Here is a 252,359-nt window from a genome sequence, read left to right on the forward strand (position 1 = left end):
GGAATATATAAACATAAAGATATTTTCTATTAAATGCTACAGATTTATTCATTTGTACTTGTATGATGGTTGCTCTAATAGCAAAAAAGCTTTCAATTCCAAGCTTGGATGCAATATATACATGAATTAGGGCTGGAAACCAAGATTTTCAAATGGCAATGTATCTGTTCCAAGCTACATAATCACGGCAAGCTGCTAAGCAACCAGACCAACAAATTTATTACAAAGCTCTTCCTCTAAACTAAGAACAAAAGTAAAAGAATAGCATTAAAACTGGTAGGAAGAGATGTGGAAGTCATGGAGATGCCCATGGGTTTTAACAATATGACAAAAAAGGCAAATACTTCTAAGTGCTACAGGACAGAAAACAGGGGCAGGGCATTCAGTAGCCTATTCAAATGATGATTTCCTTTGGCTCCCAATAAAAATGAAAGACAGTGATCAGTTTTGTTTTTGTTTTTTTTTAAACGTTTATTGCACCCAGCATATTTTTGGGGGGCTGCACCTCACAGCATGCAGCATCTTAGTTCCCCAACCAGGGATTGAACCCGAGCCCCCTGCAGTGGAAGCGCGGTGTCCTAACCACTGGACCACCAGGGAATTCCCAGTGATCAATTTTTTAATTTTTATTTCTTTGGCTGTGTTGGGTCTTTGTTGCTGCGCGTGGGCTTTCTTTAGTTGTGGTCAGTGGGGGCTACTCTTCATGTGGTGCGCGGGCTTCTTATTGTGGTGGCTTCTCTTGTTGTGGAGCATGGGCTCAAGGCACGTGGGCTTCAGTAGTTGTGGCGCATGGGCTCAGTAGTTGTGGCTCTCAGGCTCTAGAGTGCAGGCTCAGAAGTTGTGGCGCACGGGCTTAGTTGCTCTGTGGCACGTGGGATCTTCCCGGACCAGGGCTCAAACCCATGCCCCCTGCAGTGGCAGGCAGATTCTTAACCACTGAGCCACCAGGCAAGTCCCCCCAGTGATCAGTTTTAATATGGGGTATTACTGGTTTCTATCATCTCTGCACTCATCTGTATATTCTGAGACTATAAGACAGTGAGCTCAGTACATAGGGAAACTTCTATCTGTCTAGGAATCCAGAAAAGGAAAATGTGACAGAGCAACTAGGGTACTGAAAACTGGTTATTTAAAAAAAAAAGAAAGAAGGGACTTCCCTGATGGCGCAGTGGTTGAGAACCCACCTGCCAATGCAGGGGACATGGGTTCGAACCCTGGTCCAGGAAGATCCCATGTGCCGCAGAGCAGCTAAGTCTGTGCACCACGACTGCTGAGCCTGCGATCTGGAGCCCACAAGCCACAGCTGCTGAGGCCCGCATGCGCCTGGAGCTCGTGCTCTGCAACAGGAGAAGCCACCGCAATGAGAAGCCTGCGCACCACAGCAGAAGTGGCCCCCGCTCGCGGCAGCTGGAAGGCCTGCGCGCAGCAACAGAGACCCAACACAGCCTATATATATATATATATATATATATATATATATATATATATATATATATATATATATATATATATATATAAATAAATGGCACTACCCTTAAACACACACACACACACACACACACACAAAATTCAGAGGGTTTTTATGTCTTAAATGACAATATAACAACCTGATTCCTTGTCTCCTTTAAGAGAAACTCCTCATTTTCTCAAGTTCCTCTATTCTTCTTTCCTATTTTCTTTGTGCATACCACTCCCTAGAGTGAGTGCTGTGGGAAGGTACTTTCTTGAAAACACAACCTGATTCCTGAAAAGACTATAGACACAGAGTACCTACCTGTGGACATCTCACCATAGTAACTATTATCTCATAGAACTACCTCGATCTACATTGTTCTCCTATCATTGTTCTCCTATCTCCTACTACCTAGGAGATAGCTGTTTGACTAAACATATCAAACTACCTCACTTTAGTCATTACATCTCTACAGACAACTCATCCACTTCTCTCTCCAGCCCTCACCTCTCTCCTAAGTCAATCTTGTAACTCTCAATTTGTCTCGGATGCCCTGGATGTTGAGCTTGATTTTGAGACATCATTCTATCCTTCCCCCACACATCATCAACTACTTTACCCAATGACCTACCGTACTCCCTCTCCTACCGACACCCAACTTTGATTTCCTTATTTTTATCGTTCTCCCAGTCACTCAGTTCCAAACCTCAGAGTCACCTTAAGTTACTCCCTTTCCTACAAGTATAATCACCAAACTCTGTGGATTCTTCTCTCATGTGTGTTATACCCAGCCTGTCATCACTTGCAGGTCATTAACACTCACTTCAACTGGCCTCCCTGCCCCCAGTCTTTCCCCAACTACTTTGCTCAATTGGCACTCAGACACCTCATACTCTAATTTAACTTTACCATGTTTCTATCCTATAACCCAGCTCAACTGTAGATTTGAGAGGAGAAACCTTACATTTGGCACTGCTGTACTGCACAAAGACTCAGTATTTTTAAAAAATAGTTGATAAATCGAAGTCAGAGAACAAACACATGAACGAACACACACACACAGAGACACACACACACAGAGACACACACACGCCCTCCCCCCCCATGATTCTACTGTCAAAAGAATTTCCATTGTACCTGAACACCAATGTTTAATATAGATGAAAACAGAACAGTTAAAAGAAAGGTGAGGGGGCAGAAGCCCTAGGATAAAATTTTAGTTCTTGGGCTTCCCTGGTGGCGCAGTGGTTGAGAGTCCACCTGCCGATACAGGGCACACGGGTTTGTGCCCCGGTCGAGGAAGATCCCACATGCCGTGGAGCGGCTGGGCCCGTGAGCCATGGCCGCTGAGCCTGCGTGTCCGGAGCCTGTGCTCCGCAATGGGAGAAGCCACAACAGTGAGAGGCCCACGTACCGCAAAAAAAAAAAAAAAAAAAAAAAAAAATTTTAGTTCTTCTATTTACCCGTTGTATAACCTTGCATAAGTCACTTAAATTCTGATAAACATCTATAAATGGGAATGATAATACTTGTCCTATTTACCTCACAGAATATTACAAATTAATGTAGGTAAAAGTTTTACACCGTATAAATTGAACCTCATTATAAGAATATAGGGTATTGGACTTCCCTGGTGGCGCAGTAGTTAAGAATTCACCTGCCAATGCAGGGGACACGGGTTCGAGCCCTGGTCCAGGAAGATCCCACATGCTGCAGAGCAACTAAGCCCGTGCGTCACAACTACTGAAGCTTGCGCTCTAGAACCCGCAAGCCACAACTACTGAGCCCACGTGCCACAACTACTGAAGCCCGCGCGCCTAGAGCCCATGCTCCACAACAAGAGAAGCCACCGCAATGAGAAGCCTGAGCACCACAACGAAGAGTAGCCCCCACTCACCACAACTAGAGAAAGCCCCTGCGCTGCAACGAAGACCCAACACAGCCAAAAGTAATTAATTAATTAATTAATTAATTTTTAAAAAGAATATAGGTTATTATAGTGGGTATAAATTTTTTGCTTTTGTTTTGGTCTGATTGTTGTTATTTACATCCTAGAACAGTGATTACCAAATCATAGCTGGAACCCAGATCAAAAAGAAAGGAGGAGATAGCAAAACTTGACCTGGTCTAGGCTCTTAAACAAGCTCTTCGACATGAGGCTCATAGCATCTGAAAAGAGTTAATTTTTCCTCTAACATAGATTTACTTTGGGCAATCCAAAAACAGCACTAGAAAATATAATCCTCTTCTCTTTATATGCTAAGGGACCATGTATTTTTATTAACGTGCTACAGAAGTGACTCTCAGGAATTATTTATAGATGCCAAAAATATCTTTCTGTATCAGTACTAACTCTGATATCTCAGCCAAATTGTAGCTTGAAAAGCTAAAATTTACTCATCCTATTCAATGTCAATTGAGAATGGCCTTAATTTTCCTGCTGGGTCACATTTTTACCCTCATGAATACTTCTGTATTTCCCCCCCTTTATTATTTAGCTCATAGCTAGGAGATACACTAATGTGAAAGGAAACAAAAACAAAGTCATACTGCAGTACATTGCTTTGCAGCTGTAAAACAGATGTCACTTTTTCACCACAGAGGCGGCTGCCTTTCGGGAAAGCTGAAATGATCCTTGTGTGTAGCAAGGAAATCAGATTGTTGAGTGCTTTAAACAAAAAGGTGATAGAGAATCTCAGCTGTTATTGATGAGAAGCCCCAGAGGTGGAGAAGTCACTGTGTTACAGATTCCCAATCTGTGAGTATCCCTAAGGGAGCAATTTGGCATCACCAGGAAAGAGTCTCAGCTTGATGTGATTGCTTTGAGTCCCCAATTTAATTTCAATCACCCAGCCAAGAGAACAGAGATCATCTTTCAGAATAACAGACTATTACAGATCTTACTGCAGAGTATCCTGCGAAAAGTCTCTAGCCTCTTCTTCCTCCCCTTACAAACAACATTATTAAGAGACCTATACATCAGGTTTTAGATGCATTGAGGGTGTTAAATACTGTCACACAAAGCAGTGCGTTTTTCAGGGAAGAGTTTTAATGAAAAACATTCTCACAAACATTACTAAATCTGGAGAGTCCCAAGAAATCAACCATACAGGTTCTCTGTTCTCTGCTGCCAAGAAAAAACATTCCCTAAGACTGTCTCAATACTACAAGATTCTTTCAAATGAAAGCATTTTGGAATAATTCTTTTTCCCAAATGTCCAGCTTCTGCTTCACCATATCAAAACCTCCATTCAACTGGCAGGCAGAAGGAATATCTTGAAACTGAATGTTCTCATAAGCAAGTCAATTGCAGAAAGAGTAAACAGAACATCCTCAGTCCAACATGAATGAAGATTAAAGTATGGAATGGGAGGGAATTTCCCGGCAGTCCAGTGGTTAGGGCTCTGCACTTTCACTGCCAAAGGCCTGGTTCGAGCCCTGGTGGGGGAACTAAGATCCCACAAACCCCTGCAGCATGGCCCAAAAAACAAAACGAAACAAAACAAAAAATGGAATGGGACAAGTTGAATTACTATTTTTCAGAAAATGATTGCCAGTGTTATGCTAAGTTCTCCTCTGATTTTTTCTTCTGTGAACTCCTTCCATTCCAAACTGTTCCATTCCTCAGGGTCTAGTATAAGTCATACCAACTCACTAAAGCATTCCCTAACCATTTTAGTCCAAAATAACCTCTTTATTATCTATAACACTCATCTGGTAGATATAAAACACTGCCTCATACTGTTAATTTTCTATGTTCAAAAAAAAAAAAAAAAAAAAAAAAAAGGACATCCCTGGTGGTCCAGTGGTTAAGACTCCGGGCTTCTACTGCAAAGGGTGAGGTTCGATCCCTGGCAGGGGAACTATGATCCCCACATGCTGCAAGGTGCGGCCAAAAATTTTAAAAAAAGAAAAAAAAAAGTTATTTAATGGTGAAACTAAAACCTCACCACCCTAAACAACTATATGCACCTCCCTATCTAATCTTTGCCCATTATGCACTCATATTTCATCGAATTGCAATCATAGATTTATACATAATTTTGTGTTTTACTTTTTTTTAATCATGTTTCCTTTAAGTTACAAAAAGTTCATGAAGGGGCCTCCCTGGTGGCGCAGTGGTTGAGAGTCCGCCTGCCAATGCAGGGGATACGGGTTCGTGCCCTGGTCCGGGAGGATCCCGTATGCCGCGGAGCGGCTGGGCCCGTGAGCCATGGCCGCTGAGCCTGCGCATCCGGAGCCTGTGCTCCGCAACGGGAGAGGCCACAACAGTGAGAGGCCCGCGTACCGGAAAAAAAAAAAAAAAAAAAAAAAAAAGTTCATGAACATTTATTTAACTGTTCTCTTCCTTGGACATTTAGGTAATTTCGTTTTTCTGTTACATCTACTTAGAACCTCTCACATGGTCACTCCCTCACTTCCTTCAGGTTTTTATTCAAATGTCATCGCCTCTTACAGATGGCCAATAGGCACATGGAAAGATGCTCAACATCGCTAATTATTAGAGAAATGCAAATCAAAACTACAATGAGGGTCTTCCCTGGTGGCGCAGTGGTTGAGAGTCCGCCTGCTGATGCAGGGGACACGGGTTTGTGTCCCGGTCCGGGAGGATCCCACATGCTGTGGAGCGGCTGGGCCCGTGAGCCATGGCCGCTGAGCCTGAGTGTCCGGAGCCTGCGTGTCCGGAGCCTGTGCTCTGCAATGGGAGAGGCCACAGCAGTGAGAGGCCCGCATACCGCAAAAACAAAACCAAAAACAAACAAAAAACTACAATGAGGTACCACCTCATACAAGTCAGAATGGCCATCATTAAAAAGTCTGCAAATAAATGCTACAGAGGCTGTGGAGAAAAGGGAACCCTCCTACACTGTTGGTGGGAATGTAAGTTGGTGCAGCCACTATGGAAAACAGTATGGAGGTTCCTTAAAAAACTAAACATAGAGTTACCAAATGATCCTGCAATCCCACTCCTGGGCATATATGTGGAGAAAACTATGATTTGAAAAGATACATGCACCCAATGGTCACAGCAGCACTATTTACAATAGCCAAGACATGGAAACAACCTAAATTTCCATTGACAGATGAATGGATAAAGAAGATGTGGTGTATATATACACAAATAGAACACTACTCAGCCATAAAAAAGAATGAAACAACGCCATCTGCAGCAACATGGATGGACCTAGAGATTATAATAAGTGAAGTAAGTCAGAAAGAGAAAAGACAAATACCATATGATATCGTTTATATGTGGAATCTAAAATATGGCACAAATGAACTCATTTACAAAACAGAAACAGACTTAGACACAGAAAACAAACTTACGGTTACCAAAGGGGAAAGGGGGTGGGATAAATTATGAGTTTGGGATTAGCAGCATCAAACTACTTTATATAAAACAGATAAAACAACAAGCTCCTACTGTATAGCACAGGGAACTAGATTCAGTAAACTATAATGGAGAAGAGCATGAAAAACTATATATATATATATATATATTAAAAAAACGGAATCACTTTGCTGTACACCAGAAACTAATACAACATTGTAAATCAACTACACTTCAATTTTTTAAAAAGTCATTGTCTCATTCTTAACCACACTATTTTAAGTTGCATCTTTCCCCCCAACACTTCTCTGCTTTATTTTGCTCAAAAGCACTCATCTCCATCTAACATACGTATATATTAACTTACTTATTTTGTTTATTGTCTGTCTCCCCAATAGTTTAAGTTCCAAGAAGGCAGAGATTTTTGTTTGTTCATCGCTGAGCCCCTGGTGCCTAGAACAGTGCCTGACACTTGGCAAATGATTACCAAATATTCACCGAATAAATAAACTGAACATCACCGAGGACAGTGTTTTTCTTCAGGTGGCCGTATGCCTTAAAATGGATTTTCAAGGCTGGGATTACCAAGTCAGGGGGTAAAAGCCTCTTATGACTCTTGATAAACAGTGCCAAAATATTTTCTAAAAGGGCTGTACTAATGTACAGTACTCTCAACAGTGTAAAGGCCTACTAAAGGTAACACAATCTGTTACCTTTCTAAGTTCTATTAACCCAAATAAACCGCAAGCTCCTTTTAAGCCAAGTAAGATTGTCTTGTACTTACATTTTGCACTTAATAAGTACCTGTTGAATGATTAAGCTATAGGAAAAGCGTCTTCTCTAAACACTTTCAATAACTCGAAAAGCTCACCTTCCACATTGAAGAGTATGATGACGTTTCTTTAAAAAAAAAAAAAGGCTTATCTTCCCACCCACCCCACGTTCCTATGCACACCCTCTGCCGAGGAATGAAATCCTGAAGAGGGATGTATGTGAAATGGCCTCGTTGTTACTAAGGCTGGGATTTAGGACGGGAAAGGCAAGATGTCATTGCCTACCTAGACACACACAGCCCACTAGGGAGAGGGGCTCCACTCGGAGCCGCGCCGGCCTCTCAAACACCAGGGCTTGCTTTTCCCTTCGAAAAAGTCTTGTTCCTCTGGAGAACGGGGGTGTTAGCCCACCCACTCCCTAACTCTGTCTTTAAGTGAGAGCCACTTCTTTGGGGTGCCTCCTGCCCTGTTCAAGCCACCATCTCAAGAAGACGCCCCCGGCTTTCCGCAAAACACGGCGCCAAGAAAGAAGCAACCCACTTCCCAGCCACCACCCCCTCAGGCTGCCCGCGCCCCCGGCCCATGGAGAGCCTTCAAAGGAGGGGCTGTAGGTGCCGGCCTCCACCACGACCCGCGAGGGGGCCACGGCTCACAACCGCGGACGCCTGCCTCCCACCACAAACCCAGCGCCAGACCCACCTTTTCTCGCAACTCCCAGCACCCACTTGGCCGGGTCCCCCGGGCCCCACCTGGGCGGCCTTCCACTTCTCTCCGCGCCTCACCCAACGGCAGAGACGCTCCTCGCGGCCAGCTCCTGTTTGAAATCCGGCACCAACCAATCACAGAGAAATTTATTCCTCCCGCGCTGTTTCCCCCCTACGCTGCGTCGCACGCGTCGGGGCCACGGGGAGGGGGCGGGGACAAGGCTGAGCATGCGCGTTCTGATAGAGCGAAGCCAAAGGCAACCATCTTGACTAAGGTCAACCGTTTTTTGTTTTTTGTTGTTGTTTCCCCCTTCCCCCCACCCCCTCCGGAGCCCTTTCCTGAAGCCATTCACGATACCATGTTGACTACGGGCAAGTGATACTTCTTGAGTGCAAATTTTTCTTGGCCTTACTGTTTTCTCCAAACTGGGAAATAGGACTTTTGGAAACTGTTAACTGAACAGTGTCTCATCTCCCGATTGAATAGGAAGAATTCCGGAAGGAGATAGAACAGCAGTCATTTACAACCCTATATGCTGAGCTGTACACTGCCTTCATTCATTCCTGCATTCCAGGTTTTCATTTGACACACATTTATTAAGTGCACCAAATTTGTAACAAGGACTCTCCTAGGAACTGGAAAAATAAAGATGACATGATATCTACTTTCCAGTAGCTACACATCGGGAAAACAAAAATAAATATTAAATGAAAGCGCCACGATTTCATTTAATAAACGTTCATTTAGAACTTGGCATTGTGCTAACACGGGGCTTTCATACTTTCTTTTAATCCAAATCCACAGTGAGAAACAGATTTTGCATTACAACCACGTAGTACAGAACTCTGCTTATCTTACTCCATGAATGTATTTTGAACTATTTTTTTCCTATTCTCTTACCACCACCTCTGCCATGTTGGTTGTCCCTACCTCATTGAATTTATTAATGATTAGCTACCTGCAACTTGAAAAAAATACTGGCTAATGCATGCAAGAAGCAGTATGGTTTAAAGGGAAGATCACAGGTTTTATAACCAGAAAATTGACTCCATTTAAACAAACACTGTGGAGCACTTTTGTGCCTCTGCACACTGCTGAACCAGCTGCATCATCACTTTTTAACCCTTCTGTACTTCACTTCCTCCAACTATAAAACAGAAATAACAGTATCAACTCTATCTCACAGGCTTATTCCTAGATCAAACAGGAGAGTATGTGGAACACTATCAAAGTTTACACTTTGTAAACTGTAATAAAGATTTTTCTTATTATTCAGAAAGAGATGAAGAAATATTAACTGTACATATATTATCCCATTTAATCCTTTCCACAACCCTTCAACGTCAGGAGCACTCATTTAGTTGATTAGTTGAGTGCCTCCTACACCTATAATACAGTTAAACATATACAAGAACAGAACATGTGTAAAGTGCTTTAGAAGCACAGATGAGGAAGCAATTAATCCTATCAGGGGAGCGGGAGTGTTAGAAAAGCCTACAGAGACTTGTTATCTGAGCTTGGACTTGAAGTATGAATAGGAATTTACCTGATACAAAGGGGAGGCAATTCCTGCCAATGTGACCTCTCAGAAATGAGTCACATGTATATATAATAAATACACAAGCAAAGGATTTGTGAAGGTTTAGTGCTGTGAAGGAATATTTACCTTAACATACAGGTAACTTTGGGGGTTCAGTGGGTGTGACACCTCTTGTGCAGCTTGGGCCTGAGGAGGGGAAGAAGCTAGCAAAGAATGACCAGACTAGGAAAGGATGGGACTTTATCCTGTAATTGACAAAATGACAAGACAATGGGGCCTGGGTTGACTCCGACTATGTTTGCATTTTACATAGGTCGTACCCGCAAATGGCATGGAGGATTGTCTGGAGAGGGGAAAATCTGAAGGTAGAAAGACTCTTGCTTCATTGTTAGGGAGAGGACCTGAGCTAAATTAGGCCAGTGGCAGCGGGGATAGAAAGGAGGGGATGGGTGGGAAAGACATTCATGAAATGAAATGAATTTATTAAATGATTGGATCTAGGGGTTGAGGGAGAGAAGGGGGTATAAAATGACTCAGCTTTCTCCCTCTCCCTTTCACCCCTTATCCAATTACTTAGCGCAGCTCTTAAGTATCTCTTGTATGTACCCACTTTACTTCTTCCTACCTTCACCACCCTAATCCAATTCAGTGGTCCAAGCCATCAGTGAATCTGTTTACCCCTCACTTGCATTCTTTACATCCTGAATTATCTTTTTTTTATTTTAATTTTTTAATATTTATTTAATTTATTTGTTTGGTTGCGTGGGTCTTAGTTGTGACATGCATGTGGGATCTAGTTCCCTGATCAGGGATTGAACCTGAGCCCCCTGCATTGGGAGCGAGGAGTCTTACCCACTGTGCCACCAGGGAAGTCCCCTGAATGATCTTCTAAAAATACAATTCTAATCATGCCTCTCTTTTGTTTAAAACCATTAATGACTTCAACTTCCTCCCAATAAAGACCAAAATCCTTACTAAGGCTCTCCTAACCTGGCCCTGGCTTGCCCCTAGAGCTGCACTTCCTGACCCTCTGGCGTTTGCAGTTCTTCCTCACCCTTACAGCCTCTTTACCTGGCTAAATTCTACTCAGCCTTTTGGGCAGCTGAGATGTTTTCTGCCTTGCTCAGGGAGGTCTCTGAGGCCTAGAGCCATGCTTTTGCTACAAGCTTCCCCATCATCCTCTTCCTCCCTGTCACACATGTCAGCTCATCTGTTTCATCTTCCTGGTTCTTCTAGTCACCAGCTATATGGCCTTTCAGAAGTCATCTGTGCCTTTGCTCACTCATCTATAAATGTAAATCATAATAATACCTATTTCATAGAGTTGTTGAGAGGAATAAGTGAGATATCCATGTAAAGCAGTTGGCACACAGGACTTCCCTGGTGGTGCAGTGGTTAAGAATCCTCCTGCCAATGCAGGGGACATGGGTTTGAGCCCTGGTCCGGGAAGATCCCACGTGCCGCAGAGCAAATAAGCCCGTGAACCACAACTACTGAGCACACGAGCCTGCGCTCTAGAGCCCGCGAGCCACAACTACTAAGCCCACACACCACAACTGTTGAAGCCCCTGCGCCTAGAGCCTGTGCTCCGCCACAAGAGAAGCCTGACCACAACGAGAAGCCCAAGCACCACAAGGAAGAGTAGCCCACACTCCCAGCAACTAGAGAAAGCCGGCGGGCGGCACCAAAGACCTAAATGCAGCCAAAAATAGGTTTAAAAAAAAAAAGTTCACACAGTTCCTGGCACAGAGTAAGTGCTCCGTAAATATTCCTGATTTTCCCTACTAGACTGTAAACTTCCAGAGAACAGAGACGGTACTCCTCTCATTTACTGCTATAATCTCTTGCTTTTGCAGCTCCAATAAATAGTCCTTTGGGTGAGCGGAGGTGAGTTCAATAGGATGGTGGAAGCATTCCACTCCATCACCCAAATTCTGTCCCAAATGATGGATGAGGGTTGGTGACACTGCCCCCCCCCAATTCCTCCCTCCACCCAAAGCACTACCACACCCCTCCCATTCCACTCAACCCCCTTCCCTGCTGCACCAGCCCGGTGAGAAGAAAGCACAGGAAAGGTGAGGGTGGGGGGGCGGGGCCGGGGTGGGGGGTCTTAAACCTCTTTCTTCCCAAACTATAGTTGCCTGGGTAGAGAAGCATCCTGGGGCTGCACCTGTAACGGAAAAAGCATGAGAACTGATGCCAGAAAGCATGGATTCGATTCCAGCTCGGCCACCTATTAGACGCGAAATGTTGGCTGGTTTTTTAATCCCTCGCATTGGGAGAGCCCCACGCACCGGATGGTTCGGAGGTGCCAGCGAGATAACGATTGTAAACGGGCCTCTGTCAGCTGGAACGCGCCGTCGGAGGATGCGTTAGCACCGCTGCGCCCGCCCTCGCCGCCGCACGAGGCAGAACCCTCACCCAACTCCGGCGCGCGGGAGCAGCTAATGGGATTTATGCTAATGCGAGGACGCGGATGACCGGCCGAGCGCGCCGCCCCGCCGCCCCCCGCGCCCCACCTCTCGCCCGGCGGGCCGCCTGCCCAGAAATCGCGACCGGGGAACGGGCACCGTCCGTCGCTGGGCAGTGGGGGGGCCTGGCGGGGCGGGGCGGGGCGAGACTCGGCCCGTGGCAGCGGGCCGTCTAGTCGTCGCCCAGTGTTTGTCTTCATCCTTTCTCCCCCTCTCGGTTTTTATCTCCCAGTTCCTTCTCATTTGCTCTCCATCTCTAGAGGTCTTACACCCTACCTCCATTCGAGAATTACTGTTCCCTCCGTCAGTTACACCAGGACGTGTGGAGCACTTCCGCATTCCAGGCAGTGCGCTCAGCACCGGCGTGGCGTGGGGTACAAGCGGCGCAGAGTGCGGAGGTGGGGACTGTGTTCTGGGGGTTCGGGGAAAGCAAGCCCATTTCTGGCTGGGAATCAGGGAGGAAGAGGCGTCTGAACCGAGCTTTGAGGAATAGATAGGATCCCAACGGGGAGGGGAGTGGGAAGTGAAGTAGTCAGAAGGGTTAAGAGAAAAACGGAGGGGACATCCCTGGTGGCGCCGTGGTTGGGAGTCCGCCTGCCAATGCAGGGGACACAGGTTCGAGCCCTGGTCCCGGAGGGTCCACGTGCCCCGGAGCAACTAAGCCAGTGGGCCACGACTACTGGCCCTGCACTCTGGAGCCCAGTGAGCCACACTACTGAGTCTGCATGCCACAGCTACCGAAGCCCGCGCGCCTGGAGCCCGTGTTCCAGAAGAGAGGCTGGCGGCAGTGAAGAGTGGCCCCCCTCGCTGCAGCTGGAGAGGACCCGTGGGCAGTAGCGAAGACCCAAGGCAGCCAAAAACAAATAAATAAAAATTTAAAATAAATAAAACAGGAAAACTGACATGAGACCCAGCAATTTCATTAAAACAAAATAAAAAAAGAAAATGGAGAAGTAAATCCAGCATGGCCGAAGTGCAAGGATCTTGAAGGGGGGTGGTAAAGACTGGAGGGAATTTTGAAATCACAGTATGAGAGACCTTGAATACCAAGACGAATAAATTAAGATTAATTTTTTAGGCACTAGTGAGCTATTGAAGGTTTTTGAGCAAATGGCAGGCGGGTACTTCTTCCTATTCTCTAAGAGAAGCAGCAAAGCATAGTGGTAAAATGCATGGGCTCTGGTGTTATACTGGCCCTGGTTCAAGGTCTATCTCTGTCACTTATGAACTGTGTGATGGGCAACTTGACTTATCTGTGCCTCCATTTCCCTATCTATTAAATGGGGATGATAATTATAGTCTAAAGGGCTGTTGGGAGGATTAAATGAGACAGTGTTTGCAAAACTCTTAGCACAGTGCCCGGCACATAGTAAGTGCACCATAAGTATTAGTTATTATTACTTTGTGTCTCCCTGTCTTCTCTGTTTCTTTCCTCTCTTTCTTCTGATTCTTTCCTCCCTCTCATTGAAAAAACAGAAACAAACAAAAAATCTTCCCGAATCCGTCTTTCCCTGCCCCATGCCTAAGAATCACCCTCTCACAATGAATAAAGCGTTGAATTAAATCAGACTCTAGTAGAACCAAGTCCCCTTCAGAAACACACCTGTGCCTCTCCCAGGTGCCCAGGCTCAGCAGAGCCTTGCTTGGGGGAGGAGGTGTAGTTATCGAGGTCCTGAACTCATCTCTACTAGATTCCAGGCTCCTTGAAAGTCGAGACCACAGTTCATCCACCCTAACCTCATCCCACTTCTAACAACATACCTGATGTTCAGTAGGTCCCTGCTCTAGACCAGTGGTTCTCAAGCATGCATCAGAATCCCCTCAAGGGTTCTTGTTAAAACAGTTTGCTGGGCTTCCCTGGTGGCGCAGTGGTTGAGAGTCCGCCTGCCGATGCAGGGGACACGAGTTCGTGCCCCGGTCCGGGAAGATCCCACATGCCGCGGAGTGGCTAGGCCCGTGAGCCATGGCCGCTGAGCCTGCGCGTCCGGAGCCTGTGCCCCGCAATGGGAGAGGCCACAACAATGAGAGGTCCGTGTACCGCAAAAAAATATATATAAGAAAAACAGATTGCTGAGCACCACTGTTAGAGTTTCTGGTCATTAGGTCTTTGGTGGGGCCTGAGAATTTGCATTTCTAACACATTTCCAGGTGCTGCTGTTGTTAGTGATGTGGGTACCACACTTTGAGAACCACTGCTCTAGAATAGCTGTTGAATGGGTATCTCCAAGAAAACAAAGTAGCTTCACCACCCCTTTCCTATGCCCAGCTGGTCATGAGCATCCAAAATATGGATCCAAGGCCTAAAATCATGAAGAGTGAGACTCAGGAATTTTCTAAAAACTTCCCAAGTGATTCTGATGTGCAAACAGGTTTGAGTTCCACCAGCCTTGTATTGCTGCCCTGCACTCTCCCCCCGCTGACACTCCTGTATTCCCCTCCTCATTGTGTCCACCTCAGCTAACCCTGACCCAGCGAGGGTTACTGCCTGCCTGAACTTTACTCAGAGGACGCTCGGCTACTCGCGTTCAAGGTGGCTGGAACTGTAGGGAGACAGGCTGCGAAGAGGAAAGTAGCTGGTTCTGAAAAAAGACCAGAGATTTATGTAAATTGTAACAAGTAGCACTTACTACTAACTCAACCCTAAAAGTTAAGTCAAGAGCCAGTGATCGGAGTCAGGCCTGGAATCAAATCTGGGCTCTCTCCCTCTCTGCTCAACTTCTGCTGTCTCCCGTGTTAAATGAGAATAACAGAACCTACTTCACAGGATCGATTTGAGGATTAAAAAAGGAGATTATGGATGCAAAGTTCCCTTCCTCAGTTGTTGCTATTTATCCAGAATTTTCACACACATTTCATTAGATTCTCAACAGTCCTGTGAAGCAAGAAAGGCATTATTCCCACAGGGAGGGGAATGTTCAACTGCTAGTTCCCTCCCATATTACAGACGAGAAAGCTGAGTCTCAGAGAAGTTAAATGACTTGCCTGGAGTCTGTGCAGTTTGGGTAAATAGGGGAAGGGCTGGAAGCAGAGGGACTGCTCCTCTCCACCACTTACTCTCTGTTCCTTTGCCATCTCCTTCCCGTGGGCTGCTTTTACAGCTCCTCTAGGTGTGTTTTACCAGAGCTGAACGGAAGGAAGTGGGGGCGGAGTTCTCTCTGCACCTCTCGGGGATGGTCCTGCTCTCCCGCCCACCACCCAGCCCTCTGCCTGCAACCTCCTCCCTATTTCGGCCCCTACAGGACTGATACTGGCAGTCTCTGTGGCAAATATCTACCCTGAATTCAAATTCTGGTGCAACACCCTCATGAGCTGAGTGAATTTAAACAGATCTCTTCCCCTCTCCAGGCCTGTCTTCTCATCTGTGACATGAGGAGTGGTTTAAATCCATGGTTCCCAAATTTAGAGGCCTTGGAGTGATCACAGGAGATTTAGCTCCTTGCTCCATAAAGACTGTGAGTAACCCATCTGTGTGTAATTAACTGACTGTGTAACTGTGTGATTGCTGGGGGATGAATAAAATACAAATGAGCTTTAATGATGAGATCCAGAGCTCAGTCATTATGTGTTTTCTCAATCAACAGATATCAAAAATACAACAACTGGAATTCCCTATCAGACCAGTGGTTAGGACTCAGCACTTTCACTGCCGAGGGCCTGGGTTCAATTCCTGGTCAGGGAACTAAGATCTTGCAAGCTGCGTGGAACGGCCAAAAAAAAAAGAAAGAAAGAAAGAAAAATGCAACTACTAACATGTCAGGGCCTTGGAAATGTTTTGGAATGAAAAAGTTTGGTAATCCTTTGGAGGCCCTTGGAGCTGCCATGCTACAAAGCTACAAAAAGAGAAGGGGCTTTCCGCCACCAGGGGGCGCTGCATCCCGGTGCTATATGGAAACTGAGGGCCGCGCGTGAGAGGGTGGTTCCAAACTGGGAGAGGGTGTGGCCTTCGGTCTAGAGATCACAACTGAGACCTGTTACACATAAGGCTCTGTAAGGGAGATGTACCTCCAGAGCTGGGGGAGGAAAGGGACCCAGAGGCGACTCAGCACAGTGCAGACACCTAAGTCCCATCTGGTTGGACCTTGAGCTCCAGTTCCTGGCCTGGCACGTAGAAAAATTCTCACATTTCACCTCAGCTATCTTCAGGCAAGGGAAGGGACTGAGGAAAGAAAAGGTACCAAACGCGGCACGGATGGCCATCCCGAGTGAGTGGTCTTGGCACGAACCTCAGGAGTGTGGGGAACAGGTGGAGATCTGTGGAGGCAGGGAATGCTTTCCGAAGGTGGAGTTGGGGGCAATCAGAGAGGAGCAGGAAGGTCAGTTCAGGCAGAGATTCTAACAAAGGAGTCATTATGAGAAGACTTTTGCTGAGATGTGGGCCTGCCTCGCCTGGCAATAGGAAGCAGCAGCTCACAGCCAGAGGGGAGGACAGGAGAGGCCGGCACCCTCCTCCGCTGTCACCCTCCCGCCCACCCCACCCCAAACCTGCTGAACCCTGGGCAGAGTTCTGACCCAGCTCAGGCTCTCCAACCAGGAATTTCCCTCCGGCAAGGGCCGGAGAACGATGAAGAGAGAAGTAGGTTCCCACACAATATACCCCAGAGGCTGAGGCCCTGTCACACTCATGAACTGTCAGGATCCAGAAAAGTTTCCAGATCAACCTGAAGGTGCACGCAGACAGACAGGTGCTCACCTTGACAAACTCTACCCTACCCTGGGACAGACAGACAGACAGACAGACAGACACACACACACACACACACACACACACACAAGCTCAGGCTTGATTTTAGCCTTCTCAGGGCCGCCAGTGGGCTCTGAGCACCAGATTCCTTCCCTCAGTCACTCAGCCTGCCTGACCCCCTGTCCCCCTCTGCCTAGGCTCTGGACACCTGCCCTGACCCCCAGGCTGAGTGTCTCTCAAACACTACTCCTCCTGCCCTCCCACACCTCTGGCCCTCCCAGGATGCCTTTTTGAGGTTGCCAAGCGTGAGTGCCCATCTAAGCAGGGAAGACCAGCAGGAGAAGCAGCCAGAGGAGCACGGGAATTCACACTGGTGAGGCTTCTTGGGCAGCAGAGTGGACAGCAGGATGGACAGGGTGGACTGGCCACTCTGGAGAGGGTGGGCACGCCCCGCCTTGCCCCATCTCAACAGGACCATCTCCCAAGCTTAGAATTTTGGCTCCAACACACACACACACACACACACCCCAGGCCTGTCTGCTCTGCAGAAGTCTGTTTCCCGGGGGCTCTAGGCCCTGTTTCTTCATTGCCCACCAAGCCTTTCCCATCTGCTTTCCCAGGGGAACCCTCAGTTATGGGCCCCCCCGCAGAGATCTCCAAATTTTCTAGTCTCTTTCAGCCTTCTGGAGATAAGGCATATCAAATCTGCGATCACTGCAGCTGCCCCAATTCAACCCAGCCCCTACACTTCCCACCTCGGTGCCTCCCTCCTGCCTCATGAAGACTTCAAGGCTGGGAGGGAGGTCAGAATGGAGCCCATCCTGGCGAAATGAGAAAAGATTAGAGCAATACATTTACTGTCAATGGCAATAAGGCTGCCTGAACAGGGGAGGAGGAATATTTGATTTCAGAATCTCCGGGGTCTCGATGGAGGGGCACTGGCAGCCTGCAGCCCCAGGCCTGATGGAATGGGGAGGGCTGGTCCCAGCCCCAGCCAAATGGGGACCTTGGTGCCCCAGCCCCCTGTCTCTGTATCGACCCCATCCTCCACAGTCACCTGCTGGGTTCCAGTTCCCTCCTCTCTCCTCCCATCATTTCTCCCTTTCCACTGCCAAACTTGTTTCCCCGCAGCAGTTCTTCTACCGGTGCAGGGTGATGGAGCAGAAAGAACACTGCTCTAGGGGCTGGAAAGGAGGCCTGGGTTCTAACCCCCCTACTGCATCCAATCCAAGGGACTTCCTGCAAGTCACTGAGCATCTCTGAGTCTGGGAACAGAGTGGGCTGGGGGACAACATGGCATTTGACATCCTGAGGTCACTGAGCCATCCATTGCTTCAGTGGTCTTGGGCAACCTCACTTAACGTCTCTGAGCTCCCATTCATCTATAAAGTGGGGGTGAAGCAAATACCAAGACCTAACTATTTCCTAGGGCAGCGGTGATATGAAAGCTGTAAACAATTGTGAGGGTTGCGATGTCTTGTTTACATGGAATTCGTGGTATGTTCCCTGGCTGAAGAATGGGACTGAGCTTAGACCAGAAGCTCCAGATGGTTCCTTCTGGCCCTAGGATCCTGGCTCTGGGCCCTGCCCTCCCCAGTGAGTGGAGGGTGTAACCTCTCTGGGAAGGCACATCAGGCGATTTCCTGGTCAAACAGGTCTGAGCTGAGGGGTCAACTGTCCTGGACCAGTCCTGAAAGACATTCTGGAGGGGAAGATTTTAGAAGCAGCTGGTCAATAGTATCTCTTTCCTAACTCCTCCTAGCCTTGTGTCCACATGTGAATGGTGCCCCCTGGAGTTGGGCAGTGTGGCATGTCTGCCGAGATGGGAGTGAGACAACTGTGGTCCAGCCTCCAGGTGACGGACAATGTGCGAGGCAGGGAGGCTAGGGGATGGACTTAACATTTATTTCTAGGCTGCCTGGAAACACATGCTGTGTTTTTCATTTGATATGTGGTCTACACAGTAGCCTGAGAGGCAGGTATAATTGACACAGAGGTTGAATAACTTGCCCATTGTTATCTGCTGGAAGGAACTGTGACTCAGGTCTGCTGGGTCCCATCACTCCACACTGCCTCCCGCTGGAGCAGAAGGCTCGAGGCTTCAGCCTCAGGCCTGGCTCGCCATGGTTGAGCTGGGAAACTGGGCAGATTTTTAAGAGAATGGCACTTCTTAACCAACTTAGCACAGAGACTGCCTTGGAAAGTGTAGAGTCCTGCTCAAATGCGTTAGACCTCCATGTGCTTCTTTTCTGGTTCCAACCTCATTTCCCACCCCACCTCCTCTGCGTGGTCCTCCCCTCTGGCCAGATCTCCTCACTTCATTTTCCACCTGACACATCACGCTGATTCCTCTCTCCCCCTCCCCCTCTACCTATCCAGATCTCACCAATCCTTTGAAGCCAAGATTAGGGGCTTCCTCCTCCTTGAAGCCTTTCCTACGACCAAAAGTGGCAATAAGCATAGACTTCCTCAACTTACTAGTCACTTTTTATGAATGTGTCCTGATTCCCCAAGAGAGTCCCCAACGGATTCTCCGAGGGCACAGACTATGTGTCCTACCTCTTTGTAATCTTGGGGCTTGCCTAGACTCTGGTACATATTGGGTGTTAAAAAGACTTTTGTAGCTGAAGGTGATGATTGTGGTGATGGTGCTTATGACAGAATTCACATTCGAGTTTAAAGTAGAGGTGGGGGGACTTCCCTGGTGGCACAGTGGTTAAGAATGCGTCTGCCAATGCAGGGGATACAAGTTCAAGCCCTTGTCCGGGAAGATCCCGCATGCTGTGGGGCAACTAAGCCCGTGCACCACAACTACTGAGTCTGCACTCCAGAGCCCTCGAGCCACAACTACTGAAGCCCACACACCTAGAGCCTGTGCTCCACAACAAAAGAAGCCACTGCAATGAGAAACCCACACCACAATGAAGAGTAGCCCCCGCTCGCCGCAACTAGAGAAAGTCCGCGTGCAGAAACAAAGACCCAATGCAGCCAAAAATAAATAAATTAATTAATTAAAAATAATAATAATAAAGTAGAGGTGGGGATAATTGTGACAGTGGTGATGACTGTCATGGCAGTCATGGTGGTGAGTTTGAGAGCGCGGTGGTGTTGGTAGTGACGGTGGTGATATTGATTTGAAGGTGGTGGTAGTGATGGTGACAGTGGCTGTACTAATTATCTATCGTTGCATAGCAAATTACTCACAAAACTTAACAGTTCAACAACACACATTTATTATCATAGTTTCTGTGGATCAGGAACCTGGGAATGGCTTAGCCGGGTACCTCTGGCTCCAAGTCTCTCACAAGACTGCAACCAAGTTGTTAGCATGGGTTGCAATCTCATCTATAATCTCCACCGGCGGAGAATCTGCTTCCAAGCTCACTCATGATTGTTGGCAGGAGTCAGTTCCTCGCGGGCTCTTGGATCTTGCCAGGTGTTGGCCTGAGGCCTCCCTCGGTTCCTTGCCATGTGGGCCTCTCCACAGGGCAGCTGGCTTTCCTCAGTGCAAGAGGGAAGCCACATCTTTTTGTAGCCTCATCTTGAAATAACCTTCCATCACCCCTGCTGAGTCCTATTCACTAGAAGTGAGTCATTAAACACAGCCCACACTTGAGGGGTTAGGATTACACAAGGACGTGAACAGTAGGAGGCAGGGGTCACTGGGAGTCACCTTAGAGGCTGCCTACCATGAGGGCTGCAGTGGTGATGATGAGAGTGGAGGAGGAGAGATGGAGAGTGGTGGTTCCGATGATGGAGAACGCGATTGGATCAGGATGGTAAGGTATCTGAGAGTGAAAGTATTTGTGGCCAGTCCATATCACAGTTGAAAAGTAGTTCCTCCAAACTAGATCTGAGCAGAGGGATCCAGCTGACTAGAGCCAGTTATACAAGACCCCTCTCCTCCACCACACTGCAGTCCATTCCAGGTCCAGGTCCAAGTCCATTCCCCTAGAGTCCTCCTTCCCCATTACTTGCTTTTTTTTTTTTTTTTTTGCGGTACGCGGGCCTCTCACTGTTGTGGCCCCTCCCGTTGCGGAGCACAGGCTCCGGACGCGCAGGCTCAGTGGCCATGGCTCACGGGCCCAGCCGCTCCGCGGCATGTGGGATCTTCCCGGACCGGGGCATGAACCCGTGTCCCCTGCATCGGCAGGCGGACTCTCAACCACTGCGCCACCAGGGAAGCCCCCCCCATTACTTTCTTTGCCAAGCACCCCCACCCTAGGCAGATGTTCTTCTTTAGGCAATTAATGAGCTAAGTAATTGCCAAATGGAGAGCAATAACCACTAGCAATCGAAGGAAGGAGGGGGAAGAGAGCGGTCAGAGGCCCAAGGGAGACAGAGAGGTGCTGCCAGTTTGGGGACTGGGCTGTGGTTCTTTCAAGTTGGATAAAGCATCCACCCCGTCCTGTACTGAATCCTAATGTCCTTGGCCTCCAGCTCCACATCCCCATAGGACACAATGCACCACCACCACCACTTTATCTTCTCTCTCTCAGTCCTTCACACAGGCTTTGGGCCACAGCTTCCCTGAACCCAGGGCAGCCCATCCCCCTGCCTCCATCTCCCGCCTCTAATCTCTCCCTACTTCTGACTACCTGCTGTTTCTTAAAATACCCCCAACATCACTCCTGTTCTTTACTAAGCACAGAAAGAGATCACCTTTTTTTTTTTTTTTTTTCCCTTGGCCTCGCCACGTGGTGAGGCTTGAGGGATCTTAGTTCCCCGACCAGGGATCAAACCCGGGGCCTTGGCAGTGAGAGCGCAGAGTCCTAACCATTGGACCGCCAGGGAATTCCCAGAGCTCACCTTTTCTGATGCTTCATACCTTCAACGACCACCACCAAGCCCCCTAATGCAATGCCAATGCCAGGGTTTTAGGTCTGGCAAGGGAAAATAAAGTTTACTTCTCTGGAAAAGTCTCTTTAGGCAGCCAGGTGATATTGGGTGTCATGGGGCCAAGTTCTCCTCCAGTAGGATCACCAGGTTGAGTGACAGGAATAAAATGTATAGCTTGGGAGTCAGGAGACCAGGACTCTAATCCCAGCTTTGTCACTCACTAATCATGCCACTTGGCCTTTCTTGGCCTCAGTGTCCCCGTCTGTTTCATGGTGGTAGTTGAAGGTGAGGGGTGGATTAGGTGACCTCCAAAGACCTTGTCGGTTCTAAACTTTGATTCTGATTCCCATGAGAAGGGCGGAGGGTGAATGGAGGGTGACAGCTATGCTGGAAAGCCTAGGGCCACATGGCTGAAAAATAGTTTCAGTTTGCAGAGGCTCATCAAACCTGGTCCCAGTGGAGAACCTTCATCCTGTGCATTGAAGGAACCCAAGGCAACCCCAACCTTCCTTTTCTGCATCTTCCCAGACTCCCCAACCTGAAGTGCACACCCTCTGCATCGCCAGCTTCCCCTCTGGTCCCTCTTCAGTACATCCAGGTAGTAGCCATCTGTCAATCCTTTCTATAACTCACCTCTTTTGTTTCCTTTCCCCCTCCAGACACACCTGTACTCTCCCCACCCTTATTCAGTCCTTTGCCTCTTCTCTCCTGGACCTCCGTAAAACACCTCCCACCCCCTTGGTCTATGTGACATCTCTCTCTCCTGGTTCTTCCCTTTGACCAACCTTTCTCAGTTCCCTTTGTCTTTCAGCCTCCTTTCCTGCCTCCCCTCCTCCTGTTCACCCCTTAAACTTGTGTGAATTCCCTAAGGCTTTGTCCTTAGCCATCTCATAAGGGTACCACAATAACAAATGCAAAAACAACTAGGATTTAATGGTGCTTATACTGTTCAGAAGGGCCTTCACATGTATTTTCATTTGATTCTCTGAGGTAAGCCATTCTCTCCCATTTAATAGAAGTCAGTTTTGCCTTCACGGAGTGTCTGAAAACTGTCCTTTCTTTTTTATCCTCTTTGCCACTGCCCTAATTCAAGCTCTTAATGCCTCTTCTTAGACCCTCGCTTCAGCACCTAGCTGACAATAGTGTAGGTCTTAGCAGCCGTTGAGAAGGAAATGATGTAGTTCCAGTTAACCAACTGACCAAGGGCTTTAGACTTAACTGAACCAGATCAGGCCCCACTCAGAACACAGTGGGCTGTACTGTAAAGATAAGGCAGTCAGAACCAGAATCATTTTGGGGAAGAGATTAGGGTCACACACGAAAATTCAAAATCTATGTTTGGCCCAAGCGTAAAGAGGAAAGTTGCTGATGAAACAAGCAAAGGGCTGCATAATGAAGTCTAGGAGAATCTCCCTGGAAGCCCCACCTCGCCAGGACCTTTGTGCCCGGTCCCAAATCATCTCTAATCAACCCAATCTGTGGCCTCAGCCTGCTGGAGCAGGTAAACCTTGACTCTCTAGTTTAAGTCAGGAAAATCTTACCCCAGGAAGGAAAAAGAATAAGAATAAAGAAAATAATCTCAGAAATATTGAACAAAGAAATTTAAATGCATGATATTGTTTTTGTAATGGCTTTTTGGGGCAATTGTTGTAATCTCTTTTTTTTGTCTGCTTTTAAAGATGTTTAAAGCTTTTAGGAAAACCTGATTTATGAAGAGTTTGATTTCATTTGCAATCAAGGTTTAAATATTTGGGGAAAGATAATTTGCCAAATTTATAAGTTTTTGATATATTGGTTGTATAAGTAGTAGGAGAATATTTAGGGGAATGTTAATAATTGAATAAAGATTAACAAATTGGACATCAAAGTAGAAAAAATAATGAGTATTCCTCTCCACGCCCCAAAGTGCCTAAGATATTAAAGAATTTATCAGGTTTCCCTGGTGGTGCAGTGGTTGAGAGTTCGCCTGCCGATGCAGGGGACACAGGTTTGTGCCCCGGTCCGGGAGGATCCCACATGCCGCGGAGCAGCTGGGCCCGTGAACCATGGCCGCTGAGCCTGCCTGTCCGGAGCCTGTGCTCCACAACGGGAGAGGCCACAACAGTGAGAGGCCTGCATACTGCAAAAAAAAAAAAGAATTTATCATCTTAAACTTCCCATCTGTGATTTCTGCTGTCTTCAATTAATTCCCATTCTATAGCAAACACCTCTGTGACCACATTTCCTCATCTATAAAACGGGATGGTGTTATTACCTACTAAGAGAGTGGTTGTGAGGATTTAATGAGAGAATTCCTTCCATAGCACTTAGAACAGCACCCGGTACACAAACTCAATAATGTTGGCTGTTTTATCTTTCCCCAATACCACTTTGATCATGCCACCTCCTGCTCAAAACACTTTAGTTGCTCCCCAGCCACCCCGGACAAATGCAGCCTCCTCCACATGATGTCAGGAACCTCTATGTCCTTGCCTCTCCCTGCTTTGCTATTCCCCCTCACCTAACAGACAGACAAAGCTATCATCTCTTTGCTTCACCCTGGTCCCTGTCATCATTTCTTCCATACTGTTCCTATTCCTGAAATGCCATGCCTCCCTCCCATGCCATTACAGCCAATTCAGACTCCTACCTATCCTTCAAAACCCATCTCAAATGCTACATCTCTCAAGACACTTTCCTGGTCATCATCAACTCTCTCCCTGCTTGGAGCACTTTATTTATTGTTTCCTGGCAAACATCACATTCAGTGTCATGCATCAGAGTCAATTACCTATGTGTCTGGTCATCCCAGTTGGGCCAGAAGCTCCTTGAAGGCAAGATCCACTTCTAGTTGATCTTGGGGAACACATGGCTGCCCTGCCCAGGTCCTGGTGTGTCATAGGTGCTCAACTAACAGGTGGTGGATTCCTCTAGTTCTGGGTAGTTGTGTCAGTTAAGCAGAAGCGGCAGGGACTGGCAGGCTCCCTAGGCCAGTGTCCCCGCCCTCACTGGCCTACGTGGACCTCGGGGGACAGGAAACGGAGGCAGCCAGCAGTCTTCGTGGGCCAGAGCCCACGGGGCAGATGGAAAGATGGCAGAGTCAGATTCCAGGAGCATGTGGAGCTGTGTCTGCTTAGTTCATCAGCACTTCCCCAGACATTCGGCCCCTCAGTCAGTCAACATTTTTTTTAGACTCCTCTGTGCCAGGCCCTGTGTGAGGTTTGGCAGAGCCAAGACTGTTGCCACTTCCTGAAGCGGTACGCCCATGTGCCGGAGCTCCTGTGTGTACACATACATGTGCCCACTTGTGCACCGCACACGGCCTGAGTCCTTCCTTGCTCCTGACCAACCCAGCGTCTGTGAGCCCAGGCTGAGGGCCGCTTTCCCCCTGTTTCCAAACAACCCCCCTTTCAGTGCCAGCGCCTACCTCCTCCCGCTGTTGGGGCTGCCGCTGATGATGAAATCTGGCTTGCAGCACCCTCTTCCCCCCCTTCCTGCAGGCCTGGGAGAGGATTAAGCCGCTGGAGTCTGAAATCGTAAAGATCCCAGCTTCTGCTCCCTAGCACCTCACACACCCCCTCCCCTCCCCGCCCATGCAAAACCAGAAAATTAATCTCCCCCTCTGCCTGTGATATGGCGGTCTGCATTACAAGCTGGGCGTCGAGATAAAGCGAGGAGCTGCGGGACGGCGGACCAGTGCTGGGGCCCCGGGTGGGGCCGGCCTGGGAGATAAGGGCCTCCCAGCTCCATGAATTATTCACCGGCACTGCCTCCTCCGGCTCGCAGGCTGCCCTGGGCGCTGAGATTGAGCCTTCCAGAGATGCCTGGTTAAGGTGGGAGGAGGGTGGGGGGCAAGAGGGGAGAGAGGAAGACTGTTGTCATCTGGGGACAGCTCAGAGACACAAGCGCCCTGCAGGACCAACTGATGCAGAGAGAGGAGGGTGTCTCCAGCCTAGGGAACCCCCAGACCCAGCCATGACCCCCAGGAGGGCTCCTCATTTAGGCAACTCACTAAACACTATTGAGCAGCTGCAACGGCCAGGCTCGGGCCAGGTCCTGGCATCCCAGAGCTGGAGATGCAGTCCCTGCCCTCAAGCTGCCCAGGATCCAAAGCACCTACTGAGTGTGGGCAGAGCACAGTCCATGGCCAATTGCCTGGTCCACAATCCTTCCCCTTCCCCTCTTCTGGAGGTCAAAATAGCGGCTGCCCACTATGGGGGAGCACCCTGCCTTGGGAAGATGGTGTCAGGGGAAGACAGAGGACAGAGCTGCTCCCAGAGCAACCAGAGCCCACAAAATGGAGAGTAGGCAGCTGGTGCAGGAGGGGACTGGAGATCAGGGTTGGGTAAAGGACTAACCGGGGAAGTTTCCTGGAAGAAGAAAACCCCAGGTCCTCTGTGGTTCTTTTGTTTCTCCTTTGTTCACTCTTCTCAAAGGCCCAGAATTTTAAAGCAGTGAGGGATCTTAGCAGTCTCTTCCTTATTTCCAATTCTCTATTTCTCCGTCTCGTCACCTTTACTCTCTGTCTTAATCTCTCTCATCCTCCCTCCCCACACCTGCCCTTTTCATCTCTGCCTTGGCCCCAGTTTCTCTCCCTCTTTCTTGCTCTCTGCCTTTCGCTGTCTCCTAATCTATGTTTTCTCTTTAATCATCCCTTCCTGCTGAAGCCATGACTCCCCACATGACATGATGACACACAATTTGGGACGTGTGATGGGAGAAAGGTGGCCATCTGCAGGACCCCCAGGGAGGAAGGGAGGAAAAAGAAGTGTCCATCGTGGTCCCGGATATGCAGATGAACTGCCAAGACCCTGAGAGAGAGGCAACAGTAGCAGTACGGGGAGAGAGCCCCCAAAGGTGTACTTGTACAGGAAAGAGACTAGGCTACCCAGAGAACTGGGAGTGAGAGGTGCTGGGAGTGGGTGAGGATCAGAGGAGACCCCTTCCGGAATGCAGTGGTGGGACCCAGCGTAGCAGGCAACCTTGAACACACTGATTCCTGTAGCAGATATGGTGCCCAGTGAACAAAGCACTACGTTCTAAGACCCATATTCTGTTGGAGAGAGAGGGGTGATGTGGGGAGAGGGGGAAGGCGTGGAGAGTGAAGAGGGGCCAGAATGAGAGGAGAACATGGAGAGGAGAAAAGGGTGAGCCCCCAAAAGATGGAGAAAGCAATGATTCGGGGGGACGGGAAGGGAGGAAAAGATAAGTGGGTCAGGGGAGAGATTAGCGAGAGGAATGGGGAAGAAGAGAGGACAGGATAGGATAGGCCGGCGGTGGGGGGTAGGGTAAAGGCAAGGGTAGCAGAGAAATGAGGGAGGAGGTGAGATGACCATCTGGACCCGGGTGAGAAGATGAGGGTCAAGGGGCAAAGTGGAGTCCGGAGGGGTGGGGGAGAGATGTGTTGATGGATCTTATCAGCCTCAGGTCCACAGCCCCTTCCCACTGTCTGCTAATTAACTCCTTAACTGTCTCTGCGTTTGCTGAGCTCACAGATGAAGTGGTTGCAGACAGATGGGGGTACGTGTGATTTCAAGCACGGCGGCAGAGAAGAGCTGCCTAGGAGTCCCAGGGGGCCTTGCCCTCCCCCTTTTCCCTCCCCCTTCTCCCCCTGTCTCTGAGAGGCTGGAGGGTGCTTCTGCACCTAGAGCAGATGGGGCCATCTGCAAGGGAAGTGCCCATGGGGAATTTACCCCATCAGCCTCTCAGGGATGAAAATAATACTTGCCACTATTGATGAAACACCTATTGTTTACCAGGCAGACATTTTTCATCACTGTGGGCATTAACCAGATTTTATGGTTTGTGGAGAAAGGGAGGCTCAGACAGGTTAAGGAACTTGCCCAGGATCACACAGTGCTGGTGTGACAGAGGTGGGATTTGAATCCAGGTCAGCATGATGCCAAAGCCCTGGGTGGGTCCTAGCCAGATGCCTCATGCAGTGGAGGGTGGGATATCTCCAGGCCTATTTCTCTCTCAGCCCCAGGAGAGAAAGGGTACTGAGGTCTAGGGACTGCAGTGACCAGAGAAGAGGGAAGTGTGGACAAGAAGCTGGGAGGAGGCTGAAGGAGCTAGGATCTGTCAAGGCCTGAATAAGAGGTAGGTGGGCCCAGAGAAGCAGAAAGGAGCAGTGTGACACTAATCACAGCCCTTGGATCCCTCAAGTGTCATCTTACCAAAGCCAACTTCCCCTTTTCCTCATCCCTGTGCTGCAAACCCCTGTCAGTATGACTTGCCCCTCTGCCACTCGATGCTGTCCCATCCCTCAATTTCACTCGGTTTTTGCTAGACTAGATTCAGGTGGGTGTCAGCATGTTCATCTCTCCTCTGACACTGAGAGACTTTGGCCCATGTCTCCAGGGCCAATTCTGGGGCTGGACACAGGAAAAGCCTCAGTGGAGGTTTGCCGAAATGTACAGGGCAGGGGTGGGGGGATGTGTGCAGGGATCCATCTCACCTCAAAGGAAGAGGAAACAATAGCAAAAGGGACTCAGGTGGTACATAAGAAAGAACTTCTAAAGCTGAGGCCTGACACACAAGGAATCATAACTGAAGCCTTGATTGAGACCCGTGGATTCTGAAGATCAAGGTTTCTCAAGACTGACTGCTCTATATTACAGGTCTTGAAAAGTTGGGAAATCTGGGCTCCACCTCCGGAGATTCTGATTTAATTGGTCTAAAGCAGGGCCACAGCAGCAGCAGTAGTTGAAAAAGCTCCACAGGTGATTCAAGTGTGCAGCCTGGGCTGAGAACCACTGTCAGATTCTGCCCTGATTTGGCTGCACTGGTGGTTTTACCACTGGATTCAAACACTAATGCTAATAATGATAGTTATTACTTATTGAGGATTCACTAAGTACAAGCTAATGTACGAAGCAGTTTCTATGCATTAGCTCATGTAATTCTCAGAAACTCCTGTGAAATAAATATTATCCCCATCTTACAGATGAGGAAACTGAGCTCAGAGAGGTCAAGGGACCTGCCCATGCTAATGAATGGCAGGACCAGGTCTGGAATCTGAGATTGCCTGATTCACTTTTATCTTCCCCCAGACTCCTCCTGAGGCTGCTCCTTGGCCTCAATCAGTCCTTGCCTGCCTCCACCTCATCTCATCGCCTTCCTTCCTCCCCCGCTGCTCCCTCAGTAACATCCCAGGTGACTGAAGCAATTTGCAGCCATTTGAAGAAGCTCCATGTGTCATTCAGCCTGCAAGGGTGGGGAGTTAGGGGAATTACAGATGCTCCAAAATGGTCCACCCCTCCTCCCGAGGACACTTGGAATTCAGGAATCAGACTCTGCCCAGTGCTTCCTCAGGTCCCTGCTTGGGGCCCCCCCAGGCTGAAATCCCACTCCCAAATGCCCCTTTTGGTTGATTCTACGTACCTGGGAGGGTGCTGCCACCCAGTGGCTACCCAGGGACATAGCAGCCCTCCGGAAAGGCCTGGTGCTGCTGGACAGCTCCCCAATTCAAGAGGAGAACCTAAGATCCTCCCTTCCTTTTTTGGTAGCGCCTTGCCCAGGTACCTAGTTAATGGATCCTACTCTCCCTCCTCTGCAGCCCTAAGCCAACCCTCCCTCGAGGGGTCTCCAGCTCCCTTCCCTGGCTTCCCATGTGCCCCGTGGCCCCAACCCCTCACAACTTCTCTTCCAACTTCCTTCTAGTGTGCCAGCCCCTTCTCATTACAGGTTCTCATTCTAACTTAAAACCCTGGGAACACACCTCTCACCTTCCTCTCCCTGATCTGCACCAGCCTGCAAGTGGAGTGAAGGAGTGGTTAGAGATAGAACTCTCGTCCCCACCCCACCCCCTCTTCGTCATCTGACACCATCAGACCTCAACAGTCTTCGTGCCAAGAGCCCCTAATGAGCATCAGCAAATTAACAACTTCCCTTTGATTGCTTCTTCTCTGTTAATTGGATAGGGAGGGCCCCCCAAGACCTCTTAGAGAGGAGGAGGAGGAGGAGAGAGGTGCGAGCTAGAGGAGAAGCACCCCTACCCCCCCAGGCCTGGTCTCGGTGCCTCAGAAGTCAGCTCCATCCCTGAGTACAGCTCCCCCTTCCATCCCTTCCTCATCCTGTCCACCTCCCCCCAACCCTACACCCTCCCACCACCCCGCATTCCCTTCCCTTTCCCTGTTTCTTGACTTCAGTCCAATTTCCCTTGACCTCTGGCTGTTTCTCCCTCCTTCTCTCTGCTCCTTCTTTAGAGGTTTGGCAGTGAGGAGCTGCCAACCTGCCCTCCCTAAGGCAAGGCCAAGGCTACAAGGATGGGGTTTGGGTGGCCAAGGCTGCGTGTTTGTTTATATATGTACATGTGTGTACAGTGTCACATGTAGGTGGGGAGCAGGGATAAGAGCAGGTGAATACTTGTAAGCTCTTGAGCTCCTGCCCTGTGGGCCAGGCTTCTGGGGTGTGTGGGTGTCTGTGGGGGGTGCGTGTGGCTGTGAGTGGCGTGGTGTGACTCTGGTCTGTATATGTGTGTGTGTCTCCACACGGGCAAGTGCTTGAATCAGTCAAGTGTGACTCGGAGCTTGCCTCTGTGTGTGTGTGTGTATGTGTGTGCGCGCGCGTGCGCGCGCGCGTGCCACCAGAGGAAGCAGCAGCAAGAGGCAGGAGCATCGATCCGAAGGAGACAGCGCAGGGAGGGGGACGCTGGGGGCAGACACCTTCCCCCCCGCGCGCGCGCGCACACACACACACACACACACACACCACACACAGTCACACACAAGCCATTGGGCCTCGCAGGCAGGGGGACGGCTCCGGGACCGAGGGAGGCAGCGCCGCCGAGAGCGGCCGGGAGGAGGGGGCGAGGCAGCGGGGGGAGCCCTCGATCCCGTTCCCCGGTCCGGGGGCCCCGCGCGCACACCGACCCAGAGGCAGCCTCGCAGACACTCGTAGGCGCGCACGCGCACCCTCTCCCCTCCCCCTCTGCCTCCCCTCCCGCCGCCTCCCGGCCGGACGATGGATCCCTGCAGATCCCGGGGCTGAGAGCACCGCACACCGCGCACCACCGCGGACCAAGCCGAGGCGAGCGAGGGAGCGCGCGCGGCGGGCGTACGGAGCCGAGCCGAGCCGGGCCGGGCGGGCCGCTCCCTGCAGGGCTCTGCGCGGCGTGCCGCGGCGGCCGCCGGCTCCCGCTCCGGGCCATGAGCCCCTCCGAGGCTAGCCGCTGAGCCCGCGTCCGGCCCCGCGCCCCAGGACCCGCCGCCGGTTGCCGGGTTCCCGAATCCCCCTCAGGTGGGTCTCCGATCCCCTCTCCTTTGGCTGCGGGACTCCCCAGCGCCCCGAAGCCGGGACTTTCCTCCCCTCTAGCTTTCCCCAGCTTCTGGGGCGGCTCAGTGGCTGGGGAGGGGGGCGGGGGCCGAACAGGGGATCTGGCTGCGTCGAGAAGCTAGAACGGGGTGGGGGGGGCGTCCGGGGCGGGGACAGCTCGCTGTCAGAGGGAACCGCGCCCCCATCTCTGTGCAGCCACCTCGGGTTGCCCTCTGCCCCCACCCCACCCCCACCCCAAACATGCACACATACAGCCTGCGCTGTTCAGAGAACCGGAGACGCCCGCAGGTGAGGATTCAGGTGGGCCCCTCCCCACCCTCCTCTGGGGTTTCTGGCCCAGGTCTAGCTCATGGGGGCGAAAGTCCAGGCCTGGGGACACCCTTGACCGGGAACTCTTGACCCCGGGTTCAGCCCATTTGGGGGAGTTTTCGTCTCCAGGATGGGTGGACATTCCCGTCCCAGAGTGACCCCACATCTGGAGGAAACTCCTGTGCCTGCCTGTGGGAGCACTGGGACTTCCCTCTCACCCTCGGGTGACTGCATCTGGGGTCTCCCCTGGCCTGGGAGTCTTCCCTGGGAGAGCATTCTCTTGTCCTACGCTGACGCCCAAAGCCCTGCATTTGGAGGAACCCTCTTCTGAGAGTGTGTCCCCCAGCCAGCCACCTCTGGTCTTGCACACCAGAGACAGTGACCTCTGGAGATGGGGATGGACACATCTGGAGGGATGCTGTGTGTACTCTCATCCCAGGACCATGACAGACTCCCCCACCCCCTTCCCCCAGGATCCCCTCGGCCAGGATGGAACTGAAGGCTGAAGAGGAGGAGGTGGGTGGCGTCCAGCCGGTGAGCATCCAGGCCTTCGCCAGCAGCTCCACGTTGCACGGCCTGGCCCACATCTTCTCCTACGAGCGGCTGTCTCTGAAGCGGGCGCTCTGGGCCCTCTGCTTCCTGGGCTCACTGGCTGTGCTGCTGTGTGTGTGCACCGAGCGCGTGCAGTACTACTTCCACTATCACCACGTCACCAAGCTCGACGAGGTGGCTGCCTCCCAGCTCACCTTCCCTGCTGTCACGCTGTGCAACCTCAACGAGTTCCGCTTTAGCCAAGTCTCCAAGAACGACCTGTACCACGCTGGGGAGCTGCTGGCTCTGCTCAACAACAGGTGGGAGGTTCCCACCCATCCCGGCCGCCAGACCCCCTGTCAGGGTACTTCCTCTCTAAGCCACCATACAGCCCATACCACCCTGCCCTCCAGACCCCCAAACCTGCCACTCACAGCAAAGAGATCGGGGTACTGCCAAGCACTCAATTAGGGGCACCCAATCTCTGATCCCAGCTGTGAGACATGGCCACATTCCCTGGAGTGATCTTTGCCCACCCTCCCGCCACTATGTCTCGATATTCTCCTCCCTTGTGGGATCCGGGCGTACCATCTTTAAAGGGTAGAAACTATGGTATAAAAGCCATAGTTCCTGCCCTGATCTCTCTGCCCATCCATGCTTACCCATGTGCTCAGATGCCCAGCCCCTGGGCAGCCACTGCCATCCTCTGCCTTCTCAGACCCCACGGGGCAGATCCTCTAGACACGCCCAGCTCTCCTTTCATGCCTCTGTCCAGGGCTGGATGCTGCCCTCCCCCCAAGGTTGGACATGGGACACCGGAGGCCAGATGGAGGCAGGAACCGAAGGTCCTGCCGATCCATGCACTGCTCACACCCCACCCCCACCCCACCCTGCTCCAGGTATGAGATACCAGACACACAGATGGCAGATGAAAAGCAGCTGGAGATACTGCAGGACAAGGCCAACTTCCGCAGCTTCAAGCCCAAGCCCTTCAACATGCGCGAGTTCTACGACCGTGCGGGGCACGACATTCGAGACATGCTGCTCTCCTGCCACTTCCGGGGGGAGGTCTGCAGCGCTGAGGACTTCAAGGTGGTGAGTGAGCCCCCTGGCTGGTGTGGGGCGTGAGTCAGCCAGCCCCCAGAGGAGGAGGAGACTAGGAGCGGGCGGGCCTCTGGGGAGGAAGTTGTGTGTCCCTAGGGTTTGCTTCTGGCACGGGGGTACTTTGTTCAGCTCAGGGACGCATTTGCTCTTTGTGAGGGCCTCGGCTTCAGCCTTGTGTCCATGATGGCAGGAAAGAGAGCCTATAGTGTGCTCGCACGCACACACACACACACACACACACACACACACAGCCTGGCAGGTCCCCTGACCCCATCAAGCTTACCTTCTGGGCCACAGGTGTCAGAGCTGGGGGTGGTAATGGGTAAGCTGCAGCCTTGTTACTCAAAATGAGGTCCGAGGACCATCATCTGGGACCATGAAAGAAATGTAGGACTTTGCCACCCCACTTCCCAGACCTGCTGAATCAGAACCTGCAGTTTAACAAAATCCTCAAGTAGTTTGAATTAAAGTCTGAGAAGCACCATGAAACATGGGAAGTAAGGGAAGTTTTTTCTTAAAAAACTGGACAGGTAATTCTCTCTGTGCCACCCGTCCCCTACCCCAACCATTTTACACACACACACACACACACACACACACACACACACACACACTGTCTGATTGGGTTCCCCCCTTGCCAACCCACAGAGTCAGGGTCTGAGGAAGAAGAGATGACTTGGGGTACACAGTCATGGCTGAATTGGAGACTGCTTCTTAAAATGGAGGTGCCCCACAGATACTCATACCCTCCACACACAGATGGGGCTGCCTCAAAGCCAGCACCCCAGGGAGGGTTAAGGGAACTGACTGGCATCTCATGTGCCCGGTGATCATGGGCAAGTCATACAGGTTCCTGGGGAGTTAGAAACAGGCAGGGACTGTGGAAAGGGGCCAGAGGACCTGGAGCCATGTATGCAAAAGTATACCAAATGTGAGGGTGATGCTTGGAACTCTTCCAAATGCTTTCTAGACTGTCCTTCAATCCCCTGGATGAAGAGTCATATTATCTCTATTTAACAAGCTGAGACACAGAGGTAGAATGAGCTGCCCGAGCTCACAGAGCTGGTTAGTGACAGACTCAGCATTAGAACTCATGTCTCATTCAGTCCCAACGCAGTGTGCTCTTTGTGTTAATATTGCTGACCCTGGAGTCGTCATGTCCACTTCCAGTTCTGGCAATTGCTCTTGAAAACCCAGGCTCCCCTAGGACTCTTTTTCTGTCCGTGCCTGCCCCCAGTTCTCCACTCTCAGATCCTCCCCTTTTCTCCCACACTTGCTTACTGCCTCCCTAGCATTATGGGAGCATGAACTGCATTTGTTTGTGTAGAAAGGTTGGAACCACAGTTATGCTTGTTTTCTCCTGCTGAAGTTACACACGACTTCCCAATCTCTTTAAGCCTTTATCTGAGACCAGTTTCATGGGCCTCTGTCAATACTGCTGGACAAAGTTTACATGACCACAGTCCTTGCTGAGCCAAGCTCATAGGGAGCTTAGCATGATGCAAGAACCATTTCCTTCCCACTTTTCCTTCCTCAAAACAGGAGAGTGCTGGATTCCCCAGGGCCCAAGACCAAAGGGCTCCCAGGCTCACCAACTGTATTCCCAAGGGTAGTAGAACTGTAATTGACGGTGGAAGTGAAAGCCAGAGCCCTCCTCCTCTGCAACATACCCCACACACAAGCAGAAGGAACCATCAAGAAAGACAGAGAAAACGCATTAGATTGAATGGTTTGTAGTGTTTGGATGAGGAAGGGAATTGCTTGACTCGACCTGGGAAGGTGCTAAGGAACAAAGTGGAGTTCGTAGAAAGTATACAGTTGAGGTTCCATCTGTCCCTCACGTCCAGAAAGATTCCAAGTGGTGATGCTAAGATATGTTTAGTTCATGGAAATGGAGACCCTGAAATGTGATTGGTCCGTGTTGTCTGAGGGGACAACCCTCCACAGTCAGATGGAGATATGATTGGTTCACAAAGTTCTGGAGCAGGGTGAGTTCTTTCTCTTGCTGGGGGAGAAATACATGGCTAGGATCCCACAGGCCCAACACTGGCACTTCTTGGTTCTGGGTTGTCAGGGACCAGGTTTTTGCTGTCTCTGAGCCCATGTCAGAGGCCTGACCCTGAATGTAGCTGGACCCAAACCTCTCAGACCTTCCTTCTGCCCTCTCAGGCTGACCTCAACAGCCCCTTTCTACTCTGCCCATAAGAGATGTCCCTACACAGATGGGAGTCTCATTGTGAGTCCATGTCTGACATCTCCCTGGTGGAGAAGAAGAACGCTGGCGCTCTCCTCCAGCTCCCTGGTCCTAAGGGGCACAGATACCCCTTGCCTGGTACTCCACCTTCTCCCTCCTCTCCCTGGTCCCATAGCTAACATCTGCCTCTCCATCCTTGCTGGTCTCTGCTAGGACACGAGGCGTGTGTCTAGCCCCTGGACAGATGAGGCACTGACAGAAAACATCTCTCTCTCAGGTCAGAGCTTAGGGGAGACCTTCTTGGCATCTTCTGCTGCCTTGAGAGCAGAGGTTCTCAACTGGGGGTCCGAGTCCAGCTCAAAGTGTTTGCAAAATAGAGCGTGCACAGGCACATGTGGACTCTTTTGTGGGTGATGCGATGATGGTCGCATCATCCAACGATAGGAACCTTGCTCCTGGAGGACAGTGCAGGTGGCATAGGAAGGACATCCTCTGGTCCCTTAGACACCTCAGCTCCCATGATGGGGGTCAGCAGCGACACGCATTTCCCCCAGGTGTGCTTCTGAATCCAGCTGAACCTCAGGGGATGAATGTGGTCCAAGAGGTGTTTGGCCAGGTCCATCCGCCAACTGTGGCTGAGTCAGCTTGGGAGAGTGGGGGGAACCTGGGCTAAATCTGGGAGAAACTGGTTTGAAAACCCTTTGGGACTGAAGAGGCAGAGGGCAATGGGGAGGGTGTCCCCCTAGTAGCCCAACTGGGTAGGCCTCAGTAGCTCTCTCCTGAGCTACCAAAAGAGCTACCAAAGACCCACCCACAGGCCCCCTCTTCCCTCCTCTTTTCCTTCTCGGTGGGGTGCTTGGTTGCCAGGGCAACAGGGTCTGAGGCTCCACTCTCCCACCCCGCTTTGAGGCCAGCCAGGCCAAGGCAGGAGAGGGGTTCCATGGAGGGGGCCCGGGGGTGCAGCTGTCTGCCGAAGCCTGGGTAGGGGTGGGGTGCTGGGGGGGTGAGCACAGTCGCAGCTGGTGCCAGCCTCCAGCTGCACCTTATGTGTCCCTGGCAGTGGGAGCTCCGATGTGGCTAGAATGCTGAACAGCACCAAGGGGAGGGGGCTGGCAGATGGTGGCCTAGTCTGCCCTATGCCACCCCCCCTCTTCCAGCTGAGTCCCAGAGCCTTTGCCTGGGGGAGAGAAGTGGGAATTCATTTCTGAACCCTGGAAGGGATGGAAGGGGAGGGCAGAGAATGGAAATCCTGGGGGTGGGTATGCAGTGGGGATAGTATTCTCTTGGGAGAGGGTGGAATTGGGGGACGAGGGATAGGAGGACAAGAGTCCAGGGGACCCTGGAGTGGGGGCAATCTCCCAGAGGAGAGGTGGGCAAAGAAATCCCCCCAAGGTTCTGGAGGTAGACAGGAATCTTCCGGAGCACCTAAGGAGGTGAGATGCTGATATAAAAGAAGGGTGATCCTGAGACCCAGAAGTTGGAGGGAGAGGTCATCTTAAACAAGAAGAGCCAGGGATGGCAGGTCCCAGGGAGAGCCAGGACTAGCCGTGGGAGCTTCCTTATCCCCAGGGCCGGCTCTGCCGCTTCACGGACACTCCTCATCACACCACCCCACAGCAGCTCAGACCTGGAGTCCCTGGGGAGGGCCCGACCTCACTACCTGGGTCTGTTCCCTCCAGCTAGGCAGGGAGTGGACGGGCTGCTGAAGGGAAGGGCTGCCCACACTGCTACACACAGAGAAGAAAGGAGGGTTGGGGGCTACCCCACCCAGAAGCCCGGTGGTCTTTGTGTGGGGTTGTGGTGGGGTGTGGACGGGGGAGCATGCAGGGAGTGCAGAGGGATAGCAGAGGCTGGAGTGGAGAGGTTAGCTTGGGAGGAGGGGTACCCTGCCCTAGCCGCTCTTGGATACCTCCTCGAGCCTTACCCTTCCCTTCTCTCCCTCCCTCCCTCCCTCAGAAGTGCCTGAGGTTGGAAGGAGGAGACTGGAGTAGAGCCAGTTGCAAGAATCCAGGGGACCCTGCATTGGGGTCTCTCTCTCTCTCACACACACACACACACCCCTCCCTCAGGTGACTCAGTTTCCTCTCTCACCTCCTCCCTCTCCTCCCCAATCCCTTGCCATTTCTGACTCCGCCCCTCTCCCAGACTGCTGTCAGCTAAGAGGCTACTCTCAGTTAATTGACCTCCGGCTGTTGGCTAAAGTAATAGGGAGTTGCTGTAAGTAAGCGGCTCTGGGGGCGGAGCCGGAAGTGGAGGGTGGGGAGGAGCAGTTCTTCGAAGCCTCGGGCTTTCTCCTGCCGCAGCCTGCGGAGAACTCCGTGGTAGGGCCGCCAGTGCACCTGGTGTGCATCCAGGAAGCAGACGGGGTTCCTGCACAGAGGTCTGAACGTTTCTGCTGTGGGTGGAGCTGGATTGGGAGCATGCTTCAACTTTGTGGAAGGCAGTTTCAATTCCTGGGGGATGGTGAGGGAGACTGGAATAGTAGGCACGAGGGGCTGGGGGTGGGAGTGTCGAGCTCCGCTTGATTCCTTCCCGTCACCGACGGAGCCCCTTGGAAGTGCCAAGCCTCGCGCTGGGCACCAGGGGGCGGCGGTGAACAGGCGGAGCCTGTCCCTGCCCTCAGGGAGCTTCGAGCCACGTGCAGTTCTCCCGGGAGGCTCAGAGTGCAGGGTGGTACTAAGGGAAGCCGAAGGGCTTCGGAGCAGAGAATCACGTGCCAGGGATGAGAGGACCCTCCACATCTAGGTGGGGTCCTTCTAATCTCCCCAGCCCAGCTCAGCTATTCAGAAACGCCAGTTCTGGGAATTCCCTGGCCGTCCAGTGGTTAGGACGCCACGCTCTCACTGCCGAGGACCCGGGTTCAGTCCCTGGATGGGGAACTAAGATCCCACAAGCCTTGCGGCGCAGCCTAAAAGAAAGAAAGAGAGAAACTTCAGTTCTACAGAATGTGTGGTGTCTCCCCCAGCCCAGCCTCTCCCAGCTGATGACCAGTCTAGTTCTCTCCAGCAAGGGTCATGGTCTTTGGTCAGGTTCCCGAGGCACAAGCCTTCCCTTACTGTATGTCTGTACCCTGTATGTCTGTACCCTCTGGCTGAGAACCTTCTGGTCAAAACTCTGGCGTGGGGATTCTGGGAGGCAAAGGAGGGAAGGAGACAGCTCGAAAGAGAATGGAGCCTGGTTTGGGTGGAGGATGCGTCTGGGACTCCTGGGTTCTATTTTGGGCATAGTTTCATCTGGCTCCATTTCTCAGCTTCTAGGCTCAATTTCCTGTGAGCAAAGGGGGTTGTAAATGGATTTTTAAATTATTCTTTGCCGAGGGGCAGCCTCTCCTTCAGCCTCTGGGCCACTCTGGCTAAGCGCCCCCACTGGCCCATGTGTAGAATGGGTGTGCAGTACCATTTCCTGGACACATGCATCAGACATCTTCCTCGTGGAAAATTTTAAAACAAACATGAAACGGCTGTGTAGTCACCTTGAGGGAAAGTTCCCTTAAGAAGCTCTAAGGACAGAGACTCTCACTCCAGGCTCTCTAAGGCCACTCCTGAGGGAGAGGGAGGGCAAGTTGTGATTTTTCTGAGCTCCTATGAATTCTTGGAAAGAAAACCCTTTCCCACTCCTCTCGTCTGCACCCCCTCCATGTGGTTGACAGTCCTGGAGGCCCGGGAGGTTGGGCTGTGTAGCTGAGTATCGAGTGTCTCTGATTGGTGGGTCGGCTCTTCGTGCCTGGCTGGGAACGTCCCTCGTAGAGAGACTGCTGCAGTGGCCTTGACCATGGAGAGCAGCCAACTCAGGCTTCCTCACCACACACTGCACGTGTGCCCCAGGTGTGCAAGCACACGTGCACCTCCCCGTGCATGTCTGAGAGTGGGAGAATGCGGACGTGGACTAGGGTGTGACGTGGACAGGGATGGGTGTGCACAGGGGCACACACAGCTCTCTTCATGTGTCTGCAGGAGAGAGCTCATGTGCCCACGAACCTCTGGCCCCATGCAGAGCACATACCCGCCAAATTAATCTCTTTCTGTCACGCTTTGCAGTTTACAAATTCCCTTTACTTTAGCTCCTGTGATCCTCATAATTCTGGGAGGCAGGAAGATATTAATATCTTCATTTGAAAGATGAGGAAACTGAGGCTCAGAGGTGTTACATGACTTGCCTGAGGCCACACAACCACTAAATGACAGAGTGGGTGCCTTGACCTCAGATCTTCTAAGCCCGGGTTCTTCGTGCGTGACTGTAGGAGCAGGGATGTGTGGTGGAGGAGGGTGCCCGGCTCCCCAGCTGCCCATGCTCTATAAAGAGGTGGTATGATGAGGCAGGAAGGGGAAAAAAAAGGATGCAAAAGAGAAGAACCCCAGCCTCAGTTTGAGTACACCATCTTGTAACTTCTCTGCCTCTTCAGTGCACCATTTAGCCAAGTCCCCACCTTAGATGGACCCACCACTGGCTTCCTCAGCCACACTCTACCAGAGGAAGTCACACGGCTTGGAATCACATTGTGTTTATGATCAACATGCCAGTGCTGCCCTGGCAACCCCACTGTGTTTTCCCGTCAACTTGCTCTCCCCACTGATTACTGTAAATTTTTCTACGCCTCTCAAACCACCACCCTTCCTAGCCCTCCTCTCACCCTCAGCAGATGACCTCACCTCCCACTTTACAGAGAAGATAGAAGTCTCAGACAAGATCTCCCCGCTCCTCTGGGTACCTGCCCCCAGAGGGGAACATCCATCTTCTCTAGGCTGAAATCTCAACCTATTCTTACCATCTGATCTCCTTCTATCTTTATGGGAATTTTACCTTAAAGATTCTGCCTCTCCCTCCTTTGTAGTAGGTCTCTCCCTCTCCAGTGGAACCTTCTGATTGACACTGAAACATGCTTAAGATTCTCCCATCTTAAAATGTATAGCTATAGGGACTTCCCTGGTGGCGCAGCAGTTAAGAACCCATCTGCCCTGCCGGCCTGGACCAACTGCGCGGAGGCACTTGGCCATGTGGAAATGCCTGATTTTGTTCCCTGCACACAGAGGAGACACAGCTATTGAAATCTTACTGGGTAAATTCCCAGATCCTATGAAGTTCATAGATAAGAATCAGCCCAAGTCCACTTTAAGGGATTTACCGTGACATTGAGAAGAAAAGACCGGGCTTCTAAAAAAAAGACCCCGCCTGCCAATGCAGGGGACACGGGTTCGGGCCCTGCTTCAGGAAGATCCCACATGCCATGGAGCAACTAAGCCCGCGCACCACAACTACTGAGCCTGTGCTCTAGAGCCTGCGAGCCACAACTACTGAGCACCACAAATACTGAAGCCCACGCGCCTAGAGCCCGTGCTCCGCAACAAGAGAAGCCACCGCAATGAGAAGCCTGTGCACCACAATGAAGAGTAGCCCCCGCTCGCCGCAACTAGAGAAAGCCCGCGCACAGCAATGAAGACCCAACGCAGCCAAAGATAAATAAAAAATTTTTTAAATGTATAGCTATAATGACAGCTAATATTTATTTACTTACTATGTACCAGGCTTTAGGTTAAGATAAAACCCAATAAACAAACGTCTCTCAACTCCACAGCCCCCTCCAGCTCCCACAGTACCTGTTTCTTTTCACAGACAAAATTCTTAAAATTGATGTATAGATTCCACTGTCTCCATTTTTTTCTCATCTCCATCTCACTCTCTAATCCACTCGGGCTGCCTTCCTCCCCCGGCCCCAGCACTCCACCAAAATGGTTCTCGCTAAGGCCGCTAGTGACCTCCATATTTCCAAAACCCACAACCATTTTTTATCCTTGATGTCTCAAAATCATTCAAAATGGTTGACCACCACCTCTGTTTTGCACTATTCTCTTTCCTAACAACGGTACTCTCCTGATTTTCCTCCTTTGTCTAGCCACTCCTGCCTCTGTACCAGTTCATGCTCTTCCACTTGGCCATTAAATGTTGGCACTGCTCAAGTCTCAATCCCAAGCTTTCCTCTTCTCTTAAATTGTGTGGCTATGATTTAATGGAACAGCTTGATGAATTTTTCATTAGTATATTTTTACATTGGTGTATCTTACAATGTAATATTTTACATATTACATCAGTATGTATTTATACTGGTATAAAATTGTAAAACATTTCTAGTGTCCTGGAAAGTTCCTTCAGGCCCTTTCCTAGTCAACACTACCCCACAAGAATTAATCACATTCAGGCTTCTGTCAGTAGAGGTAAGTTTCACCGGTTCTTGAACTTCCTAGACTATATGTATCCTCCATGCAGTGTATACGTGTCTGTGTCTGTCTTTTTTTGCTCATGACTATGTCTGTGAGATTCAGTCTTGTTTTATATAGCAGTAGTTAATGCTTTTTCAATGCTGTGTAGTATTGCCTTATGTAAGTAGAGCACAATTTGTTTATCCATTCTACTCTTTTTTTTTTTTTTGCGGTTTGCGGGCCTCTCACTCTTGTGGCCTCTCCCGTTGTGGAGCACAGGCTCCGGATGCGCAGGCTCAGCGGCCATGGCTCACGCGCCCAGCCGCTCCGCAGCATGTGGGATCTTCCCGGACCGGGGCACGAACCTGTGTCCCCTGCATCGGCACGCGGACTCTCAACCACTGCGCCACCAGGGAAGCCCCATTCTACTCTTGCTAGACACTTGGGTTGTTACTAGTTTGGGGCTATTATAAATAAATCTACTGTGAACATCCCTGTTCATGTCTTTGGGTTGCCATATGCACTCATTTCTCTTGGGTACATAACTAGGAGCTGTGGTTAAGTCATAGATTAGGATTCCGTTTAGCTTGGGTGGATACTGCCATATCAGGCCATTTTTCTTTCTATCTTTTCTAAAAAAACTTTATATTCTATTCCTGAGCAGTCTCATCTTCACTCGTGATTTCAATTACCATCTACACACCAACAACTGCCAAATGTCTGTCTCAGCCCGGCTCTCTCCTCTTAGCATCAGTTCAGTGGCCAATTTCCCACTTAACATCTCCACTTGGATCTCCCCAAGTCTCTAAGAAACCAGCATGTGCCAAACCGAATTCATCATCTTAGCTCCCAAACTAGTCCTGTACTTGTGTTCCTGATCTAGTGAGCCATTCACCCACTTATGCAAACTAGAAGCCATTCCTGACACTCCATCTCCCTCGCCGCCCTTACCAGGTCTGCCAGTGTTGACTCCCAAACATCTCCACTCCATCCCCCTGTTCCAGGCCACCCCACTGCTCCATGTCTCACCTAGACTGCTGCAGTGGCTTCCTAACAGGACTTCTAGAATCCCTTGGGCTCCTCCAGAGTGGTCTCTTCAAAACACTGCTCTGATCACTTGAAATTCTTCCATGGGGAATGGGACCAGAATCTTTACCCAGCCTTCAAGGCCCTAAGGGCCTGCTCTCCGGCTATATCCTCCTCTTCTCAGCTCTCTCCTCTCGGAGCCTTTGCACTGACTCTGTTCTCTGGAATACCGCCCGCCCCCCAACACATACACACACAGACCTTTACCTAATCACTGCTCCTTATTCTTTAGATTGCAATTCAAGCATCACTTTCTCAGAGAAACCTTCCTCAGTTTCCAGTCTGGTTCAGATACCCCTGTCATTCACCTCCATGGAACCATATTATTTTTTTCATAGTACTTATCATAGTTTGCAATTAAATATTTATTTTTGTGATTTTAAAAAACTCTCCCCCATTAGATAATAACCTCCACAAGGACCCAGTCCCTTATCTGTTCTCCACGTGTCCTCAGCACATGGATACTCAGGAAATATTTGATGGGTAAATGAAAGAATGGAGAAGAAGGAAGGGATGGATTTAGAGAAGGATGACCTACTTCCAGTCTCAAGCCTACTACTTGCTCTCCATGAGACTTGAACAGGTCATTGTGCCTCAGTTTCCTCATTTGTCAAATGGGGTGAAATTACTCAAACCTGCTTATTTTGCTGGGTTGTATACGAATCCCCTGAGGCATCAGTTGAAAAGCAGGAGACATTCCACAGATGTGAGGGGTGACCGGAGTTCAGAAAGAGATGTGGAGAAAGTCAGAAAGCACTGGGTGGCCACACACAGCTTAAGAGACGTACTGGGTAGGGGTCGCATCTTTGGATAGAGGGTTCAAAATTGTGTTGTTCTGCGGGCGTGTCTGCTTGGGTACTTCTCCTCTGTGTATGCTCTGGGGTCTGTGTGTGCTGCTTGATCCTTTCCTCACCTCCCCACTACTGTGAAAAATGTGGATTTGTCTACTAGATCGAGATGAGGAGGAGAGAATGTTAGAGGATGGAGGAGGGAGGAAGTGCAGTTGGTGTGTGTGTGTGTGTGTGTGTCTTCATTGCCCACAAGAGGGCTGTGTGTCTGTGTGTAGTGCTGTGTAGGTGTGCAGTGTAGGTCTTTGTGTCCGTGTGGGGAAGAAGTGTCCAGCCACACCAGATTTGCTGTCCTCTGAAGTTGCTCCGTGTGTGCACACCCTACTCTCTGCTGAAGCACCCGGAGCTTCCCAGCCTTAGTTTCTTCCCTCTGGAAGTCCAATCTACTTCCTCTTCCAGAAAGGCTGCAAGAGGGGAACGATGCCCTCTAGTGGGTATGGGGATGCATGCTGCAGCTTTCTCAGCCCAAGCCTCAATCTAGGCTGGCCCACCTCCAACCCAAGTCTGGAACTCACCTCTGAAACGCATCCTGGGGATGCACAAAGCCCTCCAAAAGCTGAGGTCCCGCAGGCAGGAAGAAAATGCACATGGGACAGGAAACAAAAGAAGAACCCACGAATTCATACAGGAGAAGCCTGAGGACAACAGCTGAAGGTGGGAGGTCTCTCCTCATCTCTGCAGTGATTTATCTCTGGTTCCTGTTTCTCCACGTGGCCCCAGGGTCCTGCTCTTTTTTTTTTTTTTTTTTGCTGCGCGGGCTTTCTCTAGTTGCGGTGAGCAGGGGCTACTCTTCGTTGGGGTGCGCGGGCTTCACAATGCAGTGGCTTCTCTTGTTGCAGAGCACGGGCTCTAGGTGCACAGGCTTCAGTAGTTGTGGTTCACGGGCTTAGTTGCTCCGCAGCATGTGGGATCTTCCCTGACCAGGGCTTGAACCTGTGTCCCCTGCATTGGCAGGCAGATTCTTAACCACTGCGCCACCAGGGAAGCCCCGGGTCCTGCTCTTTCATTCTCACAGTCCCTGTCCTTAAGGAGCTACTGATCACTACTCGTGCTTGAAGGGACTTGAGCAGAACTGGACCCTTCAGTCTGTTCCCTGAGTGGGCACTAACTATGCCCTGTGGAGTCAGGGAAGGCTTCTCGGAGGAGGCAACCTGTGAGTAGGGTCTTGAAAAATGAGTAGAAATTCTCCAGGTGGAGTCCAGGGAAGGCATGGAACTGTGGATGAGCCTCGTGTGTCTGTGGAACGGGAGAAGGACATGGTGGCTGGATGCTGGATCCTGGACTAGGTAGGGTGGAGGGGTGGAGGGGTGGAGAGGTGAGGCTGGAGGGTGACTTGCCAAGGCCGTGTAGGTCCGGGGTGGCGGGGGTTGAATTTTACCAAGAGGCACTGGGGAGTGAGAGAAGGTCTTTATGCGGAAGGGTGGTCGGAATTACATAGCATGGACTAAAGGTGGGGAGAAACTGCAGGGAGGCAGGGAGTTAGGGAGACCAGCTGGGAGGCGGTTGTTTAGGTAAAAGGGTGGGAGACCAGTCTGAGGGCAATGGCATAAGGATGGAGAGGGACCAGATCTCAAAGGCTGCTCTTCTTCCGGGGCCTCTGTGTCCCTGGCAGCAAAGCTGAGGCCAGAGGTGGTCCCACATCAGCCAGTTCTGCTAGAACCTGGCACCCTGCCTGCCATCCCCAACACACTCCAGGCTCTCTGCGTGCAAACGGAGGAGGGAAGACATGTGGGAGCAGAGAGGGGGAGGCAAAGGGGGGCAGGAGCCTGGGGCTGTGGGGTGGTTAAGGAATGGAAAGGCCCAAGTAGACTTGTCCGACCCCCACTGGTCCTCTGGCTCTGTGGAGGAAGGGTTAATAGTTTCCCCTCCTTCCCTCCCCTCCTCTCCTCCCCTCAGGTCACCTTCTAGGCCCTGGAGACTTGGCTGGTGGCTCAAGTTCCTCAACCAGTGGCCCTGAGTAATCAGAGCACACAGAGGGGCCAGGGGCCTGGGGGCAGGGACTGATCAACTGGGAGCAAGAGGGGCCTCAGAGACTGAGGGGCTGGGGGTATCTGCGAGGCTGAGGGTTTGGGGGTACCCCAGGTTATTCCCAGCACTTTCCACCTGACCCAGGACCCTGTCCCAGTTCTGAGCTCAGTTTCTTCCACCCACCAGAAAAGAATTCCTCCACCTGCTCTCCTGGACTGTTAGGGGATGGGCAAGCTGGGAGGGGGAGCGGTGATCTGCCAGGAAGCTTTTCAGCTGCAAGAGACAGGGTCCCTCCCCCCGGTGCCAGGAACTGGCCATAAGTGAGTCTGTGGTCAGTGAGAGACCTCTGCTAATGGAACCTGGGCTGCCCCCCAAGCCACAGACACGAGTGCAGCTCAGCGTGGTGGTGGTGGGGTGCTGACTGAAGTAGAGTGGGGGGGGTCAGGGGAGGGAGGGGAGGATCAATGCCGTCAGGGATGGCTGGAGGGAAACCAGAGGTCAAGGGAGAGAGTAGGGGTTCGGGACAACCAGGGGCTCAGGAAGTAACTGAAAGTAAATTGTGGTCAGCCCAGTGATCAGAAGGGAACTGAGGACCAGAGGAATAATTAGAGGGGAACTGCAGTGTAAGGGTGTATGGGGAGAACTGGGGGGCTCCATAAAATAACTGGGGAGATTCCAAGTCAGGGGGAATTAGAGAAGAATGAGAGGTTAATTAGAGGTGCTGAGAGAGTGTGGGGCTCAGGTAACTCAGAAGAATGACTGGACCAGGTGGGAATGAGGGCAGAGGACTCAGAATTGGGGTGGGAAGGCGAGGGGCAGGTGGACCGGAGGGTGAGCGGGAGCCTGAGTGTGTGTGTCTTGGGGGATGGGCAGAGACGCTTGCTGGCCCACGTCACAGCAGTGAGAGCAGAGGACTCTGCTAGGTCCCACCTCCCCTGGAGCCCCCGGGCTTTTCCAGCGTTTCCACTCTGTCCTCAACCCTGTCTGTCCTGCTGGAGTTGGTGAGGGGGAAGGGGGCTCGGGCCCCGCTCCTCTCCATCGGCCTCCCTTTCCCACAGCCATCAATTATTCATCGGCTCAGACAGCCGCCTCCCTGACAGGGCAGGCTGGTCCTCCTCTCCTCTCTAAGCCCCTCCCCACCTCAGCCACACTGCCACAGAGGCCCTGGCAAGGGAGGACGGCCAGCCAGGCAGCAGAGACCTGGCAAGCGGACTGCCGGACCCTGCCTAGGATCGCATCTCCTCCCCTGTTCTCCTGCCCACCTCCTGGTGCCAGGAAGCCCCTGGAGAAGATGCCCATCCAGATCTTCTGCTCTGTGTCATTCTCCTCTGGAGAGGAGACCCCAGGGCCCTTGGGAGATGTTTGGGGTCCCCACCAGCGGCAACAGCGGGACAACTCAGAATCAGAAGAGGAGGGAGAAGAGAAGGAAAAGGAGGCAGAGAGGAAGGGGGCCAGAGAGGGGGACTTACCGATGGACTTGATGGCCTTTGCCAACAGCTGCACCCTTCATGGAGCCAGCCACATCTTTGTGGAAGGGGGTCCAGGGCCACGGCAGGCCCTGTGGGCAACGGCCTTTATCCTGGCACTGGGTGCCTTCTTGTGCCAGGTCGGGGATCGAGTTGCCTATTACCTCAGCTACCCACATGTGACTCTGCTAGATGAAGTGGCCACGACGGAGCTGGCCTTCCCGGCGGTCACCCTCTGCAACACCAATGCCGTGCGGCTGTCCCAGCTCAGCTACCCTGACTTGCTCTACCTGGCCCCCATGCTGGGGCTGGATGAAAGCGATGACCCCGGGGTGCCCCTCGCCCCACCAGGGCCCGAGGCCTTCTCTGGGGAGCCCTTTAACCTGCACCGCTTCTACAATCGCTCCTGCCACCGGCTGGAGGACATGCTGCTCTATTGCTCCTACTGCGGGGGGCCCTGTGGCCCTCACAACTTCTCAGTGGTGAGTGGGTGCCCAACAGTGTCTGCCATGGCTCACCCTGACCGTCACCTCCTGGGGCTGGTAACCATCCTGCCTTCCCCCGACCTCACCTGGACCACCCACCCTCTGTGAGAGAGGCCTGGCCAGAGCTTGCCTGGGAGCCCCAGGGTCTGCAGCTGGGCTCTATTTCCAGGGCTGTGCCAGTACTGCCCTCCCTGTTAGACTCTTGAAACACATAGTTGGTAATTAGTTGCTGCCCTGAGGCCCCTGGTGTCTCCCTGAATATCCTCCAGCATGTCCAGCCCTTTCCCAGACCTCTCTGCGATCCAGCAGGGTCAGCACCTTAATCTATCACTGAGGTCAACCTTTGATCTGGTGGTGGGTGCCTAGGCTTGGCCTTAACAATGTTGACTATCACCCCTGGACTGGAGCTGGGGCAGGTGCCCCCTGGTCTCTGGAGGTGCAAGAGAAGGGTGCGGAAGGGAGGCAGAGGGCTGGGGATATCCCCCCTCCACCCCAGCATGCCTGTCAGCAGCATCCTCATGTGGTCTTCCTGTGCTCCTCCTACAGTGTGCATGTGTGTGTGCGTGTGTGTGTGTGTGTGTGTGTGTGTGTGGTGAGGGAGAATAACAGGCCTCCTCTAAATCCTCCCTACTCCCCCTCCAGCTCTAAGTGGCCAGGGACCCTCTTCCCAGGGGAAGCCCTGACTAGGAGAGTCTAAGGTCTTCCCTGCTGAGGGACCAAGCGGCACCCCATCCTTTCCCCAGTTCAGCTTCCAGTTCCGCCTGGCCCAACAGGTCCCCTTCTGTCCCCTACAAGTGCCAGATGCCAGGCCTTCCCTTCCCATACACCCGTCTCTCAGTCCCCCACCTTTTCCCTAGTGCAGGGGAAGGTGGATGTCATCATATCAGTGCATCTTGGACTGACTACAGACTGACAGGAACCTGGAGGTTTTGGCCACTGGGCCTCGGACAGGCCAGGAGGTAGAGGAACATGGACCAAGGAAGGGGTCAACCTGGCTTTCTCGGGATCTAAGGCTAGAGCAGGCACTTCTCAGGCAGCACCACCAGGTGGCAGCACAGCCCACCGGCCAGCAGCGCAGCCCTCTGAGCCAGCTCAAGGTTGCAGCTCCCAGCTGGCCTCAGCCACCAGGAGTCCCTCACATCCCCAGGCTATGGGGGGTTAGGCAGGGATGCGTGTCCAGCCTGGACCCTGTGGCTGAAAGCCACAAAGCCTGGTAGTGGAGCTGGGGGATTAGGAGTTCTCTCTCTACCTCCTCTCTGGACTTCACCCACAAAATGGGGGATAGCACTGGTTTTCTTTTCCAGAGGGGGAAGGAGGAGGTTGTTCTCGGAAGGGGGAAGGGGGCAAAGACTCTATTGACTAGTAACCCCTACTGCCTCCCTGTTCCAGTCTAGCCTGACACTCCGCCTCTCTCTTTCTTTGGGCTGTGTCTGTATTCACCTCATGACTTGCTTGGGGGACTCTGTTCACCATCTCTCAGTAGTTGAAGCACACTCACCCCATTTGTGGGAACCTGGAGGCATTCTGGGAAACTGTGGGGAAAGGGCCATAAAGAACAGGTTCACTTTTCTCTCTATGGCTATGTACTCAGGGCTGCAATAAGGGCTGCTCTGTGGCATGGAGTCAGGGGACTGCCCCCCAGAGCTGAGATCCCTTCTGCAGCCCTCATAGTTCTGCGCCAGCTTTGACGAACATGCCAGGTCCTGGATGTTCAGGTTCTGGTGATAAGGGAACAGTGATGGACATAAGGGGCTAATGGCAGAGGAAACTATAAAGCATAGCTTGGTCTTGGGGAGAGCAGGATTTCAGATGCCCGGGGTGAAATCCAGGAGAAGAGAAGAGAAGTCTTAGAAGGCCCTGGGCCTGAGGAGAGGGTCCCAAGGAGGGACCAGGCAGTGAGGGGCTCCAGATGATGGAGGTGTGTATGTTAGGGTCCCAGCGGGAAAAAGGTTAACACTTGGACAGTTTAGTCGAAAAGACTAACAGGGGGACTGTTTATAGAGTTGTGGGCAGAGTTAAGGAAACCAATGAGGGGGCCTGAGGCACCTAGAAATAGTGGGAAATTGTCATATTCAAGCTAAAGGAACACCAAGAGGCAACAGTGCTATGCAGGGAGCCCCCTTGGCAGAATCTGTGGTCACGAAGGGTCTAAGCCACCTTGAGAACACTTGCAGATAAATACCCTGGTCTCTCCCTCCTTCTGTCCTCTGATCCCTTACTGATACCTCCCATTGGTCAAACCCAACCCGAAGCCCATCCAGGTGGCAAAGGAGCACAGGCAGTGCACCCCACAGGGATCAGCCTTCCAGGGCACACAGCAGGGGAAAGAAGGACAGAATGGGTGAGAAGGAGTACAAATGGAGAGTGGGCTGCTCAGGAGGGGTCATTCCTGAAGGGTTGAAACTCCACCAGTTGGAGGGTCTGGAGACAGTCCCTGGTGGGCAGAGGGTACTGGCAGGACCTTCAGGCTCTCCGCTCTTCTCCCACCAGGTCTTCACACGGTATGGAAAGTGCTACACGTTCAACTCTGGCCGAGATGGGCGTCCCAGGCTGAAGACCATGAAGGGTGGGACGGGCAATGGGCTGGAGATCATGCTGGACATTCAGCAGGACGAGTACCTGCCCGTGTGGGGGGAGACCGGTATGTTGCCTCTCTCAGGGGGCCCCCCTCCCTGTGGCTCTGGGCCTCAGCCTCCGTTGGGGGGCTCCTGGGCTCTACTGTGGGCCTGAGGCAGGGCGTGGGCTCTCCTTGCTTCCTCCCAGCATCTCGCCATCTCCACCTCCACTCTACCTGACTGCCACACTCACATTCCGCTGGCTCCCCCTTCCTGGCTCAGTTACTCTCCAAGGTAACCAGCCATCCCTTTCCATCCGTGGCCACCACTCACTCTATAAATAACTCCGTCTCTTCTTGGGCTGCCTGCCGTCTGTCTGGTCTCAGGGGCCTTGGGACAGAGAGACGTGGGGGAGAAGGGAGAAAAGGAGGGGGAGAGATGGAGAGCCTCTGAGACAGTGAGAAATAATTTGAAACAGCGAGATGCGTAACTGAAGCCAGGTAAGAAAAGAAGTATGTAGGATTCAGGGGTCATCAGGGTAGCATGGGGCTGGTGAACCCAGAAGGAGGCTGGGGATGGGCCAGGGGCCCTTGGACTAACTACCCTCCCCCAGTCTCAGTGTATGTTGCGGTTATCTCAGGAGAGGTAGGATTCCCCCAGCTCTGCAGGAGGTTAGGGAGTAAGAAGCCCTCCCAACACACACCCCTCTCATTCCCCTAGATGAGACGTCCTTCGAAGCGGGCATCAAAGTGCAGATCCACAGTCAGGATGAACCTCCCTTCATCGACCAGCTGGGCTTTGGTGTAGCCCCAGGGTTCCAGACCTTTGTGGCCTGTCAAGAGCAGCGGGTGAGAGGGCCACAGGAGGCCGGTCCCAGGGTGGGTGGTTGGAGGCTCATGATGGAGGTGGAGAGGTGGGCAACCAAAAATGGGAGGGACGGGGAAGCTGGGGCCTGGGTAGCCATCTGACTAGTCAGAGCATGAATGATCTAATGAATGGGATGCTCCGTAAACTCGGAGACCCTCAGAGGCTGCACAGGGAGAGGGGGCAGGACTCCTGAGTTCTGCATCGTGTCAGACAAGTCCATCAAGGTGACTTGGGGAGAAGTCCCCACACCCCCCAGCTCCCCGGCTCTCCCAGCAGCTCATCTACCTGCCCCCGCCCTGGGGCACCTGCAAAGCTGTTACCATGGACTTGGATTTCTTCGACTCCTACAGCATTACCGCCTGCCGCATCGACTGTGAGACCCGCTACCTGGTGGAGAACTGTAACTGCCGCATGGTGCACATGCCAGGTCAGGCCCCAGAGTTCCAAACACGGTACTGGGCCCCTCAGCCTGCACTGCCCCTCACCAGCACCCCATGCATGTTAACCTCCTGTCAACATGCAAGCCAGACCAGCTGGCTTCTCTCCACCCCAGTTCCAGCCCCAGTCCATACCCATATGGCTCTTGCCTCTCTGACCTCAATTCCTGCCTGGACCCATGGGGATGGGTCAGAAGGGTCCAGGGGGTATGGACTTTGGGGTAGGTCACTTCCAGGACAGACTGGGGGCTGACTATTCCTACCCTCCCACCCTCTCCCAGCTTCCAGCTTTTAGGCCTCTGGTACCACCAGCGTCACAAGACCCCTTTAATCTCCATCCTGTACCACTGTCTTTTCTCCTCTCTAGGGGATGCCCCATACTGCACTCCAGAGCAGTACAAGGAGTGTGCAGATCCTGCCCTGGGTGAGCGCCCCTGTCCCAGGGAAGTCTGCGGGAGGGAAGGAGGAGCTGCCAGCCATATGCATAGGGGTTTCAGAGCAAGCTCCCAGAAGCTTCAAATCACTCCTGGATCAGGCTTCACCTGAACTCTCCTGTGTCTGACTTTAGCAAGGCTGGGAATAGCATCTCTAGAGGCCCCTGTGGAAAATGAACAGGGGTCATCTGGGAGGGGTGGCCTTCACCTGCTCTCATCAGCACCTCAGCTGGTTGACCCTGGAGGGCCCTGAGAGAATGAGATATAGGATTAAGAAATATCCGTGGAGAGGCTGGGTGAGGATCAGCGCTGGTGGGCACAGGGCCGAAGTGAAGGACAAGTCAGAAAAAGAGAAGGGGGCTCGGGCCTCCTATGGGCAGGGCCGGGATGTGCGTGTCGGGAAGGTGCTGGCAGAAGGGCATCACTCAACTGGCACCTCTCACCTGGCTGGCACAGACTTCCTGGTGGAGAAGGACCAGGAGTACTGTGTGTGTGAAATGCCCTGCAACTTGACTCGCTATGGCAAGGAGCTGTCCATGGTTAAGATCCCCAGCAAAGCATCAGCCAAGTACCTGGCCAAGAAGTTCAACAAGTCTGAGCAGTACATAGGGTAAGGGCTCTGACTGTGAAGGGTAATGGGCGGGCGGGCTCTGATGGGGGTTGGCAGACAGGAGGAAACTGAGATACCGTGGGGAAGGCAACCAAAGTCTGAGGTGGGCGTGGAGGGAAGATCAAGCCAGAACAAGCAGGAGAAGCAGCCCTTTCTCTTTCCTCCTCTCTTCATCCTCATTGCTGTAACGGATCACCTCACAATTGCTGGTGCGTGGAGCGTCTTTTCAATTACACCATCGCATTTAATCCTCACTCTAAAAGGCAGGTATCCACATCAGCATCTTGTTTTATAGATATTGGAGACTGAGATTCAGAGAGGATAACTTGCGAAGGTCACCCAGCTAGTAAGGGACAGAGATGTGACTTGATCCGAGGTCCTCTCCCAACCCCTTTGCAGGGAGAACATCCTGGTGCTGGACATTTTCTTTGAAGTCCTCAACTATGAGACCATTGAGCAGAAGAAGGCCTATGAGATTGCAGGACTCCTGGGTGAGCTGCTGATGGCACCTGTCCCCTTCCCGTGCCATGGGCGTGGTGTGACACGCTACCACCCGAAGCAGGCTGCTCACCTCCGTCCTACAGGGCCTCCTCCCCTGCCAGCCCCAGGGGCCTTCCCCTGTCCCAGTGAGCTCTGCCGCTCCCGCTGTGTCCTGACCCCACTGATCTCCCTGTGGGCCCCCCTGCAGGTGACATTGGAGGCCAGATGGGTCTGTTCATCGGGGCCAGCATCCTCACTGTGCTGGAGCTCTTCGACTACGCCTACGAGGTAAGTGGGGGCGGGGCGCCTGCACGGGGCCACGGGAGGGGCGGGGTTCAAGCCCGCCCATCCGCCCACCTCCCCTCTTCCCGCCCAGGTGATAAAACACAAGCTGTGCAGACGAGGGAAGTGCCAGAAGGAGGCCAAACGGAGCAGCGCGGACAAGGGCGTGGCCCTCAGCCTGGATGACGTCAAAAGACACGTGAGGGAGCGAGAGAGGGGCGCCCTCCTGCCCCATCCCTTCCCCGACCACCCCAGGACCACCCCCTTGCCACTTTTTCTCCTTTGCCTCCCCCATGCCCCAGCGGCACCTGTGGCCCTTACGATAACCAGTGCCTGTCCTGTGCCGTTCCCCCAGAACCCGTGTGAGAGCCTCCGGGGCCATCCTGCCGGGATGACGTATGCTGCCAACATCCTACCTCACCATCCGGCCCGAGGCACTTTTGAGGACTTTACCTGCTGAGCCCCGCAGGCCGCTGTACCAAAGGCTAGATGGGGAGGGCTAGGAGAGGAAGGGGGCCCCCAGCTGCCCCGCCCTGGGGACTCACTCCCCCCTCCAAGGCAGCCCCCCACTCCTGGGCAGTCCTTTCCTCTTGTCTGTGGTGAGGAAGGAGTCTTGACCGTAGAGTCCTCTCCCTGCCTCTATCCCATTCTTTTTTTTTTTTTTTTTTTTAACAAAACTAATCTAAAACAGAAACTAAAAAGAGAGAACTGGGCGAGTGACCTCAGGCTGCCCCTCTCTGCTCCATGCTGCCTCCCACAGCTCCCAGCCTGAATTCTGTCTGTCTGGCTGTCTGTCATCTGAGTGTCCACCTACATTTTGCTGCCACCAGTCACCAAAGCCCCCTCCCAGTGGGGGGTGGAGGGGATCCTCGGGGTCTGGAATTTGGCCCCAAACCAGAGAATGTACCTTGAAGGGGGAGGGCTAGTAGGGGGGGCTTCCCCAGCCTTAAGAGACCCTCTAAGCCCAGTGACCGCCCCCAACCCCAAGTCTCCAGGCAGGAACCCGAGTCGTGTCTGTTCCCTCCCCACCACCTCACATAGTGTGAAGTCTCTAGGGAGGTCGGGGTGGGGAATCCCCTGAAGAAGTGGCACTGGGGACAAGATGTGGCCCTGGTGCTGTAGGCCACATCCTGATACCTACAAGTTCACCCCCACCCCAGAGCTGCTGGAGAGAAATCCCAAGAGGCGGCCCTCCTCTGCCATCCCATAAAAGATTCAGCTGGTTGGCTTCCAGCTCAGGGAGAGGGGCACTGGTGCCTAACCTCACTGGTCCCTCTCCCAGGGGCCCCTGCAGAGGGCCACATCCATAAATTTTCTTATGGAACTCTCCCAAGTCCTCTCCCGAAACGTCATTTGCTTCTCTCAACAACTTCATCTGCATTTTCTATTTCTATATGATACAGACTCTATATTGCTATATCTCTGTATATACTTTCCCCTGACTCTGTCTCTACTTCATCCCCTCTTGTCTCTAAGAACCACCCTCCCACCCCAAGTTCCCCTTCTGTGTTTCCACCCCCTCCCTGGTCTCTGAATGCCTTCGCCTGTATAAAGAGTTGGATTCTCCCCTGGTGTCTGTACTGTGTACACACATCCCTCTAAGAAGCACAAGGAGACGACACGCGCATTGTAACCTTCGCACTGTCTCGGTGGCGACATAAAGGAAGCTGTGAATTACAAGCTCTGCCTCTTTCTGGCCTCACCGTCTCTCCCCAACCTGGGTACCCTTTGCCCTCCCTGCAGCCTTAACATTCCCACCCCTGCTTCACCCGCCCCAATGTCCTTTGCCTAGCTGACTGTGGCCTCCCCATGGAAGGGGGTTGCTACAGAGAGAGCCCCTACCCATGGGATTGAGATCTGCAGAGACAGAGGGAGCTATGGGTTGATGACTTCTGCAGCTGAAGCAGCGGGGTGCTGACAGGCAGAGGCTGAGGTCTTCAGTCAGTGGCCTTTGCCTCCTTCTGGATGCCCAGGCCTCTTTGCTCACCTAATACCCAAGCCCCCCACTTACATTGTCTGGTAAGGTACAGTTTGGTAGTGGGAAGAAAGAGACAGGCCTAGAGGGGAAGTTGAAAGCTCTGCCGTTCTGTCCCTCCCTTCCTACCTTAAAGAGAAACCATTGAGGTAGAGTACCTGCCGTGCCCCCTCCACCAGGCATTCCTCCCAGGCCAGAGCCCTGCCCTTTCACAGGCCTCCTCTGCCCAGCTGTCTCAGTCTCCAACCCCAGAACAAGACCTGTGGCAGGTCACCTGTGCATTGGCCTGCAGTTGGAGAGTGAGGATATGGGATCTTTGGGAACTCTTGGCTCCTAAGAGTTCCTTAGAGATCAGACTTCTCCAGAGGGAAGCAGGAGCAAGGCCAAAGGGTGTGCTCCGGATGGAGAACAGCAGGCAGGGCTATGGGTGACGCATGCCTCTGGTCTAATAAACTGGGTTTTAACTATCTCCTCTTCAGTGTCATTCTTCTCTTATTTGAATAGTATTTAGGCCTTCCCACTAAGTGCTTAGAGCTGAGCTTGGCTTGGGGCCAAACAATCAGGGCAGGAGTAAGGCGGCGGGAGCAGGGATACTCTGGTCTTCCTGGGATGGGACAGGCTGACCATCACACCAGGAATGGTTTGAACCACTGCGCAGGGAAAGAGGAAGAGGTCAAAGGCAACAAAGATCCCAAAGAGAAGTCCTAGCACAAAGGATTCTTTGGAGAGGGGTCAGGGTCAAACTTCAAAATAAATTTAGGGCTTCCCTGGTGGCGCAGTGGTTGAGAGTCCGCCTGCCGATGCAGGGGACGCGGGTTCGTGCCCCGGTCCGGGAAGATCCCACATGCCGCGAAGCGGCTGGGCCCGTGAGCCATGGCCGCTGAGCCTGCGCGTCCAGATCCTGTGCTCCGCAACGGGAAAGGCCACAACAGTGAGAGGCCCGCATACCGCCAAAAAAATAATAATAATAAATTTAAAATCTAGAAGCAGGTTAGGTTAAAGGTCACGGGGAAAGTTGGGTTTAAGTTCGAACGTGAGGTAGTTATTGAGGCATTTTATTTATGGAATGAGCCCCGGACTATCAACCAGAAGATCTGGATTCTATGTTTCGACTTCTACTGCTAACTTGTTGGTTAACTTTGCCAAGTTATTTACTCTGAGTTCACCTCTCCTGTTTGTAAAATGGAGTAAACAGTGCGTACTCCTCTTCAGCGCGCTGGGCTGAGAGCAGGAAGAGAAGGAAAGGAAAAACAGCGCTTTGTAAAGTTAAACGCATTGCGCCAAGATGAAGCAGTTACTCCATCACCCTGAGCTGTGGTCCCCCTTTCCAGTTCCTTGTCTTCCTCCGTCGGCCTGGGGGCGCCCGCTCGCAAGGCCTCTCTATCCCAGAGCTCCTCTCTATGGTTTTCCCTCCCGGACCGTGAAGGCTGGAGGGAGTGGTCACACGCCTTTTCCGCTTGTCTCCCCCCGCTCTAGCCCACAGTCTCGCTGCCCCGAGCCTCCCGTGCCGGCGGGCCGGCCGGGCGGACGGGCGGGCGCGCGGGGGGCGCGGGGGGCGCGCGGGGGGCGGGGGGAGTTCCGGTTCCGGTTCTTTGTGCAGCTGCAGCAGCGGCTCCGGGAAAGATGGCGGCCCGGGCGGGTTTCCAGTCTGTGGCTCCGAGCGGCGGCGCCGGAGCCTCAGGAGGGGCGGGCGCGGCGGCTGCCCTGGGTCCGGGCGGGACTCCGGGGCCTCCGGTGCGAATGGGCCCGGCGCCGGGTCAAGGGCTGTACCGCTCCCCGATGCCCGGAGCGGCCTATCCGGTGAGTGCGGCAGGAGGAGGGGCGCGCTGGCCGGGGGCGGGGCCGTGCGGGGGCCTGGGAGTGACAGGGGTGGGGGGAGGAGTAGGAGGGACTCGCCAGGGAGGGATTCGGGCCGTGAGTCGGGGTGCAGGGAGGCAGTGCGTCGGGGTGCAGGGAGGCAGTGCGGGGAAGGGAGGGGAGGCAGTTAGCATCCTCATCTGCTCCTAGGGGCATTGTTTTCTTGGGGAGTCAGTGTGTACAGCCAGGGTGGACGAAGAAGTGGGGCAAAGCATGGGCCTGTGAGAGCTTGTGTGCTAAAGGGCCTAGGCAGCTCCAGCGCCCAGAGGAACACAGAAGGTGTAGCTGGCAAATTGAGGTCAGCTTCTGAGGAGACAGTAGCTGGCAGTACTCTGCGAGCAAAAGTGGAATTAGAGAAGATGTCCAATGCGCCAGATACAAAATAGACTGGGGAGAATTTGAGTGTAATCTAGCTGTCTTAGCTTTGGGGCTATATCTGAGGCAGCTCCAGTTATCTAGATTTCACAGAGATAGAGGGCTCTCCTCCCAGCCCACCATTGTGCTCCACCCCACCCCCTCAGCCTTGTTTCATTCAAAGAACTCAGGCCTCCCCCACTTTGCCTTTCTTGGTGGGGTTTGCAGGGGAAGCGATGACATCTCTGGGTCCTCTTCCCTGTGTAGAGACCAGGTATGCTACCAGGCAGCCGAATGACACCTCAGGGACCTTCCATGGGACCCCCTGGCTATGGGGGGAACCCTTCAGTCCGACCTGGCCTGGCCCAGTCAGGGATGGACCAGTCCCGCAAGAGACCTGCGCCTCAGCAGATCCAGCAGGTCCAGCAGCAGGCGGTCCAAAATCGGAACCACAAGTAAGATGACCCTGGGGCGGAGGGAGGGAGGGAGGATGCCTGTGAGGATGCAGGTGGTGGGAGTCCCTCAACCAAGAAGTGGTGGTGCTGTGTCAGCAGACGGTGCTCATTCTTGAAAATGCTTTGCGTTTTTTGGGGATGGGGGTGTCTGACTTGAGACAGGCTTTGCAGTTCCTTCACTTCACTATAAACGGAGGTGCGGACAGCCTGTCTTCATGTTCTGGCTAGTTCCATCCCATCCTGACAAGTGTTTATTCCAAACAGTGCAAAGAAAAAGAAGATGGCTGACAAAATTCTACCTCAAAGGGTGAGTCCAGGCTATATAGGTCTTCTTGAAGGTGTGGTGAGCTTGAGAATAGAGATGGTCAGCTCAAGATCCCAATGATATGTTTCTGCTCCTAAGATTCGTGAACTGGTACCAGAATCCCAGGCCTATATGGATCTCTTGGCTTTTGAAAGGAAACTGGACCAGACTATCATGAGGAAACGGCTAGATATCCAGGAGGCTTTGAAACGTCCCATCAAGGTAACGCAGGAGAGTGCTAGGCAGAGAGCCAAAGGAGAGGACGCGGGAACCTTCAGCAGGCTTGGGATGAGAAATCAAAGGCATAGCACAGCTCTCCTTGGCATTTAAATTAAATCTCTCCCTTTCGCCTACCAACTGAGAATTACATTAGAAGCATAAGAACAGAACAGCGAAGGGGGAGGGGCTTTTGATATTCCTTGCACCAGAAATATACCCTGTTGGTGTTTTTGCTACAACTGCTCTGCCACCTTGGGAACCTGGCACCTTGCATGACTCTGTCCATCTGACATCCTGGTGAATGCACTTGCACTCAGGCCAGTGGCCTGTACTCTTCTTCTAGGTGGAATCTCCATCCGCCCACCCCAAGGACTGGGTAGACAGTAAGCCAGCCTGTTAGGAGTCATTTTCAGGTTTGGGGAGACCCTTGTCTTCAACGTCAAACCACTGAAGCCCCACTATCAATCCTGTTTCTGCCTTCCTCAGCAAAAACGGAAGCTGCGAATTTTCATTTCTAACACTTTCAATCCGGCTAAGTCAGATGCCGAGGATGGGGAAGGGACGGTGGCTTCCTGGGAGCTTCGGGTAGAAGGACGGCTCCTGGAGGATGTGAGTTCAAGGTCCACTGTGGTCGGCATTTAGGGTGGGAGCTGCTGGGAACAAGCAGTATTGTCTGGTTGGCAGGAAGCCTGACTGGTGCTTACAGCTCCTGTTGGGAACAGCAGGGAGAGGGTCACTGTGTTCCCTGTACTAAAAGACAATGGTTCTTTGTTTCTGGCTCCCACAGCTTGACCCCCTCTGTGGTATCATATCGAGAACCTTATTGTCGTGGGATTTGATTTGTTGTTTACCTCCTTCCTGATGCTGCTAGCCATTGGACTTGGCAGTATCTGCAGATTTTTCAGTTAGGTTTTTTTTTAAACCAAGTGAGTTTGCACTTAGCATTTGGGCCATGCTTTCCTCTCTGAGTCCTTGAGGTTCTCGATCTCCACTGTGGCATCTCCATCTTCCCAGCTTCCATTGGAGACATTTCACAATTTACGTGGGATAGATTTCTCTGACGGGCTCTTTGTTGCTTCATGGGAACATCAGCTGACAGGTGATAACCCCCAAACTTCCCACCCCAGAAGCTCCTTGGAGAAGCTCACCTTCCATTCCCTTATACTCTCTGGCTTTCTATTTTTAGCTGTTCACAGGCGAGCCAGTATGAATGCATTTTTCAGGAGAACCAGGGCTCAGTGTCAGAGCCTCCTTTTTCTCTATATAGGTCCGGTCCATCTACCGGTGGTGTCATGTCATCCAAATAAAGCTGTTTTTGTTCTGGCTTTTTATTACCTGTGATTCATTTCCCCTCTAGAGTCAGACTTTTCTCTGTTTAGACTTGCTTTATTATGGGCAGAGGTTTGGCTTAACTTGCCCCATTTCCCTTGGGGAAATGAGGTGGGTACGTCAATCACCCTATATGTGTTATAGGCTGCTTCTTCAGGGTTCATTGCTACTGTGACTTGTTCAGTATCCACAGACACCTGCCTTGCCATCTCCTAAGAGGTTCTCAGAAGACATTTTTGAGTGTTTTTCCCATTGCTTTTATGGGTTCCTTTTTTATAGGACTTTGTTTTGGGGAATTTCTTCTGGCCTTTTCTAACATGACCTCTCCTCTCTCTCCTCTAGTCAGCCTTGTCCAAATATGATGCCACCAAACAAAAGAGGAAGTTCTCTTCTTTTTTTAAGTCCTTGGTGATCGAACTGGACAAAGACCTGTATGGGCCAGATAACCATCTGGTGGAAGTGAGTAGTTCTGTCCTCTAGGCTTTGCTTTGACTTTATGACTGGAGGATGATGGACTTGGGAGCCAAACATTAATGTCTAGGGAAAGGGGAAGGTATGAATAAAGGGTTACCCCAGGTGTACAATTCCTCCAACGCAGTTTGCACGTTGGCCTCCAGGTGGCACTAGCTGTTCAGTTCTGGTACTGTTTGGACCCAAGAGCTTTTGCAGTCTGACTTGTCCCACCTTTTAAATTTTACTATCTTTGTTGCTGCCCCCACTTTCAAGGAAAATTCTGATGGAGGCCTCTTACACATGCCAAGCCATCTCTGCATCTTGCTTATTAAAAATGGTGAGATGGGGCTTCCCTGGTGGTGCAGTGATTGAGAGTCCACCTGCCGATGCAGGGGACACGGGTTCGTGCCCCGGTCTGGGAAGATCCCACATGCCGCAGAGTGGCTGGGCCCGTGAGCCGTGGCCGCTGAGCCTGCGCGTCTGGAGCCTGTGCTCTGCAACGGGAGAGGCCACAACAGTGAGAGGCCCGCGTACTGGAAAATAAAATAAAAATTTAAAAAGTAAAATAAAAATAAAAATGGTGAGATGTAGTTATCCACACACCATTCTACCTTTTTCCTGGTAACAAGTGCTGTGATTAAGGGGGTTAACTAATAGGGTTCTAGTCCTTGCCAAGGCTACTTTTGCAGATCTGGGACTTGCTTTTGGTTCCTGCTCTGTTTAGATTCACATTCCAAATCATCAAAAATTCTTTATTGTAATGCCTGATTACATAGTGTTGTTCTGAAGACTATGTTAGCAACAGTGTTCTTTGGGATATAGTCAAAACCAGAATGAGACAGTCCAGCACTCCAGGTGAACTTAACCTGCTCCTTTCTTTGCCAGTGTAGCTGCAGGTCTTTACCATCTAATAAGGGAAGTAAGTCATAGAATCAGTAGAAATTTGTAAATATATTTAACTTAACTTTATAGCAGTAGAGCATAGTGGCTAAGAATGTGGACTGTAGAATCTGACACACCAGAGCTCAGATAGCAGCTCCACCACTTATTGGCTGTTGACCTTAGGCAGCTTACTTCACTCTTCTAAGCATTAGTTTTCTCATCTGTAGAATAGGTTTAATGGTGCCTATCTCGTATGAATGTTGTGGGGATTAAATATGATAATCCAAATAAATGCTTTAGAATATTCTTGCACATAGTAAGTACCCAATAGATGATAGCTACGTTATTTTACTATACACATGTATATTATCCATTTTTGTGGATAAAATTATCACTGAAAGTTCAGGCTAATTTAAATGTGACCCTGAGCAGTCATAATGAAAAGGTCAATCGACTTATAGACAGGAATTCCGAAGTCATATGCAGTTTTTAAAAATGTCTCATGCTGTTGCTCTTCTCCAGTAGCTTCAGTAATCAAAGTTGAATATTCAGTCATTACAGAAGCTCTTCCCTCCCACCCCAGCTCTTCCTCTGGGAGAGCACCCCCTGACATCTTCCTCTCTGTAGTGGCACAGGACCGCCACTACCCAGGAGACAGATGGCTTCCAGGTGAAGCGGCCAGGAGACGTGAATGTACGGTGTACTGTCCTGCTGATGCTGGATTACCAGGTATTCTGTGCTGATGTGAGGGGGTCCAGCTTTCACAGCCACATCCCATCAGCAGTCTGACATTTAAAGGTTTAAGTCTAGTTGTGGGTAATTTGCCGCCGACTGTTACCTCCCTAAATATAGGGATAGGGTCTTAGTCATTTCTGAGTTCCTGTTAGTGTATTTCTGCCCCAGGGAAAGCACCTCATTAATGCCTGTTGAATGGCTTGAATGTATGGCCGTGCCAAGCACCTCATAATGCACATAGACTCAGCTTATTAGCTTCATCCCAAACTCTTTGGTTCTCTATAGCCTCCTCAGTTTAAATTAGACCCTCGTCTGGCTCGGCTGCTGGGCATCCACACCCAGACCCGTCCAGTGATCATTCAAGCACTGTGGCAATATATTAAGACGCATAAGCTCCAGGACCCACATGAGCGGGAGTTTGTCATCTGTGACAAGTACCTCCAGCAGGTAAGAAAAGGACCCATTCTTTTGCTCAAGTCCACTGGAGCACTAATTGTGCTCTTAGCTGCTTCTCCTCTTTCCCGCAGATCTTTGAGTCTCAACGTATGAAGTTTTCAGAGATCCCCCAACGGCTCCACGCCTTGCTTATGCCACCAGAGCCCATCATCATTAATCATGTCATCAGGTAAGCATGTGTGTACAGGGCAGTGGTGTGCTGGAGCTGGCTTGCACCAGCTGCACAAGTCAGTTCTCAAAATTTTCAGGGATTTTGCAAGCAGGTTGTTAAACACAGTCGTTATTTAAGGTTAAATTATACAAACTTGGGCTTCCCTGGTGGCGCAGTGGTTGAGAATCCGCCTGCCGATGCAGGGGATACGGGTTCGTGCCCCGGTCCGGGAAGATCCCACATGCCGCGGAGAGGCTGGGCCCGTGAACCATGGCCGCTGAGCCTGCGCGTCCGAAGCCTGTGCTCCGCAATGGGAGAGGCCACAACAGTGAGAGGCAAAAAAAAAAAAAAAAAAAAAAAAAAATTATACAAACTTGCAATTAAATACGTTATATTAAAAATAAGGGTAATATATACTCAAAAATTCATCATCTCTGAATTATTATATTAGTTTACTGGTGTTTGTGTTTTCAGGGTTACTTCTGTCTATTGTGTCTGTATGGTGGAAATACTATCTAATGATATGTTACTGCACATCCCTTCCCAGCTCCTTGATCAGTGATACAATGTTGGCATCTTGAAATCAATCATGTCGAGAATATTTAAAACACAGAAATCAGCAAATGCTACAAGTCAGGGCTTTTTGTTCTTCTTCTTCTCTTTTGTAGAATCAGTTATTAGATATTTACCACCTCATCACTGATGAGCTACTATCTTTTCTCTGGGTGGTAGGACATTCTAAGCTGAGACTCCAACCCCATTACCTCCATCTGCTTTTCTGTTCAGAAGGTGGACGAGCAAGGCATCTCTAGGGAGATATGGAGTGAAGGAGGGCATCTTCTCCTCAAAGCAGCATGTCTTCTGGCTGGATGTAGTTTTTGCCTTCTTTCCCTCATTCCATATTAATTAGCCTTCCTTTCATTAGACCCTGAACCATCATCACTCAGCCAATAGTAACTCCTACAGCCTATACACTGGGTCAGTAGAAGCTAGTTTGTCCCATATTCATGGGCTTAAAGTTACGCCACTTTTTATTTTGCGTGGTATGTGTTTTATTTGAATTAATTTTCAGGGTCAATTTTAGCTTAATGGGAAAGATACAGAAGATACTGTAGTGATGGTCTCCTTGTAGGGAGGGAGAAACTTACTTTTCATTGGATATCTTCTGTAACATTTGAATTTTTACCATTGAGTTTTTTTTTTTAATTAACTCTGTTGAGGTTTATATGCAATATATTGCACCCACTTAAAATAAAATTTGATGATTTTTGGCAAATGTATACATCCTGTAGCTATCACCACAAGGAACGTACAGAACATTTCCGTCACACCGAAGAGGTCTCTTGTGCCCTTTTGCAGTCAACTCCTTGCCCTTCAGTCTAGACCATCTTTTTGACCCTGTGTAATTAGCTCTTAGGGGACAAGCCCTTTACCAGGCCCCTTTGGTTTCCTCCCCAGTGTTGACCCGAATGATCAGAAAAAGACAGCTTGTTATGACATTGATGTGGAAGTGGATGATACCTTGAAGACCCAGATGAATTCTTTTCTGCTGTCTACTGCCAGCCAGCAGGAGATTGCTACTCTAGACAACAAGGTAGGGACCATGCCCTGGATAGTTGGGTGCCACCAGCCCTCTATCACAGCTTCTTGGCTTCTTTTGATTCTTGATATTCATTCAAAATGTACTGCCACCCAGTAAATGCTAGGCACTCTGTTTGGTGCTGGTTGGAGCCAGACACACATGAGTTCTGATTCTTGGCAATACCTCTTAATAGCTTTGAGCCTCAGTTTCTGATCTGCGAAATAGAGACCATAATACGTATTTTTATAAGTTTGTTATGAGGGTTAAATGAGACAGTGTATGTAAAGACATGACATTGTATCTGGCACAAAAAAACAAATGGCCGCTGCTGCTCCTCTTGTTATTATCGATACCATTATCAGACATAGTCCATGCAGGTAAAGCCAGAAAGGCTCTGGGAACACAAAGGAGAACAGGGAGGCCTTCCTGGAGGAGCTGATGCCCCAACTAAATCTTGAAGGACGACATGGGAGTCAATGAAAGGGGAGAAAGGAGGATGTTGCTTAGGGGCTTCAGGGGCAGAGGCCATTCCAGAAAGAGGGAGCAGGGTGTATGAAGGCCCAAAGATGAGCAGAGAGCCTGGCATGTTCAAGAAGTACAAGCTGCTTACTGTGTTAGATAGAGCTCGGGGTGCTGGGGAAAAGAAACTGGATAGGGAAGCAGGATCCTAGTCATGAAGCAGCTTTGCGGGGAAAACTGGCTTACACTTTGTCCTGAAAACTGGAGGGCCTGGTGCTCTTTGCATTTAGAATGATCACTGGCAGGATGGTGGGGAGTGAATTGTAATGGGGGCAGATGTGCAGGAAGGAAGCCCAGTTAAGTGGCTGGTGCAGTGATGCACGTGAGATGTGTCGAGGGCCTAAACTTACGGTCCTGACAGTGAGAATGGAAATGAGTAGATAGATTTGGAAGGTGTTAAGGTGAAATTGCAGGGATTTGGACACTGGGTGGAGACGGTGGGGGGAGGTGTGAGGGAGAAGAGGCGTTATGACAGCCCTCAGGTTTTCAGCTGGAGTGTACAGTTGTAGTTACTCAGATTGGGAACAGGAGGAGAAGCAGGTATTGGGGAAAGGTAGTGAATTTAATTTCGGAGAGTTTAGGGTGCCTTGAGATGTCAAGCAGGTGGATGGGTTGGAGTTTGGAAAATGGATTCTGGTCTGCAGACTGGGGACTCATTACCTTGTCAGTGGTACTGGAAGACATACAAGTAGATGAAATCGCCAGGAGGAGTAGAGAGAATGAGAAGAGGACAAAGAACAAAACCCACGGACCACAGCTTTTGAGACAGCTCTCTGTACCACTTCTTTTCTACCTGAGAGTGCTTCAGGACCCATTTGTGCTGTGGATTAAATATTCACCATGTAGCGTCGTCCACAGTGGACATTGTGGAGACTAAAAGGAAAACTTCCCTCACGTGGGGTGTATAGAGACACGGTGCACATCACCTGCTAAGCGAATGCCGAGCGCCGGAGCAGGTGGGGCAGCAGTGCCATTTCTGGGCCACACTCTGTTCTTAGGTTGGGAGCGGCACAAGAAGTCACACACTGCCTGCCATTTAACTTTGCATTTCCCCAGTGTGAAAATGTTATGAGCTTCCTTCTTCCTTTCAGATCCATGAGACCATAGAAACTATCAATCAGCTGAAGACCCAGCGAGAGTTCATGCTGAGCTTTGCCAGAGACCCTCAGGGTTTCATCAATGACTGGCTTCAGTCCCAGTGCCGGGACCTCAAGGTAAAGAACCTGGGGCAGGTGCAAAGACACTTAGATCCGTGAGGCATACATTTGCTCCGTTTCTGTAGCATGAGATAGAGAGCCAGGGGAAAGTGAGGGACCAGACTTTCTTTAGTGTGTTCCAGGGCCCATTTTACAATTAAGTAGGGAAATGGAGGTGGAACCGTCAAGTGTTTATCTAGTACTTACTATGTGCTGTCACTGTGCACCGTATTGTAGGCGATGCAGAGTGGAAAACTTGATCTTTTTCAAAGTAGCACACATTCTGTTCGGAGAAACCATGTTACTGTGATTTAAAAAGTAGTAATCAGGTAAGACGTTATTGGAACTCACCAGTACCAAAAAGGTCATACAAAGGAGAAGGGAGATTGATGAGGCTAGAATAGCTAGGGAAGGCTTCATGGAGAATTTGGGATTTGAGTTATATCCCAGAGAGGGGAGCATCATAAGCTCAGGCAGGAAGGTAGGAATGAGCATAGAATGTGTGAGATGTGTCCTCAGTGCTCGCCTATTCTGTGGTGATTGACTGCAGTTAGCCCGAGAAGAGGAGCAAGGCACGGGGTGCCCGAAAGGATCCCTGAAGAAGGCAATGACTTGTTGACAGCACAGGCGACTTTGGGTGTTGTTTTAGTGGTTTGCTAGGGCCACCGTAGTAAAGTACCACAAACTGAGTGGCTTAAACAAGGGAAACTGTATTGTCTCATGGTTCTGGAGGCTAGAGTCTGAAATCAGGGTGTCAGCAGGGTTTGGTTCCTTCTGAGGGCTGGGAGGGAGAGTCTGTTCCAGGCCTGTCTCCTAGCTTGTGGTAGCCTCAGGCATTCCTTGGTTTGCAGATGGTGTTCTCCATGTGTCTTCATATCATCTTTCCTCTCTGCATGTCTGTCTCTGTGTCTAAGTTTCCCCTTTTATAAAGACACCAGTCATATTGGATTAGGCCCATCCTAATGACCTTATCTTAGCTTGATCATCTGCAGAGACCCTATTCCTAGATAAGGTCACATTCACAGGTACTGGGAGGGTTAGGATTTCAACATCTTTTAGGGAATACAATTCACTCCATAACAGATGACAAGGAAGGAAACAAGTCTTTCCTGTGTCTTCCCCCTCCCGTCTCCCTCAGACCATGACTGATGTGGTGGGTAACCCAGAGGAAGAGCGCCGAGCTGAGTTCTACTTCCAGCCTTGGGCACAGGAGGCCGTGTGCCGATACTTCTACTCCAAGGTAGGCACCTGGGGTGCACAGGAGAAACTGACAAAAGGCAAGGGGTCTGCACCCTTGATGGGGGTCAGTGGTGTTAGGTACCAACTTCTGGTTTGTCTCATCTTCCACTCCCTCCACTATTTTCTCCTTAGGTGCAGCAGAGACGACAAGAATTAGAGCAAGCCCTGGGAATCCGAAATACATAGGGCTTCTCCCACAGCCCTGATTTGGCTGCACCGATTTCTTTATTTGGGCCCTGTGCTGCCTGCCTCATAGCACCTGCCTTGGTCTTGCTTGGGGCCTTCCAGGGGATGCTGTTGGTTCTAGGATAACACCAGAATGAAGAGGGTCTCACATGATACCTGTTGCCCTCTTCTCCCACCCCATCCCTTCCTACCCCCAGCTTCCCTTTGCCCCACAAAGTTCCCATGTGCCTGTACCCTCCCCTGGTCTGCATAGGACCTCTAGATAGTATTAGAGAGAGAACCCATAGTGGTAATCAGTGCATTGAATGGATTGGGCCTAAGGCCAAGTGGTCTTCAAGGGGACCAGCTACACTGATCCTGCCCTTCAGAGACCCAGGAGTTGGGAGCTTTAGCCCCTTCTCCGAGACTCAGGCCTGGGGGCACTCTATAAGCTAGTTGATCTTGGCTTTCCTGATAACAGAATCCAGTTTCCTTCCTTCCCTCCACAGGTTTGGAGCAAACTGTCCCTTCACTTGTTGCCCTCTAGCACTAAAGGAATCCTTGTTCTTGGGCTCCACTGAGCCCCAGGTCAGTCTGCGGCCCTCTGGATTGGCCTGCTGTCTCAGTGCTTCTCTTTAACTCCCTCGTAGGGGGTCCACATCAGTATTGGAGTTTGTTCTCTTAGTATTGCTCCCTCTCACCACACTCCCTGTAGCTGCTTTTTAGGATTCCCTCCTATCTGTCCTAACCCAGGGCATTTGAGTGGGGGAATCTTGCCTTTCCCTGTCAGAGCCCCAAGGGCCCTCACCTAGGGTACTGTCATTGCCAGCGGAGGCTGTTCCTTCCTGCTGTTGCTTGGAGGTGTGACTTATTCATTCATTCCACCCTGCCTCCCCCATCCTTTCATGGAGAAACAGGCCTAAAATCAAACGGGTAAAAGCCCTGGGCCATCCCTGTCTTCCTGTCCCTTGTCTGCCCAGTTGACACCCACTGGTGACTTCCAGGGCACTGAGGAGTGAAAGCGCCTAGGGCTAGAGAATAGCTCTGAGTTGGGTCTGTGACTCTTCCCTCTCCCTGCCTCACAGGACTGTGACTCCCCAGCCCCTGCCCTCAAAGCTTCAGACCCCTCAGGTAGCAGCAGGACCTTGTGATCTTGGCCCCTTGCAACTTAGATGGTTTTGCATCTTTCCAGGAGAGCCTCAAATTCTTCTTCCAGGTTGTATCACCCGAGTTAGCATAGCCCAGGCTCGCAGACTCAACACAGCAGGGTGGGAGACAGCTGGGCACAGAGGGGGAATCCCGTTCAGCATGGGCTCTAAACCCGCAGAACTGACAAAGCCCCTGCTTCCCCACCCCCTCCTCAGGCTTCTGCGAGCACATCCCCCAGCCCGTATCCCTGACTGTCCCACACTGGGGACAGCAGAACTTTCTCCCCATCTTCCCCTTGCTGTCATTATCCCACTCCTCCCTTGAAAGGTTCTCCCCAGAGTGACACTGGACAGACAACCTCTGTCCCTGGGGCTGGAACCATGAGAAGGAAGCTCAGCACTCCTACACAGTGTCCCTGAAGATAACTGTTTTTATTAACTGAATTATTACGTTTTTTTCATGGACCAAAATTTTTTTTGTACTGTCCCCTTACCGATGTCACCCAGTTTTAATAAAAGAATCTTCTGAAAGATGGGTCCCCCTACCTACTGATGGAGAGCTTTTCCCTGAGCTTTCTTCTTCGATACCATTAGCCATGCTCATGGTGTTTGTTCATTCTATTTGACAAATATTTATTGAGCACCTGCTGTGTGCCAGCTATGGTTCTAGGCACTGGGGATATGGTGAAAAGATTTCTACCCTGGGGACCTCAGGTTCTCACCTTAGAGCTTGTTCTATCAGCCCCAATGGTCCAACCAAGCAGGCCAGGTGCTGGTTGGGATTAGTGGGCTTCATCACTGGATCTGAGAGTCCTGTCCTCAGTTCCCGTTAAGGAAGATTCTAACAAGACAGTGGCACTGCCCTTCTCTCCCTTGTCCTTCTAAACTCCCCAGGGCACCTGCTGGCTCGAGTGTGCCATCCTTGGGTACCTGTGGCCCTTACACTTGAACTTGAGCCTCCTCTAGAATTCTCAGGGCTCCTGTCTTCATACGGGCCAGCGCTGTATGAGGACTGAAGACATTTGTGGTTTGTGTGCCTGCCATTCTTTAAGGTTCCACTTTCTCAACCCTGAGTGAGATTTTAGTTCCTAAGACTGGCATGGAAGTGCTGCACTGTCATCCTCATGCTATGGACAACCAAGCCTTCACTGGTAGAGTTGAGAAGACTTTGCTCAGGATTGGGTCCCATTAGCAAGAAGCATGAAATTCTGCTGCAGTTTCCATCGTATGCCTGCTTTCCATCGTATGCCTGGTGGTTCTTTACTTTCCTCCTTTGTGCCATTATCTAGCTTGGTTCTGCTCAAGAAGGGGGTTTAGAACACAGGGTGAAGGCAACTACATTCCAAAGTTGTAGTTAAAAAATTAACTTTTGCCTCCATGCATGTGAACACTCAAGTATTGCGTATATGCAGTCAAACCCAAGGATACAGCCACTATTCCCAATCTGGAATGTGGGAGTTTATCAGACTTGAGTAGGGAAAGCAGAAGAGAGTGTGTGGGTGATGATAACTTGGGAGTGGAAAAAATTGATGTCAAGGACATTGAAATGGCATCTGTTTTCACCCAGGCTAATTACATGTGTAATGAATGGCTGATGAACCATTATTAATTTCAAGCAAATCTGCAGTTTGCTCTTGGGAAAAGAGCTCTAGTGGTACAGATTATTGGCCTGTGACAGGCTAATTCTGAATCTCTGCACACTCTTTATTCCTATATAAATGAACAAATTCTTTGTCTCCATACTACTTAAAATGATCGTAGGGACAAAAAGATGGAAGCATTTAGGCAAAACCAAGGTTATTTTATGCATAAACATCCATTCTTTGGGGTTCTCATCCTGTGTGCCAGGGACAGAAGCATTCTTTCTCTTCCATCACCCATAATCAGTGCTCCCAGCTGGCAGCCTGGCACTGGTGCCTTTGTCACAGTGCCAGTGCAATAACAGTGGTCTGTGGGAGGCTGGCTCTGTAGTAGGCATAATTTTGTTCCTAAGAGAAACAATCAACTGCTGATTTCATGTATGTCCCCCTAAGGGAACTCCCTGGCCGTGGGAGTAGAGTATGGTGGGCTTTTTCCCAGGCAGTCCCTAGAACTTAGGAAACCATTTCTCCCCAGTCTTGACCTCAGGGCCACTTAGCCTTACCCAGTGATTGCCCACAGACTCCCCTCTGGCCCAGTGCTTATCACTTTGCAGCCAGCAGCAGCCCAGGGGGATGGAAACACCCACTCAGCAGTCAGCCAGGCCAGGAGGTCAGCACATGAGCACACAGTGCTGTCTGCCTTCTAGGCCAAGGTGCACAGACAGCTGGAGTGTAGGGGGCCTTTGCCCCACTCTCCACGTCAGCCTAGAAACTAGAGTTCCCCCTCGTAGTTAAACAGGTTGCTGTGGGTGATGTAGAGCCCTGAACTGCACTGTGTGTCCCTTCCATCCTCCCTTCCCCCAGAAGCACACACCCCACTTGCTCTTGATTACAGCATCTGAGACCACAAAGCTCTACAGAGGTCACAACTGCCCCAGGTCCTGCCTCCCTTCCCCTCTCTGGCTTCTGCAAACTAGCCACTAACCTGAAGGAGCCCCTAGTGTGGGGTTAGCCTGGAAACCCAAGAAAGAAGTGAAGGAAGCTCAATACCTCTGAAGGACAGTGAACACTTGGGCTGCCTTCTTTTCTCTCCTATCCTCCTCCTCCTCAAGCCCAGAGTCTGCAAAAGACTTGTGGGCCACTTGGCATCAGAGCCTCCAACTTTAGCCTTTCCTACCCCACTTCCTGGGAAACATTCAGGTGAGGAGAGGCCCACTGGTGTGCTTTGTTTCTTGGGCCCATGGGGTCTTCTTAGCCTTGGGCTGGGTTGCCCCCAAAGCAGGCCCTTACCTCTTATGTGCTCTTATTTAAAGGGGCCACACCCACCCACCCACCTCACTCACCCACAGCCCTGCAGTGGGGCTAGCGTGGGGCAGCACGTGACCTGTCACCGCCAGAGGATGAACCCGTAGAGCAGCTTTCTGGGTCCTGGAGGGACAAGTGGGCGGTTCCTACCTTGGAAAGGCATGCCTGTATCTGCTGCTGGGACTGAATACAATTTATTCCAGTGCTAGGGGATGGGAGTGGGGGACCGGGCACTCCTTATTTGGGCCTGGTCTTGGCAGACCTTAAAATGAAACCATTGCGGGGAGGGAGGGGGTGAGGACCTGGGCTGGGGCCGAGGGAAGTAGCGTGCCAGCACCGTCAGCGGGCAAACCTAAGAGGAAAAGCAGGCCTGGTCTCGGCCGCGTTCCTGTTCCCCACCTGTCTCTACCCTTTTCTTCCCTTTCCCTGGCCCTGCCAGACTTTGTCTCCCTGGGTGCCCGCCTCCCCTCCCCTGGAGGGCGGGGCTTGGCTGCACCCACGTGTGTTGGAGTTAAATGCTCCCAGCCAGCAGAGGAGCTGGGGAGAGTGGCACCCAGCTGGTGGCTCAGGCAGCGAAGCGGCACCATGGCCGGCAAGAAAGTCTGCATTGTAGGCTCTGGTAACTGGTAAGCGGCTCTGTCAAGGAGTATTTGGGGTGGGGGGCGGAAGGGGAGGTTCCCTCAAGTATACAGGAGGTTAGGGAGGGAGGTTTGGTGGGCAGGAGGCAGCCGGTGGGTAGGAAATGCCTCCAGCTCCTGGCCCTTGCGTCTCGGGCAGCAGCACCTGTTCACCACGGGAAGGGAGCCTCCAGAGTGCTCCCTGCCTGAAAGGCTGCCTGGGTTAGGGGGTGGGGGGGAGATCAGAAGGCTGGCCCCCTTCTCCAGCAGCAAAGTATGAGGGAAGGGAAACTGAGTCTCCTTTCTACTGCTAGGTCAGGAGAGATGCAGCGTCACGGGGAGGGGGTGACAAGGAAGGTGGCAAGTAAATAATCCAGTGGCTTCTGTGACATCCTGAGGTGGAGCACTGTCCCCTCCCCTACCACCGTTCCTCTCTCACGCCCCCGCTCCTCCACTTTCTGTGCTCCCCCTCCTGCCAGGGGCTCAGCCATCGCCAAGATTGTGGGTAGCAATGCAGCCCAGCTGGCACGCTTTGACCCACGGGTGAACATGTGGGTGTTTGAGGAAGACGTCGGGGGCAGAAAACTGACAGAGGTCATCAACACACAGCATGAGAATGTCAAATACCTGCCAGGGCACAAGTTGCCCCCCAATGTGGTGAGCCCCAACACCCTGTAGGAAGGGAGAGGGAAGTGGAGGGGGTGCTTCCTGCTGGGAGGGGGCCACTTCACATGCCACCTGTACTTGGGAAGCATCTCAGGAGGGCTACTCCAGGCACAGGGTGTCCCTGGGCACAGCCCCCAAACTGCTGCCCTGAGCACTTCCTGGGACTGAGGAGAACCTGAATGCATCCCCCTGCATCTCCACCCCACCCGGTGGGCTCCCAGGCAGGAAAGGGACGGGGAGAGGATGAAGAAGTTGGTCTCTGTGGCAACCAAAGACAGGTTCTCTGGCCCCCAGACTTGGGGTCTGGGTAGTGCCTGCCTCGGGCTCTAACCCTGTTACTCATTCACTGGGTTATTAGTAAATGTGGAGACTGCTCCTTGGACTTAAGGTCTTTGGTCAGATCCATGTGGCTTACTCCCCACCTGGAAAAGGGGAGCAGGAAGACTGGGGCTCTCCCTTCCCAGTTGGGAGCCCTAAGGAGCAGGGTGATGAAATCTTACTTGGCCTCTTCCTCCTGCCAAGCCCAGACCTCCTTTGGCCTCCCTCACTGTCCCACAGCCAAGGGCTAGGAGAGTGCTGAGAAGAGTTTCCAGGAGTCCTCAAGAGCCCAGGACAGCTGCAACCTAGAGGGAATGATGGCTAGGCGGAAGGAATAGAAGTGTCTCGTTCCTCCAGGTTCAGCCCTTCCAGATTCAACCCCCAAACTGCCCTTCCTTCTTCCCCACCAGCCTCACCCTGTCTCCTAGATCTCCTGCATGGGGCTCCACAGGGGCTAGAAGCAGTCTGTCAGGCCCATGAACGCTGGTCACCCCCACAGGTGGCTGTCCCAGATGTGGTCCAGGCTGCAGTGGATGCTGACATCCTGATCTTCGTGGTACCCCATCAGTTCATCGGCAAGATCTGTGATCAGCTCAAGGGTCACCTGAAGGCAGACACCATTGGCATATCTCTTATTAAGGTGCCAGGGACACCCTCCTGTGGATGGGGGTGCAGCTAACTGCTGTGGGGCTCAGGGTGGGTGAAGTGTGACAAACAGAAAACAGCAGAAGTAGGCCAGGAGTTCTCTGAAGAGAGGAGCTGGCTTTGGGGAGGCTTGAGAAACAGAAGCGGGGGGCCACTGGGAAGGGGAGGTTGGTTGGGGAGTAGGTAAGAGATCGGTTTGGAGGCAGATGTCTTAGGGAGTTTAGGAGGTGTACAAGGGATGCCTAGGGGATACAAGAAGTGGGCTGGTTTGAGGAGTTGAGAAGGGAAGCTGGTTTGGAGCAGTGGCTGGGATGGAAGTTGGTTGGGGGTACTCAGGAGTGGGCTGTTTAGGGATGTGGCGGGGATACATTACCTTGGAGAAGTAGGTTGTGGAAGGAGAGTTTTCAGATGGATTCGTTTTCACATGTTATCTGCTCTCCTCACAGCTAGCTTTGGCTGCATTGGAATAGGGGAGGACCTCTGGGGAGGGACATTGATGAACAGTGAATTTGCAATGGGCAAGATTTCTAGGCGGGAAGCCCTCAGTTGGGGATAAAAGGCACCTGGCCTGAGCTCCATCCTGTGCCCAGGGGGTAGACGAGGGCCCCAACGGGCTGAAGCTCATCTCTGAAGTGATTGGGGAGCGCCTTGGCATCCCCATGAGCGTGCTGATGGGCGCCAACATTGCCAGCGAGGTGGCTGATGAGAAGTTCTGTGAGACAACCATTGGTGAGACCCCACCACCCACATAGATAATGCAACTCCAGTTACATCGCCTCCCCAGGCTATATCCCCCACCCACTTAGCCGTCTTCTCCCCATAAGGCAGGTGAAGGAAGAAGATCCCAGCATCAAAGGTGAGGGGAGTTGGGGCACCCCTATGGAAGGAGCTATAGGTCCTGCTTAGGGCAGTTGTGGGGAGAAGAGTCAAGAGTCCCTTCTTAAAGACTTATCCCCTCCCTACTTTAGGCTGCAAGGACCTGGCCCAGGGACAGCTTCTGAAAGAGCTGATGCAGACACCCAATTTCTGCATCACGGTGGTGCAAGAGGTGGACACAGTAGAGATCTGTGGGGCCTTAAAGGTGAGAGGGCTGCAGAGGCAGCTATGGGGTGGGGAGAAGGCCCTGAAAGAGGGCCTGGCTTAGCTGTACAAGGTTGCTGGGGCTCCAGGCACTCACTCCCCTTCCCCACCAAGTCTCATACACATGGGAAGAACTGCAGAAGCAAGGCCAGGATCGCTCAGGTCTGCCAATTACTTACCATCAGACATTGGGCTTCCTTCTTCCTTTCCCCTATAGCCCCTTGTGGGACATCCCTGTCCCTGGCTCCAAAGGTTGGTCCAGGGGGAAGAGGAGATGCCCTGGGGGAGCACTCAGGCTAATGGGAGATAAGATGTCCAGGACACCCAGACGGATTGATGGCCAGGGCTCTGGATCCTGGACAGACCTATGGATGGATATCGGGAGCATAGGACAAAATAGCCGTGGTTGGGAGGGCCAGGTAGAAGACTGGTTTTCAGGAAAAGTCCTCAAGGATGGAGTATAGGGCAGGGTTGGGGAGCCAGAAAGCACAAGCCCAGGCTAAAAGAAGGGAGTGCAGCAAGTGGGAAAACCAAGAGGTGAAAATAGTTGAGGAGCCCACCCACCTTCCTTCACTTATTCAGTGGGCGTGTCATGGCTGATGGAAGAAACATGAGGCAGGTGCTGAAGGCCCCAAGTGGGGCCTGCCGGAGGGCATCCTTCCTCACCCATGACTTCACTCTTCAAAGAATATAGTGGCCGTGGGGGCTGGCTTCTGTGATGGGCTGGGCTTTGGCGACAACACCAAGGCGGCCGTGATCCGACTGGGGCTCATGGAGATGATCGCCTTCACCAAGCTCTTCTGCAGTGGCCCTGTGTCCTCTGCCACCTTCTTGGAGAGCTGCGGTGTTGCTGATCTCATCACTACCTGCTATGGAGGGCGGAACCGCAAGGTGGCCGAGGCCTTCGCTCGCACAGGAAAGGTGGGCCCTGGGGAGAATGAAGAATGGAGGGTGGGACCTGTAGGTGTTAAGGGAGAGGAACGTGGCTTGAGGCATCTCTTGAACACAAACATTAAGATTGTTGGGAACATTCCCAGCCTTTTTTTCCTCTTAAGACCCACGTCCTCCCAGAGTCCCAGACTCTCTGTCTCGCACTGACAACCCTCCTCTCCCATTTCCATCTGCCTGTCCTGTTTTCTTCACAGTCCATTGAGCAGCTGGAGAAAGAGATGCTGAATGGGCAGAAGCTGCAGGGGCCCCAGACAGCCCGGGAGCTACACAGCGTCCTCCAACACAAGGGCATGCTGGACAAGTAAGCGTCTGCCCCAGCCCCACTGATGGAGGGAACCACCGACAGAAGTGCTCTCCACATTCATCATCTTCCTGAACCCTCCTCAATCTGTGAAGTGGGCAGAGAGGGAAATGTTATCTTATGTTTACAGACAGAGCCTAGAGCTTGGCGAGGGTCTGGTATGCCCGCTGTCCCCCAGCTCGCTCATTGTCTTTGAGTTCTTTCCAGTCTAGTGCTCTTTATACCACATTGCTTGGACCCCTCTGCGTGGCCTCGCTCTGTCCTTTCCTCCTTGTCCTCTGCTATGCAGGTGGACAGGAATAAGCTCCTCTGACTGTTGTGCCTCTTTGTCCATCACCCTCAGTCTAAGCTACTCCCTCAAGACCAACGCTTTTGTTCCGTGAATCCTGTCCTGGGTGCTGAAGTGTGAAGAAAAGGAAAGTCTCTGCTTCAAGGTGCTCCTTTTCAGGGAGCACAAGACAGCGGGGGTGATGGGCTGATCAGAGCAGAACTCTGTTGATCTGAGAAAGAATCCTAGAGCAAGAGAGTATGAAACAGGCTCAGAAGATCAGCTCACGGCTGGTCAGGGTAAAGCCTCCTGGTAAAGGGAGCGGCCTGGGCAACAGGTTGGGAAGGAAACTGGCATTTATTGAGCACCTTCACATAATTCATAATCACTTCTTCACTACTTTGTTATATTGACCCCGTTTTACAGCTGATGATACTGAGGCTTGCCTAATTGGAACAAAAAGTTCATGCCAGGGAATCACGGAGGCAAGTTCAATATGAGAGGGAGCAGGGCAATAAAAACCTTACCCTGGGGCTTCCCTGGTGGCGCAGTGGTTGAGAGTCCGCCTGCCGATGAAGGGGACGTGGGTTCGTGCCCCGGTCCGGGAGGATCCCACATGCTGCGAAGCGGCTGGGCCCGTGAGCCATGGCCGCTGAGCCTGCGCGTCCAGAGCCTGTGCTCCGCAACGGGAGAGGCCACAACAGTGACAGGCCCACGTACCGCAAAAGAAAAAAAAAAAAAAAAAAAGCCTGACCCTAAACCCCAGGGCTAGGAAATACAAATTCTCAGCGATGGGAAATTGAGAGCCAGAGTCTGCCTGAGCTCGAAGGCGGGAGAGTAGGGAGTGGAGGGTTAGGGGGTTTGCCTGGAGGCCAAGCTGGTTCTGTCCTTCCCCATTCTAGGTTCCCTCTGTTCATGGCTGTGTACAAGATATGCTACGAGAACCAGCCAGTAGGTGAATTCATCCGCTGCCTGCAGAATCATCCAGAACATATGTGAGCAGGGCTGGGGCCCAGGCCAGGCAGCCTCTTTACCCCAGCGGAGACAGGCAGAAGCTTGGGGTGCCTGGCCACCACGATCTCTGGGACTCCCCACACAGCAGCATCTTCTCAGCTTTTCACTGGAGGACAGGTGCCTGTGGGCCCGGCCACCTGCCTGGAGATCCTGAAGCACAAGCAGCCTGCAGCCTCCTGCCACCTCATCGCACCAGAAATGGAGTTGCCTAGTCCCTCTCCATATGTGGGGCTTTCTCCCTCTCCTCTGGGAGGGGTAGAATCAGCCCCAGTGCTGCCTGCTTTGGGTATGTGGGGGGAGGAGGGGAGGGGAGGGAGGCAAGGCAAGGGCTGCTTACTGCTGCCTCACACAGACCAGGACTCCTGTCCCCAAGCCCAGTTAATGGCTAAAGAAGTACCTCAGCTGCAAGAGGGATGAGGCAAGGGCTGCAGGGAGGGGTCTGGGCTTTTGGGCTGACATAGACCTCTGCCAGGCCCCACATGGCATCAATGGATCTCTGTTTGTTCGCAAAATACAACCCCCTTCTAGCTTCTCCTAGCAACATCTGCATCCTCAGAAACCTCTGGTCATCCCCTTTGCCCCTCCCCCAGGCTGCCTGGCACCAGAGTTGCTGCCACGCTGGCATCTCTGGCCATGGGGCTTGTCATTCTCTCTTGGGACTTCCCAGTTCCTAGTTCTTTGCCAGCTCCTCCCCACCATGTGTGACCTTTCCAAGCCTCTCTCACCCTCCCTGCCAGCACCCTCTCTGGGGAGCAGAACTTAATCTGCTGACAGAGCTACACCTCTTCACAGCAGGCTCAGATCACTCTACTCCCTGTGACCTTTGTAATTGCCCTGCCTCCCTTCTCAGGAGCTCTAGTGGGGGGAGGTGTCAGCTGGGTCCCTCCTGCTGCTATCTCCCCAGGACATCTTGGATCCACCCCTTACCTCCTAAACCCTGTCCCTAATTCTCAGCTACCCCCAGAGCAGCCAGGGCAGCTAACCAGTTCCTGTATCTGGAGGCCAGGGGGCCAGAGAGTGGGTAAGGGAGGATGAGCAGGTCCCCATCTCTGTGGTCTGAATTCCAAGGCTGGCTCTCCTTTGTCACCTGAAGGCCTTCTCATGAGGTATTGACAACTTCAGCACCTCAGGAGCTGGGAAGCTCACGGAGGAGGAAAAAAATTCAAGCCTCCCTACCCGCTGGGGTGAGGAAAGAACAGGAAGGGGAGGAGGGAGAGGAGTGTCCTTTGCAGTGGCCTTGCTCCAGGATGGAATGGCAGCCAGAGAATGTCACCAGTCAGCAGCTTGGACCCCTGGTTATAAATAGAGGCCGAAGGCTCCTGTCACATCCAGCAGGGGGTCTCAGCTTCCTGTGTGGCAGCATCTGGCAAGCTGTGGCTCTGGCCAGCATTATGTTAACCCTCCCTTAGTCCTGGACAAACCAGGGGGCAGGCTCCTCTCAGCCCCTAGCCCTTGAGAAGTCAGTCTTACCAGTGAAGGGCAGAGCTGCCTGGATCAAGCAGCGAGAGTGAGGGGCACAGTCACCCTAGATCTGGCTGGGCCCAGGTTTGGGCGCTGACTGGATCCAGAGCTGCTTCCCCAGGAGGTCAAAGTCGGGGCAGAAAGACAGCTCCGTTCCCTAGGCTGCAGCTGCGACCCTCTTAGATAGTCAAAAACCTTTGCCTACTTTTGCTCACTCCACAATTAACTGAATCAGGCTTTCGAACCAGGCCTATTTGTCTACCCAATAAAGCGTGGTTTTTGCAGAAACAAATTAGGGAAGGGCGCTTAAGTGCGTGTGGTAGGGCGTATGCAGTGGGGTGTATCATTGCATGTATATGTTTTCACTCATGCCGGAGGAAAAACGAAAAAAGGAAAAGAAATCCTTCCTCTATCATCCCAGCCACTCCCGGCCCCTTGCAGGGGTGCCCACGCAGTCCCCCTTCCCCCAAATGGCACCCCCTCCCAGCCCCTTCCCGGCGCTTCTTTGGGGCTTTATCGAGCCGCCTGCAAGCGGGGAGGTCACATACGGGGCCGAAACATTACGGAGATTCGACCCTCGCGCCTACTCCGTGGCCAATGGCCAAACCTGCCGCAGTCCTCGGCGGTCCAGGCCTCGCAGTGCGGGTCGGGTTCCTGAGCTCGGCTGAAGGCCGGCCCAAGGTAAGAGGGCAGCTTCAGGCTGTAGGGGCCGCGCAGCCCCCTCCAGAGGGCGGACTCCGAGAGAACCTACCCAGCTACCGGAGACATCACCGCGCCGCAGGCTGGGGATTGGCCGGCTCTCTTCTGCGGTGACTGAGTATCCTAAAAGTTCCCGTTCCAGAGTTTGGGTCGCCAAAGACCCTTTCTCAACGTAGAATGACTACAACCCCCAGAAACCAACGGGCCTCTCCGAGAGGAAGGCTCGTCTGAGGATGCGTAGTAAGGGCGGCTGACCCGGAAGCCGGATGTTCAAAGGCAGCAACCAGTCGGAGCTGCAGCCGGCGCGGGCTCTCGTCTCGGTGGGCGGGGTTATGTTTCGTCTGGCGCGTGGGGCTGTATCTCGCGTCGGGAGCGGAATCCTAGAGCTTTAGCGGAGTGTGGGGCTGGGAGAAAGGGTGGCGTTCCGCACCAATAGCGCCTCAGCGTTCAGGGTTGTCCCTGGGCGGTACCCTCACTCGTCTGGACCCGGGTGCTGCTTCCGGCTGCGCTAGGAGGTCGCGCAGGCAGGAGGCCTCGGTCGGAAGGGAGGGAGCGGCAGCATCCAGGTACGCCGTCTACTAGGCCCGAGCCAGGGCCGCCTGTCCGCAGAGGCGCCCCCGCTCGGGCCGGCCTTTTCTCTCCGCATCCTCCCACGCCCAGTCTTCGGGCTTCGGCGCCCTTGAGGTTACCGCGTACCCTGTGCCGCCATCTGCGCCGCTTCCAGCCCAGCAAGCTCCTTGCGGCCGTAGGTTCCTGTCACACCGTGACTGCCATCGCGCGTCTTGGCCCTCCACGCTCTGACTCCAGTAGCTCTGACCCTTCCTTGTCTTGCAGTCCGCTGCGCCCTGAAATGCAGCTTTCCCGGGCACCCTTCCTGCTTATCGATTAACTGGATCCGCTCCTTTGCTGCTTTCAATTCCTGGAATGCTCTCCCCCTCCCTCTTCTATACCGGTGTATATCCTGCCCACCCTTCTGAAACGACAGCTGCCGTCCCCCCGTCCCCACCTTTCTGCTAACTTTCCTTGAGCCTCCACCTTGTCTCTGAACTCTCAAAACGCCTCTTCTCTTCTGGTCACCGGCTTCCACTACGTCTAACAGAATTTGGGGTGCATAGCTTATCCCCATCAGACCATAAGCTCCTTTGAGACAGAAGCCATATTCTCTGCAGCCTTTATAGCACAAGTAAAAGGTAGATAAGTGAGTAAATCTAAGCTGAGGTGGATGGATCCATTTGAGGAAATGCGTTTTCCAGAGGAGAGACCTGAGCCTTGAGGTCCTCCCATGTTTAGGGGGCAGAAAAAGAGAAAAGAGCCACAATCTGAAAAGGTTTTTGCAGATTGCACCCCTATGTCATTTCCATTATGGTTCTTGTTTTCTTTTTCCTGTTTTTCTGATAACTTCAGTCTAACCCCATAAAAGACCCAGCCTTGAGCTTTATTGAGAAAATGGATGTCCCTCAGGTGAGAATGTTCTCCTGCTAACCTCAAAAGTTTTCTTCATTTCCAAGGTTAATCCTTCTACCTGGGCTTCTAATTTCATCTTTTCCTGGGCCATCCTAGATTTTGTTCCATCCCATCCACCTTTTATCCTCAGTTTAGCCACCAGTTTCTTCTCCTCTAAAACATATTCAAATCTCCTTATCAATAAGCAAAACAAAACTAGAATTTACTTGACCTTGTTACCTTTTCAGGCTGCTGCTGTATCACTCCCATTCCCTTAACCAGCAAATCACAAGAATATCAATTCTTATCTTTGGGGTGAGAGGGAGTTATGACCCTTCTAATAATCTGTTTTTCTGCGTCCTAGAAAAAAATGCATAGACACGTGAACCTCGCGGGACGGGGTTCATGGGGCCTGCTGGGGCTCTGGCTAAGAATCCATGCTTTTTACTTAATGCCTGTTCCAATTTAGTGCATTAAATTGACTTCTGTCCTAGGTTTACCTATGACCTGGTCACCTGTTCCCATCCAGTGATCCCATCTGACCAGTTTTCATGGCACTTAACTTTACAGTAGTGTTTCCCAATTTTTATTCTGGCCCAATACACCCAAAGATACAGCATACCTCTGTCAGTGGTAGTGACTTGATACAGCAGTGATTTTCAACCCCTGTTGTAGTTAAATGAAAATGCATCCCAGATGTTTCTGGAATTTCCTACCTGTTTTCTTTCCGTAATTGTTTTCTTTCTTCAAACTGGCGTTCCCTTGGCCTCTTTTTCTTGGGTTTTATCGTCTGTTTCGGTGACACTTGTTATTTCCATATGTATCCGTAGCCTGACCTCTCTCCTAGGATTTGTTCCACATTTGCATATCCATGGGCCTGACAGACATCATCACATGAATATTGTATTGAGCATCTTTTCTTTCTTGTTTTTTTTTTTGTGGGGGGGAGCTGCGTTCGGTCTTCGTTGCTGCGCGTGGGCTTTCTCTAGTTGCGGAGAGCGGGGGCTACTCTTTGTTGCAGTATGCGGGCTTCTCATTGTGGTGGCTTCTCTTGTTGTGGAGCATGGGCTCTAGGCGCGTGGGGCTCAGTGGTTGTGGCTCGCGGGCTCTAGAGTGCAGGCTCAGTAGTTGTGGCCCACGGGCTTAGTTGCTCCGTGGCATGTGGGATCTCCCTGGACCAGGGATGGAACCCGTGTCCCCTGCGTTGGCAGGCGGATTCTTAACCACTGCGCCACCAGGGAAGTCCCTTTATTGAGCATCTTAACTTTAACATGTCCAGTTCATGATCTTCTTGACTGATGCTTACTGACACCACCAACCCCATACACACATAGTGACACACACCTGTTTCTTTCTTCTTTCTATTAGCAGTGTCTCACGCCATAAAGTTTCCTCAGTTGTTAACTTGGAGATATTTTCAGCTTTGCCCTAGCCCATTCAGTTAATAAGCCTTGTTCTACTTCTAGAATAACTTCTTCATCTGTCTTCTCTTTTTCCTCTGCCCTGCCTTAGCTCAGGATCTGTGAAAAGTTTTTGTTAATTTGAAAATAGGAGAAATCTCAGGTTGGATTAGACAAGTGAGGAAAATGAGGTTCTAGAAAAATTTCATCTGTCAGTAGATCTTCTGTCACTCTTCTAGGCAAGATGTACTATCCTGTTTCCAGCCTTCTTCCTCCAGCCCTGAGAAGAGGTGGTCCTATAACTAACTGGTTAGCATCTGGCCAGGGTAATGGGGGTTAGGAGGAGAAAGAATAAGTGAGGGGGAGGTTGAAGGCTGCAGGTCTCTTTGCTGGGAGCTTGTTTATTACCTTAGTGTCCTGCTCTGTGTATGTTCTTTTTGTTTGTTTTGTTTTTTAATAAATTTATTTATTTATTTATTTATGGCTGCGTTGGTGTTCTTCGTTGCTGCACCCGGCCTTTCTCTAGTTGCCGTGAGCAGGGGCTACTCTTTGTTGCGGAGCACGGGCTCTAGGCACGCGGGCTGTAGAGTGCAGGCTCAGTAGTTGTGGCGCACGGGCTTAGTTGCTCCGCGGCACGTGTGTGTTTTCTTACTGTCTCACAGCTTGGGGTCCTTTCAAACCCCAGATAACCTGAATACAACCCTTTCTCATCTTGTCCTTGTGCCATTTGGTTTTCTTCCTCTGACCTTATTTAATGTCACTTTCAATAGTCACTTGGAATTATGATTCAAGGAAGCTGTGCCTCAGTTCAGTGTGGGATCTACCCTCAGGGACTGGCTCAAAGGCAGTGTTCAGCCCATGGGACTTACTCTGAGAAGCACTTAGATGTCACACCCTACCCCTGACCCCCTCAATCAGCTAACCTGATCTTTTCTCCTTTCATATTCTTGACTTTTAAGAAAACTATTCTCACTAACTTCAGTCAGTCTTTTAATTTTAATTCCCTCAACAGAGAGGAAGGCTGAGAATATACATTCATAGTCCCAAATTGAGGAACGTTTTGTTCAAGATGAGAGATTCCCATTCTAAACTTTCTCTTGTTCCCTGGCTCAGAATGTCCAGGGAAATGTCCAGGGAACAGTTAAATTGGAAGTAATTTATCTCATGCAAATGTGAGTTAATTTGCTGGGGACACAGTAAGTTTTGTTTTAGCCCTTGGGATAGGTTCTTGGTTTTATGTTTGGAATTCAAGATTAATGCTGTAGAAGGTTATGTCTAATTGAAATAACATAAACATACTGTTGGCACTATTTCAAGTATATTACGGCTTAAACAGATGCTTGAAGACTAACCCGGGAACCTGAGCACCATAAATAAGATGGTTTTATGGGAAAACAAATTGGATATTGCCCAGAAGGCTCCCATTCGATCCTCCTAGAGAGAATAATTCACTGCTAATGTTTAATCTCTGGCTACTTCAATAAATTCCCTACTAGCCAGAAAAACTGATGTATGCCTAAAGTAATATACCAATTAAGAACATTTCTGGGTGGTCCATACCAGTCATGTCTTTCCATAAACATGGAGGGTCAGGTGTTAGCTGTAATGTCATTCAGATCATTCAGATGCACCTGGTTCCGGCTGTGTTTCTGTATCTTGTATGCAGACTTTATTTGCCCTTTTGAATCTTAAGAGTTCCCAAACAATATCTTCCAGTATAAGACTCTGCATATGTCTAGGGGCCATTCAGAATAGAGTACAGACAAACTAAGAAGTTATAGAATGGCCCTAAACAGGTAAGTGGGCTGGGCAGATGAGGCCTTATCCTTGGGTCTAAGTCTAGTCTGTCTTTGTAGGGGACAACATGCCAACTGCCAAGCAACTAGCCGACATTGGCTACAAGACCTTCTCCACCTCCATGATGCTCCTCACTGTTTACGGGGGCTACCTCTGCAGTGTCCGAGTCTACCACTATTTCCAGCGGCGCAGCTCCCAGCGCCAGGCTGCAGAAGAACAGAAGACCTCGGGAGTCCCGTAGAACTGGGGGGCTTTTTTCCTTGAGCAGAGAGACCTGAGGCATGTTGTGGAAAGACCTCACCTGCAATCATTTCTGAGTCAAGAGGATCAGGGCCTTAGTGGTTTTCGAACTCTGCTGGGGAAAAGTGCCCATGTTTTCTCTGGTACAGTCAGTTGGGAGAGGCTATTGAATCTTAACAGGAATGGGAGGGTGAGGCACACCTACAGACATTAAATATTTTGCCATGTCTGTGTCTTGGTGTTTTTGTTTACTTGAACAGGATATGGACTACAGAGGTGGGGTCTTGACTACCAGTTTTCTAGTCACAGACTGGATTTCCATATCTTGAGCTCTTAGCACCCATGAAGTAGGGGATATACAGTTCTAGGAGTAGTAATCTCAGCTCTCCTGATCTCAGAGAAAAGACTGTCCCAGCATCTGTATAAATCCCCTGAGAAGACTCTGTAAAGACAAAAGCTCTTTTGTGGTCAGTGACCATTCCTGGACCAATTAAACTGTGTCCAGGTAATGGAGTTCTCTGGCCAGCTTGGCCACATGTGCACTTCTGAGTCAAGAAGGCAGAGGCCCTTGTTTAACAGCTGTTAAAATTGCACAAAGTGGAGGTGGATAGTTCTTAAAATGTGAAGGGCTTTTGGATAGCCTACAGTAATGCAGTCCATCTCCTTAAGCCTAGTGGGTATAGTATTAGCATCAGGGTTGATTTCTCACTGTGCCACTGCACAAGAATCTACCTGCAGGTCTGATTGCAGAGTTGTGAAGAGGATTTGAAAGAAGACGATGCATTCAAGGTAAAATCCAACTATGAAGAGATATTCTTGCCATCATTTTTTTTTTGGCCACGCGGCATGTGGGATCTTAGTTTGAACCCGTGCCCCCTTCAGCGGAAGCCCAGAGTCTTAACCACTAGATCGCCAGGGAAGTCCCACCACCATTTCATTTTGAGCTTTGAGGCTTGCTTGTTCACGTCATTCTTGGTGATCGCCCAAAATATCAACCCCTTTGGACACCTGTCCTCTCTCATGTACATACTGCTCTGACCTTTGTCCCCCATTCCTAAACCTTTCATCTGAAGGCTCTCTTCCATGATTTAAAAACTCAGCATTCCTATATCCTCAACCCATTTACTCCCATCCTCTCTTGATGTGTTAACCAAGGACTCCACTGCCTTCTCTGCTTTCTCACTTGCCTGTACAGACAGTAAAGTGACCATTCTCTCAGCTCCCCAGTGCCACTTCCAAACAGTGTAAAATCAGTCCTTTTTGAGGAGCTTTCTTATATTCTCATTTTCACTCTATTCAAGAACTTGAATACTTCAGATCTTTGGATTCCTTTTTTTCCTTCCAATCTTTCACCCCCTTTTTGGTCTAAACTGCTTCCCTGTCCAGCCTGTGTCCACAGCTGAGCCCCCGAACAGCTGCCCTGCCTCCAGCCTTACCCTTCTCAACCCCAGACCTAGCTCCATTAGTTATCTAACTCACCCTCTTCCTTCTTCTCAGTATATAAAGTTGCTTAAGTGGTAGTTTCTAATTTAGAAGATTGGTTTGAGATTAAATGAGACAATTCATATTAATACTCCGGTACCTGACAAGCAATAAATGTCAGCTATTAACACCTGCTGCCGACCTCCACATCTGTATCTTCCAGGTTGACCTTTTGAGCTTCAGATATATCCAGTTGCTTGCTATATCCACTCAAATCCTATAGTCCTCTCTAACTTGTCCACGACTAACAGCATTCCTTCATATCTCCAGGACCTACTTGTTTTTTTTTCCCTTATTTTCACTATCATATGGGAGTCTTATTACACTATTCTCTGTACCCTACTCCCAACCAAGTAACTGTCTTATTAATCTTTACCATTTAAACATCGATTCAGTCAGTTCTACCCTTGTCATTTCTTTTTTTTTTTTTTTGCGGTACGTGGGCCTCTCACTATTGTGGCCTCTCCCGTTGCGGAGCACAGGCTCCGGACGTGCAGGCTCAGCGGCCATAGCTCACGGGCCCAGCTGCTCCGCAGCATGTGGGATCTTCTCGGACCAGGGCACGAACCCGTGTCCCCTGCATCGGCAGGCGGACTCTCAACCACTGTGCCACCAGGGAAGCCCCCTTGTCATTTCTTGCTTATACTTTTGCAGGAGCCTTTTAGGGGTCTTAGTTCCAATCTTGACCTCATATTTGCCACATTGCTGTCAGAGACATCTATTTGGAACAGATTCGATTATGGCATTCTGCTTCGGATCCCCTCTGAAGCTCAACCATAGACAATAGGTTAAGAATTCCTGACCTATAAGGTCCAGTCCAGACTCCTTGATATGGTGTATGAGGTCCTTAAGACTTGACCCACCTTATGTTCCTACCTCACCCTTTGTGTTCTAGTAAAATCAGATGACCTGTGTGGTTGCACGTTGTTTCTTGTCTCCATGCCTGTTCTTGCTTTCTCTCTAAATGGAACATCCTTTCTATCCTCTTTTTCCTAAAAGGTTTCTCTGACCCTTCACCCTCCCATGCTGGGCCAAGTATCTATAGAAGACACCACTTTTTCTCTAAAAAAATCTTTTAAAGCACAGGTATCTAAGACAGTTTTGAAAAGAAACAAGATGGGTTGGGGTTACCAGATATCAAGACATAGTAGAAAACTAATAGTAATCTAAATGTTGTGATACTAGTGCAGGAGCAGACAAATAGATCAATGGCACAGAATAATAAACTCAGACACACATCAGTATATCTGTGAGAAACTGAATATGATAGAGGATACATCACAAACCCATGGGGAAATTCATATTCTATGTTGTTATGGATACATATGTGATTATAGAAGTATAAAAAATAGATTGAAAGGACAATAGTAGTTGTTACACTGGGGATGAGGTGAGGTGGAAGAGGGCAGAGGTTAAAGGGGGTCTTAAATGGAAACTGTTTCCTCTACTCACAGCACTTCTACCACCAAATGTTTTTCCCACACCAAACAATTCTCCAACTCTCCAGACACCAACTATGTCCTGCAGTTCAATTCTGCCACTAAGCTACATGGAGTTAGTGCAGACACCACAGGTTAAGGGCTCAGTCATTCACAAGTAGTGGGGTCCCCAGGTTACCCACACTTTGCCTGACAGCTACAGATCCGTTCCCACGACCTCCTCCTCTGGTTTGCTGTGATGGCTCACATGACTGAACTCAGAGAAACTATTACTAGTTTATTATAAAGGATACCACTCAGGAACAGCCAAATGGAAGAGATACATAGGGCCCATCCCTGTATCAGCATCTCTATGTGTTCCACCCAGAAGCTCTCTGAACCTCATTGTTTAGAGTTTTAATGGAGGTTCCATTATATAAGCATGATTAAATCACCAGCCATTCAATGATTAACCCAATCCCCAGCACCTCTCCCCTCCCAGGAGATCGGGAATGTGGGGCTAAAAGTTCCAGCCTTCTAATCTGCCTTCGTCTTGTTCCTCTGGCAACCAGCTCCCAACCTGAAAGTATCTAGGGGCCCACCAAGAATAACCTCATTAGCAAATAAAAAGATATATCACTCTGGAGATTCCCAATTATGTATTATATCACAATGTCACAGGTCTCTAATTTTTTATTTCTTTTAAAAATAAGATTTGAAGTAAGACAAAATGTTAGAGGTATTTGGGTATTGGAAATGTGACAGCATACAGCATTCTTAATGTTTTTCTCTTTTTTTTCCCCAATTTCTCAAAAAGTTGAGGGGAGAAAAAATACTTTTGATAGCTTCCTATTATTTACTACAGTAGTTCTCAGCAGAAGTGGCACCCCCCCCACACAACAGAGGTGAAAGTGTTTTGATTGTCACAATGATTGGGAAGCATCTCTGGCATCTGGTAGGTGGAGGCCAAGGATGCCAGAATTCTCACAATGTCTGGGATAGTCTTAAACAACATACTGTCCCAAGTCCTGCACAACTATCAAATGTCCCCATAAATATTCAAGTGAAAAAATTTATAATTAGCTGAGCCTATAAACTCACTCTTTTACCTATAAATATGAAGTATTTTTTGTACAGTTTTTACTGTACTCTGAATCCTCTAGGCATGCAATTACTGTATAAATGGAGGGGAGATTGTAGTGTAGTTTATTTAGAACTTTTGTTCACCATTTCAAAAAGCCGTGCCATTGATGGCAGAGTCTGTTCCTGGTATTTGAATCTCTGACAACACGATAGTATCAGTCTGCATTTGTAGCCACTGTATTCATGGTGAATGTACAGAAGTGCAAGCATCTGAGTGCTAGTATAACTATGCCCAATATTTATATGTGGAAATAATTTTATTATAAATTCTTCTTAAAACATATCCTTTATATTACTATTAGAACATTATGGTGATTTTTTAAAATTATGTGTACAGTAGATAAGTTAAATGTTAATTGCATTTAAGGATAGTAAAGGGAGTGTTACAAATATTTGTAACCACCTGGTTTAGAAATAGTCCATTCATATTTGGTCAACTTTTGCTATGGTGTTGAGGTGATGGTTAATTTTGTTTCAACTTGGCTAGGCTATGGTGCCCAGTTGTTTTGTCAAACATCAGTCTGCATGTTGCTTTGAAGGTATTTTTTAGGTGTAATTAACGTATCAGCCAACTTGGAGTAAAGCACATTGTCCACCATAATATGGATGGGCCTCACCCCATCAGTTGAGGCCTTAAAAGCAAAGACAGAGTTCCCAAAGAAGGAATTCGGCATTAAGACTGTAACATAGAACCCCTACCTGAGTTTCCAGCCTGTGGATCTTGGACTGCAACAACTCTTACTTCCATTTTCAGCCTGCCGGCCTGCTCTAAATTTCAGACCTTCCAGTCCCTACAACTGTGTTAGCCAATTCCTTGAAATAAATCAGTCTCTCTTGCCCTCACTCTTATTCTCTAATGTATTGGTTCTGATTCTCTGGAGAACTCTAATAGAGTAGGTAATACGTAATATGCCAATATATATCCATCCACTCTTACTCCCTGCTTAGGTTCAGTCCTTTCCTACCTCATTTACACTTGGAGCACCTACTGTCATTTCAAATAAGCTTGTTAAAACCTAAACTCAAGCAATTGTTCAGTATTTACTGAGCATGAACTATATTTAATAAAGAAGAATAGACTTATTTGCTGTCAAATTAAGGTGAAGGAATATAATAAGTTCATCGGTTATTACACTAAATATCAATAGACTGAATTCTCCCATTAAAAGACAAAATCTAATAGAGTGGGCTAAAAAAGCAAATCCAAATTATATATAGTTTCTAATAAACATACTCACTAATAAAGAGAAGTTGAAAATAGATGGTAAGACATACCAGAAATGCAAACGAATGTAAAGCAAGAATGGTAATATTAAGAAAGGTTAACAAGCACTAAATGGAATAAAGAGATCATCTGGTAATATAAAAAGACATAAATTATGAAGAAAGGCTGGTTATCATAAATTTGTAACAAAGCAACAAAAAAAACTAAAGCAAAAATTCTTAGGAATACAGGAAAACAGGTTAAAAATACAATTATGGTGAGAGTCTATCATACTTTGTTCAGACTGAACAGCACTAGAAGAATAAAGTAAGGACTGAAGAAATGAATAATACAAACAACAACAATACAAACACCTGTGTATATATAAGTATAGAATAGATCATCTGTGAATATCTATAGTTCACTTATAAACACTGATTGACTATTTAAAACAATTTTTTAACATTTAAAAGTAGGAATTTTACAGATGGCAGGAATTTTACAGGCTGTATTCTCTGATCACATCCAATAAAATTATAAATAATGATAATCTCAACTATGTGGAAATGAAATATTCCTGGGCAACCCTCAAATCAAAGAGAAAGACCAAAACTGAAATTTCTTACCTTCTTTAAAGCAATAAAACAAAGTATTTCATATAAAACTGCAGGACAGAGCCCAAGGTCATGTCAGGAAATGTATGCCCTTAAATGCCTTTGCAAGAGAAAAAAAAAATGGTATTGGGCTTTTTATAGAGATGAGAACAACTGGCTACTGGGTTAAGGTCAAATTCCCTATCATGATATTTAAGACCTCTTTTGTACTCCGTAACAACCACCCCTTTCACAGCACTTTTAATACTTAAATAATACAGGGCAATCTCTCGTTAACGGCAATACAAGTTTGTATAGTCGTCTATACCCTATTACCTAGTTATTTCACTGCTAGGACTCTTGCCCTTAGAAACAGTCACACAACTGTACAATATATTTGTACAAGGTTATTATTTGCAGTATTATGTTAATAGTAAAGAACCTTAAATAAGCTCAAGAATTAGTTAATGAATAATGGTATACCCATAAAATGGAATGTTATCAGTCAAAACCAGCAGAATATGTATGGTATAATCTCATTTTTGTTTTAAAAGAAACACATTTGTATACATTTGGTTATCTGACAAGTGGTTCTAGAAGGCTATATACCAAACTGTTAATAATGATTAGGGTGAATGGAGATGTCATGTACTTAACATTTTTTTACCATGAGCATATATAGCTTTTATAACAAAAATATTTTTTGAGTTACAAACATATACAAAAGCTGAGGGAATTTAGAAATAAAACCCACATACTTATTCCTCAGTTTTAATTGTCTTGAACATATTGCTACACTTGCTTCAGCAGGTTTTTTGCTTTTTGTTTAAGAAAAAAAAATTGTGTTCATTTGTATCATATCTACTAGTTTGTAACTTCTTAAGGTCAGGACTCAATACATGAATATATTTTCAGTGGAAAATATTTTAAAATACAGATAAATAAAAGTGCCCCTTGTCACTCCGTCCCACCCCAACACCCCTTCCCATTTCCCTACTCAGAAGCTGCCTGTGTTAACAGTTTGGTGTATTTTTTCTACCATTTTCAATGTGTTTACATGTACATAAAGAAATATATGTTAATTGAATTCTCTTTTTGCTGGTCTCTTCAGCTATTCAGAGGCCAGACTCAGGAGAGGACTAATGGGCAAAGCTTGAGACTCCATAGCTCTCCCCACCCTGTGTTAGTCAGGATCAGCTTTGGTAGCAGGGTTATAGCTTGTCCTAGGAACCCTATTGGAGAGAGAGGACAATGAAGGAAAGAGACCAGCCACAAGGAATACCTCCATAACTGCACGAGCCACAATTCCTTATAATAAATTATTACCAGCAAAGCCATGTTGCTGCTAGAAAGTTTTATATTGTTTCCTAAAAGTCTTTCATAGAAGTCAGTTGAGCGAAAGCAGATCCCAAATCTACTTTTATAGGCTTAGGGCTTGTGGCTGAACTCTTTTCGGCGAGACCTGCCCTATGAGAGACCTTGCTGAACTAGAAGAAAAAACAGAATTGTATGCTGACGGCTGAGATGAAGGTGGTACAGATAACCCTACTGTGTACTGCCCTATGCCAATTCATAGGCCCCTTTTTTAAAAAGCCATTTTCTTTACCTCTCTTAGGTTACATCCCAAGTCCTAGGAAAACCCTCTCTACAACTGCTTTTAGAAGACTCATCTTACTGCTTTAAAACTTTGTGGCTCCCATGACCTACCAGCTAAAATTTAACTCTTTAGCCTGATAGTCAAGGTTCTTCACAATCTGCCCCCAAGCAACCTTCTTATTCTCATCTCCTGCCACTTTGATCCAACTGCAACAGATCAGAGTTCCCTGAAAATGCCACATACTTGTTTTTACATTTAAAAAGTTTTTTAAAATGATGAATTATTCCAAACTTATTGAAGAGCACCAGAAATAAAATTTCATACCAAATCCACGCCCCCCACTCCACAAAGATAAGCACTATCCATCCTGCAGTTGCTGTATGTTTCTGTATGTTCACTACAGAAGTACCCTAAATATATTTTTGGGTTTAAAAAGTAATGTTAATTGCATCAAACGGGACATATTCTTTTGCAACTTGCCTTTTTCATTCAACATTATGTCTCTGATATTTATCCTTCACACTGGTTGATTTTATGTGTCGACTTGGCCACTGAAGGCCCAGACAGAAGGTTAAATAGTATTCCTGGTACATCTGAGAGGGTGTTTCTGGATGAGATTAATATTTGAATCTGTAGACTGAGTTAAGCAGATTGCCTTCCCCAATGGGGTTGGGCCTTATCCAATCCATTAACAGCCTGAATAGAACAAAAAGGTGGAGTAAGCTCATACAACTCAATGTAAAAAAACAACCCGATGGACAGAAGACCCGAATAGACATTTTCCCAAAGACACACAGATGGCCAACAGGCACATGATGCTCAACAGTGCTAATCATTAGGGAAATGCAAATCAAAACCACAATGAGATATCATCTCACACCTGTCAGAATGGCTATCATCAAAAAGTCCACAAATAACAAATGTTGGCAAGGATGTGGAGAAAAGGGAACCCTAGTACACTGTTGGTGGGAATGTAAATTGGTGCAGCCATTATGGAAAACAGTATGGAGGTTCCTCAAAAAACTAAAAATGGAAATAACATATGATCCAACAATTCCACTCCTGGGTATATACCTGAAGAAAATGAAAACACTAATTCGAAAAGATACATGTACCCCAATGTTCATAGCAGCATTATTTAAAGTAGCCAAGATATGGAAGCAACTAATGTGTCCATCAACAGATGAATGGATAAAGAAAATGTGGTGTGTGTGTGTGTATATATATATATATATATACACATATATATGTATAAAATGGAATATTACTCAGCCATAAAGAATGAAAATTTGCCACTTGCAACAACACAGATGGACTTGGAGGGTATTATGCTAAGTTAAATAAGGTAGAGAAAGACAAATACTCTATGTTGTCACTTATATGTGGAATCTAAAAAATATATACCTGAAGCTGATATAATATAAATCAATAATACTTTAATTTTTAAAAAAAGATGGAGTAAGAGGGCAGTCTTTCTGTCTACTTGACTGTCTTTGAGCTGGACACTGGTCTTCTCCTGCCTACGGAGTTGGACTGTGACTTATACCACCGGCTTTCCTGGTTGTCAGGCTCTTGGACTCAGATTGGAACTATACCATCAGCCTTCCTGGATCTCCAGCTTGCTGACTGCAGATCCTGAGATTTCTCAGCCTCCAAAACCATATGAACCAATTCCCTATAATACATTTTTTAAAAATCTATACATAAATATATATATGTCCTACTGGTTCAGACTATTCCATATTAATAGGAAAACTTAGCTCTTCATTTTAATTGCTGTATAATATTCCAATTACATGAGTAAATCAATTTATTCCATTCCTCTAGTGAAAGATCAGAGTCTCTTCTGCTTTTTCCCTCTTATAAACAGCAATGCAATTAGTAACCTTGTACTAGTTTCTATAAAAGACTAATTACTTAGCTTTACTAGTTGTTAAGTTGCTTTTCCAAAGCAGTTATGTCAATGTCACTCTCACCAGCAACACTTCCTCATTCTGTTGGCGTCAAGGGGTTTCTATTCATTTTAATTTACATATCATGGATTTCCAGTAAGGATGATCACCTTTTTATTATCCATTGGCATATTCACCCTCTAGGAATTACCTATTCATATCCTTTGCTCCCTCCCCCTCTCCTTTTCTTGCTATTGGGTTGTCTTTGTCATTTTAAAAATTATTCATACTCTGGATACTTGTATTTTGTTAGTTATATGTGCTGCAGGTTTGAGGAAATCTTTTGGAACTTTATTTGGTGGCGGGGGGTGGTGGTAGTATAAGAATCCCACATTGTCTGCATCATCATGTACAGGTCTTTCCAGAGCAGTCCCATAGATAATTGATCTGAAATCAATTTTCCTGCAAGTTCTTACCTGGGGATGAGGTTGGAGGTTGTGATGTTTCCCAGACCACACAGGAAGTATACATTCAGGTTCTCAGATTCACATGAAGTGTGGGCCCAGAAATTGAGAAAATTCTCAAGAGCATCCTGACCCCACAAGCCCAAATATTCAAATTTCTTTGCTTTCTCCTTTTGCCAACTGTGTGAATTTTTGATAGTTTCCCCCTTTTGCTGTTGCTCTTTCTGGGTCCCAGCTTTAACTGGAGGTCTCAGTTCCAGCTTCCTGCATGGGGCCACAGTCTTGTCTCTTGTCAGCATTAAAACCCAAGTCCTTAGGTTATATTCTCCTCTCCCTTCAGTAACTGCATCAGCTGTTTTGCCTTCTGCTCTAGTTTTCAATACCTTTGCATCTTTTGTGTCCCTTTCTTGGAAGCTCAGCTGTGCATTAAAGAAAAAAAAAAACACCACAACTTTATCCACCATTCCCGGATGTTTGTCTCAGGTTATTTTAGTCTACATTAAGACAGAACTGATAGCTTTCATATACTCCCATCTCTTCCAAACATAACACCTTCCTATTCCTGTTTTCCTGGCAAAGCTCTACTCATCTTTAATGGCCCAGCTCCATTTTCAAGTTTTCTCCCACCTTGCCAAGAATAATTTAGAATAGTTGTTATCACATTGTATCATTTTTTTCCCCTTTCCTAACTGCAGTCTGAGACCTCTGAAGTAGAAACCAGATCTTGTTCATCTTTGTGTCCCCAGCTTCTCTGCCACAGTGCCTATCATAAAGTAGGCACTAAATAAATATTTTATTGAACTGAAAATATCTTCCTGCAGGCATACTGGACCTAAAGTCTGAAGAACTTGGTTTAAAATCAGCATACTAGGGCTTCCCTGGTGGCGCAGCGGTTGAGAGTCTGCCTGCCAACGCAGGGGACATGGGTTCGAGCCCTGGTCTGGGAAGATCCCACATGCCGCGGAGCAACAAAGCCCGTGAGCCACAACTACTGAGCCTGTGCGTCTGGAGCCTGTGCTCTGAAACAAGAGGGGCCGCGACAGTGAAAGGCCCGCGCACCGCGATGAAGAGTGGCCCCCGCTCGCCACAACTAGAGAAAGCCTGCGCACAGAAACGAAGACCCAACACAGCCATAAAAAAAAAAAAAAAAAAAAATCAGCATACTATCACCCACTAACCAAACTCATATGATTACTTTTAGGATTATGATAATGCGAAAGCTCATGATACATGATACACAATCTAAGATGTTCGTGTTTTTTGAACAACTTCTGAGACTCAGTTTTCTCACTGTGGCACACTGAATTTTTCAAAGGTGTATGCAACCATACCTCCCATTCCCCATGCTCTTCTGCAGTGACCTCGCCACTGCTTCAAGAGGTAGAATCTATCTTACCACTCCCTCGTATCTAGGTGGTCCCTGTGACTACTTTGATCAACAGGATATAGTGGAAGTAATGTGTGCCAGTTCCAGTCAACATTCTCTTTTCTTTTTTTCTGACCACACCACTCAGCTTGCAGGATCTTAGCTGCCCTACCAGGGATTGAACCTGGGCCACCAGGGAAAGCGCTGGCGGCCCTAACCACTGGACCGCCAGGGAATTCCCCCAGTCAACATTCTTAATTGGCCTAGTGACTTCTGCTCCCTGCATCATGGAGTGCAACCACCTGAGCAAAGCCCAAGGCATGGAGAGGTCACGTTTAGGTACGTTAGTTGATAGCCCCGACAGAGTTCCTAGGGAACAGCCAGCATTAACTTCTAGCCAGACTAGTTAATCATCTTTGACATCCAGCTCAGGTGAGTCTTTAAACTACTCCATTCCCAGCTGCCATCTGACTGCAACCACATGAGATATTTCCAACTGGGCTCATTCAACCAACCAAACCATGAGAAATAATAAATTGTTCTTTCAAGCCACTACGTTTTCAGGTGGTTAGTTACATAGTAATAGACAATCAGAACATTCATTTATGGAATGGGGATAATAATCCCTACTTTTACAGAAGTGTTCTGAAGTTCACTTTTTGATGTTGTGAAATCATCTTCAAAGCAGTTAAGCACTACACAAACATGTTATCTTTTCAATAAATAATAAAGTTAAAACTCTTTTACATTCAACAGAGGAGAGGTAATGCCTTGCTTCTCTTACAAATATTCCTAGTTCTCGGGTAGGGATGATGGGTCTGCATCTAACCTGCTCTGCACTGACTTGGGCCTTCCTCTCAGGCATAAAACCTTCCCAGGCCATCTATAAAACTGGCCTCATGACAGTCTTGCTGCCCCCCGTTAGCACTATTATCTTCCGGCTCTGTATTCAAACTCCCTAGCAACCTCTCTCTCATCTCCCACTCCAGCTATATGCATACAGTTCCTCTTCAGAACAAGACCCTGTTCCTATAACTGACCCTAATCTCAATTCACTCATCCAAGGCTAACTCTAATCAGTCTATACCTCTGGCTAAATGCTTCTTCAACAACTATTCTTCCTCATATGAAGTCTTGGGAAGTGTTACAGTATAGTGGTTAAGAACAGAGACTCTGAGTTTGATTCTTTACTAGCTGTTTGAATTTAGGCAAGTTAACCTATTTTGCTGTATTTTAATCATATGTAAAGTGCTTAATACAGTACCTGGCATGTAATAAAGAGCTATGTGTTAGCAATTATTACTTTAATTATTATACCACTTGGTTGCATCTTTTGTCAGATTAACTGGGCCAACTAATTCAGATTGTATTTACAAAGCAATTGTTCAAATTTCAAAAGGCAATATACATACCTTGTCTGACTTTCAAAAGCATTTTCATTCATATTTCATAATTACTAATTTATTCAACAATAAGGCAAATTGAGGAACTAAATGTAAGACCCTAGTCTTTTAGTCTTCCTGACTAGCTCTGAACAAATAACTATGTAAGACTTTTTAGAACTTAATTTTTCCATGCCCTATAGTAAGTCTTTTTAAATTCCAGCCACTCAGTAAGTTTAGTAGAGTCAATATCCCAATAATGTCAATGAACATCAAATGAGTATCTGATTCTTAGAACGATAACCTACTTCTTTCCATTTTTATCCATCTCCCTTACAATGAAGCACACCATATGTCTTAATGTACACAAGAGCATCTGGAAATATTTTGGTAATCTGAATATTCACTAAATGGAAAACTATTCTAAGAGATGAATACTACTATTAGTAATTTTGCCTTGACCTCAACTAGAGAAAAATCTAGATTAGGAAGACTGTTTCTCCATAGGCTAAAAGAGAAAACAGAACTAAAAGAGAAAACATCTGCTTAGACTCACTTATTGCAATCTTAAGATGTTAACTGCCAGTCTCTGTATTCAATAAAATGGGAAATACAGGAAATACTCAAGGTGTCTTAGCTCTTCACCCACAGCCTTTGTTGCTTTAGTAATATACATGCTTTCATCTGCTTAGTATTTTTTCTTATGGTCACTACACATGTTTATTTTTTCTTAAAATATAAAGCCCTAAAATGCAGGCACTCTCTTTCCAGCATGCACAGAAAGGAAAAACTTGGTGTCCAATGGCCTCTAGAATCAGAACTGAAAAAGTTCTTAATTAGATTATGGGTTCAGGGGATTGGGGACAGAGTCACTAAAGAGGTTGAGACAGCAGATGAGGGTTGAAGCACTTTTAATCACAGAAGAGTAAACAATAGTATAAACCGTTAACAGCTCACCCAGTGGCTGCTGTCCTCCAGCCCTCAGCTCACCTGCTCCTCCCACCACCCCCACGCCCTGCGTACCACTGAATAAAGAGCAGGCTATCTATCAGCAGCTGTCCATCACTAGCAGGTGGCAGGAAGGGGACCTAGCTAGGGGCCACAGCAATCCTGGCCATCCATTCATGGTTGTCTGTTTCTATATAACGTTGTGTGAAATATTCCATCTCCAAAGGAGGAACAGTGCAGAAACCTGGAGCTGAACTTAGCTGCTCCACTCAGATGGCCAGAGCTTCAAGAGCCACGGGCAACAAGGGAGGGGACTCTCTGGAGCCAGCATAATTCAAGATGCAGCCAAATCTGGGATTGAGGTGGGTTCAAAGGGGACCAGGCTTGTGCTCCAACCTAGGCAACGAAACTCACACATATGCACAAATGCATATGCACATGTGCACACATATGCACACACGCACGCGCACACACAGAGCAAATAACATTACTGAAAGAACCTGGAGGCTATTAAATACAAAATGGCAGAGTTTTTTTAAAAAAAGTGAAAATATTTGCTTCTTTGATTCTCCTCAGTGCCCTGCACACGCCCTAGTCACAGGAGTACAGATGCGGGGAGGCCCAGAGGAGTAGGTTGCCAGCAGCCCTACAAGTCCATCTATGCTGAAGTCCCCATACCAACCACCTTACTCTTCAGCCAGTAGCTGCCTCCCATGTGACCATTCACCCGACCGGCACCATTGCTGGAGCTGCGGCCACAGGGGCCTTTTGTGCTACTGGTCATATCTTCTTCTTCTGAGCTGCTCTCCACATCACTGCGATCATCCTTAGATACCTGGGTGGGATGGGGCCAAAGGTAGAAAAGGTAAGGACAGAACTTTTCTAGAATCATAAGACAGACAAAGCCCACAGAGCCCATGTTTGGGCATTGCTCCCAATCTGGCCTACTTTCTGGTGGCACCTGACTCAAAATACTATCTGGACCACAAAGACTGTTGTGAATATCCTTTGCCTGCTTTCTGGGTTTCTCTCTCATCATCTCTAATTCCGTTCTCAATGGAATAAGTAGCCATCTTGGTAGAGGAGTTTATCTTTCAGGACCAGCCTAAAAGAGCTGAAATCATTCACCCAGTCGTGGTTTAGGTTTGAAGGAAACTCCACAGACACCCTTTCTCCTCTTGTACCTCAAAAAAAGAAAAGGCCAACACAAACAATACATATGGCTATCATCATTGATTCTATCTTCTGGTGGTGTGGCCACTGCAGTTTTGGCTATCCAGGGTTTTGCTTTATCCCCAAAGCTGATCCACAACTGGGCTCTTCCTGGGCCCAACTATCAACACCCTATGACTAGGGTCACAGGGTGTTAATAGTTACTTCTCTTGAGCAACCCCAAGATACACAGTATGGTGAAAAGAAAAGTAGACTGGCAGTCAGCGAGTAAAAACTCCCAGTCCCAATCATGCTATTCTCTATGACTCTTTACCTTTCAACCTCAGCTTTTTGTTCTATATTTTCAAATGAAGGACTTGGATTAGAGCAGTGTTTTTCAATCTAAACTATCCTGCATACCAAGCAAAGTATTTCAGATTCTCTACCGTGGACCATAAAAGTAAAGGAGAGAAACCCAGTGAAACCTATGTCAGACTTTTGCCCTCCGGAACTGAAGGATAATAAATGTGTTTTGTTTTTTTTGGTTTTTTTTTTAAAGTAAATAAGAGAAGGGGGTGAGAAGGAAACAAAACTACAAATTGCTGTTGCCAAGGAGTGGGGTAATTGCTTTGGTTAGCTCTAAGATTCTATGGTTTATTATAGCTATCAACCTCTGAACCCAGATAATGAACTGATTATCTGATCTTTAGGAGATTTCCACCAGAGGGCAGTGTGTCTAGATTTGAGGGAAAGGGAGGCTCAAAAAGGAGGGGGGCGGTGGGTGGGTGGGAAGGAAAGGAAAAACAGAAAGGGGAAAAAAAATGAGTAGACTCTAATCTTGCCTCAATTTAGGAAAAAGAATCTGGCAACTTGAGCTCCATTCAACAATGGCCCAACCTGGGCTCCATATAAAATGGCAGAGTTTTTTAAAGAAGTGAAAATATTTGCTTCTTTGATTCTTCTCAGTGCCCTGCACACCCCCTAGTCACAGGAGTGCAGATGCGGGGAGGCCCAGAGGAGTAGGCTGCCAGCAGCCCTACAAGTCCATCTATGCTGAAGTCCCCATACCAACCACCTTACTCTTCAGCCAGTAGCTGCCTCCCATGTGACCATTCACCCGACCGGCACCGTGGCTGGAGTCAGGAGAGATACATGCTCTGATACAACCCAGGGAAACAGAAAGGAAAGCAGGAAGGAAGAGAAACACATTCAGACAGACATGCTTCACTGAACACCAGAAGCACAGATACACTTACATGCAAGAGATGAAACTGTCCAGCTCCCACCAGGCATAGAAAAAAGGAAGGAGGTGAGAAAAGAGTGGAGAGTACAGAGTCTGGGTCTAATCCTTCCTGGATAGGTCACCTGGTCAGGAAAGAGCAGGGGAGAAGAGAGATGTCCAGTAGCTACAGCAAGATGCACAGGCACACTGAGCAAGTTCTGAAACCAATTGCAGCCATAAAGAATAGCGACACCAAGGGATCATATATTCCTGGGAAACATTCCATCCCTTTGTCCTAGAGTCAGTGTATCCTCTACCAGAGCCCCTCCCCTTGGGATTGTGTATTACCGAAGGCTGAATCCCCAGCCCGCAGCCTAATCACAGTCTGACTGCTTCAGAATTTGCAAAATTCAGTTATGAGTTCTATCACTGAATGATCTTTCTTTGTGCTTTTGGGCTCTTGGCATAAGATGGGTATTTGAAACCCTAAAGACCTATCTCACTTAAGACCCCTGCCTCATACAACAGTAAGGTGAGATCGGTACTTAGTCCCTTATATAAACCATATCTTGAACATCACAAGCCATCTTGGGGTGGCTTGCGACTTACCAAACTACTCCTAGGCAATCTAACATCTCTGCTTTCATACAGTTTATATCTTGGAGCTCTGCATATGATTTCCTTTGAAAAAAGGCTCCCATGCTAAAAACAAAAATATGAAATCCACGAAGTAGGTAGGTAAGGGGTAGGAAATGGTTGAGGTCATCTCCAAACCTAATCCTGTTTATTATTTTACAATGGTCATTCCTAAGGGACAGGAAGAAGGCAGATCCTTCCTCTGACATCTAAGTCATGTCTTAGATGGCTAAACACTCATACTTAAAGAAAAGATGGAAACTTTGGAGCCCTAGGCTCTTTGCTGGGTAATACCTATTTTCCCACCAGCCCCAAAGAAAGAAGTCATCTTTCATCCTCACCTTTCCTCGGATCAAGGCTTTGAAAGCAATTCGTGCAATTAGGTAGGACCAGATGACGTGCAGAACCTGTAGGATCAGGAGAAGGCCATTGAAGAGCCACCAGGAGGGATAGGGCCCGATCATCTCCCAACTCTCAAAGAGGGTCGTGTTCAGAATCCTGTAAGAGGGAGGCCAATGGTCAGATTCCAGAGTCAAAGCCAGACAGATAGGGATGAAGCTGAATTCCCTGGAAAGCAGAATCTTGTGTTTTCTCCCCATACCTTCTATCAGTTGAAGTTCCAGAGATATTCATCCACAGTGAGAAAAGAATAAAGAAAGGGGCCCATGGAGTTTTCTATCTTTAGGGATAAGGAAAGATATAGAAATCTTAGCAACTGATAGAATAAGTCATATTATTAATCACTTCAAATATACAGAGTTTCACGAATTTGGGACACCAATTTTAATCATAATCCTAGGAATTACTCAGATCCTCAGGCACATATAGAACAGCTGGTAGTTGATCCCCTCAGACTAAGGAGAATCTCCAACCCACAGAGTCAATGACTTTGTGTCATAAAGTAGTGAGTGTAGAAGTGAGAGTGGTGTATGTGTGTGTTGGTCAGGGTGGGAGACAGGGTATAGAGCAGGAAAACAAGCACGAGCCTGAGAATTTTGTAATCAGTACAAAAGAAGGCAAAGGAATTACTTAGGCATAAAATGAAGACTGCTCCTCAGAGATGAGTCAGGAGAGCCACAGCTAAGTGAGTTGGATGCTCTCAGTCTAGATCACACCTCACTAGAAATATTGTGCAAGGGAAGTGAGGTCCTTTGAGAGTCCATAAAGGGTCAGGTTAGGTCAAGGAAGAAGCAGAGCAATATTTAGGGTTAGGGAACCTTGGTGGTCTGCTCCCTAAACTGGTGAAAGGTATCACCAGTTTATGGCTACGTATCTACCATAGCTCCACAGCCCTAACACTTACCAGAATGGATAGATTCCTAGACGAGTCACCACAAAAATAGCACTGAAGATCACAAAAAGGGTGTCACAGAGACGCTGATACTTGGCATAATTGGCCAGCTTGGCTGCCTGGAGAAAGGAAGACAAGAATTGAGCTGGGGAGAAAGCCAGTTCTCAGGAAGAAAAGTAAAGAAAGAGGAACAGTGAGGAAAGGGGGGTTGGGGTCTTACCTCCAGCAAGAAGTCTGAGGCATCATGTAGGCACATGACCAGAGTTCCCACTCGAACCATGTTGTTGATGTAGGAGAAGGTAATGAGCCCAATGGTGGCCAAGTGATGCACAAACATGATCAGGAAGTCCTAGGAAGGAATGGAAATAAAACAGGCAGGTAAAGGCAAGGCCATAGAGCTGCCGGCCAACTCAATGTCCTGCATTGTTCTCAGAGGGTCTTATCCCACCCCTCAGAAGTTCCATTTTGTTTAAATTCTCCCTCAGGGAGCTGCCTAACATTTGACCCAAAATTCTCTACGTCAATGACTGACCCATAATCTACGTTAATATAGCTCAAAACACAGAAAAGAACAATTTTCTTTGGTAGTTGCAGAACATGTAGAGCTTGGATGCTGAGCTGACACTTGGAAATAATTTCCCAGGTGGTAGTCAGGCATACAAGCCTTTCAGATATCCTTGAAAGTCTAAGACTCTTCTGCTTCGATGAAGGCAATTTCAACCAAAGGGACCTAACAGAAAGGGGAGGTTTGTGAAGGGGGCAAAGCTAAACTATTCCAAAACATTTCAGAGACATGCTAAACAATCCATCTTACTACAAGCACTTCCTGCTTTCAGATTTAAAGCTCAAACTTCTTCCTGGGTTCAAATGCCAAGGTTAGCCCTGGAGAAATCTCTAAATACCTGAGTTATTAGACATATCTAATAAATACTTCCTAGCCCAGTGAGGGAGAGAGGGTGGGAGAGGGCAGGTAAATTTGCATCAGAGAAGGAAGGATATAGTCTGCGCTCTCCACAGAGACAGATACAGTGGTATATTTTAGCTCTTGAGTTGGGGATGAGTTTACAAATACACATTCTAGAATGTTTTTTTTTTTTTTTTTTTTTTTTTTTTTTGTGGTACGCGGGCCTCTCACTGTTGTGGCCTCTCCCGTTGCGGAGCACAGGCTCCGGATGCGCAGGCTCAGCAGCCATGGCTCACGGGCCCAGCCGCTCCGCGGCATATGGGATCCTCCCAGACCGGGGCACGAACCCGTATCCCCTGCATCGGCAGGCGGACTCTCAACCACTGCGCCACCAGGGAGGCCCCTCTAGAATGTTTTAAAACCAACATATGTATTACAAACCTTTTTATATGTGTCATGTATTAAAATAAAATTTTAGTAAGGAGACTTGTATCTAGTAATCATAGGAGGATGAAAGGCATCTGAATTGTGTATCAAGCTTCTACGTTACACAACAACTAATAATCCAGATCAATTTCAACCCATTCCCACAATGGCTAACCCTGATTTTCCTTACCAAAGATAACCACGAGTTAGTGACAGATTAGGGTTAGAGCTGCTGGAACTGCATTATGTCAGGTGGACACCAATAAAAGGTGAAGATTCTGCCCTTTCTGTCTACTTATAAAAAACTTAAGTCATTTCCAACTTTGCCACTCTGTGGGCAAGTCAACTCACTTCTCTGAATCTTTGTGTCCTAAACAGTAAGAAAAGGGTAAACTAAATCATCTAAAACCCCTTCCAACTGACATTCTTTAAGTAAGTGGGGTCACCAAGAAGGGAGAACAGAGAGGGAACAAGGGTCCCTAATGCCAAACAAAAGCCAGATCTAGCTTTTCTGGAATCAAGGCTTTCCCTGGATCAGGCCTTACTATCCCTACGTTCTGAGCTTAGGAACTAAGCTCAGACTAAGTTTCCTGAGCTTTGTATATGTAAGAACCTTGGAGAAAATGAGGAAAAGGGTATGCTTCTTAGATGGTTAACTGTTTTCATCCTGGGCTGCCCTGAATGCCTCAAATATACTTCATCATTAGTCAGGTCTCACTTCTGAGAACATTACAAAGACCTAAAGGTCCCATTAAACCTACTTTCTCCCTCTTTTGTGGTCCCAATCAGGGCAGAGAATCTATCACGATGACAATAATGATAGCTGCTGGAAAGGAGGATGCAATAAGTCAGGGAGTTGAGGGAGCCAATGTCCTTACCTTTCTTTTAATGTCTGTAAACTGAGAAAACATAAGAGACCAATAGAAAGCCAATTCCATGATATAATAGTAATAAAGCCCATTTGTGAGAGGCTGGAAGAGAGAAAGTAGTAGTTAGAATACCAGCTAGTCAAAGACTCATTCCATCTTCCCAAATTTCTCCGTCTCAGAGGACCCATACCCCAAATTATTAAATAACCTTCCTCTCCATCATCTTCCAAGATCTGCAATAGCTAACAGACTTCGGATTGGTGTGGAGACTTAAACCTCTTCCCTTCCACATACACATCTTCAGCTCTCATCTTTCAGAGATCAGATAAGGTTAACACATACTATAGCACAATCAAATCAGTGTGTCTAGAATTCTGGGCAATTAGTGCTTTTCAGGGGATTAAATACACTGAGGCCTTTCTTTCTTCTACTCTGTTAGCAGCCCCCTGACATTTTTCTACTACGGACTAGAACCATAGTAGAAAATCTTGAGGGATTCAAAAGGGACACATGAACCAGAAAGCACCTCATTAAGTGCCAGGAAGCTGTTTTTCTTTCCAGCCCAATTAGGGTGAATATAGGAACCTGGAGCAAACAGATCACTGGATTTCACTGCTTATGGGGACCCCAAAAATAGATACCTGAATATATGACTCAAAGAGACTCAGTCCCTAATCCCTCAAGAATCCCAAGGAAATGTGCCATCTTCCCTTGGGACTGGCAATGTACTCTCCCCAACCCCAGCTTACATGCACACATAAGACCCCTGTCTTGAAAGGGCTCAGATCCTACCTGATAGGGGTAACTGTGCCAGCATTGTCGGGTGTCCCAGAACCAAGGCGACTAAGAGAAAACAGATAATCCAAGTCAGCCTTTAGAATTCTCCCCTGCCTCATCTATATAATCCTGTTCTCTCTATGCTTGGGGCAAAAGAGTTGGGAAAGAAAAAGGAATCCCTCTTGACAGAATTTAGGGTAACTAAATGGCTAGACTTTTCTTCTAGAACAAGAAGGTGTTATTACAAAGAGAGAAACCATGCTTTGAGGTACGTAAGAGCAATGAGAGCTCTAGGATAGTTTCTGGAAACATCACAACCTGGAATATATAGGAAACTGGGAGGCAGGAAGACAATGATTTCGTTTAATAACTGAAAGAGAGATCTCCATGCCAAAGATTCACAAGTCAAAAGTAATAATCTCTAATGGAGTTTCAATTAACTCCATTTCATCTAAGTTGTTGAATTTATTACTATTAAATTGTTCATAATATTGTCTTATTATTCTTTCAATGTCTACAGGATATATAGTGATAGCTTTTTTTTTTTTTTATAATTTTTGGCCACACCCTGCAGCATGTGGGACCTTAGTTCCCCAACCAGGGATCGAACCTGCACTCCCTGCATTGGAAGGTGGAGTCTTAACATTGGACAACCAGGGAAATCCCCGTGATAGCCTCTTTTTCTCCCTGATACTGATAATTTGTTTTCTTGTTTTTTTCTAAGGGTTTATCAATTTTAATTAAACCTTTCAAAGAACCAACTTTTGGCTTTATTAATTTTCTCCATTATCTGTCTAATGCCTAGTTCATCGATTTTTGCATTTTTTTTCTTTTTCCTTTCCTTTAACTTACTTTGGGTTTACTTTGCTCTTCTTTTTCTGGATCTTAAAGTAAAAACTTAGATCACTGATTTTAAAGCTTTCTTGTTTTCTAATATAAACATTTAAAGTTATAAATTTCCTCTTAAGTATGCTTTAGCTGCATGCCACACATTTTGGTATGTTGTATTTTCACCATCATTCAATTCAAAATATTTTCTAATTTCCCTATGATTTCTTATTGATCTTCGGGTTATTTAGGAGAGTTGTTTAACTTCCAAATATTTCTCTAGATATCTTTTTATTATTAATTTGATTTCTACTTTAATTCCATTATGGTCAGAGAACATATTTTGTAAGATTTCAATATTTTAAAATTTGCTAAAAAACAAACAAACAAACAAACAAACAAAAATTTGCTGAGACTAATTTTATGGCCTAACATATGGTTTATCTTAGTTGGTGTTCCATGTGCACTTGAAAATAATACATATTCTTCAGCTGTTGGTGTAGTGTCCTATAAATGTCATTTAGGCCAAATTGGTTGATTGTGTTGTTTAAATCTTCTACATCTTCAGTGATTTTTGTCTAGTGATTTAGTCAATTACGAAGAGTATTAAAATCTCCAAATATGATTGTATATTTGTCTATTCTCTTCCTTTTCCCTTCTTTCTGCCTCTTTATGTTTCATGTATTTTGAAGCCTCAATTATTGCATTTAGAAGAAAATAGTGTGATACAGTGAGAAAAAAAAAAAGGACTCATGAATCAAAAAGCCTGAAATTCTTCTTTGACTCTGACAATTAACTGAAAAGCAGGAATACCTGTTTTACCCACTTTAATGAGTTACTGATTTCATTTCTGTAATGTCTCCTCCTTGAAAGAACAGGACTTTTGTCAAGTGCTTTGTAAACCATCACGTACTATGCTGATTTAATTATTTTTTATTATTAGCATTATTTATGGGAGAAACAGTAGAGTCACGAGGTTACTGATGTCAGGCCCCAGACAGAAGACAATCTATTTAGCTTATCACAAGAAAAAAAAAAATCACAAGAAAAAAAAAAAGGGAGTAAGGGACAAAATCTAAAGGTATTTAACTCTTATCTCCAGGGATGTAGGTATGATTAGAACCCAACAGAGAAAGTTCAGACTCACCGACCAGAGAAATCTAACTCCATAGCAGAATATACATAAATAAAAAGTGAATCTCCACCTGGATGGGCAAGAAGTAGAAGTTAGATAAATATTCACTCAAAAGAAAGTCTGTGAAGTAAAGAAGTCAAGAGAACAGATTTGGGGATAAGACAGTTACTGGTAAGAAATTAAGTTCCCACAATAGGGACAAATACTGTTACCGAAAAAGCCAAAGAGATAAAAATCTTCCAGCCTCTGTTTAAAATAGAGTTCCACAAGTGTATACTGTCTTTAGTAAACTTTTCTTCCATATTAGACTCCCTGATGATAGTGCCTTTATTTTTTTTTGCATGACAATGAGAAATACAGTGCTCGGTGTCCAGAGGATAATCAGCAAAAGCCCAGTGAAATGGATTATAGTATGTCCAGAAAAGGGATGCTTCCCACTAAAATGTCAATTTAGAGCAAGCTGGTACTATCTCTACCAAGGTGTACAAAGGTATGCATATCTACCTATGTAAGTGCCGGTATAGGAATTCATTCCCAATTTATTTGGGAAAGGGGAACAAAATGGAACTACACATAGCTTAGGGGCAAGCATGTCCAAGAAACTAAGGGTGATCAGGCTTCCAGTTCTCTTCTTCCCAGCCTATAACAGAGTTAGCCCTCCATACCTACTGACTGTTATCCTAACAAGAGAAGTGACTTCCAAAAAGAAAACCTTAGTCCAGTCATACTCCACCCTTCTCCTCACTCCCCACCTCCTTCTGCACACCTACATGCTTTCACAGAATTTAGTGAGCGTTGGGGGCTTGTCCTGATTCCTCCGATGGCGAAACCAGCATTGGATTTTTCGGACATCCCAGTCCAGTTGCTTTGACAGGCCCTCCAGCCTTTTCTCATCAGGATACTGCAGATGTATGACCAGAGTTAGAACATCCCTTTTTCTTCAAACCTCTCATTAAATCCCTTTGACTAGCTAAGTGGCAAAGCGGTGATAACTATAGTGACTTAAGTAATGTTTTTCTTTCCAGGTTTCACTCCCAAAGTCATTTTTAGTATGAAGTACTATTTTACACATCAAGGACCTTTACCATTCATCTATACACATCCTTGTTTGGTCTTCTCCCTCCAGCCCAAGCTAAGTAAAAAGAGATATTAAAACCCAATCGCAAAGGCTATCAGTACCATCTCCATTTGATTATGCAACTAGGTAATGACAAGAGCTGGAGCAAGGAAAAACAACATCAATATATGATGTGTGTCTGGGGGAGAAGGAGGGGTGGTGGTGGCTGCTAGGCCTAAAACTCAAATGTATGTAAACTTGACTTATTTAAGGGATCCTGGCCTAAAGGTATTTCCCTGAGTGGATAAAGTTTTCCTAATAGCTCTATGGACTATCCAAATGTGAAGATCATCCCATCCTATCCCTACCCTTGGAAATACCTGCTCTTTTATCCTCCCCTGCCCTATGGGATAAACCCCCACACGAAGCTTCCTCTGTTTCTTTGCCCACTTACCTTGGTAACAGATATGAACACCTTTTCAAGGATGGCATTAGGTTGGGCCTGATAAGGACCACTGTCCTGGATGCCAACATGGAGTGCACAGGGTTTGGCAATAAACCTGTAATGGAGAAAACCCAAAAGCCAATTCTAAAAATGGTTTGCTAAGCATGAAGCAGAGATCCTGATTAGGGGACTGATAAGAGGAAAAAGGGGAAACACTTGGCTCAGAGCCAGGAATTTTTGATTTAGTCCTGGATTCTGCCATTGACTCACTTGAGAAGTGACCTGTTTAAGAAATATTGGAACATAAGCTCTCTTTCCATTTTTTCCTGGCTTCCCTTATCACATCTTGAGCTTTAGAGTCAGAGAGACCTAGATCAAATCACTAGTCTACCATTTACTGCCTGTATGAACTTGGGCAACTTATTTAATCTTGCTAAAGCTCAGTTTTTTCATCTATAGGATTAAGATTCTTGCTACTCAACATAAGGCCAACAGATAAACAGCATTACTGGTTTTTCCTAGAAGCTTTTTAGAAATACAGAAGCTTGAACCCCATCTCAGACCAGCAAAATCAGAATCTGCACTATCAAGATTCCCAGGGGATTCCTATTCCCATTAAAATGTTAGAAGCGGGTCTACTTTACATGAATCTTGCAGGTACAATGATATTACATATATGAAGACCATGACACAAGGAAAGTGCTTAATAAATGGTAATTTTCCTTATATCAGATGATCAAGAAGATCTTAATTGGAGGCAAAAGTACAGAACTGAGACTGAGCTCTTCCTAAACACAAATATCCCAGGTCATGGTCACCTTCCTGCCTAATCAAAAGACTATACGGAAATACTTTGAACTTTCAGAAGCTCTGAAGAAAGAAACTGGGAAACTACGAAGAGTGGTAAGAAGGAAATTACCTATTAGTACTCAATTCTAGTCCCAGATCTACCACTAATAAGTCACATAAACTTGGTCAAGTCACTTAATTCTTGGGTTTTGGTTTTGTCATCTAAAAGAAGGGGTTATATGAGATGACGTAAAAGATTTTTTTCTCGGGCTTCCCTGGTGCCGCAGTGGTTAAGAATCCGCCTGCCAACACAGGGGACACAGGTTCGATCCCTGGTCTGGGGAGATCCCACATGCCACGGAGCAACTAAGCCAATGCGCCACAACTACTGAGCCTGAGCTATAAAGCCCGTGAGCCACAACTACTGAGCCCATGTGCCACAACTACTGAAGCCCATGAGCCTAGAACCCATGCTCTGCAACAAGAGAAGCCACCACAATGAGAAGCCTGCACACCACAATAAAGAGTAGCCCCCGCTCGCCACAACTAGAGAAAGCCCACAGGCAGCAACGAAGACCCAACGCAGCCAAAATAAAATAAATTAAATAAATAAATTTTAAAAATAAAAGATTTTTTTCTCTAAGATTCCATAGTGATATCATTGACTATAACTAACTTATAACTTTTACATCTTTGAAAATTGAGGAATTATTCCTTGGTTCTGCAAGAAAGATCTCTCTGTTCTCCACAACCATAGATTTTTATGAGCCTCAGCTCTAGGAAAAGCTTTATGTAGTCACTTTCAGAATAAGTCAAAACCAGTTCTAGCTCTCTCTTAGCATCTTAGGGAGTCTCGTGATGAAATTATAACTGGGAGGTGTAAGATGGAATGCTCTTGACCTATTTTCTTGATCTACATTTGAATCCAGAATTTATCTCTAAGGGAGGGACTGAAAACGAGAAACTTTGTTTATTGTCTTCCTCTATGAAAACTTCTTTTATCTTTATCACCAAAGTTCCTGAGCCATGCGGAAACATTGATTCAGATAAAGTAAGCCACATCTGCAACCCATTCTTTTCTCTCTTTTGCACCGGTGGTATAAAAGTTTCATTCAAATGCCAGTGCTAACAGATACTTTAATTTATACTTCCTGGTATATAATTCCGTGTACAAATATTTTAACTCCCCATTCATGTTTAAACTCCCTGTGAACACAGAGAATACTGTTTTTGTATTTATCAAGGTTCTGTACTCAGTAGTTGCTCAGCAATTGACAAGGAACAGGTCTAGTGAATTCCACCCTTGTTCTGTTGGAGCTCAGTTTGGACCCAGCATTGATCAGCATCCAGAAGAGTAATTAAGGCAGCCATTCTTGGGACTTCCCTGGTAGTCCAGTGGTTACGACTCCATGCTTCCACTGCAGCGGGTGCAGGTTCGACCCCTGGTCCGGGAACTACGATCCCACATGCCGCGCTGTAACATGGCCAGAAAAAAAAAAAAGGCAGCCATTCTTTGCTGTTGAGTTGGTGCCATATCAGAGATAAAAGCACTGAATCCTCTCTCCCTGTCTTCTCCCACCTATGTTAATTGAATGAAGAGGTAGATCTAAGAACAAAAAACTGCCTTTCCAACTCCTACTCTTACTCCCTGATCCAGGCCTCTTCCTCAATGCAGTCAGGTGATTAAAGGCCCTGGGGTTAGACAGATTTTACCAGCTAAGAGACTTTGTGAAAGCTACTCACCTACAGAATGAGGATAATAATATCTGCTTCACAGGTTTATGTTAAAGATGAGATGACATGATGCATGCCTAACCCAGTATCTGACACTTTGTAAACATTCATTAAAAGGCAGCTATTATTATTTTTACTAGGAACAGATAGTTCAGTGTGGGTACTCTCTGACGGTACCTCCAGCAAAGTGAGAAGAGCAAGAAACCCTCTTTCACACAACAGGGATGGGTTTGTACCCTGATCACTTGGGTGAAGCCAAGATTGCTTTATTATCTAGACCTTGAAACAGACTTAATATCCTAGAGTTGTCATCAGCTCACATCCTGCCCTCGTTAGTTCAGAGACATAAAGCTACTGGCATCAAGTCAGTGACAACTGTTAAGACTCTAAGAAAATTTGTTTATTTGACAAATATTTATTGGGCACTGCTTTTGTGCTATAGCATGAAGCACAAAACCAAAAATAAGGACTTACGACTGGAAAAGTTTTTTAAAATATTTATTTATTTAATCATTTATTTGGCTGTACCAGGTCTTAGCTGCAGCACAAAGGATCTTCATTGTGGCATGTTTAGTTGCAGCACATGGGCTTCTTAGTTGCGGCATGCGAACTCGTAGTTGCCGCATGCCTGTGGGATCTAGTTCACTGACCGGGATCAAACCCGGGCCCCCTGCATTGGGAGTGCAGGTTTCTACCCACTGGACCACCAGGCAAGTCCAAAGAATTTTTTCTGTGATAAAAAAATTCAAATCAGGGGACTTCCCTGGCGGTCCAGTGGTTAAGACTCCATGCTTCCACTGCAGGGGGCACAGGTTGGATCCCTGGTTGGGGAACTAAGATCCCACATGCCATGTGGCGCAACCAAAAAAAAAAAAAAAATTCAGATCAGAACTTTGAGAAAGTTCACACCTAGTCATGTGTTCATTCTACATCATTCACCTGGCATTTAGTATAACTTATAAAATAGGTTGGTCAAACTCCAAAGAGCCTAGCATTAGCATTCATCCTTTCTGTTAAATCAGCTCTTCTCAAAGCGTGCCTGGAGACCTCTGAGACCCTTTTCAGGAGCTCTGCAAGGTCAAAATTATTCTCATAATTCTATAGTTTCATAATAATTCTTTTCTCTCTCATTTTCTCATGAGTGTACAGTGGAATTTTCCTCAGCTTACATGACATATAACAGATCGAATACAGAACTGATATGAGACTACAGCTACCAGATATTAAAGAGACTCACAAAACTGTAAAATAATGCTATCCTCACATTTTTTTTTTGTTTTGGAAAAGTAATTTTTCATAAAACATTAGTTATATTACCAATACAATCAATGTATTGTTATTTATAAGTGAATTAATAAATACAATTTAAAATTTTTTCTATGTTAATTTCTAAAACAGTACATATTGCTAGATACTATCCATATAAGCAAAAACTCTCTGGGGTCCTTGATAATTTTTAATAGTGTAAAAGATTCCTGGCATCATAGTTTGAAAACTGCTGTGCTGGACGACATTGTCAAACTTATCTTGTGATTTTCTGTCCTCTCCAGTATCAATGTTACCCAAGTTTTAAAATAATTTGTAAGACCAGACTACCCTTTGCCTGCATATCTGAATAAGTAGGCATCTAGTGGTCTATAATGGTAAACTACTCCTTTCCACTTGCCACTCCAAGAACATAAGTCTAGTGACCCAACCTGATTGTACTGTATCTGTCCTGCTCTAGAGAGACCATTTCATTCTGCCCCTTTCCTGTCCTCCAGATACATGGCAGCAGCTGGCCTAAGCCTGGGTTAATTAAGATGAAATTACTCACTGCTCTGCTTTTGCATACCAAAGACAAGAGCTATATCAACAATTCTATCTTTGTGACCCACTGTAACATCACTGACGGATGTGAACTATACAAAAATATATTCAAAAGTCTAGATTGAGCTTCTCAACTAGTGTGTCATGGAAAGTAACACAGATGGGCTATACTTATGTTGAGATACTGCTCTTAGCTCTCAGGGTGGTCCATGGGGTGGGTGGTAGCCAGACACCCTTGTCTGTAGCCTTTGGCCTCACATACCCCACTGTGCATGCACATATTATTTTCTATGTGTGCAGCAACACGATTGGCTTGGGAAGCACTGGCTTAGATCAATTTCTGGAAAAACATAAAAATGTCAAAATTGATATATAAAAAAGAAAAATAACCATCAAAGAAACTGAAATAGAAAACAAGATGAAGAAGGGGAAAATACAATAAAAAGAGAAAGGTCTTATCCAGACTGATGAAGATGGTATATCATTAGGTGAAGAGTATTGAGTAACTAAATATTTTGAACCTGAATACTCCCTCCACCACCCTCCACATAGACAGACAGACAGACAGACACACACACACACACAAACATGGAGAGAAAATAGCTGAGATATTTAGAGGCAAATGCAGAATCCCATAGAAAACATTCAGAAAGTCCTTTCCCTTTACAATGAATTTTTTTTTTGGGCCGCGCCACTTGGCTTGCAGGATCTTAGTTCCCCAACCAGGGACTGAATCCGATCCCTCGGCAGTGAAAGCACAGAGTCGTAACCACTGGACTGCCAGGGAATTCCCTACAACTGAATGTTTAATAAACCAATCACATTAAAAAATGTAAGTAACTTCTAAAGAGTTGAAAGAGAAGGAGAAAGTAAAAAGGACACTCGGTGGCGGAGTCAAGATGGCAAACTAGGAGGATGCGGAATTCCCGTCTCCTCACAACTAGGGCACCTACCAGGCACCAGAGGGGGACCACAGACACCTAAAGGGACGGGAGGAACCCTCAGTGACCCGGTAGTGCATGGGGGGAGTGAAGGGGGAGGAGAAGTGGAGGCCAGATGGGACTGGCACCCCTGAAGGGTGGCTGGGGGAGGGGAAAACGGGGAAATTGGGGGACCATTGGGAGGGCAGAGGATCAAAAGGGAGTGTGGCCAGGTTTCCCCTGCCCACCTGCTGAGATCCCGGGCCTGATCCTCTGCCCACCTAGGCCCCCTCCAGCCCAGTGGGTCCTGAGGGAGTGGGAGGGAGGGAAGGGGGAGCAAAAGTAAAGTCCAGACCTCCAGGACTAGCACCCCGAGGGGTGGCTGGGGGAGGGGAGGAGTTCCTACACCCAGCGGGACCCACCCACGGTTAGGGGTCCAGTGGCGATGGGGGAGACCCTGGGGGAGATGGTGGGGGAGGGGCACGAAGAAACAGAAGGGAACAGGGCCAGTACTTTCCCTGTCCACTTAGGCACCGGGAAGCCTGTTGGGCTCCCGGGCCTAATCCGCTGCCCTCGGAGCCTCCCTCCTGCCGTGCAGAGCCCAAGCCCCGCCCCTACACCCCCACCCAGGGCCCCAACTCTACAGTCGGAGACCCTCTCCAACGAGCTGGGCCTAAACCCCACCCACACACCCTCACTCAGCGCCCTACCTCCAAACTCCGGAACTCCACACACTCCTGAGGCCCTCCTTTCGACATGCTGCCTCTCCTCTTCCCCACAGGTCCTAAGCAGAGGCCACGCCTCACGCTTAAATGACACCCATCTAGGCCCCACCCCATGCTCAAACGTCACCCACCTAGGCCCCGCCCCACCCTAAACACCACTCCTGCCTAAGTGCCACCCCAGCCTAAACTCCACCACAATGGCCAAGGCTTTTTTTTTTCTTTTCTTTTTTCTCTTTTAGATTGGGGTTCTGTTTTACATTGTTGATTCATTGTTGTTGATTCTTTCATATTTTTATTTTTCCTAATAAATCTTTTATTTTTCTAATTTTATTTTATTCTTTATACTTTGTTATTGTTCTCTCCTTTTGGCTTGTCCCCCCACCCACCCCCCCTTTTTTTTCTTTTTTCTGTCGTGGTTTTATTTTACCTTGTTGCAATTGTTTCAATTATAGTTTTATTTTTCCTAATATAATTTTTATCTTTCTAATTCTATTTTGTTTTTTCTCTTTCATATTGTGCTGCTCCTTTTTTTCTTTCTTTCTTTCTTCCCTTTTTTTTTTTTTAACTGTGCCACAAAGCTTGTGGGATCTTGGTTCCCAGGCTGGAGGTCAGACCCGAGCTCCTGTGGCGGGAGCTCCAAGTCCAAACTGCTGGACTAACAGAGAACCTCAGACCCCAGGGAATATCAGTTGGAGTGAGGCCTCCCAGAGGTCCTCATCTCAGCACCAAGACCCAGCTCTATCCAACTGCCTGCAAATTCCAGTACTGGACGTCTCAGGCCAAACAACATCAAAAAAAAAGAAATGACAAAAAAAAATGTTACAGACGAAGGTAAAAACCTACAAGACGAAATAAATGAAGACAAAATGGGCAACCTATCTGAAAAAGAATTCACAGTAATGATAGTAAAGATGATCCAAAATCTTGGAAACAGAATGGAGAAAATACAAGAAACATTCAACAAGGATCTAGAAGAATTAAAGAGCTAACAAACAATGGTGAACAACACAATAAATGAAATTAAAAATACTCTAGAAGGAATCAATAACCGAATAATTGAGGCAGAAGAACGGATAAGTGAGCTGGAAGATAAAATGGTGGAAATAACTGCCAGGGAGCAGAATAAAGAAAAAAGAATTGAGGACAGTCTCAGAGACCTCTGGGACAACATTACACACAACAACATTCGAATTATAGAGGTCCCAGAAGAAGAAGAGAAAAAGAAAGGATCTGAGAAAATATTTTAAAAGATTATAGTCAAAAACTTCCCTAACATGGAAAGGAAATAGTCAACCAAGTCCAGGAAGCACAGAGAGTACCATACAGGATAAATCCAAAGAGAAACATGCCAAGAAACATAGTAATCAAACTATCAAAAATTAAATGCAAAGAAAAAAATATTAAAAGCAGCAAGGGAAAAGCAACAAACAACATATAAGGGAATCCCCATGAGGTTAACAGCTGATCTTTCAGCAGAAACTCTGCAAGGCAGAAGGGAGTGGCAGGAAATATTTAAAGTGATGAAAGGGAAAAACCTACAACCAGGATTACTCTACCCAGCAAGGATCTCATTCAGATTTGATGGAGAAAGTAAAACCTTTACAGATAAACAAAACTTAAGAGAATTCAGCACCACCAAACCAGCTTTACAACAAATGCTAAAGAAACTTCTCTAGGCAGGAAACGCAAGAGAAGGAAAAGACCTACAAAAACAAACCCAAAACAATTAAGAAAATGTAATACGAACATACATATCGATAATTACCCTAAATGTAAATGGATTAAATGACCCAACCAAGACACAGACTGACTGAATGGATACAAAAACAAGACGCATACATACGCTGTCTACAAGAGACCCACTTCAGACCTAGGGACACATACAGACTGAAAGTGAGGGGATGGAAAAAGACATTCCATGCAAATGGAAATCAAAAGAAAGCTGGAGTACCAATTCTCATATCAGACAAAATAGACTTTAAAATAAAGACTATTAGAAGAGACAAAGAAGGACACTCATAATGATCAAGGGATCAATCCAAGAAGATATAACAATTGTAAATATTTATGCACCCAACCTAGGAGCACCTCAATGCATAAGGCAAATGCTAACAGCCATAAGAGGGGAAATCGACAGTAACACAATCATAGTAGGGGACTTTAACACCCCACTTTCACCAATGGACAGATCATCCAAAATGAAAATAAAGGAAACACAAGCTTTAAATGACACATTAAATAAGATGGACTTAATTGATATTTATAGGACATTCCATCCAAAAACAACAGAATGCACTTTCTTCTCAAGTGCTCATGGAACATTCTCCAGGATAGACCATAACCTGGGTCACAAATCAAGCCTTGGTAAATTCAAGAAAATTGAAATCGTATCAAGTATCTTTTCCGACCACAGTGCTATGAGACTATATATCAATTACAGGAAAAAAACTGTAAAAAATACAAACACACAGAGGCTAAACAATACGCTACTAAATAACCAAGGGATCACTGAAGAAATCAAAGAGGAAATCTAAAAATACCTAGATACAAATGACAATGAAAGCACAATGATCCAAAACCTATGGGATGCAGCAAAAGCATATCTAAGAGGGAAGTTTATAGCAATACAATCCTACCTCAAGAAACAAGAAAAACCTCAAATAAACAACCTAACCTCACACCTAAATCAATTAGAGAAAGAAGAACTAAAAAACACAAAGTTAACAGAAGGAAAGAAATCATAAAGATCAGATCAGAAATAAATGAAAAAGAAATGAAGGAAACAACAGCAAAGGTCAGTAAAACTAAAAGCTGGTTCTTTGAGAAGATAAAAAAAATTGATAAACCATTAGCCAGACTCATCAAGTAAAAAAGGGAGAACACTCAAATCAACAGAATTAGAAATGAAAAAGAAGTACCAACTGACAGTGCAGAAATACAAAAGATCAGGAGAGATTACTACAAGCAAATATATGCCAATAAAATGGACAACCTGGAAGAAATGGACAAATTCTTAGAAAAGCACAGCCTTCTGAGACTGAACCAGGAAGAAATAGAAAATATAAACAGACCAATCACAAGCACTGAAATTGAGACTGTGATTAAAAATCTTCCAACAAATGAAAGCTCAGGACCAGATGGATTCACAGGTAAATTCTATCAAACATTTAGAGAAGAGCTAACACCTATCCCTCTCAAACTCTTCCAAAATATAGCAGAGGGAGGAACACTCCCTAACTCATTCTACGAGGCCACCATCACCCTGACACCAAAACCAGACAAAGATGTCACAAAAAAAGAAAACTACTACAGACCAATATCACTGATGAACCCAGACACAAAAATCCTCAAAAAAATACTAGCAAACAGAATCCAACAGCACATTAAAAGGATCATACACCATGATCAAGTGGGCTTTATCCCAGAAATGCCAAAGATTCTTCAATATATGCAAATCAATCAATGTGATACACCATATTAACAAATTGAAGGAGAAAAACCACATGATCATCTCAATAGATGCAGAAAAAGCTTTTGACAAAATTCAACACCCATTTATGATAAAAACTCTCCAGAAAGTGGGCATAGAGGGAACTTTCCTCAACATAATAAAGGCCATATATTGACAAACCCACAGCCAACATTGTTCTCAATGGTGAAAAACTGAAACCATTTCCTCTAAGATCAGGAACAAGACAAGGTTGCCCACTCTCACCACTATTATTCAACATAGTTTTGGAAGCTTTAGCCACAGCAATCAGAGAAGAAAAGGAAATAAAAGGAATCCAAATTGGAAAAGAAGAAGTAAAACTGTCACTGTTTGCAGATGACATGATACTATACATAGAGAATCCTAAAGATGCTACCAGAAAACTACTAGAGCTAATCAATGAATTTGGTGGAGTAGCAGGATACAAAATTAATGCACAGAAATCTCTTGGATTCCTATACACTAATGATGAAAAATCTGAAAGAGAAATTAAAGAAACACTCCCATTTACCACTGCAACAAAAAGAACAAAATACTGAGGAATAAACCTATGTAGGAGACAAAAGACCTGTATGCAGAAAACTATAAGACACTGATGAAAGAAATTAAAGATGATACAAACAGGTGGAGAGATATACCATGTTCTTGGATTGGAAGAATCAACATTGTGAAAATGACTATGCTACCCAAAGCAATCTACAGATTCAGTGCAATCCCTATCAAAATACCAATGGCATTTTTTACAGAACTAGGACAAAAAATTTCACAGTTTCTATGGAAACACAAAAGACCCTGAATAGCCAAAGCAATCTTGAGAAAGAAAAACGGAGCTGGAGGAATCAGGCTCCCTGACTTCAGACTACACTACAAAGCTACGGTAATCAAGACAGTATGGTACTGGCACAAAAACAGAAATATAGATCAATGGAGGGGCTTCCCTGGTGGCACAGCCGTTGAGAGTCCGCCTGCCGATGCAGGGGACATGGGTTCGTGCCCCGGTCTGGGAGGATCCCACATGCTGCGGAGCGGCTGGGCCCGTGAGCCATGGCCGCTAAGCCTGCGTGTCCAGAGCCTGTGCTCCGCAACGGGAGAGGCCCCAGCAGTGACAGGCCCATGTACCGCAAAAAAAAAAAAAAAAAAAAAAAAGGATGTAGATCAATGGAACAGGATAGAAAGCCCAGAGATGAACCCACGCACATATGGTCACCTTATCTTTGATAAAGGAGGCAAGAGAATACAGTGGAGAAAAGCCACCCTCTTCAATAAGTGGTTCTGGGAAAACTAGACAGCTACATGTAAAAGAATGAAATTAGAACACTCCCTAACACCGTATACAAAAATAAACTCAAAATGGATTAATGACCTAAATGTAAGGCCGGATACTATAAAACTCTTAGAGGAAAACATAGGCAGAACACTCTAGGACATAAATCACAGCAAGATCCTTTTTGCCCCACCTCCTAAAGAAATGGAAATAAAAACAAAAACAAACAAATGGGACCTAATGAAACTTAAAAGCTTTTGCACAGCAAAGAAAACCATAAAAAAGATGAAAAGACAACCCTCCGGATGGGAGAAAATATTTGCAAATGAAGCAACTGACAAAGGATTAATCTCCAAAATATACCAGCAGCTCATGCAGCTCAATATCAAAAAAACAAATCAACCCAATCCAAAAATGGGCAGAAGACCTAAATAGATATTTCTCTAAAGAACAAACAACCCAATCCAAAAATGGACAGAAGATCTAAATAGACATTTCTCCAAAGAAGATATACAGATTGGCAACAAACACATGAAAAGACGCTCAACATCACTAATCATTAGAGAAATGCAAATCAAAACTATAGTGAGGGGGGCTTCCCTGGTGGCACAGTGGTTGAGAGTCCGCCTGCTGATGCAGGGGACGCGGGTTCGTGCCCCGGTCCAGGAGGGTCCCACATGCCGCGGAGCGGCTGGGCCCGTGAGCCATGGCTGCTGAGCCTGAGCATCCGGAGCCTGTGCTCCGCAACGGGAGAGGCCACAACAGTGAGAGGCCCGTGTACCGCAAAAAAAAAAAAAAAAAAGTTGTGTACCACAATGTTCACTGCAGCACTATTTACAATAGCCAGGACATGGAAGCAACCTAAGTGTCCATCAACAGATGAATGGACAAAGAAGATGGGGCATATATATACAATGGAATATTACTCATAAAAAGAGATGAAATTGAGTTATTTGTAGTGAGGTGGATGGACCTAGAGTCTGTCATACAGAGTGAAGTGAGAAAGAGAAAAACAAATACCGTATGCTAACACATATATATGGAATCTAAAAAAAAAAAAAAAAAGGTTCTCATGAACCTAAGGGCAGGACAGGAATAAAGACATGGACATAGAGAATGGACTTGAGGACACGGGGAGGAGGAAGCTTAAATTGGGACGAAATGAGAGAGTAGCACTGACATATATACACTACCAAATGTAAAATAGATAGCTAGTGGGAAGTAGCTGCATAGCACAGGGAGATCAGCTCGGTGCTCTGCGACCACCTAGAGTAGTGGGATAAGGAGGGTGGGAGGGAGACGCAAGAGGGAGGGGATATAGGGGTATACGTATGTATACAGCTGATTCACTTTGTTATACAGCAGAAACTAACACAACTCTGTAAAGCTGTTATACTCCAATAAAGATGTTAAAAAATAAATAAGTTTTTAAAAGTTAAAAAAAATTAAAAAAAATAAAAAGGACACTCAGGCAGACAGAACAGCATGTAGTACTAAAGCAAAGAGATAAGAAAGGGCTTAGAGAACTATGCAATGTACAAATCGGGAATGGAGGTGGTGACAATGACAGGGGAAAAAACTATACAAGTAGTTAGGGGCCAGGTCACAGGTACCTTGCATGTTGTGCTAAGCTTGAACTTTATCCTGTAATTAATGGAGAGTCACTGAAAGGCTTTAGGCTATTGTAAAAAATCCATGCTATAAGTAATAAAGCACTGAACTAAGGCTATAGAAATGGAAAGGCAAGGTTAGATTCAACTGATGGTGAGAAAGTGAAACCAATAGAACTTGGTGACTGGATAGATGTAGGAGGCAAAAGAAGAGGAAAAATCAAGGGTGCCTTCTATGTTTCCGGATTGGGAAACTAAGTTGATTATGGAGCCTCAACCAAGTAGAGAATAAGATAAGAAAAGCAAATTTGGGAGTGAAAGATGAGTTGTGTGTATGCTGAATTTGAAGTACCCATGTAACACTGAAATGCAACAGTCTAGTAGGCAAATAAGCTTGGAAAAAGGGCTTAAGATACATACACAAAGATATGAGAAAGAAAAAAGAGGAAAAAAGAGAGGGAGAGGATGAGAATATAGGTGGTAGCTAAAATTGTGAGGGTGGATGTGACTACATAAGAAAGGAATATAAACTAAAAAGAGAACCAAGGTCAGAATACTGGGAAACACCAACATAAAAGGTGAATTTAGGGGACAGGAATGTCAGAGGTGGAGTTGTATCAAATGAGGTAGAGATCAAGTAAGACAAGGATTTCAGTATCCAATGGATTTGGCAATTTGGAGACCGGTGGTAACCTTCACCAAAGAAATTCCAATAAAATGGAGACTCTAAAATATAGTAATGAGTTATAGCAGGGAAAGATATAAGGAGGAGGAAGAAAGAAGTGGAAATAGCTAAGACTCTCAAGAATCTCCGCTGAGAAGGGAATGCCTTCACTTCCTGCATCAGAACCACTTTATCTAAAACTAATATCCCTGTGCTTTATATCCATTCTCTTCCTGATGAGAAATTTCATTCTATTTATTCCTATTTTTTTCTATTACCTTTGGCTTCATTCTCTACTTGTTTCTTCTCATCAGACCTTGAACATGCTCAAGTTTTCCCACCTTAAAACAGCACTTCCTGTCCCTCACACCCTCTGGCTCTCACCCACCTCACAACTAAAGTTCTTGAAAAAGTTCTCTTCTCATGACTTCTCTTCTAACTCCCACTCATTCCTCAACCTTCCTCTCTCTCTCATCTGGCTTCTGTCCCTATACTTCACTGAAGCTGCACTTGCCAAAGTCCTCAATGATCTCCTTATTGTGAAATCAAATGGATGCTTTTCAGGCCTGCATCTTACCTGACCACTTAGTGCCATTTGACATTATTGAGCATGTTCTCCCCCTTGAAATGCTCTTTCCTGTTAGCTTCCTTTCTGTCACACTCTTCCTAGTTTTCTCCCTCTATCTTTCTGGCAGTAGAACTAGACTTCTTGGTGTGCACTGCTAGTTGGGTCACCTTGGACAAGTTACTTAACTTTCTCCTTGCTTCAGTTTTCTCATCTGTAAAATGAGGATAAGCACGGTATCTACCTACTTCATAAAGTTACTGTGAAGATTCAATGTTTAGTACTTAGAACAGTGCCTGGGACAAAGTAAGTACTTATTAAATGCTAACTACTGATATTATCAAATACTCTATGACTGTCATACCTCTTATCTTCTTTTGGGTTTCTTTTTCCTCTGCCTTTTCCTAAAACACAGTGTTTCCTCAGGGTTCTATGCAGATTCTTACCTTACTCTACACACTCAACCCTGGGTGATCTCATTCAATAACGGCAGAGGGTCTGTATGGTCACAGACCACAGAGCATCCCTGAGATACTCTCTGGGGGCTCATAAAGTCAAAACTATTTTCGTAATGATATTAAGACATTTGCCTTTGTTATGGTGTTGATATTTACAATGATGATGCAAAAAAAGCAATGGTGGGTAAACTTATGGAAGCTGAGCACAAATCAGGGCAGTGGCACCAAACTGCAGTAGTAGTTATTGTATTCTTTCTTGCTATAGCCTCGTACTTAACAACAACAACAAAGCCAGTTTCACTAAAGAATGTCCTTGATGAAGCAATACAAATGATTAATTTTATTAAATGCCAACCCTTGAGTACATTTTTTAAAAGTATTCTGTGATAAAATGGGCAGTACACAGAAAGCACTTTTATTGCATACCAAAGGATACGGTGGTCTCAAAGAAATGTACTTGCTTGACTGATTGAGTTGTATGCTGAACTAAAACCACTTTTTACAAAGAACACCATTTTTACCCAGAAGAATGACTGACAGACAAACTACAGTTATTCAGGAACTGGGTATTTCAGAGACATTTTCTTAAAAATGAATGAAGTAAGCCTGTCACTTCAAAAAACAAACACTCTTGCCATTGATAGAATTCAAGATTTCAAGTGAAAATTAGAAGTTTAGAGACCATATATCTGCCTTTAAGCTTGACAAGGTCCCAATACTTCAAGGTTTTTCTGATGAGATTGTTACAGTGAGATTACTATGTGATTTTTTTTTTTTTTTTTTTTTTTTGCGGTACACGGGCCTCTCACTGTTGTGGCCTCTCCCGTTGCAGAGCACAAGCTCCGGACGCGCAGGCTTAGCGGCCATGGCTCACGGGCCCAGGCGCTCCGCGGCATGTGGGATCTTCCCAGACTGGGGCACGAACCCGTGTCCCCCTGCATCGGCAGGCGGACTCTCAACCACTGCGCCACCAGGGAAGCCCACTATGTGATTTTTTAATACTATATAATGAAATGTATTGACATTTAGGATATCTGTATAACTTAGTGAACCAGTATTCTTCCAGTGACCAATACATGATGTCCATTCAAAGTGTAAGACACCAGTGGATTTTAACATGAATGGAAAGCTCATTGATATTGTTTCAGATTCTAACCAACCTTTAAGAAACTACTCCTTGTGTTTTGGTGTAGTATCAAAGATAAAATACTTCCTCCTTCCAATAACATATCTGTGTAAAGCCAGCTTTTATTTATATACTTCAACCAAAACAACATATCAGAAGGGATTGAATGTAGAAGCCGGCGAGGAGAATCCAGCTATCCTCAACTAAGCCAGACATTTAAAGAGATCTGCAAAAATATAAAATCAATGTTTTTCTCTAAATATTTTTTTGTTTAGAAAATTATCTTTCAAAAATGTTATTTATGTTAACATGTAATAGGATTTTTTTTTTTTTTTTTTTTTGGCTGCTTGGGTCTTTGTTGCTGCGCACAGGCTTTCTCCAGTTGCAGCGAGTGGCAGCTACTCTTCCTTGCGGGGCGCGGGCTTCTCATTGCGGTGGCTTTTCTTGTTGCGGAGCACCGGCTCTAGGCATGTGGGCTTCAGTAGTTGTGGCGCACAGGCTTAGTTGCTCCGCAGCATGTGGGATCCTCCTGGACCCGGGATCAAACCCGTGTCTCCTGCATTGGCAGGCAGATTCTTAACCACTGCGCCACCAGGGAAGTCCTATTTTTGTTATATTTAATGAAATAATAAATATATTTCTTAAATGTCTCGAGTTCAATTTCAAATATGAAAAAATTGAGAGGTATATGTAACCTACATCTACAAAAACTCCTTGGGATCCTCAATAATTTTTAAGAGTAAAAAAAGAAAAATGCTGAGAACAAAAGATTTAAGAATTACTAAGTTATACTATTTATTCACTTATGTGCTGTTGATTCCCAACCATATATTATTTTGTATATTCCCTATACATATGCATGCACATCAGTGTATTTTTTCTGAGTAAATTCTTAAGAGGACAGAATTTGCTATGTACAAGCAAATGTGTTATACATATTTGTTGTACACATATGTGCTTGTTGTGTACGAGGTACTACACTTCTCAAGGACACCTATACCACCAAATCCAACCATTTCTTGCATGGTCGGTGTGCAAGTAATCTGCAGGTTTTTTTAAGGACTATTTTTTTTTAATTGGCCAATTTGCTCTTAAAGCAGAAACAAACTAAAAAGAAGAGAACCTTTATGAACCTTTATGCTATCCTAAGCCACGACAAGGCATACACTGTGGATTTATACCAGACTATTCTTCACTCCTTCTCCCATTTCCGTCAAAGTTATCTTCACTTAGACCTATAAGAGGGCCTTAAAGAATTAAGATGACTAATAACTGTGCAATCTGATGAACCTACTTGGTACTGTTATGAGAAAGAAGGATCAGCATTCTGCTTACACCTTACCTTATTATGAGAGAAGTAAGTCGTGAGTTAATAAGAATTACTTAGAGTATATAAGTATATTAAAATGCTTCACAGACACAAGCTAATTTAAGAATAAGTTGTAGTTTTATTATACAGTAGCTAATGAATATTTTACTTGCTATAGAGCAGCAAGTAGCAGCAGTTCTCAGAGTATGGCTGGAGAACAGTTGGAGGTCCCTAAGACTCTCGTTGAAACAACAAGAACTCCTCTAACTACCTACACACATTTCTTTCATTAAACATATTTATTTTTTAAATGGGTGAGTAATTATACTACTTAATGCATTTGCTTAAAGTAGGAACACAAATGCATTCATGTTGAATAAGAGGTGGATTAGAGAAAAAGGTTAACAAAAAGCTCTTCCTTAAGAAGTTTTTATCATCCTTCATAATTCAAGAAACAAGTGTTTGTTAGTGGGACATTAAGCCAGCCTGTATTTCAGTTAATAACCATTAAAAAGAACCGAATCCACCTGTTCCAAATTCCCATGACTTAACCTTGTGCATAAATTCATTACACTCTATTTTAACCACTGGTTTTCTTGCTCTCTTCCTGCACGTAGACACCATGACTTACTTTTTTACCCTTGGCACTTAGTTTGATATCTGGCATATACTAAGCTCCCAATAAATAGCTGCTGAAGAATGAACAGTTGAACAAATGGGTAAAAACTTAATTCTCAACTAAAAGGTAAAGCGTTTCAAGGAAATGTGGCCACCTGTCCTCCTGGGTCATCAGATAACCTACCAGCTAATGTAGGAGGTCAATGATTTCCGGAGAATCAGTAGAAATTCAAGTTAACTAATTTCAGTCTATAACTGGAGATTTCCCCAAGAAGTATTAAAACACAACCACAACAATCTGATTTAGTTTGAGACCCTTTGTGCCTATAATTGAAACTTCTTACAAATGCTGACACTATCCCAGAACTAAAGACTACAAGATATATACCCTTTTTAAGAAACTCCATAGTTTTGAGAAGAATACAATAGTTTGATTATTCTCATTGCCTTATCAGGGCTTTGTAGCACCTCATGTCCAATGAACTACTTGACAAACTTATTTGTTTATACATCATTAACTACTCAACTGAGGAAATATATGCAGAAGAAAAAAACTCCAGAGCAATACTTGACTAGAAGGCATTGTTAATCGACAGTTACTCAAAATAGACTATAACTAGTCATTTAAATCATTCAGAAAATGATTTACATTTTAAAAATCCCATTATTACTATAATTTTTTAGAAAGCCCCACTGTTTAAAACCTGGTCCAATATACTCAGGACTAATCACCTTCTGGTGCTTAAAAACAAGATCAGGGGCTTCCCTGGTGGTCCAGTGGTAAAGAATCCGCCTTCCAATGCAGGGGATGCGGGTTCGATCCTGGTCGGGGAACTAAGATCCCACATGCTACGGGGCAACTAAGCCAGCGCGCCACAACTACTGAGCCTGCGTGCTTCGACTAGAGACCTGGCATGCCACAAACTACAAAGCCCATGTGCTCTGGAGCCCGCGCACAACGAGAGAGAGAAAACCCACACACTACAACTAGAGAGAAGCCCATGCACCGCAACGAAAGATCCCGCAGGCCGCAACTAAGACTGATGCAGCCAAAAATAAATAAATATTTTTTAAAAACATAAATAAAAAATAAATCAAATGTGAATCTACATTAAAATTCTCTTCTTGGTAATTAACATTTATTTGAATCACTATCATCAGCACTGCTCAATAGAAATAATGTGAGCCACATATGTAACTTTAAATTTTCTGATAGGCACTTTAAAATAAGTAAAAAAGAAACAGGTGAAATTAATTTTGATAATATACTTTGTTTAACCCGATATATCCAAAATATTATCATGTCAATATGTAACCAATGTTAAAAATTGAGAGAGTTTACATTTTTTTCCCTGCATTAAGTCTTGAAAATCCGGTGTGTATTTTACACTTAGAACACATCTCAGTGCTGACCAGTCACAGCTGAAATCCCCAAAAGCTAGTAGTTACTGTACTAGCTAGTGGCTCCTATACTGGAAACCACAGTACTAGATAATTCAGAGAGAATTCATATCTAGGAAAACTGCCTTTGCATCCAGGAAAACGAGTTTCAGATTTCTTTTTTTAGTTAGAAGTGACTATGGTTAACTCCTTTTGCAGCAACACCTCAATTAACTTCCCCAAAGATAAAGTAGGAGCGGATTCAACCACAAAGAGCCCAAAACTCAGTGAATTCTTTAGAAAGCAGCTTTATCTGCCTAAAACTACCTCTGGTGAGGAAGCCAAAATAGGTACATCTCCCCCTCCCCACTCTATAAGGAAGATACAGAGTTCACTTGATGCCTCTTCTCCCCATTAATTTCTTCTTTCCCTAGCTAGGAGACCCTAGTTTTCTGAATCAGCAAGTGGCTAAAGCAAAAATATCTGACATGTTTCTTTTCTGTGACAAATATATTGTCTCCAGGGGTAAGCCAGGAACCTGACCTCAGTCACGACAGTATTCAGGGTTGTCTGCAGAGCATCAACACCCACTGCACAGAAAGGGCTAGGGAAATTTTTCCAGGAGAGAGGAGGGACACATAAGGCTTCTGATCATCTGCAGCTTAGTAAGAGGTGGGTTCTTAGATAAGGGCAGAGCCATGTGACCATCTTTTTCAATCTCACTCTGCTGGATCTTCAAACCTGACTTAATTCTGTGATTTACAATTCAATAAGGCCCAACAGAATACCTTTAGGGATGTAGTGGAATGGGCAATCTCCCTTACAACCTAGTCAGCAGCTATGTCCATTCCTCCCAACACTTCTCTCCAGTCTGGAGGACCTACTAATACTGGGTCACAATGTTGTGACATGACATGGACCTAGAAGGAAGGCAGCAGGTCTGTTAGGAAGAGGAAAAAGGTTCTTCTTCCTCCACTTGGCAGAAGTGGGGAAGAACAGGAAAAAAAAAAAAGGCAGCATGCAGCAGAGGTAGCAAGGTTTACAAGAGGAAGATGAAATGAGTGGTTAAGAAATGTGCACAAAAAAGTGAGTCACTGCTCTTGTTTCTAGTTACAAGATAGGCCAGTAAGTGAGTCTATTAGTCCCCTGTGCCAGAGAATGGTATTGAGAAAGTTCCTTAGACATGCCAGTGAGGTTGCCTTGGAAGTAACAGGAGAGAAGAGGGGACTGGAATAATGAATGAGCAGCAAGGAGAGCTCTAATCTATCTCCTGTATAATTCACAAAACAATTTTCTCCTGGCAACATAAAGCTCCTATTGCGATACCATCTTCAAAATAAATGAGCCTATGTAGCTCTGAAGATATCAATATTAAGTCTCAAGCTTATACTTGATCCCAAGGAATAAGTGCTCAGGGACTAGATATTAAATTTCAAACAATTTTATCTTTAAGATCCAATTTAAGTAAGACACGGCAGACCTAGCTTGGACTATTCATTCCCTCAGGTCTCAATCATCAATGTAATATTAAAAGAAGTTTTAAAGAACAGGTGGAAGAGTTTCTTATCTCTCTTTTGATAGGGTATAGGGTAGCATGAGTGTGTGCATGGGGGATGGGGAAAAAGAAAAAGAAACTGCAGAAAGGTGCACAACATGCAAACATTGTTTGGTGAAATTTAACAGAAACAAAGGAATTACAGTTTTGTCTCTCTCAGTCAAGCCAAACATCTATTTCATGTTGAAGATCTAGATTCTGGTTACTCCTCTGGGCATCTCAGTAGACGAGGGTAGACTCTTCTCAAACATTCAATCAGAATTTACTGAACACATGCCACATCTAAGGTATTTTGCAAGGTGCAGGCCACCATAATGCAACCACTTAGCAGAGGCCCACAAAGGAAAAAGCCTCTATTCTTGGGTAGGTAATAATCTCCTATCTGCAGTTCTTTAGCGAAATACCTAGCTACATTAATATATGGTCAGGTGGTTTTTCAAATCGTCCCTATCAGATGAGGCTACAGCTCTCCAGGGAATGTGGGAACTTAAAGAATAAAATGGGGACTTCCCTCGTGGCTCAGTGGTTAAGAATCCGCCTGCTAATGCAGGGTACACGGGTTTGAGCCCCAGCCCAGGAAGCTCCCACATGCCGCGGAGCAACTAAGCCCATGCACCACAACTACTGAGCCTGCACTCTAGAGCCCTTGAGCCACAACTACTGAGCCCATGTGCCACAACTACCGAAGCCCGCACGCCTAGAGCCCATGCTCTGCAACGAGAAGCCACCGCATTGAGAAGTCCGCGCACCCCAACCAAGAGTAGCCCCCGCTTGCTGCAACTAGAGGAAGCCTGCACGCAATAAGGAAGACCGAACGCGGCCATAAATAAATAAATAAATAAAATTATAAAATAATAATAAAATAAACAAATGCTTGGTGTGGTTGATAAGGAAGAGAAAGTAAGGATAAACTGTAAACTCTATATTTTTTCTTTAGGATATTCTTAAAATAACACAGAGATAATTTATCAAAGGGCATAGTGTAAGACATTAATATATGCAGAACAATTTGAAGCAAAAAATGCAAATTTCAGGTCAAACACATTATATTAAATAACCAAGAATAAGATGTACATGGATTTGTTCTCCAAATCCTAGAATAGTAGGAACGGCAGGTTACATCTTAACTCTTGAAAGGGGGTTTTAAGGAATATGAAAAGTGGCCACATCATACAGTGGAAAGAGAATGGGGCTGGGGAAAACACTCTGGATCTTGGTTCTACCTCCTCCCCCAGGTGAGCATGCAGCCTCTGAAAAGCTGCAAAATGTTTCTAAGCCTTAGTTTACTATGTATATAAATGGAGCCTGGAGTTCTAGCTCTTACAGTTTATGATTATTATATGAATCACTTTTAGAAACTAAGTAGTTAGGATTTGAGAAAGGAGAAAAGGTAGGAAAGAGAATAAATGAACCACTATTTCCGATATCCTTTTCTATACTCTACAAGTGGCTTCTATTACCTTTATGGAAGTCCAGCACAGTAAGAGAAGAACTGGTAATCCAGCTGTAATTTCTATTGCTAACTAAAGTGGTAGGTCTTAAAGAGAAACAAAGTAGCAAGACTGCTTCTAGGCTTAAACTTTCCTAAGGTCAAACATGACATGAACAAGGTACCTGTCCTTACTAGCCAAGGAATATCATGCTAGAATGCTTTCACATCAGTATTCCCATCCACCCCTTCTCCCCTGACACTGGAGCACCACAGAAACATTCAGATAGAATTCCCACAGGTAAAAAGGATCCTTTCCAGTGGCTGTGCCAGGGGATATGTCCGTCTTCACAGTCATCTGGGGGCACTCCTGGGAAATCTGAAGATATATGCAAGCTTATATAAAATGAGTGTTTAGAAGCAACAAGCTAGTTCCTCTTACCACTAACTTGGGGAAATTTCCATATTAGTATATATTTATATGAAAAGCAGAGAATCTTTTCCTAGGACGATGAACTTTTTTTTTTCCTCTCCTGAATTGTGTATTTTCCTTTTCAGGCATTATACTGTCTTTCTCTATTTTTTTTTTTTTTTTGCTCTCATATACAGATGCGAAGGTGGAGAGTACCTGGACCTACGTTACTCCGAAGAGGGACAAGCGGTTTGTGCCTCCACCCCAGGAATACTTAATACAATGACTATACTTAAACTTCTGGCACAGCACTTTGACAACAATACATAAACACTGTTAAATAATGGATGAATGGTGGGAAACATATAACATATATTTTGAAAGATTTTTGTGTCAGAAATAGTAGGCAAATCAAAGAAGTAATCCAAAACAGATAATATTAGATTTTCAGACAGTAACAGATTAGTCTATCTGCAATATAGTCCCATCCTCGAAAGGGCATTCCTGCTCTACAGGCCAAAGGAACAAAAGATGTCAAAGTGCCATCCTCATTACCTGAGACCTATGCAGAAAGAAGTCACCTTTCCCGGGGTATGAGTAGACTCGATCAAAATCACTCACAGCTATAAGACCACATTGTAAAATCACCACAACAAGTCCTCAATGGATATCTTTATCTTAGACAGCAGACAGGAGCCGCTCACTCAATGAAAAGTGAAAACACTTTCTGTCAAGAACACATGGTCACTTAGAAGCTGGCTCAGTACAGCTGTTGTCTCAATACAGCTGTTGTCTCATACGCCCTAAGGCTCTCCATCCTTTCAACATGACCACTCCTCCTTCCATTTCAGGCCTCCAAGGCCTGTTCTGCAACTAATTTGACACCTTTCCATACTTTGGAAGACTCAGGCTCCACCACACCCTATCCCTACCAGACTTCTACTGTCTTACGGGCTCTGGCAGAATTTTATTGAAACACACACACACACCCACACACACACACACCCACACACACACACACACACACACACACACACGCGCGCGCGTCCATGCGGTGTGACGAACCAAGGCTTAGGGCCTAACTAATCCTGTGCCCCTCAACTCTCTGGAACTAGAGTGTCCTCACAAATCTTATCTTCCCATGAACCCATTTCTTCGGCTTGGAACGTCTGGCTCTTGCGCCGACCCTTCAGCTTCCATGCCCCCAACTAGTTCTGGTTCTGGCAGCCCTTTCTTGTTTCCCGCCTCGGGTTCTCGGTCGCAGCGCGCAGTTTCTTGGTCTGCAGAATCCTTGGATGTTGGGGAGAGGCCTATGAGACACCCACCCCGGGCTCTCAAATTGAATGGGTCCAGTGTCCCCTTCGACCCTCACTCTTCCAATGTCCAAGCCCCAAACTCCCTGTCTTTACCTAGGCTCCACGACCACCTAGCCCACCCTCGGAGCATCCCGCGCGCGGCCCAGGCTCTCCCAGCCTCCTGCTTCCGGGCTGTCCCTACAGTTCGTCTTCCGGTCCTCGACCTCCGCCTCTCCCCCCGGGCCGGTTTCACCAGCCCGCGCCCACAGCCCTTCGCGCCGCTCGCCCGCGGGCTCTCACCGCTCGAAGAGTAGCCTCACGGAGAACACGCCCGCCGCCAGCGGGAACACCGAGAGGATGTGCCGGGCCCGCGGGTAGCCGTAGCCGTCGCCTGGCCCCTCGAGGTCGGCCCAGCTCACGTTCTGGGGCAGCCAGAAGCGCTCGCTCCACAGCCAGCCCCACAGCAGGCCCAGGGCTCCCGCCGCCACTGTCGCCATCTTACGCCCACCCCGCGGCCACCGCCGCCAGAGCTTCAGCTGCCGCCACGGCCAACAGAACCCCCGGGGAGGCGGCCCCGGGGCGGGGCCGGACCGGCGGCCACCCCCTTCCGGCCCCTTCTTGCCCCCGTCACGTCTCAGCCCGCCTCCTCTGCGGGGTCCGGCTTCTTCACCGCCCATCCCGCCTCCCCGCCCACCTCCCTCACCGCAGCCTCCCCGGCCGCCTTTCCTCGGGACTCCGCCTCCCGACCCCGGCCACGCCCCTCCTTTTCCCGCCCCGCCTCCACCCAGCCCTGGTCCCACCCCGCACAGGCACTCAACGCTCGTGCTGCCCCTTTTTGCTACCGGTTTCGGCCAAGATTTTCCTCCTTCCTCACTCTCCCGTCCAGCTACGGCTACACCCCTTATTTCAGGCATAGCTCCCTTATGGGGACATTCTTCTCAGTCCAGCCAGCTTAAGCTGTTCCTGCTCCCTGGAAGGCCATACCTCTCTCTCGCTCTCTCTCTCCCCGCTCCCTCACAGCCCCCATCTTTCACTAGGGTTTATCGCCATCTCAGCTGGTTCCGCCTATTAGCAGCGTTCTTTTTGCTCCCCACCCTTTTTCTCTCTTCGTGCCCCTCCATGATCTCAACCCCCTGTCCTCGTATATCCCTCAAAATTGACTTTTAAAAATCCTTTTATTCTTCTCATGAGAAAGGAAATGGAAGATATCCAAGGGAAAATATAAAGGAAAAAGAAAAGTAGATGATGGCCAATGTTTAATGAGGTTTACTATATGCCAAGTACTGCACTGAACATTTTACACACATTATTTAACTTCCTCATTCTGTGAAGTAGGATTTACTATTTTATGGATGAGTTAACTGAGGTCCAGAGCGCAGCTTGCCCGAGGCTATATAAACAAGTGGTAGAGCTGAGCTTCTGAACTAGAAAGTCTTTAGATTCCAGAACCCTGCGGCTTTATCCTACAAAACTCCTTAATTTTAGATTTCCACATTAAACATTGAACTCTTTTGTGGATCTACATAAACAGGGAGGGGAGCCATAGACAAGAAACCTTCAAAACACTGAATTCTAAATTGTCCCTCAATCGCTGGAGAACGCTGAACCGTGGGTGCCAACCATTCAAACCTGGCTACAAGGTTAATTACCACAGGCTACCTAGAATGATCTGAAAAAAGATTAAAGAACTAATCTTGTCCAAGGACAGATAGAGTATCTTTATACTAGTAGGCATGCTTGCAGCAGAAGATAAAGAATTTCAAAGGGAGAGAAAGAAGAGAAAAAAAAGGAGCCACCTTAAGGAGTAGACTAGAAGGTCTGCTTTAGTTCAGTGGTTCTCAAACCTTAGTGTGCCACAGCTCAGACATTAGCTTCTCTCATCTCCCACATGGAGAGTTTGCTAAAAGTTTTCTGGGCTCCATCCAAAGAGATTCTGATTCAGGAGGTTCAGGGTAGGCCCATGAATGTGCATTTCTCATTTCTAACAAACTCAGAGGTCATGCCACTACTGCTGGTCTGAGAACCACACTGCCTGAAGCCATTTTCATCCAAACCCAGAAATAGCTTAATGGTAACTACCCTATATTCAAGATATGTTTTAAAAGAAGTAAACTCACAGGACTTCCCCGGTGGTCCAGTGGTTAAGACTCCATGCCCCCACTGCAGGGGGCATGGATTCGATCCCTGGTTGGGGAACTAAGATCCCACATGCCGTGTGGTGTGGCCAAAATAAATAAATAAAGAAGTAAACTCTCTCTGATCCCATGGGAATTCAAAGCAGAGCCCCAAGGAACAAAGAACATGCTAACTTAGCATGCAGAGGCCAACACACAATGATCTTGGTCTCAAGATCTATTCCCAGAAAAACACGTATGTACCATTTCTCAACCTCTTGACTGTTAGAAAACATATTGCTGACGAAATACGTAATGAAAGCAAATTTAGTACAGGTTTCACTTTGGCCAGGAGTGATCTGACCAGCAAGCTGGTAAAAGAACTAAGTTCGCCCCTGTAGCAGTCATGGACAGTCTCCTTAACCATCTGAAGTCCCAAGCTGGCCCTTTTGCCTGCTTTACCAACAGAAAAATTCACATCATCCTATTGTCAACACTGACATAGTCCAACAAGTTGCCTTCATTTAGAGAGCTGAGAGAATAAATGATAAGCACTTTTTATTTGGCTGTAGGTTCTTTTGTTTTCTAAGAATGTTTAGTGTTATCTGGTCATTCTCTTGATAAGAATATCCTTTTATTTTGATTATGGAGCTAATTCTTGTCTCTACTGTCTGTACCTATGTCTATCTTGGCCCTTGAAAGGCACAGAAAGGAGTTCTTCCAAGGGTAATCTCAGCCCCCAAGTACCTGATATATGGTGACATACTCAACTGATACCCATTAATGCCAGCCATAGGCACTCAGACTTTTTGTATAAGGTTAGTAGACATAGGGAGTACAATGTGGAAGGGTTAGAGCAGCAAGCAGTGAGTCACAGAGTAAAGGTAGCTAAACCCAAGCCAAGATTGGATATTTTATAAATGTCAGCAGGAACTTCTGGATTAACTGTTCAGTGAACAGGGCTTTCTAAATGACTTCAGCCTGTGTTGGGGCCAAGAGCAGATAGTAGTACCCGGACATGCACTTAGAAGACCAGGCAAGATGCTGGAACACACAGTGACCCTGGAAAATGTTAACAGATGACTCAAAAAGCATTTCTATCTCCAAGGAAATCTACACTCCCATTAAAAAAGGTACCTTAATTGGGGCAGTTGCCTCTGCAAGCAAGGAAATCAAACAACCAACTATGCCTCTGCCCAGGGTAGAAAACAAGTCCATTTTCAGCAGAGGCATTTGGAAATTCCATTTAGCATTTAGGTATACTTGTAAGGTAAATTATTAAATGCGGAGTACAATTAACAATAAAAAACCACCACTGCATTTTGAATTGGTAAAACAAACAGCTCACCTTGAATGTACAAATAATTCTCTTGCCAAGTTGCTTTCAATTTTCAAGAAAAATGTTTTCTAGGCGGATGAAAGCCTAAGATCAGCCCAACACCACCACCTAGTGGTAAGAAGTATACATTGCATGTCTCTTCACTTGATACCCATCAGACCCATCTGCCTTTTCTACCCAAACTGCTAAGGTAAAAGCAGGTCCTGAGAGACTGTAACAATGTAAAATAATAATGGAAAAGGAACATTGAAAACTTCAAGTGTAAATTAAAAGCTTTATTGAATAAAAATGTTTCAGAGTAAGCAAGACTGTAAGAAAGCAGAATATTTTACATCTCTAAAAAATATCAGAGCTAAATCTCTAAAAATGCAGTATAAAGAAAAGCCTATACCTTAAAACACCTCTCTCCCCCAACATACAATTTGGAATATCAATTATGTACAACAACTGTACTCAAGTTTATATTGTTCCAAAACCTTAATACTAGAAAACCATCTCCCAAAAAAGGCCTATAACTGGTTTAATTGCACCCTAGGAATACTGTCTGCCATAAAAATCAATACATTTCAGAGCTTATAAGTATTAAAAAACTAGTGTCCCAGAAAGGGGATATCAGAAGTAGAATATAGGGTTTGGGGATCTGAGCTCAAGTGGTTTAAGGCGTTTTTCTTTTTCTGTTACTCCTCCTTTAAACTCATCACTTTGCTCTAATATGCAACATGGCAAACAGCAATACAAAAGATCTTATAAAAATATTGCAGCTTACAGTAAATTATGAGAAGCACAGATACCACCAGAGAAGAAAGCAATCACTTGGGGGTGTAGTCAAACTCATTGGCAAATACCATAGCTTATTTGGGACACAATGAATCTCTCCAAGCACTAAGGGTGCTCAAAAGGTGCTCCAAAAAGATGGTTATGCTATATCTCAATAATCCAGTTCAGGATGTGGTTTAGAAAGCAGGATGCAATAAATTCCCCATATATATCGGAGCAAGCAGTAAATTCCCCATATGTATCAGAGTAAGAAAATTAACCTAAATTTTTTTTAAAAAGACTAAATATTTGATCTCTTAACAGAGGACTACTAAACAATAAATTGGTAGTCATGTAAAAATATACAAACTGTGCCCTTTATACTAAAGTGCATTCAGTCACAATGTTTAGGCCCCTAAATCCCTTCTGCATGTTTCCTAATTCCACAATTGAATTTTTAGTGTAACAGTGTACTACTAATCATCTCTCCATTTTCATATTGTCTTTTGGGAGTACAGTGGAAGCTGGATCATATCCGTTGGAATATCCCCCGCCACACATACATACACACTCCCAACCCCCAAAAGACCTTAAAGCAGTTGTGTATATCATCATTGCTAAAAGAGAGGATTTAAGTAATGTTATCTAGCATTTAGAATCAGTTCACTTAAGCTGCACAGTATGGGATTTTTTTGAAGCAAGAACTCTTTCCCAAAGTTACTTCCACATAAATTACAGCTCATGCTAAGACAGCTGTTTTGTGCATCACTTTGATAAAGGGCAGTGGCTCACTAACACTAACATAAATTTAAGGCCCAGCATCATTGCAATTTGTTATTCCTCATCTTCATCCTCATCATAGTACCGATTTCTCTTTATCTGTTCCTCCACAGAGAGCTCTTTGACTACTTCTCCCTCCCAGAATCCCACATCCTGGGATTTCTGATTCTGAGTAGTGAATTCTTTAGTGGAGGTGTCATCTGCAAAGCTAGACCAATTTTTAGACTTGGGTTCTAGTGAAGACTGCTGTGTGAGAAGGTTTCTATCACCTTCATCTAAGTTTGCACCATTTTCTATAAGATTTTCACTCCCCATCTCAAAACTGTGAACTTCCTTACTTCTCCTTCCTGCCTCCTCTCCTCTAGATCCCTTGTTTGGCCACGTTGTTTTTTCCACACTTTCATTCTTCTCGGAGGCGTTGGCATTTTCCATTTGTTTCCTTTCTGCTGCTACACCTCCTCCAAACTCCTCACTCTGCTCTGACATGCTCCAGCCTTTCCTGATAGATGGGGACAAGGTTTTGGGGCTCTTGACTGAAGAGGTTCGAAATGAAGCTGCTACAGTGAATGGGCGGCTTCTCTCCTTCAGTGAAGAAGTTCGTCTTAGCTTCTTCAGATCCAGATCTACATCCTCAGGAGCTTCAGGCTTGCTGATTTCATCCTCAGGAGGCCACTTAGGCTTCGATACTTTGATCCCTTCCTCCAAGGCACTTCCTGAACTGCCAAGTTCAGTAGGGGGCGGCCAGGCAATCCTCAACTTCTTGGTTTCAGCTGGCTTGTCTTCTTTCTCCAGCGGGGACGAGGCCTTGGCTTCCATACTTGCAGTCAGCACACCAACCTTAGCAATGGGGGCATCTTCTACCCCTGGGCTCTGAGGGGTCTCCCCTGCATTTGGAAGCTGGGCTGGTCTCTCCAATGTTTCTTCGTTTTCATTTTTGCTTGCCCACAGATCCTTGTGTGGTCTGTGTCCAAAGCCTTCATCATAGTTGCCTTTAGATTTAAAGAGTTGATTGAAGTGAGGCTTGCAATAGATTCTCCCATGTAAAGAGGCATATGTTCCTAGACTGTTGTTTTTAAAAAAAAGCATAAAGTTAACAAATCTGTATACTCTTATTTACACCAGTAGGCTGAAACCTGGCAATTCCAGTATATTCAGAAGATGCTAAGTGAGAAAAATACCTTTAAAAGCACATCAGTCACTGAGGGTGTCCTTTTAAGCACATTTGTTTTACTATCCTTATAAAAAACATGCTCAATTCTAGTTCTGAACCTTCATAAGACATTCTTCCACCTGGTACATGCTCCCATTTTCAAGTGATTTCACTCCCCTCTGTCAAAACTGTTGCAAAAGTTACTTCTTCCAGGAAGTCTTCCCTAGGTAGTCCCACCTAGCTCTGATTATTCATATTATTTCCTAAGTATTTCTAACCTATAACTACTTTTTTTTTTTTTTTTTTTTTTTGCTGTACACGGGCCTCTCACTGCTGTGGCCTCTCCCGTTGCGGAGCACAGGCTCCAGACACACAGGCTCCGCGGCCATGGCTCACGGGCCCAGCCGCTCCGCGGCATGTGGGATCTTCCGGGATCGGGGCACGAACCCGTGTCCCCTGCATCGGCAGGCGGACTCTCAACCACTGCGCCACCAGGGAAGCCCTATAACTACTTTTAATGATATTCCTTTGTAAAAAGTTGCATCTTTTCCCTCCTAGTTTCCCATTTGTGTTATAATTTAAAAGCATGTTTTTACAGGAATGGGTATAATGCTCTGCCAACGCTTGGCAGTGAGCAGACGTCAGTGACTAAATAAAGGAAAGCTATGGTTAATAGGAGAACGGTGAGCAGTAGCCAGAAGTTGGTCTACCCTAACAAGAGCGCTGGACAGGCCTTTAGGACATCTGGTGTCTCTCGCAGGGTAACACATTTTAAAGGGGGTAAAAACAACAGCATTTCCACAGAAGAAATATAAAAATTCAAGAATTTAGAAAAATGTGCTCTGGAGAAAAAAATACAGTGGGCAGAAAAAGAACCACTGTGTGGAAGTTACAGAGGCACATTTTGGCTCAACAGAAGGGAAAGTTTTCAAGCTAGCACTAACACTGGAACTAGCTGTAGTGGGGTATTAACCCCTGCAGAAGTGCCACGCAGGTGCCAGGACATCTTTCAACAGTATGCTGGAAAGGGTGCTTGCTCTGGAAGGAAGGCTGGAGGAAATGACATCTTGGTTACTTCCTCCTCCAAGGTTCTATGGTTAAAATGAGTTAATATGGAATATTTCCCCAATTTGCCACATTTATATCCATACTTTGAGTAACTTGGAAGAAATGATACATAATTATTTTCTCAGAAAATAAAATGAAGCAATATACAGAAAAATATATGCCCTTCAGGATCTATTATTATTGCTATTTCTGCCATTTATATAGTGTTTGGGATAATTTCAAGGGCTTCAACAAGTATCCTCTTGAGATTTCTTAACTGTATGATTCTATGATACCAAGGGAAAACATTCTACTAAATTAGGTCACAGGGGCAGTTACCTGCAACTTACATGATTTAAGCTTCGGTCCTAACATGTAAATTAACATGTGAGAGTACCAAGAAGTTCTAAACACCATTACCATTTGATATAAAATGCCTGTCATTAAATGGTACTTTTTACTTTCTTCAGAGGCCCTCAACAGCACACACTATTAGCACCACAGATTTTAGTACCAGTGTTCTAAAAACCAAACACTCCCTCTGGAGGTCCAAACACACAGAGAGATGGCTTGTTTTGGTCTGGCTTACCTCAGTTTGTTGTTGCAATAGGAACAACGGAAGCAGCTGATGTGAAACACCTGCTTGTTGGCCAAGAGACGCTCCATTGAGTAGACTGTTTTCTGACATTCCACGCAGGTCTCTCTTGCAGGTGCCTGAAACTTCTAGGAAAAGAAAAGGACAACTTTAGCTAGCAAAGCCAGCGATGAGTTAGTACTCTGCTGAAGTGGGCCCCGGGATTTGTTATCTAAGGGCTCCCTTACCTGGTCTGTCATTTCTCAGAGGAACAGTAAGACTACTGCAATTCTATCGGTTGACTCTCTAAAGCCAAGAGGTTCTCCTGAATTCCTTACCCAGATTGTCTGGCTGCCATAAGTGCAGCAGCCACTGAGGATGGGTGGAGCTAGGGCTGGACCGCAGAGAAAGGCTTAGACAAACCACCACACACACACACACACACACAAGAACACACAAAATGATTCTGCGCACAGGAAATGAGGAGAAAATGTCATCACATACAGAAGAAAGAAGTTTGATGGTTTGATCCAAGCACCAAATAAGAAGCAGAACAGACTTTTTAAAGACCAGATTCTGAAGGGGGTAACTTTCAAGGAGAGAAAGCATTTGGCTTTGGGAAGTAGGAAAAGACTTTTAAAATCTTTTTACTTATTTATTTATTTATTTATTTTATTGAAGTCGAGTTGATTTACCATGTTGTGCCCATCTCTGCTGTACAACAAAGTGACTCAGTTATACACAGAGACATTTTTTTAATATTCATAAAAGACACTTTGATAAAGCATCTCTCAGTCCCCTCTGCATATAATCTTGACTTGCTCAATCCACTAGACATAACATTTTTAAATAAAGCAAAATTGACACATAAATGGAACATTTTAAAAGACACACAAACTATTTTATTAGGATTCCAGAAGAAAGCATAGCCCAATAAAGCTATAGGTTCTACAATCTTTTTAAAACACCAAATGGAGAATAAAACTAATGTACTGGGTAGGGGGGTAAGTCACAACGGGGATACATGAACTGTTTGTAAAGTGTGGAATATGGGCAGGGTGAGCACAGCTGTTGCTGGTAAACTCAGTCCTAAACTACATAAAGTAGGTTGTATTAGCACTGATGAAAGCTAGAATTCCAAAACCATAAGTTTGTACATGATAAGAAATAGTTACATGGCCACTAGGGGTGGGGGTAAGAAGTCCCTAGGTGTGTGTGACTCTTGATTTGTCCCAACAGAAACAGCTCAACCAGTAAATGCAGAAGCAGCTTTAGTTAAGGTGGCCTGGAAGCTCTTTCAGGCACCTTGGTGGCCTCTGCCACCAAGACCGGTATGGTGGTAAATAATACAATTTAGTCCCAAAGCCCAGGGCCTGAATGGTTAAGGTAAGCCTAAGATAAACCAGCTTATGGGTAAGACAGAATTTTGATTAAAAAATCTGAAAATAGACCCATAAAAAAAATTCAGACTGCTGGTTCACTTGCCACATGATTCACTAGGAAGTAAAGCAAAAATAGGAATGGTTTTCCAAGTAGATTTGGACAGAAAATGAGAGTAGAAAATGGGCATAAAATGGAAGTAAAGGTTAATATCTATAAAAGGGAGTTTAATAAAATTAGTGCTCCCAAATAGCACCAAAGAATTTAAAAATGAAGGAGGAGGGCTGAGTGTTAACAGCAGCCCCTCCATTCCTAGGGTTAGAGTCGAAAAGAAAGACTTAAAGAATCAAAGACCACAGCTACAACTTAATAAGTTTACCAACCATAAGGGAGGAACTTAAATATGATCAAATGTTATTGTACTGAATGCTGCTAGCAGATATTAGGGCGTTATTTGGAGCTCAGAATTGTTTTTTCTTTTTTAAAAATTTATTTTATTGAAGTATAGTTGATTTACAATGTGTTGGTTTCTGGTGTACAGCAAAGTGATTCAGTTTTACATATATATAGTCTTTTTCATATTCTTTTCCATTACGGTTTATTACAGGATACTGAGCATAGTTCCCTGTGCTATGCAGTAGGACCTCACTGTAGAATTGTTTTTTCTTTCTCTCTTTTGCTTTTTTTTTTTCCTTTGGCCGCACCTCATGGCTTGTGAGTTTGAACCCAGGCCCTCAGCAGTGAGAGTTTGGAGTCCTAACCACTGGACTGCCAAGGAATTCCGAAATTGTTTTTTCTTATATGGATGGACACATCTAACAAGATAGGACCTAAGTGGAGATGTCCTTGCATAATTTAATTAGGTTTCTCTAAAAGGACTAGGTCCCTGTCTAGCAAGCAGGAAATACATTAAAAGGCAGAATAAAATTTGGGTATAATAGTACAACTGGAGCCACTGGAGAGCGGCTGTACAAATCACAATTCAGACAATGTAAAAGTAATAGGACAAATGTATTTACTTATCAGATTGAAAATCTTTTTCAGTTGCAAGATGAATATTGTATTTATAATACTTAGGAGAATAAGTGCTCATTCTGGTCGCTAAAGAAAGAGCAGGAGACAGAAATTTCCCATGGTAGAGGAGGAAATGGGTATTATTCTGCTAAAGGGGACTGGAAGCCTACAGAGCATGCCTCTGTTACACACACACACACACACACACACACACATACACACACACACAGAGAACACACGGTAGGAGGAGGGTGCAGGCCAGTGAATAGAAAGGAAAACCTGAGAGAAAGCTGCAAGTTGAGCTCACATTAGGAGGAAAGTGGAAGGCAGGAGCAGAAATTAGGTACCGGGAGCAGGAATCAGAGGCTGGAAGAGACAAACAGGAACCTTCAATGAATACACAGCATTGGTGTGCCCTGGAGGGCTTTTTTCTGCAGCTGAGCTGAAACTCAGTTACAGACTCATATCCAAGAATAAGACCACATTTTCTTTCTTTTTCAAGTAACTCTGCTAATCGTGGCAAAATCAGCCTCACTCACATCTACCTGAGGCTAGATCAGAGTACCAGCTCAGAAGAGAGAGCTTTTATAGCCTTCACCCAAGGAGTGAACAATTCTTTAGTGTCTTTCTACCTCCCACACCTGACCCCCGCACCAGTGGCTCCCTCTTGAATGGAGCCTTCCACAACAAGTGAAAAGGCATTCCTCCCCTTAACATCAAATTAATGGACTGCTAGCTCAAATATCTGACTAACTACAAGCTTCTACCTTGCCAGACCTACCAGATTCCCATTATTCCTCTTCCTTTTTTCCATACACCCTTTTCAAATTATTTAATGAAGGTTGATGCGGCAGCTGCCCAAGGGCCCTTATAGCATCATAAAGACAAGAGGAGCCCAACATGGTAACATGCCAAGTCAGAGTGGCTGTGGCTGTGCATTCCCTTTATTTCCTCTGTCCTGGGCTCTCAGCCACTTTTCTGTAATCTCCCCCATGTCTATTCAGACAGCAGGAAGCACAGTCAGTGCCCAAACCTCTACCGTTATGGTAGGCCTGGCCCACACCCCGCCCAGGCCGTCATGGTATGCCTGAACTTGCACAGCCACCTTTAAAACACTGCCAATATTAGAATGTCAGACATTTTTTATCTTTCCAATATATTTTTTCAGTTAGTAAGATGTTTTTTCACCTCCCCTCCCTCACCATTTTTCAAATGTAGAAACTAAGGTACCAGGATGTCAGATGCCTTATAGAAGTTTGCACAGTCAATAAAAGAATTAAGATTAAAACTCAGAATTCCCGACTCACAAACCAATAGAGTATTTTCTCAATTGTCCTGGAATAAATTTCCATAACTAAAGGAAACCCTTTGGGGAAGGGAGCAGATGCTAACTAACTCAAATGAACATAATTTCACCATGGCATTGTGAACAAACGACAGTCTTCACTTTGTTTCGAATTAAAATATGCAGATAATATCTTCAGGATATTTAGGAATGAGTGAGATAATATATAAATAATTGATGTCCCTAAACACTGTCACGTCTTTCCCATCTGAGGGATGTTACAGGCCTCCTGTAGATCAGCATCTACTTAAAGCTTTTTTACAATAAATTTTTATGACTTCATCTACATTCTTTCACTCTCTTGTCTCATATATATTTTTTAGTCTAATGAATGCTCCAGTTTGGGTACACGTCTGTGTGTGGGAGGGGAGCAGGTAGCAGCTGGCCATAAATGGTGAAGCTAATTAGCCTTTAGACACAGTGAAATCAAAAGAAAAATCTGTATTGATGTCAGGCCTCCATTCCTCAGATAGAACACTATAAAAAGCCTTTCATTTCCTCCTTACAATTTGTACAAAATACCTGGGTAATTAAATTGAAATTCTTCACCATATAGTAAGTGCTTGGGCTGGCTCTGAACAGCCTTAACCCTTCCCCTAGCTTTCTGTGAAACTCTTTATGAAAGCATTTTGGAGATATTCACACCTTAAACAGATCCCTCTACGTGTAGAGGAAGGGTTAGTGCTCTGAGAAAGCAGTAATGATGTAGGTAGTGAGAAAAGATTGTAGATGCCCTTCTAGCATAATTCTGGTAGATTTGCAAAATAGCACAAAACCTCCTACCCTGTCCATGGAGGAAGGGACAGGGCACAGAGGGTACAGCCTCTCATGCAGGCTGCCATGTTTTCTCTACACATCCATCAGCAGGACCAGCCTAGGAACCTGGGAGAGGGCTATCCTAGACCAGTAGGTGTTCCCAGGGCCAGTCACATCTCCTTCCTTATCCTCCCCCCAGAAACATTTAGGGAGTAACTTATTTCAGTGGGAGGACATAAAGCTTAAGAGACCTCTGGGTTTCTTGAGTTGAAAGGTTCTGATCCTTCCGACAGGGCCCACTGAGCTCTAGACCCAGAACATCTCTTTTGAGAAGGAACCTGCAATGTCAACTTCATTAGTGCCAAGTCTCATCAACTGAATTATCTGGCCAGTGTTCAAAATAGATAAAATCCTTACTTTTAAAGACCAGTATCATTCATGGGGTGTTTTTTTGTTTTCTGTATTTTTACTTTATTAAGCTAAAGTTTGAAATGAATTGAGTCTTTACCTTAGATGTCCTGTTTTCAATAACAGACAGGCAACGAGGAGCAGTTTTACCAGGATGTGTGGGATCCACAAATCTATTCTGAGTGAACAAGTTTATTCTTAGCTGTATGTAATTTCCCAGACTGGAGAAACAACTTCTGTTGCATGGTCTATAGCCACAAGACCAGTTATGCCAGCAGGTCTTCCTATAAACACTAAAATATCTATATACTTGCCTGCAGAATGTAAAGAATAACTTTGAGGAAGAGAAAATAAATGGCCTGTGAATAAAGTGGAGATGTGATTGGGTACCACCCTGAGCTCTGTACACCATAACCATTTGAGCTTTGGACCATGGGCAAACATAGGCAGTGAGGCAGTTTACCCCTGTCTTTATACAATGTTCAAAACCTGAGGTGTATGTCTGGTGCAAGTAGGCTTGTCTGCATTCTACTGCTGGGTGACCAGAGCCAAAAAGGCAGGCATGAATCTGGGGCAGGTGCAGAGGGAGCTTTTCCTCCATCTCCTCTCCCTGGTGTGCCAGGAAGACCTAAGTGAGGTGCATTCTTTTGCACACTGCTCATCAGCTCAGACCCTGGAGTATGAATCAGGAGGAGTCCCAAAGGTCCACCCCAGGACCAGGAGATCTGGCCCAACAGTTGAGGGAGGGAAGCAAGACTGGACTGACAATTCAAATATACTTGAGAACAGATTTTAGTTCTTAGATCAGCCACAGAATTTCCCTAGTCCCTCAGTCACACAGAATCCATGGCCAAGTCAGCTTTGTTAGCTGTTCTTTGTCCAGAACCACAACCCAAGGACTCACATCTGGGCAGGGTTGCTGTTGGAGAGGAAATTAACCCCGTGGCATTTGCTACTTTATTGGACTTCAGATACTGGAAAAAAAAAGTGCTGATGCCAGCATGAGCAGAACTTCGAGGCCAGAAGAGAAGGTCATGTTAAGTACATGTGCAGATTCCATCACGCAGCTCAGTTCTTTCTCCCTCATTTACTTGCTTTCTCTTGCTACTTTCTTCACTTTTTGTTCCTTTCAATAAACCTTACTCCCCTCTTACATCTCTGCTTCCTCTAAAATTTTCATGTTTACCTTCTTCGCCCGACCTCCCCTTTCCTGGATTCTCCCCTTTCCTCCCTTTGTTCCAAACCCTCACCTATGTCTTACCTCCATCCTTTCTTTTTTTAAATTTTTATGGGAGTATAGTTGATTTACAATGTTGTGTTAGTTTCTGCTGTACAGCAAAGTGAATCAGTTATACATATACATATATCCACTCTTTTTCAGATTCTTCTCCCATCTAGGTCATTACAGAGTATCTCCATCCTTTCTGTGCATTAGAACTTTCATCAAGAGACCAATCATGGGCTTCCCTGGTGGTGCAGTGGTTAAGAGTCCACCTGCTGATGCAGGGGACACAGGTTCGTGCCCTGGTCCGGGAAGATCCTACATGCCGCAGAGTGGCTGGGCCCGTGAGCCATGGCCGCTGAGCCTGCGCGTCCGGAGCCTGTGCTCCGCAACGGGAGAGGCCACAACAGTGAGAGGCCCGCGTACCGCAAAAAAAAAAAAAAGAGACCAATCATGCCTACAGTTGTGCGATAGAAACATGGCAGATGTGTGCATGAGGCTGAAGCAGTACAAACCACCTTAAAACTAATTCTACCTATTCAGTTTCTCTCAAATGTTAAAACCTTTGAAACAAAACCCAGCTACTTAAGAGAACACCAGAGGAGGAAGACACTAAAGAAGTATAAGATATGTTTGTTATTAACCAAGTGGGTAAATCAGCACTGCATTAGCAAAGGATTCAATTAAAACAAGTTAAGTGAGCAGCCTAAAAGAGGTGTTGGATTTTTTTTTAATCTTTCTTTGTTTGTTTGTTTGTTTTTGCTGTACGCAGGCCTCTCACTGTTGTGGCCTCTCTCGTTGCGGAGCACAGGCTCCAGACACGCAGGCTCAGCGGCCATGGCCCAGCCGCTCTGCGGCATGTGGGATCTTCCCGGACCGGGGCACGAACCCGTGTCCCCTGCACTGGCAGGAGGACTCTCAACCACTGTGCCACCAGGGAAGCCCTATCTTTGTTTATTTTTATGGGAATATTTATTTGTTCATAGAAAGGGAAAATACTGCTTTTAAAAATTAGTGAATGAAAGGAGACCACAGATTGAGTAGCCTAGTAAAATTTTCCTAGGGTACAAACATTTTGGACATTCCTTAACATCTAATATTATAACCTAGTGTAAGTGTTATTTGAATGATCATTTTTATAGCAAATGGACTGGTCAACCCCCACTGGAATGCACACATTCTTTCTTTAAAAGCGCTGACCACCCACCAATCATGTTATGGTCAAATTCCTCAGACCAGGGAGCCACTAAATCTTTAACACTGCACATTCCCATCCAATGGGCTGATTTTAAGAGATTTTTCATATTGCTCTTTTTATAGGTTTTTACCCATTCATAGATTTATGAATTTGGACTTAACAAGAAAAATGTCAGGTTATCTTCTTTAACTTTGGGTTTTCTTTCATGAGCTTTCCAGATTTCAGACTGGAGTGGTAGCAGTGAGGCTTCCCACTCCTGGCTCAAACACCTGAGCAAAAGCAGCAAGATTTCCAGGGAAAGTGACTGGCTCAAGTGTGCCCTTATTTGGCATTTTCATCCCCAGGAAAGCAAAAACAGGTTATAATGAACATAAAGATAAAAGATGCAATGAGCTCTACTAGTAAACCAATGTCTACAAGACTCCAAGAGAAACTGCCATCATACCTTCACTGCTTTGGGAGGAGAACTTTCAGAAAGGCCGGAAGCTCTGGCATCTGGACTTAGTGGCTTGGGATGCACAGGCTGCTGGAACTCACTCTTAACCTGGGAGTTACCTGCTTGAGTTAACAGAAGGAAGACATTTTATAGTATCTCAAGGGAAGGCTCAGAAAAGGTTCCTCCCCAAAGCAAATTTTAGGCACCTCCACTAAGGACACAGGTCCTTTCAACACCAGGAAAAACATAGCTTTTCTGTTGAAGAAAAGCATTATTCTAATGCTAAAAACTATGCTCTTACGTCCTCTGTTCTCTCACAAGTCAGGGTGTCAACTCAGAGGCTTTCTCACCCTTTGCCGCATGCAGCGGGAATCCAAACCACCCTACATAAGGAAATTTCTGCCCTGTAGCATTTGTCATTTTTTAAGGCTGTTTATAGACTTTGATGGCTTTTTGGTAGTTAGCAATCCCAACAACTCCTTCTGGGGCGTTTCAACTGAACTTGGGAAAATGGGGGAATGTGAGGGGAGAAATTTCGTAAGACATGCTCATGTATATGAGTGTGTATAATTTGACACCATCTTTTTGGTCAGTCCTATAGTGAACATCCATGGATGAAGATTATGGAAAAAGACTCCATAAAGTTTTTTTCATAGTCATTGACGTGTCACCTGCATAAGTTAATTTCCTGCCAATATATTTGTTTTATGGAAAACTCAGAAGAGGCACAGAGAAGTCATTCACACAGTTGCTGAGGAACCATAAAAGAATCCCTAAAATCTAGAGTTATGTCAACAAAGTACTGAAAGATTAAGGCTTATTCTTCAAAAAAATGTTTTGCAAACCTAGTCAAAACTCAGAAAAATTTCTAGTCCAAGCAAAATGACTGCAAAAGGAATGTTCTTGGATTCAAGCAGCAAGTTTCTAAAATTTTAAGGCAGGGTTTACTAGAGATCTGTTTAGCTGATACTTCAACTTCTTGCTGAGTTTTCGATGTCTAGTAAACTAATTAACCTGAGGAGAAGCTAGAAATCCATATATATTTAAAAAATAATACACTGAATATCAGAATCAAAAGTGGACATAGTAAATTAAAAAACAAAGGTTTTTGTCTTTGGGAGAAGAGAGGCTCAAAATGATTCCAAACAGGATGAAAAGGTGATCAAATTCAGCACCCCCAGGAAACTGTCTAGAATCTAACCAGAGGGAGGATTATAGTACCTATTTAGATAAATAAGAAAAAGATATTTTTTAAAGGTTACTCAAATACCAATTCTTTATTCCTGTAAATGAATAAAGTCCTTCTTGGCCAACCTTCTATTAAAATGAAACTTCAAAATTATAGTTTTTATAGTATTAACCCTGAAAAGGTTTGGTACAAAAGACAGGATAAGTTCAATGAAAGAAGCATCAAAAGTATTCAGCTGGCCACAAGTTAATCATATTTCATTGAATTTAACTTCTCTCTTAGGCATGGGATGTGTGAAGGGTACTCAAGCACCAGTCCTTAAAACCAAGTGAAAGATCTGATCAGCTACATTACTGGGTTTAATATGTTACACATTCTCAGCACTGACAGAACTGGGGACCACCCCCGCCAACCAAACAGGGGCTAGAGAACAAGACCCTCTTCCACCAGACCTAAGAATGAAAGCTTACGGGAATCATCCTCAGCAGGGGCAGAACGGGCTGTCAGGCTATTCTCAGATGCAGAAACCTAGAAAAAGAAAGGCAGGGTGGGGGGAAGGGGGGTGGATTAAGAATCACGTTAAAAATAAAAGAGCAAACTGCTATTAATGCCATTAAAACCTGCTGACTCCAGTCAGTCACTGGCTGCCTGGGGGAAATAATGGCCCCCAGAACAGCTGAGCATTTAAACAAGAGGCAGCAAAATGTCTTTTATGAGGATATTAACATGCCTCTCAATTATAGAGTAACTCAAATAACAGACTGCAAGCAACTGCCAAAAGTGTGCATTATCTTCCTTTATAAAAGAAGTTCTAAACCATATCTTTGTACTCTTTGTACTCTCAAAAAAAAAGGGGGGGTGGGGAGGGTACAAAACAAAACCCTCTATCAGGGAGAGCAAAGCTCATCACGACAAACCACAACTCGTATAACTATAACTCACTCCAAGGCAAGATAAAGTCTTTACATACAGGAACTATTCTTCCTAACTCCTTATTTCCCAAACAAATGCATTCTGCTGAAACAAGCTTGCTGGTACAGAAGACCTTCTGATAGCTATAAAACAAATTTATCTAAAACCAACCTTTGGTATTATCTTCAAGGTTAGTTTCCCTTTTTAGTTCTGGTCTTAAAATGGCAATGTTTAACAAGATGGCAAACCTTATGTACAGGTGATTATTTTCCCCATTTGGCATCAAATTTAAATAAAAGTACTTTCTACCAGCTCTCTCTCCTTTCTACTGGCCCCTAGGCCTTCCTGGTATCTTCCTCCACACTCAAAATCATGAAGGGTTGGGACTTCCCTGGTGGTCCAGTGATTAAGAATCCGCCTTCCGATGCAGGGGATGCGGGTTCGATCCCTGGTCAGGGAACTAAGATCCCACATGCCGCAGGGCAACTAAGCCCGTGCACCCCAACTACTGAGCGTGCGTGCTCTAGAGCCTGCGCGCCGCAACTAAAGAAGCCCACGCACTGCAACGGAAAGACTCCACATGCCGCAACAAAGATCCCACGTGCTGCAACTAAGACTCAAGGCAGCCAAATAAATAATAAATAAATATTAGAGAAAAAAAAAAAGAAAGAAGGAAATGCAGAGAACTTCTAGTGAGGTTATGAGGAAGGAATTCCACCCCCCCTAAAAAAAATCATGAAGGGTCAAGAGGTGACCCAATGTGCACTCCTCGTGAATATTCTTTCATTCAGATGTCAGGGATTTTATGGGTGATGCTGAGTGTTTATATCAGGATGTCTAATGTACTGAATAAATTTACAATGGAGATTAAGTTGTTGGCTGACTGCAGCGTGGTCATTTTTTCCCCTTTATTCTCTGTTCATTACAGGAATTCTGACATGGTATAAAACAAACCAGTATAATAACAGTTAACATTTATTAAATGCTTACTATGTTCCAGGTATTGGAATGACCACTTTACATGCGTTATTTCATTTAATGATACGAAATAAATTTTCTGAAAGTTGTGCATGGCCATAAAAAGCTCTTCAATTCTTGCTAAATTAGGAGGTGCACCCATCCCAGGATGTCCTTCTTTCACCTCCAATTTAGTCACCTTGAACCTGCAGGGTAAACTTAATGCCAATCATGACATCATTGCACACGCCCAACCAGATGACTTCACTGCAGGAATAGCCAGGAGACAGCAAGTGAGATTTTGCTCAAACATTTCATTAAAGAAAAGCACAAATTCATTCACAAGAGGAGAAAGGGAAGAACAATACCTTGACAAAATATTCTATTTCAGGCAAGTTTACCCTGGCATTAATGTCCTTTTGTAACAAACTGAAGTTCAAATAGTTCTTAGGTATTGGTTAACAAAAGCTAGGCAAACAGCCAAAAGGATAGCTGAAGCTCTGAAAAATTTTATGAATTTTAAGGCAGCCAAGGGTTCACGAACCTACAGTATACACTTGAAGACTATGTACTATCTTTATCTCCTCTCTTACCCACCCACTTCCCAATTTGTGATTCAGCTGCAATGATACCCTTTTAGGCTATAACTAAAATGTTCTGATCCTCCAATTCAGCTCAGAGTTCCAGGTTCAAATCAATACGAAGACAATCAAGAAAGAAACATGAAATTATATATAGGGACAATCCAAGCATGATTTTCCAGATGATCATTTCTCAAATTATGCTCCAAGGACAGATGGGAGGATTTCAATGCTAGGAATATTTTTTTCTCTTAAATGTCTTTTTGACAGTATATAAGAAAAATTCCAGACATATCACTTATACATAAGACATAATCTCCCACTTAAAAAATGGGAAAACCAGGCAGTCTAATGAGAGAACTCACTTGATACATGACATGTGACATGGAAATAATGCCTGAGCCCACTGTTTCAAGGATGTATATAATTTGATTATTTTATGATTATGAAACACATTACTGCCACGTAGTTTGTCTTATTATCTCAAAATACATTTGTGATATAGTTTTGTAAAATAAAGCGACTTAATGTTCCTAAATTTTTTCCTGTTCTATTCTTTGAGTCAAATATTGTAGCCATTAATCTGAGACTATTTTTCTGTGTGTCTACTTTGGTCCAAGTATGTAGTATATCTCATGAGTTCCTGTTGGTATGCTGTCAATATATCTATTTTTAAGTCTGTTATAATCAAATAAGTTTGAGAACTATTGCTCTTAACCCATTTTAATTATCTCCTCACCTTTTGTAGAATGGCCTCAAGGGTGTTAATATGTGTAACAGAAACAATGACTATACTCCTATTAGTCACTGTAATAGACTTGAAAGCTCTTTCTCCTCATCTAACTTAACATTTGATTATCATATTGACAGAAAGACCAACGAGACTGGGTAATAGATTGGCAGAGAAAATGATAAATGTACCTGACATATATATTGTTACTTAATCCAACTAAGCCATCCATCTAACCATAAATGTGTAAAACCTGATTTGCTTAAAACCTTCCCATGGCTTTCCTCTGACGCAGGACTACAATCATACTCTTAAGGGTTTTTCAAGACCTACCCTGGCCCTCTCCCTCCACCTGTCTCTTACCATTGCCTACAGGTACTTCATGCTCCAGCCAAGTCATCTTGGTTGGGTTCTCTGGTTTCCAAACCTCTGTTGTGTCTCCCTGGAATACCCTTCTCTTTCTTTACTCAGCTTTCCCCTTATTCACTTGGCCTATTTCCATACATCCCTCAAGACTTGGCTCAGATATCACCTTCTTTTTTTTTAACATTTATTTATTTATTTATTTATTTTGGGCTGTGTTGGGTCTTTGTTGTTGCATGCGAGCTTTCTCTAGTTGCGGTGTGCAGGGGCTACTCTTCGTTGCGGTGTGTGGGCTTCTCACAGCGGTGGCTTCTCTTGCTGCAGAGCACAGGCTCTAGGCACGCAGGCTTCAATAGTCGTGGCATGTGGGGGCTCAGTAGTTGTGGCTCACAAGCTCTAGAGCACAGGCTCAGTAGTTGTGACGCACGGGTTTAGTTTCTCCACAGCACGTGGGATCTTCCTGGACCAGGGCTTGAACCCGTGTCCCCTACATTGGCAGGTGGATTCTCTCTCTTTTTTTAAAATACTCTTCTGTAATGTGATTATTTATTTATTTATTTATGGCTGTGTTGGGTCTTCGTTTCTGTGCGAGGGCTTTCTCTAGTGGTGGCAAGCGGGGGCCACTCTTCATCGCGGTGCCCGGGCCTCTCACTATCACGGCCTTTCTTGTTGAGGAGCACAGGCTCCAGATGCACAGGCTCAGTACTTGTGGCTCACGGGCCTAGTTGCTCCGCAGCATGTGGGATCTTCCCAGACCAGGGCTCAAACCCGTGTCCCCTGCATTAGCAGGCAGATTCTCAACCACTGCGCTACCAGGGAAGCCCCCTGGCAGGCGGATTCTTAACCACTGTGCCACCAGGGATGTCCCAGATATCACCTTCTTGAGGAAGTCAGGTTAAGGGTCCTCAGTCCAAGCTTCCATGGCCCCTCACAGCCCTTGCATGGCACTTGTTACACTGTTTTACAACAGCCAACCTACACTCATCTCCCTCCTACTCTGTTAGCTTCCTTGCAGGTAAAGACCACGTGGAATGGTTTGTTCACATTTAGTTGCTAAGCTCAGCATTGCCTGTCCTTAGCATAGTGCCTAGCTTTCAAAATACTTTGAAGTGAAAGAATGACATTTTCTTGCATAAAATGTGTTAAATTAATAATATGCAAATAACTTTGAAGATGATATCTCTATTCAAACCAGATTTTTAAAAATTACTTAAGCTCTATGTCCTCTGAGCATTTGCTGAGCAAAAGAATTTTCCAATGAAGGTTCATCATTTGGTCAGCTATAAGTTGCAGAGCTCCCCAACCAAAATTATGTGACCTCCAAAAAAGACAATCTGTCCTGGCAGCTGTTACCAAATTCCCAGACACTCTACAGCCTAGAGTTAGAGTTGTTTCTAATTTTAAGCATCTAATTTAGAACACATGCTTCCCTGGCAAATGGACATCAGACTTTCCAACCCACCTTTTCTCCATCCTGATGGGCGATACAGACCTCAGGACCCGGGGGCACATTCTCCTTTTGCTCCAATTTATGAGTTTTGATTTCACCACCACTAGCTCTCAACTCATTCTACAAAATAAAAATAGTCTGTGAATTAAAAAAAAGTCTCACGATTCTCTTCATAGCACATCTATTAAATAAACTTGGAATGTTAAAAAAGAAATTATTTTAAGAGGCTTTAAGTCAAATCAACCCCCTAACTCTCACAAGCAAAACCCATTGACTTGTGAAATGACAAAAGCAGCTTTGTGGACACATACCTCAGAGTTAAATATTTATACAACTAGTCTAAAACTGGATGCTCATTAGAATACAGACACACACACAGACCACCCCCCCCCCCATACAATGTTCTCGTGATTCACTCTTCTAGCAGCAGAGCTTGTGGGAATGCAAAGCTGGTGAGTTTTACCAGAAAAGACCATTCTGGAGCAGGGGAAAGGAGATGCCAAGTGCCAATAATTAAGAAAATATACTGACCATATATATATAAATGCCCGGCCTGGAAAGAGAGACAGCAATGATGTATACATATAAAAATTGAAATTATACTTAATGATACCATAAAACAGCCTTTCTTTGTGAGACTTTCAAAGACATGTTTTTAGCATAAAATTCATTCAGTATACTAAAGACATACCTTATTCTACTTCTCATAATAGAGCTTCAACATAAAAAAACAGGCATAAGGAGTCAGAAGGAGTAAGTGTAAACATATTTGTTTTCCTTGCAAAGAACACTTGGGGCAAAATATTAAAATTGACTTTATTACTAGATCCATAATCAGTACAGAGGTAGATGAATACGGACATTTCCTACCTTTAGTCTGCTAGTTATCTAGTACCTTTCTGTTCTCTGTGATTCTTTAGGCATGGGGAGAAAAAGAGCGATTTATGGCCACAAGGCCAATGAAGGGAGTGTGAGTGCGACTGACTCAGGTGTGGAATTCCAGGTTGAGGCCTACAGCTCTGGAGGTGCGTCTACAAGGAGGAGCTGGCAGCCAGCACTATAGAAGCCAACAGTACAAGAGCCCAAAACTCATTCGTGACCCCATCTCAAAGCCCAGCCTCTGGAATCACTGCCAGAGAGAGTGCGCCTTGCTACAACCATGCTCTGTAAGAGGCCTGAGAAATTCTTTGCGGATGAGATAAAACATGCTTTTTATAAGAATTCCTTAAGACTTCTCAACTCTTAAAATTTACAGAGCAGGCGAACCGCAATGCAGAAACTCTTATTTAGGAGTTAAAAAACAAAGTCACTGAACAGGTTTTTCCACTTAGGGAGTCACCTGGTAAGAATGTTTATAGCAGGAGGGCACTGAGAAGCAGCAAAATCCTGTAACAGAGGGAATTAAGCTCCACAGATCATCTGTTTGCTGTATCTCCTGACCTGCCTTTTAAGAGAAGTCTAAATTTGCTTATTTTTCACACCCCAGTGAATAACAAGCCTGTGATGTTCCACTTCGATACTGATTTACACACAATATCTCTTCTTAAACCGATACTGAAAAATCAAGATGAGATTACTCACTGCCTAGAGACTTAGTCCACCAATAAATACTACTGGAAAATGCATACTTCATAAGGTGGGGAAAAGAAGGCTCAGTTCCTGGAATACACATTGTGATTTCTAACAGGCACTAGTTCAGCCTGCCAAATAAAAGTGAATACTGTTCTTCCAATTTTATTAAAAAATAACAATCAAGAGATTAATAATTTGTCATTTGAAATCTTAGAAGGAACAACTGTTTGAAAGATATATATGTATGTGTACATGTGTATATACGTGTGTGTACTTATGAATAAATGGCATTTAAAAGGCAACTTCAAATAAACAGTTCAGTCGTGTCCTCCTGCCAGTTAAGCCTAGGAAAGTATAAAGTGGAAAGACCCTCCACTCTACTTAGAATACGACATTTTTGTGCTTACTGAGTACGTCATCTTCCTGTCATTTCTCTCCCTTTTTCCTATCCACTATTCTATTTGTTTAGAAAGTTATTACATCATAAGAAGTAAAGATTAAGTAGACCCTATGTTGTATGATTTCATTTACATGAAATGTCCAGAACAGGAAAATCCATAAAGACAGAAAGTAGATTAGGGGTTGCCAGGGGATGAGTGAAGTGGGGAATTGGGAGTCACTGCACAGGTAAGGGTTTCTTTTTGGGGTGATGGAAAATTTCTGGAATTAGACAGTGGTGATGATTGCACAACCTTGTGTATATATTAACTGCATATTTAAAAATGGTGATTTTTATGTCAGGTGAATTATATATCAATAAAAATTGCAAAAATCACCCCATCCCACATTAATGTTGAATATATTCAATATTTCTCTCCAGTATTCTCCCTTTCTTCTCTCAAAAACAAATATAAGTGTATATGTTAAAACTAATAAAATACTATCAATACTTCTTTAACAACAACAAGATTAAGTAAAAGAGACAGGAAAATTCTCAATGACATTACTGGATGGTAACATCACACAAAAAAATGAGCGGGGTGGGAATGAGGCCTAGGAAAGCAAAGTCAGGATTAGAACATGGTGAGGATTACGAATGAAGCTAGGGTAGGATTTATGTGAAGAGAGAATGGCTGGGGACCAGTAAGGAGCCAAGGCTCACAGGTCAGGGTCTGGGAGACACTTTTAGTTCCTGTGCTCAGTGACCATTTGCTGGATGAGTGAACGAATGAATGATGCTGAACACATACTGTATAGTTGGTGGAACTGCTTTGTTTGGACACAGCTGCCTGGTACTTGGCCATTCGATCCTTTATGGAGGTTTCTGACAGGCGTGGGAACTCCAGATTTCGCCTACTCTCGCTTTTCTCTGAGTTGAATGATGAAGGTGACAACTGACCTGTAAGCATGCAAACAATGTGCTTTATTAGAAGATAAAATGCGATTTGAATGATTTCAAGATTCTAAATTTTGGGCTACTGTAATCTAATATAATCAACCTCTTCTATTAAGAATACAAAGAAGGGGGACTTCCCTGGTGGTGCAGTGGTTAAGAATCAGCCTGCCAATGCAGGGGACACAGGTTCAAGCCCTGGTCTGGGAAGATCCCACATGCCACAAAGAAACTAAGCCTGTGCTCCACAACTACTGAGCCTGCGCTCTAGAGCCCGTGAACCACAACTACTGAGCCCACGTGCCACAACTACTGAAGCCCTTGCGCCTAGAGCCTGTGCTCCGCAACAAGAGAAGCCAACGCAATGAGAAGCCCGCACACCGCAACGAAGAGCAGCCCCTGCTTGCCCCAACTAGAGAAAGCCCATGCAGGGACAAAGACCCAACACAGCCAGAAAATAAATAAAATTAATTAATTAATTAATTTTAAAATAATACAAAGAAGGAAATCAGGATTATAACTGTTACTTATAAGGTAACATTCACTTACTTTCCCAACATTAAAAGAAGAACCCTTACCATCACTGAGTGTTATGTATTTTTAAATTTTTTGTTCATTTAACATGTGAAAAAATTAGATGGCAATGCCATTTTAATTTGCATTTCTTTGATTCCTAGGAGGCTGATGGTTTCCTGTATTAATTGATTTTATATTCTTTTGTGAAGTGCTTGTATATGCCCCCTTTAAAACATAATAATTCTGCTCTCAAGGTGTTATGTTAGCATCAGTAATACAGGATAACCAATCTTGACAGGGGATAATGTCCATCCATGGGAGCCCTCAAGCCCCAGATGACCATGAAGCCAAAACTGTCGATAACAGTACTTCCCTTATAATCCTGCAAAGTTACCCTTTGGTTAACACAGGTTACTGTTGATAAAGTTGGATTAAAAATACAGAGACACTATTTGGAAAAAGCAATGAGATTTGGGAATGGCTTGTATCTAGCAGCCTTTCTTTTCATTTGTACCACTCTTCCTTTAAAAGCATCAGCTTTGAGGTCACAAGGTATTGTTACTAATGAGTACTTCCTAGAAAATTTCCCACACATGGAACTCTCTGCTTACCTGGGCCTATTTCCAAGTCATCCAGAGAATAGCTGTTTTCAGAGATCTTTCTTCCACCTGCACTTCGGCTTTGGGCCCGAAGAATCTGTTTGGAAAACAAAACCCAGCAATAAGCTTTGCAGTGAGGATGGGAAATCTTGACGCAATGTTCAAAAAGGAGACCTGCAAATCTCCTTTATAAATAAAATCCAGTAGAGATTAGATTTTATATTAGTTTTTATATACAACAGAGTGTGTTTTTAGTATTATAAATATCAAGCACTACATATTCACAGGTGCCCAGGGGAAAATAAGTAACTCTATATAGGTAATGCTTTCTGTGAAATATCACTGCCTAACCACCTTAACCAGAGAGCCTCAGAATTTAACAGTCACTGGAGCAGAATCCTCATGTCCCAGATGAAAATGATGTCTCTCCAAACTGCCAAGTCCTGATAGCAGTATCTTCTTTTTTTTTTTTTTTTTTTTTTTTTTTTTGCGGTACGCGGGCCTCTCACTGCTGTGGCCTCTCCCGTTGCAGAGCACAGGCTCCGGACGCGCAGGCTCAGAGGCCATGGCTCACAGGCCCAGCCGCTCCGCGGCATGTGGGATCCTCCCGGACCGGGGTACGAACCCGTGTCCCCTGCATTGTCAGGCGGACTCTCAACCACTGCGCCACCAGGGAAGCCCCCTGATAGCAGTATCTTCTGTTGGCCTTCTCCGTCCCATTTTATCCCTGCTGTTGCTGCCTCGTTCATGTCTTCATCATCTTTTCCCTGGACTACTGCATTACCTTTCTTTTCTTTCTTTTTTTTTTTTTAAAAGGAACATTTATTTATTTATTTTTTGGCTGTATTGGGTCTTTGTTGCTGCACACGGGCTTTCTCTACTTGTGGTGAGCAGGGCTGTTCTTCACTGCGGTGCACGGGCTTCTCACTGCGGTGGCTTCTCGCTGCGAAGCACAGACTCTAGGTGCGCGGGCTTCAGTAGTTGTGGCTCATGGGCTCTAGATCGCAGGCTCAGTAGTTGTGACACATGGGCTTAGTTGCTCCGCGGCATGTGGGATCTTCCCAGACCAGGGATCGAACCCGTGTCCCCTATGTTGGCAGGTGGATTCTTAACCACTGCACCACTAGGGAAGTCCTTGCATTACCTTTCTAATTGGTTCTTCCACTTTCCAATCAAGGCTCTATGATGCTGTCATTATCCCAAGTAAAACAAAAAAATTATCCCCAAATATAAATCTATGTTACTTGACTTCCCAGGTGCGCAGTGGTTAAGAATCCGCCTGCCAATGCAGGGGACACGGGTTCAAGCCCTGGTCCGGGAAGATCCCACATGCCGTGGAACAACTAGGCCCATGCACCACAACTACTGAGCCTGTGCTTTGGAGCCCACGTGCCACAACTACCGAAGCCCACGCACCTAGAGCCCGTGCTCCTCAAGAAGAGAAGCCACTGCAATGAGAAACCTGTGCACTGCAATGAAGAGTAGCCCTCGCTCGCCGCAACTAGAGAAAGCCCGCTCGTAGCAACAAAGACCCAATGCAGCCAAAAATAAATAAATAAATAAATAAAAATTTAAAAAATCTATGTTACTCTCTTGTTCAAAATTCTTTAAGGATTCCTAATCACTCCTTGAATTAAATCTAAAGTGCTTAGTATGTCAGAAAAGACCAGTTCTAGATCTGGTCCCTTCCTACCCTCTCTGGGTATTCTCTTCCTCACCGCTTACCCTCCAGGAAAAGCAAACCACTGGGAGGTCCATGATATTGTAAATGAGTTCCCTCTACCTGGGTTACTCTTTTATCCTTCTATTGTCTAACAGTGCCTGTTCCTTCAAGACTCAGTGTAAGCTAAGCAACAGTCCCTCTGCATCTGCCCTACCTCTCTTCCATAAATCTAAGTAGCCCTTTCTCTGTTCTCAAGGACCTGGACACACTTCTATTACAATGCTTAACAAATTGTTGCGCATCCCTATACTGGACTGGAATCTTAGTTTACTGAGGGCAGAGACCATGCTTTTATTTTTTAATTAATTAATTAATTGATTGATTTTTGGTTGTGTTGGGTCTTCGTTGCTCCGTACGGGTTTTCTCTAGTTGCGGCGAGTGGGGGGTACTCTTGGTTGTGGTGCGTGGGCTTCTCATTGCAGTGGCTTCTCTTGTTGCTGAGCACAGGTTCTAGGTACGCGGGCTTCAGTAGTTGTGGCACGTGGGCTCAGTAGTTATGGCTCACGGGCTCTAGAGCTCAGGCTCAGTAGGTGTGGCGCACGGACTTAGTTGCTCCACGGCACGTGGGATCTTCCCGGACCAGGGCTCGAACCAGTGTCTTCTGCATTGGCAGGTGGATTCCTAACCACTGCGCTATCAGGGAAGTCCTATTTCTTATTTTTTAAATAGAAAAGTGGAAGGTACAGATTTATTTAATTAAAAAAAATGATTCCCGTAAATTACTACATTTGTATCTCTCAAATTTAGGGTAGATCTCTAATGAAAGTTCCAAATTCTTATTTTACGACTAGAAAAGTAACTCAAGAAAGCCACTTAGTAAGTATCAGAGGATGTTCCCAGACATAAAACACAGACAGTATGTCATGTTTATTCAGCTTACAATGAGAGCCTTCAAGCAGATCCTATCATTGAAATCTCAGTTTATTTCCAGATAACTTAACGTGGAAAAGATGTCTGAAATCCAGTATGACAGGAGACAAGAGTAAAACATTTAACTCCCTTTTGAATTCAACATTAATAAATAATTATTAAACCTTTAAGTTCAATGGACTAATCAACCAACAATAAAGTTTAAGACAGTGAACTATCCCTTTTTCAAGTCCTCCCCACCCCCCCGCCCCCCAGCCCTCTCTCTCTCCTTGGAGATAGAAAATATGCCACTTCAGAAATCAGAGCCAAGGATTTGGTTTGCTTGTACCCTACCAAAAAAAATACAGTTTCTAGCAAATTCGATATACATTTAATGTACTGCATCTCCAGTCATCTTTGCTATTTACATTATTGGTTGAATCTATTTACAAAAAAAAAAAAAACTAAAAGAAGCTGTAGCAACTCTAACCTTGCCACATCATACTCAGGTCAGCTGCACCAACATCAGTCACATCCACATGACTCCTATGATGCAACACATTCTTGCTCTGGGAACAGCCTACCACTTGGAAATGAAGATCATCAGCCAAAGTGAAAAGATAAGTTTGGCAGAATACCCTCCATCCACATTTTTCTGTTTTTAAAACATTTCTCATTTGCAGATAGTTAAAGGAAATTCCAAAGATTTATTCCAAACGCTGCTGCACTGTAAAATGATCATTATAAAAACTAAAATTTTCAGGGCTCAAAAAGGGAGAAAGCCTGGAAATACACTTTTTTTAAAAAAAAAAAAAAAACCAAAAGGGAATGGGTTCTGCAGTCTTAACACTGGAGCAATATTTCAAATATTTACATTCTGTCAAAGGTAAAGTTCAAGCATAATTCCAAGAGTATGTGTTACATGTTGCAACCTGCTAGGAGTTTAGTTTTCTGTTTGTGCTTGAAGTTCCTACACTGGTGTTATTGAGAGCAAGACCATTTAGAACCAGAACACATGCCCTGCAAGGTTCTTTGGTTTTAGATGCATAAAATTTCCCATCTTTGCTAGCTTTTTATTTAAATCTTTGGGTTAAATAAAGAGCCATTCCCCCCCCAAAAAAAATTCATGAGGGTTCAATACTCTGAATTATTTTCTTTCATCTATTAAAAAAGTGAATCTGCAAAGTCATTTGGTCTTAGAGAAAAATAGAAAAACGTCTCTGGAAATCAAAGCTATACTGACACTGGTTCTGAGGAGGAATACAGCTCGGAGATTAGATGGCTTTTAATGAGCTCCCAGGTGAAGCACTATGCATTTCTTTTAATATCTTTCCACCTCCAAACCACTCAAATATAAAGAATGACAAGATCCCTGTATACCTGAAATGAACACAATATTGTAAAGCAACTATACTTCAAAAGAAAAAAAAAAAAACACCAAAACCTCAAGGTCTCAAATTCATTAACTATTAATTTTTGGTCCTCATTTTACAAGTGGTAATCTGAGGTTCAGGAAGAAGGTGGGGTTTCCTCCAATATTTCTCAAGGAAAGTAAAGGAGCACAAAAAGAAAAGAAAAAAACCCAAAAAACAAAACCAACAAACACCAGGAATTCTGATACTGAAATACTCTTCTGTAACACATTTTTATTACATTTCAATCTTTTCTATTCAGATGCCTGAGGCAGACTTAATCATCATAATCTGTTAAGAGAGAAAAGATAAGACACTTTAAGACTTTCTGGAATTTCCTAAGGCTTGGCCTCACCCCACCCAACAAATCCTCCTTCCTGTCAGCTGACTGCAGCAACTCTCATTAGTGTGACTACCCCTTAAATATTTTCATTGAATCCATAAACCAAATGCATCAACATTTACCGGTAAGAAAATAATAGTCTGGGGCTTTTAGCCAGTAGTCTGTAGAATTTCTTTTCTCTGAAAAGTTTTCTTTAAGAAATAAAGTAAGTTAGGTCCCAAATGTCAAGTAAAAAGCAGGATTTCCTGTCCTGTGTAACCCTATTTTCAGGAAAAATTCTCTTTAAAAGTTGATTCTCAACACTTTAATTTACTGAGAGCCACTTCCTTCAACCATTCAACTTTGACCTTCCTTCAGACTCTCTCATCCCTCCAAAGTCAAGTGTGGAGGAAGGATGGCTTTTAAGGAAAAATGGGACTTTGCTGAACTATGCATAGAGATCATATGGTGTAGATAAAATCTGGCCTTAATTTCTCAAAATACTGAGAGAGAAACATTTCCTTCTCCAGGGACCCTTGCAGAAAAAATACAGCTCATTTAAGTACAAAATACACACAGAAGGAGCACTTATCTCCAGGCAGGGGGATTTCTCTCTCTCCCTCTCTACATATATATGAGTATATATATATATATGTGTGTGTGTGTGTGTATATATATATATACACACACACATATATGTATAAATATGTATACATATATATGTATAAATATATATAAATATTTATATATATGTGTGTGTGTATATATATATATAGATAGATAGATAGATTTTTTTTTTTTGGTCGCACTGCGTGGCTTGCGGGATCTCAGTTCCCCAACCAGACTGAACCTGCGCATGGCAGTGAAAACCCTGAATCCTAACCACTAGACCACCAGGGAACTCCCATATTTTGTATTTCTAAGTGTTCTATAAAAATTATGTATTACTCTTACAATTAGGAAGAAAAGAAAGGAAAGAGAGGTAATACTTCATATTTTTAAATTAATATAAATAGATAAGAATGATAAAACCAAATGCTGATGAGGAACTGCTGGGGAATTAAATATGTCCTTAGATTGTGCTAGTAGTGTTATAGAATTATGTCTTTTGACCACAGTAACATCATTCAGTAATATAGCCCCGCCCATAACTAAAAATAAAATGTTTCTGCCAAGATGCTTAGAGCTTTTTTTTATTAGGCTGGAAGAGAATCTAATTACTGGGGAATGATTAAAAAGTATAATGAAGTAACATATTGCCATAAAAGGATAACTACGTGAAATAGGAAGATACAAAGGAAGGTCTATATAAAAAAGACCAAACCAAAGATAAACCACACAAAACAGTGAGCACACAGTACCTAAAACCATGTAAAATCTAGTTATGCAACGATAAGGATATCATTGTGCACAATTGGTAAAGGTTACTCTTTTTTTTTTTTGCTGTACGCGGGCCTCTCACCGTTGTGGCCTCTCCCGTTGCGGAGCACAGGCTCCAGACGCGCAGGCTCAGCGGCCATGGCTCACGGGCCCAGCCGCTCCGCGGCATGTGGGATCTTCCCGGACCGGGGCACGAAACCGCGTCCCCTGCATTGGCAGGCAGACTCTCAACCACTGCGCCACCAGGGAAGCCCATGGTTACTCTTTTTTCCAGGTTTACTTGGCTTTTTCTGATTTACTGTGTTTTGTGTGTGTGTGTGTGTGTGCGCGTGTGTGTGTGTGTGCTTGTTCAGATGACTAATTTATATAAGAAAAACAAACCTCCCAAACTCACAAGCTTCTAACTCAAGAGTTTTAGTACAAATCTCTTGCATTCCAGTGTACTTCTCTTCATTGCCCGGATGTTTTTTACTCAGTAAAAAGACTATAAAACGTAGGAAGAGAACAGATAGAAAGCTTAAGTCTTTGAGAAGACAGCTGTTAATATGTTTTAATTCTTTCCTGGTTTCCTTAGATTTCAAAAATATGTAAGGCCAGATGTTTTTATCTAATAAATAGCTATTATAATATCCATGAAGATAGTGTTTATGGTAGAAGGGGTGCTACACAATTTCAGTTCTTGTTCTGATATTAATTAGCCACATGACATCAGGCATATCAGTTAATTTCTCTGACATCAGCTGTTTCCATCTGTAAAATAGGGATTTTAATATCCTGCGAACAATGAGTTGAATTAAATAACCTTTTACAATCACTTATAGTTCTAGGATTTATGTCAACGATCTCGATAGGGATTTCTCACTCATTGTAACTCGTTAATGAATTAGAAGGCTAAAGGAAATGACTAATAAATTCATCTGGATACACACCTATGTTGTTTAATCCAGGAGTGAGTCCAGTAGCAGAAAGAAAAGGTGATTTTGTGGGGCAAATGATGTCTTTCTGGCCCCTACAAACTGTAATGTAGCCAACTAATGCTTAGAGAATATTCTGGTCTCCTGATATTACTTTTCAACATATTTTATTTTAATGGAACCGGATAGAAACCAGTAAGTAGTTAACTGGCATGAAAATAAGCAGAAAAGAGATGACTTGTCTCTAACTGACATATCAAAGACAGCCACTTAGGGCAACAAACAGAAAGATCAGGATTCCCTGACTGGCATCTTTATACCTGGATCCATTATTGTCTTACCACAAAAGACCAAAGGTTTACTCAGAGTTACTAACTAAGGTAAATAAAACTTAATTTATACGAGTAGGAGGTTTTTACAAGAAATGTACCGCTACAGAGAGGTCAAAATAACACTAAGAACTTAAGCGTTCATCGACAGATGAATGGATAAAAAAGATGTGGTGTATATATATATATTGGTTTAATCCTGACCCAAGCAAAAGACAATACTTTAAGTAGGTTATGAAGGTAGAAATACACCTTCCAAATATTTGGTCTTTATTCTCCTTTCCAAGGATTTGTGTGAACCAAATAAGTTAGGAAACAACAGAAAGAATTGAGACTTAAGGAGCCTGTCCCTACATTGTTTGGTGATTTGAATAACTGCATCAAGGCCTTTGAAGATTATGGATTCAAATGTCAACATGATGATAACTGAATATTGGTTATAACTGCTTGATCAGCTTTCTCATAAAAGAATGCCCAGAATAGTTACTCTGGCTACCTAAAACCCAGATCAACATATACATGGAGCTAGGGATGCTAAGCCACACTCAATGTATGTCACTGGGGGTTGGGAGAGGGGCTTCTTTTTCCTCATAACTTATAGGTTACATTAATCCATCCACTGCTCATTTGCTCATAGGAATTAGAAGTATCATGTTCAACTACAACATCTGACCAGAATAACCTATCTATTCACCAAAGGTAGAGGATAAGTAAGGAACAGCCTTTAATCAGTTCTCATTATTTATAAGTTATCTGAGTTCTAAGCTTCTTTTCTCCTTTTTATTAAATAAACACCAAGAGCCCAGTCATTGTGCTGACCACTGGGAGATAAAAGCATCATTACTTTGAAAGAATTATAGACTGGGGAGTGTATAAATTCATACATGACTATTAAAGAAAGCATGATATAAGTGGCCAAAGAGAAGTAAAAAGAAAATGCTACAGGAGGGTCAGGAGGGTGAAGGTAATTTCATCTGGGAAAAAACTAAGGTAAGGTCTCACAGTCTTCATAGACCTTGAGGAGTAAGATTTCAAGAGGTAGAAATTAGGGGAAAGATATGACTAATTTACAATGAGGAGTAATCCAGGGTTTGAGTATAAGATTAGCTATGAGACTGGAAAGGTAGGTTGAGCTCAGACTGTAGAAGACCCAAATATTAAATATGGATTAATTCTGAGACATCCAAAGTTTCTGATCAAGGGAATAACATAATTTCCAACTATGTTTAGAAAAATAAATAGCAACAGTGTGGAGGATGGAAGGGAAGAAAAAAATGAGAGGCTAATAGGAAAGGTTGCAGCAATACCACAAGGCAAGATGTAATAAGGCTAAACCATAGAAGTAGATGTGGGACCTCTTGGAGAGAATGGCCCATACTTGAGAGATGTGTAGACTTATGTAGATGGCTTAGTAAGTGACTGACCGAGAAGAGGTAGGCACAAAGAAGAACTGATCCCAAGCTTTACAGGCCAGGAGATGTGGTGAATGGTGATGCACTAAGGGACACCAGGGGTAAAGCAGGTTTTGGTTGGAAAGATAATGGATTCTTTTTTAGCCTTCTTGAATTTGAGTGCTTAAGGGATATTCATAAAGAGATGTGTGATCTGGCAGGCAACCACAAAATTGGGGCTGAAGCTTGGGTTAAGAATTCAAGATTAGAATCTAGTTTTGGGCTCCATCTCTTAGAGTCCCGGAAAGAGATGAGACTACACAGGGAGGGAGAAAAAAACAGGACTGCAGAGAAGAGATCAGGAAGAAAAGTGGACAAGAACAGAAACCATCTCAGACAAAAGGGAGCAAGAGAGACTAAGAAAGGTAGAACTCAAGCCAATTAACTTGGCCTCCTGTAAATAACTCTGATAAAAAGATTTAGGAGATAAAAAGATTTAGATCATGCATTTCCATTATCTATGTGCTCCCTGACCCTGCTCAGCTAGTTAGTTGAGATTTAGTCCAGTTCTTTAAAATTCTATTATGGAGACAAAGATTCACATGATTTGTACCTAATATATGCATTTGTCTCACAGAAGTACTAGATTTTTAGCTCTGAGGTAATCATTCTTACTTGTATACTCTTGCTCCGAAAAGGACTGCTAGTGTCTCTACCATATTTCTCAGAGCTTCCTTCCAAAGATCCAATTATGTAACTTCCTGAATAAAGCCTTATCCATATTAAAGCTGAAATTATGATAACAATAACCATAACCTAGTTTCAAACTGATTAGTTATTCATTAAACTAAGGTAGACAAAACTTTTTTTTAAAAACAGTTTTACTGAAATACTAGACAAACATTTTTAAAGTAATCTAGACTGTTTCCAACATGGGTAATGATGCTTATTTAGAAGCAGCTATAAAACCAAGGACAGTTGTGTTTTACATTCCCTAAGCAGTCCATTAAATGACAAATGACTATTTAATCAGGAAGTTTAAAAAGCACCTCCACCCAAAAAAAAAAAAAAGCCCAGGTCAATCTTAGAACCCCTCCATCTTCCTAGACCGTTAGCAATCAGGCTGAGTGCCAGTCTGATCTGGTAGGATCTTTCTTTATATGAGAATTTTTTTCTCTGCTTTGACCAGCCACAAAGAGACAGGCTTGTTCTGACCCATCTTTCACTAGACATTTATGAGAAAAAAGTCTCTCACCAGATCCTTACACATAATCAGCATTTTGTTTGCTGCAGTCCCAATCATTTCCTACCTTGGGCCAGTTTTGACATGTACCAGCCTTTTTGCACTGAATCTACATTGTGTGTGCTGCCATGACATCAGCCATCCTGCCCCTAACAGGGTCTGAGAGGAGGAGACTTACAATGGTGCTTTGACTCACAACAAAGCCCCTTCCTCTCTATTTAGGATTTTTGACATTTTTTCCTTCCATTTAAAATTCTTCTTGCCATTTAAATTTTTTTAAGTTTTTTTTTTTTTTTTTTTTATTAAGAACATAAAGGGGAAAGAGGGAGTTGGCAGGCCTAGAGGACTCAAAATTGAGAGGGATGAGAGTTTAAGAAAAGTCATAAATTGCTTTGTGGTTACATCTCTTGCCAACTGGTTTCAGTGTTAAAACAGAGTAAAAACTCATGCAGAGAAAAGGGTTCTAGCTTTGCAAATCTTTAAAAAATCTTTCTATTGATACATCCTCAAACAGATGATCGCTGAACACTAAAGAACTTTTCCAGGTAGAAAAGCAACAGGCACCGCAAGATACAAGATGAGATGGCTACATCACACCAAACATAACTGAGGATTCTAGGATACGTTATCTAATTTTTACCTCAGAAGAAATGCTTCATACCATTACTTCACAAATGTAGAAATTTGGGCCAATACTTAGCTGAAAAAATCTGCTTTCCCATCTAAACGGAATCTAGAGTAAATGAGGGCTTTGCTCCCCATCAGATCTGTTTATTTCATTATAATGACTGTTGTAACAAACCAACCCCATGTACAAAGCCAGATATGCAGGAAAGTATGAGAAAACTGGAAAAATTTACCAGCTCTGCGGCCCCTGGATTGTGTTATAAGTCACCAGCATATGTAACTCATTTTCTAGTTAAGTAATTCCCTCTGGGGACCTGGTCTGCACTCCACATGAAGGATCAAGTTTCATTAGCAGTTGTAGGAAAATGCAACCCTCTGCATTTGCAAGTCAAAACTCCTGAAGGCTACGGCTAGTCTGGCTATCTTCATTGATTTTTCCTGGGATAGGATTTTAGCTGATAGAAAACATTTGTTGGAAGGCACAGATGAGGAAGTTGAGAAGAGAAAGGATTCAGCTAGCAAGGAGACAACTAAGCCTCAGTCTTATAAACTCTGGCCTTAACACTCAGCCTGCAGCTGTGTCCAGGCAGAGAGAGATTCAGCAGTAATTCCACCCCCCTAAAGCTACAAATGACAAAAGGCACAGGAAGACAAATTAAAAGGGCAAGCGTACAAAAACACATAACCCAATCAGCATCAAACTCTTCATTTCTCGATATTGACCTGAATCCCAGTGTGCACTTGATTTCATGTGAAATTGGGTCACACTCACAAATCTTAGCATCTCTGTAAATAATTCATTTGAGACTTTTTATTAACTACTCGTCTAACTTGAATCAAAAGACATACTGACCACATACTCGCCATTACACAAACCGTCTAGACTAGAAAAACAGCTTTGTTTAGCTACTTGAATTGGCTTTTTCAAGTTTTAAACCCACCCAATCCTTACCTTGGTTTGAGTTGGTTCACCTTTCTCAAACATCATCTTAAGCCTGTTCAGCGGAACATTGTATTTCTCTATTTTGTTTGCAGCTTCTGCATTTTCACTTATTTCGGGTTTTCCTACTTCATGCCTGGATTCTCCCAGACAATTTTCCATTTTTTTACTTTCTGCTGAGTGGTCTTTAAGATGCTCACTGTCCTCGATGCGGGGGTACGTATACTGAATAAGAGCTTCAGGAGGCGATTTGATTCTAGGTCTGGGGTGGACTCGTTCCTCTTGGTCAGCCTCGACCCCAGAGGCAGAGCTGTTTGCCACTTCAGCGGGAGGAGGGTCGCCTCTATGCCTGACCTCGGTGCTGCTGTTTCGCACGGAGTCTGGGAGAGAGTCTGCTCCCAGCACTGGGTTCTCCCACTTCTTCTTTAACACGGTCAGGTTCCCCCTTCTAAAGTGCTGGGAGAGATTTTCAGTGTTCTAGAAGAACAAAAAGTGAATGCCAGTTATAACTTGCCTGCTGAAACATTCAAACATGCTGTTCTTTGTAAAATGAAAGTTAAAACTCCAAGCTGCTCCTGGTCCACTGTCGTTTCAGACAGCTGTGAACAGTTACAGCCCTGCCACATGGAGAAAGCATCCACCGCAAGAGAGGGAGAGGGGAAGAGAGAAAAAGTCAGGAGCTAAAGCAGGAAGTGATAAAACAGGATAGCCTTATAAGGACAAAATGAGAAGAAAGGAGAGCTCAGATCTAATGATAGTTACATTGGAGACAAGGGATTTTTATCCAGAGATTAATGGGGAAAACAGAAAGAAAAAGCAAAATACCAGTTACTTTAAACCCTGTAAATATGCACTAATAAAAGTTCATCATTACGTGCCACAAAATTACATCCTGGCTGGGTTTTTTTCTTCTAAATGAGACAAAGATGCAGTATAGCTTAAACTACACAATACCACTAATTGTAGACAGTAGCATCAAGAATTGAAACTCTTTGTGGAAATTTAAAGACTTTTACATGTATATATCATCATATCCGACATAATTTACATGAACAGTCAAATTTTATTTTTACATAAGAACCTAATCCTTTTTTCCCCCTGTACTTCTCTACATGTTTGTCCATGTATAAATCCTCAGTTTTCAGAAAATTCACTATTTTCCAGATCCTTTGGTTGAAAAATACCCAGGCTTCATATGAAACACTACTACCACCCCTTTCTCGTGATGGAAGGACACACATTTACACATCTAAGACAGTTCTCTTTCGCATGGGTCAAACTGGAATTAATTTGTACATATAAGACAGATTGAAAACAACCTGGAAAGTGTCAATGTTGTTCCACAATAATAGAGGAGACATGCTGGGTGAAGTAAAATTCAATGTCCCGGGCTCTGAAAGCACTCCTAAATAAATTAAGCAGCAGCACCTTCCCAACAAAGCACAAACTCCAGTACCTTCTTGCCCTCCATTCCTGTAGTCTGTGGCTCACCGGTCTTTCAACTAAGAAAGGACAAACCACCTAGGACTGAAAGACTCTGGGGTATTAAACAGGATTAGCAGCTATATTGGGAATTAAGTCTCTCACCCTATTACTCTTCTGAATACACTCTGAGAGCCACTTCATCAAGTAGCACCAAGGCATGGAAAAAAGAAAGTTACAGAAGAACAACTGCTTGATATTTGTGTTTAAGTCTTAGCTGACAAGATGCTTCATTGGGGGAAGCATGTATGGACCAGAAATTTAAGCAGCAAGAAAAGTTTTCTTGTTGGAAAAGAGAAAATTAAAAAGCTGGTGCTACCTTAACTGCCAGAAGCACTCTTGGCTCTGTGCACCCTCCTGAGACACAATGGATGAGTCATCTGGGTCTCCAACTTCACCTGCTCTGCCCTGCCTAAACAGGAGCCCTGAGAATCAAAGTGGCATTTTGCCTTGGTAACTGGACACTACTTTTCTCAGAGACATATCATGTGATCGAAGTATATTTATTGACATGCAAAGATGCTCATAAGATACTTTTGAGTGAATAAAGCTAATTATAAGACATCATGGGGGACTTCCCTGGTGGCGCAGTGGTTAAGAATCCACCTGCCAATGCAGGGGACACGGGTTCAATCCCTAGTCCTGGAAGATCCCACACGCGGTGGAGCAACTAAGCCCATGCACCACAACTACTGAGCCTGCATGCTGTAACTACTGAAGCCAGCACTCCTAGAGCCTGTGCTCCGCAACAAGAGAAGCCACCACAACGAGAAGCCCGCGCACCGCAAAGAAGAGTAGCTCCCACTCTCCGCAACCAGAAAAAACCCGCACGCAGCAACGAAGACCCAACGCAGCCAAAAGTTAAAACAAATAATAATAAAATTAAAAATAAACTTAAAAGAAAAGAAAAAAAAAACACAGCATGGGGAATTCCCTGGCAGTCCAGTGTTAGGACTTGGAGCTTTCACTGCTGTGGGCCTGGGCCTGGATTCAATCCCTGGTCGGGGAACTAAGATGCTGCAAGTCGCGGCCGAATATTAAAAAAAAAAAAAGACAGCATGATCCCATTTTATAATACACATATATGTTTCTAAATATAAACATAGAAAAGTAGTCCGGAAGAAAAGACATCAGGAATGTTAACAGGTTGCCGCGGGCACTTATATTTTCTTCTTCTTTTTCTTTTTAGGATAAATGTGCTTTCATTGTGTAATAAAAATGAATACAAAAATAAAATTATGCCTCATCTTCCTATCACAAGAAAAAGGTTCTATGGAATATCAAATAATTTTGATGTTACTTGTAAACAGCTTGAAAGCTGTCATCTCTACTTGACTTGTGATGACCTGGAAGAGAGGGATTTGTGTGATGGAGTACCAGCAATGTCCCAAACAAGGACCTGGATGGAGGACATCCCTTAGGGGGGCATCTTAACAGAGGCATGAATGTGCTCTTTTATTAAAAGGAGTCCTTAAGGATACAAGTTCAAAAGTGCTGGGGTGGGGACAAGTAGGGGAGGGGTAGTGCTGTAAGGTCTGACAGCATTAAAGGCCCCAGAACTTGCCATCACTCCTGGCAGCACCACCCAGGTCATGCCAGCTTTCCAGGCCTTCAGAGCTTGAGGCAAGCAAAGATGGGGCAGAAGCAGCGGCTACAGTGTTTCTGGGGAAGAAAGAGAAGGAAGAAGGCACAGAACAAAAGCTAGAGCTGAAAGCAGACCGGGCAACACAATGAAAAGAGTACTGGACTGAGATAGCCTGGGTTATCATTGGACAGTGGATTATGGGCCACTTACATTTCCTTCTACATTTTCTTCTCTTTCTTTATCTGTATTTTCTTTTTAATTAATTTTTAATTGAAGTATAGTTGATTCACAATATTGTGCTAGTTTCAGGTGTACAGCAAAGTGATTCAGTGATTTTTTTTTCAGATTATATTCCATTATAGGTTATTACAAGACACTGAATGTAATTCCCTGTATTATACAGGAAATCCCTGTTGCTTATCTATTTTATGTATAGTATCTGTATTTCCTACAATGAACATGCATTACTTATATAATCCAGCTCCATCCAGCCAAATGACCCTGGGCAAGTTTCTTAATTTCTGGAAACTTCCATACAGGGCTACTGTGGAGAATAAATGAGATTATATTAAAGCACATAATGTAGTATTTGACCAGTAGCGGTGACTGTTATTAAATGAGTGGCCCTCCCCACTCCCCAGCCATACCTCACAACGGTGATCAACTGCAGTAGCCAGTCATCTCTCAAATCCTGAACTTGGGTTACAGTCACTTACTGTTCTTTCTACTCTCTCTACAGTGTCTACTGTTTCAGAGTAGGGCTGGGGTGGGGGGTGGGGGCTACAAAATAAGGTGAAATTTTAGTCGATGTCATTTGTGTCAGGGTTTTAACTTTTTCCCAAGTATTTTCCTAGAATAAGGAGGTCAAGGAGGGTACAAGTTTTCAAGGGCCCCATTGGTCGCTGGACTACCACATCCTCCTTTCTCAGGGTGACATCCAGCACGCTGCTCATCCTATCCAGCAAGGCTGAGAATCTCTGCAGACATTGCCTCTGGACCATAACTGGCTGCCTAAATCCGGATCAGACACACTCAGGAGATGCAACGCAGTGTCCTTTCTGCAGGAGCATTCAACTTGGAAAGGGCCTTAGATAAGTCCCTTCCTCTCTTTGGGTCTGTTATTCCACCCACAAAATGAAGAGGCTGCGTCAAATGAGTTTTAACGTTGAAATCTTGGCAGGGGAATCTTCATCTTAAAAGCAGGAGGATATTTGGTAGGATACAGCAGTGGGGCTAGAAACACGGACTACCTGGATGTACAGCCTCCAAGGAAGGGAATAAATTCCTAGGCTAAGAGCTTCTCAGAAAAGTGGTAGCCAGTCATTATGGAGATGAATGCCCAAACAGCACAGATTTCAAGAAGTGGCATAATCCATGCTTAAAAGGAACCCGAAAATATAACTGATGGTCATATTAATGGTCTGTGTTTCTGTGTCCTAGATGTAAGTGGAAGAGGAAGAGAAAAGGAGGGCTGAATTTCTGGGAATCCAAGCTATCATGTAACCTGATCCTAGTATTTGCTAAAGGAACAAATTTACCCATTTGCTCCTGAATGTTTCTCTACCGTGCTTTCCATGAATATTCTTTCACCTGGAGTATTCAGGTGAGTACTCTTTCACCTGGAGAGTCACCTCTGTAAATTTATATGTACATTTCTCCCTATTCTTCAGGAGACAAATTAGGTCTCTTACAACTCTGGTGGATCTTAAAAGCAACTGTCTGTCATTAATGGAAAAACTGGTAAGATTTGAATTAAGTCTGTGGTTTAGCTGATAGCATTGTACCGATGTTAATTTCTCAGGTTTTATAAATGTACCACAGTATAGAAGATGTTAACATTAGGGGAGGCTAGGTGGAGGTGTATGGGAGCTCTCTGTACTATCTTAATAACTCTACTGTAAATCCAAAATTATTTTAAAATAAAAAATTTGTTAAAAAAAAGAACCATCCTTCAACTTTGTCTTCTTCCAGCTATTGCTGTCTCCCACATTTCACAGTTAAGGGTCTTGAAAGCACAGTCTTGTGTAATTGCTATTTCCACTTGACTACTTTCCATTCCCTCTAATTCTACTACCAAAACACTTCTGAGGTAGCACCAATCAGGATCACCAATTACTTCTTTACATTTTTCATTTCATTATCTTTTTTTTTTTTTTTTTTTTTTTGCGTTACGCGGGCCTCTCACTGCTGTGGCCTCTCCCGCTGTGGAGCACAGGCTCCAGACGCACAGGCTCAGCGGCCATGGCCCACGGGCCCAGCCACTCCGCGGCATATGGGATCTTCCCGGACCAGGGCACGAACCCGCGTCCCCTGCATCGGCAGGCAGACTCTCAACCACTGCACCACCAGGGAAGCCCCCATTATCTTATTTTTAACTTATTACTTTTCTCAATTACAAAAGTAATTTTTTTTTTTTTTTTTTTTTTTTTGTGGTACGCGGGCCTCTCACTGTTGTGGCCTCTCCCGTTGCGGAGCACAGGCTCCGGATGCGCAGGCTCAGCAGCCATGGCTCACGGGCCCAGCCGCTCCGCGGCATATGGGATCCTCCCAGACCGGGGCACGAACCCGTATCCCCTGCATCGGCAGGCGGACTCTCAACCACTGCGCCACCAGGGAGGCCCTACAAAAGTAATTTAAAAAACTTATTGTGGGGGGAGGGCTTCCCCGGTGGTGCAGTGGTTAAGAATCCGCCTGCCAATGCAGGGGACACAGGTTTGAGCCCTGGTCCGGGAAGATGCCACATGCCGCGGAGCAACAAAGCCCGTGCACCACAACTACTGAGCCTGCACTCTAGAGCCCGCAAGCCACAACTACTGAGCCAGCATGCTGCAACTACTGAAGCCCGTGTGCCTACAGCCCATGCTCCGCAACAAGAGGAGCCACACAATGAGAAGCCCGCGCACCGCAACAAAGAGTAGCCCCCACCTGCCGCAACTAGAGAAAGCCCGCGCGCAGCAATGAAGACCCAACGCAGCCAAAAATAAAATTAATTAATTAAAAACCCCCAAAACTTATTGGGGGGGAAGTCATAGCCAACATAGGAATGTATATTTGCCTTGAATATATGCTTTAATTTTCCCTATTTGACTCCCCCACTCCTCCCAACCAAGATATCCACTGCCAACAGTTTGGTGCACATGCTCTCAATTTTTTCCTTATTTTTATACACTATCTGTAATGTTTTTCTACAAAATCATACTATAGTTACTATTCTGCACCTTGCTTTAATAATTAATGTGGGGCTTCCCTGGTGGCGCAGTGGTTGAGAGTCTGCCTGCTGATGTAGGGGACACGGGTTCGTGACCCGGTATGGGAAGATCCCGCGTGCCGCAGAGCAGCTGGGCCCGTGAGCCATGGCCGCTGAGCCTGCGCGTCTGGAGCCTGTGCTCCACCACGGGAGAGGCCACAACAGTGAGAGGCCTGCGTACCGCCAAAAAAAAAAAAAAAAAAAAAAAAAAATTAATGTGCTTTTGAGACCTTTCCACATTACACAAAATCTTAACCATATAGTATAATATCATATATAACATATATGAGGACTTCCCTGGTGGCACAGTGGTTAAGAGTCCACCTGCCAATGCATGGGACATGGGTTCGAGCCCTGGTCCGGGAAGATCCCACATGCCGTGGGAGCAACTAAGCCCATGAGCCACAAGTACTGAACTTGTGCTCTACAGGCTGCTAGCCACAACTACTGAGCCCACATGCTGCAACTACTGAGCCCACATGGCTAGAGCCCACGCTCCGCAACGAGAAGCCACCGCAATGAGAAGCCTGCACGCTGCAACAAAGAGTAGCTCCCGCTCACCGCAACTAGAGAAAGCCTGTGCACAGCAACGAAGACTCAACACAACCAAAAATAAAATAATCAATTAAAAAAATTATATATGATATAGTACTATGATGGATGTAGGTACCATAATTGACTACTACCCCACCAATGGATATTTGCATTATTTCCAATGTTTAAATATTACAAAGAATCCTGCAATAAATATCCTTTTACTTTTATTTTATTTCACTAGTGAGTTTCTCTCAATGATCAGTCCTAGAAGTAGAACTGCAGGATCAATGCGTACTAAACATATTTAATATTTTAATAGGCATTGTCTAATTGACTTTTCACTAACAGTGGATGAGAATATTCCTCACATGCCGAATATTATCGATCAAAAAAATCTGCCAACTGTTTAGGTTACAATTTATATCTCACAGTTGCTTTATATTTGATTATTAGTGAGGCTAAGCATTTTTTGTATATTTATTGTTCGTTCTTTAATTACCTGTTCACACCCTTTTACCTTTTAACTGCCAATTGCAAGGGGCACTTCTATTTTATTTTATTTGGTCTCTCTATAGCATCTGGTGTTACTGACCACTCCCCCCTTTAACAAAATTCCTTCCTTCCATGGTTTCTGTGACATCCCTTTTTCCTGGATTTCTTCCCATTTCTCTGGCCACTCTTCAGTGTTTTTTGTTTTTTTTTAATAGGTTTCTCTTCCTCAGTCCCTCCCTGAGGATTGGTGGGGTCTCTCAAGGTTCTGCCTTAGGTAATCTTCTTTACCCACTTTATGTATTTTTCTATAGATGATGTCCTCCTTCTGGTTTCACCCACCAGCTGTCTGTTGATGATTCATGCCCTATTAACTCTAGCCAGATATCTCTCCTTACCTCTCAGTTCTACCTGGAAATCCTATAGACATCTTAAATGCATCCTTGTCTAAAGCTGAAGTCTTGCCTCTCCTCCGTTCACTCCTTACTCTTTAATCTGTTTCTTTTCCTGAATTCTCCATCTTGGTGAATGGGACAATTATCTTTTCAACTGTCCGATGTGCCTGTTCTCTTATGCCTCCATGCTGTGCACGAGCTGCTTCCTCTGCCACTCCTTTGCCCCCTTTGCTTAGCTAATTCCTAGTCATCCTTCAGGCTCAGTCAGGCACTACTTCTTCTAGGAAGTCTTCCTTGACATGTCATAATCCAGGTTATGAGTGTCTCCTAAATTCTCCCCCAGCACCTTGAATATCTCTTTAATATGGTACTTATAACACTGGGATTATAAATTCTACTTTCCAAACTCTAAGCAGTTCCTTGAAGGCAGGGACCACATCTTATTCCTCTTTGTGTCTTCAGCACCTGGCACATAAAAGATGCTCCATAAATGTTCATCCATACTTGTGGTATCAACTTTTGTCACCCTACTGTCTTGAACCTAGTCCAATCAGGCCTTTATCCCATCACTCTTAAATAGCACAAAGTGACCAATGACCTTCATATTGCCAAATCTGATGGTCAGTTCTCAGCCTATCTGTGTGTTTGACTCTGCTGATAACATGTCTTTTAGAAACACTTTCTTCACTGGACATCTGCCACTCCGTTCTCTTATTTCCACTGCTATCTCACCAGCTGCTCTCTCTCAGTCTCCTTTGCTGGTTCCTCCTTCTATCTCCAACCTTTAAGCAACAAGGTGCCCCTGAGCTGAATACTCAGACCTCTTTTCTAGCTGTACTCACTCCCCAGGTGATCTCACGCATCTCTTGTCTTTACAAACCACTGATTCTTTGATACACACACGTCTCATCTCCAGCCTGGATCTCTTCCAATTCCAGATTTGTACATCCAGGTTCCTATCTGACCTCTCCACTTGGATGTCTTAATAAAGAATTTTACATTTAACATGTCCAAAACTGAGCTTCTAATAAATATTTCCCCTTCTCTAAACCTGCTTTTACTGTCATCTTCCCCATCTCAATGGCATTTTTCCCGGTGTTTGGGCCAAAAGCACCGTTGCCATTCTTTTTCTCTACCTTCACTATAAATCCTGCCACTTCTCATCACCTATACAGCTACTATTGCAGTCCGATCCATTATCACCTTTTGCCTAAATCACTGCAATTGTCTCTTAATTTGTCTTCATGCTTCTGCCATTGTTCCTCTAGTCTCTTCCTCCTCTTTTAAAAATTTTAGCACATTACTCCTTTGCACACAAACCCTCCAAAGGCCCCCATTCGATCAGAGTTAAGGTCCAGGTCCTCACAATGGCCCTACATGACATTTCCCTTCCTATTCCTCAAATACACTTAGAATGTTCTTGCCTTGAGGCGTTTGCATGTGCTCTTATCTTCTGCGTGAATTATTTTTCTCCCTAGCTCATGTCCTCAGATCTCTGCTCAAATCTCTCCTTGACCACTATACTCATCCTTCTTACCTGCTTCATGTTGTTTCATACCTGACACATCTTTATTGTCTGCCTCTCCCACCAGAATATAAACTCCATGGTGGCAGAGATGTAGTCTGTATTAGTGCCTAAAGCAGTGTTTGGCATATAGTGGGTGCTCTATGAATACTTGCTAATTGAATAAGTGAAAGGAAAAAAAAAGAAGGAAGAAAAGAGAAAGGGGAAAAATAACATGCAAGAGAGAGAAGGAAGAAAGAAAAGAAAACAGCAGTTGAGTGAAATGATGGTAAGTTTTCTTACAGTGCACCAGAGGGGATCCATTCTCGAATTACAGGGAAATTAAGTCAAAGACCCGTCAGCATTGCCTCCTTAGAGAAAACAAAGTGACAGGGGCATGTTATGTTCTAATTTAAATAGGTTAGGTACTGAAAGCTGCCAGGAGGATGTTTTTGTAATGCCAGCCAAATTAAAGAATTCTTGCCCAAATATGTGAGGTTTTTTTTCCTCATACCATTAAATCAAGTAAGATCTCAAAAGAAAAACACTATCCAGCCCAGCTGGAAGTTAGCCAGCGGGAGAGTACAAATGGGTATGAGCTCAGAGCTGGTTCTGAGGTTTTCACCTTTGGTGGATCCTGCAGCTAAGAAACTTGCTAACTAGACTGGGTCAAGAGGTTTGATTTAAACAAAGAACCCAGGGGGAATGACAACAGCTGCACAGCTGCTACCACTTAAACGCAGAGAAACATTCTGGTTGTTTGATTTGGAAAAAAGGAAACAGCCTGGGAAGCCTAATTTGAGCAGAAGCAGTAAGCCATTTTATAACCACAAGCAAAGTACTTGGCTTTTCTATCCTTAACTCAGGAAAGAAAAAGTGGCTCAAAAGGAGAACCTCAGGGAAAAAATAAGATTCTCTGCACCTGAGCCAAGTTCTCCTGAGCAAATGATTCACCAGTCAGACCAGCTGGCACAAATGCCCGGCTCAGCTGACTTGGAGCCCACGCCCTGCAGAGGCTGCAGGTGGCCGAGCCACGTGGGCTCTGCCTGCAAAGTTCCACATGTCCCGGGGCTTCCGAATACTTACACTTCTCCTCTTTTCCATGTTTGCTTCTTCAGCTGCTTTCTGGTACCTTCAGAGAAGAGGGGGGAAAAAAAGAGAATGTCCTCAAATTAAACTTATATTTTTACTCTTCCAAACTTTAAGAAAACCACTTCTGCACACCTATCTCTGCCAGGGATTATCTTTAATCAACTCTATCAGAAGAAGCAGAGAATCAGAGCAGCCCTCACTTCCTGCACTGTTGCAGTCATCTGCTCTAAGAGAACGATCCAAGACAATGAGGTCAAATGCTGGTAAACAACTGGATAGAGCAGAAAGCCTGGGGCTTTTTTCTGTTTTTTAATATTTATTTATTTATTTGGCTGTGCTGGGTCTTAGTTGGGGCAAGATCTTTAGTTGTGGCATGCGGGATCTAGTTCCCTGACCAGGGATTGAACCCGGGCCCCCTGCATTGGCAGCGCAGGGTCTTAACCACTGGACCACCAGGGAAGTCCCAAGCCTGGGGTTTTAAAGTCCCAGTTTCATCACTTATTCACTGTTATCTCGGGCAAGTCAACTACTCTAAGCCTCAGTTTCCTTATCTAGAAAATGATGTACTATCGGGCTTCCCTGGTGGCGCAGTGGTTGAGAGTTCTCCTGCCGATGCAGGGGACACGGGTTCGTGCCCCGGTCCGGGAAGATCCCACATGCTGTGGAGCGGCTGGGCCCGTGAGCCATGGCCGCTGAGCCTGCGAGTCCGGAGCCTGTGCTCCGCAACGGGAGACGCCACAACAGTGAGAGGCCCACGTATCGCAAAAAAAAAAAAAAAAAGAAAATGATGTACTATAAAGCTGGGACGATTAAACAAGATCACATGCATAAAAATGCTTTGGAATTAGTCAAAGGATATAGCATTGCATTAGTCCTAGGTCGAACATTTCCCCCTCATTCATGCCTCTGAAATCTTACAATTCCTGTCGGCCAAATGATCAAGAGGTAGTCACACTGCCTGTATGTGTGTGAACTTAGTCTATGCTGTTGGTACTGTTGCTTTTGCTCAGTTGAATGTATTTGATGATACTATACATGTTTTAAATGCCACTTAAATGTCTTTAGAGAGATTACACTACGCTTTGCCATTTAAAGAAAAATTGTTTTACTTTTTATAACTTATGCGTAAGAGTGATACGTGAGAAAAGTTTCTGTGCTAAGCAAGCATTGGTCCTTTTAATTAGCAGTATTTTTTCCTTAGTGATGCATAAAATAATGGCCCAGCCTACAGTCAGTGGCATCTTAGAGTTGATAAACAGGCTTATATAATTTTATTATTTTAATTTTATTATTACTTTCATCATTTTATTTTATAATTTTTATTATTTGCTCAGAAGATCCCTGAGAAACAAGTGAAGTCCCAGGACTTTTCAGGGGGGATCAGGTTTTCTCCATTTGAAGACAAAGAAGGCTTGGGAGGTCCAGGTTACAGCAAATCTCCAAACCACTAAGAACCATCTTAACCTGGCTTCCTCAGAGCCTCTGAGTCAAGCACTGAAGGCAGCACCATCACGTGGAGAATCCCCACCGCGTGCCTTTCTTGGGCCTGCATACCTAGAACTCACCAACCCAACCCTAGAAAAGGGCACATTCAATGGGCCATTTGTTCCTGCTTTAAGGTAGAATTTCAGAATTCACAAGGCATTTGGGCAAGGAAAAGGAGATGAGACAAAAAGGTAAAGAGCAGTATGGGAAAGGGCCATTCCTCTACCAAAACCAACGTTCAACTCATAAATACCTTCACAAGCTCAGAACTTCCTTATTGTGTGTGTTAAATAGAACAACCTCATCCAAAATGGAAGCCAGAGGAAAGTCCTAGATCTGGCACCATTGCTTACCTGCTATGTAACCTGGGTTATATCACTTCATTTACTTGGGCCTCATTGACGAAATTAAGTGTATTTGAGAGGATTTCTAAGGTCTCTTCCAGTCTTATTATTGTTTAAATTTTAACAGTAATCAGATATCAAGTGTCTCATTCACCAGGCTGGGTAATAGTCTGAAACTGAACAGAACTTTCCTATAGGGTAGGGTGAAAGGACTTCCAATATTTTCTGGGATTTCATTGACCATAGGTTATGGAAGAAAATGGGATTAGAACTGCAATAAATCAAATGACAAGCTAGAAAGATATTTGAAACTTACATTACAGACAAAAGGCTGATTTCCCTAAAATACAAAGAATTCTTACAAATCAATAAGAAACTGATAAACAACTTAATAGAAAAATGGGGGCTTCTCTGGTGGCGCAGTGGTTGAGAGTCTGCCTGCCAATGCAGGGGACGCGGGTTCGTGCCCCGGTCTGGGAAGATCCCACATGCCGCAGAGCGGCTGGGCCCGTGAGCCATGGCCTCTGGACCTGCGCGTCCGGAGCCTGTGCTCCGCAACGGGAGAGGCCACAACAGTGAGAGTCCCACGTACTGCAAAAAAAAAAAAAAAAAAAAGGGCATGACTATAAACATACAGTTCACAGAAAATATCAAATGACTCTTAAACAAAAAATAAGAATGTTCAGCCTCAAAATAAAAATTCAAACAACACTAAGAACATTTTTTATCCATCAAGTAGAAAAAGCTTTAAAAAGAAAGTTAATATACTGAGGGTAAATTAATAAAACCTCTATGGAAGGCATTTTGTCAATTTACAAGAATTACAAAATTACAAAAGCACAAATGTTACGATTCGCCAATTTTATCTTATAGGTATACTCACATAAGCCAAAATGACTTTTACATTAGATTATTTGTCATAGCATTAAATGTAATAGCAAATGACTGAAAACAACCTGAATGTCCATTAACAGAGGACTGGTAAATAAATTATAATGTATTCATGCAATGGAATACTATGCAACTATATAAAGAACAAAAGCACGGTGGTAATGGTTGCACAACAATGTGAATGTACTTAATGCCACTGAAATGTATACTTAAAAATGGTTAAAATGGTATATTATATGCTATGTACATATTACCAAAATTAAAAAAAAAAAAAGAAACCCAGTGTGATACTGGCATAAAGACAGACATGTAGATCAACAGAATAGAATAGAGAGCCCATAAATAAACCCTCACATATATGGTCAAAGGATTTCAACAAGGATGCCAAGACCATCTAATGGGGAAAAGACAGTCTTTTCAATAAATAATGTTGGAAAAACTAGATATCCACATGCGAAAAAAAGACTTAAGTATAAAAGTTAAAACTATAAAACTCTTAGAAGAAAACAAGGGCAAAGCCTTATGATATTGAATTTGGCAATGATTTCTTGAAATGACACCAAAAGCACAGGCAACAAAAGAAAAAATAGATAAACTGGACTTCAGCAAAATCTGTGAACCAAAGGACACCATCAACAGAGTGAAAAGGCAACCCATGCAACGGCAGAAAATATTTCCAAATCATATATCCGATAAGGGATTAACATTCAAAATATACAAAATTTTTAAAAAATAACAAATATTGCTCAAGCAATATGTTCTAGGGAATTCTCTGGTGGTCCAGTGGTTAGCACTTGGCCCTTTCATTGCCAGTGGGCCCGGGTTCAATCTCTGGTTGGGGAACTAAGATCCCACAAGCCGTGCCACGAGGCCAAAAAAAAAAAAAAAAAATATGTTCTAAGCACTAGAGAAAAAGTAGTGAAAGAAATAACACAAAGAGACATAGTTCCTGCTCTCAGGCAGCTTACAGCTTAAATATTAAACACGTACATGCACACAGACACACACACACAAATATATACACACACACACACATACATAGTGTAAATCCTTCAAAGAAAAAGGACAGAGTATTATTATTTTTTTATTTTATTATTATTTTTTTTTGCGGTACGCGGGCCTCTCACTGTTGTGGCCTCTCCTGTTGCGCCACCAGGGGAGCCCAGGACAGAGTATTATTAAACAACCTAACAAAGGAACCAAATTGAGAAGGTGGTGGGTGGGGTGTGTATATGTGCGTGCGTGTGTGCATGCGTGTGTGTGTGTGTGAAGGAAAGCCTTGCTGAGGAAGTGACCTTTAGGCTGAGATCTGAAGTTTGATCAGAAGGAGTCAGCCAAGCAAAACGAAGCAAGAAAAGCATTCCAGGCACAGAAGAAGAGCACACACAAAGTCCCCAAGGCAAGACAGTGTCTCATGTGTATAAGATATACAAAGAACTCCAATGTTCCTGAAGCACTCTGAGATAAAGGCAGAGGTCAGGAGATGATGCTGGGAAGCAAGGGCTTTGCAGGCTATGCTAAGGATTTTGAATGTAATCTTAGGTACAATGAATGGTCACTGACCCAAGCCATGTTTTTAAAAGAGCAGTGGATGCTGTGTGGAGAATGGACTGGAGGGGGCTGAGAATGAAGGCAGCAATGGTGAGAGAAGATGCTGGCTTGGTCCAGGGTGGTGGCACTAGAGATAAAATGAATAGATTTGAGGTATATTTCAGAATCAACAGGATTGGTAATGAGGAAGACGAAGTCAAGGATGACTCCCAGGGGGCTTCCCTGGTGGCGCAGTGGTTGAGAGTCCGCCTGCCGATGCAAGGGACATGGGTTCGTGCCCCGGTCCGGGAAGATCCCACATACCGCGGAGCGGCTGGGCCCGTGAGCCATGGCCGCTGAGCCTGCGCATCCGGAGCCTGTGCTCCGCAACGGGAGAGGCCACAACAGCGAGAGGCCCGCGTACTGCAAAAAAAAAAAAAAAAAAAAAAAGAATGACTCCCAGGTTTCTGGCAGATGAGTCAATGGAAGGAGGAGCAAAGTTGGGGATGGGGAAGACGAAGAGCTCAGCGTTAGCCATGTTAACTAAAGCATCCACTTGGTGGTGGCAGTGATTAGATACATGTGTCTAGAGCTCGAAAGAGAGATCTGAGCTAACAATATAAATTTAGGACTTGTCTGTCCACAGATGATACTAAAGCCGTGAAAGTATATGATATCATCTATGAAGAGTACGTAGTGCAAGAAAAAGCCCAGAACTCAGTCCTGGAGACTCTAACATTTAGCAGTCAGAACATGAAGAAGAGGTGATAACAGAGAATGAGAGGAACAGATGGAGGTAACAGGAAAACCAAGAGACTCCCAGAGAAGCCAAGAGAAGAAAAAATGTGGGAAGAAGTGGCAAGGGGTCATCTAAGACAAAGACTAACAAACACCTCCTTGACTTAGCAACATAGAAGTCTTTGGTAACCCTGGCAGTCCTCTTCCGTTATAAATATAATTTATTAACCCATAGTCCTTTTAATGGGCATTTGGATTATTTCCAGTTATCCACCATTACAAATAGTGCTTTGGTGAATGGCCCTGTACATATATTTTTTTCCCCACTTGTACTACTGTATCTGTCTAAGAGTCCCTAAAAATGAAATGCAGAAACACAGTGGATTATAGCTAGAAAGAAACTTAAACTGGCCTTGAACTTATGTTTCCACACCCTTTGGGTAATCATCTACAGTACATTACAGCAATAATACAATATATGAAAGCTGGAGCCAATCAGCAGACAGGTTTATTCTTAGCCAATTGTTCTCCAAGGCAAGGAGAACAATTTACACTGTGATTAGTTGGATAAATAAGCTCAGAGGTTCCCTTCCCTTTACTGTCTTAACAGAAACGTATATTTAAAGAAAGATCAAAATAGTTTCCATCTTTAGTCCTACTCTTTTAGCACTGAGGTATCTGTAAGATACAGGTGTATACACCGATGGTTGTCTTGAATTGTTTTGAAACTCCCACTCAAATATCACCACCCTTTATTTGTAATGAAGTACGTGCTAAATAGTAGATACACACCACTGCTTTCTTCCAAGTTAGGTCCTTGGTACTTTTACATTTTGACTCTCAGAATGCTAAGAGACGCTGAGGTACAGTACTTCCGAATTAAGTGTTAGATCAGGATTCAGGCCTTAGACTTTCCTCAAAGACGCTCGGAGCAACTAGCGTTATTCTGACAAAAAATGTGAAGGTCACTGGATAGGGGGAGAAGTGAAGGCATTTTAAAGATCCAAATCTGAGGGAAAAAGGATTTGCCATGAGATCTCTATAATTAAAATCTTATCCCTCTTCACTTCCCAGATTTTCTTGTCCTCCAGTCTCCTCTTCACACACAGAATTTAATCTTGCAACTGCTCCTTAATGCTCAGCTGTGAGGCAGGCAGCTGATGGAGGATGCTAAAATTATCTGGGGAGTAATAACAGTGTCTCAACCTTTTCTAAGAGCAGAAAACAGAGTTCCTGAGCCATGACTCTTGCTTGTATGCCTTCAAACAGAGCAAAGGTCTCACTGAGCCAAAAAAGGAAAAAAGAAACTCCCAAGTTTTAGGAAATGTATTTTCTTCTGGAATAATTTCACCACCAAAATGTTACAGAGAAGCAAAGAAGTTAACCAGGGAGATCTGAGGGTCAAATGTTTTCTTAATGAAGGAAGAACAGTCACAGGAAACTAAATATAAACCCTGTTCTTTCTTGGGACTGTGGAATGGGTAAAGTTATAACAAGAGTGGGAGAAGCAGTGACAGGAGGGCAGGAACGGTGGTGGAGGGATTAAGTGTCCTGGATTAAGCTCTGCCACTATCTTGGGATGTGATCTTTAATCATAATTGCTGGACCACAAGTTCCTTATTTGTCAGAGGAATGGGACAAAGGTTAGCCAGATCAGTAGTTCTTTTTTGTTGGAGAATCCTTTTTTCAAATGATAACTTAGAACCTCACATATAAAAGGGATCAAAGCAGGACAGCTGGGGTGGAAGGTCACAGGCTCAGCCCTTTAGATCTTCCTGTCTTCCCAGAACTGGCCCCTGAGGTTCCTCTGAAGAACTCAATTAAGATAGTTTGAAAACCACTGGGCTAGATTCCCTTCAACTCCAAAAATACATGAGTCAAAGAGGAACCTTCTGCAAAGAAACCGAATTCTACCAAAAGAATCAAATTTTAATCAAGCAAAGGATTATACTCTGCTGCAGTCATTTGTGAGGCAAACCAAAGCTAGCTGTTCCAACTGACTGTTCAAGAGCAACCTCCTTACTCAAAGTTAATGCTTTATACAGTACAGAGGTTTAGTAAAAGAAATGTCTGGAGTTATAAAGCACTCATAAGACACAAGCTGTGATGCTAGAAAAATCACTCTTATGTATATATCCATGTAAAACATTATCAACAGTTAGAAAGTAAAACCCAGCTAATCTTACAAACAGCAGCCAGATTAAGCTTCCTCCAAATACCATTTTTATATTAGTCTCTGGTCACAAACCTCCCGAGGTTTCCTACAGTCTCTTAACTAGGCTTGTATAGGATTTATTAATTCCAAACCCCATAATAGAGATCGTTTCAAAATAAGAGAAAATCAGGTCAGTTGTGTTAGAAGTAAAAATTAATGTATGTTTTGTGGAAAACAGTCCTGCAATCTGCTTTGGGAACCTACTGTGTGTGAATCCTCAAAGCCTTAAGCAGTGTCGGCAATATGTCTCCACCAAGTACGAACCTGGAGAAGGATCCAGGCTGATTCTCTGGTTTTCACTGTCTTAAGTGCACATCATGTCCTGTCCCATTTCTGTGTCTTACCTCCTATCACTCCCCTTCCTCTGCAATGTCACCACCATCGTCCCGGCCTACCAAGTAAAATTCTATTCATCCTTCAAAACCAGTTCAATAGTAGGACCTATGCATCAGAAGAAAAATACTAGACAGAAAAAAATCAAAATATTAACTTGGGCAGGTTACTCTCTACCCCTCAGTGTTCTCAACTATAAAACAGGGATAATATCCCTTCCTCATATAGTTTTTTTGTTTTATTTTGTTTTGTTTTGTTGGCCATACCATGCAGCATGCGGGATCTTAGTTCCCCAACCAGGGATTGAACCCGAGGCTCCTGCGGTGGAAGTGCAGAGTCTTAACCACTGGACCACCAGGGAAGTCCCTCCCTCATATAGTTTTTATTAGGATTAGAAATAGTATCGATTTCCATCAAGAGTCTAGTGTAGTACCTGGCATATTGATTCTGATTAATGGCTTCAGGATTTACAGCTTTGCATAACTGCCATTTGCCTTTATAACCTATGTGGAGAAAAGACAGTCACCCTACTATTCTATGAGAAGGTGGCCTCTTAAGGTCCCTTTGTACCTTCTCTCTGCAAGATTAAGAAGCCCCTAAAATGAGCAGCTTTTTCCAACTTCCTCTCATCAGTGCTACTACAGGACCCAAATCCTCTATCTTGAGAATTGGCTAGAATGGACAATGACAGAATAAAACAGGGGGATGGGAACTGAGGAAGGGGTGAGAGTTCCACTGAGGTGATGGACCGAGTTAGGCAGGGAAGGAAGTGAAGCCAGGAAGGGGACTGACATCCATGGCCTGGGTGTCCCGGTTTGGCCAAAGAGCAGGGTCAGTGGGAATAAGAAAGTGGGACAAGTAGAAAAGGAGGCTCTAATCAGAGAGTAGGTTTTCCAGATGCACATTTCAGAGATGGATCCTGGGTGATGAAAAGGTTGGAACTAGATGCAGGGGCATGGGAGACAATGTGCAGGTTGAAGAAGTAGGGAAGATCAAGAAATGACGAGTCAGGGCTTCCCTGGTGGCGCAGTGGTAGAGAGTCCACCTGCCGATGCAGGGGACGCGGGTTCGTGTCCCGGTCCGGGAAGATCCCACATGCCGCGGAGCGGCTGGTCCTGTGAGCCATGGCCGCTGAGCCTGCGCGTCCGGAGCCTGTGCTCCGCAACGGGAGAGGTCACAGCAGTGAGAGGCCCGCGTACCGCAAAAAAAAAAGAATACTATGATTAGATGTGAGCTCAAAGCACAGGTTTACAACCTCAGAACAAGGCAAAAAAAAAACAATGGATGGGAAACAGTAGCGGAGATGTAGCACCCCTGACTCCTGGCCCCAGAATATTTCAGGGAAGCATGTGCAGAAAGAGCAGGCGCTACTCAGAAACAGAATGCCTGGCGAGGGAAAGCCAAGTTCAGTGAAAGAGAGGTGGGGCTAGGGAGGGTGAAAAGGGTAAGAATGTGGAGAAGTTTCTCTGCAGAACAGGGAGTTTCCAAGTCCCATTAATCACAACTCAACACTGTCTCAAATCCTTCCCTTCCTTTCCACTCCTCCTGCCCCACACCCTCAATAGCTTTCACTTGGGTTCTCAAGGGAGCCTCAGAATTTGTCTCCATGCTATCAATCTGTCACCTTTCCAATATACCTTTTACATTGTTTCCAGAAGCATCTTTCTAAATACAAGCCTGATAGAGACTTCCCTAGCGGTTCAGTGGTTAAGACTCCACACTTCCATTGCAGGGGACACTGGTTTGATCCCTGGTCAGGGAACTAAGATCCTGCATGCCGCAGCCAAAAAAAAAAAAAAAGGGCACTAAATACAAGCCTAATCATAAAAACTTTCCATTGTTTCTGTTGTTTATCTAACTAAATCCTAAACTTAGCATGGCACTCAAGGCCTTCCAGCATCTGGCCCTAACTGAACTGCTCCAGTCCCTTCTCCCTTCTGTATTTCTCCATGCTCAACTGACTCCTTGCTTTCCTATTCCCTTTATTCATGTTCAGCTTCCACAAGCCTTTACTTGAACCTTTACTTGAACAAATAAACTTTATTTGTTCTGCTTTACGTTCAAGTTCACAGCTTTGAGTTCATAAGTCCCTCTCTTCCATTACCAGTGCTTCTTAAACTTCCCTGAACGTAAAAATCACTAGGATACTTGTTAAAAACACAAATTCCTGGGTCCCATCCCAGATACATTGAATCAGAATCTTTAAGGGAGGAGCCTGAGAAGCCATTTAGGATGGTTTTAAAACATGTCCCCCCAAATCTCTGACATTTCTCTCACCAAAAGGTAGAGTCAAATTCCCCTCACTCTGAATATGAGCCAGCTTTAGTGACTTGGTGCTAATGAAGAGAATGTGGAAAAAGTGATACTGTATAACTTCTGAGGCTAGGTCATAAAAGGCTACACAACCCCTGGCCTTGACTCCCTTCCTTCTTTGTTCCCTCCTTCTCTCCCTCTCTGGATGCTTGCCCTTGGAACCCAGCCAAGCAAGCCAAGCAGCCACATGGAAAAGCCATATGTAGGTGTTCTGATCGTGGCCGCAGCTGAGATCCCAGATGACTGCCAGCATCAACTGACTTGTGAGTAAGCCTTTAGATGACTATGGCCCCCAGTTCTGAGATACCGGGGATGGTGAGGGGAACAGAGGCAAGCCCTGTCCAAATTGGAGATTCACAGTAAAATAAGTATTGTCATTATTGCAAGCCACTAAATTTTGAAGATTTTTTTTCCTGTGTAGCAATAACTGGAACACCATATTATTCCCCCCAACCCTTTTTTTTTTTTTTTTTGGCCATGCCACTTGGCTGGTGGGATCTCAGTTCCCCAACCAGGGACTGAACCCAGGCCGTGGCAGTGAAAGCCCGGAATCCTAACCACTAGGCAACCACGGAACTCCCTGGAACACCATATTATTAACAGGTACCTCATGTGATTCTTAAGATGAAGGAAGTTTGGGGACTTCCTCTACTATACAAACTATACTAAACTATAGTATTACATTCCTTCAGGTCAGGAATTAAGTCTTAATAGCTTTCCAGAGCTTGATCCCTTTCTTCTGAAATAGCTTTATTGATTTTCTTTTTTTGATAAGAATAATACATTTGATATAAAAATTACAGCAATGTAAAAAGCATAATGTAGAAGGTAAAAGAGCTATGTGGTCTCAGCCCACCTCCATGCCACCTTAAGTGATAACCGTGGTCAACAGGATGGAAGGGCAGTGTTTTCCACAGAGCAGGTGGTTGATGGATTTGTCACTGAAGAAAAGGTGACAGTGCAGATTACAGAAACTTCCTACTGGTATTTAGCTGTATTCTAGATATAGCTCCAGAATCACTTTCTTCAAATATTTACCATCTTACTTCTCTTAAATGTATCATAGCTTCCTATTAATTAACAAACTCTACTAGTGAGGTAAGCTCTGCCCTAAGCTCTATGGCATCTCTATTTTTTTTTTTTTTTTTTTTCTGGTATGTGGTCCTCTCACTGTTGTGGCCTCTCTCGTTGCGGAGCACAGGCTCTGGATGCGCAGGCTCAGTGGCCACGGCTCACGGGCCCAGCCACCCCGCGGCATGTGGGATCTTCCCGGACTGGGGCACGAACCCGTGTCCCCTGCATCGGCAGGCAGACTCTCAACCACTGCGCCACAAGGAAAGCCCGGCATCTCTATTTGAGTGAAGTTAATGTGCTTACCATCTCTGGTATATTATTAACTTATATGATTCCCTCAACATTTGTTGAGTGCCTACTATGTTCTAATCACCATGCTACACACTAGGGATATAAAATACGCAGGAAAGGGGCCCTCGTACCAAAAAACTCATGGTCCAGAGCAGGGGTCAGCAAACTTTTTTTTTTTTGCGGTACGTGGGCCTCTCACTGTTGTGGCCTCTCCCGTTGCGGAGCACAGGCTCTGGACGCGCAGGCTCCGGACGCGCAGGCTCAGCGGCCATGGCTCACGGGCCCAGCCGCTCCGCGGCATGTGGGATCTTCCCCGACCGGGGCATGAACCCGTGTCCCCTGCATTAGCTGGCGGACTCCCAACCACTGCACCACCAGGGAAGCCCAGCAAACTTTTTCTTAAAGAGCCAGATAGTAAATATTTTAGACTTTGAGGGCCATATGGTCTCTGTTGCAACTCTGCTGCATGAAAGCAGCCATGGACAATACACAAAGGGACATGGCTATGTTCTAATAAAACTTTATTTACTAAAACAGGCAGCCAGTAGGCTGTAGTCTGCCTACATAGTTTGCACTGTTCAACAGAACCTTATGCAATGGTGAAATGTCTCTCTGATGTCCAGTATGGTAGCCACCAGCTACATGTAGCCATTGGCACTTGAAATGTGGCTAGTGCAGCTGATGAACTGAATTTTAAATGTTTTTAATTAATTTAAATTTAAGTAGCCACATATGTAGTGGCTACCCTATTGGACAATGCAGGTATATTTCTAATACTCCCTTCAACTAAAAACTTACCTCAAAATTCATCTCAACCAGAAAGCCTTCCTGACTAGCTTCTGCCCATGGTGTTCACTCTCTCTCTCTTATTTTATATCTAGTCCTTACTCCTGTTCATTCTGGACTTGCTGACATTTTGCTTAATAACTAATGTGTTTTATAATTATCTTTGTGTTTATAACTTTCTTTTCCCAAATGAACAAAAATTCAAGTACAGAGAATGTGTCCCCTGATTATTATCATCTCCCTTCTCCACAGAGCCTTGCGTGGTACTTAAAATCCAGAAGGTGCTCAGAAAAGCCATTTTACACCATGTACTTCCTTTACCAATCTCCCTGACAGGTGGTAATGTTTGCTCAAGACAGATGGTCCTTTTGGACCAGGATCAGCACTTACTTGGAGAATATTTCTACAATAGCCGATGACTTGTTCTTGTTGACAAGAGAAAGTTCTTTGGCCGTAACCCTCAATGATAGTGAAGTCCATTGCCGTCTATTAAATGGAGTTGATTCCATCTTGTCTACAGATACTGAAATACCTATGTGACAAAGAAAGTCAGAATATCAGACACAGAAGAGGATTCTCCAGCATCCAAGGACTGGCAGTGGTGTGGTGTTAAGTGAGAGAGCAGAGAGCCCTGGAGCAGCAGACTGTAGTCCTCTACCGGTTCTCTCAAAAACTGTAACCTTGGTCAGGTGATTGAATTTGGGTTGTAGTTTCCTGTAAAATGAGAAGGTTAGATCAGGTAATCTCTAAGGTCCCTTTCAGTTTCCATCATTTTATGACTGACCCCACTGTGCAAACAGTGATTGGCCTTTCCCTGAACTTAAGCCTGTTCCAAAGTCACATTTGGAGTGAAATGTCCCACTCTTCTGAGTTACATCCCAGGGGAAGTACAATTGGCATCTGTGTAGAGTCAGGTCCAAATTAGGTTCTACCTACATCCAAGTTTTTTTGGCTGCCCTCTCTCCCCAAGTTCTGCAGCAATGACCACTTGGTGCTGGGGAGAGAGCTGTGGATACAGCATAGAATAAAACAAAGAGCATGGGCTTTAAGGCAAGGTAGACTTCAAATGAAATCAAAATTTTGTAACCTTGAACAAATTATATAACCTTTTCAGTTTTAGTTGCCTCACTGTAAAATAAGAATACCAACCCTTACAGGGTTTTTGATGTGGGTTTTAAGGAGATAATATACTTAAAATACTAGGCATATTATAGTAGTATGAAGAACATTTTAAGTATAATATATTAGTATTGGCTTCAAGTCAAAGAATACATAAAGCCATGCCCTTGACATCACCTAGACCCTATCCATTAACTGGATTATTTGTTTTTGCCCCAGTAATTATCAAAGGAGTTCCAACCTTTGTTGGAGGTGAGATTAGAAATGAGTCAATAGTTTCCTTATTTGAAGATTGAACAATATAAATGAAAGTGCTACTTGCAGCTCTCCTGACAACCACAGAGCATAACTTATCTGGTAGAAAATATGGTTCATCAGGCACTGCTTCCAACAGCCTTGACAACAGCAGAACACACAATGTGCTTAACCAAGCAATGTGGGCTACCATTTCACACTAAAAGTCCTGTGATGCAAAGTAAGTGATAAGTGACCCAAAAAGACCACACTACTTCCCCATTTGTAGTACCTGTTCTCCCCACTAAAGCCTTGTCTGAAAACAACATTAGTTTTGTTGTTTTTGTTTGTTTGTTTAAATCCCCATGTTGTAAGACAACATTGAACCCTCTTATGGTAAGGAGCTCTGGTGTCAAGAGACTCATGCACTAAATGGGAGTGTTGGCCCCATTACTTAAAGCTGTGTGTCCTTCCCTAAAACTTAGATTTTTCATCCATAACAACAGTACTTACTTCATGGTATCTTTATGAGGAATAAATAAAATAAAGAAAAAAAGACCCTGACATAGAATAAGTAAGCAATAAATGTTAGTTTTTTGTATTATCTCTTCTCCCTGGATAAAATAACCTTAATTCTACACATGTTCTTTGAAATAAACCTGCATGTATCAAATAATATATGACATTTGTCTATCTGCTTTCCAGTTTGTAACTGACAGACCTACCAGACCTTGGCAGGCCTTTCTCTAACAAGAAAATGACACAGCTGTTTATTCAGCTAAACGTAATTATGTATAACCACAATAATGACCCTTTAAGCCAAGTCCACGAAATACCAAACAACACTTTTAGACATTATTTGGTACAATTATGCTTCCAATGTAAGTACAGGTATAAATGTTGTCAGTTCTAAAGGGATCAATTCTGGATCCAAAAAAAAAAAAATACAGAATATATGTTCTCATACTTGTTCATTAAAAAAGGAAAAGCATTAATTATTTGAGGGACTGAATGTGATAAAGAAAAAGGATTTTAATTCCCAAGTCCAATTTTGTGATTTTGATTATTCTCCGCCAGAAAGCCAAGGTAAGTCAGAACAACTATCTTGGTATAAGGCTAGGATAAGCACACTTTATACTCAAGGAATGAGGTGGCTCAACACCCTGACCACATCTTCACAGAAGCATACTGTTATTTCTTAGCAATGTGATTAGCCACCCTGTGAAACATACAAAGGTGAGAATCAGTACATGATTTTTTTTTTTTTTTGCCGTACGCGGGCCTCTCACTGTTGTGGCCTCTCCCGTTATGGAGCACAGGCTCTGGACGTGCAGGCCCAGCGGCCATGGCCCACGGGCCCAGCCGCTCCACGGCACGTGGGATCCCCCCGGACTGGGGCACGAACCCGTGTCCCCTGCATCGTCAGGCGGACTCTCAACCACTGCGCCACCAGGGAAGCCCCAGTACATGATTTTTGATAGACTCTGTAACCAGGTTACTGAGTAACTACTTCCAAATTGTGTATATAATCTGTTGGGCTTGCTAACGCACACAAATACTTAGCACAAGACAGAATGTATGGTCTCAGAGTACAGGACTTGATTTCCTGGCATGGTGGGAGAGAAGGGAAGACTTGGGACTTATAAAACTGGCAGAATTTCATCAAGTGAGGGCAGGAGGCGGAAAGTGCATCTCAGATGGGGGAACAGCATTACACTGCTAGGGAGCTGAGACAACAAAAGATACTTTAATGGAGTTAGACTCTAGATGCAAGAGAAGTTAAAGTAGGGAAAGACAGAATGAGGACATACTGGGAACAGCCTTGAAAACCATGCTCATAGGATTCCCCGGTGGTCCAGTGGTTAGGACTCAGTGCTTTCACTGCCATGGGACCGGGTTCAATCCCTGGTTGGGGAACTAAGATTCCACAAGCCGAGTGGCATGGCCAAAACAACAACAACAACAACAACAACAAAGAAAACCACGCTAAGGAATCTGGACCATATTCCAATAGCAGAAAGAACTAGCCTGTGGGTAAGCAGAGATGAGATCTAGTTGTCATGTGTCATTCCCTAGCACATGTGTGACCTTTATGGCAAATGAAAAAAAAGATTTCCCTGAGCCTCAATATCCACATCTGTAAGAAAAGAGCTCTGTAGTGGATTACCCAGTCTCAATGGTGGAACACTGGGAGTTTCTGAAAAAGCAAGTAACATAATAAAAGCCATGTTTTAAAAGCTGATCCTGGGACTTCCCTGGTGGTGCAGTGGTTAAGACTCCATGCTCCCAACATAGGGGGCCTGGGTTTGACCCCTGGTGAGGGAACTAGATCCCACGTGCATGCCGCAACTAAGGAGCCAGTGAGCTGCAACTAAGAAGCACACCTGCCACAACTAAGGAGCCCGCTGGCCACAACTAAGTAGCACACGTGCCGCAACTAAGGAGCCAGCTAGCCGCAACTAAGGAGCACACCTGCCACAACTAAGGAGCACAGCTCCCGCAACTAAGGAGCACGTCTGCCCCAACCAAGACCCAGCACAACCAAATAAATACAATAAATAAATAAAATAAATATTTAAAAAATAAAAGCTGATTCTGCAGCAGTGTGTAACTTGATAAGACAGGAAAAGATTGGAGTCTTATTTACTAGTCAACAAGATCCTAAAACTGTCTAAGTGAAAGGTAATCAAGGTTTAAATTAGCATAGGTGGGAATGGAAAAGTGGGAAGAAAGAATTGAGAGTTCTTAGAATAAAACGGACTTAGGGTGAGAGAAGGAATCAAAGGTGGCATCATCGAACTTGAACCACTAGAAGGTTGTTGATGCCACTAACAGAGAGTAAATAGAGGAAGAAGAGGGGGAATGAAGAGCTGTGCTTTACACATGTTGAGATCTACATGTCAGCAAGAAAAATCCTAGTGATACACAACAGGGAGTTGAAAGGTTAAAAATCAGACTCTTAGAAGGAAAGGAACATTTTAAAACATCTAAAAACATGTAGTTACGCAAAGCACACATCTCAATCCTCACAACCAGTTTAAAAGATTGGTTTTATTAGCTTACATTTATGATGAAGAAACTGAGTTTCAGAGATATTAAATAACTTTACAATGATTGCTTAGCTATAAAGTAGCAGAGCTGGAATTCAAATCCATATTCTGTCGGATTCCAAAGTCAATTTTCTTGCCACTACGAGTATGAGTAATGATTAAGACCATCACCTTTAGCCAAGGTCGAAAACCGGGCAGCAAAATCTCTGAACTCACCTAGCTGCAACCCACACAAATGATCTTTCAGTAAGAGTGTGGTGGCAAGTATCTTCCCAGAATGGTTAGCATCAGAGATAACTTTAAGTTTAGCATCAGAGGTAACTTTAAGTTTCTCTGAAAAGAATTTCAGAGAAACTTAAAGTTACTTTGGGCCTGCCTGAAATACTCTCCCATCATGAATATCTCGGCTTTCTGGGCTTGCATAAAATGTGTGATACCTCCCCCAACTCACCCACTCTGTCTCAGATGACAGTCCCATTCTCAGACTTTAGGACAACTTCCTTAATCCTAGAAATCCTGTTAAGAGTGAAAAGGGCATGTACAACACCTAAAAGAACTCTTCCAGAAGGATGTATTCGGTTTGGGCTACAATATCCTTGAATATTTTTTCCAGAGGCCCAGTGGATTTTAAGATCCAATCCATTGCATTGTTATATACAAATAATGACAGCAGCTATCACTTATCGGGCACTTACTAACTCTAATTCTTACAACACTCCTGGAGATAGACTATTTCCATTAAAAAAACAAACACAAACAAACAAACAAAAAAGCCAACTGTGGTTTATTGAGGTTGAATAATTTGCCTAAGGTCATCTAGCTAACATATGGCCCAGGCAGAATCCAGTGTTCAGACTCCAAAACCCAAACTTCAACTGTGAAGGAAGAACTGCTGGATTGGTGGACCTTTGTGAAGAGGTAAAGGAAACAGATATAATAAAAATAACTCTAAGATTAACCTAGGCTCAGAGACTAGGACAGTGGTACAGCAAGTAATAATGCGATACACAGAAAGGGGAACTATTTGCTAAGAGGAAGATGCCTTCAGTTTCAGATACATATGGCAGATTTTTACATCAAGAGAGAAGCTTAGAAATCAAGTAATCAAATCCCCCTTTTTACAGTAAGGGAATTAGGCCACATAAACACCCAATAACTCTCCCAAACTCACCAGCTAGTCAGGACGAGAGCCAGAGCTATTCCCAGTTCCAAAGTTCTTTTATCACACGAGGTAGCTTGAGGTGGAACAGCTAAACCCCTTTGCGTGAACTATAGCCTGGATATAAAGATCTCTGAACAAAGGTCCTTGAAAATAAAGGGTTGGGCAATGACACACTGGGAAATTTGGCCCCAGGTATCTGCTTCCTCAAGAGATTGCTTAGGCTGAGGCCTGGAGCTGCTTGGGAAACCAGCTCTAATAAATTCATCTACAGCTTTACCTAACCAAGGGGAACTGTCTCCCAGAAACAAGGCTGGGACAAAAGCAAATGAGCTGCCACTAATAAAATCCTGTTCTTAAAAATCCAATCTCATGGGATTGACATATATACACTCCCATGTGTAAAACAGACAGCTAGTGGGAACCTGCTGTACAGTAGCACAGGCAGCTCAGCTCGGTGCTCTGTGGTGACTTAGATGGGTGGGATCGGGGGTAGGGTGAGAGGAAGGCCCAAGAGGGAGGGGATATATGTATACATATAGATGATTAACTTCGTTGTACAGAAGAAACTAACACAAGATTGTAAAGCAACTATACCCCAATTTAAAAAAAAATCCAATCTCAGTCATATCTTTCTTGCTCTCTATTTTTTTTTTTTTTTTTTTTTTGGCTCCTGAGGTTGTTGCTTGTGCAACAGGCATAGTTGCTTGAATATAACCTCAAAATAGAGAACAAAGTACAAACTCACTTGTTAAGAAAAAATGTTATCTTTTTAGAAATAGATTGTAGACTTAATTAAAAGAAAAAAACAATCTAAAAAACTTCAAGGTGCAAAGGGAAATTGTAAGCAAAAGCAACATGAAATGTGTTCCCAGATAATTTTTTTTAGAATATAAACTACATTTATCTCTAAGGGTATATTTTTGTACAAAAAATAGTGACTAAATTCACCCGGGCCGTTCGGCATGTGGGATCTTAGTTCCCCAACCAGGGATGGAACCCTAGTCCCCTGCAGTGGAAGCACAGAGTCTTAACCACTGGACTGCCAGGGAAGTCCTGATGTTGAAGTAATTTTAGATTTACACAGGAGCTGCAAAGATAGTAAAAAGTTTCCATACACTTTTCATCTAGCTTTATCTTACATTATCACAGTACAATTGTCAAAATTAAGAAATTAACATTGGTACAGTACTACCAAATAAACTATAAACTATATTCAAATTTTACCAGTTTTTTCATTAATGTCCTTTTTCTATTCTAGGACCCTATACTGCACTTAGTTGTCATGCCTCCTTAAGGCTCCTTCAATCTCTGACAGTTCTGTTTTTCCTTGCCTTGAATGGCCTTGACACTTTAAAGAGTACTGGCAGATATTATGTAGACTGCCCCTAATTTGGGTTTCTTGGTTTCTCCAATAAAAAGAACCCTGGTTCCTTGGAGAAATGGTTGATACAGAGCTGGGGAAGGGCAAATACAAGATAAGCCTGGACAGGGAACTATCCTCAGTATCTAATAATAATCTATAAGGGAAAAGAATCTGAAGAAGAATCGATATTATATGTAAATATATAACTGAATCACTTTGCTGCACACCTGAAACTAACACAGCATTATAAATCAACTATACTTCAATTAAAAAAAAAGAGATGGGGACTTCCCTGGTGGTCCAGCGGTTAAGAATCTGCCTTCCAGTTGAACTCGGGTTCGATCCCTGTTTGGGGAACTAAGATCCCACATGCTGGGGGGCAATTAAGCCCACGCGCCCCAACAAAAAATCCCGCATGCCGCAACCAAGACCCAACACAGCCAAATAAATTAATTAATTTTTAAAAAAGAGATGAAACAAAACAAGATAAGCCTGGAACATCTCTCAATTCTCAAAAAAAAGTTTGTTTGTTTTTAAAAATATGATGTTTTCTCAGATTAGATTGAGGTTATAGAATCTGGGGAAGAATACTACAGAGCTGATGTGCCTCCTCAGTGCATCATATCAGAGGATACATTATTTTGATATCTTATTACTGATGATGTTAACCTTGATCACTTGGTTAAGGTGGTACCTGCCACGTTTCTCCACTGTAAAGTGACTATCTTCTTCCCTTTATATCCCTTAGTTCCCTGACCAGGGATCGAACCTGCGCCCCCTGCAGTGGAAGCACGGAGTCTTAACTACCAGACCACCAGGGAAGTCCCATACTGTGGCGTTCCAATGGTGATTTTCTATTGCCCTCATTCCTTCTACGTTTATTAATTGGAATTATTATATAAGGAAGAATTATTCTATAAGGAGGAATTATCCTTTCTCCCTCATTTATTTATTCAATCATTTATTTATACTCGTATAGACTCATGGATATTTATTTTATTCTCTGGGTTATGATAACTCCTGGATTATTGTATTCCCTGGGTTATGTTATTTTGTTGCATAGATTATTCTACCTTGGCCATTTGGAGCTCTTTCAGCTTGGCTCTGGTGTCCTTTCAAGATGCCACCAATTTTTTTTTTTTTTTTTAAGCACTTCCTCACTTTCTAGCTCTGTAAGATGTTTCAGATTCATCTTGTGCTTGCCCTGCCCCAGCTCTGGAATCAACCACTTCTCCAAGGAAGTCTGGTTCCTTTTATTGGAGAAACCAAGATCTGGACATTAGGTGTACTCATTGCTACTGAGATGTCACTGCTTCTAGGCTCTCAGGGGACAGAACTAGGAATATATGTATGTATATTAAACCATATATATACACATCTATATTTCTATATTTATTTCTATATCTACCTATATATATTTATATATAAATTTATAAATATATACATATATATTTTTAAACTATAAATTCATAGTGATACTTCTGACTCCAATCTAGCATCACAAAATTCATTCCAGTATTCCCTTTTATTTATTTGTAACTTCTTTCTCTGAGGGTGAGAAGCCTAATTTCATAGAATGTGGAGAGAGATCTAGAATCTCCAAAATGATGCCATTGCCAGTTTCTACTCCCTTGATACACCATATATTTTTTCTTTACACTTAGACTGTTATCCCTTCCTCAATATATTCACCTTTCATGACTCAAGTGAAAAGACTACCTCCTCAAAGAACCCTTTCCTGAACTGCCCTAGCCTTATCCCAATCAGCATAGGTCACTTCCTCTGCCTTATAATAATTTTATAAATCATACTTGATAGAAAGATTCTTTTTTTTTTTTTTTTTTTTTTGCGGTATGCGGGCCTCTCACTGTTGTGGCCTCTCCCATTGCGGAGCACAGGCTCCGGACGCACAGGCTCAGCGGCCATGGCTTACGGGCCCAGCCGCTCCGCGGCATGTGGGATCTTCCCGGACCGGGGCACGAACCCGTGTCTCCTGCATCGGCAGGCGGACTCTCAACCACTGCGCCACCAGGGAAGCCCGAAAGATTCTTGAGGTGAGAGGACAGATCTACTTTGCCTCTTGCCATCCTAGTATCTAGTATATTGCTTTTTTAAATAGAAGGAACTCTATAAATATGTCTTGAATAAAACTGCATGAAGGTTTAAATTTTATCCAGAACACTATTAGTACAAAAAATGACTGCCATTATATAGTCCCAAGGCAAGTTGAGATGGTAAATATCATTTTTCAGAACTGTGAATTAGTCAGTAATTTTAACTTATTCAAACTCTGAGATAAACTCAAATGATATGAAAAAAGAAAATGGAACCACCAAATAACTTCAAATACTATACATAAAAGGCTCACTACTCTATTATTCAGCAACATGGTGACATGCAAGTCTATAGCATGTTAGAATAATCATTGCTACTGTTCTTGGAAGAGCTTCAGCCAGGTCTCTGTAGAAACATATATCCTGGACAATAGGGAAATTGTAACAATGACCAAATTCCCATGGGTCAGCAAGGATATAGATATTTGCATCAGGTCAGAGTCACCAATAACATTTGCCTCTTTCTTATCTCTTCTATAAGAATATTTTGTTCTTAAAAACACTAAGAGGGGGTTTCCCCGGTGGCGCAGTGGTTAAGAGTCCGCCTGCCGATGCAGGGGACACAGGTTCGTGCCCCAGTCCGGGAGGATCCCACATGCCGGGGAGCGGCTGGGCCCGTGAGCCATGGCCGCTGAGCCTGCATGTCCGGAGCCTGTGCTCCACAACGGGAGAGGCCACAACACTGAGAGGCCCGCGTACCGCAAAAAACCCCCAAAAAAACACTAAGAGGGAGGGCTTCCCTGGTGGCGCAATGGTTAAGAATCTGCCTGCCAATGCAGGGGACAAAGGTTCGATCCCTGGTCTGGGAAGATCCCACATGCCGTGGAGCAACTAAGCCCGTGCACCACAACTACTGAGCCTGCGCTCTAGAGTCCGCGAGCCACAACTACTGGGCCCACGTGCTACAACTGCTGAAGCCCACACGCCTAGAGCCCGTGCTCCACAACAAGAGAAGCCACCGCAATGAGAAGCCCGTGCACCGCAACGAAGAGTAGCCCCTGCTCGCTGCAACTAGAGAAAGCCCCTGCGCAGCAATGAAGACCCAACTCAGCCAATAAATAAATAAATAAATAAATAGACATTAAAAAAAAAAAGTATTATTTAAAAAAAAAAAAAAAAAACTAAGAGGGAATTCCCTGGCGGTCCAGTGGTTAGGAGTCCACGCTCTCACTGCTGAGGGCCGGGATTCAACCCCTGGTCGGCCCTCAAGCTGCATGGTGTGGCCAAAAAAACCCAAAACAAAACAAAACAAAACCGAAAAACACTAAGATCCAGGGCAAAAGTAACGAAAAAAGAAGTTGTAAAACTGAGAAGCAATTTCACTGGAAACTGCTCACCAAAGCATCAGAGCAATCTTCACTAGACACTTACAAATATTCACCCTAAGCAATTCACATGTAACTATTCCAGAGATAAAAGAAGAAAGTACCCTCAGATATAATCTTTCCCCCTACCTGGTCTATATCAGGAGAAAAATAAGTGTCACAATACTGACTCTTCTATCTTCCCCAGACCCTAACTTTACATCCACCTCTGACTTTGCCCTAAAAACATGTTCACATTTCTGGGGTGGGTGTGTGTGTGGAAATCTGTATATATGGATTAAGGAAATAATCCTTTTTTCTCTTAAGCCCTTTCCACCCTCAAACTACCATCTCACCTTGCTCCCATCTTTAGAACCTTAGTTTCCGGGTCCTCATTGTTTCCACTTCCTCATCTTCTATTCATCCCTCTGCCCACTTGGGTGTAGCTTCCACTCCCACCATCCTGTTGAAATTATTCTCCTGAAGACCTCTTACTATCAAATCCAAGGACCATGTCTCAGTTTTTATCACTCTCGGTTGACATTTGAGTTGTTGATTAATCCCTCATTTTTGAAATTGTATTTCTCCTTGTTTTTTCTTAAATGGAACTCTCCTGCTTCCTTTCCTATCTTTTAAACCATCCACAATTTTCTCATGGAATCCTCTCTCCCTCTCTCTCTCCACTCACCCCTGTTCCTAGGCATTACTCAAGGGTCAGTATCTCTCCTCTCTCTGGGTAAGCTCACCTCTGCTGAAGTCATCAAAGGTCACTTATACCAAATGATTCCCAAAGCTGTATCATAAGCCCTAACCTTCCTGACTTTCCCCTGCATGATGGATAGCTTCATGTGTCACATAAATACACAACATAATACAGCCTAAATCATATGTATCATCCTTTTACCATTACCCTTCAAATTAAGTTTACTTAACCACAGATAATTTTTCTCCAAAGATGAGCTGGCATATGAATTTTTGCTTATATAAAATAAATAACACAGTATGAAAGACAGTATAATGGTAACAAAATGTGTACAAGGTCTGAAGTCAAAAAGAGGACTTCCAGGGTCTCACTCTGCCTCTTTCTAATTGTGTTGACCACAGGCACTTGATTCACCTCTCTGAAGAGTATACCATCATTAACCTTAGCTCATCAGAAATGCCTAACATGTGACACATAGTGAAGAGAGAATGGCATAGGGGCTAAGAGCCTGGGCCTTCCTCCGTACATGTTGCTCCCTCTGTCTGAAAATACTTCAGACCCTCCCTGGCCTTATGATATAGGTCCCAGCTTAGATGGCACTTTCCTCCAGATGCTTTCCCTAACCCTGAAGACTGGGCTAAGAGGCTCCTCTTAAGTTTCCAAAGGACTATACCTACCCCAACATTGATCACATTGTATTTTTTGGATCACATTGTATTTTAACTCTCAGAACAGTGCCTGGCACATGGGTGGGTACTCCAGTATTTGTTAAACGAAGGGAGGTTTACCAGGTATCTGAAATCATTTGTTGGATTCACCTATTTTTAAAAACTAGTACTTTGGGGGGAAAGAAAGTGAAACAAAACAGTGGGTTATGTTTGTTCATTCCGTGATAAATCCTTCCAAATAATGGGAAACCAGAGGATATAGCCACCGAAAAAATGGTCTCTAGCATTAAACTCAGGCAGAATACAACGTAACCTTATCTATACAGATTGTTTTAGTTCACTCCCTCTGTTGGAATATTTCAGGTATTTTCTTACAAATGCTATTTCTTACAAATAACTGGCTCTTCAGGTAATAAAGCTAAATAGTAATTCTAGAAACTAAAAGAGAGCTAAGATGAGAAATAAAGAGGGGGGAGACTTAATTCAGTAGGTCACACACTCAAGTGTTCATAAGAAGCACCCAGGAAGCTTGTTTAAAATACAGATTTCCAGGTCCCATGTCACAATTCTGATTCATTAGGTCTGGAGTAGGGTCCAGGAAGACCACATCTTAACAAGAACCTTGAAGTGATTCTAGTGTTGGAAGTCTCTCCCCATCATGTGCTGGAAAACATTGAAATAAAAAGGTCTAAGATCTATACGTATTCCAAGAAAAATGGAAAAACAGCAGCATAAAATGTTTTTATATTGTTCATTTCAAATTTTACATTGTCATTCAAATTTGGCCGTGTAAGAAAAATGGCTGCCCTTCAAAGGTTAACTGAGGTTTGGACAAAATGAACCTGGGTCACTGAACTGGTAAATTTGTTGCCCATCATCTAGGTTCATCTAGAACTTCCCTGCCCAGATGGCACAAAATTACTGTGCAGGGACTCCCCTGGTAGTTCAGTGGGTAAGACTCCACGCTCCCAATGCAGGGGGCCGGGGTTCCATCCTTGGTCAGGGAACTAGATCCCACATGCATGCTGCAACTAAGAGTTCGCATGCTGCAACTAAGATCCCACGTACTACAACTGGGACCTGGCGCAGCCAAAATAAATAAATAAATATTGTGCAGACCAATAACTCATGATAATAAAATTGAGGGCTTCCCTGGTGGCGCAGTGGCTGAGAGTCCGCCTGCCGATGCAGGGGACACGGGTTCGTGCCCCGGTCCGGGAAGATCCCACATGCCGGGGAGCGGCTGGGCCCATGAGCCATGGCCGCTGGGCCTGTGTGTCCGGAGCCTGTGCTCTGCAACGGGAGAGGCCACAACAGTGAGAGGCCCGCGTACCGCAAATAAATAAATAAATAAATAAATAAATAAATAAATAAAATTGAGGTTTTTTTTTTCTGAAGAGTTTTTTTTAAAGGCTTATTTATTTATTTATTTGCCATGCCTCGAGGCTTGTGGGATCTTAGTTCCCTGACCAGGGGTCAAACCCAGGCCCACCGCAGTGAAAGCACCGAGTCCTAATCACTGGACCACTGGGGACTTCCCAAAGTTGAATTCTTTTTACTCTTTTTCTAAATATGGTATCTGAATAGAAATTCCAATTTATTTTTATCTACTGAACATGAGGGTAACTAAAATTTATTGAGATGTTAAAGTTAAAGCAAGAAGCCAACAGGCTTGAGCTCTAATCTCTATTTAATCTGCCACTAATTAACACTATCATCTGCTTAACAAGTCATCTCTCAAGGCCTCAATTTCCTCTTATGTAAAATGAAGGGGTTAAAATAGCCTAGTTTTTCTAACTGCGGGTCACAATTAATGAGTCATGAAATCAATTTTAGTGGGTCAGAACCAGCATGCTTGTTTGTTTATGTTAATGAAAAATGGAATGAAACAGAAAATGTTAGAGTGCATCACACATAGTAGAGATAAATATTCTTTTATAAAGCTTTTGTTTCAGTTCGTCTGTGTATAAACTGGGTAAGAATGTAAAATAGTTCTCACTGTGGCACGTGGTTAAAAAAAAATTATAGTTTGACAAGTGTCGGCAAGGATGTAGACAAACTGAAACCCTCATACACTGCTGATGGGGATCTAAAATGGTGCAGTTGCTTTGGAAAAGAGTTGGCAGTTCCTCAAAAGGTTAAAGATATAATTATTGTATGACCTAGCAATTCCACAATTCCACTCCTAGGTATGTATGTATGTATGTATGTATGTATGTATGTGTGTGTGTATCTCCAAGAGAAATGAAAATACATATCCACATATAAACTTGTCCACGAATGTTTCTGAAAGTGGAAACATTCCCAATGTTCATCAACTGATGAACAGATAAACAAAATGTGGTTTATCCATATGAAGGTATATTATTCAGCCATGAAAAGTACTGATACATGCTACAACATGGATGAACCTTGAAAAAATTATACCAAGTGAAAGAAACCAGTCACAATAGAGTACATATTGTATGATTTCATTGATAGAAGATGTCTAGAAGAGGCAAATCTACAGAAACAGAAAGTAGAGTAGTGGTGGCCTACCACTTGGGGGTGGGGGAAAAGGTCTGACTGCTAATGGTTATGGGGTTTTTCCAGGAAGTGATGAAAATGTTGTAAAATGGATTGTGGTGATAGCTGCACAACTCTGTTAATATACCACAAACCATTGAATTGCATACTTTAAATAGGTAAATTGTATGTTACATGAATTATGTTTCAATAAAACTGTTATTTAAAAAAATTATAGTTTGAAAGTCACTAGACTAGATGAGAGATATCACTGAGGTCCCTGAGAATTCTCAGTGTACCTCCATACAGGGCTCACTTCACCCATCCTCCCACAATGGTTATTTGGAGGCAGGGCAGTAAGTTATGATGGAAACACCAGCTGACTCCAATTCTGATTCCAGTGCTAACCAGATGCATGGTGACCTCTTTGTACTACCCTCTTCTTCTATGTAAAATGAGGATGATAACCTACCCTACAGGGTTGTTCTAAACATAAAAGGAGATAATAAATGTATACCATGCCTAGCACATAGCTTGAGGTCACAGCCCGATCTTGTCAGTCTCCGTATGCCTCCGTGTCTAAGACACATTCAATAAACATTATTCCAGAGGCTTCACTAACAGGATACATATTTGGGCTTAGTTTACTTGTCACATTGTCTTAACAAGGCCTATGTCATTAGACTCTGATAAAAAATAATTCATAAATGTAATTTTTGCTTCAGCTGTTTGACTTTTTTTAGTGCAAAAATTACTCTCTTTATAATATTGTATAATGGAAAGAAATTAGTGGTCTCTTTAAAACATTGAAATTTTAATTACATAATTATTAGAAAAGCAACCCATCCCTTCTCAAATGTTTGTTTTGGGCACTTTGAGCAATTACTTTTTGTAGTTTCTATTCAGAAGTCAAATTAGGGGAATTCCCTGGCTGTCCAGTGGTTAGGTCTCCACGCTTGCACTGCAAGGGGCATGGGTTCGATCCCTGGTCGGCGAACTAAGATCCCACAAGCCTCACGGCATGGCCAAAAAAAAAAAAAAAAGTCTATTGAGCACTTGAAATGTGACTAGTTTGTATTGAGATCTTCCGTAAGTGTAAAATACATACCAGATTTTATTTAACAACATAAATGGGAAAAGAATTTGAAAAAGAACAGATACATGTTTATGTATAACTGAATCACTTTGCTGCACCTGAAACTAACACAACACTGTTAACCAACTATACTCCAATATAAAATAAAAAGTTAAAAAAGTCAAATTAGGGGCTTCCCTGGTGGCGCAGTGGTTAAGAATCCACCTGCCAATGCAGGGGACACGCATTCGAGCCCTGGTCTGGGAAGATCCCACATGCCGCGGAGCAACTAAGCCCGTGCGCCACAACTACTGAGCCTGAGTGCCTAGAGCCCATGCTCTGCAGCAAGAGAAGCCACCACAATGAGAAGCTCACGCACTGCAACGAAGAGTAGCCCTCTCTCACTGCAACTAGAGAAAGCCCACATGCAGCAACGAAGAGCCAACACAGCCAAAAATAAAAATAACTAAATAGAATTTTTTAAAAAGTCAAATTAAACATTACTCACTTTTTTAGTATAAACGTAACTAAACTGCAAAGAGGATAAGTCCATATATAAGTGTTGGAATGTGCAATCAAAATTGTTTTTCTTTAATTAGGTCAGTAGTTTTCAAAAATAGTTCCCGCAGCCAAGGTGTAATCCGTCAGCGTCCCTCCCATTTCCCCACACCGCCACCCTCCTTCACCCTCCTCCTTCCTTTTGGGGAACGTCTCCTCCGCTGGTCTCAACAAACACTTCAAGATGCCATTTTCTTCACTGTCTAGCTTCCTTGGTCAGAGTGACTGGTCAAGGGATGAGTCTGCTCATCATAAACAATTAGGTGGAAATATACAATATACAAAACAGAAGTCTCTACCTGCTCTTAACCACCCCTTCTCCCAAGCCAATTCTACTTCCCAAAGGTAACCTCTGTCACAGTTTGGAGTAAAGATTTTCTGATATTGCCTATACATGTTAATAACAGCAAACACATAGTACTATGTGTCAGTCACTGTTCTAAGCATTCAGTACACATTATCTCATTTTATCTTCACAACAGCTCAAGAGGAAGCTATTATCACTATGCTTATCTTACAAATGAGAAAACTGAGGCACAGAAGAAGTTAACACACATCACACGTGAACACACATTTTAAAAAACTGTAATGGTTTTATGTTGATGTGCTATTCAGTAATTATTTCTTCTTGGACATCTTCCCACATTAAGATGTACAGGTCAGATCTACCTCAACCTTTCAGTACCACATACTATTTCACTCTGCATTAGTTTATGACTTATTGAATGAGGCCTGTGTCAATGAACATTTATGTTGTTTTAGGTTCTTCATTTTTAAGAACAAGACTGCAGTGAAGATGCTTCTACTATTGCCTACTTTTAGGTGTGCATCTAAGGTGTAACTTCCTAAAACAGCATTTCATAGGTTCAAAAGACCTATGTATTAAAAATTTTAATAGACATTTCCAAATGTTCCTCAAAAAAAGTTGCAACAATTTATATATAATTTTGCATCAATGTATATTTGAACCATTAGCTATATGAGAAAGCTTATTCTCTACATCCTTGTGAATGTTGAGCATTATTTTTTTAAGATTTTTTTTTAATGTGTACCATTTTTTAAAGTCTTTATTGAATTTGTTACAATATTGTTTCTGTTTTATGTTTTGACTTTTCGGCCAGGAGGCATGTGGGATCTTGGCTCCCCCACCAGGGATTGAACACCCACCCCCTGCACTGAAAGGCAGAGTCTTAACCAGTGGACCACCAGGGAAGTCCCATACTGAGCATTATTAATCACTTTTATTTTTTCCAATCTGCTAGATATGTGAAAAATGGTACATTATTGTTTTAGTTTTTATTCTTTTAATCATAAGGAAGGTTGAGCATATTTTTAAATGTATATTGGCCACTTAATACACTTACTTTTTGAAACTACATTTATTTTTAAAAGGTCATTTATAAATTGTTTATTATCTCTACAACTTAATTACTTTTTAAGTTTGCACAAGGACCTTCTGAATATCATGTGTAACTCCTTGTACAATTCAAATTGCCTCTCACAGCAGCTGTCTTTCCTGGTGTCTGATTCCTATCCAGATCTCATTAATATTCTTTCCAAATAGAAATGTTGCTTCACTATACAGATGAGATCTTCGTTTCTGTAGAGTTCTCTTCTGTAGGGCACCCACCCCTTGACTGCTCATCAATATTCCCAGCACAGCAAAACCCTGTGAGAAGCCTGACTGACACTATGTGACAATCCAGGCATCAAGATCACTCTCTGTGGTTATGCTTCAGCTGCTACCCTCAACTAGCCAGTCTAAGGCTTCTTAGTCGTGTGAGGGGAAGGGTGCTCTGAATATCAAGATCATCTTTGGAATCTGAATCTCTCATGCGGAGTCCAAACACATCTAATTTTTCTGAAAAGGGTCCCCTATGATTCCAATGTAAAAACAACTTTGGGAGTGCAGTTTTGGCTTGATCCCGGGGTCATTAGGCCAGAGCAGGGAGGCAGACATAGACCCTAATCACCCACCATCTAGATGACTGTGTCAGAATCAGGTAAAAGTTTGAGCCACCTTAGCATAGGGATCAGTTATATGCAAAGACATTCATTCCATTTGATCTTATTCACTTAATCCTTAATGATACCATGAAATAAATACTATTCTCGTCTTTCAGAGGAAGAGGCTCAGAAAGGTTAAATAACTTGCTCAAGGTAACACAGCTAGTAAGTGGCAGAGCCAGGATTTGAAAAAGTCTGACAGACCCTAATGTCCGTGCTCTGACGATTTACTGAAAATCACATCCTCCCTGTATCTGGGGGTGGTCTGGGCCACTCTCAAAGTGTCTCAAAACTAGAAATGGAAACGGCTGTGCCACATACCCCAGCCTGTTCCACCTCTAAGTCAATTCTGCCCCAGTTTCTTTCAGCTCAGGTCCACATCTTGAGTCTACCACTTATCGATTTATTTATTTATTTTTTGGCCACACCACCCAGCTTGCGGGATCTTAGTTCCCCAATCAGGAATTGAACCTGGGCCCACTGGCAGTGAAAGCACCAAGTCCTAACCACTGGACTGCCAGGAATTCCCAACCACTTATCTATTAAGTAAAATTAGGAAAATCACTCTAAGCCTTAGTTTCATCATCTCTAAGATGTTCCTTTAGCTTAGTGCTAAAATAACTGCTTAATAAATATTGACAGTAGTGGTAGTAATAACAATAGCTACAAAAAAAAAAACAAAAAAAACAAAAAAAACAAAAAAAAAAAAAAAAGAAAAAAAAAAAAAAAAAAAAACAATAGCTAACATTCACTGAACATTTACCATGTACTAGATATTGTTTTAATTGTTTTGCAAATATAAATTTATTAATCCTCATAGTAACACACTCAGAATAGGATTGTCCCACTTTACAGGTGAAGAAACTGAGGCCCAGAGAGGTTAAATAAATCCTAGCTCTTACTCATTTTTTAGAAGGCTGGGATGGAAACAAAATGATCTCAAGCACAAAGGATAAACCAGAAATGCAGTTCCAATGCACACTGTACTTCATGGTCTACTTATTTTTGTAAAATCAGCAATTTTAAAAAAAGAGCATCTCTGATGTTGTCTCTGAGAAACTGGTAGTTACAACCAGAAAAACTACAGCTGCTCAAAACCCTGACGCCATTTCTCTGCACCAAAAAGTCTAAACCTCTGTCAAATTATACCTTGAAAGGGCCAAATTTTAGGTGTTCTCAACACCTCTGTAAAAACTCTAAGTTGAAGATGATATAATTATCATTTTCTTACATGCTTCTATTACTTTATTCATTCATTTGAGTATCTTATCTTCTTGTACTTTTGAAACCCACATTAGCTTTTTACATAATTGTGGTAATCTTCACAAAGCTTATTTAGACAGTTTAAAGAGTAACCCCCAATTATGGCCTTTACAAACTGACTTCAGTCTAAAAGTTTTAGGTCATGAAGAACCGACCAAGAACCTTTCTAATCTTTTTTTTTTCTTTAAATTAAGGAATTACCAGATCTAATCCAATTTTAATTCTATCTCTTCTCTCAAATCTAATTTGTTACTTATTCACTAGGTTCTTCTTCCCCCTTCCCCCAAGTTGATAATTAACTCACTGTAAGGAAAAACATAGTCCAATGCAGTGAGGTTTTTTTCCCAGTGTTTTTTCACACATAGCAAGGAAAATGTCTCCAAGTAAGTAGAAAAAACCCAAAACAAACAAAAAAACACAAAACACAAAACAAAACAAAGCCCCCACAGATAATGATGTCAATAACTTCAAATTTAAAGTGAAAATTAGAGAAAAGTACAGTTAATTGGAAAAAGAATATAGAAATTTAGAGTGACTGGGGCCATTACACAAAACATGGATTTACTCTGAATTCCTGTTTCTTCTTTAACCTTTGTACCATTTCATACTTGAACATCAGATGCATCAAATATCAGTTCCTGGTGCAGTGCAGGAGCTCAATAAATATCTGTTATATGAATGAAAAACAGTATTATCCTAGTTCTCAGTTCCCACATATCTTGACAAAGGCCCACCTGCATAATTGAGTGTCTGCCTACGAACTACATACTCCCAGGTCTTGAAAATTACATGCTAATTAAGACACAGTGGCTAATTAAAGAGTCTTCTTTGCAATGTCAAAGCAGAAGAAATATATACACTTATTTAAGAAGGCTGCATCTGTTAAAGATATAACCTCCTTATACCAGTCCTTTGTCCTTAATAATTAATCAAGTTTTCTCCAAATACAGGGCTTCTTAGTTTCACTCCTGGCCATTTCCAGGAAGGGCCTGGCTTCCATTCTTCTTATCTGAAATTTTAGATGATGTATTTTTTTCAGGACTTGCTCAATCTTAAAAGCCAGTTCAGATCAATTTAACCAATCCCTTCAAGTAGGAGAATTAAAACGGGTTTACTGAAAAGTGACTCTTCTCTAGGCAAGTTCTCTAATCTTCCCCTTCTGTAAAAATCTGAGAAGCTAACCCAGAACAATGCTTTAATCAAGGACAAGCATAGCTGAGGCTGGTCACATAAAGAATTACCAAATCACACAGTCACAGAAGTGATAAAATTTTGCTACTTATGTGAACCAATGCTATGCATCATATTTCTTAAGGACTGGTTACAAACATATTAATGTTAATGATTTAATTACATTTTAATGTTTACCTTCTAAAATTACATCAAATTATGGTGCTGTTTTTAAAAATCCATTGAGAGCATTTATTGAGTAGTGGTCTTTTATTCACCATGGGAAAGTCAATCAGCTCCTTTGGGTAGGTTTCAGTTTCTTTATCTCAAAAACAGATAATAATTCATAAGGGATGGTTATGAGGATTAAGTGAGAAAATAAAAGTATAACTACTTTGAAAAGTATAAATTGCTATAAAAACTATTATAATTTTTAATAAAATTTCAAGCCAGTTTCAAGGAAAAAAATTAATGGGATTAAAAATTATTTTACCCAATGAGGAGAAATTGGAAAAAAATTAGAACTGATTACTTAACATTGTCTGGTTTGGCTAGATGTTAACAAGAAACCCCTTGGTTAATTAAGACTGTTGCTAAAAACTTCTCTAATCAATACACTGTCCTATTTCAGGGCATATAGTAAGCATAATGAAAATAATTTCATCTTTCCTTGAGGATTCTAGGTAGCTTTCTTATTTTTCTCCTAGAGAAGGAAAGCAGAATAAAATCTCTGGTTGCTTGAAAATTCTAGTCAGTTGGTTCTAGTTGTGCTATACTTGCTTTTAAAAATGTAATGAGAGCTAATAGACTAGTACTGGCCAGCAGTAATAACCCTGAAAGTAGACGCTGACAGTGGTAGTAAAATAGTGGCCTGGATCCTGGGAACATCTTGGAAAACCTGCACTCAGGTGGAACTGAATCCTGCCTATCACAGTATCCAAACCTTTGTCCTGCTACCTTCAGAAATCCTCAGAGACTGCTACCTGATTTGAACCCTGATGGAAATATCTCAAGCTGTTGTCCATTAAAAAAAAAAACCCACAACAAAACTTTGGATTGCAAACCAAAACAAGACTTGTTAAAAGGAGAAGTCTCTCTTCAAGGCTCATTCATTCATTCAACAAATATTTGAGCACTTACCATGTGTCAAGCAGTGCTCTATTTGCTCAGGATATGACACTAAAAGCGACAGACAAGGTCTCTGCTCTCATGAAGCTTCCATTCCACTGGGGAAGCTGAACAATTAAACACTGTGATTAGTACTGTGAAGGAAATACAAAGAGAGTAACTGGAGTGGTGGTAGGAAAGGGGGCAGATACTTTAGATACTGGCCAGGGAAGGCCTCTTTGAGTGAATGACATTTGAGGTGAAACCTGAATGATGGGGAGGAGACAGGCAACCAGCCAGGTGAAGAGAAGAGATGGGAGAGTTTTCCTGGCAAAGGAAATAGCAAATGCAAAGGCCCTGAGGCAGGAATAATATGGCTAGGGAGTGAGTGAGAAGTATGAAATGATGACAGAGACAGTTTAAATAGGATTTACAAGGAATGGTAGAAGATTTTAATTTTATTCTCAGTGTGATGTGAAGTCAAACATTGTTAGACAATAGTGTTTGCAAGATGAGATATATTTAATGTATTCTATGAGTATTTAATTGCTTATTACATGTATAATGGTTGCAAAATGAAAAGGAAAGGCAAGGTTCTCACACTTGGAAGGTTTACAATCTATTAAGGAAGCAATAACTCATAAATAGTGACAGTACTAAGGTAAAAAACGAAGTAAAAATAAAGTGCCAACTGAAGGCTGGGGAGGGAGCCACTGATTCAAATACAAGACTTTAGAAAAGGCTTCATTTTTTTAAAGTAGCATTTTATTTGAGCTCTTAAGGAAAAAGGATTTAAGGGGGGGCGGGGGGGAAGGGGGGAGTCTGAGGCTGTGGGAACTGCATGAGCAAAGGCACAGAGGCAGGAAAGGACAGGGTGGGTCCAGGAAACTGTGAATCATTGTATGGCTACAGTGCCAGGTGGGTGGGTAGTGATGTGAGAGATAAGCCTGGAAAAATAGGCTGTCAGGGTGTGGGAGTTGGGGTCTTGAATGGCATGCAGAGGAATTTAGACTTGATTTACTTGGGCCTGGTTCCCCTTAAGTATGTAAAAGAATCTCTTCAGGTACTTGTTAAAACTGCAGATTCCCATGCCCCATCCCTCCAGATACACTGATTTGTAAGTCTAGGTGGGACCTAAGAATCTCCTTTTTAAACCAACACCCCAGGTGATTCTGAGACAGATAATCAGGAAACCATACTTTGAAAATCAGTGTTCTATTTTTTTATGACAAGTCTGGACTGAAAGGGAAAAACTGAAGCCAACTCTAAGGATTGCTCAAGGACTCTAACAAAAAAGGGGGAGCTGAATTAGAAGACTGATAAAAGAGCCATTATCACTGTTGGGATAGTATCAACCAAAGCTGGTGATTAAATGTGGGAGGAGAGAAGGACGGAAGTGTTCAACACAACTTTTAGCCTTGTCCTTAGGGAAATTAGGTGGACGCAGGTGCCTGGCGCAGAGGGACCGTCCACATGGTCTACCAGATGTTGGAAATATGGATCTGGGCTCAGAAGATATGCAAAGGCACTAAACATACTGGTTAGGTACTCCAAAGTAAATTCAAGACAAATTAAAGAATATAAAAAGTAAAACCATAAAATTTAGAAGGAAATTGAAGTGAATACTTAACCCATCTCTGGATGGCAAAAGACTTCTGAACATAAAAGCAACAGAAAAATCCCAAAGAAAAAGATCTATAGATAAGAAATAATATACCACATATGAAATTAAAATAACTAAACATTTGACCATAGAACAAAGAATTAATATTCTTAAAACGAAGGGCTTATATGGGAATTCCCTGGTGGTCCAGTGGTTAGGACTCAGTGCTTTCACTGCCAGGGCCAGGTTCAATCCCTGGTTGTGGAACTAAGAGTTAAAGACAAACAAACAAAAAACCGAAGAGCTTACACAAATCACAAAGAAAAAAACACTAAGAATAGTTTCTGTATGGAATAGTGGAAGTTATTAAATAACTTGGCTTGGTAGCTTATCTTGTCATAAAGAGACTTGCTTTATATGCACTAGAGATGATTGGGCTTTGTGGCATAGATCAGCAGGGCTCTTTCGATGTACTTTACCAGGTAATCAAGTGTCAATCTATGCGAGTGCCTAAAAATACCGATTGTTGTAACTTCGATTGTCTTGAGAGTACAAATACATTAAATTGCCCCCAAGCTCCACTAAGCCTTGATACCCCTAGGGAAACTGCCTTTATTGCACCCAGTCTTTCCTTGGCTCTATCTATTTAAAATGTGTGCCGGGATGTTAAAATTAAAATGTGTGGGTTAGGGATGGGACAGAAAATAATTTCACCATGTCTAGTGAGCAGTGGTTCATAAGTCATCCTTTCGATGCATAGGTTGTATGGATTTGGGGATCAATAGCCCAACCCTCTCATTTTACAGATGAGGCTCAGAGAAGATGAATGATTTGCCCAAGATCACCTAAGTGGTTGGTTCCCAACACTAAGTTGGGAATCCTGACTCTTAAGCCAGCACCCTTTCCATTTTGCAGTGCTGCTCCATCCATCACAAGCTCTGGATTCTCAAAATAATGGACATGTAAAACACCATAATGTCAACTTCTATACACTTTCCACTTTAATCATCCACTCATTCAGTTTGGCCTAGTAAAAACCTGTACTCCCTCCGGCAAATCCCCAAATAAATGAAAGAACTCCAAACAAACAAATAAAAAACATAATTAAAATATTAAGACATTTAAAAATGGGAACAGATTAACCAAAAGACAATTCACAGAAATGGAAATGAAGGCCTGAAAAATGTTCACTCTCACTAGTAATTAGAGAAATACAAATTAAATCACTTTTGCTTATCAAATTAGTAAAGATTAAAAAACAAGATTCAGTGTTAACGAAGGATGCACTAAGAGGTCCTCACAATCACTATAGGAGAGAATATTAATCTAGTCATTATGAAAACACAATTTGACAGCAGTACTTTTTAATTTTCATGCCCTTTGACCCAGTAATTAAACTTCTGGGAATCTAACCTAGGGAAATAATGAGTGATTTGTACCAAGATTTATGCATAAATTTGTTCTCAGTTTTTTCACTTATTAATAATGGTGTAAAAATCAAAACACCCAAGTACACAGTTAAATTTCACAACATCAGTACAATAGGGTATTAAACATCCGTTAAAATTGTTTTCAAATAATTTTGATGCCATGGAAAATCATGGCATAATGTAAAGTGGAAAAGCGATACAAAACTCTATCTACTGTAATAAAATGAACCCAGTTACCTGTGTGTTTATGAGAGTGTGTTTGTGTGTATCAAAAGAAAAAAAAAAAAAGACTGAAAGGAAATACACCAAATAGTACTTCTCTGCAGAACAGATTATGGACTATTTTGTCTCCTTCATAATTTATTTTTTTCCCAGGTTTTCTGTAACTAGCATATATAATTCTTATTTTCAAAATATGTATGGATGTTTGTATATGCGAAAATAAAACAAGAATTATATATATAATATGAAAAGAGGTTTTAAAGATGATTAATTTGTAAATCACTCACATTCAGGTGTCAGTTGAAGTCATGGAAATAGATCAGATTGCTCGGGGAGAGAGTATAAGGAGAACAGGATGCTGGACAGGACCATGGCAAACACACACATTTAAGGGGCAAAAAGACTGTGAATTAGTGAAGGAGCATGGAAAGAAATGGTTAGATGGAGAACCAGGTAGAGTCACATCAAGAAAGCCACATGGGGGCTTCCCTGGTGGCGCAGTGGTAGAGAGTCCACCTGCCGATGCAGGGGACGCGGGTTTGTGCCCCGGTCCAGGAGGATCCCACATGCCGCAGAGCAGCTGGGCCCGTGAGTCATGGCCGCTGAGCCTGCACGTCCGGAGCCTGTGCTCCGCAACAGGAGAGGCCACAACAGTGAGAGGCCCGCGTACCGCAAAAAAAAAAAAAAAAAAGAAAGCCACATGAAAGTGGATAGAAAAGTTGTCCACTTGGTCAAATGTTGACAAGTGATGAGGAGGAGGACAGTGACAGGGCCATTAGAGGGAAATCACTGGGTACTACGCATGGACAGATCAGTTTCCTCTAGTGCTGCTGGTGGAAACCAAATCTGAGCAAATATTACCTGTTCAATAAAATTGACTGTGAGGAAAGGAAGTCCTGTGCTTAAATTATTTGCTTAAGCTTCAGTTTATGGGGGAAAAAGGTTGTTGAAATCTAAAACCAAGTAAAAGCATATCAGGATGACTAATCTATGGGTAATGAAACAAAAATTGGCAATACTTTGGTGTACAAGAAAAAGCATGTTTGAGGGATTGTAAAGTTTCCATTTAGTGAGCTCCATTATAGGATAGATAAGGGAAAAAACAGCTCCACACTTGTTACCAGAAGTACAAAAAAGCTGTTATCTTTTTTCCCCAAACATGCAAGTTCTTAGTTTCAGAGCAGTATTAAAGAAATTCTTTAAAAATAAAAATAATGTAAAATTTCATAGTATCATGTTAACTTTTTTTTTTTTTTTTTTTTTTTTGGCCATGCCGCATGGCATGTGGGATCTTAGTTCCCTGAACAGGGATTGAACTTGGGCCCTCCCTTGGCAGTGAGAGTGTGGAGCCAAGGAATTCCCCACGTTAACTTCTTATGACTGGACATGTGAAGTTTCTAGAAACATTTTCAAATATAAAGAAATCATCTGACATGCTAAATAATGTATTTCTTGTTGGGTCAAACCTCGTCCTGTTTATGAAAAGAGGACTGCATTAGCACAATAACTTGACTGAGTCTCAAGGACTTTCCCTCCAGCCACAGAATAAACAAATCAGTATAGCCCTACCAAGAGTACCATTTACCATAGAATCTCAATTCCACAACCATTAAGTAGAAACGACTCAACTTACAACCACTCATTTGTTACTAAAGAACCTTGAAGAGTCTGTGTTAAGTAATTTAACATCACCTGGAGATTACTGTACACAATCCGAAATAAAGTACTTTAACTTCCTATCAAAAAACATACAGTGAAAGACCATACCAACCTTAAAAAAAAAGTCTTTTCTTATGGAAATTCCTGACTTAGGAACCAAGGCACACTTTTTCCTATCTGCAGAGAGTACAATTCCAATCTCAGTGAAAGTCACCTATTTATGAGTGTACGGAATTTAGAATGCCTGAAAACTAGTTTTGCTGTCAACATAAATAATGACAAATTCTCCCAATTTTTGGTTAGGTGGCCTTTTATGGCAAAGATGTCTAATGATCTCCCACACTCTCAACATTCTTTTGTGTCTGTGTTGTATATATGTCTTTGATGAACCTTTCTGATACAGAAGCTCTAAATGTTGAAAAATACCAGAGGAGGGACTTCCCTGGTGGCGCAGTGGTTAAGAATCCACCTGCCAATGCAGGGGACATGGGTTCGAGCCCTAGTCCGGGAAGATCCCACATGCCGCAGAGCAATTAAGCCCGTGAGCCACAACTACTGAACCTGCGCTCTAGAGCCTCAAGCCACAACTACTGAAGCCCGCGCGCCTAGAGCCCGTGCTCCGCAACAAGAGAAGCCACCGCAATGAGAAGCCCACGCAACGCAATGAAGAGTAGACCCTGCTCGCCACAACTAGAGAAAGCCCGTGGGCAGTAACGAAGACCCAATGCAGCCAAAAAAATAAAATAAATAAATAAATTTATAAAAAAACCAAAAAAACAAAAGAAAGAAAAATACCAGAGGAAATCCAGATATTTGAAACCCTAAGAGGAACAATAATTAAAATCTGTACTTGAAAACATAAGTAAACAACAAAATCATTGTAGATACACAAAATACATGCAAATACCTACTGTCTTTCCAAAATTTCCTGGTGGGACCACTTTCCTAGAGCGTGAACAGAGAGAAACAATGTCAAAGGAGATAAGAAATGTGTCCATCAAGTACCATGGCTCATTGCCAAATGAAACAACCATCATCTGTATTATTAACTCAAAATCTCTATTTTATTTTTTTTACCATCTTTGTTGGAGTATAATTGCTTTACAATGTTGTGTTAGTTTCTGCTGTATAACAAAGTGATTCAGCTATATGTACACATATATCCCCATATCCGCTCCTTCTTGTGCCTCCCTCCCACCCTCCTCATCCCACCCCTCTAGGTGGTCACAAAGCACCGAGCTGATCTCCCTGTGCTATGCAGCTGCTTCCCACTAGCTATCTGTTTTACATTTGGTAGTGTATATATGTCCATGCCACTCTCTCACTTCGTCCCAGCTTACCCTTCCCCCTCCCCGTATCCTCAAGTCCATTCTCTACGTCTGCGTCATTATTCCTGTCCCGCCCCTAGGTTCATCAGAACTATTTTTTTTAATCTCTATTTTAAAAATGAAAAACATAATCATATAGAAGGGACTGTGGCATGTTCATCCTCTATATACTAGAACACTGGCACACTGTAGGCAGTTACTAAATGCCTGCAGTTTATGAAGAACACTGCAGACTACCACAGACTTCAGATCATTAAAACTCTGCAAAGAATCTTCAAACATTTCTGACCCTTTCCTCCTCCATCCTGTCTCCTGCTCCAAAAAAAAAAGAAAAGAAAAGAAAGAGAAAGAAAGAAAGAAAAAGACATTTTGAGGGTACCTTAGCAAGAAAAAGTATCCTCTGTCATCAAGATGTGCTGTTAATAGAATTGTTTTCACTTCTGGAACTTTCTTTTCTTAGAATTATTAGGTGGTTAAAATTTGGCCCACCTTTAACCAGAATCTGGAACAAAGCTTGAACGTACCAAGCTAAACAAAGCTACACAATGGACCAAGTTTTACAAAATGGCACTGCTTTGCTAATGTTGCCAATACACTATTCTCTTCCCAGAGGCTCTAGAGTTCAGGGACTACATGGTAACAACACTTCTAGGCCCAATTCAGAACTGTGAAAATAGCTCCACCAACTATTTACTGAACTACATAGAATTAATGACAAGTCCTAATCCCATTATCAAAAGGCCATAATGTTGACAGAACATAAGGTAAGGAATATGACTGACACAAATACATGGACTGAAGAGAATCACTCACTATTGCTCAAAGGTTTTTGTTATTGTTGTTGTTTATTTTGTTTTGTGTTCCAGGAAAAGCAGAAGAGGGAATTTTTTAAAACTGTATTCTCTATGCTCCTACAGCACTCTGGGTTGATCTCTAGTATAGCACTGGCCTCACTAATCTCTAAGTTGTATCTATTGACCTGCCTAACCCATTTGATTTTAAGCTATTTTAGAGTAAGAACATTTAGAACTTTGAATCCACAGGACTGACAATACAAGAGGCACTCAATAAATGTTTTGTCCAAAAAAATGAAACGAGTTCTTAAAGTGATTACCTAGTATCATGTTACGTGTTGTTCTATCAATGCAAAACAAAGAAATACATATGCACACACTCGTTTTTGAAGGTCTACCTAAAACATGATCATCCTTCAACCAGGCTATAACTCCACAGGAGCTTAGGAAATGCTCATTGAGGGTCATCTTCTTTTGTGCCTACATCAGACCTCAGAAGAAAGTGTTATTTCATGGTTTCTAAAATACTTATTTGTGAATAGTATTAATAACTATGCAAATGAAAAGTATTCCATTTAACCACTTAAATCAAGAGCAAAAGAAAGAACACCTAATGCAAAAGAAGACCTCTCCCCTTTTAAAGGGTCACTGTCTTAAGGGCTGATAACTCCCTAAGTATCTTTGACTAACTTGAAAAGTCAAGTCAATAGAACCATCTGGATTAGGCAGACTTCTGAAAGCTGGAATTAGGTGAAAGATAATAGTATTTCAAATATCTCTCACCAGGATTGTAAGCACCAGTAAGGAGGTAAGGAAGGGTGCCAGATGGTTAGCTCCTAGCACCTACAGCTTCAGGCTTAGTAGCCAGGGGTGTACAGTTACCTTATATTAACACCCACGTATTGACAGGTGCCAGCGATATGTACACGATAGCGATTCTGGGGTGACACATCCAGCTGTAAGGACTGCTATATTATCAACATATCTCAAAAGGCTGAATGGAAGGGGAGAAAAATCGAAGAGGGAGAGAATGGCTAAAAATGGAGAATGGAAAAGAGCAGTTGAATTATTAGAATATTTCCCTGGGAGACTATTTTGAATTTTGATGAACTGCCGCTTTCCTACACCACACCAAAAAACTATACATAGTTAGAAAGGAGTGTTCTTGTTGGAAGAGGAGGGGATCCTATCAGTTCCCGCCCTCAGGCAGCAAAAGCTCCGCTCTACATAATTACTCCAACCCCAGCGCAGTACCCAGAAGTGAGGAAAGAGCAAAGGATCAGCAGCTCCTCCACTCCCTTTCTCGAGGGGGAGGGGTTCACGCTCCTGTGTTCCCCCCACCCCCAAAAGTCGCGGGAGAAAGAGGGTGTGGAGGGAATTCGAGGTCTCCGCGCACTCTCCGGCTGTGGAGGATGTGGAGAAAGAAGGCCCTTACCTGGCTAACAGCGGTCTTTTCTCTGCGCTGCTACCAGCCCTGCTACGGGTCCCTGGCGCTTTGCCTTGCGCACCTGTCGCGACCCAGCTGCAACACCTACAGCTCCCTGCGGCCCCGCCCCGGTCCGGCTCAGAGCCCCGCCCAAGACCCCGCCCACCGGCTCGGGGGCGCGCACGTCAGACCGTCTCCCGCGCGACCTCGTGGTGAGCGTGCGCGCCGCCGGCTGCGTGCTCCTCCTCACGGCTGCTCGCGTTGCTCTGCGGTGCGTCGTCGGCGTGGTGAGGGGCGTGGCTGCTTTTTCCATGCACCGTGTCTCGCTCTTTGTTCTTTGAGGGTTCGACGCACTTGCACGACCTAGAGCTCTGTGCTTCTGTACTTTGGCTTTAACCCGCTGACTCAGAGCTTTTACAGTTTGACTCAAGAGCGACTAGGAGGTTTGTCCTAGGTTCAAGTGTAGGCCAGTCACCAACCAGGTTCCTGGTGCTTTTGGGGTAAGTTCTGTGCAGGGAGGGTGTTCTAGAGGAGGCCGTGGCGTGTAGTGGAAAGAGCTATAAATTCATCCTGGCTCCACCGCTTGAAGTTCAAGTCGCCTCACCTCACTAGAGCAGAGTTTCTTCATGTAAATGAAGGGGTTGTACAAGGGCAGATCTTCAAGTTCTCCAACAGCTCTAGCCGTTATCATTCCTTCATTTAGAGCTGTGCTCTAAAGGTTTAGCGTACGTCGGGAGGCCTAGCACTTGGCCATCCTGCCCGCACATTTTGCCCCAGGTACGTGTGGCTGCATGAGGGCCCTTCGAGAATGTCCTTTCCTTTTTCTGCGCCCCACGTGTAGTAAGGTTTCAAACCACAAGTTTTCTTAAGCTTTTCAGAATTCATGTAGGTCGATAAACACTATGCGGGGCTCGTGGTAGTAAACACCTGTATTTACACTTCCTAAAGCAGTTAACGAAGATTTCTAATAAATTTCCAATGGCAGATGATGGATAGACCAATCAGTTGTTTTCTTATTCCTTCAGATACCCAGCCCAGACTAGGTATTCTGAATAGGTATCAAGCATCAAGATTCATATTCCCGTGCTGCCTGACAGTTTTGTTAGAGACTTCTGGCAAATATATAGGATGGTACTGCAGAAAATGCATTCTATTACCTGTGGAGTTCCCCTAGTATATATCACTCCCCCTCCCCTTTTTTAAACAAGCCAATAAAGGCCCTTATTCTCTGCTAAGAAGATTAAGAAGCCAAACCAGGGTCAGAAGTTTGGACCTAGATTTGAATCTTGACTCAGTCACTTGTCAGGCAAATTACTCCTTGCTCTCCTGGCCTCTTGAAAATAGAGCTAATAGTACACCACAGTTGGCTTTTACCAGTTTGCAAGGCTGATTGCTATTTTGGGGGGGGGATTTTATGAGCTAGTTGTTAAGCATAACCACTGTTAAAATCAAATTATATAAGTTAACAAATATGTTCAAAACAGGTAATAAATACTTAAAACATCACTTTTTAAAACTTCATTTTACTAATTATTCTTAAGGTTGTCTATGGTATCTGTAGGATGGAAATACTATATTATGTTGTATGTGTTTCTGCCCAACTCTGTTCATGTTTGTATGTTTGTCACATATGTAGCATGAAATTGGCTGCAATAGGAGTATTTACACCATGGAAATTGGCAAATGCTACAAATCAGGGCTTGGTTTATTGTTGATTTTCTAGGCCAAGTGTTTGCAATTTTTTCTGTAAATAGCCGATTAGTAAATATTTAAGGCCTTCTAGTACATATGGTCTTTGTCACAACCGCTCAACTCTTACATTAAAAGTGCGCATGGCTATGTTCTAATAAAGCTGTATTTATAAAAACAGGCAGTAGGGCAGTGGAGAAAATATTAATAATGCAGAACTAAACTTAACAGTGTATCACATCTGTGGCCTTGACATTGTGAGTAGCACAAAAGGTTAAGAAAGTATTGTTCCAGTATTCAAAACTGTTATCCAGTTCAGTAAAGAAGCTGCTCATGTCACTGACATATGAATGAAGCTCCAACAGTGAAGTTCACTGTTTTGCTTTTTTCTTACTACTTAATTAAACAAAAATATCAGTCAGCATCCTTGTCCAAACTACACTTCTTTGGCAGTGATGTGAGCATCTTTTTTGCTGAATCAAATCATAATCAAGAACTTTTTCTTTTTAGGATTAATCGTTATACTATTACAGTTGGGTCTTACTGTAGAACATAATCAAGAATTTATTCATAGTCTGATTTTGTGAGATATTGTTGGAAAAAAATTAAAACTGATAGTAGATATTTAAGAAACAACAAGTCACACTGAAGGTATAGGTAAACACCAAAAAGCACAGTTAGTATTTTAGTTTAAAATTCATGCTAAAGACTCCACTAAAACACAAAGTCTGTTGTGTTTCTATACAGTAGCAGTGAACTATCAGAAAGAGAAATGAAGAAAACAATCCCATTTACAACTGCATCAAAAAGAATAAAATACTTAGGAATAAATTTAATCAGGAAGGTGAAAAACCTATATATTGAAAACTATAAGACAGGGGTTTCCCTGGTGGTGCAGTGGTTGAGAATCTGCCTGCCGATGCAGGGGACATGGGTTCGTGCCCCGGTCTGGGAAGATCCCACATGCCGCGGAGCAACTGGGCCCGTGAGCCACAACTACTGAGCCTGTGCGTCTGGAGCCTGTGCTCTGCAACGAGAGGCCGCGACAGTGAGAGGCCTGTGCACCGCGATGAAGAGTGGCCCCCACTTGCCACAAGTAGAGAAAGCCCTCGCACAGAAACGAAGACCCAACACAGCCATAAATAAACAAACAAACAAATAAATAAATAATTTTTTAAAAACTATAAGACATTAATGAAAGAAATGGAAGAAGACACAGATAAATGGAAAAATATTCCATGCTCATGGATTGGAAGAATCAATATTGTTAAAATGTCCATACCACCCAAAGCAATCTACAGATTCAGTGCAATTCTTATCAAAATCCCAATGGCATTTTTCAAAGGAATAGAAATAATCCAAAATTTGAATGGAATCAAACAAAACAAAACAAAACAAAACAAAAAACAAACAAAAAACCTGAATAGCCAAAGCAATCTTGAGAAAGAAGAACAAAGCTGGAGGCATCACACTCCCTGACTTTATATTATAAAGCTATTGTAATTAAAACAGTATGGTATTGGCCTAAAAACAGATGCATAGATCAGTGGAACAGAATAGAAAGCCCAGAAATAAACCCATGCATATATGGTCAATTAACATATGACAAAGTTACCAAGAATATGTAATGGGGAAAGGATAGTCTCTTCAATAAATGGTGTTGGGGAAGCTGTCTTACACCATAAACAAAAATTAGCTCAAAGGGATTAAAGACTGGAATGTAAAACCTGAAACCATAAAACTACTAGAAGGAAAAATGCAGGCAGTAAGCTCCTTGACATAGGTCTGGTGATGATTTTTTGAATCTGATACCAAAAGCAAAAATAAATAAGTGGGACTGTATCATCCTAAAAAGCTTCTGCACAGCAAAGGAGACCATCAACAAAATGAAAAGGCAACATACTGAATGGGAGATAATATCTGATAAGGATGTAATATCCAAAGTCTATAAAGATACAACTCATACAGCTCAACAGCAAAGAAAAAATCCAATTAAAAAACGGTAGAAGATTTGAATAGACATTTTTCAATAGAAGATGTACAGAAGGTAAACAGGTACATGAAAAGATGCTCAACAGCGTTAATCATCAGGGAAGTGCAAATCAAAACTGCAATGATATATCGAAAGCTCACACCTGTCAGAATGTCTGTTATCAAAAAGACAAGAGATAACAAGTATTGGTGAGGATGTGGAGAAAAGGGAACCCTTGTACATTGCTGGTGGGAATGTAAATTGGTGCAGCCACTGTGGAAAACAGTATGAAGATTCCTCAAAAAATTAAAACTAGACTTACTGTATATTACAGCAATTCTACTTCGGAGTATTTTTCCAAAGAAAATGAAAACACTCAAAAAGACATATGCACCCCCATGTTTATTGCAGCATTATTTACAAAAACCAAGATATGGAAACAGCCTAGGTGTCTATCAATGGATGGATGGATAAAGAAAATGTGGTATATATACAATGGAATATTACGCACCCATGAGAAAGAATGACATCTTGCCATTTGTGAAAAGATGGATTGAACTTGAGGGCATTATGCTAAGTGAAATAATACAGAAAAAGACAAATACTGTATGATCTCTCTTACATGTGGATCTTTAAGAAAAAAAAACAAAAAAACAAATTCATAGATATAGAGAGCAGATTAATGGTTGCCAGAGGCGGGAATGGGGGACAAATGGGTGAAGAGAGTCAAAAGGTTAAAAAAAAATTGATGTAAAACAGGCATATATATGCATATTTATATATACACATATTTTTATATATACTAATGTATATGACATAGGTATATAATATATATAAAAACACAGATGCGTACCTATTATTTCTAAAATAATGGAAACAAAATATCACTTTCTAAATCTTTTAGATGAAACCAAATAGTAGCATATTCTTAGAAGTTTGCATTAAAAAAATTAATATCCAAAGCTAAGAATACCATCTGTGACTTATTTTTACCCAGCTCTACATTTATAAGCAGGGTACAAAATATTGGTTTAGCTAATTACAATGTAGTAAAAAATTTTAATTAAAAAATAAAATTTATGCTATTTCTAAAATCATATTAAAATTATTTTTAAAAATTTTGTTAACCCCCAAGTAGTATTGTGAATTTTACTAACTTAAGATTATTTTCAGATTCAGATCCTTAAAATGCCAAAGTAACTGGGTTACTTATTAAGTTTTTTAAATCTAATGAAGTTTAAAATAGACACAGAAAATGATAGGAGTGAAAATTGTGGGATACCTAAGCTAATGGAAAAAAATTTCAAAGTTGTTGAACAACTGGTCATTGAAGAAACACCATCATGGTTAGCAAAGGAAGTAGATAACCTTGTGCTTCCAGATTGCTGGAATGAAAAGACAAGTGTTTATGTTTTCAGAGCAGTACAAATTGCTTGAAATAAAAGAATATAAACTAGTATGTAAGGATTGTTTGATATTTCAGCGTTAGGGAGGGAGAGCAGAAAAGCATGTTCATATGTCCAAGGAATGGAGGGCATATGGAGTAACCCCAAATGGTACTAATAAAACTACTAGGCACACTTTTCTAAAAAAAAAAAATTAGGGAATATGATTTTCCTAAAGACTGCACTAAAATTCACGATTTGTTAAAAGAATCAACTAATGACTCAGTTTGCAATTTAGTGTATAAACTAAATAATAAAAATATTGATACTATCATAGAAGTTTTTAATACTCTTCACAGTTTAGTAAAACATAGTAGGCCTTTATCTGATAGTGAGGGCAGCAATAAAGTTGAAAGAGGAAAATGGAATAGACACAGACAATTGTTTACATGCAACAAGAACAGCAGACCATATTGCAAAAGAAATTATATGAAGATATTTAAGAATATTATAGAAAAGAATGCCAAATAGGTACTGTAATTGGTCATGCATCTATACGTTTGAAGAAAAGAACCTAGTGATTTATCTCCAGTGCACAGTTGAATCAGTTTCTGTATTGGTAATGGTATTTGTTGCTTGTGTCAGCCACAACAGAGTGTATTTCTAATACATTATTGTCCACTTTAAGTGATTGTGGCCTTGATAATATTTGAAAGCAAACTTAATTGCATTTTGTTCTAATGGTGCTTGTACAATAGTAGAAAGGAAGTCTGGAATAGCTGCAAATTTGTTATAAAATTTTCCTGAAGCCATTATTTGGCACTAAGTCATCAATTGCAATTCAGTATTTGAAATAGAAGTCAACTTTTAAAAATATTCTGGATAAAATTTATTCTGTTTATCACCAATCTAACAAAAATAAAATTGATTGGAAACTGTAGCTAAAGAACTTGAAATTGAGATTATGAAAACTGCTCTATAACACCACATTGTAAATCAACTACAGTTTAAAAAAAAAACTGATCTAGTACTGAGATTGAGATGGGTGGCACGTAGTTTACAAACTGCCACTGCTGTATGTCATGCATATACTTCATCATATATGCATTTTTCTCATTCTTTTTATTCTGGTTTGGCAAAGAGATTAGCTAAGATTAATTTCTTACAAGACCTTGTTTGTTTGTTTTATTTTTTTTGAATTTTATTTTATTATTATTATTATTATTATTATTTTTTTTTTTTTGCGGTACGCGGGCCTCTCACTGTTGTGGCCTCTCCCGTTGCGGAGCACAGGCTCCGGACGCGCAGGCTCAGCGGCCATGGCTCACGGGCCCAGCCGCTCCGCGGCACATGGGATCCTCCCAGACCGGGGCACGAACCCGTATCCCTTGCATCGGCAGGCGGACTCTCAACCACTGCGCCACCAGGGAGGCCCTATTATTTTTTTATACAGCAGGTTCTTATTTGTTATCTATTTTATACATATTAGTGTATACATGTCAATCCCAATCTCCCAATTCATCACACCACCATCCCCACCACCCCCACTTTCCCCCCTTGGTGTCTATACGTCTGTTCTCTACATCTTTGTCTCTATTTCTGCCCTGCAAGCCGGTTCATCTGTACCATTTTTCTAGGTTCCACATATACGCATTAATATACGATATTTGTTTTTCTCTTTCTGACTTACTTCACTCTGTATGACAGACTCTAGGTGCATCCACCTCACTACAAATAACTCAGTTTCATTTCTTTTTATGGCTGAGTAATATTCCATTGTATATATGTGCCACATCTTCTTTATCCATTCATCTGTCGATGGGCATTTAGGTTGCTTCCATGATCTGGCTATTGTAAATTGGGGTGCATGTGTCTTTTTGAATTATGGTTTTCTCTGGGTATATGCCCAGTAGTGGGATTGTTGGGTCATATGGTGATTCTATTTTTAGTTTTTTAAGGAACCTCCGTACTGTTCTCCATAGTGACTGTATCAATTTACATTCCCACCAACAGTGCAAGAGGGATCCCTTTTCTCCACACTCTCTCCAGCATTTGTTGTTTGTAGATTTTCTGATGATGCCCATTCTGACTGGTGTGAGGTGATACCTCATTGTAGTTTTGATTTGGATTTCTCTAATAATTAGTGATGTTGAGCAGCTTTTCATGCACCTCTTGGCCATCTGTATGTCTTCTTTGGAGAAATGACAAGACCTTGTTTTTTAAATTTTATTTTTGGCTGCATTGGGTCTTCGTTGCTGTGTGTGGGCTTTCTCTAGTTGCGGCGAGCAGGGCTACTCTTTGTTGCAGTGTGTGGACTTCTCATTGTGGTGGCTTTTGTTTTGGATCATGGACTCTAGGCGCACAGGCTTCAGTAGTTGTGGCACGTGAGCTCAGTAGTTGTGGCTCATGGGCTCTAGAGTGCAGGCTCAGTAGTTGTAGGCTTAGTTGCTCCGCGGCATGTGGGATCTTCCTGGACCAGGGCTTGAACCTGTGTCCCCTGCATTGGCAGGCGGATTCTTAACCACTGCACCACCAGGGAAGCCCAAGACCTTGTTTTAATGATTGATATTCTTCGAGATTTTTCATTACTTTCAATTGCATTGCAATGAAGATCAACTACTATTCAGAAAGTTAAAAAAAATTAAATGCATCATAAAAGCTTTAGAAAATTTAAAATTCGTATTAGAAAGCATGACTCTCATGTCAGAGATTTAAGTCAGATAAGTTTAAAGACATTCCATTTATTTTTTTCAACTTTTTTTTTTTTTTTTGCTGCACTTCATGGCCTGTGGGATCCTAGTTCCTCCACCAGGGATCGAACCCACACCCCCTGCACTGGAAGCACAGAGCCTTAACCACTGGACCACCAGGCAAGTCCCAAGACATTCCGTTTAATAAAAATAAATTTGAAGCTCTGCCTAGAAGTGTGTTACTAAAAAGTAATGAATTTATGTCTTTTATTAGAAACAAAGCATTTTGAATTATTTTGATTTATTAGAACCATCTCCTTGGCCTTGTGAGGAACTAACTTCACCATGGATCGCTGGTGGGGGAAAATTGTATTATTTAAGTGAAATTTTAAACATGAAATTTTCAGGGATTTGTAGATAATAATGTAGAATTAAACAATGTTACAATCCCTGCAACTATTCAAAAAGCTAAAAAAAACCCCACTATTGCAATCAATAGTGATAAAGCTGAAAAAAGCTTCATTTTAATGAATTTGTATGAGGTGAGAAATGGTAGTTCAGTAGTAGGTCATGTATCAAATTTAATGACAAGAAATTTATTGGGAAAAGAGCAGATTGGGATCATCAAATGATGCTTATACCATGACCCTTTGCTTTCCTCCTGTATTGGGTCCTTCATTTCTTCACTCCTGATTTCTCAACATTTGCACCATTGACATTATTTATTCTTTATTGTGAGGGACTATCCATATTCATATGTGTAACTAATTCATTTTTAAATGCTTTGAAGTATTCCATTGAAACATATATCACTGCTGGATATTTACATTATTTCCATTTTTTCACTTTATAAACAATGTTAAGAGGACATCCTTGTATTTATATGCTAGAATTGCTAGGTATATGCCTCCAGTCTATCCTTCCATCTATAGTGTGAGATCTCATTTATCTACATCCTTGCGAAAAGTTGGTATTATCAGACTTAAATCTTTGCCAGTTTGATGGGTATGGAATGACAGTATCATTGGTTTAATTTGTACTTGTCTAATTGATAACAAGAATAAATGTTTTTTCATGCTTATTGGCCATTTGAATTTCTTTGCTGTGAATTGCTTATTCAAACCCTTTGTTCATTTTCTTCCTAGTTCATTTGCTGTGGTTATTTTTCTATAGTTCCCCCTGGCACTTGTGCATTGGTGTATGTATTTTCCATTGCATAAATACAATCTTTATCTTGTTTCCCTTAACTTCATTCAACTTCTTCTAAGTAAAAGTCATTCATTTTTTCATTCAATAAATATTTATTGAGTGCCTATAATATGCTAGGTACAGTGCCAAGCACTGGGGAATTCACTGGAGAACAAGACAGTGATTCAGTGGGTTAGGGTTAGTAAATAAATTAATAGAATACTTTAGTTAAGTATGTGATTGGGAAAAATATAGGAGGCTGTTATAGCCCTTAGAAAGGTTTGGGACTCAAAAGTCTTCCTAGTGGAATTTATGTCTAAACTGAATGGTAAATAAGAATTAGCAAGGCAGAGGGTTGTGTGTGTTTGATTGGTTCACTGGAAGGATAGATAGATTGGATGGGATCAACTGGAGAGAATAAAGCATGGTTGGGGTATGCTTTCTTTAAAAATGGGGAAATTTTCAGTATAGCTTAACCCTAGAGTATAGGAAGTAGTAGTCACCTATGAAACCAGAAAGGTAAGCAGGGGCCAGATTTTACAGGGCATTGGAAGACATGTTAAGGAGTTTGAACTCCACTGTAGGAGAACTGGGGAGCCATTAAACATTGTGCCTTAAAGTACGGATTACCTACATCAGAATCACCTACAAGTCGTATTAAAATTACCCACTCCTATACTCTACCCCAAACCTACTGAACCAAAATCACTGGGGTAGGGATTTCCCTGCAGTCCAGTTGTTAGGACTCCGCGCTTCCACTGCAGTGGGCATGGGTTCGATCCCTGGTCAGGAAACTAAGATCCTGCATGCCATGGGGCCCGGCCAAAGAAATAAAAATAATAAAAATTTAAAATCATTAGGGTAAAGTTCCGAAATCTATGTTTGTTTGTTTGTTTGTTAACAACAATGCCAAGTAATTTCTTAGGCATATTGAAGTTTGTACAGTAAAGTATTTGAGCCCAGGGAATGATATGATCAGATGCGTATTTGGTTGTAACATGAAGAACAGTTTAGAAGGTGGCAAAACTGGAGGCTAGGAGACCCATTAGGTGACTGTTGGAATAATCTAGGTAAGAGAAGTTGATGACCTGAACTAGATTGGGATTGGAGTTGGAGAAAAGTAGCTGAATGAGAGAGATGTGAATGTCAGATTATTTGGAAGATGAATTGTCAAGACTTGATGGTTTGCTTGGATATGGAGGTAACTTATGCAGCTGCATGAATGCTGGTGCTATTTCCTGATCTGGAGAGAATGCAGGAAAACTAGCAAGTTCCTTATGGTAGTGGTGGAAGAGTAGAAAGGAGAAACCAAGTTCAACTGTGGGCCTGTTAATTTTAATGGAGGAACACAACATTGTAAAGCAACTATACTCCAATAAAAATTAATTTAAAAAATTTAATGGGGGACTTAAAAGGAGAGATATCCAGTAGGCAACTAGAGGATAGCTCAATAGTCGCTAAGAGAAATATCTGGCTGTAAGATACAGCTATAGCAGAGGCAGATTTGCTGTGAAGCTGATGAAGTTACTCCAGGTCTCTTTTGCAAAGTCTCCTTTCAAGGCTCTGAGACAGGCGCTAAGAATTCTATATTTGAAGAGCTATATTAATTTTCTTAAGTTGTGTGAACTTAATTTTTTAATTTCCCAATTGTGTAAGCTTTAGGCCTCAGAAAACCTTGGATCTGTTTCTGAGCTATATAGGTCAAAATTATCAGTATACACATGGTAATGAAGTACCCTGAGAAGATGAGATTGCCTAAGGAGAATGTATAGAGTAAAAAACAACAGAGATCTTAATATGTTACACATTGTTTTCCAGGAATAACTATTATTTTAAATTAGGTATAGAGAAAAATCAGGGGAAAAAAATCTTAAAAAACAATGTAAAAAGAGTTTGTAGTCATATGATACACTATGATTTAATTGAACTTAAAAGCTTTATATATTTAAAGTATTATATAAATTTGCCTTTTTGGGTAGGCCCATAAAGAATCATTTTGATAACTGTGAATGAAAAAATTAAACTCTCAAGAGTATTTTTTTTTCTAAATCTTAAAAGAAGGATGAAGATTTAAGTTAAGAAATATTGTGGTTCTTATCTAAATACTTTTAGAATCAGATAAATACTATATAATGTGCAATAGATCATATATATATCACATATAATATTGGTTTGGCCAAAGAGTTTATTCAATTTTTTCCATAAGATGGCTCTAGTAGCACTTAATTGTCTTTAACTTCATTCGAAACAATTTTGTTAGATTGTATTGTGACAGCTGTCATATCAGCGTGCATTTAAAAAAAAACATCAAAATGGGTGAATTTTTGTGGAGCTATTTTAACATTGAAGATGGAAGAAAAAAGCAATATTTTTGGCATATTGTGCTTTATTATTTCAAGAAAGGTCAAAATGCAACTGAAATGCAAAAAAAAAAAGGTTTGTGCGGTGTATGGAGAAGGTGCTGTGACTGATCGAACATGTCAAAAGTGGTTTGCAAAGTTCCGTGCTGGAGATTTCTCGCTGGATGATGCTCCACGGTCGGGTGGACCAGTTTAAGTTGATAGCGATCAAATCGAGACATTAATTGAGAACAGTCAACTTTAAACCATGCGGGAGATAGCTGACATACTCAAAATATCCAAATCAAGCATTGAAAATCATTTGCACCAGCTTGGTTATCGCTTTGATGTTTGGGTTCCACGTAAGTTAAGCGAAAAAAACCTTCTTGGCCGTATTTCCTCATGCGACTGTCAACTGAAGTGTAATGAAAATGTTCCGTTTGTAAAACAAATTGTGACGGGCGATGACAAGTGGATACTGTACAATAATGTGGAACGGAAGAGATCGTGGGGCAAGTGAAATGAACCACCACCAACCACACCAAAGGCCTGTCTTTATTCAAAGAAGGTGATATTGTGTATATGGTGGGATTGGAAGGGAGTCCTCTATTATGAGCTCCTTCTGGAAAACTGAACAATTAATTCCAACAAGAGCTGCTCCCAATTAGACCAACTGAAAACAGCCCTTGGTGAAAATCGTCTGGAATTAGTCAACAGAAAACACATAATCTTCCATCAGGATAACGCAAAACCGCATGTTTCTTTGATGACCAGGCAAAAACGGTTACAGCTTGGCTGGGAAGTTCACCAGACATTGCACCTTTGGAATTCCATTTATTTCGGTCTTTACAAAATTCTCTTAATGGAAAAAAATTCAATTCCTTGGAAGACTATAAAAGACAGTTCTTTGCTCAAAAAGATAAAAAGATTTGGGAAGATGGAATTATGAAGTTGCCTGAAAAATGGCAGAAGGTAGTGAAACAAAAGGGTGAATACGTTGTTCAACAAAGTTCTTGGTAAAGGACTTCCCTGGTGGTCCAGTGGTTAAGACTCTGCGCTTCCACTGTAGGGGGCCTGGGTTCAATCCCTGGTCGGGGAACTAGACCCTGCATGCATGCCACAACTAAGAGTTTGCATGCCCAACTAAAGATCCTGCATGCCGCAACTAAAAGATCCCAGGTGCTGCAACTAAGACCCGGTGCAGTCTAAATAAATATTTAAAAAAATAATAAAGTTCTTGGTGAAAATGAAAAATGTGCCTTTCATTTTTACTTGAAAACTGAAGGCACTTTTTTGCCAACCCAATATATAGATAAGTGTATCATTTACTCTTTGCCTCAAAAAAAATCTATTCTAGTTCAATCAATGGCCTTCTCCTCTTCATTCTTAAAAATTGTCAAGGAAAGGAAATCTTTATAAATTTATTTATTTAATTTATTTTTGGTTGCATTGGGTCTTTGTTGCTGCGCGCAGGCTTTCTCTAGTTTTGGAGAGTGGGGGCTACTCTTCGTTGCAGTGCGTGTGCTTCTCATTGAGGTGGCTTCTCGTTGTGGAGCACGGGCTCTAGGTGCACGGGCTCAGTAGTTGTGGCTCGCGGGCTCTAGAATGCAGGCTCAGTAGTTGTGACGCACGGGCTTAGTTGCTCCACGGCATGTGGGATCTTCCCGGACCAGGGATCAAACCCATGTCCCCTGTATTGGCAGGCGGATTTTAACCACTGTGCCACCAGGGAAGTCCCAGGAAAGGAAATCTTCAATAATGTCTCATGATCAGAAATCCCTTATGTCTAATCTAAATCTCTGATTCTCATGCAGGAAGAGGACCATTTTTAAAAAATCAGCTTTATTGGGCTTCCCTGGTAGCACAGCGGTTGAGAGTCCGCCTGCCGATGCAGGGGACACGGGTTCGTGCCCCGGTCCGGGAAGATCCCACATGCCGCGGAGTGGCTAGACCCGTGAGCCATGGCCGCTGAGCCTGCGCGTCTGGAGCCTGTGCTCCGCAACGGGAGAGGCCACAACAGTGAGAGGCCCGCGAACGCACCCCCGCAAAAAAAATCAGCTTTATTGAGGTATGTTTTACATACATTAAAATTCATCCGTTTTAGGGGCTTCCCTGGTGGCGCAGTGGTTGCGAGTCCGCCTGCCGATGCAGGGGACGCAGGTTCGTGCCCCGGTCTGGGAAGATCCCACATGCCGCGGAGCGGCTGGGCCCGTGAGCCATGGCTGCTGAGCCTGCACGTCCGGAGCCTGTGCTCCGCAACGGGAGAGGCCACAGCAGTGAGAAGCCCGCGTACCGCAAAACAAAAACAAAACAAAAAAAAATTCATCCGTTTTAAGTGTACATTTCATTGTGTTTTTGACAAATGTGTACAGCAGTGTGACCACCATGACAATCCAGATATATAATATTTCTGTCACCCTCAAATGTTCCCTGTGCCCCTTTGCCATCAGTCTCCCCCACAGTCTCTCACCCCTGCCCCAGGCAACCACTGATCTGTTTTCTGTCACTGCAATTTTGACTTCACCAGAATTTCATATAAATGTTTATAGTCTTTTGTGTCCATCTCTGGCTTCTTTCACTTAACACAATGCTTTTGAGATTATCCATGTTGTATCAGTAGTTCATTCCTTTTTAATGCTAAGTAGTATATTCCATTGTATGGATATATCAAAATTTATTGATTCACCAGTTGATGGACATTTCAGTTGTTTCTAGTTGGGGGCTATTATGAATAAAGCTGCTATGAATGTTTACATACCAGTTATACACCAGTTCATATTGACATCTGTTTTCATTTCTCTTGGGCAAATACTCAGGAGTAGGATTGCTTAGGAGTGAGTTGCATTGCAATGTGCATTTAACTTTTTAAAAAACTGCCAGACTTTTCCAAAGTGAATGTAATATTTTGCATTCCCACCAGCAATGTGTGAGTTCTAGTTGCTCCCATTCTCTGCTGCACTTAGTATAGTTAGTCTTTTTAATTACAGTGATTCTAGTGGGTGTAGTGATATCTCGTGGTTAATTTGCATTTCCCTAATAACTAATGATGTGAATCTTTTCATGTGCTTATTTGCATTTCATATATCTTTGTTGGTGGAGTATCTGTTCAAATCTTTTGCCCATTTATTAATTGGATTATTTGTCTTATTGAGTTGTAAAAATTATTTATATATTCTGGATACAAGTCTTTTATCAGATACATACTTTGAAAGTATTTTCTCCCAGTCTGTGGCTTATTTCTATTTCTTTTTTAAAACATTAATTAATTTATTTATTTTTGGCTGCGTTAGGTCTTTGTTGCTGCCCGCGGGCTTTCTCTAGTTGTGGTGAGCAGGAGCCACTCTTCATTGCAGTGTGCGGGCTTCTCATTGCGGTGGTTTCTCTTGTTGTGGAGCACGGGCTCTAGGCACTTGGGCTCAGTAGTTGTGGCTCTCAGGCTCTAGAACACAGGCTCAGTAATTGTGGTGCACGGGCTTAGTTGCTCCACGGCATGTGGGATCTTCCCAGACCAGGGAATGAACCTGTGTCCCCTGCACTGGCAGGTGGATGCTTAACCACTGCACCATCAGGGAAGTCCACTGTGGCTTATTTCTTAATTTTTCTTAAGTGTCTTTCAAAAAGCAGAAGATTTTTTTTCTTTTTGGCTGTTTTTTTTACATGTCATACCGTTTATTTTTTAATTGAAATATTGTTGATTTACAATATTATATAAGTTGCAGGTATACAACATAGTGATTCATGATTTTTAAAGGTTATACTCCATTTATAGTTATTATAAAATATTGGCTATATTCCCTGTGCTGTACAATATATCCCTGTAGCTTATTTATTTTATACACAGTAGTTTTTAGCTCTTAATCCCCTACCCCTATCCTTCCCCTCTCTGCTTCCCTCTTCCCACTGGTAACCACTAGTTTGTTCTCTCTGAGTCTGTTTCTTTTTTTGTTATATTCACTAGTTTGTTTTATTTCTTAGATTCCACATATAAGTGGTAACATAAAGTATTTGTCTTTCTCTGTCTGACTTATTTCACTAAGCATAATAACTTCTAAGTCCATACATGTTGTTGCAAATCGTGAAATTTCATTCTTTGTTATGGCTGAGTAGTATTCCATTATATATATATATATATATATATACACACCACATCTTCTTTATCTGTTCATCTGTTAATGGACACTTAGTTTGCTTCCATATTTTGGTTATCGTAAATAATGCTGCTATGAATGTTGGGGTGCATGTATCTTTTCAAATTAGTATTTTTGTTTTCTTTGGATATATACGAGAAGTGGAATTGCTGGATAATATGGTAGTTCTATTTTTAGTTTTTTGAGGCACCTCCATACTATTTTCCACAGTGGCTGTACCAATTTACATTCCCACCAACAGTGCAAGAGGGTTCCCTTTTCTCTACATCCTCACCAACATTTGTTATTTGTGGTCTCTTTGATAATAGCCATTCTGACAGGTGTGAGGTTATATCTCATTGTGGCTTTGATTTGCATTTCTCTGATGATTAGTGATGTTGAGCATCTTTTCATGTGCTATTGTTCATCTGTATGTCTTCTTTGGAAAAATGTGTATTCAGGCCTCCTGCCCATTTTTGGATCAAGTTGTTTTTTTTTTTTGATGTTGAATTGTATAAGCTGTTTATATATTTTGGGCATTATCCCCTTATCAGTCATATCAGTTACAAATATTTTCTCCCATTCAGTAGGTTGTCTTTCGTTTTGCTGATGGTTTCCTTTGCTGTGCAAAAGCTTTTAAGTTTAATTAGGTCCCATTTGTTTATTTTTGCTCTTGTTTCCTTTGCCTTAGGAGATAGATCCAAAAAAATATTGCTGTGATTTATGCCAAAGACTGTTCTGCCTGTTTTCTTCCAGAAGTTTTATAATTCCTGGTCTTACATTTAGGTCTTTAATCCATTTTGAATTTATTTTTGTATATGGTTTGAGAAAATGTTCTAATTTCATTCTTTTACTTGTACCTGTCCAGTTTTTCCAGCATCACCTGTTAAAGAGACTGTCTTTTTTCCATTGTATATTCCCAGACAAAAAGAAATAAAAGGAATCCAAACTGGAAAGGAAGAAATAAAACTGTCACTGTTCACAGACAGCATGATACTATACATAGAAAATCCTAAAGATGCCACCAAAAAACTACTAGAGTTCACCAATGAATTTGGTAAAGTTGCAGAATACAAAATTAATATACAGAAATCTGTTGCATTTCTATGCAGTAACAACGAACTATCAGAAGGAGAAATTAAGGAAACAATTCCATTTACAATTGCATCAAAAAGAATAAAATAGATAGAATAAACCTACCTAATGAGGTAAAAGACCTGGACTAAGAAAACTGTAAGATACTGATGAAAGAAATTGCAGATGACACAAACAGATGGAAAGATATACTGTGTTCATGGATTGGAAGAATTAATATTGTTAAAACGACCATATTACTTGAGGCACTCTACAGATTCAGCGCAATCCCTGTCAAAATACCAATGGCATTTTTCACAGAACTAGAAAAAATAATTTAAAAATTTGTATAGAAACACAAAAGACCTGAAAAAGTCAAAACAATCTTGACAAAAAAGCACAGAGCTGGAGGTATCACGGTCTCTGACTTCAGACTATACTACAAAAAGCAGAAGTTTTAAGTTTTGATAAAGTGCAGTTTATCAGCTTTTTTCTTTTGTGGCTTTGTGCTTTTTGAATTCTATCTAAGAAATCTTGTCTAATCCAAGGTCACAAAGATTTTTGTCTATGTTTTGTAGTTTTAGAAATTTTATAGTTTCATCTCTTACCTATTCTTTTATGATTCATTTCAAGTTAATTTTTTGGTATATGGTGTGAGGTAAGGGTGAAGGTTTTTCCACACGGATATCTAGATGTTCCAGCACCATTTGTTGAAAAGGTTATCCTTTCCCCCATTCAATTATTTTGGCCCTTTTATTGAAAATTAAATGAATATATTTGTGTTGGTCTATTTTTGGACATTCTATTATATTCCATTTAACTGTATGTCTATTATAATCTTTTAGTAATGAAAATAATTTATTTTACTTTGGTGGAAAATATTCTCAAGTTATTCTTAGATATTATGAGAAAGGGCTGAATCCTATACATGTGAAAATTTTTCATTCTCCCAAAACACCTATTACTCTAACTGGAAATGTATATGTGTACTAAAGGATTTTCCCATAAGTAATTCCTAGGATAGTAAGTTATTGTAGGGAAGATACATTTTTTTATGTAATAGACGTAATTAGGCATTTTTTGTTTGCTTATAGCTTCATTTTCTCAGAATGTAAAAAAGAGAGTAAAGTAAACTCTTGTCATGTGGAAATCTTTAAAATAACCAAAACTATGTTCTGTTAAGAAAAAAATGAAAAAATATTGAAAATTTCAAAGAATAAAGCAGAATAAACCTGTTCTTTGGGAATAATAGCAACATAAATACTACAAGTCAAGGAAGGGGATTTCCTGACTTCTGCTTCCAAGCAGTTCCAATAAATGAAGGAGGAAGTTATTTTCCTTTTTTAAAAAACTTATTGTTGGCAGGATTAGTGTACTTCCTTTCACTCTTTTAGGACTTTAAATACATTTACACTAATGTTACTGAACTTCATAAACCTTTGGGATTTTTGTCAGATTCTTAGTTTGCAGAGTCTTAAATTGTTTCAGTAAAAAGTCACTTTGTTAAAAAAAAAGTCACTCTGTTGTGGAAAAGTCCAGAGCGAGCGAGATGCTGCATTACCAAGAGGGACAGAAACATTCAAACATTAACAATTGACTTGGAGGGTCCCTTGCTCTTGTGAAGTAAGCATAGGCTTTGGAACCAGAATACATTTGCATTTAATCTCTTTGACTTCTTAACATGAGTTGGGGGTGGGGGCAAGTTTCCTAACTTCTTTAAGTCTCAGCTTCATCATTGGCAATAATAATACTTGGTTGACACTGTTGTCATGAGGATTAAATTAAATGACCTAGTACTCTGCTTAGCATATACTACACATTCAGTAAATATCAAATCCCTTTCCCTCTTCTCCCAGTCCTTCCCCATATAGGTTGAGAAGTTTTCTGGAGGTAAATTGTATACCCCACATCAGAAGCTGATCTGTTTGTTCTTCCTTATTTTTTTGGTAACAGACTGATAGAAGTTTGAAAATTACTGGGGAACAGGAGAACAGATGAGCTCAGGGATCAGACTCTAGGATAAGAAACTAGTTCAGCAGGAAGTTTGCACTGTCAGCCCCTTAAGGATCATATGCTCAAGGTGTCCAATCCCATCTCACATGTTTAATACCTCAAATGTCACTTGATGGTAGAAGACTCTCTAGGGAATTCTGCGAGAACAGTACCCAGCTGTACTGGAAAGCTGACCTGAGAGCACCTTTTAGTCTTTCTCTATCCTTCTTTGTCCTAATGTAATTTAATTATGTCCTCTCTTGCTTCAGCTTTTAAATTCAAAGACACTTATTATTAGAGTTTGTTACCTTAAATTACCAGATTCTGGCCCTCGTCATCTCCTCCCACCTTTATCCTATGAAAGAGACAGTGGCACTGCCTAATTTAAGTTGCTTCTGGTTCCTCTTCCCTGCTTCCCCACACACCTGCCCTTTTACAATTAATTTCATTTCTAAAGGCAGGAAAAAACTTTTCAAAATGCCCCAGGTATTTATTGTGAAGACCTCCATATCCCTATTAGCAAACAACAGATCCTCAATTATGTGTGCGGATATCTTAATGTACTTTTTTTGGGATATTGCATAAAAATTATCAATTTTTATTTTGAGAATATCTTTCAAAACTCAAAACACTCTCAATCAGTTAGACTGATTACACTAACTTACTGTTATGTCTGTATCACTATTCCAATTCTAATGAAGAACAAAATGAAGATTAGACTTTCTGTATTGTTTACTCACTGTATTAGACCTTGAGAATATAAAAAGTACAAGATTTGGACTTCATACTTAAGTCACAGGTAAGGCAAGCTAAGATTAGAATTCAAAGGCCCTAATTCTGTTTTCTGGCATGTACAGAAATTCTATTGTATAGTGCATTGGATTTATCTCAAGCATAAAAATATGCAGAGCTCTTCCTCTGATTATATATATAAGATATATTCATATATATGTACATATATTTAACTTAGACTGTAACACCTATCAAATAATATTTCACTAATTGGTTGACTTCCAAAAGCTCATTCTTTTCTCTGCTCCTTTTTTTCATGCATAGATTTGAGCCTGCTCAGATATATATACAAACTTTTTTACACTTTCTGTTACAATGTCACTCAGATGTAGCAACATCATGAGTAAGAAAAACACTCAGTCATTAAACACTCTTTTCTGGAAAGAGTTCTTGTTAGAAGAAATAAGTAAAGGTCTTTATGTTTAAGCTACTGCTACATGGATATTCTGGTATGTGCTGCTGAAAGCACCATTGAAGAAATTCAGTCTATAGTTAAAGCATCTGACCTAGATAGGTGTTCTTCCAGATTTTCAAAAACTAGATCATTTAAATCTTATGTAAACATTTCAAGAAATAGAAAAAGTAGAAATACTCTCCAGCTCTTTCCATAAGACCATGATAGCCTTGACACCAAAACAAGACAAGGAGAGAAAGAAAAAGGCCAATCTTATAAAAATTCTAAATAAATTATTAGTAAATTGAATCTAGCAGTGAAGATCATTTCCAACATTAAAATGTTACAAGAATTCTCTCTAAAACCAGGAACAAGATAAGAATATCTACTATATACCACTTCTAATGAGTAGTTTATAGAAAGTCCTAGACAGTCCTTATTAGTCCCATAAGTCAAGGAAAAGAAATAAGAGATAGGAATAAATCTAACTATATATTAGATATGGAGAAATTTTAAATTTTATTGAAAACATTAAAGAAGCTATAAATGAATAGAGAAATATCCCATGTTCATGTGTAGGAGGACTCAATGTCAAAAAGATACTCATTTTTGGGACTTCCCTGGTGGTCCAGTGGGTAAGAATCCATGCTCCCAATGCAGGGGACCCAGGTTCCATCCCTGGTCAGGGAACTAGATCCTGCATGCATGCCGCAAGTAAGAAGCCTGCATGCCACAACTAAAGATCCCGAATGCAGCAACGAAGATCCTGAGTGCTGCAATGAAGACCTGGGGCAGCCAGAAATAAATATTTTTTTAAAAGATACTCATTTTTCGGGCTTCCCTGGTGGCGCAGTGGTTGAGAGTCTGCCTGCCGATGCAGGGGACACGGGTTCGTGTCCCGTTCCGGGAAGATCCCACATGCCGCGGAGCGGCTGGGCCCGTGAGCCATGGCCGCTGGGCCTGCGTGTCTGGAGTCTGTGCTCCACGGCGGGAGAGGCCACAGCAGTGAGAGGCCTGCATACCGCAAAAAAAAAAAAAAAAAGATACTCATTTTTCAAAATTTATCTATAAATTCAATGCAATCCAATCAAAATCTCAACAGTATTTTTCTAGGAACTTCACAAGCTGATTCTAAAAGTTATAGTAGTTAATACACAATATGGTATTATTGGTGCTAAGATTGGTAAATCAATGAAACAATATAGGGCCTAATAACAGATTCATACCTATAAGGATTAATTTGATATATGATTAAAGATGACATTTCAGATCACTGGCTGATGAGGTAGTCAATAAAGAGTGTTGGGATAATTGACTTCATATGGAAAAATAGGAAGTAGTATCCTATTCACCTCAAAATAAATTCCAGGTTCAGTAAAGTTCTAATATAAACAGCACTACAAAGCAGAGAATAGAAGGATTTGGAGCTGAGAGACAGTAACTCAATAATTGTTACGTACATCCCACCTGGTACCAGTTGGTACCAGTACATTCCATCTCTCACCTAGATCATGGCATGCACAACTTCATTAGCCAGTTTCCCTATGTCTTGTCTTCTTTCTTGTCCTCCCCAGTCCATTCTCTATACCAATAGAGTATGTGCTCTAAAATGAAAATTTTATTGTTACTCCCCAGCTTAAATTCCATTCATGGCTTCTCATTATCCTCAGTATAAAATCTAAAGCCCTCAACATGGCCTGATGCCCGCTTATATCTTTTTTTTTTTTTTTTTGCCTGCTTATATCTTTAGCCTCATCTCTTAGTTCTCTACCTTCACTCTCACTTCCCTGCAGGGTAGGTCCCAGCTCTTCTGACCTTCTTTAGTTCTTTAAGTACAATACTCTATCTGGCCTCTGGATCTTCTCATGACATTCTCTTGAACTTGGAATACTTTTTCTTACCCTATTTCACTTGATTAAATCTTCTTTCTCCTTCAGTCCCATCCTAGGAGTCATTCTTCAGGAAAACTTCCTCTGACACACCAAATTTAGATTAAGCATCCCTTCTAAAATATCCCTTATTAACCTGTAAATTTACCCATTATTATTGCATTTATCAAACCGTATGGTAAATGCTTATTTGTTCCCTTACTGCTTTCTTCCAATTCATGAAAGCAGGGATTATTTATCTAATTGATCACCAGTGCTTAGCACATAGGTGTATAGGCATTCAAATACTTATTAAATGAATGATCTCAAATATAATTTCCTCATTCTTTTTCTTTTGCCCTTACCTGTCCATAATATGGCTGGCTTTGAAGTGTATACATTTTGATTATTATATTTATCAAAAAATGTTATTTCTAGGGAATTCCCTAGAGGTCCAGTGGTTTGGACTGTGTGTTTCCACTACAGGGGGCACAGGTTCGATCCCTGGTCTGGAACTAAGATCCCGCATGCTGCAGAGAGTGCAGCCAAAAAACAAAAAATAAAAAAAAAAATGTTATTTCTAGTAATGTTTTCATGATAGCTGAATCCACTAACACATGGGTCAGCAAACTATTTCTATAAAGGGCCAGTTAGTAAATATGTTAGACTCTGTGGGCCACATACAGTCTCTGTTACTTCTCCTCCTTCCTCTTTTTCTTTTACCTTTAAAATTCTTTAAACATGTAAAAACTATTTTAGCTTGTGAACTATACAAAATAGGCCATGGGCCAGATTTGGATCACACGTTATAGGTTGCCAACCCTTGCATTAAAACATACAATTTGAGTTCTGTAGATTTTGTTAAAATTAACTCAGCCAATTGTCATTCATTGTTTATTGTAACCTGATGATTTAGATTGAATATTTACTGTTGCCACTTTAGAAGTTGGAAAGTGAAGCAAAGAGAGATTAGATGACTTACCTAAGATCTTACTCTCTGTGTAGTAGACCTCAAACATGTTATTCTCTTGTATCATATGTGTCTTAAATTGGTCCTAAAAATATTCTGCCTTTGTAAATAAACTGGGAAAAGTGGAGTAAAAGGAACTAAAAGTTTTAGTTATTGTAATGGTCAAATATTATTAACATTTTCTAGATCCTAATATTGAAGGAACACCCTAGAACTTGGTCCACTGGGTAAGAGGATGTTGAGGAATATTGTATGATTAAAGCATGCTGGAATAAATACATAATGATGCCTTCCCAAGGAGTGAGAAAAGGTCAGCAATCTCATCCAGGCCATAACCTTATGGGAACTGACCTTATCTAGAAGGCAAACTATTTATCCCAATCATTTAAATGTGATGGAAGTTTGTGATAATTGAATTCTGGCAGTTGGTTCTAAATAGTGATCTACAGATTTTTTACCCTAAAAGAAGTCCCAGATGTGTTCAATTTATTTCCTTTCATTGGGAGATTATTTTCATTAGATTTATTAGAGAAGTATAGAATTGTGTTTTAGGGTTGCTTGATTGATTTTGCTTTTTAAGTATGAGTGTCAGGATCTTTAGTAAGCCAGAGTTTTTAAGTAGAAGATGAATTAGAACTATGAACTCCAATTAGCTCGTTTACCTAGCAGAATTGGAAGCCAGGGCTTTCGTTTCAGCACTCTTGTAATTATAGATTAGTACTTAAAGACTGACCATATTTCTTTATCTTGATTTCTATTAGGTTACTCATTTGTTGATCTTGATTTCTATTAGGTTACTCATTTGTTGAACAGCTAATCTAGATAGAAAAGAAAGGGAGAAAAGAGATGGTCCTTCCGTAACTTCCCTGGTGGCACAGTGGATAAGACTCAGCACTCCCAATGCAGTGGGCCCTGGTTTGATCCCTGGTCAGGGAGCTAGATCTCACATGCCTGCCACAAATAAGGGGCCTGTGAGCTTCACCTTCACAACCAAATAAATAAATAAAGATACTAAAAAAAAAAAAAAAAAAAAAAGGAGATGGTCCTTCATAAGTAGCTTTTATCCTAGTTGGAGATACTGGAGATAATCACAGCTTGTATACAAGAAAGACTTTATACTTATCCTCTCATTTTGTCCTCTGCTTGAGGCTCTTGATCAAGGCAAAGCCCTTTAAACTCACACAGAACCAGGTCCAAAATCTTAAATTGCACTATCCTTAAAAGGTATTTGCCTTCCAAACAAGTCAGATAATGGAGCTTCCCATTAGTGAGTCATGCTGACCAAACATAGTTTCTGTGTTTTTCTTGCCATAACCTTTTAATCTTCCCTTTCTTTCTTCCCTATGCCTATTGAATGACTACTGTGAATGCAAGACTCAAAAGTTAGCAAGTTCTTGCGCACAGTATTTTCATGATTTAAGACATTTCCGTGATCTAGGCATTGACAGCAGACTATATATTCAAAGAACAATTTTTTATTTTAGTAGAAAAACAAATTTTTACTTTTGGTACACCATCTGTGGTGGTTTTAAAACATAATTCACAATTTCTTTGATATTCCTCCCTTCAAAATGTAGGGCCCCTCCCCTGAACATGGATAGTACTTAGGGACTTGCTTCTAATGAATAGAATGTGGCAGAAATGACAGTGTGGTATTTTTGAGACTAGGTCATAAAATGGCATTGTGGCTTCATCCTTTCTGTCTCTCTTGGGTCATTGGTTCTGGGAGAAGCCAGCTACCATGTCCTAAGGATACACAAGAGACTCTGTGGAGGGATCCATATGACTTCAGCCAACAACTACTGAGTGAGCCAATTTGAAAGCAGGTCCTCCAGCCCTAGTCAGGCCTTTAGATGACTGCAGCCCCAGGCAACATCTTGACTGCAACCTCATGAGAGACCTTGATCCAGAACCAGCTAGCTAAACTGCTTCTGAACTCCTGACCCACAAAAATTGTGAGATAACATATGTGTGTTATTTTAAGCCACTAAATTTTGGAGGTACTTTGTTATTCAGCAATAGAGAACTGACATACTATCATGTAATATTTTGTAGTAAAAGTTTTGATAAACCTTTTATCTGTCTTATAGATAAGCCAACCAACATTGTTTTTAGTTCTCCTAAATTCTTACTTTTTGTTATTATTTCTTTGGACTTTCTTGGACTGAGAGATAGGCATTAAAGTCGTTATTAGCATTATTAGCATTTTTCTGTCTTATTTCTCCAAATTTCTCCTGTAGTTGCTACTTTACAAAAATTGTTGCTGTATTATTTGTTGCATAGATATTTGTGACTATTATATCTTCATAGTGAATTGTAGCTTTTAGCACTATGAAGTGTCCTTCTTTTTCTCATTTGATGCTTTTTTGCTTGAATGTTACCTTGTCTGGTATTAAGATTATAACCCTTGCTTTTTAAAATTTGCCTTTACCCAGTACATCTTTGTTTATTCTTTTTTTTTTTCTTTTATAAATTTATTTATTTACTTTTGGCTGTGTTGGGTCTTCGTTGCTGCGCATGGGCTTTCTCTGGTTGTGGCGAGCAGGGGCTACTCTTCATTGTGGTGCACTGGCTTCTTACTGCAGTGGCTTCTCTTGTTATGGAGCACGGGCTCTAGGCTCACGGGCTTCAGTAGTTGCGGCACATGGGCTCAGTAGTTGTGGATTGCGGGATCTAGAGCACAGGCTCAGTAGTTGTGGAGCACAGTCTTAGTTGCTCCATGGCATGTGGGATCCTCCCCAACCAGGGCTCGAACCCATGTCCCCTGCATTGGCAGGCGGATTCTTAACCATTTCACCACCAGGGAAGTCCCTCTTTGTTCATTCTTTTAAGCTCTCTTATATCAGCCCAGAATTAGGTTCTATTTTGTGAGTCAATCTGAAAATCTTTTTCTTCTTATAAGTGATTTAAGCCCATATATATATATGTGTGTGTAAGCCCATATGTATATATGTGTGTGTATACACACACACACACACACACACACACACACAACTGCTATGTTTGATCTCAATTATGTCATCTTTATAAATACAAAACAATTTATGGTCTTCCAGAAAACTGTGTTCAGTTTTCTTTGCTCTTTGCTTTATTTGTATGTTTTTCTCTTGATATTTAGGAAAATTTGTGGTTTTTGTTCTAATGATTTCCTTTATACCAGTACTCATATAATACCTTGGTCCTCTTTTTCTTTACACATTGACTATTAGTTTCCTGCTTGGAGCAATAATGAATGAACTTGAAACCACCTTCTCTTTCCTGTGTGCCCTCCACCATCCAATTTTAGTTAATAATGTTACTTTTCTTAATGTTTATTTTTGTCCTCCTAAATATGTTATGGTTTATAATATTCAGTAGTTGGCTTTAAATGACATTCTTTAACTCCCACTTTTAACTTTTTAGACAATCAGTGAGATTATTCTACTCTTTTCTCTCTCTGCCATCTCTCATTTTTTTTTAGTTATGACTATATTGTCAGAGCATATAAAATTTATATACTATTCTTATTCCCACCTTTGTTTTAGTCTTAGATATATAGCTAAATATATAATCTCTTTGTTTCACCATTCTTATTTCCATCCTCTGTGTCCTAAATGATATATTTATTCCTAGTTACTCTTTTTTGTTGTTTTAGGTTGCATTTCCTGGGACACAGACTCTGAGACAGAGATTTGTATACATGAAGTTTACTGGAGAGTAACTTTGGGATCAACACTTGTGACAATGTTAAGGAAGGAGTATTGGACAGTCGGAGGAGCTGAGCTGCAATTAGTGGTATTCTGGTGAAGGTTTAACAACCAGTTCTCAAGGTGGGTGGGAAGGCAGGGGCGGGAAGCCCTGATTTGCAGCATTTCCAGCATGTAAATACTTCCATCATGGCCAATTTTAAGCTACCAACATGAGTCACTGAACATGGATCTGCATAGTAGCACCCATACAGATACAATAGATACAACAGGAGCATAGATAATAGTAAATGTAGTAAAATAATTAGAAAGTAATGAGTATTCATTACCTTGGTTTTGAATATAATTTATTTAATTTTGTTTTATTTAATTTCTTTTAGTAATGGCTATGGTTAACAACCTGCTTGCAAAATTCCTTAAAATGTTAATTGGCTCTCACAAGCCAGTAAGAGCCAGCTCCAGCACATCACTGACCATGACCAGTCACAGCAAAGGTCTTAGCCCATATCATGAAGAGCTTTCAAGTTGGAATGGCCCTTCAGCATGTTCCTCCTTGAGGCAAGGGCCTGTTCATCTTGTCATTGGAGACAGGTGGACCCTGGGGAGAGGGTTAGACCTTGGTTGAGGGAGTTTTCTTTGGCTAAAGGAAGTACTCAGAGGAGGACTCAGCTTCCAACATTCCAGCAACTTAGGGTATTATGGTGTCAGTCCTAAAGTGGGTATCTGGGGAGCACACCACAGGATCCACTACATTTGTGTCTTGTAGTTTAGTCTTGGTTTCTGTTTTGGGACAGCATTTTTTTCTGGTATATTTTCATCTGTCAAAACTTGTGACTCGTTTCTGTTTTTTGTTCTTTTCTTACAGTAATTTTGTATGGATACTGATTTTTTTTTTGGTTACTGTTATTCATGTTTGAATGTGTTGGATTTTTCTGGGTCAGCTTTTACAGATGGATCTTTTGGAGAGAATGGAGAGGGGTTTGAATGCCTTTCCTGGTTTTTCAGCTCAAGTGCTCCCTCTTCTGTTGCTATAGTGAAGAGCAGTTTTCTTAATTATAATGTGTGCGAGGGGTTTTTTTGGTGTTTTTTTGTTTTGTTTTGTTTTTGTAGTCAGACTTCTGACTCTCCTATTCTTTTTTTCAGTGCATTACTTATTACCACTAACTATTTTTCTTTCTTCCAATTACCACGGGCTGCTGTCTCCAAAGAGCATGACTTCCTTTCCAAAGTGCCTTTTTATCCTTAAAGCGGCACTTCTCAAGACTGCCACCTTTGTTCTATGAATTTTTCGAGCCCTATGTTTTGACTTCTCTTGCCAGTGCTGCTCTGCCAATTTTCAGACCACATCTCAGTTGTTCCCACTAAGGTTCGGGTGATTTCCTCCTGGACATGAATCGTTGATGTTACTGGGTTCTACCAACACTAAGACCCTCCATGTTCCCTTACTCTTTCAAACAGATTCTGTGACCACAGATACACTTGTGGAGATTCCAGATGGTCCCTACTGTATTTTTCCCAACCTGCATGTAAACTGGAGATTGTAGGATTTTTTTTTTTCTTTCTGTATTTAGTATCAGTTGTGAGAATTTTTTTTATATGATTACTTCTCCAATTTGTTTCACTTTATTTATTTATTTATTTTGATGATCTTTGTCAATTATTATTTAATATAAAATGGGATACTGAATTATATTATGCTTACTTAGAGCAAAGCAAAACAAAACAAAACAGTAATTCCTATATCTCCATTAATTCTTTCCCAGGAATATTCACTAACATAATTTTGAGTCAAAGAAACAGTTGTTGATGTTATTTTCTAAGCAGACTTATTTAGGAGTAATTTTTTTTTTTTTTTTTTTTTAGTTTCTGCTTTATAACAAAGTGAATCAGTTATACATGTACATCTGTTCCCATACCCCTTCCCTCTTGCGTCTCCCTCCCTCCCACCCTCCCTATCCCACCCTTCCAGGCGGTCACAAAGCACCGAGCTGATCTCCCCGTGCTCTGCGGCTGCTTCCCACTATCTATCTACCTTACGTTTGGTACTGTATATATGTCCATGCCTCTCTCTCGCTTTGTCACAGCTTACCCTTCCCCCTCCCCATATCCTCAAGTCCATTCTCAAGTAGGTCTGTGTCTTTATTCCTGTTTTACCCTTAGGTTCTTCATGACATTTTTTTCCCTTAAATTCCATATATATGTGTTAGCATACAGTATGTGTCTTTCTCTTTCTGACTTACTTCACTCTGTATGACAGACTCTAGGTCTATCCACCTCATTACAAATAGCTCAGTTTCGTTTCTTTTTATGGCTGAGTAATATTCCATTGTATATATGTGCCACATCTTCTTTATCCATTCATCCGATGATGGACACTTAGGTTGTTTCCATCTCCGGGCTATTGTGAATAGAGCTGCAATGAACATTTTGGTACATGTCTCTTTTTGAATTATGGTTTTCTCAGGGTATATGCCTAGTAGTGGGATTGCTGGGTCATATGGTAGTTCTATTTTTAGTTTTTTAAGGAACCTCCATACTGTTCTCCATAGTGGCTGTACCAATTCACATTCCCACCAGCAGTGCAAGAGTGTTCCCTTTTCTCCACACCCTCTCCAGCATTTATTGTTTCTAGATTTCTTGATGATGGCCATTCTGACTGGTGTGAGATGATATCTCATTGTAGTTTTGATTTGCATTTCTCTAATGATTAATGATGTTGAGCATTCTTTCATGTGTTTGTTGGCAGTCTGTATATCTTCTTCGAAGAAATGTCTATTTAGGTCTTCTGTCCATTTTTGGATTGGGTTGTTTGTTTTTTTGCTATTGAGCTGCATGAGCTGCTTATAAATTTTGGAGATTAATCCTTTGTCAGTTGCTTCATTTGCAAATATCTTCTCCCATTCTGAGGGTTGTCTTTTGGTCTTGTTTATGGTTTCCTTTGCTGTGCAAAAGCTTTGAAGTTTCATTAGGTCCCATTTGTTTATTTTTGTTTTAATTTCCATTTCTCTAGGAGGTGGGTCCAAAAGGATCTTGCTGTGATTTATGTCATAGAGTGTTCTGCCTATGTTTTCCTCTAAGAGTTTGATAGTTTCTGGCCTTACATTTAGGTCTTTAATCCATTTTGAGCTTATTTTTGTGTATGGTGTTAGGGAATGATCTAATCTCATACTTTTACATGTCCCTGTCCAGTTTTCCCAGCACCACTTATTGAAGAGGCTGTCCTTTCTCCGCTGTACATTCCTGCCTCCTTTATCAAAGATAAGGTGACCATATGTGCGTGGGTTTATCTCTGGGCTTTCTATCCTGTTCTATTGATCTATCTTTCTGTCTTTGTGCCAGTACCACACTCTCTTGATTACTGTAGCTTTGTAGTATAGTCTGAAGTCAAGGAGCCTGATTCCTCCAGCTCCGTTTTTCATTCTCAAGATTGCTTTGGCTATTCGGGGTCTTTTGTTTTTCCAAACAAATTTTGAAATTTTTTGTTCTAGTTCTGTGAAAAATGCCAGTGGTAGTTTGATAGGGATTGCATTGAATCTGTAGATTGCTTTGGGTAGTAGAGTCATTTTCACAATGTTGATTCTTGCAGTCCAAGAACATGGTATATCTTTCCATCTGTTTGTATCATCTTTAATTTCTTTCATCAGTGTCTTATAGTTTTCTGCATACAGGTCTTTTGTCTCCTTAGGTAGCTTATTCCTAGGTATTTTATTCTTTTTGTTGCAGTGGTAAATGGGAGTGTTTCCTTAATTTCTCTTTCAGATTTTTCGTCATTAGTGTATAGGAATGCAAGAGATTTCTGTGCATTAATTTTATATCCTGCTACTTTACCAAATTCATTGATTAGCTCTAATAGTTTTCTGGTAGCATCTTTAGGATTCTGTGTATAGTATCAGGTCATCTGCAAACAGTGATAGTTCTACTTCTTCTTTTCCAATTTGGATTCCTTTTATTTCTTTTTCTTCTCAGATTGCTGTGGCTAAAACTTCCAAAACTATGTCGAATAATAGTGGTTATCTTGTCTTTTTCCTGATCTTAGTGGAAATGCTTTCAGTTTTTCACCATTGAGAACAGTGTTGGCTGTAGGTTTGTCATATATGGCCTTTATTATGTTGAGGTAAGTTCCCTCTATGCCTACTTTCTGGAGAGTTTTTATCATAAATGGGTGTTGAATTTTGTCGAAAGCTTTTTCTGCATCTATGGAGATTATCATATGGTTTTTATCCTTCAGTTTGTTAATATGGTGTACCACATTGACTGATTTGGATATATTGAAGAATTCTTGCATTCCTGGGATAAATCCCACTTGATCATGGTGTATGATCCGTTTAAGGTGCTGTTTGGATTCTGTTTGCTAGTATTTTGTTGAAGATTTTTGCATCTTTGTTCATCAGTGATATTGGCCTGTCGTTTTCTTTTTCTGTGACATCTTTGTTTGGTTTTAGTATCAGGGTGATGGTGGCCTCATAGAATGAGTTTGGGAGTGTTCCTCCCTCTGCTATATTTTGGAAGAGTTTGAGAAGGATAGGTTTAGCTCTTCTCTAAACGTTTGATAGAATTCACCTGTGAAGCCATCTGGTCCTGGGCTTTTGTTTGTTGGAAGATTTTTAATCACAGTTTCAATTTCAGTGCTTGTGGTTGGTCTGTTCATATTTTCTATTTCTTCCTGGTTCAGTCTTGGAAGGTTGTGCTTTTCTAAGAATTTGTCTATTTCTTCCAGGTTGTCCATTTTATCGGCATATAGTTGCTTGTAGAAATCTCTCATGATCCTTCGTATTTCTGCAGTGTCAGTTGTTACTTCTCCTTTTTCATTTGTAATTCTGTTGATTTGAGTCTTTCCCTTTTTTCTTGATGAGTCTGGCTAATGGTTTATCAATTTTGTTTATCTTCTCAAAGAACCAGCTTTTAGTTTTATTGATCTTGGCTATGGTGTCCTTCATTTCTTTTTCATTTATTTCTTTTCTGTTTTTATGATTTCTTTCCTTCTGCTAACTTTGGGGTTTTTTGTTCTTCTTTCTCTAATTGCTTTAGGTGTAAGTTTAGGTTGTTTATTTGAGATTTTTCTTGTTTTTTGAGGTAGGATTTTATTGCTGTAAACTTCCCTGTTAGAACTGCTTTTGCTGCATCCCATAAGTTTTGGATCGTTGTGCTTTCATTGTCATTTGTTTCTAAGTATTTTTTGATTTCCTCTTTGATTTCTTCAGTGATCTCTTGGTTATTTAGTAGTGTATTGCTTAGCTTCCATGTGTTTTTATTTTTTACAGTTTTTTCCTGTAATTGATATCTAGTCTCATACCGTTGTGGTCAGAAAAGATACTGGATACGATTTCCATTTTCTTAAATTTACCAAGGCTTGATTTGTGACCCAAGATATGATCTATCCTGGAGAATGTTCCATGAGCACTTGAGAAGAAAGTGTATTCTGTTGTTTTTGGATGGAATGTCCTATAAATATCAATTAAGTCCATCTTGTTTAATGTGTCATTTAAAGCTTGTGTTTCCTTATTTATTTTCATTTTGGATGATCTGTCCATTGGTGAAAGTGGGGTACTAAAGCCCCCTACTATGATTGTGTTACTGTCGATTTCCCCTTTTATGGCTGTTAGCATTTGCCTTATGTATTGATGTGCTCTTATGTTGGGTGCATAAATATTTACAATTGTTATATCTTCTTCTTGGATTGATCCCTTGATCATTATGTAGTGTCCTTCCTTGTCTCTTGTAACATTCTTTATTTTAAAGTCTATTTTGTGTGATATGAGAATTGCTACTCCAGCTTTCTTTTGATTTCCATTTGCATGGAATATTTTTTTCCTTCCCCTCACTTTCAGTCTGTATGTGTCCCTAGGTCTGAAGTGGGTCTCTTGTAGACAGCATATGTATGCGTCTTGTTTTTTGTATCCATTCATCCAGTCTGTGTCTTTTGGTTGGAGCATTTAATCCATTATACACTTAAGGTAATTATTGGTATGTATGTTCCTATTACCATTTTTCTAATTGTTTTGGGTTTGTTTTTGTAGGTCTTTTCTTTCTCTTGTGTTTCCTGCCTAGAGAAGTTCCTTTA

The 252,359-nt window shown here is 43.8% G+C and overlaps 6 protein-coding genes across 13 annotated transcripts; 4 read left to right on the forward strand and 2 right to left on the reverse strand.

Moving 5' to 3' along the window:
• Positions 1–31,847: 31,847 nt before the first annotated feature.
• On the forward strand, positions 31,848–53,359 carry ASIC1 (acid sensing ion channel subunit 1; the record flags this gene model as incomplete). Of its 5 annotated transcripts, none has more annotated exons than XM_079714601.1 (11): positions 31,848–32,209; positions 32,789–32,984; positions 49,725–49,875; positions 50,510–50,637; positions 50,930–51,083; positions 51,461–51,517; positions 51,984–52,137; positions 52,537–52,628; positions 52,826–52,905; positions 52,994–53,098; positions 53,255–53,359. In XM_079714601.1, 11 exons carry the CDS (start codon positions 31,848–31,850, stop codon positions 53,357–53,359), a joined length of 1,584 nt encoding a protein of 527 aa, XP_079570727.1. The 5 variants fall into 5 exon arrangements, with proteins under 5 accessions (XP_079570727.1, XP_079570728.1, XP_079570725.1 ...); XM_079714602.1 differs by having other exon boundaries at positions 50,933–51,083; XM_079714599.1 differs by lacking the exons at positions 31,848–32,209; positions 32,789–32,984 and adding an exon at positions 46,575–47,231.
• Positions 53,360–56,497: 3,138 nt separating this feature from the next.
• Positions 56,498–66,791, forward strand: SMARCD1 (SWI/SNF related BAF chromatin remodeling complex subunit D1; the record flags this gene model as incomplete). Of its 3 annotated transcripts, XM_079715055.1 has the most annotated exons (13): positions 56,498–56,674; positions 57,353–57,540; positions 57,805–57,847; positions 57,944–58,066; positions 58,550–58,672; positions 59,735–59,851; positions 61,355–61,456; positions 61,748–61,909; positions 61,990–62,087; positions 63,528–63,663; positions 65,262–65,384; positions 66,505–66,606; positions 66,738–66,791. In XM_079715055.1, the coding sequence occupies 13 exons, from the start codon at positions 56,498–56,500 to the stop codon at positions 66,789–66,791; spliced, it is 1,548 nt and encodes a 515-aa protein (XP_079571181.1). The 3 variants fall into 3 exon arrangements, with proteins under 3 accessions (XP_079571181.1, XP_079571183.1, XP_079571182.1); XM_079715057.1 differs by lacking the exon at positions 65,262–65,384; XM_079715056.1 differs by lacking the exon at positions 59,735–59,851.
• Positions 66,792–71,373: 4,582 nt separating this feature from the next.
• On the forward strand, positions 71,374–77,179 carry GPD1 (glycerol-3-phosphate dehydrogenase 1; the record flags this gene model as incomplete). Of its 2 annotated transcripts, none has more annotated exons than XM_079715381.1 (8): positions 71,374–71,429; positions 71,900–72,077; positions 72,904–73,044; positions 73,640–73,778; positions 74,018–74,130; positions 74,817–75,050; positions 75,275–75,381; positions 76,552–77,179. In XM_079715381.1, 8 exons carry the CDS (start codon positions 71,389–71,391, stop codon positions 76,646–76,648), a joined length of 1,050 nt encoding a protein of 349 aa, XP_079571507.1. In that variant the 3' UTR covers positions 76,649–77,179. The 2 variants fall into 2 exon arrangements, with proteins under 2 accessions (XP_079571507.1, XP_079571508.1); XM_079715382.1 differs by having other exon boundaries at positions 71,389–71,429; positions 72,973–73,044.
• Positions 77,180–79,177: 1,998 nt separating this feature from the next.
• COX14 (cytochrome c oxidase assembly factor COX14) lies at positions 79,178–83,932 on the forward strand. The gene is made up of 2 exons (XM_079714473.1): positions 79,178–79,389; positions 83,523–83,932. Exon 2 carries the CDS (start codon positions 83,531–83,533, stop codon positions 83,702–83,704), a length of 174 nt encoding a protein of 57 aa, XP_079570599.1. The 5' UTR covers positions 79,178–79,389; positions 83,523–83,530; the 3' UTR covers positions 83,705–83,932.
• A 13,206-nt stretch (positions 83,933–97,138) lies between these two features.
• CERS5 (ceramide synthase 5) lies at positions 97,139–131,583 on the reverse strand (the record flags this gene model as incomplete). Its single annotated transcript, XM_079715176.1, has 10 exons — positions 97,139–98,027; positions 100,544–100,700; positions 101,506–101,612; positions 101,714–101,842; positions 103,702–103,794; positions 104,485–104,535; positions 106,445–106,502; positions 107,203–107,333; positions 107,944–108,049; positions 131,387–131,583. 10 exons carry the CDS (start codon positions 131,581–131,583, stop codon positions 97,851–97,853), a joined length of 1,206 nt encoding a protein of 401 aa, XP_079571302.1. The 3' UTR covers positions 97,139–97,850.
• Positions 131,584–136,129: 4,546 nt separating this feature from the next.
• On the reverse strand, positions 136,130–211,759 carry LIMA1 (LIM domain and actin binding 1; the record flags this gene model as incomplete). Its single annotated transcript, XM_079715585.1, has 11 exons — positions 211,704–211,759; positions 190,659–190,800; positions 178,263–178,308; positions 167,950–168,414; positions 156,820–156,904; positions 155,550–155,698; positions 152,800–152,907; positions 148,265–148,322; positions 146,615–146,724; positions 138,862–138,995; positions 136,130–137,138 (listed from the first exon to the last, which is right to left on the reverse strand). The coding sequence occupies exons 2-11, from the start codon at positions 190,775–190,777 to the stop codon at positions 136,130–136,132; spliced, it is 2,283 nt and encodes a 760-aa protein (XP_079571711.1). The 5' UTR covers positions 190,778–190,800; positions 211,704–211,759.
• Positions 211,760–252,359: the final 40,600 nt, after the last annotated feature.

The sequence above is a fragment of the Hyperoodon ampullatus genome, assembly GCF_949752795.1.
Source record: "Hyperoodon ampullatus genome assembly, chromosome: 11".
Taxonomy (NCBI): Eukaryota; Metazoa; Chordata; class Mammalia; order Artiodactyla; family Ziphiidae; genus Hyperoodon; species Hyperoodon ampullatus.

Bases quoted from the DNA above. Each gene is read 5' to 3' on its own strand.
- COX14 (XM_079714473.1), top strand. From the start codon at position 83,531: ATGCCAACTGCCAAGCAACTAGCCGACATTGGCTACAAGACCTTCTCC.